At 46.3% G+C, this 288,358-nt stretch overlaps 2 protein-coding genes across 2 annotated transcripts; one reads left to right on the forward strand and one right to left on the reverse strand.

Annotated features, from left to right (window-relative positions):
• The first annotated feature begins 47,896 nt into the window (after window positions 1-47,896).
• On the forward strand, window positions 47,897-50,696 carry PHOX2B (paired like homeobox 2B). The gene is made up of 3 exons (XM_075544996.1): window positions 47,897-48,137; window positions 49,016-49,203; window positions 50,181-50,696. Exons 1-3 carry the CDS (start codon window positions 47,897-47,899, stop codon window positions 50,694-50,696), a joined length of 945 nt encoding a protein of 314 aa, XP_075401111.1.
• A 66,485-nt stretch (window positions 50,697-117,181) lies between these two features.
• LIMCH1 (LIM and calponin homology domains 1) lies at window positions 117,182-230,621 on the reverse strand. The gene is made up of 31 exons (XM_075544385.1): window positions 230,520-230,621; window positions 224,450-224,480; window positions 222,214-222,324; window positions 215,331-215,526; window positions 207,435-207,687; window positions 205,513-205,779; window positions 196,277-196,588; window positions 193,139-193,366; window positions 191,810-192,139; window positions 189,130-189,251; window positions 188,923-189,034; window positions 188,189-188,449; window positions 184,034-184,069; window positions 178,796-178,916; window positions 177,058-177,215; window positions 176,440-176,848; window positions 173,852-174,070; window positions 161,403-161,490; window positions 158,064-158,227; window positions 154,782-154,887; window positions 148,576-148,616; window positions 143,404-143,484; window positions 137,824-137,916; window positions 137,026-137,130; window positions 134,966-135,093; window positions 133,215-133,336; window positions 132,664-132,787; window positions 130,570-130,647; window positions 127,941-128,049; window positions 125,143-125,245; window positions 117,182-120,037 (listed from the first exon to the last, which is right to left on the reverse strand). Exons 3-31 carry the CDS (start codon window positions 222,220-222,222, stop codon window positions 120,012-120,014), a joined length of 4,401 nt encoding a protein of 1,466 aa, XP_075400500.1. The 5' UTR covers window positions 222,223-222,324; window positions 224,450-224,480; window positions 230,520-230,621; the 3' UTR covers window positions 117,182-120,011.
• Between the last annotated feature and the right edge of the window lie 57,737 nt (window positions 230,622-288,358).

Consider the following 288,358-nt stretch of genomic DNA (forward strand, 5'->3'; position numbering starts at 1 on the left):
GCCCCACAGCCATCTTCAAAGCATAGTGGCCCATTAGGTCAGAGTACAACTCTGCCATAGGGTTTCCAAGGCAGTGCTCCTCTGGAGTGAAGCTGCTCAGAGGGAGATATAATTCTTGATAGTATCCCCATTTTATAGGTGAGCAAGCTGAGGCTCAGAAAGGCTCCAGAACACAGTTAGTGGCTTCATGGGCGAACTAGCCTGGACGCAGCGCTCCTGACATCAAACCCCATTTATTTGGCCCACCCCGCTCTGCGCCTCTCACGATTACTTTCACACACCATGCAACCCTGCTTCCATGCCTGTTCTCGCTTCCCAAGGAGGGTCTTTCCTGACCCTCAGCTAACTCCAGCTTACTGACCCCTTCCCTTTCCATGACACTCAACACTCATGGCTATCTACTTGGCCCTGAAAATGCAAACGCTAGAAGAATGGAGTCCGTATCCTTGTCACTAGCCATAATGTTGGCTCATACCATGACTCAATAACAATTTACTGCGTAATAAGCGAATGATTAATGCCATTGCCTCCATCCCGAGTCACATCCCTCTCACCTTCATGAGTTAAGCTCAAACCCAACTTTCCAAGCCAGCTTCAAAGTCACCACTGTTATGAAGCCTTTCCTCAGTTCACCCACCATCATGCAATGATAACAAATCTGGGATGAGGGCCTACTCTGTGGTCTACTCACTGTCATCTAGGCAATGCCAACTCCTAACAGCCTCTTGTACAGAGTAGAACTTCTCTTTAGGTCTTCAGAGACCATGTATCTTAGTGGAAGCAGACAGCCTCATCTTTCTCCCTTAGAGTGGCTGCTGGGTTTTAACCACTAACCCTGGGGTTAGCAGCCCATAGCTTAGTCCACAGCAATACTGAAGCTTCTTTACTAGGGAGCACTTATTCCGAATGCGTGGTAAGCATGACAGAACTGCACCCAGCCCTCCCAAAGCAGAGAATCTCTATCTCTATGACAATTGCCTCTTCTCATTTCTGGAATTATTCTGGAAATTTCTATTGTCTCATCTCAGTATTCAAGATAGTTAAGAGCATGGGCTTTCTTAAACACACTGGTTTGGCATTCTGGGTTGAATCCTGGTCTGCTGTTTATTATGTGGAAGAATCAGAACAAATTCATGTCTCTAAACATTGTATTCTAGATAGATGAGGCGGGAGGGGGGGTGTGTGTTGATGATAATAGAGCATACCTCGTGGTTGTTGAGAGGATTAAATGATTGAATACATAATAAAGTGCCCATTGGAATACCATTGGCTGGCACATTATGTATTGTTGCTGGCTGCTGTCAAGCCAGCCCCCATGGCCAACAGGACAAACCACCACCCAGTCCTGCACCCTAGTGATCAGACCACGGAGCTCCATAGGCTGCTTGTGTTCCTTTAATGTTGCAAAAATGCAGAAAGCACAAGACTTGCAAGCCAGCATTTTTTCAGGTGACACTTTAGCGATATCAATGACATTAACCATGTTCTGCGACTGTCATTCATCATTGTTGCCACGTTTCCCATCACCATAAGCAAAAAAGTCAACAATAGGACAGATATTAGGTGATCTCATTTAATGAAATAAGCAAATAGATGTTGTTGTTTTGTGTCTTTGAATTAATTATGACTCATTGTGACCCTGGATGGCAGAGTAGAACTGCCCCCTATGGTTTCTAAGGCTGTAGTACTTGTGGGAGTAAGTTAGCAGGTCTTTTGACTCATGGAGTGGGCTGGTGGCTTTGAGCAGCTGACTTTTTACCTAACAGCCGAGCAGTTAATCATGTGTTACCCATTTGCAAGGTCAGTAGATCACAACCAGCAGCTGTACCTCCGGAGGAAGACCAGGCTTTCTACTCCTGTAAAGAGCTACAGTCTCAGAAGCCCACAGTGGCAGTTCTGTCCTGCCCGATAGATTGCTATGAGTTGGAGCCAACTCGATGGCAGTGCCTTTAGTTTTAGGGGTGGGAGGTAGGGGGAATGAAGCCTTTTTTCCTTAGGGTACGTTGACTATACATTGCCGGTGGTGCAATAATAATTCAGAATGCGTGCACAATTTGGAAAATGCAATTGCTGTCCCTGAATTGTACATTTAGAACCTGTTGGAATGCTGTAAGTTTTGTTTCTATTGGTACCAGGATTCAAAGCTAACAAAAAAAATAAACAGATCAAAAAACCCATGCTCTGTTCATACAGCCCAGGGTGTTACTCACTCACTCTTTTACATCCACTTTTCTTGACCACGGTTGGCCAGAGTCAGGGAGTGCCTAGTAACCTGGTGTTTTCTAATGTAGGAGAGACCTTGCGAACATCTGTGGAGAAACTCCACCATCTTTTTATTTTAAATCATTTTATTGGGAGCTCATACAACTCTTATCACAATCCATACATATATCAATTGTGTAAAGCACATTTGTACATTCATTGCCCTCATCATTCTCAAAACATTTGCTCTCCACTAAGCCCCTGGCTTTAGCTCCTCATTTTTCCACCCCCTCCCCGCTCCCCCCTCCCTCATGAACCCTTGAAAATTTATAAATTATTATTTTGTCATATCTTGCCCTGTCCGACGTCTCCCTTCACCCACTTTTCTGAAACTCCACAATCTTTTCACTCAATTTCCCCACAAACTTTTTGAATCCCTCTCCTACGCCACCCAACACACAATAGTGACCACACAACACACAGTACCAGCAGTGTGGACAGGCGTTGTTTCAGATTTGAAGTGGTGAGTGTTGCCCACAAGCAGTTCCTCCTTACCCATCAGCTCCTGGGACGAAGATCTGGTCCTGCATTACAGCCTCAAAAACCACAGGTGGGGCAGTTCTGCTCGGCCACGTGGAATTGTTAGGAACATCAACTCAGTCAAGCTGGTGCGTAATAGTCACATTTTACGAGCGGAGCGCAGCATGTTCCGTAGTATCAGGAAATGGGAAACCCTCCTGAGATGAACTGACACCAGAGCCACCACGGGGAGCTCAAACAGCAAAGGTCATAAAGACGGCGACCCCCCTTCTTTTTGAAGGAAGGTCACTTTCTGCGGGTGCTGCCCGCCTCACACCCACCCACCGACAACACTGTAAGGCTGGCCCGTGCTGATATCATATTAAGGCCTTTCCCTTAGGTTTCCGAGTGACCGGGCTACGTTTGCTGTCAAAACTTGCCACTGTGCAGTTGTTTTATTAGGTCCTAAGAGCTGAGACGTCAGAGAAATTACCAATAAATAAATCAGCAGGCAGGAGGACAGTTTTATTGTTAGTTTAGAAGCTTTATTGAGTTCGCACTAACGGAGGAATATTTGGTTTATGAATTTAATATAAATGCCATAGAATATATGCAAAGATATGTGAAAACTAAGAACAAAGCATTGCCTACCGTTTCAGCCTCTATAATATTCTGCTGGGTTTCTCGGGCAGCATTTCAGCGTAGCAGACGTGTTTTCCATCCAATACTGAAAAAAATAGGCCCTGAAACTACAGCAATGGCTCTGACGTATGCCCGTCCTCTCCTTTCTCAAACTCCACAATGCAAACTGTCTCGAGCTTCAGGAAGTTTATGGGAACTAAAAAATGATGGAATTAAAGATGATGCAATTTTGCCATGAACTTTTTGAACATCTATTGTCCTTATTAATCTTTCTACGGTGGGCTGCAAATGGACATATAATTATTCAAAAAGAAAAAAAATCATATTCCCTGCCATCAAGCTGATGCTGACTTACAATGATCTTAGAGGACAGAGTGGACCTGCTCTTGTGGGTTTCCAAGACTGTAACTCCCAACTGCCCACATCTTCTCTGCAAATTATAGCAGCCAATAAATCTCCTCTAACCATCTTTTAAATATGCACATTTAATTTTGGTGTCTGGGCCTCACAATGAAAAGCTTAACATCGCTCAGTTTTATAGATGAAAAATCTATAACTTAACGGAGGTTCAGTAATTTGTCCAATGCGACATAGCTCGTTCGTGATGGCGGAGGGCTGTAAGAGATTCAGATTGCAGCGCCGATGCTTTTAGCCACCATGCTGTTTCATCAGGCCTTTTGGTAGAAGTCTCTTTCAGTGTGGAAGGCTGAAGGGTAAGGTATCAAAAGTGTAACACTGGTACCAAACTTGACAGGGTTGGTGCAGCGTTTGAGGACCGGTTCCCAGACAGTCTCTCAGATGGTCAGATTTAGTACCAGTGTTCAAGATTGGCTACAAGGAAGGGAAATGGAAGCGAACCCCTTAAAAACAACATCTGTTGCCCTAGAGTAGAACTGCTCCATAGCTTTTCTAAGACGATAGATCTTTATGGCAGCAGGCTGCCGCATCTTTTCCCCAGAACACCAGGCGGCTTCGAAATGCCAGTCTTCTGATCAGCATCCAAGGGCGTAACCACCGCATCGTCAAACCAAACCCAAGCTCATTGCCATTGAGTCTATTCCAATTCACAGCGACGCTAGAGGACCCGGTAGAACTGTCCCCATAGGTTTCCAAGACAGTACACCTCTGTAGGAGTCAAGTCTCATGTCCAAAGAGCAGTAAGTGGCTTGCACCACTGACCTTGCCGTTAGCTGCCCAGCGTGCAACCCACGGTACCACCAGACTTCCTTTATTTTATACCCCCCTTTCCATGCCCCCTCCCAATCACTGTCATCCGGTCGATGCTGACTCATAGTGACCCTGTATAAGACAGGATAGAACTGCCTCTTTTGAGTTTCCAAAGCTGTAACTGTCTCTGGGAGTAGAAAGCCCCATCGTTCTCTCTAGGGGCAGCTGATGGTTTCGAACTGTCACCCTTGCGGATAGCAGCGCAACGCAAAACCACTAGGACACCTGGGCTCCTCTTCGCTTCATACCTCATTTCATGCTCCTTAACTGGAGGCCAGGAAGCTGACAGACCCTGAGCAGACCATCAACGCAAGAACAAATGGCTTTGCCGTGCTGAAGAAGGGGAAAGTATGTAGCGTTTCATCTCTGACATTTGTCCTTTCCTGTATACAATGGTGATCGGCAGGGAGAGAGCAGCCCCCAGGGAATGCATCACAACTCTGAACTCGGCTGGAGAGACGGCATGTAAAGAAGTCATTACTTCACTTTTCATTAAAACTCTATGGGCTAGAAGATAGATTGCTTTAGATGGTTGTGATTATAAAATTAATATATGCTTATTGAGAATAATTAGGAAATTTCAGAAAAGCACAGCAAAGAAGAAAGATTGCCCACAATTGTAACAGAGACAGTCCTTGTAAACATGGTTTATCTCCATATAGAGACTTTTATTATTATAATAATGGAGTATTTCAAGCATCCAGAAAATACCAAGTATAATATAATAAACTCTCCTGAGTCCTGAAGCCTATTTAACCGATATTAATATTTTGCTGTATTTGTTTTGAGTCCTCCCCTTTTTTTTAATTATAAAGAAACAAAACACGCAGTGGAAGCTGCTTCTCCCACTCTCTCCCAGGATAAAGATTTCCAAAAGTTTATATCTGTTCCTTCTAGCCTCATCTTAAGGAACCCTGGTTAAGTGAAGTTCTATGATTTCAAACCCAGGGCTTTCAGGGAGAAATACCTGAAGATCTGTTCTTGTAAAGACCAGATTCCAAGCCTTGGAACCTCGGCAAGGTAGGGTCAGGATGAGTTGGAATCTACTTGATGACAACTTTGTTTCGATTGGATTCATAAGTGTATGTATTCCTCAACCATATATAAGCTCAGGTATCTTTTGAATTTGCATTAATTAGATAACAGTCTTTCATTTGACAACTTGTTCAGTTCACTCAATATTTCATAACATGCTTTAAAAATGCATTCAGGTTTATAGATACAATGTAAATCTATTGATCAAACTTCTAGATAAAATTCGATTAATACTATCACTTATTAGTTTTTCCATTATTGGATTTGTAGATTATTAAGGTTGTCTATATATAATCAATGCTGCAATTGTTTGTAACATTGTAACATGAAAACGTTCTCTTCCATAACAATTCTAGTATGTGCCTTCTTGGGCACTACTGTCAGTTTCTATAGGTTATGTTCTAGAAACAAAATTGCTCTGCCAGTCATTAGCTATTGATAACTTGCTCTCCAAAGTCAACAGCAGTTTTCAGCTGTCCATTTTCTTGTAGTCTAGGCAAACTTTAGTATTTTCAGGTCTTTAGATGTCTTTCAATCTGAGGTTGTGATATAATATCTTCTTTAAAGAATATCCAAAGCCCATTTGTCGGCCACTGGAGATCCCCTCACAGAGGGGTTTAGGGGAGGAGACGGGTCAGTCAGGGCGCGATGTAGTACCGATGAAGAACACAGCTTTCCCCCAGATCCTGGATGCTTCCTCCCCACAACTACCATGATCTGAATTCTACCTTGCAGGACTGGATAGAGCAGAGGTTGTACACTGGTGCATATGGGAGCTGGAGGCACAGGGAATCCAGGGTGGATGATACCTTCAGGACCTAGGGGTGTGAGGGGCGATGCTGGGAGAGTAGAGGGTGAGTGGGTTGGAAAGGGGGAACTGATTACAAGGATCTACATGTGACCTCCTCCCTGGGAGACGGACAACAGAGAAGGGCATGAAGGGAGATGCCGGATAGGGCAAGATATGACAAAATAATAATCTATAAATTATCAAGGGCTCATGAGGGAGGGGGTAGCAGGGAGGGAGGGGAAATAAAGAGGACCTGATGCAAAGGGCTTAGGTGGAGAGCAAATGCTTTAAAAATGATTAGGGCAAAGAATGTACGGATGTGCTTTATACAATTGATGTATGTATATATATGGATTGTGATAAGAGTTGTATGAGCCCCTAATAAAATTAAAAAAAAAAGAATATCCAATTATTAGATAATAATGCTGAGAATGATAAATTCCTCATCAAAAGAACATTTGAAGTTCTATCATGAAATACAATGCTGTCTGTGATAGAATAATATCTATAGGCATAAATGAAAGATGAGTTAATATTGCCATTATTCAAGTTTACAAAACGGCCACTGCTTCCAATGATGAAGAATTTGAAGAGTTCTGCCAACTTATTCAATCTGAAAATGATCAAACATGCAATCAAGATGCATTGGCACCTCTTGGTGATTGGAATGCAAAATTCAAAAAAAGAAGGAGAGAAAGAAGCAGTAGCTGGAAAGTATGGCCCTGCTAAAGTTTACATGTTGTGATTTTTCTACACTAACAACTTCTTCATCAAAAGTACCTTTTCCAACAAGATAAATACAAAGGAATCAAATTGACTACATCTATGGAGAAGCTCAATGTCATCAACAAAAACAAGACCAGGAGTGGACTGTGGAACAGATCAATTGCTGAGGTGCAAGTTCAAATTGAAGCTGAAGAAAATGACAGCAAGTCCACGAGATCCAAAGTATGAACTTGAGTATATCCTACTTAAATATAGAGACAAACTGAAGAGCAGAGTAGCTGCCTTGAACACTAACGATCAAAGACTCGATTACATCAAGGGCATCATACATGAAGAAAACCAAGGATACTCACAAATACAGGAAAGAAAAAAAGACCCAAATGTATGTTAGAAGAGAAACCTGCCCTTTGGCTAAAGGAAATGGAAGAAATGCTGAAGTAAAAGGCTAAACAGAGAATGTCAAGGGAATCTTGGGAAGACAGGGTATGATAATGAAATGTGCAAGACTTGGAGTTTGAAAGCAAAAAGGAAGATCATGGTTTGCATATCTCCAGCTGAAAGAATGGAAGGGGGGAAATCACGCCTCGGGGGTCAATGTGGACAAAATATTGAATGATGCAGGAAGCATCTGAAGACGAAAGGAATAAAGTCACAGTTCTGAACAATATTTTAGTTGACATTCAACTATTTCAAGAGACTGTACATGATCAAGAGCTGATGATATTGGAGAAAGAAGTCCATGCTGCTATGTCAAATGGATTAATTAAAAGCAAGGCTTCGGGAATTGACAGAATAGCAATTGGAATACTTCACCCCATGGAGCTCTGGAAACATTCACCAGCCTACAAGAACTTTGAAAGCTGGCCAACTGAGACTGGAGTAGGTCTATTGTTGTGCCCATTCCAAAAAGAGGTGACCCAACAGAATGTGTAAATAACTGAATAATATCATTTTGACTGCAAGCAGATGCATAAAGATGTTTGCCATTTTGATGGTAAGCATAAAGATATTTACCTGTGTCTTATTGACCTTGCAAAGGCATTTGACTACGTGGGTCATAACACACTGTGACAACGTTGCAAAGAGTGGGAATTTCAGAGCACTTCCTTGTGCTCGTGTGTAACCTGTAGCTAGACCAAGGAGCAGGTGTCTGAACAGAACAAAATTTGAAATCAGCACAACCAAATCTGTCTTAGACGCAACACGAACAGAATGCTTCTTAGCAACACCCACATACTTTGGACATGTTATCGGGAGAGACGAGTCCCTAGTAAAGGACATCATCCTGCTTGGTAACTTGGAAGACCCTGGAGTGGCTGCAACAATGGCCTCAAGCACAACAAAAACCGTGAGGCTGACCCAGGACTGGGTAGGGTTCGTTCTGTGAAACACAGATCGCTCTGAGTCAGAGCCGACTGGATGGGCCCGAAGAACAGCAGCGAGGATGAGCGTCTCTTACTTACGTGTATTTACTATGTGGAAGTCCTCTTCTGCAATTGCTATTCATTTTTCTTTTGGGTGTTTGACTTATTTTTTAGTGGTCTCTAGATATCATGGTTATTAAACTCTACTAGCTTTGCTTTGTCTTTTCATTTGTTGGTAGTGCCTCTTATACAGCTTAGTATTAGGGGGACTTGTATTTGCATAATCAGTATATTCTATCTGCTTTTGTCTTCTGGATTTTATGTTGGACGTATTTGTGTATAAAGGTTTAGATTTTCTGAATGGCCTTTCAAAGATGTATATTCCTGTGTGCCGATATTTTCTATCAAAGGATAGAAATCTTCTTGCCAGGTTGCTTTTCAAAAGGTGGAATCTAAATGGATATATAAGGGAACTTCCAAAACTTCATGGAAAACAAAATTAAAAGATAATAGAATTTTCACAGAAAGTTTTTGAAGCCCCCTTTTAGGTAATTTCTTTTATAAAAGCTAAATCAGTTGGCTATAAGAATCCCCAAATCTCTGCATTAATACAGCACAATTCATTTTTATTTTCCACTTGTAACTTGTTCAGAACTAGTTGGTGCAAGGTTTCCTCTGCTTATCCTTGTCACTCGGGCAGCATACGACAGGGCCTCAGGGGAAGGAGACATGGTAAATTAGACACTGACATTTCAATCTTTCTCCTGGGACTGATTAATGTCACCTCTACTCCTAGCTTCTTGGCCACAGCAAGTCATGCACTGTGGCCTAACTTTAAATGCGTCTGTGAACTACGATCCTACTAGGCACTCAGAAGGGAAATCAGAATCGGCCATCACAATCCCAACAATTTAAAAACATATAAAATACAAATTCTTGTGGATTTAGGTACTTTTGATATGTTTTTTATATGTCTGTGTGTCTACATGCTGGAAAGATAGGCTCAATCATACTGGACCCCATTTCTCCCTACACTTAGGGGAACACATTCAGGAGAGCATGTCTAGATCAAAGCCCTCCTGGGACAGACTTCTGGTCGACCTCCACAATGGTTTAAGAGTGAACATACAGGAGACATAGTGGGTGGATGGAGAGAGAGAGCAGATTCACATCTCAGCAAAAGTGTAAACAAGAATGTTTGTTTTATTGTCATTGTTTTCTTAATGTTCTATTTTGAAAGAATTACAGACACGCTCAACTCACTGCTGTCAAGTTGATGCCAACTCATAATGACCGTATAGAGCAAGGTCGGACTTCCCCTGTGGGGTTCACAGACTGTGACTGTTTTGGAAGTAGAAAGTCACCTCTCTTCCCGCTGGAGCAGCTGGTGGTTTAGAACTGCAGACCTTTCGGTTTGTAGCCCATCTCATAGCCATTACACTGCCAGGGTTTCCTACTGCCAAACAGGTCAATGCAAAACCAGAGTCCTTTCCTGTACCATTCACCGAGCTTCCTGCGATGGTAACATATTATACAACTCTAGTACAATACCCAAATCAAGACCTTGATATTGAGAGAAAATATCACTACGCTTCAGAGCTTACTCACGTTTAACCACTATTGTGGGCATGTGTATCTATGAAATTTTACCCCACGCAGAGATTCATATAGCCACCTTAAAGATTAAGAACTGACTGATGCGCCGTGGTATGGAATCAATCGTGGATGAGTCCCCATTTGTTTAACCATGTACTTGCTACGGAGCACTTGACTTGTTTTCGATGTGGAGCCATTACGCCTGCAATATGTGGCCGTACTCAGCCACCTATAAGATTTTGCATCAGCATTAGTTGGTTTTTGTTTTTTTTTTTACTAGTTTTTCTTTTTCTGGAGAAAAGCGTAAAATTTCTGAGTTGTTTAGATACATTTGGCTGTGTGCTAAATGTGTATTTACTTTGATAAGAATGTGCTAAATACTTTCCCAGAGTGGCTGTGTGAGTTTGTGTCGCAGCCAGCGATGTAGGGCGGATCCAGTAGGTCCATATCCTCTGCAGCATTTTGCGGGATCCCCATTTTCTATTTTAGGTGATCTAACAGGGCTGGAATGGCAACTCTTTGAGTCTTGACTTTCATAACACTGAGTGGTTTCGCACGTGCCTCTTTGCTGTCTTTATCTCCTGTTTGAGGAAATATCTTTTTACGTCTTTTACAGCTCAACCTTACAAAGAAAATGTAAAGTCAAGTCACCAGAGATGCCTTGCAAGAAAATCCAGTGTGTTAGTCCGGGTAGACTAGAGAAACAAATCCAAGGAGACTCATATGTGTATAAGAAAGAGCTTTAGATACAAGAGCAGTTGAATATTGAGAGAACATCCCAGTCTAGTCCAGATCAAGTCCATAAGTCCAATCGATATTAGCCCATATGTCCAATACCAATCTGCAAGTTCCTCTTCAGACTCATGAAATATGCAATGACGCCGAATGCAGGAAGATCACAGGCCAGTGAGTGAAAAATCTTGCGGATCCAGTGGCAGTGGGAGCATCTCAGCACTGAAAGGGGTCTCCATGGCTCCTCTAGCTCCATGTGTCTTGTCAGCTGCAATGTCTCCCAGGGAAAGAGCATGTGTCCTGCCTCCCGTTAGCTATTTATTTCCTTAGCGCCTCCAAATGAGGTCATCAAGCTGCGACCTGATTGATGGGCTAAACTCCACCCCTTTACTCTTAAGATTCTTCTATTGACAACAGATTATGTAACTACCACAGTCTGATGATCTATTTCCAAAAAATTAGGCACTGCAAACCCCTAGTAGTACTGTTCTACTCTGATATAGTAGATTATCCCCAACTCCCTATCAGCATCAGGGCCACTTGCTGTTCGCCATTTGTCTAGGTATTTGTCTCAAGTTAAACATCAAACGATAACTTGTTAAGATGTTCACTCTCTTTTTCAGACTCCATCCCAAAGGTATCCTCTTCAGAATAAATGTAGCAAGCACTAGAGGAAAGATTTTGGGTTGAAGAGGGAAATAGTTTTCTCTGACCAGCATTTCTCAAGTGGGGCAGCTCAGAAATAAAACTCGAGTTGGTATGTAATGGGTCTAGTTTTGGGCCAGAGTTAGATGAAGAAGCCAGGTGTAGATTGCCATGCAATTTCGAGAATCCGGGGCCAGGAGTTGTAACCCACACTGAAGGCTGCGATCCTTGACCTTCATGAGCAAGTGTCTCAAGTGCTTCTTATTTTCAGCAAGCGGGAGACTGGAGAAGAATCGACGCACTTAAAACATGATACTGGTGAAGAACATTGGAAGTACCATGAACTGGCAAAAGAACAAACAAGTTTGTCTTGGAAGAAGTACAGCCAGTGAGCTCCTTAGAGTCAAGGATGGTGAGCTTTTGTCTTACATACTTTGGACATGTTGTTAAGAGAGACCAGTGCCTGGAGGAGCACATCATGTCAGTAGAGGGGCAGGGCAGAAGAGGAGGCCCTCAATGAGATGGCTGGACACTGTGGCTGCAACAATGGCCAACACATCAGAACGGTTTTGAGGATGGGCAGGACTAGGTAGATAGTGTTTCTTTCTGTTGTACGTAGAGTCAGTAGGTAACTACAAGAGTTAGAGCCACTTAACGGGCACCTAATAACAACGAAAGGCCCAGGAGAAATCCTCTTCTGCCTACTGGGTGAAACATTGAGAAGGGAAACAAAGTCCCTTTCTCGACATGCTCTTGTTGTTTTTGTTCGGTGCTGTCGAGTCAGTTTGAACTCGCAGCAAAACTGTGTGCAATATAAGAAAACATTGCCCAGGCCTTTGCCACCCTCATAACTGCTGTTATGTTTGAGCCCCATGTTGCAGCCACTGTACCAATTACTCTTCTTGAGAACTTGGGATGGAGTGAAATTTCTTTTTTTTTTTTTTAACAATTTATTAGGGGCTCATACAACTCTTATCACAGTTCAAACATATACATACATCAATTGTATAAAGCACATCTGTACATTCTTTGCCCCAATAATTCTCAAGTGAAACTTCTTAATGTGGCTCTTCTACCCTCGTCTCTATAGTTCCTACCAATTCACTGCGTGGGACCTATGAACATAGGGCATGTGTAACTGTAATAGAGGGAACGGTCAGTTCTTGTGACTACCCCCTTGGCTCTAAAGATGAGCCATCTTTGAAGCAAGAGCAGTGAGAGAAAGGCCAGGAACATCAGAAGAGCATATTCCAGATCTCCGTTTGAAGTGGTGGAGGCGGAGCATCAGAGACTGGGGCATGGAGACCCTGGGAGGGAGAAGAGGAGGACAGTGAGCTATCAGAGCTGGCTGACTTCCTTGTCCTGGAAGGTAGAGGCCAAGGGACCACATGGCTGAGAGGCTGAGGACCAGAGAGGGAGAGTTAGTTTTGGGCTGAGGAGAGGTGTTGCTGGGGACCAGTTAACTTCCCTAATAAGCTCCATCATTATGAGTTTTGTCTGTGAGTTCTGGGTGGCCACTGAATGACTTATTGAACCCAGTGGAGCTGTAGAATGGAGACGGAGAAAGGAACTCTTTGGTGCCAGAATAGATAAAGAAGGATGGAGCATGGAGGCGTGCCTGACCTTTGGGGGTCAGATATGGCCCCCATGCAGGACTTCCTCTCTTCTGATGACCCTCTACTAAGTAGGGTCTACTTGCTTTATCAAGCATGCTATCCAAAGAAGGGAGATGAAGTCCTGCTATCCTGGCTGTATTTCTTCCGGTCAGCTTTGTTTGTTCTTCCAGCAGTCCACAATTCTTTCAATCTTCTTCACCAATACCACATGCTCTTAGATCGAGAGAATAATTTTTTCCTTCAGAGTCTAAAAGCTTAAGCTGTGGTTCAAAAGCCATGACAAACAAATAAATTATTGAGCGGAAGACCAGAACTCATTAAAAGATTATTTTATTATTTGGGTGGTCCTTAATATAAATCAGGCACCACCCCTTTAAATCCTTCTATAGGGCCCACATGAGAGAATATCATTTTGTGTGTTGCTATCATTTGATTCCCTCTCACACATCATTCAGTCCTAAAGGTGCCATAAGAGATCATTCCTATAATCCCTGAGATAAGTACTAACTGGTGTATGCAGTGTACATGGCTTTTTAGAGCCCAGAACATATCATGAAGACATATGTAATTTCTAGTGAAACTATGTTAAAAATATGCCCATTTAATCATTTAAATGTCTTTGTTACTAAAATCAAAATCACTATTCCACCCACCAAAGAACAAATCATATTCGACATACTCAGGCTTGGTAGGTCTGTATGTATTTGGTAAAGTTATAGTCTCTGCTTCATTTCTTAGAGTGGATAAAAGGTTCTCTATTGAAATCTTCTTAAAATTTTTACAGTATTTCAATCCTTCTAAATGTTTTCTATAACTTTAACTTATTGACTTTTTTTTCAAAACTAGAATGAAAAATATAGAGAGTGAGAAGTAGCCTAATACAGAATGTATTTTCTCTTATTTCTTTAGAGAACCGAATGGGAGATAGAGAATGCCTAGAGGCAGAGGGACAGATGCCATGACTTTTTAACATCTTTGGCATCTGAATATGTCTAGGATTATGATTATGTTTATTCATTAGCATTTATAATGGGACATTTTAGTTGATTAGCACAATGCAATTACTAAAAATCTGTAGCTAAAAGTTCTGGGAAATATCTGCATTGCAAGGAAAGGCTAGATATGATATCATTGCTGATTTTCAATAATCTAATTAAAAAAACAGCATTATTACCTCCAAGTTCTAACAGTCTCTCAGCAGAGTTTCCAAGAGGAAGAACCAAGTCTAATTGCTTAAAGTGGGTCAATGAGAGGTAGTAATCTCAAGTTCTCTGCCAATTACTCATTGGACCCTTCTGTGTCCTTAAAAGAAGAGAGAAAAGGTCTCTCCACAGGAGAAGTCCCTGGAAAACCTGAGCACGATTGTCCCTTTTCTCTCCGCCCTTCTTTTCCCAAAAGGTGCCTGAACGTCCCTCTTGCCAGGCCGAGATTTCCGTGGTGGCTGAGAAGGCAGCTGTCTACACATGCCGGTGAACGAGAGTGGAATGGAGAACATGCATCCTCATACGGGGTCATTTGCACATTCAAAATGGTGCTGTTGGGGTGTCCTCCTTCTGGAGAAGATTTTCTCCCTGCTAAAATACAAATCACTCCTATAAACTTGGAACTTGGTAAGTGTCATCAACTTAAGGAATTAATACAGATTAATTTTCCAAATCATTTCTTTTGTTCAGTCGGTCTCAAAGAAATAGCTGGGGTTTCCTGGGGGTTCCCAACATTCACTCAGGGCCAGATATGCGAACTGAACAGGTGTGCAAAGGTACATGGGAGCATACCCGAGTAGATGAGGGCTTCACAGAGGCATTTCCATGTACACATTTGTGTGTGCTACAAATGTATCCATGCATGGAGCTACATATAGGATAAGGGCCTAATAACAACAAAAAAGGCAAATCAAAAGAAGCAGAGAATTTAAACAGACATTTCATCAAAGAGGATATTAAAATGATCAACAAGCACATGAAAAGATGTTCAATGTCACTAGAGAGTGGAGAGATTCTAATCAAAACTACAGCGAGATGCCACTTCACCCCCTTTATAACGGCAATGATGAAAAATGGAAGCCAGAGGTGAGGTTGTGGAGAAAGTAGAACCTCATCGGTCACTGGGGGGGGGGGGGGATGCAAAAGAACACAACGGCTTTGGAAAACAGCTTGGTGGTTGCTCAAAAAGTCAACCATCTAAATACCACATGGCCCAGCCTCCCACTACCAAAGTCATACAGAAGACAGACACCTGTTCACCGCCTTCCATGGCTGCGCGTCTCACAACAGCCAAAACGTGAAACGAATGGAATGTTCATGGACCAGTAAGTAGGTGGATAAACCAAACGTAGCATACACAGACACACACACACACACGCACAGAGAGAGAAATGGAGGTCTGAAGGCATGCTGCAACATAGATGAACCTGGAAGACACAGATATAGATGAACCTGGAAGACACAATGCTGGGGAAACCAAGTCTGCGGCAAAAGGACAAACATCGCGTGATCTCACTTAGATGAAATAAACACATGCACAGAAACCAAAGATGGTTACCAGGAGTGGGACAGAAGGGACAAGAGGAAGTTTTAATGTATAGGACATTGAGTTTACGTTAACAGTGGTGGAATGATTTGGAAAAGTGTAACACAGTGGGTGTACATATAGAAGTTGTTGAATTGGCATATGTTTTGTTCTGTATATTTCACAACAATAAAATTTAAAACTTATTCTCATAATAAAATTAACAAACTGCCATATATACTCGTGGATAAGCTGAACTTTCTCAGCACAGTTTTAATGTAGTTTTTGTGGTAAAATTAGGTGCCTTGGCTGATATTCGGGTCGACTTATACTGGAGTAGATACGATATTTGCCCTTTCACTTTTGTGTTCCCTTGAATGAAGTTTCTCAGAGATTATACAACATATAATGTTCCAGCAGGTTGAATGCAAAAGAAATATAAAAATGTGCTTCTATCAAGCCAAATATTAAAGAAATTTACAAATGTGTAACAATACCATTCCTTTAAAAAGTGTCAAATATGTATATTATTTTCATTTGAAACGTACTTATTTTAACATATCATGAATTTATTTTTTGTTTACATAAATTTATAAGTAAAATCTCTTCCTCACTTTTACTTTCTAATACAGCAAATACAAAGAGACTTCCAAAAGGTCATAGGGGAAAATATATTATTTTTAATTTCATTTTTTCATGAATTTCTTTATTCCCCCAAGTGTTGAAAAATGCAACTAGCAATTTTTGGGGTCCTCAATAACTTTTAAGAGCATGTAGAGATACTGAGGGAAAAATGTTGCTATAGTGATTGTGAGGGCAGGAGAGGACTTTACAAAATATTGGGTCACTCCCCCCACCACATTGGACCTAAGCATGAAGGGAACACAGCAGAGCAACAAGGGGAGCAAAGCAATAAAGTACCCGAGGAATACCAAAAATAGACTTCAGGGGCAGGGCTTGGCACCTCATCATACTTGATTGGAAAACATTCATAAGGGTCAACAGACAGATTTGAAACTATTTAGAGACTTTTTTCCTTTCCTTTTTCTTTTTCATGGCTATCTATATAAGATAGGCAGGATAAACAATCCCGAGGAGAAAACAATGGGACCAATGGTTCTGGGGGGACATGGTGGAAAGGAATCAGGAAGCCAACAAACCCAGGAACAAGGGAACAATAAGTGATCTAAAAATCAATGGCAAGGAGGGTGTAGAATGCCTGGTACAGATAAGAGCTCTCAACACATGGAATCCAGGACAGAAAATAATCATTTATCCAGGGGTCATGAGGGTTGAAGTGGGTGGGGGGCGGGGAGGCAGGAGGGAAAAAAGAGGAGTTGATACCAAGGGCTCAAATAGAAAATATATGTTTAGAAAATGCTGACAGCAACATATATACAAATGATGGATGTATTCTTGTAAGAGTATCCAATAAAATGATCTTTAAAAAAATGAAATGAGATAATGCACCTAAGTTCTTATCACAGTGATGAGCTGTGGCTCACAAAACAAGGGCTCGATAAAAAATGGAAGTATCAGGTCCCCGTCATGGCCCATGATTCTCATTAATTTAGAAGTTGCGTAATGATGTCATCTCCGATGGTGTGATTAGCTAATCACTTGGAAGGGAATTGGGGTGGGATGCAACATTGGTACTCAAATCACAGTATGACCAAGGTAAGGGAAGTTCCCATGTGAGGTGGTCTGTATCACCTTTGAAATCATAAGAGATAAAAGGAAAAAGAAGTGAGCAGAGGAGGGATCACAGTACCATCAAGAGAGCAGAACTAGGAGTGGAGCACATTCTTTGGGCCCAGGGTCCTAGTGCTGGGAACCACCTAGACCCAGGCACCAAGGAATGCCACAGCCACAGTTGTCAAAGAGAAACGGTCCTTCATCAAAGCCAATAAAGAGAGAAAACCATCCCTTAGAGCTGAGACCTTGGATTTGAACTTCTAACCTCTGAAGTTCTGCAAGAATAAATCTCTGTTTATTAAAGCTATTTGCTTGTTAAATCCATCCAATTTCCATTATAGATAACAGATAACTAAGTAACAGATTCTATTAGATAGCTAATGCAGTCCTTTATCTCTTCTACAAGTTGAAAAGTGATTCCCAAAGAGGTAAGGTGACTCAGCTGATGTTCTGGTTATCTACTACTGTGCAATATAAACAATTTCAAATTTATTGGCTACAGACACCTTTCAGTCTTGCATCAGGAATTGGTGCTGTGCTCAGAAGGAATGGCATTTCTGCTCCATATGGCCAGTCATTGGGGCTCCAGCTGGAATAATTCAAACGTCTAGGGGATGGAACAATTAGCACTTTCCAGGAATATCCATCTGCACATGATCTCTCTTTATGGTATTGAGGTTCAAAGAGTGAGCCTGTCAAGCAGCAAGAGTGTGTTGTTATTGAAAGTTTGCAGTGCAAATTAGCTTCCCATTTGATAGTTGCTACTCAAGTGTTCCCCGACATTGACTGACTGCAACTTCTTCAATGTCATGGTACTCTTATTACTTCCTACTTGTCAGTCATTCTTTCCTGCCCTTTCCTGAACTCCGAGCTTGGTTTGGGGGCAAATACTACCCTTTTGGTCTCATACAATTCATTATCCTGGGCAGGGCATTCCTCATGAATGTTACCGAGTACTTTGTTGACCTGTTTGTTGTTTGGCTCAAAGGTGCTTTTTTGACTCGCTTCCAAGCTTGAAGGATGTTTAAGGGTCACAGGCCCAGTGGTTCCACCATGCACTTGGTTTGGAGTTTTCGTCTACATGTTTCTCCCACTCTTATCTAGACCCTTCTATTGTTAGCTCAGCCAGAGTGGTCAGTAGTGGGAGCTGAGTACCCTTTAGTTCTTGTCTCAGTCTAGCAGAGTCTGTAGTTCATGTAGTCCATTGGTCCTTTAGACTAACTGCTTCCCGAGTCCTTAGCATTTGTTTCACTCTTGTTTGCTCTGGATCAGAAGATGCCATTCAATAGGTACATCTCCCATGGCTGCTCACTAGCTTTTAGACTTCATTTGCTATTACATGTAGATGTAACATCTGCGGAGTGTAACCCCTTATATTTCTCCACATTCTTTTAGCTTACTTATCGACCTGTATCCATTCATAAATTATTGCTTGCTAATGCTGTTGCTATGAGATTATCTCTTTTATCTACTCTTGCATTCTTCCCAGTGTCTTCTTTCCATTGAAAGTAATATTTGTTGTTGGTTTTGTATAAATATCCTTTATGTATTGAAGACCTGAACTTCCCTTTCCTATTTTGCTGAGAACAAGAGGGACTTCAAAAAAAGTTTGTGGAAAAATTCCATTATCTTTTAATTCCATTTTTTCATAAAATTTTTTAACCACTTGCTTTCAACAGGAATGAGTGCTATCAAAGTCCTTTTATAAATTGATTGAGATGATTCTTTTGCTTTATTTATGTGGTGATAGGGAAAACATTGATATCCCCAAACTAAACTCCTTGGCATCAAACTCATAAATTAATTTTCTAGTATTGGACATCTGATATGCATCTCACTCGGTCATGATGTGCTATTTTTACATATGCCATTAACTCACTGACTGGAGTTTTATTGAGACTTGTGTTGACATTCATGAGGGACATTGATCTGTAAGTTTCTTCTTTGATGGAGTCTTTGCCTGGCTTCGGCAGTGGGGCTATGATGACTTCATAGCATGATTTCAGAAGTAGTCCTACTTTTTCTATGCTCTAAAATATTTTTAGTAGTATGAGTGTGCCTCATCTCTGAGTGTTTGGAAGACTCTCTAGTGTAGTCGTCCAGGTCATGGCTTGTATGGGGCAGGTTTCATTACACCTTCAATCTCTTCTATTTTTATGTCTCTCTTCAGTGTTTCTACCTCAGTTTGTGTTGTTTTAGGAAGGTAGTGTGATTCTAAAACTTTGACCATTTCAGCTGTTTTCAAATTTGGGGGGCTATAAGTTTTCATAGTATTTGGTTTTGATCTGTGTTAGGTTGGGTTCTCTGGAGAAGCCAAACCAGTGTCATTTGTAGATCAAGAAATGACTTACACAGTTTTACAAGGAGGTAATTCATAGTTCAGTTCAAGTCCGTAGGTCAAATGTAAGCTGAAGGCTTCTCGGACTGGTATAGCCGTGGAAGCTGATGAACAGGAAGCAGGATGAAGAAGCAAGAGAGACGCAGGCTGGTGCATGCAGAGGTAAATGAATCCAAGCTGAATAAATCCAAGCAAAGCAGTGCACTGAAGGGTCCTGTGATTGGTAAGAGACACAACAGGTCAATGAAATAGATTCAGAATCAGATCCAGCAGGACACAAACAGCAAAATGGTTCAGCGCTGCTCAGGCTTTCTTCCTTATACCAAAGACCCCAACCCCAAAGAGGTGTCATTAGGCTGTAAACTAATCGATAAACTGGCTCCACATCTACCTTCACCTAAGTTTGTCTAGTTGATATAAATTCTAACCATCAGATGATCTTTTTTATTTTTATTTTTTGGTTTTGTTAGACTGTCGCCCACCAATCTCACTTCTTATTTAGGTTATGTACTTCTCTTGCTGCTTCTCTTTTGTCAACTTGTCCTGGTGGCGTAGTGGTTACTCATTGCACTGTTAACCACAAGGTTCGAATTTGAATCCACCAGCTGCTCCAAGGGAAAAACATAGTCCCTTAAACATTTACGGTGTCAGAGACTCACATGAGCAGCTCTGCCTTGTCCTATAGGATTGCATGAGTCAGCATAGACTCAATGCCAATGAACTTGGTTTGGGGATGTCAACTTCATGAACCTTTTCAAATTACTAATGTCTGGGTTTTTTTAATGTTCTCCATTGTTTTGTCATTGTTATTCTGTTTCATTTATTTCTGCTCCAATTTTTATTGTTTCCTTTATTCTTGTGACTGGTTTTTTTTACTGCTCTTTCTAATTGTTCAAGCTATAGGGTTAATATTTTAATTTTGTCTCTTTCCCCCATTTATTTAATTCTGCACCTGTATCCTGCTATTGCATTGTATATCTGAAATTTGCTAGTGTTTTGGATTTCTAATTGCTATTTTCATATGGTTTTAAAAAGTGTACTCATTTTGTTCTTGTATTGTTTTTCTGAACTCTTCTATTGCTTGATTTGTGTTGTCCTTGGGTTTGTCAGTATTTTCCCTGATCTCATTCTTGAACTCTTAGAGAACCTTATATATTAGTGTTTGAATACCTTATCAGAAAATCATGCATCAGATGTTAATGCTTTGTGACTGCATGTTTGATCAATTTCCAACGAAAGTTGTTGGTAGAATTCTTCAATGTATTCATCACTATCTTTTGTGGTTGGTGCACAAATCTGAATAATAGATAAAGTTATCAAGGCATTACCAACAAAAGGAAATCCCTTGAACCAGATGGCTTCACAGGAGAATTCTACCAAGCAATCAGGGAAGAACTGGCACCAATCCTACACAAACTCTTCCAGAACATAGAAAAAGATGGCAAACCCAGACCTTCTTCTATGAAGCTAGTATAACTCCAAAACTGAAATCAAGCAAGGATCCTACAAGAATCGAGAACTACAGACCAATATCCCTAATGAACATCAATGCAAAAATCCTTAACAAAATACTGGCCAATAGAATAGAAAAGTATATAAACAAATATTTCACCATGACCAAGTGGGATTCATATCAGGGATGCAGGGATGGTTCAACATACGAAAGACTATTAGTATTATTCACTACATTGACATGAAAACTAAGAACCACATACTATCAGTACATGTGGAAAAAGCACTCGACAACATCCAACACCAATTCCTGTTTAAAACACTCAAGAAAATAGGAATGGAAGGAAAATTCCTCAAGATAATAAAGCTATCTCTGAAAAAACAACAGCAACTGTGGTAGTCAATGGAGAAAAGATGAACAGAGTCTCACTGAAAAGGGTCCCAGACAAGGAATCCCTTGTCCCCACTCTTATTTAATATTGTACTGGAGCTTTTAGCTAACAGCATAAGGCAGATAAAAGACATCAAAGGTATTCACCTGGGGAAGAAAGAGGTGAAATTATTATTATTCATAGATAATATGGTTTTATATATGGAAAATCCCAAAAGCTCCACAAGGGGTGTACTGGAAGCAATAGAGGAACATGGCAGAGTGGCTGTGTGCATGATCAACAAACAGAAGTCCATCAGACTGTTATACACATCGCATAAGACCACAGAAGAGGAGATCAAGAAGGTGGCACCCTTCACAATAGCCAAGAACAAATTGAAATATCTAGGAATATACCTGACTAAAAGAACAAAAGATTTATATGAGGAAAACTACAGAACACTATTACAAGAAACCAAGAGTGACCTCAACAAATGGAAATACATCCCATGCTCATAGATTGTAAACTAAATATAGTAAAGATGTCAGTTCTACCAAGGCACTATATAAGTTCAATGCAATCCTGATACAATTATCCTCATCTTTCTTCAAAGAAATGGGAAAAGTGATTACTAACTTCATTATGAAGAGGAAAGAAGGCTAGAATTAGCAGAGAACTCCTCAAGAAGAAGGACACCATGGGAAGGCTTGCTTTATCTGACTTTAGCACATATTATACAGCCACAGGGGTCAAAACTGCATGGTATTGGTATAATGACAGATATGCAGACCAATGGAAAAGAACTGAAAACCCAGAAATAGAATCATCAGCATACAGACAACTGATCTTTGATGAGGGCCCCCAAAATATTAAATGGGAAGCAGATGCCCTCTTCAACAAGTGGTGCTGGAAAAAATAGATATCTACCTGCAGAAAAATGAAGCAAGACCCTTACCTCACTCCATGCTCAAGAATAAACTCAAGGTGGATCACAGACCTCGAGGTAAAACCCCAAACTATTAGGGCCATCAATGAGGGAATTGGAATAAACCTGAGAACTTTGGTGCAAGGAATATATAGGCTATCAGAAATAGGGAAGGACACAAATACAGATGAGTCACAAATTGACAAGTGGGATATACTGAAGATAAAACACCTGTGTACGTCAAAAGAATTCACTAAGAAAGTAAGAAGAGAGCCCACGACTGGGAAAGCATTTTTAGCAATGACACATCAAACAACGTCCTTATTATTAAAATTTACAATATTGTGCTAGCTTCCAAAAAGAAAAAAAACTGAATTGCCCACTGAGGAGGTGGGCAAAGGACCTGAACAGAAGTTTCACAAGGACAGAAATCGCAATGGCCAATAAACATATGAGAAAATGTTCCAGATCTCTAGCCGTAAGAGAAATGCAAATTAAAACAATGAGATACCACCCAACACCCTCAAAAATAGCTAAATTCAACAAATCAGAAAGCAACAAGTGTGGGAGGGGCTGTGGTGAGATAGGAACTCTCATCCACTGCTAGTGGACCTGTAGGAATGTACAGCCACTATTAAAATTGATTTGGCTATATCTAAAACAGATGGATAAAAAAAACAGATGGAAATTGAGCTATCATACGACCCAGCAATCCCCCTACTGGGCATACCCCAAAAGAGGCAAGAAACAAACCACAGCCAGACATCTGTGCTCCAATGTTCATCAGGGCACAGTTCACAATTGCAAGGAGTTGGAAACAGCCCAAATTTCTAACAACAGATAAATGGATTAAAAAACGGTGATACATACATACAATGGAGTACTACGCATCACTAAAAAGCAGCGAAGAAGGCATGAAGCACATTGCCACATAGGAAGAACTGGGAGAAATTATGCTAAGTGAAGTAAGCCAAGCACAAAAGGGCAAGTTCAACATGAATCCGCTGACGTAAGCTTAAAAAAATGCAAAGGGGGCATAGGGAAAAAGCTACTGTACACAAATTTTCCTGGGATGAGTTCCAGGTAGCACAGCAGGGGCCAGACCAAATCCAGGGATACATATGGTAGCCAACTAACAAGGAGGAGGGGGAAAGAAAAAAAAAGACATGGGTAGTGAGGGAACAGGGCACTAACCCACCCAAGGGGGGTGGTATTGTTTATATCTCTACAAGGAAAGAGGGAACAAACTTCAACCCAGGGCTCCAAGAGTGAATGTAACATATAAGCAGGAAGCAGGGAAACAGTACAGAGGTCTGAGGGGCTGGCACCAATCCCAACTAGGTGGACAGAGGCCCCCTCCCCGCAGAAGAATTTACTTCAGAGGACAACACGGAAGCTATATAGAGGGACAAGTCTGATCAGAGGACACAGGAGCAAATGAAGGGGAGGGAGAGAGAGTGGAGCAAATCCTGGTCCACAAAGCCTTGAGGATGATATTCCTGCTCGGAGCAGCCAATGCACAGAAAGGACCATGGGGCCAGCCCCACTGAGAGACATGACATCCCTCATAGCCCTACAAGGGACAACATTAGGGACACAGTGTGGGAATTGCACCTTATTTGACCCCACCAGACTGAGGCAAAAAAAACTAAGAGCATGCAACAGAACATCAAGGGGAGCAGAGCAAGGAAGTCCCAAGGGAATACCAAAACTAGACTTTGGGGCCAGGGCATGGCACCCCATCAGATCCAGCCAGAGAACATTCCTAAAGGTTAACAAACAGACCTTGAACTATTTATAGGCTTCTCTCTTTTTTTTGTTACTGTTTGTTGTTATTGTTATTGTTTTGTTTTCTTTTGGTGTGTTGTTTTGCTCTGTCTTGTTTTTTGTGTGCATATTATTATCTCTGCAGATCTATCTAGATAAAACAGGCAGGATCAACAATCTGGAGGAGAAAACAATGGACCGGTGGTTCGGTGGGGTGGGGACATGGGGGAGGTGGGGAAAAGGAAGTGGATGTTAACAAACTCAGGCACAAGAGAACAACAGTGATCCAAAATCAGTGGCAAGGAGGTTGTAGGAGGTCTGGGAGGGCTTGATCAAAGGCAATGTAACCAAGAGGAATTACTGAAACCCAAATGAAGGCTGAGCATGATAGTGGGACAAGAGGAAAGTAAAAGGAAATAAAGGAAGAACTAGGAGGCAAAGGGAATTTATAGAGGTCTAAATACAGGTGTACGTATGTAAATATATTTATATATGATAATGGGGAAATAGATCTATGTGCATATAATTATAGGTTTAGTATTAAGGTAGCAGATGGACATTGGACCTCCACTTAAGTACTCCCTCAATATAAGAACACTTTGTTCTATTAAACTGGCATTCCATGATGCTCACCTTCTTGACATGATCGCTGAAGACAAAGCGGGTGCATAAGCAAATGTGCTGAAGAAAGCTGATGGTGCCCGGCTATCAAAAGATATAGCATCTGGGGTCATAAGGGCTTGAAGAAAAACAAGCGGCCATCCAGTTGAGAAGAAACAAAGCCCACATGGAAGAAGCACACCAGCCTGTGTGATCACAAGGTGTCGATAGACTCAGGTATCAAAGAACAAAAAAATCATATCAATGTGAATGAGGGGGAGAGCAGATTGGAGACCCAAAGCCCATCTATAGGCAACTGGACATCCCCTTACAGAAGGGTCCCAGAGTGGAGATGAGTCAGTCAGGGTGCAGTGTAGCAACAATGAAACATACAACTTTCCTCTAGTTCTTTAATGTTTCTTCTCACCCCCCACCCCCCGCTATCATGATCCCAATTCAACCTTACAAATCTGGCTAGATCAGAGGATGTACACTGGTACAGTTAGGAACTGGAAACACAAGGAATCCAGGACAGATGAATCCCTCAGGACCAGTGGTGAGAGTAGTGATACCAGGAGGGTGGAGGAAAGGTGGGGTATAAAGGGGAAACTGATCACAAGGATCTACATATAGCCTCTTCCTTGATGGACAACAGAAAAGTCGTCGGACAGTGTAAGACATGAAAAAATAATAGTAATTTATAAATTATCAAAGGTTCGCGAGGGAGGCGGGGTGGGGAAGGAGGGGGAAAATGAGGAGCTGATACCAATGTCTCAAGTAAAAAGAAAATGTTTTGAGAATGATGATGGCAACAAATGTACAATTGTGCTTGACACATGGATGCATGTATGGATTGTGATAAGAGTTGGACAAGCCCCCAATAAAATGATTTTAAAAAGAATTATACAATCGTTACCATAATCACATTCAGTTCTAGAATTATTCCCTTCCCCTCCAGCCTTTACTGGTTACTTCCGAAATCCCCTCACCCTCCTCATCTCCCTCCTTCCCTACCTCACATCTCCTACCAGTCCTTTCATCAGTTATTAACTCTATGCTCCTTCTGTGTTTCATAAACTGGTAAACACAACAGAAACAATAGACAACAACAATAAAATGAAATGAAGTGTTACTTTATAGGATTTTTGCAGCTGTTCCTCTTTAGCTTGAGTCATGCCCTGGTGCAATCAAGATGCATTTATAGTTATTGGTGATTGGAATGCAAAAGTGGGGTGGGGAGGAAGGAACAGTAGTTGGAAAACATGGACTTGGTTGAAAAATGTAGAAATGAAGCTGGGGATTGCATTATAGAATTTTGTCAGACCAATGACTTGTTCATAGCAAATAACTTTTTTAGCAACACAAAGGGAGACTGATTATACCCATGGACTTCACCAGATGGAACACACAGAGATCAAGTTGACTACATCTGTGGAAAGACGTGAGGGAGAAGCTCAATATCAGCAGCTAAAAGCAGAATGAGGCAGACTGTGGAATGGAGCATCCAGTGCTCATTTGTAAGCTCAGGATAAAGCTGAAGAAAATTAAAACAAGTCCACCAGAGTCAAAATATGACCTTGAGTCTCTCCCACCTGAATATCGAGAACATCTCAAGAACACATATGACACATTGAACACCAATGAAAGAAACCCTGGTGAGCTGTGGGAGGACATCAGACCATCATTCATGAAGAAAGCAACAGGTCATTAAAAAGATAGGAAAGAAAGAAAGATCAAAGTGGATGTCGGAAGAGACTCTAAATCTTGCTCTTAATTGAATAGTATCTAAAGCCAATTAGGTTAGAAAGGATGACGTCAAGGAGCTGAATAGAAAATTTCAAAAAGAGAAAGGTAAATATTCTAGTGAAATGTGTGCAAGGACCTAAAGCTAGAAAATTAAAAGGGAAGAACACACTCAGCGTATCTGAAACGGAAATAACTCAAGAAAAAAAATCCAAGCCTCCAGTTGAAATCTTGAAAAATTCTGGAGGCAAAATATGAATGGTGCAGGCAGCATCAAGAGAAGATGGAAGGAAGACACAGAGTCACTGCACCAAACTAGCTGACCTTCCACCGTTTCAGGAGGTAGCATATAAGCAAGAATCAAACAGCACTGAAAGCATTAGCCGAAAACAAGGCCCCAGGAATGGACGGACTACTCCTTGAAATGTCTGAGAAAGCTTAAGAAGCGCTGGAAGCACTCGCCTGTCTGTGCGAGGAAATTTGGAAGGCCAAATGACTGGAAGAGAATTTGTGCACATTTCAAAGAAAGGTGACCCACCAGAATGCTCAAACTACAGAATGATCTCATTGACATCACACACAAGTGAAGCTTTGGATAAGATCATTCAACAATGGCTGCAGCAGTACATTGAGAGGGAACTGCCAGAGACTGGCTGGGTTCAGAAGAGGCCGTGGAACAAGGGATAACATTGCTAATGTCAGATGGCTGTGTGGTAGTTACACAATTTCACGTCAACTCGATAAAAGAACTAAGGGGTGGAGTCTAGCCTGTCAATCCGTTCACAGTTTGATTGATGCCTCCATGTGGGCATGCCTTCTCATGAGGATTCCGGGAACTTCTCTCTCTTGATTCTGCCATCAGGAAAGATGAGTCTCTCTCTCTCTTCCCCTTCCTCCCCCCCCCCTCTCTCTGTTTCACTTGCCTGTTGACAAGCCATATGGAGCCACGCTGATGGCAGCCAGAGTCCTGATGATGTATCCACTGCCATGGACCCACAGGACTTTCCGCCCACCGGCCTGTGCTCGTCCTTCATTCGGCATCAGTGCATGTCTGCATGAGTCTTCAGAGGAATGTATGGGCTAATATCAGATTTACGGGCTAATAACAAACTTATGGACTTGATCTGGAGTCAGCTGGGGTGTTTTGTTGATGTATAATTATTTCTGGATAGAAAGTTCTCTCTTACACATATATGAGTGTCAAGGAATTTGTTTCTCTAGTCAACCAAGACGAACACCAGCTGCAACCACGGACTCAAACCCGCCAACAATTATGAGGGTGGCGGGTTTGAGCAGCGTTTCCGTCGATTGGGCATACGGTCTCTGTGGGTGGGAGCTGACTCGATGGCAAACAATATCAGGCAGTTCCATGACCATCTCTTCCTGCAGAAGGTTTCCTGACTCTTCATGTGGGTTCATGTGGGTTCCTGGCTAGAGTCAGCTTGCCTTGCTTTATGCGCTTAAATAGATGATCCATTTCATGAATTTGTGGATCATCCATCCTAATCGTCGGCAGGAGCCATACTCTAATCATCTGTGCTTTGCACTGATGTTAGTCTATGCTTGTAAAGTGAGCATGACAGTAAGTGCTTATGGGGTCTTCCCTTGGAGACCCCACAGCTCCCACAATATTATATTAGCCAACAGACTCCTCAAGACCAGGGGAGGGAATTTAAGGGGAGGAAACGACTTAATTTTTCTTTCTTTCTCTTTTTTAAAAATAATTTTATTGGGGGCTCATACAACTCTTATCACAATCCATCCATCCATCCATTGTGTCAAGCACATTTGTACATTTGTTGCCATCGTCATTCTCAAAACATTTTCTTTCTACTTGAGCCCTTGGTATCAGCTCATTTTTTTCTCCTCATGAACCCTAGATAATTTATAAATTATGATCATTTCATGTCTTGCACTGTCCAATATCTTCCTTCACCCACTTTTCTGTTGTCCGTCCTCTCAGGATGCGGTTATATGTAGATCATTGTGATTGGTTCCCCCTTTCTACCCCACCTTCCCTTTCCTCTCCTGGTATGGCTACTCTCAATATCTGTCCTGGATTCCCTGTGTTTCCAGCTCTTATCTGTACTAGTGTACATCCTCTGATCCAGCCGGATTTGTAAGGGAGAATTGGGATCATGATAGCCGGGGGGTGGGGGGAGTGGGGAGAGGAAGCATTTAGGAGCTAGAGGAAAGTTGTACATTTCATCAGTGCTACACTGCACCCTGACTGGCTCGTCTCCTCCCCGCAACCCTTCTGTAAAGGGATGTCCAGTTGCCTACAGATGGGCTTTGGGTCTCGACTCCGTACTCCCCCTCATTCACAATGATGATTTTTTTTGTTGTTGTTCTTTGATGCCTGATACCCGAATGACTTAATTTTTCATTTTCATTGAAAGGAGGACCAAATAAAAGCACAGGCATTATATGAATACGGAATATTTCCAGGTTGGTTTTGTGTACTCATGGGACGAGCATGGGCACTTGGGAGCCTGAACAAGAGCAGCTAAAATGGAAACAGGGAGGGATTATAGGTTTTGGGGAATTCTTGCTTCTGATGATCCACGCTCCTCAACAACTTCTAAACGTAGTCTTTCTCTCTCTCCTTATGATGGCAGACTTGATTGCAGGGCAGACTACTCTCCCTCTGGGCATCTCTGACCATGAGAATGCCCTTCCAGAGAGCATAAATCTGTTCCCTTCAACCTCCACCTAAGGGCTCTTGTTGTCCCCTTATTGGTTTGATTAATAGTGAGAAGAGCTGCCACCCTTGCATCCAGGTCTGTAGCGATTTCTTGGGTCCAGGCTTCTGATTTTTCATCATAGATTAAAAAAAAAATTCTACCAGTTGGGTCACTATTTTATAAAGCATCACTGGTCACATTTTTTATTGTAAAGTATTATTCAAGAAGGATCTGATCAACCAACTGTTGACCAGTGCCCCCACCACATTATGAACACCCCGCTAGTGTGTATGCAGGTTCCTAAGACATGACATCGATTTAAACTCCCAAACCGTTTTCATATTTCTTCTACGGAGTGCATCTCTCCTGTGTATTCCATGTGTGCATGGGTGTACTGGCTGGTTGGCTTATTTACTCATCTGAGAGAATTTACATTTATCACTAGGTATTTTATCTCAAGGGGTTTAACTCGCCAACATCTTCTTAAATCCTGACACTAAAATGACCGATCCCACTTAGCTTCATATACTCCACAGATTTTCCGTTTGATCTCTATAATTATGTTAATCACCGATAAAAATGTTGGAGTGGATAAAGCCCTGCATAGCTCCAATAGAGACCATACCCCAGGGTAGCGTCAATCTGCTAATCAGCTTCCTTTGGGTTCATTCACTCACCTAACTGTTGTTAATTCATCTAATGGTACTACAGTTTAGTCCATATTTCCCCATCTTGTCCACAATGATATCATGAGCGTCCTGGACAAGTGCTCTGTTGAAGTTCAGATGCATTATGCATGCTGCATTTGGCTGCTCTCAAAATCCACTAACCCTGACAAACGAAATGAAGCAAATCTGACTCTCGTCAGAGCCTTCATGCACTTGGGTGATCCTGCGGCGCTGGGCCTGTTCTTTCCTCTGCCCAGCTCCCCCTCTCTTCCACCTTCTCTGCCTGCCTATTTGTCTGACTCCGGCAGGCCTCAACTCAGATGCTCCCACTTGGTGAAGCGTCCCTTCTTGTCTCCAGGCATAATTATCTTCTGCCTGGTTTGTATCTCTAAAACCCTTTCTATATAGCCTTGTGTTTGTTTATGCTTATTATTTTCTTCCTTCATCTTGCCTGAGCCATGTCTTATTTAATAAATGTTTGGTCAATTTAATTCACCCAAACCCTGGTGCCTAGTAACGGTTGCTTTCTTTCCAAAATATTCATAATTGATTCACTTCAAAATTTAGCCTAGTGCCCACGATTCAGCCCCCAGTTCCCATTAAAAGGAAGCAAGGTCCCACAGAGAAATAGAAGATTCCATGGTTTAGGCCAAAAAAAATCATAAAAGATGAGCCTCATCATACTAGGTAGCAAGGGAGCTTTCAAAAGAATGGAGAGGTCAAAATGAAGAGGTCAAAAGTTGGCTAATTTGAGCATGAGAATGCTTACTTTGATTAAAACACATAAAATGGAATTACACCCGTAAGTTCAAATTTTGTATTAAAAATTAATACATCTTTGAACAGACTTATCATTATTATGAAAACTGGCAAATCGGGGAAATAATCCTGCCTTTCACAGGCTTTTCCATAAGAACTATACTGACTGTGAACTGTGTGCCCAACAGTAATGGTGATCCTGAGGGCAGTCGAGTCAGTTCTGGTGCCTAACAACAGACTCTGCCTGAGGACTTCCTGTTGGCAGGTGCCTTAGAGACTGTTCCTGCTCTTAGAGACCCGTGTACAACCCAGTGATTGATACACGGCTCTTCTCACAATTGCTCTTTTGTTTCAGCCCATTGTTGCAGCCACTGTGGAGAGGGCCGTACTCCTTTTTGCTGCCCCTTTACATTACCAAGCACAGTGTCCTTCTCCAGGGACCGGTCTTTGCTGATGACATGTCCAAAGTGCATGAGACAAAGTCTTACTATCCTTGCCTCTAAGGAGCATTCTGACCAAAGCATTTTCCAAAACAGACTTATTTGTTATTCTTTTTTTAAATATCTTTTTATTGGGGGCTCGTACAACTCTTATCACAATCTATACATATATCCATTGTCTCAAGCACATTTGTGCATTTGTTACCATCATCATTCTCAAAACATTTGCTTTCTACTTGAGCCCTTGGTATCAGCTCCTCATTTTCCCTCTTCCTCCCTATCTCCCCTCCCTAATTCATTTGTTCTTTTAGCAGTCTACGGGTATGTTCAATATTCCTCACTAGCACCATAATTCAAATGCACTTATTCTCCTTCAGTCTTCCTTATTCAATGTCCAGCTTTCACATGCATAGGAGGCCATTGAAAATACCATCTAGTACACCTTCGTCCTCAAAATAGCCTTCTTGCTTTTCTGTTTGTCTTCTTGTCTTTCAATACTTACAAAAGTTCTTCTGCATCAGATTATTCCAATGCAATGCATCTTTTGATCTCTTGACTTCCATGAGCACTGATTGTGGATCCAAGCAAGATGAAATCCTTGACAACTTCAGTCTTTTTCTCCATGCCTTGCTCTTCTTCGTATCATCCATCTTCTCTGATTATTTGTTCTGTGTACAGATTGAATTAGTATGAGGAGAGGACACAGCCCTGATGCACACCTTCCTGATTTTAAACCATGTCAAAAGCCCTTGCTCTGTTCTCACCACTGCCTCTTGAGGAGAACTTCCATTCTTCTCAAGGTTATCTATACTTTGTAATAATCCACATAGGCAAATGCCTTTCCAGGGGACTTCCCAGGCTGTAATATTTATGGGAACGAAACATCAGGTCTCTTCTCCTACAGAGCGGCCAGTGGCTTTGAACCACTGCCCTTTCAAGTTAGCAACTGAGCACTTCACGAGTGTGCCACCAGCACTCCTTTGATCAATCGTGAAAGAGGAAGGTTTTCCTTTACAGAAGCATTCTAGCTAAGACATCAACAAAGAATGATAGAATTAGAATACTATCATTTTGCAAGCCTAACTAAATCGAATAATGTACTTTAACTGAAAGAATTGCCTGATAATTAATGGTTACTAAAACCATCAGGTTAAAAAAAGACAAACCTGGAGAAGTTTATAAGGGATGATTCCAACCAGTAACACCCAGACCCTGCAGCTGAAGCCAAGTATCACCAGACGAGGGACAATTCAACAGTATCTATCTCCTGCTATGATGCAATAGGGAGTATAGAACATCACCTATGAAATAGCCTTGTCATGAAACGAACTTGAATCTTGTCAAATGTCTGGATCTCACTCTGGGCTTATAGGAAATAATAAACGTTAAAGTTAAACAAAATCCCTGGTGGCATAGTGGATTGTGCGCCGGGCAGCAGTTCAGTAGTTCAAAACTTCCTGCTGCTCCACCGGAGAAAGACGAGGCTTTCTACTCCCATAAATAGTTAGTCTTGGAAACCCACAGGGATAGTTCTGTCCTACAGGATCGCTAGGAATCAGAATTGAGTTGATGGTAGTGAGCTCAGTTTGAGGGCTACACAGCACCCTGGGGCGGCTATCAACCAAGCCCATAATGTGATAAATTCTGTAGTGCACATGACCAGTGTTCTTCTACCAGAGTGTGGTGAGGAGAGTAAAAGAGGAGAGGAGCAGGTACGGCTCCATACTTCAGAGCCATACCACAAATGCTCCAAGGACATCTCAGTTAATTGGCCTGCTGTGTTGCTCGGTGCTTCTATTCTCCTGCCTCGTTCGCTGTGTCATCTTTGGGGTCCTAAAAGGTTGCAAGCAGTCCTCAAGGCACAACAACTGGCCTGTGTTTCCCTGGAGCAACAGAGGAGGAAGGAAAGTCAGGAATAGGAAGAAAGGGGCTGTGGGCGATGGCCTCCGTGAACAACTGGCCTCCTTTACCACAAGGCCAGAACTAGATGGGCCTTATTCCAACACTGGGCCTATTGATCAAAAGTACTACGGAAGAATTCTGATCAAAAGTGCAGAAATGCAGAGAGTATTCCAAATTCTCTTGGAATCCAGACTTCCTAGACTCATTGGGACCAGACAAACCCCTGAAACTACTGTCCTGAGGCAATCTTTATTTATTTTCAGAAGTTACCTTTAAACCTTTAATCAAGAGCATCCCAATGATCAAAAGTCTTCTTGAATCTAAACAATAGTTTAATTCGTAAAGAATCTGTCTGCCTTAAGCATGGCACCCTTTTAAGAAGTAGCTATCTGGAATGAAATTGACAATAGCAGCTGGAGAGACCATATAGGAAACTTAGGGGACAGTGGGTTTGTGTTGAGAATGGAGGAACAAGTGGGCAAAGGAGGGTGCGAATGCTTAAGAATAGTGTAGAAATTATTGAATTGGTGTATGTTTTGCATGTATGGTCTCAATAACAATTTTGAAAAACTAGTCCCCCAAAAAAACCAGTCACAAACAATATGTGGACCTTCTTTGGATTTGGCCTTAGACAAACCAGCTACAAAAAAAGGTTTGTACAAGCCCTGGTAGAGCTGTGGTAAATGTTGGGCTATAAACCATAAGGTTGACAGTTCTAAACCATCAGATGGCCCAAGAGAGACAGACAGGGCTTTCTACTCCTATAAAGTGCGACAGTCTCAGAAACCCACAGGGGTGATTCTATCCTGTCCCAAGTCAGTTCCATGGCAATGAGTTTGGTTGACCTTGCTACCCCGGCTCAGAGCAGTGATGGTCCACACTGCTAGAACTTTGCGAGACATGCTGTGCATTGACATAGCGGACGTGGGCAGAGTGACGGTGGCCAGGCTCAGGCTGGGGCTGCTGCTCCTGGTACTGCTCCTCCCCACCCCGATTTATTCAAATAACACAACTGCCACAGCACCTGTAGCTAACTCTTCCCACATTATGCCTGGTGCCACCTAATGGCACCACCGAGGGAAATGGAGGTTCCCTGCAGTGTCCTGCTGGTCTCCTCATGGTCGCACTCTCCCTTCTACACGGTGAAGAGGGTCTGAACAAGAAACACCTCTACTGCCCGATCCTCATGGTGGCTGCAAGTCCAGCGTGGCACGGAAAAATCAGATCCTCATCAAATCTATTGCTTTCACACGACTTTGTTAACACAGTAAATGTTGAGAATCTCACATTTCCCTGCCTGGAGAAACACGTGAGGAGTCTGACCACATGATGAACGCCCATGTTCTGTGTTTGAATTTTCATGGACAAGGTGAAGAACGGCAACACTCAAAAATCAAGAGATGGGTTCTTTAAACGTGGACTAAGAAATATGAACACTTAAAATGCTACCTGGAAGGGGGTGTGTATTTTTTAGAGACAAAGGATGGGGTATAGAATGGAGGTTCATCGGTCCTTTTGTTCATGAAATCTAAAAGGCCACAAAATGATTAGGAGGTATTAAAAGCTTCCATGGTTCTATTTACATGTACATTCAAGGGGCCTCCGTATGTTACTGTACATCTGCCATGCACTGCTTCAGCAGTGCTAATGTAATGCTGACAGACTCTAGAGGAACGTTTTACATTATTAAACCATCACTGTTCTATTGAAAAAGCAAAATAACTTTGTAAGGTCATCAGGGAAACTTGAATGCTAGATATTTGGTGGAATTAGGAAACTTACTAATATGTTTGATGTGATAATAGTATTGTGATTATGTATTTTAAAGATACATACTGAAATATTTATGGAGAAAACTATATGATGGCTTAGATTTGTGCCTATATCATCTACATAAAGGAGGCTGTGGAGTCAAAATGGGTGGAAATGAAATAAGATTAGCCGTGAATTGATCATTGTTTATACTGTTCTTGTTTATACTGTTGATGGTTCTCTCTCCTTTATAGAGGTGTGCATTTTTCCACAATAAATTTTATTGGTCAAAGACCTGGAACTATGTGGATGCCCTTTCTTCTTCTTTTTTCATGTCGATCTATATAAGGTAGGCAAGATAAACAATCCCGAAGAGAAAAGAATGGGACTGACAGTTCCGGGGGGATAGGGCATGGCAGGAAGGGGGAGCCAACAAACCCAGGAACAAGGCAACAACAAGAGACCTAAAATTGATGGCGAGCAGGGTATAGAATGCTTTGTGGGGTTCAATCAAGGATAATGTAGCTGAGAGGAAATACTGAGTCAAATTAAGGTTGAAAATGATAGTGGGGCAGGAGGAAAGTAAAAGGAAATAGAGGAAAGAACTAGGAGGAAAGGACATTTATAGAGGTATAAATATAGGCATGCACATATGTAGATGTATTAATATATAACAGTAGGGATATAGGCTTATGTACATATAGTTATATGTTAAGTATTAAAGTAGCAGACAGACATTGGACCTCTACTCAAATCCTTCCTCAATTCAAGAACACTTTATTCTAATAACCTGGCATTCTGTGATGCTCATCTTCCCAACATGATTGCTGAAGACAAGTAGGTACATAATTAAATGTGGTGAAGAAAGTTGATGGTGCCCAGCTATTAAAAGATATAGTGTCTGGGGTCTTAAAGGTTTGAAGTTAAACAAGCGGCCATCTAGTAGGGAAGCAACAAAGTCCACATGGAAGATGTGCACCAGCCTGTGTGATCACTAGGTGTTGACAGGATTAGATACCAGGCATCAGAAGACCCCAAATAATCATACTGATATAAATGAGTGGGGTCAGAGTAGAGACCCAAAGCCCATTTGTAGACAATTGGACATCCCCTTACAGAAGGATCACAAGGCAGGGACGAGCCAGCCAGGGTGCAGTATAGCACTTACAAAACACACAACATTCCTCTAGTTCTTTAATTCTTCCTTCCCCTCTACCTACCCCACTACCATGACCCCAGTTCTACCTTACAAACCTAGCTAGACCAGACCATGTATGCTGGTACACATAAGAACTCTTGACACACAGAATCCGGGACAGGAACCACCCCCCTGCCCAGGAACAGTACTGGGAGTAGAGATACCATGAGGGTAGGGAGAGGGTGGGGGAGAAAGAGGGAACTGATTGCAAGGATCAAGGATCGACGTATAGCCTCCACCCCAGGGGAATGAACAAGAGAAACGTGGTGAAGGGAGACAGAGGATGGTGCAAGATATGAAAATAATAATAATTTATAATTTATAAAGGGTTCACGGTGAGGCGGGAGAGAGGAGCTGATACCAAGGGCTCAAGTAGAAAGAAAATGTTTGAAAATGATTGTGGAAACATATGTATAATGTGCTTCATACAATTGATGTATGGATTGTTGTGAGAGTTGTGAGTGTCCCCAATAAAATGATTTATTTAAAAGTATATATGTTATTGGTCTAGAATTTTGCCTGAAACTGCAAGTGAGCTCACCAAGCTATTGTTTTGAAAACCAGTTTCCTGTGGAGAGAGGGTAGGGTGGAAAGGGGGAACCGATTACAAGGATCTACATATAACCTACCCCTAGGGGGACGGACAACAGAAAAGTGGGTGAAGGGAGACATCGGACAGTGCAAGATATGACAAAATAATAATTTATAAATTATCAAGGGTTCATGAGGGATGGGGGAGCATGGAGGGAGGGGGAAAATGAGGACCTGATGCCAGGGGCTTAAGTGGAGAGCAAATGTTTTGAGAATGATGAGGGCAATGGATGTACAAATGTGTTTTACACAATTGATGTATGTACGGATTGTGATAAGAGTTGTAAGAGCCCCTAATAAAATGATTAAAAAAGAAAAGAAAAACAGTTTCCTTCCCTTCTTAAGGATGTATGTGTTGGGCAGACACAGACAAGTAGTCCTCTTCTTCCCCCATCATTCTCCATGATCACAAATGTATCAACTCCTCACTTAGTGACAATCTCATTATCTGCCATTTCACATTCGCAACAAAAGTACTATCCAACTGTGTTGTTCATTAATGGCATATGTCTGGTAGTAACGAATGTCAGGTTGAGAGTAAGGCTGCTGCGGATAGTTAAGATGGCAGGTCAACTTGCTCAACAGCCTCCCTGCCTCTCCTTTAAAAGCTCTTGTCCTCAAACCACATCCCAACCGGGAAAGGCTTATGAGTTTATGATTAGATCCCTGAGCCTCCTAATTTGCTGGGATGCTGTTCAACTCAGTCATTTGTGGTAAGCAAACAAGAGAACAAGCAAGAAGGCCAGGCAGAGAGGAAGAGACAGACAGAGAGACAGAAACAGAGGCTGAAAGCAAGAGCTGTTTTAAAGGGAAATTAATAATCTCCATGATATTGAACGGGGAAAGGACTGCAAATATGCATCATTGTAAACATTTTTATTGTCTTCTGGCTCCTGAGGTCTAGGACACACGGTGCCTGTCCCTGAGTACTGGATGACATTTGCCTCTAAATTCTGAATCAGCTGGAATTTGCATTAAAATTCATGATGCTGCAGAACAATCTTGGCAAAACCACAAATCTCCAAATGAAGGAACATGACAAACAAATAAACAGTAAAATCTTGTGAAAATCCAGGAAGGGAAATCCTTTTTAGACTTTATAGAATTGTCACACATTTTCTATCTTCATGTCCAAAGTGAGCAGTTTAAGAAAGTCCACAGCTCCTCTGTGCCCGGCACACTTTCAGGTGGCATCTGGACGGCCTGAAATACACAACCAGGCTGTTGGAATGTACTGTGTGTGTGACAGAGGTGACACGGCGCCCAGGGGACCAGGAACAAGACAGACTTTTCTTAATGGGGTCGAGAAATGGCGACCTACTTGGTGTGACAGGAGCGACATAGAGAAATGCCATCCAAAGAAGCTGCCCTCTTGCTAGCATGCTTCCTATCCCACCATCAGGGACTCTTTCCTCCAGAAGAGCCAGCTTCTAGGTCTTCGCATGAAAATATTCCAGGGAGGGCTGACATGCACTCTCCTAAGACTCTATAAAGGGCACAGGAACAGAGGCGAGCCCTCCCCTCTGCTCCCCTCCCCTATTCTCCCTGTTGCCTTCTCCCTAACTTCTACATTGTTCTTGTCACCTTGGCCCTGGGTCCCGTTCTGATTCATGGGAGCAGAACTGGGCTCTATAGCGTTTTCTTGCTGCTGTTGTTGTTGGGTGCCACCGAGTTGCTTCTAAGCCACGGCGACCCTGTGCACAACAGAACGCACCACCATCCTCACGATGGTTCCTATACCGGACGCCATTGCTGCAACCACTGTGCCAATCCATCTCGCTGGGGCCTTCCTGTTGAGCTGTCCTTCCCCTTCACTTTTCTTGCTGGAATCCTCACATAATCAAACTGCCAGGCCTTTTCTAACCCAGTGTCCCCAGGTGGCTTTGAACTTCCAACCTCATGTGTTAACCCAGTGTAAACCATTTGCACAACCACCCAGGGACCTATAGCTTCGAAATACTTCCTTTGATTTCCCACGACACACACTTCAATATTCTTTCTCTATATTAGAAATAGAGATAGATGACATGCCCATTTTTTAAAAAGTAATAAATGGTATTAATTTTAATAGATTTAATGGTTAATTTCATAAATTAATTAGTTAATTATTAGGACTAAAAAGGATCTCAGAAAATTCTTACTCCAAACTGAGAGGCAGCTAATGCCTTCGCCGATTGCCAGTTCCAGGCTGGTGGTCAGCCCAGTGGGGTGCTATAGATAGAGCAGCTTCAGCCCTAAACTTCTCCATGTTGCCCCGTGGGGGTTCCTCCTGTAGCCCAGTGACTCCCTCCCACTCAGATGTCTGTGATTCTTGGGTTTTCTGCGTCTCCAAAAAATCAGCTTCCAAGAAAACGACGGAACCACTTCCACTCCAGAATACAGATTTCTTGCACATCATGTACACACAATTAGCATGAGGGAGTCAGTAGATACGGGTCTAGTGAGTGAGCAGATGAATACCTGGTATCAAGCCTACCAAATCGAGAGCAGAGTACACATGTGAAGGTGGAAGGGATTTGAAGGTCCCTCATCGGACACGATTTCTCTGCTAGTGAATGAGATCAAACTCCAAAGCATAGAGGATGGATGGGCCTTTGGTTAGAATACCTCCCTGCTCTTCTTGCAGCAGGACGAACAGAGGAGCAGATGAGTCCTGGTTATATTGGCCTATAGGCTGGGAAGCACAGAGTGAAGGAAATCCTTGTCCAGAGGCTCCTGTCATGGCGAAGCTAGTTTATATCACGCTGTCGCGAGGCACTCCACTTGGAGAACATTAGCAGGTCAGTGTGGGGAGAGGCGGAGAAGGAGGACAGCATCGCAGTCATGGCTTCTTAAAGAACTGGCAGGGAGGGTGTTAAACATAGTGCCTTGGTTTGGTTCACCTGCCAGTGAGTTCTCTCCCAGGGACCAGGCAGGACGTTTAAACCATTAAACGCCTTCTTTTTAACATCTGTATCAACCCTGTGAAAAATGGCTCCTTCTTGGAAGTCAGCAGTTACTCCTGGTAGGTGCAGTCGTCCGAATGATTTGGACTTATCTCCAACCCATGGGTCTGAGTAGAACCTCTCCGTGGGATTTTCAAGGAAGCAGAAAGAACAAAAAACAACACAGAACACAAGGACTACACAGAGTCATGGCCCCCAAACAATTGGCCAGCGTGCAACCATCTCCGGAGGCAGCATGTGTTCACAAAGCAGCAGTGTTAGAGGAAGCCGCTCAAGCTGCACTGAAGACACTGGTGACAAGCAAGGGCCTAGAATTTCACAGAAACCAACTGAGATGCTTCAGCCAACTGTTGTAAATCTGGAAGTGCTCACTCTCTATGCCAAGAAACTTGGAAAACGGCTCCCCCACCAACCACCTGGAAGTGAACCACACTGTGCCCATTCCAAAGAGAGATGGTCCATCAGAATTCCCGAAGGAGCTAACAATGTCACGTGAAGACCAACTGCTGCTGAAGATAATTCAATAATGGTGGCAGCAACAGGAAAATGCTGGAAATTCCAGACAGCTTCAGAGGATGACATGGAATGAGGGCTCTCATACCTGATGCTGAATGGAGCCTGGCTGAAAGCTGAGGACACTAGGGAAAAAATGCTTACCAGTATTTTCCTGACCGTGCAAAAGCCCCCGGACTGTGTGGATCGTAGCTCATGATGGGTAACACTGAAGCAGGGGAACGCGAGGACACGTGATTGTGAGCATGTGGGACATGTACACTCGAACTCAGAAGCAGCTGCTCAAACAGGAGCTAGCGAGTAGTTTTAAATTTAGGGAAGGTGTGCATCGGTGTTATGTCCTTTCTCCATATTTATTCACTCTGTATACCGAGAAAATGATGCAAGAAGCTGGCCTCTGTGAAGAAGGGTCCAGCGGCAGAACCAGAGGAAGACTCCGCAGCAGCCTGTGCTCTGCAGCTGACACAGCCTCGCTTGCGGAAAGTGAAGGGGACTTGGGACACTTACGGATGAAGGTCAAGGCCTGCAGCCTTCAGCATGCATTATTCCCCATCGGAGAGAAAACCACAATCCTCACAAAAGGATCCGTGAGAAGGACCGCGATAAATGGTGAAGAGATCAAAATCACCAAGGACATTCTTTTACTTGCATCCACATTCAACACTTATGGAAGCAACAGTCAGGAAAATCCAACGACCTGATGCGTTGAGAAGACCTACTGGAAAAAAACTCTGTCCTGAGAAAAAGCCAAGCCGCCGTTGAGAGGACAAAGGTGGGCCTGACTCAAGCCATGGAATCTTCAATTGACTTATGACTCAGAGGCAAAACTTGACAGTGGATAAGGAAGATCGAAAAAGTTTTGATCTCTTTGAATTACGGTGCTGGCCAACAATATAGGCTCGAAGAATGAGCAAGTCTGCTTTGGAAGAAGTACAACCAGAGTATTCTTTAGAAGCAAGGATGACAAGACTTCTTCGTCTCACATACTTCGGACATGTTGTCAGGAGGGATAAGTCCCCAGAGAGGGGCATCGTGCTCGGTAAAGGAGGGTGTTAGCCAAAAGGAGAAAAAGAAACCCTCCACCAGATGGACTGACACAGTGGCTACAGCCATGGGCTCAAGCATAGCAAGGATTGTGAGGATGGGCCCCCCCTCTCCCGGCAGCGTTTCCTTGGGCTGGACATGGGGTCTCCATGAATCAGAACAGCAACGTTCTAGATAGAAGCACATCACCAGCGCCTTCTCTCATAGAGCTACTGCCTGGGCTCCAACACCAACGAAGCAGTTAACTTTTGCGCTAGCAGGGCTTCTTGGTGGCTGCTGCTGCTGCTACTATTACTACTACTGCTATTACTACTACCACCACCACCACCGCCACTACTACTACCGCTACTACTACCATCACCACCACCACCACCGCCGCCGCCGCCACTACTACCTACTACTACTACTACCACCACCACCGCCGCCGCCACTACTACTACCACTACTACTACTGCTACTACTACCATCACCACCACCATCACCACCACCGCCGCCGCCGCCACTACTACCTACTACTACTACTACCACCACCACCGCCGCCACTACTACTACCGCTACTACTACCACTACTACTGCTGCTTACTACTACCATCACCACCACCATCACCACCGCCGCCACTACTACCTACTACTACTACTACTACTACCATCACTCACTGCCAACCAGTTGATGCAGACTCATAGCGACCCTATAGGACAGGGTAGAACTGCCCCTGTGAATTCCTGAGACTCTATGGGAATTGAAATCCCCGTTTCTCCCTCCTAGTCGGCAGCAGGAGCTTTAAAAGAACGGTTACACTAAAACATATCTTCTCCAGTTCAGCCCAAACTATGCAGGAATACATCCCATTTGCTTTGTCTTATCTTCTTTCTATCTTCCCCTGACAATGAGTTCTCAGTGCATTCTATGCCACACTGGTCAGGCGACTGCTGGCTGGGAAGGATGAGCAATCTGCTCATTCTCTTTGAAGAAAGAGAAGCTACCTTTCCAGGTCTCTGGATGAGGCTACCTTAAGATATTACTACTACAGTTATTTGGGCAATAGCTTACCTAGAAAATCACAGTCCTCTCCACAAATGCTCATCTGCCTATTGAAAGCCTGGTCAGAGTTCGTGTCTTTTTTTTTTTTTTTTTTTTGGTTCAGCTAGAAAGGCTTTCTGCCTAATTTAATTTTGTTTCTCATTTCTTTGAGACAAGCAGATGTCACTTTTACATCTGTGACTCCCATCCAATGCCCCATGTTGCCCCCACCAAGCCCAGCAGATGTTACTACTGTTAGCCAAACTCCTGAAACAAAAACAAAAGGAATTAGGCAACCCTTTCTGTTAGGCACAGTGTTGGGAGGCAGGGGGTGACGGCAGCAGAGCAGGGTTCTTCTATGATCGTTCGCTGAGAAGGAGAGCACTGAAGATTGGCAACTACTCCAAAGTTAGTCCAGACCAGAGGACACCACCAAGCCTTAAAGCTCCGACTCAAAGCCCCCATTCATCCTGGTGAGATGCTCTCCTAAGTACCATGACCCTGAATATACAATGTATGCACCCAGGAGTAAAGTACCCACCTCGCTGTTAGGTGCTGTCAGACCGATCTGACCCATCCCATAGCAACCCAGTGCACTACAAAAGAAACCCTGCCCGGTCCTGTGCCATCCTCCCAATCACAACGAAACAGTGCCTCTAATGTCCAAAAACATAGCACTCACTTACCAAGCGCATAGGCGCCTCTGGCAATTGCTTGAAAGAAGGGTTTTCTAGCAGGCTCTGATCTTTGCTCTCACTTAAGATGCTACAGCAGCGGTTCTCAACCTCCCTAATGCTGGGACCTTTTCCTATAGTTCCTCAGATTGTGGTGACGCCTGACCACAAAATTGTTTTCGTTGCTACATCCTAACTGTCATGTTGCTACCGTTATGAATCAGGCAACCCCTGTGAAAGGGTCGTTTGACCCCCAAAGGGGTTGCGACCCACAGGTTGAGAACTGCTGTGCTAGAGCTTGCTCTTGGATTTGCTCCCCTGTGTCACATGCACTAGGAAAGATGGTTAGGTCTTCACTGTTCAATTCAAGGAGTTGTCCTGCTAACATCATCATCCTCTTCATCCTCTTCTTCCCAGTGGCTAACACTAACTGGATGCTTTCCCCGTGCCAAGCACTGTGTTCACGGCTCTCCATGCACTGTTGCCAGCCAGTTAATTAAACTGTTCGTCTCACTGTGCCGGGGAGGTTACGTACCAGCACCCCAAAGAGGCCCTATGATGAAACAAGGACAATATGGCAAATGGACAAACGTGACAATATGTGAAAACACTGAGAGAACAGAATAACTCTCTGAGTGGGTCCAGAAGCTTGGGGTGTTTATGGTTGGGTGGCTTGGTGTTCTGGGGAAATATTGCCCCTTCCCACCCCCACAAAAAAGAGTCTCGGTTCTTTTCTTGGTGCAGGTGAGCCAGAGCGGCTGCTGCAGGAGGTCTTTTGGAAGGAGAAACCGTGACTCTCCGGTGCAGGGTTGCTGCGTCTTCGCCAGGCTGCAGCCTCGCTGAGCTGGGATCATTTGGACAAGGCATCTAATAAAGCAATCAACAAGAAAACTCCTGTGAAGCCTCTCTGGTATTTAATATTTGATTCATTCCCGTGTTATTGTGCTTCGCCGGAGGCCAAACAGCCTCAGAAACGGCCTCCTCCTCCTCCTCCTCCCAGCGAGGCATGAGGCAGCGGGCTGACAAGCATTTTCCCATGAATTGCTACTACAACACAATGGCATTTTGTTTGCTGTTTTGTTTCCCTGTCTTCTAACATTCTTTCTGACTTTCAAGTAAAAGGAAGAAAAAAAAGAAGAAGAGAAAGAAATCCTCCTATGAATGGCGAAGAAAAGCAAAGAAAAGTTTCTTTTAAACTTTCACCCTTCTTCCTTTGGTAGCGGGAGTAGCATGTAAACATTGTTTTTCTTCTCATGGAATGGTCGCTGGTACTTTTTCCTCGGTCTGCGCTCTAAATGACATCTTCTTCTTCTTTTAAAAACTCGCATAACACTGCCTTTCCTTTATGGATTGAGACAATCAGCAGGGGGGCGGGGGTGGGAATCAACCCTGTACACAGATCAAGAAAGGGAAGTCAGAAGAAGGTGGTCCCAACCATCCATCTATCCGTACCGCCATTGATCCATCAATCCACCTCGCCATCCACCCGCCTCTATTAAAATAAATAGCAGGCGCGGGCCACATTGCTGGTTGGCTGAAGTTGTGATCGGGACAAAAGGTCTGTTTGGGGAAGGGATGCTGAAACTCTAATTCTATTTGTGCCGGTTGAAAAGCAGGAGGGGTTTTTCTACACTTCACTTTTATTAGATTATTTCTTATAGATGGTTTCTTTTTTCCTCCCAGACGCGTGGTGGAGGCTGCTGAAGCAGTTGGTCTATAGTTGGAATAATTAAATTAGCCATTTGGTACAACTTTTAGGGGCGAGCTCGCGTGTAGAAAGCACAACTTGAACAAAACAGGCCGCTGGGTCTGGGGCTCTGGCCTGGCCCAGCCCCTGGCTCCTTTCGTTTTCGGAGCATGAGCAGGACCCAGGGCCACAAAAGACGGGTCTAGGGGCGATGGGCCAGGGGTGGGGGTGGGGATGGGTGGCGGGGAGGGGTGGTGACACGGAACAAAATAAACCTACAAGCCCCACAAAGGGAAAAATGAAGTCAAGCGCCTTTGCTCATCCAACCGTGCGAGCTGAGCCCTGTAAAGGGAAGGAGGCGCCCAGCCTGCCGAGACCCGGCCCTGGAGGGCGCCTGGGGACAGCGCGGGCAGAGCGGCGGCGGGGTGCTGCGGGCACCGGATGAGTCCAGGCCTGTGGAGCCAGAACGGGCAGGGGGGTGCTGGGCATGCGGAGCTTGCGGGGTGGCCACCTAGCGCTGGTTTCCACTGAGCTAGGCCCTCCACCCTGCTTAGAGCGCACGCTCTGCTCACTGGCGTCGCCCAGACACCTGGCCCAGCTCCTCCTTCCTGTCCTCCGCAGGTGCACCGACCTGGCCTGCGCGCGCGCACACACACTGTCTACACCCAAAAGCCAGCCTCCAACGCAGGGGATTTCAAGCCCCGATATCCTCGCCAGTTCCGGGCCCGCCTGCTCTTCCCTCCGCCACAGTGGCTGTCAGGGTCTGGGGACTGTCCTCCAGCTGGAGTTGCCTGCCAGGACTCTTCTCTGGCCTAATGGGGTCAGATGGGCCTCCAGACTGGTGGCCCCGGAGCCCAGAAGGATCGGCTGGTTGACGTTGCCTGCCCTGCACCACGGGGAGTGGCCACGCTGAGTTTGAGCCTGGTTACTGCCCAGCAAGGGCCCCAAAGCCCAAAACGCTTCCCTGGGGCCACCCCAAGTCACACACCCCCGACACACACACCCCTTTTGCAGAAAAGGACCCTCCACTTCACTTTAGAGGTGGGGGAGCTAACAAGGACCTGGGGTGGTGGGTCCAAACCAGCAAAGCAAAAAACCCCCTTCCCAAGCCAGAGAAACTGCGACAATCTTGTGCTTGACAACGGTAACCCACCCCTTGAAGCGACTTGGGGTGTGTGTGGGAGGGGGGAGGAGGATTCCGTGTGTGTGTGTGTGTGTGTGTGTGTGTGTGTGTGTGTGTGTGGCCTCCAAAGGGACACAGCCACCTCCGGGTCCAAATGCAGATTCATATTCATGAGAGCGGGGTAAATAAAGACAAATCCCCGCTGTAATAACACTTGGATTCGCATCCGTCTTCGCTGGCCTTTAGGTTTAGGGGACCGAAGACAGATGTTTGCATCGTTTTTTCCTCCTCTTGTCTGGTGACCATAAAGAAAAACCATTTAGAGCGCTGCCATTTGTTTCCCGCCGCCGTTAAACCTTGTTCACATTTATTTTCATTTCACCCCCGTGCACAAAAAAGTGCACACAGGCCACCAAGGGCCCTTCTTTATCAAATACACATTGTACAGCATGCAACTGCAATAAAACTATCCGCCCGCCCCATAAAACTATCAGCGGGCGCCTCCGTGGGTCCTGCAGCCTGCACGCAGGCTGTCTCGGGTCCAGAGGGAGCGCGAGCACCTGAATCCAGCCTGCAACTTACCCCACCGAGATGCATGGGCTGGGGGGCCACTGCGCCCCATTAATCCACTACAGCGTCCTGGGCAGTGTAGTGCTCCATAAAGCAAGGCAGCTCGGCGGCGAGTGCGCCCATCCACTCCCCAGCACTAGCATCGAATTAAACCACTTAGTTTGGCAAACACTGAACGCCTAAATGCCCCTATAAAGACTTTATGAGTTTGTTACTTTAATTACTGACTTGTTACAGAGCACATAAAGGGGTAATGAATGCAATAAAACTAATTATCTACACATTTAATTCATATAAAATATCCAGGGTTTGTTTACACAACACAGCGATGCAACTAAGCATTCCCCCTCTTGTCCACCGAGAGGAAGGATTTAATGAAATAGTTTCCCTTCTTCTGCTAGAAACTAACGAACCAAATGAAAATTACCCTCCGCTTAAATCATGGGCCACGGAGGTTCACAAAACAAGGCTGGCTCCTTTGTCTGCCCTTCGCTGGCAGCACCCAAGGGCCCGAGGAGTTGGGGCAGGGAAGGTGCTCGACCTGGAGCCCTGGCCCCGCCATTTCAATGCCCAGGGTTCTGCTCCGTGCAGAGCCACTAACCTATAGGGTAGAAGGCAATCGCTTCCCCCAAAGCCTTGGGTGTGTAGTGGGTGGATAGGCCCCCCCCCAAAAGTATCAGGCTGGGGCGGGGGTGGCGGGAGAGTGGGGTGGGGTGGAGAGAAAAGGGCGAGGGCCCAGGAGGGACACAAGAGATGTTTTGGGGCTCACACCCATCGCACTCGCCAGTTCCAATTCCTGCGGTGTGATCAAAACGGACAACCGCGCGCGCACAGCACCTCCAAATCAACCAAACCCTCAACTCGCAGACACAACTGCGCGCAAAGCAGGCATCGGTTGAGAACCAACGCTTTTCCATTCCGGAGCTTGTGTATGCTGGCTTTCCACAAAAGCATTTTAGGCAGCAATAAGAAATGCAATCTCTCAGATGCAGTTATTATTATTAATAATAATTATTTATATACCCCCTCTACCAGGTGTATTTAAAAAGAAATCCGCTTATGGTTTCGCATAAACCCCCTTGGCCCACTTACTCTATGTTACAGGGCGCCTGAGTCTTGCCAATGTCCCAATCCTTTATAACATTTCATGCACTCCGGGGGTAGGCTTGTTGTTAAATTGAGCGTGTAACGCTCTTACAAAACAGGTTTTCTATGACATCAAGGTTTCTTCTCCCTAACCAAGGGTGGGGGTAGAAAGAGCGAAAGAAGAAGATGAAGAAGGGGAAACACGCACACGATCTCAATTTATGCCTAAGGTATATGATCAGTTAAAAAGGCTTAAAAGCTCGGGGAAATTGGATCAGGGAGAATCGTCACCCAACTTTCATTATTTCCAAGTAGTGTGATTGAATTAAAGGGCAGGGAGCTGGTTAGAAGGGAGGATCAGGGGCTCCGTGCGTAATGGTGTGGTATTAAATTCTAATTAGAGATGCAGGAATCAATGATAGGGAGGTTGGACAGCTCAGTTCCCCAGTGCCAGCCCAATAGACGGATGAGTTATTGTCATGTAAAAAGCGCCAGTAATAAGACCAACCGCTTTGCTATTGTCCAAGTGGAAAGAGCCAAGTTTATTATGAGCACGATATGCTCTAGAGACCTCAGACAAGGCATCTCATAGGAGGCTTTTTCATAAAACTAGGCTCTGCTGGTAGTAAGGAGGCCAGTTTGGAGGCAGGCGTTGAGCTGTGCGCATCTCCCCTCTCCAGCCACCTTCTCCATATCCATCTTTTCTTTCATTTTTCCACTTGGCCGAGCCATCCAGAGCCTTTTCAATGTATAAAATGGAATATTCTTACCTCAATTCCTCTGCCTACGAGTCCTGTATGGCTGGGATGGACACCTCCAGCCTGGCTTCAGCCTATGCGGACTTCAGTTCCTGTAGCCAGGCCAGTGGCTTCCAGTATAACCCGATCAGGACCACTTTTGGGGCCACGTCCGGCTGCCCGTCCCTCACGCCGGGATCCTGCAGCCTGGGCACCCTCAGGGACCACCAGAGCAGTCCGTACGCCGCAGGTAAGGACCGCCAGCTTTCTCCGCGGAGGAAGCCGCCTTTCCGCTCGTATATAGGAAGCCTTGATTGCATTTGAAAATGGAAATGTGTTTAGTATTTACCAAACGAAATTTGCTTACACAAATGAAAGAATTTATCACGTTAGAAGCGATTGCAGGGAGGGGTAATTCACTTACAGGGTTACCCTATCCTAGTCACACCCGAACCGCCAACAAAATTATCTTAAGCTGCCAAAATGATAGGCATAATTTATTTACTTTGCGATGAGACGTAAAGCTTAGAAAATAATTAAATAACAAAGAGTAAAGCTCATTACCGGCAGTGTCTCTCTCTTTTAAAGAGCCGGCTTTGGCTCACACCTCTTTGGCTGGTCATTTTTAGGAGGATTTCTTTCGTTTGTGATGTTGATGATTTTTTTTACAGCACTACCTCCCCCCCAACTTTTGGGCCGGGTCAACTTCTGAGAATTGAGAAGTTCCTTCCAAGGGAGAATTGGGTAACCTCTTCCCTGGATCCCCGATATTCGGACCAATGTTCCCGGGGCTTTTTTCCACTCTCATTTCCCACCCCACCCAGCTCTAAGCACTCTCTATGCTGTGCTGTGTCGCGGCCCTCAATCACCTCCTTTGCACGGTTCCAAGCGCTCCCCAAGGCGCCTTTGCCAGGCGGGACACCGCCAGTGTCCGAAATTTGCGCCCCTGTTTCGTGTGTAACTAATTCGCTCAGCTTCTCTTCGCTGCTGCTCCTCTGGGCCACTCTTCCGTGTCAGTGGCGTCGACGACTCCGGGGTGCCACGACCTTGGAGTCCCCACCCGAAGGCTCCGCGGTCTCGCGCTCCTGGCCAGCGGGCTCACTTTCTCCTCCCTCTCTCCTCTCGCAGTTCCTTACAAACTTTTTACCGACCACGGAGGCCTCAACGAGAAGCGCAAGCAGCGGCGCATCCGCACCACCTTCACGAGCGCGCAGCTCAAGGAGCTGGAGCGGGTCTTCGCGGAGACGCACTACCCGGACATCTACACCCGCGAGGAGCTGGCCTTGAAAATCGACCTGACCGAGGCGCGGGTTCAGGTAGGCGCGCCCGGAATTGGTGCCGGGAGGGCTGAGGCCCAGCTGGCCAGGACCAGCGCCCGGCGCCGAGTGCGCGCTTCGGGCTGGCTTCCGCGCACAGCTGCCTAACGTGTCCCCAGACTCCAGAGCTAAGCGCAGCAGAGGGATTGGGAACCTTGAAGTGAGGGTGACACTCGGGCGGGAACACAAGTTGCCCCACGGAAGAGGGATGCCGACTCTGCCTCTACTTTGTAATGCGTGGTTGGGTTGGGTTGGGTTGATGGCAGCGTTTTGAACTTGGGGCCTCTGATTTCCTTCGGATTCGCCCAGGGCAGTGACTGCAGGAACAGGGAGAACCAAGCGGTCTCTGATCCCTTCTGGACAAACGCGACCTCCCAGAGCGCTCCAGCGGCTGGCCTGGGACCACCAAGCAAGCCCCCACCCCCCAGTCGAGGGGCCACTCGTGCTTTGGGCCTCTGAGACTGGGAAGGAGAGATGGCGAGTTTCGATCCCTGAGACGGGCTCCTTCCCTCGATTCGAGTTTAACGTTAGCCCCAGGGGCCTAGGAGCAGGTGGCGAGCTGGACAGTCGGGCGATAAGCGTACGAAACCAAAGACGCCCCAAAACCTAACTCGCTGCCATGAGGAGGTACAGGTCTACTATGCTGACTCCTGGAAACCCTCTAGGACCGGATAGATCGGGAGGAGAAAGCGTTCTCCTCTTCATCGCTCAGCTGGGCCAGGACCACCCCAAATCAGAGCTTTATTTCAGGGCGAGCCTGGGGCCCGCGGCCCATTGGCCTTTCCCTGGCGCGCTCCGAAAGGGTCTCGCAAGGTGCAGCAGCCAGTCGCCGGGGGCCGAGGTGGCGGGCAGGGTGCGGACAGGGGCGCCGGGCACTCTCTGGCCCAACTTGGAGGGAACTGCCTCTCTCCGGACTTCACCGCCTCTCCTCTCCTCTCCTCTTTCCTCCCCTCCGCGCTCCCTTCGTCCCGCGCCAGGTGTGGTTCCAGAACCGCCGCGCCAAGTTCCGCAAGCAGGAGCGCGCGGCTGCGGCAGCGGCGGCGGCGGCCAAGAACGGCTCGTCGGGCAAGAAGTCCGACTCCTCCCGGGACGACGAGAGCAAAGAGGCCAAGAGCACCGACCCGGACAGCACCGGCGGCCCGGGCCCCAACCCCAACCCCGCCCCGAGCTGCGGCGCCAGCGGCGGCGGCGGCGGCGGGCCCAGCCCCGCGGGAGCACCGGGCGCGGCGGGGCCCGTGGGGCCCGGCGGCGAGCCCGGCAAGGGCGGAGCGGCGGCTGCGGCGGCGGCAGCGGCTGCGGCTGCGGCGGCGGCGGCGGCGGCGGCGGCGGGAGGCCTGGCAGCGGCCGGGGGCCCTGGACAAGGCTGGGCGCCCGGGCCGGGCCCGATCACCTCCATCCCGGATTCTCTCGGGGGGCCCTTCGCCAGCGTCCTTTCTTCGCTCCAAAGACCCAACGGTGCCAAAGCGGCGTTAGTGAAGAGCAGTATGTTCTGATCGCGGAGCCGGCGGCGGCGGCGGTGGCGGCGGCGGCGGCGGGCGAGCCGGGGGCCCGGGAGGGCGAGTGGGCGCGCGGGGAGGCCCGAGGCTCTCGTCGCTGCCGCCCGCCTAGGCTCGATCAGCGAGAGCCCAACGTAATCGCCATCAGAATAAAGAGAACATGGCGTTGCCCCCCATTTCAACCCCTCTCCCTGCCCTTGATCATCCCCCTACACAAACTGACAAACTGAAAAAAACAGAAAGAAACCTTCCCTGGCTTCGAACCTGCGCCCGCGGGCTGGGGGGCGTGAGCGGCGCGGCCGGACTCCGGGCGCTCTCAGGGGGCTGTGTCTGCGTTGCAGTGAGGGTCGGTCTCGGGGAATGTGTGTCTGTGGCCCGGGCAGGTGACAGGGAGAGATGGGGACCACAACCTACTCAGTGACTTGCTTAGTAGAAGCGAAACTAGCAAACAAAAACAAAACAACCAGTTAACCTTTTTTTTGGGAGGGGGGGAGAGCAATCTTTTGAAAGAAGAAGAAGCAAGTGAGATTTGTTGAAAAAATGGACAAAATAAAGGTGGAGAGCAGGCTGCAGCTGGAGCGAAGGGCTTGATACTCAGTTCTCTCCTGACAGCAAGGACTCTCTGGGTGAGAAGAAAGCCACCTTCCAGCCCCCCTCCCCTTCCCCTCGGGTCCTTGGGCTCGAACTGCTGCGGCGAGGGCTGGAACAAACTGTCCCCGTGAGTCAAGCTCCGGACCTTGCGCCCGCTTGACGCGCTGCCCTTGGCGCAACCGAAGCCCGCGCGCCCTTGCACCTCTCCAGCCTCTGCCCTGAAAGATGCCCCGTCCATGAGATGCCTTTTCATCTGCAACTCCGCAAACTGTCTGTTCCTGCTCAGCTCTCCCTTACTTCTCTCCCTCAACCCTCGCCGGCATTGTCTCCTTCTTCCACCAGCTTTTACCGAACTTTTGGACACTGCTTTGAATCGGAGTCCACGGCAGTCCACGGAACCGGCTGCTGCGGAATCGACCGCGCAGGGGAGGCACGCACACGAGCCAGCAGAACCCCGCTCCGCGGTGCCGTGCGAACCCCGCGAAATGGACGCACATCCAAGATAGTGGATGGACTGTGTATTGGCGATCCCATTCTTTGCGCAGTTTAGACATCTCGGTTGGGAATTTGGTCCTTTGGGGTTTTTTTGTTTTGCTTTGATTTTAAAATATTTTATTTTAAAAGGCACAAACTATAGATATTAGTTGAATGTGGAGGCTTTAACTTTTTCGATGTCTTTCTACAACTGTGTTCTGTGACTCAATTGTATCGTGTTAATATCAGTACAGGCCGTCTCCTCTACGTGACCGTATAATGTTTTTTCTCTCCTTGTAGTCTCTATGGCGTGTCTTTATGGAGTAATTAAGGTTCTTCACGGGTTCAATTCCTTTGTGTTTAGAGAGACCACGGTTCAGACAATGGTATATATTTTTGTTATCAGGTGCATGTCTGTCAGATTTTTTCCCCTCTCCTTCTTCTTGTTGGACTATGTTCGTGAACATACTCGTCCTAACTTATGTTTCAGATTTCTGGATTTATTTATATGTGCTATAATGAATGCTTCTATTTAAAAGGGAAATATTTCTACATGTGCATATAGTTTTCCAAGAGTGTACCATTAACTTGATTGTTGATAATAAAAGCAAAAAGCAAGTCTAGCAAGTGAGCTTTCCTGGCTTTTTTTTTTTTTGCTTCGTTTTTGTTTGGTTGGTGTTTGCGTTCTGTTGATGTTTTAAATCAAATTTGAGAAAAACGATTTTAAAAGAAGGGGGAAATTGGGCTAAAGAGCCAGAAACCCCAGAACGGTTCCTGGGACTGAAAGCAGGTCGGGCCTTTGAGGCCACCGAGACAAATCCAGCAAAGTGTAACATTGAGTAGGTAGAACAGCAAACAGGATTCTGAAGTCCATGTTCATCTGCAGTCGAATTGCAGAGCACCAAAGAACTCCGGGGCTTTGTTCAAAGGGTTCTCTTTGGGGCGAGTCTCTGGCCCAACACACTGCACAGACATCGGGTTCCAGGATTCAGGATTCGAATCCGGGTCTTTGAAATGGATCATCTCATCAACAAAATCTCACTGCCACCAGGTCAATGCTGACCCCTGTTTCTGAGACTGTAACTGTTTACAGGAGTAGAAAGCCCAGCTGCTGGTGGTTTTGAACTGTTCACGGATGGTAGGGCAACCAATGCATAATCACTACATTACCAGGGTTCCTTGAAATGCACAGAAGTGCAGATTCCAAGCACAGGCATCTTCCAAACTGAGGAATGAATGGCGTTCTGCAAGGTTTGGCTAGTTCAGCTTCCTGTAAACCAGTGGATGCCCTAGTGCACTGTGACGCCCTCCTGCAGCTTCTGACCTCCTCAGCAAGGCGCCAGGCATTGGGCTCAAGAGCAGAGTGGCAGCGTGGGTGTGCAAGAAGACATAACACCACCAACTGGACTTTAGTGCCACATGCACTTACATGTAGCAAGTTGTTTTCCACACACAAGCTCTTTGGTCTCTTGAAACAACACCTGATGTATGCATATCTATTTTCCTCCTTTTCTGTTAATCCGCCAAGGAAACAAAGACAGCAGGGGAAATGAACTTACTCAGGAGCCCCTGCTTTATGACTCATGGGGCCAGCCTTGGATCTCTGATCCCAGAGCCTGTACCTTCACTTCTCGGGAGCTTCCAACGTGCTGTCACTGGACCAGCAGCACCAGCAACTCATGAAAGTTTGGTAGACACAAACTCTTGAACCTAGTCTGGACAGCAGAAAAGCCAAAGTCACTATCACGGAGTCAATTCCAACACATAGCGATCCTATCAGACCAAACTTACAGCCATCAAGTCAATTCTGACTCATAGCAACCCACTAAGACAGAGCAGAACAGCCCCTGTGGGTTTTGGAGGTTGTACATATATATTTTTAAAAATAATTTCATTGGGAGCTAGTACAATCTCATCAAGCAGTGTTGTACACTTGATAGCACAATCAGTTTCAAAACATTCCCTTCCTTCTTGAACTATTTTATCCCACCCGCCTCCCCCATTGTACCCCCAGGACCCTTATTCTACTTGCTGTCTCTAGAGGTTCCTCACAAGGCTGTAAATCTTTAAAGGAGCAGAAGCCTCATTTCTGTCCTATGGAGCTGCCAGTGGGTCTGAACTGCGGAGCTCGCGACGGACACATTCTGCCGCACCACCGTGGCTCCCAAACTCTGATGGGTGGGGTGGAGCAATCTATGCTTTAAACAGCCCTTAAGAGGATGTTAGAACAATTGAACTACTCTGTAAGAAACCCAAAGGGGAAAGTTCTCCAATCAAATCTAGCTTGAGCACTAGGTGGGAGAGGAGTCCCCGGTCAACTTCACTGACCCCCTTTGGTAAAGCAGGGTTGTCACTGCCCCCAAATAGAGTCCTATCTCTTCTTTAGACTATTTAGGTGGGCACCCTTCCTCCAGCAGGTTGCCTGTGTTTACATTGCCACCTCTCTGGTTGGCCTGGTCATCTGAACAGAATCCATAATCTGACCCCTCACGCCCCTGTCTCTGGAGTGAGGATTAGCAGTCGTGGCTTAGTGGTTTTGCTTGGGGCTGCGAACTGCAAGGCCAGCAGTAGGAAACCACCAGCCCCTCTATGGAGGAAAGAAGAGGCTGTCTGTCCTCATCCAGAGTTACCCTCTGGGACACCCACGGGGGGCTTCTATCCCGTCCTATGCGGTTGCCAAGATTTGTTTGTTTTTTTCTTTTCTTAAATCATTTTATTGGGGGCTCGTACAACTCTGATCACAATCCATCCATCCATCCATCCATCCATCCATTGCATTAAGCACATTTGTGCATTTGTTGCCATCATCATTTTCAAAACATTTGCTTTCTACTTGAGCCCTTGGTATCAGCTTCTCATTTTCTTCCTTCTTCCCTCCTGCCCTCCCCCACAAATCCTTGATAATTTATAAATTATTATTATTTCATGTCTTACACTGTCCAATGTCTCCCTTCACCCACTTTTCTGTTGTCAGTCTCCCAGGGAGGGGGTTCTATATAGATCTTTGTGATCAGTTCTCCCTTTCTACCCCACCTTCTCCTTCCCCTCCTGGTATCGCCACTCTCAATATTGGTTCTGAGGGGTTTATCTGTCCTGGATTCCCTGTGTTTCCAGTTCTTATATGTACCAGTGTATATCCTTTGGGCTAGCCAGATTTATAAGGTAGAATTGGGATCATGATAGCAGGGGGTAGAGGGAGGAAGCATTAAATAATTAGAGGAAAGTTGTATGTTTCATTTTTCTATACTGCACCCTGACTGGCTCATCTCCTCCCCGAGACCCTTCTGTAAGGGAATGTCCAGTTGCCTACAGATGGGCTTTAGGTCTCCACTCCGCACTCCCCCTCATTCACAAGGATATGATTTTTTGTTCCTTGATGCCTGATACCTGATCCTATCGACACCATGGGATCACACAGGCTGGTGTACTTCTTCCATGTGGGCTTTGTTGCTACTCAGCTAGATGGCCACTCGTTTATCTTCAAGCCTTTAAGAACCCAGACACTATATCTTTTGATAGACGGGTTGCCAAGAGTTGTAATCAACTCAATGGCAGTGAGGTTGTTTTTAATGATTTTAATTTATTTGAGGGTCCCTCACCGCAAGCATGTAAATATGGCTTTCACCCCTCAGGGAGGTTTCATGTAAAAATTTCAGATCATTGGATCACATCTAACTTCAAATCATCCCCCTCCCCCTACCTTTTCTCAAGGGGTTTTAAGTCTAAAAAACAAAACCCAAACTATAAATATCCCTCAATGAATTCTGTAAGACACGGTATCTATACACAATGACATTAATTGTACCGGACTGAAACACCAGCAATTGTCAGATTCCTTAGACACCCAACCATTGTAAATAGAACTCAGAAGAGGTGCGAAATGCAAAGGAAACAGGAAGGTAGAACATTCAGGGCTCAGGTAGCCCAGTCCTGGGTTCAGCCTGAGGTAGAGCTTTCCTTTGACTTTGAAAGACCACCAGGCAAGCCTCTGGGAGCTGGTGGGCAGATTAAAAGAAATAGGCCTCCTGTAGAAGGTGAGATGAGGAGCAAGAGGAAGAAGAGAGACAAAGAAGGTAGAGGAAAACTTAACTAGCCAAAGCAGAGTTACTGTGACCTGTCAAGGTCTAGAAATCATTTCATATGCAAATAAACTGGTTGAGGGTCCCCCAATTCCATTCTTCTGACTGTGGCCTGCTTTGAGTGGCTGGTCTCCAGGACAATGAAAGCTCTGGGGACCCAGGAGGAAGACAGACTTCCATGCACTCCTGCCCCCACCCAGATTGCCCAGGATTGTATTGTCAGTGTCTGCATGGGAGAAGGAAGGCACCCAGTTCTCCTATTTCCACTCTCCACTTCTTTTTCATTTGGGTCACCTCTGACTCTCTTACTAGTCAAGGGACAGACTGTTGGGAAGAAAAATCCATGATCAGCTGCAGACTAATGTCCCTGTCCTAGAGTGGAGCTGGGTGGCAGGACACGGTGTCTCCAGCATTGAGTCATTTCTTGGGAGCCCCGCACAGTGTGAACAAGCTCACTTTCACTTTTCCTCTCCTGGGCAATTTGCATTTTGGCTCATCAAGGCCTCCCTTTTCCTGGCAACTCCAGGACCACACGTGACTTCACAAAAGCTGCGTGAGCTGGTGCCAGATGACTGCCCCTAAGCCAAGTCTCCTTCCAGAGGGCTGAGTGCCCAGGCGGAGAGAGCGGTTTCAGAGGGGAGCCAAGAACCCAGCAAATGGGAGCTGACCATAACTCACCCCAGAGGCCTCTCGGTGGGCACCTTGTGTTTGTGGCTACACAGAAAACGCCAAACCAAACCAAAAAACTCATGGCCTTCAGGTAGTGCTGACTCATCGTGACCCTCTGTGGGTTCCCGAGAACGGAAATGTTTAAGGAAGGAGAAAGCCCATTCTTTTTCTGGCGGAGCTGCCGGCAGTTTCAAACTACCAACCACGCGATTGCAGCCCCATGCATAACCACTGCACCATCAACTAGACAGATAGAAGTGATTCTTAGTTCAAGGATGCTTTTTTCTTTCGTTTGCATTCCATGCTCTGTAACATACCTACTTCTTACCCTGTCCACCAGCTCCCAGAGGCTTGTAATTTAACCCTTCTAAACTCGACCTTGAATGTGACTCATAATGCAGCCTTTCGCATTGTACATAATTAATGTATACTTAGTTTCTAGTAGAGCAGAAATTTCTCAGCAGCTGTCAGCTACGACAATGATGGTGAAAATGGGATCCTTACACCCTCTCTTGATCTCCCTTGCCTAGGCCTTCAGAAGACCAGGGGGCCCTCAGTTGCCACTTAAGCCAATGGCCCAGGGATGTGGATTATGGATGAGTCTGCAAAGACTGGAATTGGAGAGGGAGGACAGCGACAGATTAGCGCCAGCCGAGGAAGGCTAAGTCATCCTGCCCCAGGCCTTGCTTTCAGAGTGCAAACTGTAACTCACTTGGTCTTCACGACTCTCCTATGAGGAAAGTATGATTTCCAAATGGTTCTTATCAGGAAATGGGTGCTTCGGAAGGCTTGGTATCATTTCAAGATTTACACAGCAGAAACCTATGTTCTTCAACCTCTGTCCTTAACAGTCTCTACCAGGGGAAGAATTCATTTTAGTACACAGGTTACTAGCTGTAAGATCCCAGAAGAGTTGTTTTTATTATTATTCTTTTCTCCCCTTGACAAAAGACTCAAGAGGTCGAGGAAGCTTAGACATCTCAATCGAAGAAATGGCACTGGGATTGGAGTACCAGCCAGGTTGAGAATGAAGTTCAAGGGTTGAAAGGGAGGAGGCTTTGAGATTCATGCTATTGCTGCTGTTGTTAGAGAGACATTTTGGCTCTAAACAGAAAACAGAGCTGCCCAATAGTGTTTTACAGGCAGATTGCCCTGTCTTTCTTCTGTGGAGCTGCTGGGGGTGTTCAAGGAGTAGTGAGGGGTGTGGTACATGAAAGCGGAAACAACATTTATGAAGCATGACAAATTGGTCAGTTAGCAGAAATGGATGTCAGCCTCTAGACTCAACTCTCACAACCATGACAGATGGGTGGTGGAAATGGCAAAAACCCATCAAAATTCTTGATTTTCCAGCCTTGGTGGTAAGAGTGTCTGAGCTCAGGTGGCATCGTGTTGTTAACTACAAGGTTAAGCATTCGAACTTGCTCCTTGGGAGAAAGATGAGGCTCTGTTCTAGTAAATGGTACAGTCTTGCAAACCCATTATAAGGTCACTGTGAGTTGGGATTAACTCCATGGCACTCAATTTGGTGGGTAAGTAGTAATTAAATGCCTCTGTCCAATAATATCACCCCTTTGGAAAGCCAAATGCAGTGCAGAGACCTGCGACCCTTTCAGCCAATATGCAGAACTATCTGAAGATAGTCTATGACCAAATTAGACATATTTCGTGGGTCATGACAATCTTGGCTTAATTGAAAGTGCTAAGTTGGAGTTAGTGCATAGAATTCAAGGGGGAATATGAAAAAGTATGAATATTTATTTTCAAAAAATTTTTATTGACAGTGTTTCCTTCATTAATGAATATTGGGGACAACTCCCACAGTATCATCAGTACCAGTGACTTTGTCACCAATGGAGTTGATAGATGTTTTCATTTCACATGATAGTTTTGAAACTATCTCTGAACACCTACTCCTTGCTTATAACTATCTTATTATCCAACATTTCTCATTTCTGACAACAGTAAGCCATCTATTATCTGGTGATTTTATACACTGAGGAGTTGCATCTAGCACTAACAAAAGCTAAGTTGGAGATGAGAATAACATTATCTCTGATGGAAAAAGTTATGTGTCAACTTGGCTGTGCCGTGATTCACAGTGGCATGGCTGTTATGTAATGGTGTAGTCACCCGCCATATTGTGACCTGAAGTGATTGTCCTCTATTTTCAAATAACATTGATTTTCGCCTAAGGATCTGGCCTTTGGAAAGTAATCACATTGGTAAGTGAAGAGTTAGTGTGTATCACTTACATATAGAACTAGTTTAGGATCACGGCAATTATTGGGACCGCCAGTAGTTGTTATTAAATGAATTCGTTAAGAAACACTTAAATTACTATATCACAAATTTGCTTCACATCATTTTAAATAACTGTATTGTATTTGGTTTCCTTCCTAATCTTAGGAGAAGTTACCCCAAAACCCATAATTCCCCCCCCCAAGCTCTGTATTTAATTTTTGTTTCTAATAAAACAACCTTACCACCTTCCAAGTACTCTCCACTACACTTCATACATTTGACAAATCTGCGATTCCATTCTTGGAAACATTTTCTAAACTCATTTGTTTGGATGGCTAACCTCTCCCATTTTTTTTCATCTTTCCCCCCATGTCGTCAAATCACTGTCCTTTCACGTCCCTCTTCATTCGTTAGGAAAAAAAAGAAGTCACAGGGAGCAAAGTCAGGTGAGTCAGGTGCTGGGGCAAGAGAGGCATGCTTTTTTTGCCCCAAAACTGGCCCACTGAGATGGCTGCATGAGCAGGTACATTGTTGTGGTGGCAAAACAGGCCCCCACCTGCCACAAATCAGGCCTCTTTGGGTCACAACTGTTACACAATCTTTTCAGAACCTCTAAATAGAAAGCTTGATTAACAGTCTGACCTGGTGGAATGGACTCCAAATGCACTACCCCCCTCACCTAAAAAAAAACAAAAAAAAAAAACCAAATGAGCATCGTCTTGATCTTTGACTTCACTTGGCAAGCTTTTCTGGGGCGAGGTGGTGCTGGCATCTTCCACTGGCTTGATTGATGTTTGCTTTTGGGGGTCTTAAGAATAATATCATGTCTCCTCCCCAATAATAACCTTGGGGGAAAAAGTCTGGGTCACTTGGGAGCTGTTCTTTCAAACCACAGCATGTTTTTCCTGGATGGTCTTTTTCCTCCTCAGTCAGAACCCAAAGCACAAATTTCGCACCAGCCCTTCCCATTCCCAAATCTTCCCTTAAAATTCGCTGAACCAGGGTCCAAGAGAGTCCAGATAAGTTCCCCATCTCTTCAGTGGTCGGTTGTTGGTCTTTGAGCACAAGTGCACAGATTTTGTCAACATTTTCATCTGTTCTGGAAGCTGATGGATCTCCGGAACGAGCTTTGTCATCAATCGACATTTCACCTCTTTTGAAATGAGAAAACCACTCTTACACTTGTGTTTTTTCCCATAGTGCTGTCCTTGTAAACTGTGTTCAACATCACAACAGTTTCTGTGGCATTTTCCAGAGCAGGAAACAGAAGTTCACAGCGGCAAGCTGTTCTCTTAAATCAACCATCACAAAGAAACAAGGTTTGAGGGAAACTTTCCCCCAAAAGTTCACCTTGACCAAAGAGCAGGGAAACATTTGTACTATGAAAGTTCTGTCCAGAGACTCATTTCCGTTGTGTGTGTGTTGGGGGGGGGGAGGGTCCCCTTTCGTATGTATTTTATTTTTGTATTTAGAAGTGTACGTTTGAGATGTTGTTCATGGACAACAATCTCAAACAATCAATAATGGCAAAGCCAGAATTTAATCCAAAGTCTTGACTCTTTCCCAATATGTTTAAAAGTTTTTGTTTTGTGTTTTTTAAATAGAAATAAAGGAGCCCTTTAGTCTTGCTAATGTCACCCACTTGATTTATTTTGTAAACCTGGAGCTATTTGGCTTGTTGAAATACCCCAAGGCCAAGTGGTTGCGCAACGATGTTACTCTAGCCATGTGTTTGATGTCAAAGACTACTCTCCGGGGAGAGTCAGACATCAAGGGGAAATAAAGGCCTCTTACCTGGACATAATTTTATTATGAAACCAAGTGGCTGGCTGCTTTTGCTAGATGACTTCTCTGATGATTTGAACAGTGATTTCCAGAACAGGAAGAGCCTGAGAGTAAAACTTAATTTCCTTAAGGCTTCAGTGGTGGACCCACCTTGGACAAGTGAATTGTCAACCTGTGTGTCCGCAGGGTAAGACAGTGTTCTCTTTGGGGTGTTTACTGGGCATTGGGAAACCCTACTAACTCTTCTTGCATTTTTCACCTGTTGTAGTTTTTCAAGAAACCAGAGGCACAACTATTGTTTTTTGTTTTACAAATGTAAAAAAATCCAAGTTATAAAATTGCAGAGTAACTTGCTCAAGCTACCAGAGGTGGTCACGATGAGAACTCTGCAGCCACACTCCCTTCTGTCGAATGCCCCGTCTTCCAGGTGTTCATGACAATGGTAAGCTGAAGTCAGTCTTGTTCAGCCCCTCTGGTCAGCGAATGGACCCTTCGCGAAGTTTCTACTTTTTGCGAATGCTCAATTTTCTCTGAAGTGGATATCTGAACAAATTAACTAGGACTTGTCTGCTCAGTTTACCCAAACCAAACCCACTACCATCAAGTCAATTTCGGACGTAGAGTGACTCTCTACGGGGTTCTGGATCTTTACAGGGGTGGACAGCTCGTCTTTTCCTTCCCAGTCCCAAGTGAGTTATGAACATTCCTGCCAACCAATCTCAAGTTCTCAGTACAACGTCCTGGATCTTGTGTTTCTAACATTCTCTGAAGCTCTAGTCTGACTTTCAAAATAGATGCTCCCCAATCCATGAATCTCAAAACAAGCTCATGGTGGTGTACACAAATTTAATCTTGGGGAAACTATATTTTTTCACAGGATCCCGAGTCTAAAGGAGTAAGTGGCAGAGCAGCCCGGAGCAGAGCAATGCTCTCAGCCTGCTGCTCAGGCCCCGAGAAAAATGTAAACAGATGGTAAGGAAGAGGAAATGTTCTGGAAAGAGGTAATGGGGTGGTTACATAAGTAGTGCTGTCAGATCAGCCACTCCAAGCAAGAAAGAGGAGACTCTCTGCTCCAGAAAGACTGACAGCCGGTGTCACTCCCATGGCAGTGGGTGGATGGGACGGGAACACAGCATTGTGGATAGATTCAGAGCCACTGAACTGTATCCTTTGAAAGAGCAAAATTCCACACAGCACCTGAGATTGTGTATGAATGAGTGGTGAAGGCTACTTGGACACTCTCCCTGAAAAGTTCTCTTATGAGGGAAGGGGGTACATAATGCCATGAATCTCTCATCATCATCGGTTCAGTCCATTATGGTTATGTATTGAGGCCCTGAGGTAGTTTATTGTGCCAACCTGGCCAATTAACTCATGTGGGGTTAATTGAAGGGCGGAGAGATAAATGGCTCAGTGAGCCTCACCTTTCTAGTTCTAGGTCTCTTGCTTTGTGATGGTCAGACCAGGGTGCAGCTGCCTTAGCCGGTTGCCTGCTTCAGCTGGCAAGGCTCACTTCCTGCAAGACCTCCCCAAGGAGACGCCATGGACCTACCCTGATGCAGCCCTGGGTGGAGAAGAACCGTGTGTAGTAGACCCCTGCCAGCGCTGAGATGCTTACACGTTCACTGACTCGGCTTTCCTCCTGCAGTTGGCATTTCGGTGTGTGTTTTGTGAGATGGAGGAGGACTTTGTGGATTGGTGTCGGACATATGGGTTAATGTTGAACTTGTGGTCTTGGGCAGCACTGGGTTGGGATGTTTTCTTGATGCGCACTTACCCTTTTTATAAACTCTCTCTTACACATGAGTTTCTGTGGATTTGTTTCTCTAAAGTACCTAGACTATCACAGGGCCCAATGACACAAGGTCACAAAATGCTCCCCCAAAAGGAAGAAGCTGACTCTCCTGGAATGCACTGCATGGGAACGATCTCTCTAGGGGCTTCATGCTGAAATCCCCACCAAGCCTCCCCCCCATGTGTCTTTGTGCATTCTTTCTGGTTAAAACGAATGGCCAGCTGTGAGTATAGTGTTCATTTTAGCCCAAGATGGAGTCAGGCACAGTGACCGTTTGGCGGGTTGAACCTGTCAGCTGCTCCTGAGGAGAAGAAGCGTGTGACAGTCGGTGTCTGGAAAGTTGTACAGCCTTGGAAAGCCGAGGGGAATAGTTCTCTTCCATCCGTTAGGGCCGCTATGCACCAGAATCTACTCTTGGACAGTAGGTTAGGGGTCCCATGCTGGACCCAGTCAATCCTCCCTGGCAATCTAGAGAGCTAGAGTTTCTATATCTCCTAGATGCTTGTTGCTCTATAATCCCGGCTATTTTCTTTGTCCCCACAGGAAGCTCCAGTTTGACTTTCAGGCCGGATGCTTCCAAATTTTGATTTTATAAATAAAGATTCCACAAATTAACTTTGTGAAAGATTTTGTTTGGACAAAAAGCGGTGCAGGTTGGGGCACAACATCAAGTCCAAATGGGCCAGAGGGGTTCCAAAGCTGCCATCGTCAAGAGACTAGATCGGTAGCTCTTTTCTCCCTGAGGGTGGCTGGTGGGCTCAAAGACAGACCATAAGGTTAGAAGCCAAGCACGTTACCACTGTCCCAGCTCCTGTGCGAATGCTTTACAAATACAGTTGTTGTGAATGCGGAAGCCATTCTAGAGAATTAATGGACCCATAAGGGGCACTGAACCCGTGGAGGCTGGCATCGACCTGTTTGGAAGTCTAAAGAATCAAGGCATCTAACTTATGAAGAAGGAGTCCTGGTAGCATAGTGGTTATGCAAGATCCACAGTTTGAAACCACCAGCCGCTCGATGGGAGAAAGAGGAGGCTTTCTACTCCTGTAACGAGTTACAGTCTCTGAAACTCACAATGGCAGTTCTACCCTGTCCCACAGGCTTTCTGTGAGTTGAAATCCACTCAGTAGAGGAAGTAAGTTGCATAGAAAGGCAGCGGAGTAGAAGAAGACTCTCAAGGAGATAGACCAACACAGCAGCTCTCAAACGGACCTGTAGGAATAATTGTGAGAGCGCTGCAAGACTGGACAGTGTTCCGTTCTGTTGCACATAAGGTCACTCGATGGTACCCAACAGCCACGGAGTTCTCTTCCTTTTCACAGGATCGAGCAATCTAATGGACCACAGCAACTCTGAGACCAACCAAGCTAGACGGTGCCAGGGAGGGCTCTTCTAACCTATAAGGCCTGATCCAATTCAGGATGCTTATGGCCACAGACGGGAAGTGCCACGTGCATCTAGATGCAGAGAAACATGGCAGAGACCTTCTAACACGGGCATTTTTCATTATCCTGGGTTGGCTAGGCCTGCGATGACATGGTCCCATGAAGTCAGGGATAAGGAAGGGCACTTAGGTGGCTGACAAGGAGGAATGGAGATATGGGAAGGTCAAACACGGGTCCTTTTTAGTTGGGAATTGGCTTCATGTTGGTCCTTATCACACAGTTAGCAATAATGCTACCCACCTTCCACCTTAGTGTGGAAAATGCGTGGGCAATTCACCTACTTAATGCTGGGATTTTCCTCAGGTGCCATCGAAACACAAAGCATTTCATGGAAACTTCCCCAAAGACTAAAATGTCAATGCACATCTATTAGCAGAAATCAGGGTATCCCACTTAAAAGAAGTTGTAGAAAAGGTAATTTGGAATAAGTAATCATGAGAAGTATGAAAATTCTGAGGTTTTAACTTAGTAGGCTATCTGCTTGTTGTTAATGTAAGGTGCTGTCAAGTTTGTTCCAACTCATATTGGCCCCATGCAAAACAGAATGAAACACTGCCCAGTCCTGAACTATCCTCATGGGGTAGTTACATCATCTGGTGTCAGTTGAGGATTAAGAGTCTAGGGGTGGAGTCTAGCCTGTCAATCAGGATATAGCCAATGAGGCCTCTGTGTGGGCATGGCCTTCCCCTCGGGATTCTGGGAACTCCTGTATTTCCTTCTTGCAGGTGGGAGACACACACACTACCTCTAGTCCCTGTGAGACATCCCTGTGGAGAAGACATGGTATTACGCCAGTGCCCTGAACTGGAGAAACCATGTGGAGACTCCTGCCAGTGCTGAGATACTTCCACCATCACTGTATCCATAAGACTATTCACCCACTGGCCTGTGATCTTCCTGTAGTCAGCGTCATTGCATGTGTTTCATGGGTCTGAAGTGAACTCTATAGATCAGTCTGGGACCTATGGGCTAATATCAGGCTTAAGGACTTGATCTGGACTGGGCTGTTTTCTCAATGTACAATTGCTCTGGTATAGAGAGCTCTTTCCTATGCATATATGCGTGTCTATGAATTTGTTTCTCTCGCCTACCCGGAGTAATACTCCTCACAGTTGTGTGTGAGTCCATTGTTGCAGCCTCTATGTCAATCCAGCTCATCCAGGCCCTTCTTCTACTTTGCTGCCCTCCCACATTACCAAGGATGATGCAGCACTTCTCCTGGAAATGTCGAAGAAGGAACAAATCAGTCTTAGAAGAAGTATAGCCAGATGCTCGTTAGAAGCAAGGATGGCAAGACTTCATCTCACCTACTTTGGACATGTTATAAGGGGAGACCAATCCCTGGAGAAAAGCATTACTGTAAAAGTAGATTTCTTTTCATTAAACAGAAATATAAAAATTGGAAGCGATTGTTCTCAGCATATCTTCCGCTTAGGGCTACAAGGTCCACTTAAGTCTCTGATCCATCCTTGAAGACTTCTTCGATTTGTACCGCATCCACATGCTCAAGGCACTCAAGTCATGATCCTGTCTAACATTCTTGGAGTTTTGAAAGTAAAAAAGAAGTCTGAAGGGGCAAGATTAAGGCCATGGGCTGGATGGGGCAATACTTCATAATGAAATTCTTATAGGACAGCCCTTGTTGCCTTGGAAGGCGGGGTGCATAGTGATGGAAAGGAACGCCTAGGTGCTGCTTTCCTGATCTTTTTCTCAACAAGGAAGTTTTAAATTTCTGAAAACTTCTTTCTAATAAGCCCCTATGATTTCCCTGGTTTCTTCGAGAAAGTCTATCAAGAATAACAGTTGGTATTCTCAAAACAAAACAAAACAAAAAACAATTGCAGGGACCTGAGCTCACCTGATTGCCTTGAACATAACTGGTCCATCAGATTTCCTTGGAAGCCACTGCTTGGACTTGACCTTTGTTTTGTTGAATACCCTTCACAAGACTTAGATAAATATATTACTGAGCGAACTAACTTATCTAGAGCCGGCCACTGATCACAGAGCTATGTCTAAACACATTTTGTTCAGAACAAACTTGTGCATGTATGAACTGGGACATTAGTTACAATGCCTTTTGACTTACTACTGTACACATACAGGTAGATCCAAATGACTGTTACATTGAGGGGATTTCAATGAATGAAATGGAGCAAACTATTTATAAATTGTTGAATGTCAAACTGATTATCTGCTCTGTAAAGCTTCATTTAATTAACATTAAAATTTTTTTAAGGTTTGTTTTTAAAAGAAGGACATCCTTTTAAGAAAGCAATGTCAGATACTTTAGGAGTCTGAGTACTACTGACTTCATAACTGCACAATTATTGAGTATAATTATAAGACGCTAAGAAAACAATTTAAGATGTAAACAAGAAAACAATGTGCAAAGTTATGTTCATTTCAGTGCCATCTAGAATAATTCTGAACTACCTAGGTGTCCAATAGTGAAATGTTCTATGACCATAAAATACATTTATGAAAAGAAGCTCAGAAGACATCCGAATGATTTAAAAGATTATTCCATGAAAAACATACCTCTCTCCTAATTCTGTTCCACCAAAGCAACTATGGTTTTAGTTTCTTTTGTACCCTTCTGAAAACAGCCTTTCTCTACAGGAGCCTGCATATGAGTAGCCTAGAGGGACTCACGTTTGTGTTGCATGTCGAGTAGAATTCACCAGATGGTGTGCGTTGTAAGTCCAGGTTGTTACATATGCACGGGTGGAGAAATATCCACGATTGTCAACCAGAGCCTGTCAGTAGCAGCTGTCGTGGACAACTTTCAGGTTGGTCATCCTCAGGGTTCAGAATTATTTCACAACACTCTTCACCATGCAAGGACGAGTTTGCTCCCCAAAGTCATGAGAAATGAAAGGAAAAGAGTAGAAGTTTTCCATGAACTTTTCGAAGCCACCTTGTATGTTCATGTAAGCATTGCCCCACCCCTCCCAGAAATAGCAAGGGACGACTCACTTGAATCGTCCAACTGGTTCCTTGATTGCCTAGGTAATCTCAGACCAGACGCTCCCTTTCAAAGGCATCGAAACCAGCCCTAAGCCATCCTAGCGCTGAAACACAGTTCCACCAAAGCAGATTTCCACGTCTTCTCCCATTTTATCCAGTCTTTCACTTAGCGGTGGAACACTTACCCATTGGGTCAATGGGGCTCCTCTCTGAAAGGCCATGACCTTGAAATCACGATGGAGCTGTCTACCCTGCACACCTGGGTTCTCTATGAGCTGGAGTCAACTCGGTGGCAGCTAACAACAACAACAACAACAACAACAACAACAACAACAACAACAACAGAAAGTAACAAAGCTGGAGTTTGAACCTATAGGTTGACCTCCCTACAGAGTCACTTTGCCCCATTGCTTTGGGTTCCACGCACCCAGCTTGTGCTCACGCATGCATTAAAGCATAAAAGCTTCTCCATGTCCTCACAAGGGTCTGGGTTGTGCATAAAAGCACTTTTGATGCACAGTCCCATGTGTCATTGAGTATTCAGGAGCATTCTGGTGTCATGTGTCTGAGTTGACAGATCCTAAGCCCTCTCCCCCTGCCCCCACTAGCTAATGCTTATAGAGTATTTACTTAGGCCAAGAGCCAACTGGGCCTGAGGACCTGAGACTGTAAGACCCCTAGGGAGCTCTGGGAAGGAGGAGCTCCTGGTTGGGGTCAACTCTGGATGCTGAAGCGTGGTCAGCATAAAGACGCTGTGGCATGGGGACAGTGTCGGGCCTTTCCTAACTTCCCAAGGGGGAGAGAGAATCAGCATCGACATCAACTCAAGGCTGATTCTTATGGAGTTCAAATGTGCCTCCTCTCTCCAAGCTTATGAATGATTTCACACAAGTATCTCTCCCACAGCATTCTCTATCTATATCTCTGCTAGTTCAATAATTTGTTGTGATTCCCATGCAGAATTCAAAGTTAATAGTCATGATTTGTGGGCCTACTACAGAAGCCACAGGTTACACCTTAGGATTAGGAGACATGCAGAATACGATTCTTTCATTGAGCCAGCCTCTTTTGGTTGCCAGTCCCCATGGGCAGACTTCTCCTTGGTCCTTGGTCCTTGGCCCTAGGTCCTTAGTCCTTGGTTTGTAGGCTCTTCTACCTTATTGGCCTCACCTGGCTGCTGACCTGCTCAGGTGAGTGTTGCCAAGGTTTCATATTCCTTTGCAAGTGTCCAGAGGCACCTTACTCTACCAACAAGCCTCCTGATTGAAGACACTCAGCTTTCGTGTCCCATGCGCTGGGAAGTCCCCTGTATCATCTTGTACTGGGCTCCTGCTTCTGCTGCCGCTACTTCTCTGCCATTGCTTCTCATGGCTACTCATGCTCTCCAGTGTCACGGCTCTCTTTCTCTTGGGTCTAGGAGGTTCTCAGCACAGGGAGCCTGCCCTCAAAGGATGGGCTCCTTTTCTGTCCTTCCTGGTAGTGGTAGTGGCTCCCCTGTGACCTGAGATCTCTTTTAAGATTAATGAGATGGCAAAACAGACCCATCTCCTCCTTAGGGTCCCCTGCACCTTATTTACATAACAAGGGTTGTTATGCACTTTATATATGTTATTAGCAAGCTATCCAAATCACCTTTGTGGGCCACAAGCACGTGATTCATATCGTCACACCTGCTGTTAGACTCCTAACTGAAAGATCAGCAGTTCAAACCCACCAGCAGCTCCTTTGGATAAAGATGAGGCTATCTGTTCCCATAAAGATTTGTAGTCCCAGAAACCCTATAGGTTGTTGCTGTTAGGCGTCATCGAGTCTGTTCCGACCCATAGAAACCCTGTGCACAACAGGACAAAACACCGCATGGTCCTATGCCATCCTCGCAACTGTTGCTGTGTCTGAGCCCATGCAACAATGGGTTTCGAACCCCGATATGGAGTCCCCAAGATGTCAGACTCTTCTCCTGAGCCTGAGTCACAGCCCAAGAGGCAGGTGCCGCTAGGTGGGACTATGCTTAGAACGTTTGTTCCAAATAACAAGGAGCAGAGGGCGATGGCCTCCCCTCTCCCCCCCTCCCCCAGCCTCACCCCCTGTGCAGCGCACACCTCACTCTGCCCCCGTTTGTACACAGGACCGGGATGGGTCAGCGAGGCCAACGCTCTCCAGTCCTCTGAGACCCAAGGTTGTGGATGATCAATGCACTATTCTTAATCAAGATCCAACATCACTATCATTCCAGGAAAACCTGCTCTCCTGCCACGCATGGAGAGCTGTGGACCTCAGGTGGGCCGAGTCTGAGTTCCGGATAGCAAGCTCCTGTGTCGGTTAGGTGCTCTTGTTACTTTCAGTTCCCAGCTGTGTCAACTCGGACTTGAAGGGACTTGCCTGAGGTTGGAGACACGGACTCAAAACCCCATGAACTTACTTCATTCAGTGAAATCTGCCACTGTACTTGAACCTCTGTATGGGGTGGACACATTATAGAAATGACTGGACTATTCAGGGAGCAGTTGACATAATTTGTCTTTACTTTGTGGACTCCTTTACACAGGACAAATGAACACAAAAAGCCCCCCCCCCACCGACCCCCCACCCCAAGCCTAGGAGAGCAAAATCCCTTTCTGACAGTACCCATGCTGTTCTTGAATAACAAGGACACCGCAGGCGCTTATAAACATCAGCCCTGTGGCTGTGCAGACCTGGAGGAGCCGGAGCAGTCAGAAGATCCGGTCTTTTCCTGCCCCAGGATTATTTCCAATCACGCCTGGAGCTGGCTGAGGCATTAGCAAGCCTGCCACATCGAAAGGGCCAGATCAATTTGCAGAAGCACTTCGAAAGGAAGCCAATCAATACGTTCTTTCCCTTGAAGATTGATAACACCATCAGGAAGCAACAGATGCGTTTTAGGACACAGTCCACCGTGGAGGTTGGGGGGGGGGGTTGCCTGCAACACACCTACTCTTGTACCAAAGCCCTCCCAGCTCAGCTGCGGCCCCTCAGTGCTGCCGGCACCTGTCACAGCAGTTAAAGCGAGCACCCCAAGGCACTGGGCAACGTTCAAGGTGCTGTCACACACTTTGCCTCTTCTGATTAAGACCCCGCCAGGTGGATCCCTGTTTTGCAGATGAGATTCATTGACACCTAACTCTCCAAGACTGCGCTGAAGACCATGGTGATGTCTAGCCATGCTGGGACTTGGGATCTTCTGCCGGGCGTCCGAGGCTCTGCCTACACTCCTAAACCAAGCCCAAACCGAACCCACTGCTTTGAAGTGGTTCTTGACTCATCGTGACCCTGCAGGGCAGACACGAGTTTCCCTTCAGGGTTTCTTTGACAGAAGCAGCTGTGGTGTGAGGAGGGCCATTGTGGCCCGGCCTAGTAACTCGGAGTGTCCCCTCCCCGTGGACCGTCTCCTGCACCAGACCATACGGAACATTTTACAGGGTTTATTATTTACTTTAACCATAGAAGAATATGCAATGAATATAGTCCAATTGTGAACATGTAAGATTTCTTACATGATATCATCACGACGCACAACGTACACAGTGGCTGTGTCACCAAGGGCTAAAACGTTGCAACTAGGAGGATGTTGTTTGTAGCATCTCTATGAGTGTGAACCGACTCAAAGGCACCTAACAACAACAACCACAGCAACAATAACAATAACAACAACATAGGGGGCTGTGGTGGCAGAGTGGTTACCTGTTGGGCTGCTAACCACAGGTTTGCCGTTCGAAACCACAGCGGCTCCCAGGGAGAAAGATGAAGCTTTTTCACTTCCTTAGAGCCGTAATAGCCTTGCAGACCCTCGGGGGCAGTTCTACCCTGTCCTACAGGGTTGCAAGGAGTCAGAATCGACTCCAAGGCTGTGCCTTTTTTGGGGAGCATAACAAATTGTTTTGTAAATTCCACAGTGAATTACAACATCATTGTTACACTATTAGTAGCTGGATAGAAGCTTTATTTTAAATGTTTTCTTCACCATTTTAAATTACTACCTCATTCTCAAAAAACCTACCGGTAAAGGTTCACAAATACAAATTGCTGTAATCTTGTAGCTGGCGCACCAGAAAAGTTGATCAACTCACCGGCAGCAAGGAGAACAGCAGTGGGTGTTTGTCGTGTGGGCAGGTGAAAACCACATGATTTGCAATGTCCTTGTCATTGGATAATAAGGACCTGTAGCCCACGAGAAGGTTCCCTAAGTAAGTGAGCATAGAGTTCTGGTTATCTTGACACATGGTAGTGGGACTTATCAAGAATGTTTTTTGCTATCATTATTAAAATAGAATGAATCTCTGCTGAAACTGTGCACAAAATGTGATAGGCCGTCATTTTTGACCCCCTGTGATGGCGCCGCCCAGTGCGTCCACACCCCGCCCTCCCTTAGGGAGGCCCACCGGCAACAGTCGCTGGCTCGTCTTTCTTCCATGGAGCAGCTGGTGGTTGCGAATGGCTGGCCTCCGGGTTAGCACTTAAGCACATAGTTACTGCACTCACAGGGCGCCCTTCCTGTTCCCCCAGCATCATTGACTTCTGGGCCACACCCTCACTTTTTTTTTTTGACACATCAGAGAACTACCTATGCTGTTTAAGATTTTTCTTTATTTCTGCCTAGTCTTCTTTCCCTAGGTAAATTTCATTGCAAAGAAAACGTGCTGGATCACCATTACAAGTGCAAACCGAATGAATGGCTTACTAAAAATTTAAAAAATCATGAAGGATGACACGATCTTTAAACAGAGAAACAAACAAGCCATGTTTGTCTATTAGCTTACAAAATGTACACAGACCATAAAAGCACAAGCAAACAAAAAACAAACTCACAGCCGTTGAGCCAGTGCTGACTCATAGCGACCTTATAGGCCAGGAAAGAACAGAGCCGGTGAGTTTCCGGGGCTGTAATGCTTCACAGGAGGAGAAAGCCCTTTCTCCTGCCGACTGACTGGTGGTTTCCAAGTGCTGACCTTACTGAGCAGGCCAACGCATAAGCACTCGCCCAGCAGGACGCCTCACACGGGCCATGCTTTGTAAAGATTGTCTTATGTTGTGGGCCCTGACGGTGTAGACGGTCAGGCATTCAACTCCTGTAACTGACCGGGCGGTTCTACCTTGTCCTAAAGGGTCGCTTTCAGTCAGAATAGACTCAATGGCAGTGAGCTGTGGGCCATTCCATAGAATCAGAGCGTAGGTTCCTGGAATGCTTAAATAATCTGGGACCATTGAACTAGACTAAAGGTGGGTGGTTTGACTGCACCCATGGGCTCCTCAGCACAACGACTGGGTGATCTGCTCCCATCATGACTGTCGCCAGGAAAAACCTCATGAGCAGTTCTACTCTGGTGACAGAATTGACTGGACAGCAGTAGGCTCTGCATGTATTCTAAATTGAAGTTATGGGTCCCTGACTGGTGGCGTTCAGACCCTTGGCTATTGACTGAAAGGTTGGAAGAACCAGTCCACCCAAAGGTGCCTCAGAAGAAAGACCTGGCACTCTCCTGAGGGAGGAGGGGGATCAGCCCTTGCAACCCCCCAGGAGCACAATTTGGTGTGAAGACACATGAGATTGCCAAGAGTTGGCTTCAGTGACATGGCTCCTGGTGTGGAGCTGGGGGACACAGAACATGAGCTCTATGTACGCACTGTGCTATTTGTTGTCCAAATGGATAGAACGGGGCTCACTTTGTCTCTGGGTTGTCTCCAAGTTCAAAGCAAATAAAAGGGTGTGTGTGTTTCCTCTTGCTTCCAAATGCTTCTTCCCTGGTCACTACTCCAGGGGGATGGAAGGGTCTTCAAAGGATTTCACAAGTAAGTTTCCTGAAGCTTGAAGAAAAAAGGCGACAAAAATTCCAACTAATACTTAGCTTTAAGGAAAAAGAAAAGATCAGTACAATTTTAATGGACACAAAAAGAAAAATTAACTGAAGTTGCTGTTCGATTTAGAAATACCAGGAGAAGGAAGGGATTACATGGAAAGGTATCTAACTTCACCCCTGAGATTTATCTTTCATTTAAAGTTAAGACTCTAAATCTTATTGTCATTTCTGACCCCTAAGTGCTTTTCCCCTGCCTGCCTGCGTGCCTGCGTGCCTGCGGATAGGTATTGATTTACTGCCTTTAGCATCCTCTGGACCCCTCCTGTAATCAGCACCCTCCGTGGAGTGGCCTGAGGTCAGGCCCCCGCATGTTTATTTCCTGGGCCATCATAATGACCTCCTTGATTAGAGTCGTACTTATCTAGTTCTGCTACGACAGAACCACCACAAATGGGTGGCTTTCACACTCAGAGAACTGTTTTCTTGCTGCTCAGGAGGCTAGCAACTTGGATTGAGGGCACTAGCTAGGTAGTGAAAGACATTCTCTGTTGGTTTTGGGAAAGGTCCTTGTCTCATTTTTGCTTCTGTTTCTTGGTTTGGAGACTGGGCAGGGGAACAGCAGTGGACCTAGCTAGTCCAGAGACCGAGGCAAGATTGGTTCCTTGTAAAATTGAATGAGACAAGCGCTCAGAGAAATTCCTGTAGAGTCAGGCCTTCTTTCTCTCTTCAAGAGATCTTTAAGCAGTTTTACACAGAATCAGTGCTTTCTTGTGGACTGCACCTCACTCTTGGGGATACATTCCCCAGAACTCCTTGTCACTCCTTGCTGTCATCTACTGGGATCAGAGCAGGCTTGGACTGAAGTTCCCTGAAGGGACTACATTTCCCAGAGGCCCTTGCACCTGATGTCATCCAGTGGGAGGGAAGCATGTTGGACTGAGTTATGGGAATCTTACATGTCCACAGGAAACTTTTTTAAAAAATTTAAAGCCAAAACATGTATGCAGGTGGTTTGTGTTGTCTACACAGTTTCTTTACAGTTATTCGGAGCTGCTAACAAACTCCAGCATGGCCTGTCTCTAACCAGGGTAGATGCTTCTTGGTGGAGACCAGAACCTCATTCCACGAACAGATCCTTGGCAAGCTTCGTGTGGCAGCGCATCTGTCTCCCCCACCCAGCCTTCCCCACTTGCATGCCTAATCTGCTCTTTTTGCGCCTCAGGTGTGATTGACTCCAGACACATCTGACTCTAATGTGGCCTCATGAGCATAACAGCAGCCCCGACACCCCAAAGGGACGGATTCACAGGGATCAACTCAAACTCCATGCCATGAGTCAATTCTGACTTGTGGTGACTTGACAGGACAGGGTGGACCTGCCCCTGGGGGTTCCGAGAGTGTACTTGTTTCTGGGAGTAGAAAGGCCTGTCTCTCCCTCCCATGGCTGCTGGCTTCACACTGCTGATCCTGAAGATCGCAGCCAAACATGTAGCCTCTGTGCCAGCAGGCCTCCATGTACATGTAGCGGTGTGAGAATTCCCACATATTCGTTTGAGAAGCACAATTCAGTCCATACCCATGAATCACTTGCTTCCTGGCACATCCATGCAAATACATTTGTCACATGTTGCTGACGTCATCTCCCCGAAGCATAGCTGTGTCCGTTTCTCCATTACCACCCCTCCCCCGCAACTCACAGAACATTTTCTTTTCATGAAAAAAACGCCATTTCTTTTCATTGTATCTTTCCCTGAAATTTTTAACAGTTTCATTGGCACTTCGTCGCATGTCACACAATTCAATGATTCAGTCATATCAAGAAGAGCAGTACAATCTTCACCACCATCAATTCTTGATGAAATCTTTCTCACACGTCATACAATTCAATCATCCAGTCATATTAAGATTTGTGCAGTCATCACCACGTTCAATCTCGGAACACTTTCTTGTCATACGCACTGTTGCTAGTGCCCATTTCCGCTTATCCTCCTCTGACACGTCCGCAGAGGCAATGATCAATCCCGTTACTACTGCCTTTCGAGAGCGGCCTCCCCTGGATTTCATATTCAGAACACAGACAGGGATAGACATAAAGACAAACAAACACAGCACCCCAACAACAATAACTAGGCAAAACACAGGAAAACCTCCAGCACCTTCAATGACTCCCTGTTCTTACAAATTCCTTATACAACCCTGAACACAGTTTCCCTTCACGAAACAGCCTTTACACCTTTCTGTTCTTTCCCTCATCTTCCAAACATCACCTCTGAAAGCAGGATGTCACGTAAAGGACACATGTGTTGTCAATGCCATCAGAAGGAACACTTGATCCGTGCCTTCCCTTTCCCTTAGCGGGTTGGTGGTCTCAGCTTGTGCATCTCGAAGCGGCATCCTTTAGCATGCTCAGCAAACACTTGCTGATGGCTCTTCAGAGGAGACGGCTGTTTTGCACCTCTGGGCCAGGAGTTGGATGTCAGTGATGCCAAGGAAATGCAGAAATATCACTCGCCAGTGTATGAATTATGCATCACTTTCTCCGTCCCTTCCAAAAGGTAATTCTTTAAGATGAAAGTTTGTTCCTTGAATGCTTCCTATTCATAAGTGGAAATGTTGACTGATTTTTGGTTCTTGGTGTGGAATATAAGATTTTTGAAATTCAAATACATGTTGAGGAAAGCATACATTTTCATCTATTAGCTGAGAACGGCGAAGGCAGGAGACTCACCTTAAAGCAATTACCAGTTGGAGGAGAAGTGTGAACTGCAGCGTATTTCATAAGCCAGTGCATTTCCCTTTCTTCAAACATTAGTCGGGGTTTGGTTCAAAATAAGTCCACACCTAACTCAAGTACATTCAACATCTGCTGCTTTAGTTTGACCAAAATCCGTACATTATTCACCACGAATTCCTGCGCTATATGCCGGTTCCTACTCCCAGGCTGCTCACGCGGAGAGACCAATGCCTTGACAAGCCGAGTGTCGTAGATCCATCATTAAGCCGAAGCAATGGGAGGAGTTTAGCAGAGGTTCTGCAAGGCCTGTGACCGACACTAAGGGATGGGCCTGGGACATCGGTCCATCTCTCTGCTCCTTCTGCTCATCGTGGACACCGTGAGTGGTTGTCCACCTCTGGGTCCTGCTTCACATGCCGAACTCACTCACTGCGCCCAAATCCTGTGTTATTGTGGGTGAAATGAGATGTCGGGCAGGACAAGATAGGACAAAATAATCATTTATAAATTATTTAGGGCTCATGATGGAGGGGGGAGCGGGGAGGGAGGGGGCAAAATGAGGAGCTGATGTCAGGGGCTTAAGTGGAGAGCAAATGTTTTGAGAATGATGAGGGCAACGAATGTACAAATGTGCTTTACACAATTAGTGTATGTATGGATTATGATAAGAGTTGTCTGATCCCCTAATAAGATGACTTTTTTAAAAGTGAGACATATACACAACTTTAAAAAAATAAATAAATAAAAATCCTGTATTATCTCTGCATTTGAAGGATGGAGCTGAGGCTTAAAGACGTTCAATGACTCGATGGAGGTCTCCCTACAGCTGTCTGCGCAAGTATGGCTGTGGGATGGGGAAGCATGGGGAGAGAAGGGAAGAGAGCAAACAAGCAAAGGAATCCAAGGCTTCCTTCTAGGGAGGGCCAGCTGCATGCCAGACCCCAGGCTTACTCTAGGTCACTTAACTCTTATAGTTCGTTGGTGACCAACCTTATCAGCGTCTGTTTAACACACGAGGGGTCTGGGTAGCACGGTCGATTTTAAATGGGCAACTGGGCTATAAACCTTTTCTTTCTACTGTTCCAGGCTAGTAAACCCAGGTGGTACCATCCTGACCCCCAATCCACCCAACCACTCCCCGTTAGCCCAACCGATAGAACGATTCAACCATCTGAAATATCATCGGGAGAGCTAGCTATTAAAATAATTCTGGGTTTCCCAATTTTGATTTCCTCACGCCTGTCTGCTTTATAGTGTTTTTTGACACACAGGCTGACCCCTGAGTACTCGGGAGCTGAGCATTTTTCTCTTCTAGCCATGAAGACATCGCGCTCTGCCCCATTGCCATTGAGTTGATTCTGATTCATGGAGACAGAGTAGAGCTGCCCCATGGAGTTTCCTAGAACACAATCGTTACAGAAACAGACTGCCATAGCGTTCTCCCCTGGAGCGCCTCGTGAGTTTGAACCCCTGACCCAAATCAATCAAGCTCTCGAACCACTGGATAGCAGGGCTCCTTAAACATTGTCCACAGGGTACTGGGGTAACGGGTCATGGACTCAAATCAAATTTCAGAATAGTGTTATCTATAACAAAGTTTCCAAGTGAAAATAAGAATGAGTGTTGTAACTTCTAGACAGTGCGTTCCTGTGCTTATTTGAAGTGGATTCGGTGCCTGAGTAAGGCTATCAGATTTCGACTTCTGGCCATGGAGGATACTGACACTGTCACCAATCGACACCGACCAGTCAGAATGGAATGCCCAGTAGAGAGGGTTTGTGCCAGATATTAATCTTTGCTAGATCGTGGGGAAGTCTGAAGGTCTTGGTTGGAAGGCAGGCACTCAGCAGAGTTTAGGGAGTGACTCCTTACCAGAAAGCACAGATAGACTTTAATATTTTAACAACTATTGTGGTCATATTGGCACTTGTTGGCTGAATATCTGCCAATAAGACCACTGAGAAGGCTAGCTATTACATAAATGCTAGTTTTCCCAATTTTTATTTGTTCAAGGCTTGTTTGCTTAATTGGTTTTCTCCCACTGCTTCAGAATTCCTGCTCCCACTTTCCCCGGAAGGTGAGTTCCATGTCCTGGGTGGGTACTACTTCTGAAGAGAGAACAAATGAACTGAGTGGGACCTGGAAGAATAGCTCAGTGTCTTTGGATTTCTAGCTCACCTGCAAGTCTTGGGGAATTCTGCTCTGTCGCTAGTCACTAATAGGCATTCTTCTCTTCTTGTGATTGCCCCACTCAGGAGTTTTATCAGGGCACTTGACTGCCCACTTAGGGACTATATTTCCCAGCCTTCCTTGAACCTTGGTATGACCTTGAGTCTGTTCTAGTCAGTAAAATTTGAGTGGATGGGATGTGCACCACTAGCAAGGGTGACTCCCTGGAGACCTAGATGCACAACGTAAAGCAGCTCCTTTGGAGGGGAAGGGAGTTGTCTAGAATCCTCAACTCTGGATTGTTAGAGCACAAGGAACGATAATCCATCCTTGTGTAAGTCACCTGGTGTCGGGAAGGATGAAGGAACCACAGTTCCCTTTCATCCTGCTGAGAGCTACTGGTCCAGGAGTTGGACATACGGAGTATGTTGGCCCAACCATGCTTTTCCCTGGGAACGATAAATGGATCCCGGAAGAAAGAAGGAATCTCTCTGGGTTGGCATTGCTACACTATGATACTAGACGCACAGATTTATTTGTATTCATCTTTCCTTGCTCTTTAGAGAAAGTTCGTGTTACATAGCTGAGTAGGATAACAATACCCAGAGAGAAACGAGAGAGAGAGTTTGGTGGTCTCAAGTTGCAGGCTCTAGACCAGGGGTCCTCAAACTTTTTAAACAGGGGGCCAGTTTACTGTCCCTCAGACCCGTTGGAGTGTCAGACTATAGTTAAAAAAAACAACCCAACTATGAACAAATTCCTATGCACGCTGCACATATCTTATTTTGAAGTTAAAAAACAAATGGGGCAAAAACACCTGGCGGGCTGGATAAAAGTCCTCGGCGGGCCATAGTTTGAAGACTTCTGCTTCTAGACCATCCTCTCCCCTTCATCTCATGGGTGTCTTCTGAGATCTATGAGCTAGTGAGCTCCTTCTTAGTTTAAGAAGCTGGCTTCCATTGGGCTTTTGTCCCTCGCAGGAAAGAGTCTCCAAAGCTCATCTAAATCATAATTACTCATTCATTCCCAAGTCATCACAAGTTCAAATGAATTCGTGACGTGTTCCACATCTGGCTTCATGTTTGCGTTTTCCAAGGATGGTCTACAGCTAACACGTCTTGAGGCAAAGGCGTCTTTCCAGTGGAGGGAATGGGAGAGAGTGGAGCAAGCCACAGGGAGAAAATCCTGCTTAGCTGAGAGCGGGTCTGGGAGCTGACTGATGCCCGGAGCTTATTGTAAGCTGTTTCCTAGGGTCTGGATGTCTCACCCTGGCCCTTCCACTCCCGGTCCTTCCACCCTGCAACGAAGGAAGGCTGCTTGGCAGGGAATCCACTGCTAAATAACCATTGCCACCGTGGCCGCCACACTTCACAGAAGGGCAGTTTTACAACTAATTACTTCTCGTGAAAATGCCCAAACATAATGTTGTTCATTATTAAAATTTTCCAATAATAAATTTATCTTCCCCATTAAGTAATACATTTTTCTTCTACAAAACACACACGGAACTAGAATTACTAGGCACTGCTTATATTAAATTGCTGCTTAATGAATTAAAACTCCTATGGTTATGAATAAACTAGGTCATCTGCACATTTTCTAAATTAGTAGTTTCTTGTAGTTATCCTCTTCTGGTCAAAGCCTAAAAGAGGGAGAGAGGAAAAATGATTATCATTATTATTTTATTGTTTTCAAGCAAAGTACTGTTCCCTGCACTCTAGGTTAAAATAAACCCACTCAATCTAATACAGTAGAATCAATATTGCTGAGTATCAATCAATAAGGAGGAATTCTATACACTAGGTTCTCTAAGCTTTTTAAGTTACATTAGAAGCTATATTTACTTGGGTAGATAAAACCTGGCAAATAATTAACCCCGGATAATGTTTGAAGATTCTAGATTCAGTGTTTTTAACTATTGGTGACTCCCCCCGACCCCTCACCCACTTGGTTACAACGTTTGGGTGAGATGAGGATCTGGGTAAGTCAACTTCTTCTCGTTGGTTTTTCTGTGTGGGTGATTAGCAGACCTCCCCCAATCCTAGCCACACGGGTGAAGCGATTCCAAAGCAGTTGCATGCCACAGAATCAAACCTCGTCTGGTCCGGTGCCATGGCGACACTGCCTACATTCCCGCGATTGTAGCGGCCCACGTGTCCCTGGGGTCTTCCTCTGTGTTCTCGACGTCTCCTTTACCACGCGTGGTGTCCTTTCCCAGGGACCGGTCCTCCCCGGACAGCAACGTGTCCAACTCCAGGAGAGAAGTCTGCCGTCGGTGCTTCGTAGGCGCCCTCTGGCTAGACTTCTTTTCAAAGGGAATTGTTTTGTTCTTCTGGCAGTCCGTAGAGCTTTCCATAGTCTCCACAAGGTCACTCACGCATTTTCCTCTTTCATTGCCCAGTGTTTACATGCTTACTAGCATTTTGAAAATATCATGCCTTGGATCAGGTATGCATTAGTTCTCTTAACCTCTTAACCCTTTCTGAACGAAGGGTGTGCTCTTTGATTCACACCTCGCCAAAGGGAAGCTGGGGCATCACCAGGAGACTCAACTCATATTCTTTCTGCCTGAGGAGCTTAGGGAACAAAACGAAGTCTGAAAGGGCAAGGTCAGGGCTGTCAGTCAATGGGCTAAGGTTTTTAGTGCCATCCAGTGGGTCCCTGCTCATAGCAACCCCCTGTAGAACCACCACCACCACCACCACAACAACAACAACAACAAAAACACACTGCCGGGTGCTGTGCCACACCCTCAAGAACCTTAATTACTTTTTTTCAAAACCAACAAAAGGTTCAAACAATTACTAAAGTAGTACTTATTCAATTTCTTAATGGTGGAAGGAGGCCTGGTGGGGCTGCTGGCTGAGTGGTGGAATTGATAGCCTCAAGGCTGGTGGTTCAAACCCACCAGCGGCTCCATGGGAGAAGGATGGCGCTACCTGTGTCAAAAGGACCGCTGCCCTTGGAAACCCCCGGCGGGGCTCTGTGGGATGGAGTGACCGGACTGTTGCTGGGGTGTGTGTGTGTGCGTGGGGGGAAGGGGCTTGAATGATTTTTATGGAAACAGCAAAATAATACTGTAATGAGTGGGTAAAATTAAAACTAACTGTCCCATCCCTTCTCCTCATCATCCATCTGGCTTCAGAAATAGGCAAGAATTAGCATCTTTCCCTTTTAAAGAATATTTTCTCTGCAGTGTTTTAAGCATGTTTCGCTCTTTTGGAAAGCAGAAAGCATATCTTTTGTAGGTGTAATGCACCGTGGCTACATGTGTAGTTATTAGGGGTCTCTGAAGGAGCCCTGGTGGCATGCATTAGGCTTCTAACTACAAGGCCAGCAGTCCAAAGCCACCAGCCACGTGGCAGGAGAGAGAGGAGACTTTCTACTCCCATGAAGATTTACAGTGTCGTCGATCACAGTGATCACTGTGTTAGTATGAGTAAAATAGAAAGGCAAATTCATAGACATATGTGTATAGGAAAGAACTTTATATAAAGAGTAATTGTACATTAAGAAAACATCAGCCCAGTGCAGATCAAGTCCATAAGTCTGATATTGGCCCATATGTCCAGCACCAGTCTGTAAACTCCTCTTCAGACTCATGCAACACATGCAATGATTCAGAATGTAGGAAGAGATCACAGGCCAGTGGGTGGAAAGTCTTGTGGATCCAGTGGTGATGGAAGCAGCTTAGCCCTGGCATGGGTCTCCAGGTGGCTCCTCCAGCTCCAAGACTCTGGCTGCCACCAGCACAGCTCCATGTGACTTGTCAACAGGAATGTCTCACAGGGAGTGATTGTGTGTCCCACCCCCAGTGAGCTATTTATCTCCTTAGGGCCTCCAAATGAGGTCGTCAAGCTATGAACTGATTGGCAGGCTAAACTCCACCCCTTCACTCTTAATGGTCTCAAGTTGGCAACATATTATGCAGCTACTACCCCCATCCGCCCCAAACACACAGGGGAACGAACAGCAGAAACGTGGTTGAAGGAAAACAGCGGACATTGTAAAATATGAAAATAATTTATAATTTATCCAGGGTTCACAAGGGTGGGAGGGTGGAGGAGGGAGAGAGGGAAAAAAGAGGAGCTGATACCAAGGGCTCAAGTAGAAAGAAAATGTTTGGAAATGAGGATGGCAATACATGTACAAATGTGCTTGACACAATCGATGTATAGATGATTATAAGAGCTGTAAGAGCCCTCAATAAAATTATTTACTTAAAGGAAAAAAGTTTACAGTGTGGGGAGCTAACAGGGGCAACTCTACTCTGTCCTGTGGGGTCACCACGCGTGAGAACCGACCCCACGGCAGCGAGAGAGGAAGATGGGCGCCACGTGATTTAAACACATGATGTAAGAGGCTTAACATTTCTTGCCCATTACCAAAATCTTATTTCTGGTTTTAAATATATAAACATACATAAGACACACATGAAGCTGCTTCATCGGAGACCAGACAGTGTGAAAGTGGAGGGGGAGTTTGCTGACCTACATAGGCAAGAGTGCACTTGTCCAGTATAAAAGAGAGACCAAGTAGAGAGTACTTTGTTTTCCTACTGCACATACTCCTGCAGCTTGGCAGACCAAGGTGACCTTTCAGCAATCTGTGCACCTCTCGTTTCATGGCATTAGTTGAAATCCCTCCACATAACTACGCCCTTCTCACTTCCTCCATGGGTCCTATTTCCGTTCACCAAGCTGTCCTGCCTCTTTCTGCCCGCTGAACTTTTATTTTGGGCAAATGCTGCCCCCTCTGGTATCATATGTTGATTGTTCTGAGGACACATTCCTCACAGGTGTTAACCCAAAGCTCTCACTAGCATTGAGTCAATGCCAACTCTGAGTGGCCCTAGAGGACCGAGTGGCTGCCCTTTTGGTCCTATAGGTTGTTTGGCCTGAGGATCATATTCCTCCGGGATATTCTTGTTCACTGTATGGGCTCGTTCCTGTTTGACTGAAAGGTGCTCTCCAGGGCTGGGTGCAGTTCCAAGTGTGAAGGACGACTAAGGGCCATGGTCTCCGAGGTTCCGCCAGTCTCTATCAGACAAGGCTGGACATTTGAAGTGATCTGGAATTTTATTCTATTGTTTCCTCCCACCTTCTACGGCGACCCTGATCAGAGCAGTTGGGTCGTGGGGCACCCTGCAATGCTTTCGGTCTCAGGCTAGGTTGTGTCTTTGGACTATTAGATTCCCTGAGTCTTCGAACCTCCCTCTTCTTTGCTGCTAGGAGGAGGTCAATAGTTGTGTCTTAGATGGGTAGAGATCGCTTCTCATTGAGGTTCAATGAATATCAGGAAGTTAAAAGATAGATGTTGGTAAGTTTTAAAGGAATAATATAGATATTAAAGTACCTTCTATTTCTCAACAGCTTTATTTGTATATAATTCACATATCACACAATTCAGTAGTTCAATCACATGAAGAAGAATTGTATAATCATGACAACAATCAGTTTTAGAACATTATCTTCTTTCTTGTACTCATTGTTGTCAACGCCCCCTCCCACTCCAATACCCCCTTTCTTTGGTAATGGACAGACACTACAACTACGAATCCTGGCAATCAAATTTCTGCTGACTCTGATGGGCCCTGTCGAAGCACTACTGGAGCACTCGGTCACACCTTTCTCCTGCAGAGCAGCTGATGGAATTGAACCACTGATCTGTTGGTTTGCAGCTCACTGGATTTAACCACTGTGCCACAAAGGCTCCTCTGAGTGGGTAACGGACTCGGCTAACTATAATTATAAAATAAGGAACCAATGCATATTTCACGTGCACTGAATATATTCTCACACTTTACCAACCCACGCACTTCCCTGTTCACATTAACATGTTCATTTGTGAGACCTGTAAGCAATGGAGAGTCACTGAATGGTGCGCACAGTTAATGTACTTGGCTGCTCACCCAAAGATTCGTGTTCCAGCTCAGAAGTGCCTCAGAAGAAAGGCTTGGCAATCAAGTTCACCCAAACCAGTCCCGGAAACGCCCCGGGGCACAGCTCTCCGTGGACGAGGTCACCGAGGTCACCGTGAGCAGGAACCAGTTTGACCACTCGTGGTGTCAGTGTCAGATAAACAATGAAGCGTGTGGAAGCCTAAAGATGCCTTTGACCTCAATTTCCTTCCTTTGAAATATGTCACGGAGGAAGGAGGAAATGTGGCCCTTTCAGCGGCCGACCATGAAGCCTTTATCCTGGGAGACGGTTCTCCGCACTGGCTGCTCCTGTGCCGTGCACATCCTTGTTTTGCTAATTCAGATCGATTTTTGCCAGAGAGAGCAGGGCGGTCGTTTGAAGGCCTCTTTCCTCTGCACGCTAATGTTTTCAGAACAATCGATTCTCTCCTGGCATTTGGGGGCACGGGGCCTAAGGAACCGCAGGTTGCTTTGCCCCCGGCCCGAAAAGACTTCCTTGGCCTGACTTTCCTCTGGCGTCGAACCTGGAAATTTGCCCTCCCTCTCTCATGGCCGGAGCGGTCTCAGCTCTAATTGGTACTGATTGGTCATTTCTGCTCATTGGAAACAGTACGTGCCTTCTTGATCGTCACTTCTTGTCTGTTTCTGGTTTCATACTCTCGGGGAAGGGGTGGTTTGAAAAGGACTTTCACAGGCAGAGACTCTGCAGTGTTTCCAGAATCATCCATTGCACAACTGAGGAGTGGGGTCCTCAGAGAGTGTTTGCTCTCTCCTGCTTATTCATCCCATTCTTTGTTACCAAGGAACTGCGCCCGCCCGACCCAGCTGGAAAATTACTCCTCATTGGCCACTTTCTCCAAGAATCAGAATTTTTTTTTTTAAATAATGCCCCAGTCATGCAATGCCAAGCCGCCAGGGAATGTTAAAGGGAAATAATCATCTTGTAATTCAGACTGGTAGGAAACAGTCATTTCTAATTACTTGTCATAAGAGAAGACAATGCAATTAAAGCTTTTGGCTTTAGACTAGAGCCTCCACACAGCCACTGTCTCCATTGATTCGTATATTTGACTGTCTGGAAAGGCAGAGTCAGCCAGATGGACCATACATTCATCCAAATTGGCTTTTACCATGATGGAAGGGCCTAGAGGTGTTTCATGCTTCTGGGGGACATTACTAAATAGACGTGGAGAGCTGATTATTAAACATCAAGATTCTTGCCGTTGGAAATGTTATTAGGGATTATCTCAGCATCCTATTTGGGCTCACTGTTAAGCATTTAGGAGAGACTTCTTCAACAACATCTTTTCAAAATGTTTTTATTTTTGTTTTATTTTTAACAGTTTTATTGGCAGACAATTCACATATCATCCAATTCAATACTTCAATCATATTTTAAGAGTTGTACAATCATCACCACAATCAAATTCAGAACATTTTCTTCTTTCTTTTTCAAACAGTTTTATCACTTAATCCACATATCACACAATTCAATACTTCAGTCATATCAAGAAGACTTGCACAATCATTACCAAAATCAATTCCAGAACATTTTCTTCCCTCCCCCATGATTAAATCGCCTTTAAAATGAGTTGTGTGATCACCTTCAGTTCCAGGCCTCTCTCCCCTCACTCCTTCAGTGTTTACTCTCCAAACGCCTCACCCTTCCACTCCTCCCCCCTCAAATTCCCTACGAATCCTCGCTTCAATGATTATTTCCATGCATCTACTTGTTCTGTACTTCCAAACCGGTAAACCCAAGGGAAACAATAAAGAAAAAAACCAAAGTGAAGTGGTAAGGTTAAACTAATAGTAATATGATTTTATATACACACACACACACACACACACACAGATAGGTCTATACCATGAGAAGGAATATAACAGATAATAACCTGTCCACACCGCAGTACAGAGGGCTCAGTTCAGCTCACTTCCATAGAACAGTTAATACACTAGAAGTCCTTCAACTCACATGGGCTGAGGGGTCTAAGGTCAAGGAAGCAGAAAGCAGAGTCCTCCCTCAGGCAAGGCAGGCAGTCTGCCTATAGGCAGAAAACAGCAGGGTGGGTCAGCAACAGTCAGTAGCTGGGGGCTTAGTGAAGCAGGCCCGGATGGGATATCAAGCGCAAGCAATGCAAGGCGACGGGATCCACCAGCCTCAAGCTCAAGCAACATAAGACACCAGGCACTATTCCGATTGATAGCTGGGCACCATCTGATTTCTTCAACAACATCCTTTCTGAGGGTCCTTTTACCAACTGTGCTGCTTGGGACAGCACAATGATTTTGTTGCTACATCCGGAAGACCCTTTTGAACCCTCACCTTCCATAATCTCTGTGGCAAAGACAACAGTATGTGTCCCCAAGTTCTGTTTTACTTTGCTCTTCTTGGATGTGTTGAAGGACTACCTCACCTTTGGTGACTTTGAAGTCTACTTCTGCCAGAAGACCAAATGAGAACGTGATGTGTGTCCCTTCAGCGCTATTCCTAGAAACTCCAGACTCTCCCTCACCCTGCATGGTGCTTACTGAAGCTGGGTCCTAAAGATGGTACAGACACAGAATGGAACGCTATTCGGAGAAGCACTGCTCCAGAGTCCTGCTGCACCCAAGGGACTTGCTGTTGGGGACATAGATGCTATGTATAGGGACACTGTGATTTTGAGGACTATTTTGTTATTGCAGCCTCACCTAGCTTATTCTGACTCTTCAAATCATCTGGTTTTGCCAATGATTACAGATTGAATTATGTCCCAGCCAAGTATGTGTTTAAATCTGAACACCTATACCCTATGGGTGTTATCTCATGTGGGAATAGGGGGTTTCTGTGTTATATTCCATAAAGCTATTATCAGTGGAGCGCATACTTTAAACATACTTGCTTTTGAGATAAAACAAACAAACAAACAGATGCACAGAAGGCACAAAGAAGCGAGCACAAGTGGAAGCAGGATAGGTGCTTCCTGGGTCTCCAAGGAGCACCGAGAAGCATGCTAGAGAAGCTGAGACCGATTCCCCCAGCAGACACAGGGACATTTCCACTGGAGTTGGTGTCTTGGATTCACGTTTCCAGCTTCCTGGTCTGTAAGAGCACAAGCAAGGGCTCCAAGATCCCCATTCTTCTCGAAGTCACCCAGAGTTCGTTAGGATTCAAAGAGCCACAAACCTTGGCATAGTCAATAAAAACCCAGTAAGCGTCTTTTTTATGTTCTTTGCTTTCGGCCCCGATCCATTTGATATCAGCAATGACACCCCTCCTTCCATATCCTCTTTCAAATATGGCTCGAGCGTCTGGCAGCTCCCAGTTTTGTACTGCCACAACTGTTTTTGAATGATCTTCACCACATTTTCACTTGCATGTGATAGTCGTGATATCGTTGGGAAAATGTGTCTCATTGTGTCACTTTTCTTCGGAACAGGTACTCTTACGAATCTCTTCCAGTCACTGGGTCAGTTTTCTTGGCATGGACGAGCGAGCGCTTCCAGAGTCACCCCCCTTGATTGAAGCATTTCAAATGGTGTCCTGTCAATTACGGGGAGTCTTGCTTCTCGCTGATGCCTTCGGTGAAGTTTGAACGTCTTCCTTCTACACCATTGGTTCCTGATCATATGCTGCGTGTTGAAATGGTTGAATATCGACCAATTCTTTTTGTTATCACGACTCTGCATTCTTTCCATCTTCCTTTGATGCTTTCTGCGTCATTCAACATTTTGCCCGTAGAATCTTTCAATATGGTAGTTCGAGGCTTGGCTGCTTTTCTTTCAGTTTGAAATATGGGGGCATGTTCGTTCCTCTAGATGTTTTGGCTCCAGGCGTGTGCACATTTCACCTTGCTATTTGACCTTGTCTTCTTCAGCTACTTTTGGAGATTTCTGTTCAGTTCTGTTGCCATTTATTTTACTACTGTCCATTCAAGAGCAACTTTCTGAGTCTCTTCTGACATCCATGTAGATCTTATTTCTTTCTTGTCTTTCAATGACTTTTCCCTCCATCTTACGACTCATCTGGCCTTTGGTCATTAGGGGTCAATCCATCACACCTGTTCTTGAGAATAGTCTCTAAATTCAGGTAGGATATAGGCAAGGTTGTATTTTCATTCTGGTTGGTATGTGTTCATGTTTCAGCTTCAAACTAAACTGGCCTATGAGCAATTGATTTTCATGTATCCACAGTTGGCCCCTGATCTTGTTTTGATTGATTACACTGAGCTTCTCCATCATCTCTTTTTTCCAGTTGTAGTCAATTTGCTTCCTGTGTATTTCATCTGGTGAGGCCCTAGTGTATAGCTGCCAGGTATTGTTGAAAGGAAAAAAAGACAATTACTATAAATAAGTTATTGGTCTTACAAAATTCTATCATATGAACTCCAGCATCATTTCTATTTCCAATGCTATTTTTCCAATTTCTGATTCTTCTTGTTCCCAACTTTCACATCCCAATGCTAACACAAGTCTCATATCTTACATATTCGTACGTTGTTTCATCCCCTTCCACGTTGAATGCCTGACTTCGTTGCCCATTTTAACCAATAGAACATGCTGAACGTGATACACGAAACTCCAGCTTCCACATTTACCCTTTGGGGAGTAGTTTTAGGTGTTCAACTACTTTGCTGGAAAACCCCCCAAGGAGACAGTGGCATGTAAAGTCTGTGAGAGAGAAGAGAAAGCCCCTGTTCTCACAACATTCAAGCTGAGCCCAACACCCCAGCCCTTTGCACTAAAGTCCCTGACTTGTGAATGCATGATTTTACTCCTTCCACCATGAGAGAGAATCCAAGGAAGGCCATCAATAGAACTTACCAGCTGAGCACTATCAACTGACAGAATGATGAGAAACCACAAAAGAGTTGCATATTGAATCACTGGAGAAGACTGAATTGATTATTTAATCGCTGGAAAATATTGACAGTACCATGGACTGCTATATGGACAAACCAACCTGTCTTGGAAGAAGTACAGCCAGAGTGCTCCTTAGAGGCGCAGAAAGCAAGACTTCATCTTACCTATTTTGGACATGCTGTCAGGAGAATCCCATCCCTGGAGAAGATATTACATTTGGTAAAGTAGAGAGGCAGTGAGAGAAAGGAAGGCCGTCAGTGAGATGGATAGACACAGTGGCGGCAACAATGGGCTTCAGTAACGGAACAAGAGTGGGGATGGCGCAGGACCAAGGATAGTACTGTTCTGTTGTGCATGAAGTCGCTGTGGGTCGGCACCAACATAGTGCTAACAACAGGAATAACAGCATTTGATCCCTGAACATGGAGTGGTGGGTATATAAAAACAGACCACGAAAACACCTGAATTTCCAGAAGCCTGGAGTTCATCTTTTTTATTTCTCGCATCATAATTGGCATCTAGTTCCCAGGCTCTGTGATTACATCTTCTCAGTACTTCTTGGATCAATGCTTATGTCATTGCCCCATCCAGACTGCCGGTAGTATTGGATCAGTCCAATTCATTGAACACATACATCTAAAAGACAACCATGAATATGATCATTGTTTGCCTAAGCCCTCATGCACCTCGTTTTATTTTAAAAATAAAGTTTAAACTCCTTAACATTGCTTATAAATCTGTGCAAGAACTGACCTTTGCCTACTTTTCAGCCTTATCTCACGGTCCTCTACAAGTTAGCCGTCTTCGATTTGTTTCAATATCTCAGAGGTGTCAGGTTGTCTCTCATCTCCTTGTCTTTGAACTTGTTCTTTGTACCAAAGATACTCTTCCTTGTGGTCACTCCTGCGTTCCCTCCCTTCATGAAATCCGATTCATCCTTTAAGTCTCATTTTTAGTATTATTGACGCATACAACCCCGTTCTTGTGCTCCAAGTCTGAAGTAGGTGACCTTGCCCAGAGCTCTTACATCACTCATTATGCTGGGTCACTCTTCCCCTGTAGCTGAAGGCATCATACCACACTGTGCTCACCTATTTTCCTAGCTCTGACAATATTCTGTAGGCCCTTCAAAGGAAAGTGCCGTGCATATCTCGTTCCATTCCATACCTGGTATTTAGCACTACAAATGGTACATAATAGATGCTTAAGAGAGATGTAACGAGTGAATGAAACTAAATTTAGTCTTGATGGATAGTGTAACCAATGGAAGAAAATTACTATTCAACAAGTATTCAGTTCTGATAAACGTATCACTTAATAGTTTAGTAAAGATTTGGTGAGATTAAAAGAGCTCATGGTTTATTGCATACAAAGTACAATTTACAGTGAGAAATTATGATGAAAATTCAAGTCCAATTTACAGTCCTGAGATCATGGTTATTCTCAGATTGGAGTGGTGAAGTTATTACCATTCAGTGTTAAGCTAGTGGCCTGATATTGGACCATTGCAAGTATAGGAAAGATAACCCCAAAGACAAAATTGCTATATGATCCGTTTCACATAGAACACTGTTTATATTTGTGGATTCTGAAAACAGCTTGAACATGTTTTTTCCAAAGAAACTTTTATTTTCAGGAAGACCAAATCTGGCTCAAAGATGAATAGTTTCCAGGGTGCCCTGCAGTAATGATAATGGTCACAACTGGGAGACTATCAAGAGATTTAGAGAGCTGTCTCTGGTTCTTTGACCTCCTTTCTGAAAAATTTCGGCAAGGACCTAGAGTAGCTATCAAAGAAATGAGAATCAAACAATAATTGGGCAAAACCCCTGCCCTGGTGAAACTCCATATTGCCGATTGTCTACTGCCCTTCATGTTTGTGTTACTGACTCGGTCCGTTAGGGCTCGGTGTTCATTATGAGGTCCTTTTACTGATAGACTAATTTCAGTTGTTGTTGTCATTTGCCATCATGCTGGCTCCAACTCAGTGACCTAAAAGAGAAAGAAACACTGCCCAGGCCGTGCTGTCCCCACAATCGTTGCCATGCGTGAAGCCTTGTTGCAGCCACCTTGTCAGCCCTCATCACTGCAGGCCCTCTTCCTCTTTCCTGACGCTCTACGTTACCAAGCATGATGTCCTTCTCCAAGGACTGGCCCTCCTGATAATATGTCCATGGTACTTGCAATGAAGGCCTCCAAGGAGCAGTCTGGCTGCACTTCTTCCAAGACAGGTCTGTTTGTTCTCTGACAGCTCAGGGCACATTCACTGTCCTTCACCAACACCCTCATTCAAACGCAGTGCTTCTTCTGCATGTGAGTTCTCCGGCATTCATCTTCACGAGAGATGCTTGAAAACATCTTGGCTTGGGTCCAGGGAGCATTGTTCTTAAAAGGACATCTTTACTTTTTAATGCTTTAAAGAAGTTGCTGTAGATTTGCCCACTGTAATGTGTTGTTGGGTTTTCTTAACTATTCTTTGAATGGGCATTGATTGTGGATTTGAGTAAGATGAAATCTGTGGCAGCTTCAATCTTTTTCATTTGTCATGCTATGCTTTATTGGTCTAATTGCAACAATTTTTGTTTCACTTATGTCAAGGTGTAGTCCCCGGTAAAGGCTGTAGTTTTTGATCTTCCTCAATAAGCTCTTTAAGGCCTCCTCACTTTCAGCCAGCAAGGCTGTGTCATCTGCGTATCGCAGATTGTTAATGAGGCTCCTTCCATCTGGAAGTGGCCCAGTTCTTCATATAGTCAAGGTCCTGGGATCATTAGATCACTACACAGACTGCATAAATCCCTTTAAATAGTAGGCATTTGTGGGAAACCACCTCAGGTCCTCTTTGGAAGTACGTTGTATGCAAATAAGCATTCGATATAATGGTTGTTTATCAGAATAAGATGCAGGCTTTACTCCAAAACATTCAGAGAATTTCCCCCCTTAAATTCTGGGTTATTTATGTATGAACTCTCATTCTTATCCTTGTGTGTGTGGCTTCTGGAAAGAAAAGTTCCACTGAGGATATAATGCTATATATAACTAATACATAATTTATGAACACACAGATATGAGGGGGTCTTACTTTTTTTTTCTTTTAAAAATCATTTTATTGGGGGCTCCTACAACTCTTCTCATAATCCATCCATCCATCCATTGTGTCAAGCCCATTTGTACATTTGTTGCCATCATCATTTTCAAAACATTTGCTTTCCCCTTGAGCCCTTGTTATCAGCTCCTCATTTTTCCCCTCCCTCCCCACTTCCCCCTCCCTCATGATCCCTTGGTAATTTATAAATTATTATTATTTTGTCATGTCTCACACTGTCTGAACTCTCCCTTCACCCGGGTTTCCATTGTCTGTCCCCCAGGGAGGGGGTTATATGTAGATCCTTGTAATTGGTTCTTCTTTTCTGCCCCACCTTCCCCTTCCCCTCCTGGTATAGCCACTCTCAATATTGGTTCTGAGGGGTTTATCTGTCTGGAATTCCCTGTGTTTCCAGTTCTTATCTGTAGCAGTGTACATCTTCTGGTCTAGTCAGATTTTTAAGGTAGAATTGGGATCATGATAGTGATGGGGAGGAAGCATTAAATAACTAAAGGAAAGTTGTTATGTTTCACCCTTGCGATAATGCACCCTGACTGGCTCATCTCCTCCCCGAGACCCTTCTGTAAGGGGAGGTCCTATTGCCTACAGATGGGCTTTGGTTCTCCACCCCGCCCTCCCCCTCAATCACAATGATATGATTTTTTTGTTCTTTGATGTCTGATACCTGATCCCATCAACACCTCACACGGGCTGGAGTGTTTCTTCCATGTGGGCTTTGTTGCTTCTCAGCTAGATGGCTGCTTATTTATCTTCAAGCCTTCAAGACCCAAGATGCTATGTCTTTTGATAGCCATCCACTATCAGCTTTCTTCACTACATTTGCTTATGCACCCATTTGTCTTCAGCAATTGTGTCAGAAAGGTGAGCATCCTAGAATGCCAGTTTATTCGAACAAAGTGTTCTTGCATTGAGGGAGTACTTGAGTAGAGGCCCAATGTCCATCTGCTACCCTAATACTAAACCTGTAAATATATGCACATAGATCTATTTCTCCATCATCATATATAAATATATTTACATATGTACATGCCTGTATTTAGACCTCTATAATTGTCCTGTGCCTCCTAGTTCTTTTCTCTATTTTCTTTTCCTTTCCTCTTGTCCCACTATCATGCTCAACCTTTATTTGGGTTTCAGTAGTTCCTCTCGGTTACATTGCCTTTGATCAAACCCTACCAGGCCTCCTACACCCTCCTCGCCAATGATTTTGTTTTGGTTTATCACCACTAACTTGAGGAAAATAAGAAAAGGTGTGATTTGCTTGATATTGACATCAGCCACAATTTAGGTTTTTGTCACTATTTTCAATTAAATGTCAAAGATCACTTCTCTCCTTGAGGAAAGGGAAGAGAACTTTGGCTCTCTGGACATATTGTTTTATACCTTCTCCCTACGTCAAGTATGACTTATTGAAGATAAACATGTCTGGCATATGTCAATGAACTTGGAATACCCATGATTCTAATGGAAACATCTGCATAAAAGAGGCTGGGTTAGTCTCACAGAAAAGAGGACAGCATGGGATAACTGGAGAGAAAAAACCATGGCAGCTAGCCTTATTTGAGGGAGAAGGTGTGAGTTTGGGACCTGGCTCTTTGAATGCATGAGGATCAATTTCTCCCAGAGCAAATCTAGTCCTTGGCTGTGGTCACCAAGAAATTGCCACGCCGCATGCTTGGCTTTTTGACCACATTGTTTGCACTTCTCTAATGGATGACAGTGTATCTGATCCTGCCAGCCTTTATGAGATAAACAGCTATCATTTTGACTCCAGCATGATGGACCAACTCATTTTGCTAATTTTAATATTGCATCTGTTCCCAGGGTAGGGCTGACAGTTTGTTCTTAACTGAAAAACATTGTATAACATAATGGTGGAGGGTGAGATCCTCTGGTTGGAAGGCACTCAAACTGCAAGTGGACAAGAGCTAGCTGACTCCTCTATGTTGAGTTGACCTGAGTCACGTGGACAGAGCTAAGAAACGTCTATAAACATCCCTGAGTACTCGGAGGGTGGAATGCACCAAGGATGAATGTAGGGGAATTGGGAGTTAACAAAAACCAGATGGAATGCTTCCACATCCACATTCCATTCAGGAGTGAGGTAAAAGGGATGCGTACTGGCCCTTTAGGAATCAAATGATCATATGGTTTGCTATGCAGGCATGGCAAGTTCCAGAGAAATGGCGTCGAATTAATAATCAAAAAGTACACTTTGAGTTCTGTCTTGAAGTATAACGCTACCTGTGACAGGATGATATCTATATGCTTACCCGGAAGACCACTGAATACAATTATTATTCAAACTTGGTCTCCAACAATGAAGAATTGAAGAATCCTAACAGTTCTTTCCGTCTGAAGTGGATCACACTGCAATTAAGACGCATCAATAATTACTGAAAACTAAAGATGTCACTCCGAGGACTAAAATACTCCAAACCCCAAATACGGTATTTTCACTGTGCGTACAAAAACTGGACAATGAATAAAGAAGACTGAAAAAGAACTGATGCATTTGAATGATTCTGTTGAAATTGCTTCCAACAGAACAAACAAATCTGTCTTGGAAAAAGTACAGCCAGAATGATCCTTGGAAGTGAGGATGGCAAGACTGTCTCTTGTGCTTTGGACACGTTATCAGAAGGGACCGGTCCTGGACAAGGACATCGCGTTTGGTAAAGCAAAGGGTCAGTGAAGGAGGGGACGACTCTCTGTGAGATGGACTGACAGAGTGGCTTCAACAATGGGCTCAGGCACACCAAATGTTATGAGGACAGCCCAGGACTGGGCAGTGTTCTGTTCTGTTCCACATAGGTTCCCTGCAAGTCTGAGTGAATTCAAGGGCCCCTAACAACCACCTAAAGGTCGGTGGTTTGAATCCACCCAGTGCTATGGAGATCTGCTTCCATAAGGATTGTTGTGCGTTGTTGACTCAATTCTGACTCATCACAATGACCCTGTAGGACCGAGTAAAACGACCCCAAAGAAGTTCCCAGGGAGTGATCTTTATGGGAGCATTTTGTCTGCTCCTTCTTCCCACAGAGCAGTGTGGTGGGCTCAAATTCAGTAGGCTAAGCCGAGAGTTTGTCCATTGTGCGACCAGAGTCTATCCATGAAGAATTCCAATTAGGAAAACCCTGCACATCAGTTCTCTCTGCAGGACTGTGGCTTCGAAGCCACCTGGACTGAAAAAGAAGCAGGGTGACAGAGTTTGAAAGGCAGATTCTTTAAAAGCCCAACGCTTGGAGAGTGAATTAAAACTTGTGTTCCAGAATTTGCTAACATCAGTTTTCTTTATTACTCAATTCATCACTCTTATTTTGTGGTCAGATATGAGCTACCTGCACTCAACAGGGGGGACGCATTCTCCCTGTGCAGGTCAGTCTTCAAATAATGTTGTGAGAACGTTTGAGAGGAAGGCTCTAGTGGAGGTCTTTCAAACCGTGAAGTCTAGTCTTCCTGGTTGATGGAACAGAATTCAGCTAGAAGTTTGTCCTGAAGCTAGATCGTTTCTCCTGGAGGATTGTGGCAGCTTGAAGAAAATGGCCATTCCAGGTCCCGGGAAGAACTTGAGACAACTCCATCATGCTCTAAATGAGCAGAAACCCAGCTTACGGGCCTTCACAAGAGGAAACCAAGCAGACAGCCTTGTTAATTTAGCCTAGAGACTTGGAATACAGTATAACATCCATCATCTCATCAAAATCCAATTAAAACTTGGGTTACTGGCCAAAGAAAAGGAGCCAATTTTTTTCCCTCTTCCTTTTTTTTTTTTGAAGAAGAGTTCTTGGAACATCACTAGGTCCTTAATGGCTCTTTCATGACAGGAGCCAATTCAGATGGGTCGTTTGCGTTTTAGCCTGACCCCTTACATTAAAATTTAGAATGTGTGCACTCAGATAATTGCTATTAATTTAAGGCATGCCGGCACTGGCGACCAAGGGCAGGTAAGAAGGCTGTTTCGAAGTCTTTGTCTTTAGGAGGGCTTTTGATCAAGTTAGAAAACTCTTTGGAGCCTACAGAATCTTCTCCCTATGGTGCCAGAGAATGTCTAGCAGTGATTATCCCCTTAGGCCTGATCCATTTGGTGACTTTAAGAAACCCTGTTTATATATGTACATGTCCCTTCCCCTACCTCCCACACCCTCATGTCCCTCCAGGACTGTTGGTCCTATTGTTTTCTTCTCTCATTATTTGTCCAGCCTATCTTGTCTAGGTGGACCTGCTGATATAGTAATATGTGCATACTAATGCATATGACTTTGACTGCGCCCAAGTGGCACATAAGAACATGGCTTTGACAGAAGCAACATCGACACGCTAAGCAGAAAAGCCACTAACATACAAAATCTACAAGGTAAAAAACAAAACAAATAAAAAAAACAAAAGACAAAACAAAAAGATAGCAAATATTAAAAGAAAAATTGCTAGTAGTTAAAGGTCAGTTCGTTGGCATTTAGGAGTGTTTTCTAGATGTAGCTTGTGAGGTGCCACGTCTTGGCCCGAAAGTCCATCCTTTATACTCCCTCGGGATCCCTTTGCTCTGCTTCCTCCGCTGCTCCATTGTACGCCCCCAGTGTTTGCCTCAGTGTGGTGGGGTCAGCTCAGTCGCACATCCCCCACTATGTCTCAGGTGCTGCCCCATGTAGGGCCATGTGTTGTTGCAGGATGTCGCATCTCGTCGTGTGGAATAGACTTATGTGCATATATTTATAGGTTCAGTAGTAGGGTAGCAGATGGACATTGGGCCTCCTCATGCATAATCCCCCAGTACAATAGCCCCTTGCCCTGCTAAACAGTCATTGCAGGATACCCACCTTCCCGACATGATCACTGAAGACAGACGTGTGTATAAGCAAACGTGGTGAAGAAAGCTGATGGTGCCCGGCTATCAAAAAGATATAGCGTCTGGGGTCTTAAAGGCTTGAAGGCAAATAAGCGGCCATCTAGCTCAGAAGCAACAAAGCCCACAGAGAAGAAGCACACGGCCTAAGCGAATACAAGGTGTTGAATGGACCATGTAGCAGACACCAAGGAACAAAAACAATCATTGTGTGATCACCTTCCTCACATAATCGCTGAAGACGAAAGTGTGCATAAGCAAGTGTGGTGAAGAAGGCTGATGGTGCCCGGCTACTGAGAGATATAGCATCTGGGGACTTAAAGGCTTGAAAGCAAACAAGCGGCCATCTAGCCCAGAAGCAACCAGGCCCACACGGAAGCAGCACACCAACATAGGTGATCGTGAAGGGCAGAGGAGACCAGGTCTCAAACAACAAAGGTGGGGTGGTGGTGAGAATCACATCACCGTGAAAGAGGGGGAGTACATGATGGGGACCCAATGCCCACCTGTAGACAGCTGGACATGCCTTCCAGAGGGGTAGTGGGGAGGAGATGAGTCACTCAGGGTTCAGTGTAGCAACAATAAAACTAAAAACCTTCCTCTAGTTCCTGAACGCTTCCTCCCCTCCCAATTATCATGACCCCAATTCTACCTTGAGGACCTGGGTATACCAGAGGATGTACAGCGGTGCAGTAGGAATCTGGAAACACAGGGAATCTAGGACAGACGAACCCCTCAACACCAGCAGTGGGAGTGGCGACACCAGGAGGGAAGGGGGTGTAGAAAGGGAGAACCGATCTCAGAGATCTATGTGTAACCTCCTCTCTGGGAGATGGGCAATGGGGAGGTGGGTGAAGGGAGACACCAGGGAGTGTAAGATAAGATATAATAATTATTTATAAACTATCAAGGGACCAGGGGTGGGATCGGGGAGGGAGGGGGACGGGGGAACAAAAGGGAAACCGAGCTGATTCCAGGAACCCAAGTGGAAGGTGAATTATGAGAATGACGAGTGCAACGAATGTATAAGGGTGCTTTGCTCAATTGATGTATGTACAGATTGTGATAAGAGCCTTATGAGCCCCAATAAAAAGATTAAAATAAAAAAAAAGAAACCCGCAGGTTCCTATAGCAAGCTTTACTGCATCAAATGCAATTGGGTTTCACATTTTAAGCAGTTAAATGTCATAATTTGTTCTTGTCTTCCTACCATAATATAAGGGAGGATAAACTTTGACACACAGTAGCTCCACAAAGAGAGGATTTCTTCTTGTTCATTGTTTCTCAAACCAATCTTCCTCCCCTGAAATTTGATTTTCGAAGTGCCGTACAGTCCTGAAGCCAGGTGGCTGCACGGAGTTCCCTTGGAACATTCATAGCCATCTGAAATAAAAGCAGACTACCAGCCAGACACACTTAAGACAATCAAACGGGGTTAGTCACCAAGTAGAAATAACTCTCTTAACCTCTCACTAACTGTGCCCTTTAGTCTACCAACTTCGGCACAGGTTGCTGAAGGAAATCACCTTGGGTCTGAAATAAGTAGTATGAATTGCTCTGGGTTAAATGCTTAAGTGTCCTTGTAATACCATTTCCTTTCAATGCTGTCTTGACCCAGTTTTGAGGCTCTGGCTGGAGGCCGATCCAATCCCCTTCTTGAGCAGCTGATGAAGTCCCTCCACTAGCTGTCCACTCCCCTTATCAGGTTCCCACACTCCTGGACGACCGTGCTCCCATCCTAATCACCCCAAGGCCAGGGACCCAACAACCAGGAGCAACTCCTGAGTCTTCAGAATTCTTCAGCATGTCCAGTCCCCTGGACGCCTGTCCTACCTAGCCAGTCCCTCCCGGCTTGCACAGACACACCCTCCCCTGCTTCTTGGGTACAACCGCCCATGTGGCTCTTGTCAAGGCACACTGTCCTCCCCATCTCTGGGACCTTGAACAGTAAATTCTATTTGTTTTCTCGTCTTCCTTTGTGAAGCTTATTTCCTTGTGACATACCTGAAAGACCATCAAAGACTCCTTGGGTCAAACTGAACACAGGTCCCTTATGTACACTGACTCATGTGTCTGGTGCTTTGGCCCAACTATTGTCAAATGGAGGCTGGTGTTGTGACTTGAAGGAAAACTATTGTGTGCTTTCCAAAGGGTTCACGGACAGCCTGTTTAGAGAGCACCCTTGCCCCCCACCCCAGTGCACCTCAATGTTCATTCTTTAAACAGTAAATAGTATAATATTTTCCCCACTTCACTTAAACTGGGTCCTTCATCTCCAGGAAAGTTCAACAAAGGAAGTGACGTGGCTTTTAGATAACCAAAGAAATGCAAGGTTAGGTTTATCACATGGACATGGACTTAGGTTTGAGCTCAAGAGAACATTTGTTGTTTAGTTTTTAAAGAAAATGATTGAGTCACATGTATATCTCCTCAGTCCATTGTCATCTGGAGCAGGTTCACTTCACTGTTTATGCAAAACAGCAACACCCCCCACCTCCCACCCCCCCACACATACCCTCAAAGCAGTTGCCGTTGAGCTGATTACAACCCATGGTGACTCTTTGAGGTGATGATAAAGATCAGGGATAGTAGCTTTCAGTATCGATTACATCTCAATGTAAAGAAGACCAAATATTCACAATAGGACCAATAGGTAACATCAAGATAAATGGAGAAAACATTGAACTTGTCAAGGATTCAGCCTTTCTTGGATCCACAATCAGTGCTCATGGAAGCAGTCAAGAGATGAAAAAGACTCATTGCATTGGGCAAATCTGCTGCAGAAGACCTCTTTAGAGTGTTGAAAAGCAGGGAAATTACTTTGCACCTGACCCAAGACACAACATTTTTGGTTGCCTCATATGCCTGTGAAAGTTGGATATTAAATGAGATGACTGAAGACGAATCAATGCATTTGAATTGTGGTGCTGGCAAAGAACAGTGAAAGTACCATGGACTGCTCAAAAGACAAATAAATATATCTTGGAAGAAATATAGCAATAATACGCTCCTTAGAAAAAGGGATGGCGAGACTTTGTCTCAAGTCCTTTGGACATATTGTCAGGAGAGACCAGTCCTGGGAGAAGGACATCATGTTGGGTAAAGCAGAGGGGGGCAGTGAAAAAGGAAGGCCCTCAACAAGATGGACTGACACCGTGGCTGCATCAATGGCTCAAGCTTAGTCACCGTTATGCAGATGGCACAGGGCTGGGCAGTGTTTCTTTCTGCTGTGCAGAGGGTTGCTCTACCATCTGATCCAACTTGATGGTACCTAATAACAACAACCAATTCAATCCCCAAGATAATCCTATGAGCTATGTTCTATAATTTTTTTCCATTTTGCAGGTGAGGAATTCAAAGCAGAGCAAGCATTAACAATTTTACCAAGCTCATGGCTTATAAATAGTGATGCGAGGCTTTGCACTTGGGCATTCCAGCTCTAGAGTTTAGACTCCTATAGACTACATGCTAACTGGGATGTTTAGTAAGGAAGTTGCCTTCACTGTAGATTTTGTATAATCTATAACCCCCAAACATCATTGTGATGCTTGTTAATTTAATTTCAGCACTTCCAGAAAGTTCAGCTACAAAGATGCTTGAGAGAAAGAGGAAGATGAAGAGAGAGAGAGAGAGAGAGAGAGAGAGAGAGAGAGAGAGAGAGAGAGAGAGAGAGAGAATGGGGAGCTGAAAGAGGAAAAATAAAAAGGGAGAGAAAGACAAAAGTTCAAATTAAATGAGGTCAGAGGCAAGGAACTGTGGAAAGGTAGAACTCCAGGTAAATTTTAAGATCAATGCTACTTCCATTTTAAATGTACGGTTTTTTCCCCTGCCTTGTACTGATTACACATGGACACAAAGAAAAAGAAAATCCTTACAAATGGGCCAATAAGCAACATCAGAATAAATGGCAACGAAACGGACCCAAAACTAAACCAGACTCACTGCCATGAATCAGCGCTGACTCATAGAGCTCCCCTTGTGCATTTGTGAGACGGCGACTGTTTACCAAAGTAGAAAGCCCAGTCTTTCTCCATGGAGCTACCAAACCATACACCTTGCAGGCCAGCGGATAACCATGACACCACCAGGGCTCCCAGAGAAACTGCAGTTGTCAAACAATTGCATTGTTTTTGAATCGCCAGTCGATGCACATCGACGCAGCAGGCGATAAATCAGATGATGTGTTATGTGCAGCAAAAGATGTTAAAAAGCAAAGAAGCCCTTTTAATGCCTAAGGCGTGCCTGACACAGTTATGGTTTTTTTTTCATCTCATACAGACGTGAAAGCTGGACTCTTAGAAAAAGGAAGACCGCAGAAGAGTGACGGGTTAGCCTATCGTGCTGGGGAAGAATGTGGAATAGATCCGGGATTGAAAGAAGAATAAGCAAACCCGCCCTGGAGGATGCACAGAGAGAATGCTTCCTGGGAGCAAGGCTAGAGAGACTTCATCCTGCGCACTTTGAACACGTCACTAAGAGAGAGCAAGCTCTGGAGAAGGACATACGGTCAGTGAGCTGCACGGACACGGTGGCTGCACGAATGGGCTCAATATGATTGTGAAGACGGGGCAGGACCAGTCGATGCTTCATTGTGTTATGTATAAGGTTTCTATGAATCACAGCCAAGTTGATATTTAACAACAGTTATCAGTCGATAGTTAAGTTTCTTTTCAAACTAAACAAACAATTCTCTTTATTGTGTGAATTTGGTGAAGATTTATAGAACAAATGGTCTTTCCATTCAACAACTCAAATCATGCACATTTTGTTTCATGAAATTGGTTGCAACCCCCGTCTTGTAAAATGACTCACCCCATTTCCTTCTCTGTTTCCCGCTTTGAATCCTCCTTCTTTCCTGCCCCTTTGACTTTTGTCCTTGGAGAAATGCTGTCCTTTTGATTTCATGATGTAATATTATAAGATGTGTGGACCTCTTGGTATAATTATTCTTCCCATAGATGTGTGCTCTTTGTTTGGCTGATCACGGAGCCATGAGGATGCGCTCAGTCCCAGACTTGAAGGTTGACCAGGGACTCTCTTCTCAGGGATCCCACCAGTCTCTTTTGAGTCAGCAAGCTTGAGCTTTTTAATGGCTTTGAATTTTGACCTACATTTTTCTCCCACTCTCTCCTGGACCGTCTCATGCGACACCTTTAAGAGCAGTTGATAGTGGTGGGGACGCCATCTAATTTTGCTTTCAAGATTGTGGAGATAGATGTTCACATGGTCCACTAGGCCATTGGACTAATTGTTTTCATGAGTCTTATTCACTCTTCTTTTCTCTGGATGGGAGACATTAACACGCACCATAAATGGGCTTTCACGGCTTTGAGACCTCATTCTGTACTCACCAAAGAGGACGTAGAACATTGTCTTTGGGACCTGGTAGGAAGCTTGATCTTGGTGTTCCTCAAGACCATGGTCCCGAGTCTTCAGACACTGTATGTAGTTCCGGTTCTCAGAACACAGGAAACCTCTTTGTGCAGGTCTCTAATCAACAAAGCTTAAAACATTAGTGCTTGAGTGGCAGAATTCCTGCCTTCCACATGGGACGTGTGAGTAATGGCCTGGCCAACGGACTCTATCCATAGCCACTGTCCATCTGTCAGTGGAAGTGTCTGTTGCAATGATGTTGAAAATGTTTTAGGGCATCTTTCAGATTAAAATGGGCCAGGAAGAAAGTCCTGGTGTGACCTGCTTCTAAGAATTTAGTGAATAAAATTGCTATGGAGTATATGTCTCAGAGAAGGTGATGGCATTACTGTTGGTAGACTAACCTCCTGTCAGGAAGAAATGCTTAACCATATTTATGTAAAATCCAGAGGGAGACTATGCCTGATACTGCATCCCAACTAGACACTTTTGATCTAGTTTCTATCCAGCCTTTAGCGACCCTGGCCATGTGCTGTAGACTACTTGGACTTTAGACTATGTTTTTCAAGGTGCACAGCATAGCCACACCAGAAGGATTCAATGTAGAAACCCCACTAAACGAACTGGGCTTCATCTCAAACTCACCTGTAGCAGATTGAAGGCATCTCAGACTTACGGCTGAACTTATGACATGTATTAGTCTGATAGACATGGTTCTGTCCTTGTGAATGAGTATTATTAAAAGTTTTCCCTATCACCAACCCACAGTTTTGTGTAAATAGTGTCCAGTCACCTAAGAATCTAATCTGTACAAATCAATAATTCGCATACAGTGATCTGAACCAGCTCATACTTGTATAATTTCCTTTTCTCAACAGTGGTTCCATGTATCTATCTATCTATCTATCTATCTATCTATCTATCTATCTATCTATCTATCTATCTATCTATCTATCTATCTATCTATCTATCTATCTGGGGCTCATACAACTCTTACCCAAATCCATACAAACATCAATTGTGTAAAGCATATTTTTACATTCATTGCCCTCATCATTCTCATATATTTGCTCTCCACTTGAGCCCCTGGCATCAGTGCCTCATTTTTTCCCCCTCCTTCCCTGCTCCTCCTCCCTCATGAGCCCTTGATAATTTATAAATTATTATTTTGCCATATCTTCCCCTGTCCGATGTCCCCCTTCACCCACTTTTCTGTTGTCCGTCCCCCAGGGAGGAGGTCACATGTAGATCCTTGTAATTAGTTCCCCCTTTCCAACTCACCCAACCTCTACCTTCTTAGTATCGCCACTCACACCACTGGCCCTGAAGGGATCATCCGCCCTGGATTCCCTGTGTTTCTAGTTCCTATCTGTACCAGTGTACATCCTCTGGTCTAGCCAGACTTGCAAGGTAGAATTGGGATCATGATAGTGGGGGTGGGGGGGCGGGAGGAGGAAGCATTTAGGAACTAGAGGAAAGTTATATGTTTCATTGTTGCTTGTCTGGCTTGTCTCCTCCCTGAGACCCTTCTGTAAGGGATTCTCCAGTGGCCTACAAATGGGTTTTGGGTCTCCATTCCGCACTCCCCACCTGATTCACTATGGTAAAATTTTTTTGTTCTGATGACACCTGATACCTTCGACACCTCATGATTGCACAGGCTGGTGTGCTTCTTCTATGTGGGCTTTGTTGCTTCTGAGCTAGATGGCCACTTTTTACCTTTAAGCCTTTAAGACCCCAGACACTGTATCTTTTGATAGCCGGGCACCATCAGCTTTCTTCACCACATTTGCTTATTCACCCGCTTTGTCATCAGTGGTTGTGTCAGGAAGGTGAGCATCATGGAATGCCAATTTAATAGAAGAGAGTATTCTTGCATTGAGGGAGTACTTGAGTGGAGGCCCAATGTTCTTCCGCTACCGTAATACTAAACCTACACATATATGCACATAGATCTATTTCCCCATCCTCATACATAAATATATTTGCATATGTACATGTCTTTATTTAGACCTCTATAAACGCCCTTTGCCTCTCAGCTCTTTCTTCTATTTCCTTTGATTTCTTTCCTGTCCCACCATCATGCTTAGTCCCCACCAGGGTTTCAGCAATTGCTCTTGGTTGCATTACCCTTGATCAGGCCCTACCAGGCCTCCCACACCCTCCTCACCACTGATTTGGATCACTTGTTGTTCCCTTGTCCCTGGGTTTGTTAACACCACTACCTTTACTCCCCCACCCCACCCCCTCTCCCACGTCCCCCAGGAACTATCAGTCCCATTGTTTTCTCCTCCATATAGTTCATCCATCCACATCCAGCCTATCTTATTTAGACAGACCTGGGGAAATAATAACGTGCATAAAATCAACACAGAACAAAACCAAGCAACAATATACAACAAAACAAAAACAACAAACCACTGACAAAAAAAACAAAACACAGCTAGAAAAGCTTGTAGTTAGTTCAAGGATTGTTTGTTGGCCTTTAGGAGTGTTTTCCAGTCCAGTCTGTTGGGGCACCACACCCTGGCCCCAAAGTCCACCTTCAGCATTCCCTGGGAGCCTCACCGCTCTATTCCCTTGCTATTCTGTTGCACCCTCTTAGTGTTTTGCCTCAGTGTGGCGGGATCAGATTGGGTGCAATTGCCACACTGTGTCTCTGGTGTTGTCCCCTGTAGGGCTATTGGTCAGTGAGGGGCCTCATGTCTCATAGTGGTGCCGGCTATGTGGTCCTCTCTGTGGACTGGATGCTCTAATTGGGTCTCAACAGTGATTTAAATTCTATACCATTGGCTAACTTAATGGCACTATCAATAGAATTACCTTATGCTCCAGGGGGGGGATGATTTATAATGTTCTCTATCATAAAATAATTATGTCTGTAAAATGAACCAGAGACATATAAAAACCATAGATATATGAATGGATTTTGGCCTTGCACTTAATTCTAGCCCCAATCTAAGGACACTTTATTCTCATGACATGGCCCTGTTTGATACTTGCCCTCATGAAGAGATCCTGGGCTGTGTGGTGCTATCATAAACAATGGTGAAGAGACTAGATGGTCCCTGGCTGTCAGAAAGAAGAGCGACTGGGATCTTAAAGGCTTGTCTTCAAGCAAGCAGCCATCTCAGGGAAATGTCAACAAAGTTCACATGGAAGAATCACACCAGCCAGTGTGATCCAGGGATTGCAAATAATAAATCCCCACACAGAAGGAGAGAATGGTATCAGAGAGTAAAATTTTGCAGGAGGCTCTGGATGGCAGAGGGAGCCCCAAACCCAAGTGCAGGCTGCCCATGGATGAAGTCTACTGTGAATTCCCTTGGATCCTAGTCCAGGTCTGTGAGTAGCCTTGCTCTCACACAGTCAGACAGTATTGTAAAAGTCCCATTGTGGGAGATGCCCCTAAATGTAATACTTTATCATTTGATCTTCCTTTTGAGCCACTTTAAAGTTGTTTTAGTATTTAATATTATCAGCTTTCTCTTTTTGATTGAGGTCTTTCTGTGATCTGTCTAGTCATTGTTGTTGGGCTTTTTGCTTGTTTGCTTCCTGTGTGTGCTTTGTATGGTTTTCTGTATATGAAATCCAGGCTAGGTAGATCGATAGAGACATCACTGGATAGGGCAAGGCAGAGGAGAATGTGGGGCGGAGGGATGAGGAGCTAACGACAATGAGAACATTTCTGAGAACAAAAATGTTGTGAGACTGATTGTGGTGATGATTGGCCTAATCTTCTTAATATCATCAGACAATTAAATTGTATGATATGTGAAGAATGTGCCAATGAAACTAGTTTTTAAAATGCTGTGGATGACAGTGGACAATGGTCAACGTGATAAGTGGAAACAACAATGAAGTTTCAAAGTTAGTCTCCATGTTTGTGGCTTGAGTGGGCTGGAGAGAGAGGAAGCTGCCTGAAGGCGATCAGATGAAATAGCAGACCAAAGAAGCCTGGGACAGCAAAGCATGCAATGTGTAAACCAAATGCAGGACTTTCTGATGAACTCAGAAGTTCATCAGAGATAATGGAAAGAGCATGGTGCTTCCTAGGTCCTGCATGATGGAAGCATGGATGTATATTGGGATGTTATGGGGAAGCACCTTCTGTAAGTCTTGAAAATGTATCTAAAACCAGAAACCAAATGCACTGCTATTGAGTTGATCCTGAGTTTTAGTCACCCGCTAAGTCAGCAGTTCTCAACCTGTGGGTCGCGACCCCTTTGGGGGTTCACATGACCCTTTCACAGGGGTTGCCCGATTCACAACAGTAGCAAAATTACAGTGATGAAGTAGCAACAAAAATAATTTTATGGTTGGGGGTCACCTCAACATGAAGAAATGTATTAAAGGGTCGTGGCATTAGGAAGGTTGAGAACCACTGCGCTAGGTGAAGAAACCCTGGTTGTTTGGTGGTTACTATCCACATGATAGGCAGTTCGAGACCACCACTAGCTTTGCAGGAGAAAGACTGGGCTTTCTACTTCCATAAACAGTTACAGCCTCCGAAATCCAGAGGTGGGGGGGGGGGAGGAACGGGACACTGTGGGTCAGCATTACTCAGTGGCAGTGAGTGGTTTTTGGTTTGGCGGTCAGAGTAGACCTGCCCCTGTGTGTTTCTGAGACTCCGTATGGGCGCAGCAAGCCTCACCTTGCTCCCATGAAGCAGCTGGTTGTTTCTCACTGCTGACCGCAGTTAGCAGCCCAAACCGTAACTACGACACCACCAGGGCTGAGAATATATAATTTATTTATATCTACAATGTTTTACCTATAAAATTTGGAGCATATGGTATATATGCTCCATATGATCTTTCTTTTAGTATTTTACTGTAGAACATACATAAAAATGCATAAAACATATACAGTAAAACATAAAATGAAGAATTTAATGGGTTATAAGGCAATTACCACCAAGGTCACTCTTAATCTCACCTAACCTTTACTTAGTCTTAGCTGGAGATGGTAACTGCAAATTTACTGTTTAGCACCTGTCCTTGTGTCAATGACTTCCTAAGTATTTAGATGTCTGAGGTATGCTCATTCCGCTGCAAAGTATCTTGGGGAACAATATTCCCCAACTCCTTATATGATGACTTGAGATGTCAAGTGCCTTTTATATATTCAGAATACTTTAGTAATGTAAAGTTTTGGGGTTTTCCCCCCAGAAAATGCAGTTTTTAAGTGACCACACATCATTGTAAGGACACACTACAATTTTACAATGACATCTGTTATTGGATATTGAGGATTTTTGCAATTATGTTGGCCTGTATAAATAGCAGGGTGAGACACAAACACCCCGTATCTCTATTTACTGATGCCTCAAGTAATACAGGAAGACATGAAAAGAATAAGAAGATAATTGGGGGAAAAAGACCCAAGACCTTTTTCCCTTTCTTCCTTCCTTCTTCTTCTTTTTGATAATGATTAGCTATTTTCGGCCGCCTCATACACATGTGAACGTTGGGCAATGACAAAGAGGAGTGCAGAAGGAAACGGATGCATTTGACTTACGGTGTCAGTGACGATATTGAAAGGACCACGGATTTCCAGAAGAACTAACAAACCTGCTTGGGGAGATGTATCGTCAGCACACCTTGGACATGTTATGAGGAGAGACTACTTCCTGGAAAAGGGCATCATGCTTGATGTAGTAGCTCAATGAAGAAGAATTGGGGGCGAGAGAGAGGACCATTCAGTTGCTGTCATGCAAAATTATGCTAAGATCACCTCACCCCAAAGGGCACTCCAACCGGAGTGATGAGCGATCCTGAGGGCAAAGAAAGAAGGGGACGAAGATCTTCCGGGTGATGTAATGACGCGGTGGCAGTGACAGGGAGCCCAAACAGAACAACTGTTTGAGGGGAGCCGGGTGCAGGACTGTGGGCGGGGGGGGGGGTCTATTGCACACAGAGGCCGTTTGACTTGATGGCATCTAACCAAACTACAAACACTGAAGAGAAAGAATAAAGCACGCGTTAGCGTGAATGAGAGCGTCCCAGAAAGTCGCTGGATGCAAGCAAAACGCACAGACCAAAGCCACTTAAGAGAATCGTCGCCTCCACATTCAACTCAATTTGGAAGATCTCAAGAGGCATTTTAGAGAAACTTGACAGGTGTCTGGCGGAGCAGGTGGTTTGTATTTGCCTATTAGCCAAGACCTTGATGGTCGGGACCCACCCAGAGGCACCACAAAGCAAGCTTGATGATCTGCTTCGAAGAAGGCTACTACTGCTCAGGGGCCGCTCTGCTCTGTAACACATTAGTCACAAAGAGTTGGAAGGTGACTCCAGGGATTGGCCAGAATAACATCCTAAAGTCGGGTGGGAGAGTATGGGACCAAGGATAGTCTAAACAAGTTTGTAAAAGGAAAAAAAAAATCACCCTTCCAGATCACCAGGCTTAATATAAACATATAGTGATTAAAACTATGTGATATTGGGTTACGGATAGACAAATAGAACAGTGCAATGGAACAAATGTCCAGAAACAGACTCTCATAGAGATGCTCGTTGGTCTCTCCGAAATTACATTGCAAATTCGTGGGGGAAAGAAGTTATTCAATAAAGTGGTTCTAGAAAGTTGACTCTCCAAGTAGATCCCTTCTTCACTTGCCTGGTGAGGTGGCCTCATTAAGTCCACTGCCAAGAGTACCCATTAGCGAAGCATTTGCAATGCACGCAGTTGGTAAAGGATTAGGATCTAAAGTTGCAAAATGTCCACCAAGCAATTCAATAGAAATATTAACAAAAGAAACGAGGGCGATTATCAGCAGTGTAAACTGGATTTTGAATAAAAAGATGAAAATACACCCAGCCCAATATCATCAGTTGTTAAGGGAATGCAAACAAGAACAATGAAATAGTATCATTTCCCTTCTGCCCAAACCCTCACCCCTAACTCACTACCGTGGACTCGATACTGACTCATAGTGACTCTTCAGGACAGGGCAGAACTGCCCCTGCGAGTTTCTGAGATTGTAACTCTTTAGGGCAGAAGAAAGCCTCATCTTTCTCTATTGGAGTAGATGATGGTTTCGAACTGCTGATCTTGTGGTTAGCAGTCCAACTCATAATCACTATGCCATCGGGCTCCAGAGAGGCAGGAATGAAGTCTAACATACCGATTCTGGATGCTGTGTGGGGAACATAAGAGCCACCACGCCTTGTTTCTGGAGCACTTTGTATAGCCACTTTGTAAAGCAGTTTTCCAATATCCAGTAACCCTGAATGTACTCATAACAAAACAGAACTTACAAATCAACGTTAAATAGTGAAAAGCAATAACTTGTTTGCTCACCCTGATAAAATTCCCCTTCTTGCCCAGATGTAGCAATTACCCTCAATTGTGGTTATTACTCCTTTACTGCTTTGCCACACAGCTAGGACCCCCAAAGAGTATGAAGTTTAGTTTTCAATTGTCTTTGAATTGTATATAAGTGCTATTATAGTGTATATAATCTTCTGTGTCTTATTATAAATTTTTGATCGATCCAAATGTATATGTGTATATTACAGTTCACTCATCTTCATTACTAAAATGATATTAAAATAATAAACCAAATTCACTGCCATCAAGTTGATTCTGTCTCCTGGTGACACTAGGACAGAGGCCCCTGCGGGTTTCCAAGACTAAATTATTTTTCTTCCTTTCCCACCCAAACTGTAAATCTTTATGGGAGCAGAAAGCCTCGTCTTTCTCCCTCAGAATAGCTAGTGAATTTGAGCTGCAGATCTTGAGGTTAGAAATTCTACATATAACCCACACTGCCCCAGGGCTCTTATGGACGCAATTTATATACAATCCGTGCTTTGTAGAGGGTATTCTTGGACTTGCCTCTTGGAGCGATGTGTGGCCATCTCTTGAACTTCTCTATAGTTGGAATTCCTGCTGCTCTCTGCATCCTCACAAGCATTGGTGCCTATCAGAGCCTGACTGTTCTACCAGTCTGCTGAGGGTAAAATGTTCCCTTATTAATGGTTTTCATTTTCCTCTTAATCAAGTTGTATATATTATGTGGTTCATAGCTAATCATGTTTTCTCTTCTGTGAAATGTCTGTTTATGTCTTTTGCCCATTTTTCTATTGAGTTATATTTTTCCTATGAATATCATTATGTTTAATATATTCTGGACACTCATCTTTTGCTGATTGTTTGAAAAAGCTTTGTGGAACAAAACTTCGCTATCTTTCAATTTCATATTTTCATGAACTGTTGGGAGCCCCTTCTGTATGTGTGTGGCGAATACCAGCTCCCAGTCGTGTGTCTTTTTACCACATGTATGCTCTTAATTCTAAAATCGTTAAATTTACCATCCATTCTCATTTGGGTTTTTCTTTTTGCAGGGGGGTTAGCAGAAGTGCGTCTCGATGTGCCTTCCTGCATCACTCCTGGGGCGGACCACTCCCCCATGTTTATTAGCTGCTCATCTTTCTTCTCTGAACTTGTGCGCATCTTCTCCCGATTCGCAAAGGCTGACAGGTGTTAGCATGCAATCTTTGCCACATTTGTTTGAAAGGTTTCTCTAGTTTCCTAATTGTGCTCACAAATTTTATTGAATATGAATTGAAGCCTATTTAAACCTCTGGCTCCTGTTGTTTTTCTTTTGCCAGACACTTGAATCCGTCCAGAATGAACTGTCTTGTGAAGAACTGACTTGAATTAACAGTCCCTCCTTTTCCTGCTGGTTTGCGACACTATCGCTATCCCAGGGGGAACTTTTCATCCTTACCCGGTTCTGTGTTTGAGTCCCAAACTGTGGTGTTGACTGCAGTCGGCGGATCCACTGATGTGCTCGTGTACTTTATTTTCTAACCATTTCATTAACATAGAATTCATGTAGCATACAATTCCATGGTTTGACTACATCCACAGGGTGGGACAGTGATCACTACAAACAATTTTGGAACATTTTCTTCGTTCTTCCACCCCTTGTTATTTCTATAGTAAATGTTTCTGTAAATGCAAATTCTTTTTTAGACTTTTCTGAATAATCTCAACACAGATTCTCCTTATTGGTCAGCTCAAAATGGATTGATGTCCTTGAGCATCACCACATAAGCAAGACACAGCTTCTTGCTTAGTATTAAAGTATTAGACATTAGGCAGTATAACCATAACTCCCCCCAGATTCCTATTGCATGTCTCAAATTGGCATTTTATGGTTTATATTTTATGGTTTATATTGTCCCCTAGAGCTATGAGAATGTAGTGCTTCATATAACGTTTGATAAGGCCTCCTACCGTCATTTCTCCGTCACCTGAAGACATTTTCAAACACCTTTTCTCTTTGTTTTCACTTCTCAGCATATTTTTATTAATTAAAATATTGCATTGAGCATTTTTCATGTCTGCATTCCTGACAGCAAATAAAAGCTTTGCCACAGATTAACTGTGACTTTTGAGTTCCATCCAGTATTAATTGGTACAAAATAGGGAAGGCATTTTTACAGAGAAAATATTTTGACTGGTGGCCCAGAGTGATTAATGGGTAGGTAATTAGTGATTATGTCTTCTGCTTCCTGAACTGTGCATATACTATTTCTTTTTCTTTTTAAACGTTTTATTAGGGGCTCATACAACTCTTATCACAGTCCATACATATACATACATCAATTGTATAAAGCACATCTGTACATTCTTTGCCCTAATCATTTTCTTTTCTTTTTTTTCCTTTTCTTTTTTTACATTTTATTAGGGACTCATACAACTCTTATCACAATCCATACATATACATACATCAATTGTATAAATCACATCCATACATTCCCTGCCTCAATCATTCTCAAAGCATTTGCTCTCCACTTAAGCCCTTTGTATCAGGTCCTCTTTTTTTCCCCCCTCCCTCCCCACTCCCCTCTCAAACACCTTTTCATAGGGCCTTCTGAAATGAGTTTCTTATGCTCTAGAGAATATGGAATTTTCCTGCTGCAAAAGTTAGACACCTTGATTATTGCTTCAGTGAATTTGTGGTAAAATAAAAGTCGTGTAGCAGATGAACTTGTGTGGGATAGCTTCTCTCTCCAATGGGGTGCTTACAAAGAGGCCTTTCTTCCGTTCAAGTCTTTGCTTTGAGTTCGAAAAAGCTGACGCCCATCTGAGAAACACAATTTGGCAGGGAAGAAAATGTATTATTGAGGCTCCCAGGTGCTGTGATGTTTAAGTACTGGGCAAAAAGTTGATGGTTCATACCCACTCCACGGTCGTTGGGAAAAAGATCTGGTGCTCTGGTCCCATCATGATTACATAATGAACACCTTCTGGGGCAGTTCTATCTACTGTGGCATTAGCTCACGATGATCGGAGTTTACTCAATGACACCAGATGGCAAAAGGAAATGTCCATCTCTGAGACAGGACAAAGTCATATCTTACATTGTCCAATGTCTCCCTCCACTCACTTTTCCAGGGAGGAGGTTATATGTAGATCCCTGTAATCGGTTCTGTCTTTCCATCCCACCCTCCCTTCACCCTCCTGGTATGGCCACTCTGAGCACTGGTCCTGAAGGGTTCATCTGTCCTGGATTCCCTGTGTTTCTAGTTCCTATCTGTACCAGTGTACATCCTGTTTATTGTGCCAACCTGGCCAAGAAACACATGTGGGGTTAATTGAAGGGCAGAGAGATAAATAGCTCGGTGAGCCTCGCCTTTCTAGTTCTCTGGCCTCTTGCTTTTTGATGGTCGGACCAGGGAGCAGCTGCCTTAGCCAGTTCCCTGCTTCAGCTGGCAAGGCTCACTTCCTGCAAGACATCCCTGAGGAGAAGCCGCATGAACCTACTCCAATGTAGCCCCAGTGCTGGAGCAACCGTTTGGAGACCCCTGCCAGCACTGAGATGCTTACATGTTCACTGACTCAGCTTTCCTCCTGCAGTCAGCATCATTGCGTGTGTTTTGTGAGATGGAGGAGGAATTTGTGGATTGGTGTTGGACATATGGATTAATGTTAGACTTGGCTTGGGCAGCACTGGGTTGAGATGTTTTCTTGATATGCACAGTTAACCTTTATAAAAAACTCTCTCTTATACATGAGTTTCTGTGGATTTTTTCCTCTAAAATATCCAGAGTAATACATCTGGTCCAGCCAGATTTATAAGGTAGAATTTGGATCATGATAGTGGGGCGGGGAGGAAGGGGAAGGAAGCAGTTAGGAACTAGAGGAAAGTTGTATGTTTCATCATTGCTACACTGCACCCTGACTAAATCTTTACGGGAATAGACAGTCTCATCTTTCTTCTAGAGAGTGGCTGGCAGTTTCAAACTACTGATCCTGCTGCTAGTAGCCCAACATGCAACCCAGGGCATCATGAAGAAGCCAGCAAATTTCCAAATCTCCAGGTCAGATGAGTCAGATGCAGGACTGAAAGAGGGTGAGTTTTGCCAGAACATTCATATTGATAGGATGCGGTATACACCCTTGAGCAAACTCCCTTCCCAACTAATTAGCTGCTCACCAAACGGAAGATGATTACATGGTATCTGTCAGACCATCTAGAATTGTGGCCTCGCCAAGTTGATACGGATCCTTGCTCCCCACAGACACCAAATGACAGTGGTAACTGGGATGGTTGGATGGGATGGTGAGGGTTACGTGGCCAGGAGTTTAAGACCGTGGTAACGGAACAACATGCAGGAATAGCAAGGAACATAGCACCGTTTGAAGTGTGGCCAGCGCCAATGAACTGCACAAAGAGAAACTGTGAAAACAGGACAGCTAATCGTGAGGTTAGCAGTTTGAACCTGCAGGAGAAAGACGAGGGTTTCCGCTCTCTACAGCTACAGTCTTGAAACCCCCAGACTGTTCGGCCCTGTCTTAGAAGCTTGCTCTGAGCTGGTATCAGCTTAACGACAGCTTGCTTTAGACTTTGACCAATGACAAAAAGCGTTTCTAAATGAATGTGACCAAATGATGTTGAACAAAGTTAAGAAAAATCCTACTTTGCATATATGCATTCTCTGTTGTGTCCTTTACCTTGAAAGGCAAGAATGAAACTATTAAGGGGCGGTCGGAGTCGCTGATATTATGAAACTGTTAAAGACACTGCCAAGAGTTAGGCACTGCAGTGAACGTGGGTTTTTGTAAAGCAGTCTCTGTGGCTGTGTGTTGATCTGTTTCCAAGGGAAAGAAAAACAGAAACCATGGGGGGAGGGAGACAATGGTCGGTGTGAAACATGAAAAAAATGTATAATCTATCAAGAGGTCATGAGGGTGGGGGAGTGTAGTGGGGGGCGGGGAAGAAGAGCCAAACCAAGGGTTCAAGAGAAAGTAACTGTCTGGAAAAGAATGATAGCAACATATGTACAAATATGCCTGATACAATTGATGTGTGGATTGTAATAAGCATCGCAAGAGCTCTCAGTAGAGGGATTTTTTGCTAAGTCTCTCATGCCATCTCACAAATTGCACGAAACAGAGGTGCGAAGAAGCAGCCATACAACCTGCGGATTAACAGCTCTGTTCAGAGTCTTTTTCTGAAGGAGCAGGGGCATTGTGGAAGCAAGTGTTCTACCTGGCCACTTTTTGAGATATTTGTCAGATGAAATGACTCGCAGCAAAGCAAGTTAGTAGCCGCTGATAGGAAAACAAAGAGACTTAGCGACAGACTTCAAATTTGTGGCTGGAGAACACAATTAGACTTGCAGATAGCATTTTGTTAAGCCCCACATTTTTGTTCAACATTGGAAAATGGTTTGGATTGATGCCAATGTTGAAAGAAGAAGAAAAAAGGAAAAACAACCTGTACATTCTGAATGAGAACCACCTCCTCTTTAGACAGAAGTTGCCCTTTTCCCTGTTTGCCATAGTCTGCAGCACATTCTAGTTTGGTATCTCCCCAAACCGTCCCCTGTGGGGATGCTGGGAACATCTGGTGCGGCTGCCAAAACAGATACCTACACTTTATTCTGGATGATGAGCTATATAGCACAACATGTTTAATTGCCAAAGGTTACTGAGTATTATTTTTTTCCCTAAAAGAGGGGAGGTAGGCCAAATAAGTTTGGGAACCTCCGCTCATCTCTTCTCATTGACCATGGCCATTTCTTCCAGTCATTTGAATTTGTAACTCCTGAGTTAGATGTTGCGTAAGTATGGGGGAGTACTTGATTTCCTCTTGTGTGGTCTAGATTTTTACCCTAAGAAGAAGTCCTTAGGGCTTCAAGAAAGTCAACAATAGGAAGGTTAGTTCAGTGTATCTGAGATAAAACATTGTCTTTTATTAAAAATATTCTTTATACACCTCATGTTAGAACACTTATTTTACATTGAAATGTGTTCTAGTTGGAGCTTCATTTAAATAACAGTGGCTTTATGCTATCAGTTTGCTAGTGCCTAAACACTCCGAGGAGAAACAATAGTAACTACAGCCTGTCTATGGAACTTGACGGAGCAGCACAACACCAAGCGTAGCAGTAATTACAAAACTACTGAACAATTTAAGGACTTTGCATGCTCTTACCATCACTTCCAAATATAGGCCAGGGTGCAGAGTCAAATGCTTGTGTAGTTGAGAGTTAGTAGTATCATAGATGCTGTGTTTCTTTCTTTCTTTCTTTCTTTCTTTCTCTCTCTCTCTCTCTCTCTCTCTCTCTCTCTTTCTCTCTCTCTTTCTTTCTTTCTTTCGATGCTGTGTTTCAATGGGACAATCCTAGTTCAGCAAACCGAGGAAACAGGATGTAGGGGGAAAGACTATGTACATAGTGGGGCTGGGCGTGGGAGAATGGGAGCCAATGGTGCAAAAAAAAGTCAGGCTATGTTATTTTCTAGCGACTATTTATTGGAAGTTGTCCATCATTTAGGGGTTTCAAGCAACACCCAGTGCCATTTGCATGGTCTTCCTTGGTTGTTGCTGGGTATCACCTCAAGAGATTTTAACTGTCTCAGAAACAAAAACCCAAGCCAGTTGGCTGTGGAGTGGATTTCAGTTCATGGTGACCCGCATGGCGTTTTCAGTGGCTGTGATCTTTCAGAAGTTGATTGCGAGGTCTTTTAAAAAAAATCATTTTATTTGGGCTCGTACAACTCTTATCACAATCTATATATATATTCATTGTGTCAAGCGCACTTGGTGCCATCATAATTCTCAAAACACTTGCTTTCTACTTGAGCCCTTGATATCAGCTCTTCATTTCCCCCCCCTCCCTTCCTACTCCCCCCTCTTGATAATTTGTAAATTACTATTATCTTGTCATCTCTTACACTGTCTGACATCTCCCTTCACCTACTTTTCTATTGTCCATGTCCCAGGGAGGGGTTACATGCAGATCCTTGTAATCAGTTCCCTCTTCCACCCCACCCTCTCTCCACCCTCCCAGTACTGCCACTCTCACCACTGGTCCTGAAGGGATCATCTATCCTGGGTTCCCTGTTTCTCTATCTGTATCAGTGTACATCTTGTGGTCCAGCCAGATCTGTAAGGTAGAATTGGTATCATGATAGTGGAGGAGGGGAGGAAGCATTTACGAACAAGAGGAAAGTTGTATGTTTCATCGTTGCTACCCTTCACCCTGACTGGCTCATCTCCTCCCTGTGACTATTCTGTAAGGGGGGTGTCTAGCTGCCTCCAAATAGGCTCTGGACTCATCCTCATTTACAATGATATGATTTTTTTGTTCTTTGATGCCTGATACCTGACCCCTTTGACACCTGAGGTCACACAGGCTGGTGTGCTTCTTCCATGTGGTTTTGTTACTTCTGAGCTAGATGGCTGCTTGTTTATCTTCAAGGTTTTAAGACCCTAGGCACTATATCTTTTGATAGCCAGGCACCATCAGCTTTCTTCACCACATTTGCGTATGCACACATTTGTCTTCAGTGATCATATTGGGAAGGTGGGCACCCACTGATAATTTTTGTTCTTTGGTGCCTGATACCTGGTCCCTTCTACACCTCATGGCCACACAGACTGGTGTGCTTCTTCCATGTGGATGTCGTTGCTTCTGAGATAGATGGCTGCTTGTTTACTGCAAGCGTTTAAGACCCCAGATGCTTTCTTTTGATATCTGGGCAACATTAGCTTTCTTCACCACATTTGCTTATGCACACATTTGTCTTCAATGATCGTATTGGGAAGGTGTGCATCATGGAATGCCAATTTAATAAAACAAAGTATTCTTGCATTGAGCAAGTACTCGAGTGGAGGTCCAATGTCCATCTGCTGCCTTAATACTAAACCTATAAATATATGCGCATAGATCTATTTCCCTATCCTCATTATATATTTACATATGTACATGCCTATATTTAGATCTCTATAGATGTCCTTTGCCTCCTAGCTCTTTCCTCTATTTCCGTTCACTTTCCTCCTGTCCCACCATCATGCTCAGCCTTCATTTGGGTTTCAGTAACTCCTCTCAGTTACATTGACCTTGATCAATCCCTACCAGGCCTGAGGCACTTCTGGGTAGACTCAAGGGGCCAACTTTTTTAGTAACTGAATGCTGAATTGTACATGCCAGGTGAACCCTTCAGCCGAAGGAAATTCCTCACACACCCCCTACAGTCAGCTGGTAAGAGATCCATTGTCCCAAGGAAGAGATCCATTCTCCCTTGTAAGAACACTGACAGCTGTACCCCCCACTCCCCGCCCCCTGAAAATCAATGGAATACAGAATTGATTTGAGTATTTTATTTATAAATGTACATTTACTATAAAAGCTGTTGCATTTTAGACAACTTTTTTCCATTTATTTTATTTACTATTCCTCAGAGGCATCTTAGAATAAATATTGTAAATGAAGGTTAGTTTAACTGATAGAGAACATTGGCCCACCCATTCCAGTAGCATCCTTTGGATAGACTCACACAGGAGGTGGATTCTTTCCTTTTGTTCAATCTGACACGGTGGCTAAATAACTATACTAGATACTGAATTAATAACGCTACATAGAAAGAATGAGGAAACATCATAAACGTTTGCAAATGAAAAAAAAAAGCATTCCCCCAAGTTTCCTTAAGAAGGAGAAGGGAGTAGTGTTTGGAGTATGAGGGGAACCAGATGCATCTCCATGGGAACAATAAAGCCACTCACTCGCTTCCTCATTTTGCTCTTTTTTTCTTTTTAAAAACAAACACATTTACACTGCAGCCCAGCAGAAAGCAGGAGCGCATGCCCTCCTCCCCGCTGGGATCTCAGAGATGATTTGAAAAGAAATAGATCATACTCATTATGCTGCATTGGGCAAAACAATATCTAGTCTGCCGAAGCTGCCATGGAACAGACTCCAAATGAAATACAAATCAAATAGAAATAGAAACAGTTGGCAATTAGAATTTAGAAAATGTTGGGGATTATTCTGTGCTGGTGACGGGTGTTCACTGTGGGAGAGCACATTTTGCAGTGGGAGAATGGGGCTTTATTCCTCTTGACTCGATTCTAGCTTCAATACATGTACAATGAGTCCAAGAAATATGTATAAATGGGTTTGCGAAACCAGAAGAGAATGTGCAATATTCATGTCATTCCTTACATAACACATGGGGCGCCACATGTAAAAAGTCTTCTATAAAAATCGGTTATGAATGAGCATGTTGTACAGGTTTTGTGCAGTGTTCGTGGTAAGAGGCTCTGCTAATGTCACATCATGCAAAGTGTAAACATCCACAGTATCAAAACGTTTAATAAAACATGCAGGTGGTTAATCAAAATATTAGATTGAATCTGTACTTTTTTTTTTTCAAAATCTGTGTTCTGTTTTCCCCTCGCTGTGTCATCTTTCTTTCTTTCTGCGAGACTGCAAACGCCTCCGTGAGAAGTCTTGGGAACTCGGAAGTGACTTCATCTCGCTCCAGTGTCCCATATCCATAATTCATCCGCGACCGTGTGCAACAGCTTTGCATGGTCTAAGGCACAAATTGTCATGAAGGGATGGAGAAGTTTCAAACTAACAACAGCTCGTCCAAGTGACAACAGGGTCGAGAGATCTCCAGCGGCTGAGGAACCCACTTCTACCGAGCCCACATGCCAAGAGCCATCTAGCATGGAAATAAATAATTTCTAGCTAGCCTAAGGAAGTTATTGCTTACATCTCAGAGGAAAACAGCTACTGGATCTTCTTGCAGGCCTACGTGAAACTATCAGGAGGGTCTCCATAGTCCACGTCCACATTGTGTCGTCTTTCCCTATTTGCCATCATTTTTAAGGCAGAATAAATAGTTTCCCCTTCCCCAGTCTTAAAGGAAGCAGCCTGGAGATGTAGAGTGTGAATGGTCTTTAGTGACCTGACCCTTTTCTTGGCCAGCTGGGGCTCATCACACAGGGCCAGAGAAGCAGCCAGCTCTTGATAAGAGTCCCTGTCTAAGCCGCTCCACCTGCAGCGTCGGTCTTTGAGGACTAAGAAAGGTGGTGAAAAAGAGAATGGAGCAGGACATGTGTCCTTTAGAATTGGGGGCCGGGGGAGCGCACAATCGGAATGGCAGGTCCTTGTTGTTCACGCACCGATGGCTTTTCATATCACTGTGTCATTTGCACTCCATTGGGATGGACTTAATGCTTTCAGGAAGACCCCGGAGCGTCCGAGCACCCAGGAGAACTCGCAGGCAAGGCGAGGAGTGACCATCCTCCTGGGACAGTGCGACGGGGACCTTCCATTGTGTCTCACGGAGGACGCCGGATTCAGTGCCTGAAGAGAAGCAAGTCACACAGACCTCGTGGTGATGCTCGCCACGCCCTCGAAGCGGAAACCTCCTTCCCAGTTTTGGTATTCCCTTTGGAAATGGTGGCTGGAGTATTTCCCTCTGCCGCTTTCCTCCCCTTGGGCAATGTCCCAGAGTGTCAGCCTCGCAGGTGTTACACATTGCTCTTGACAGGATAGAACAGGCTCCATCGCGGACATAACTTCCAAGGTACACAAAATCTAATGCTAATGGTGCAATAATTTATTGGTATAACTTCTACCCTCAAAAGGTAAGTAACACAAATGTTTCAGGATTACAGGATATATTATCAGACTAGGGTCTTTGCTAAAAACAACAACAAATATCCCCGTAGCTCAGGGAGCTTGCTGTGATGTTGAGTTTGTGAAATGCTTTCATCTTCGGCTCCTATCTCAGACGAGCACAAGTCTCGAGTTGGCATGTCTTGCACTTTGTGCAGCTCAATTCTGTAAACGTGAAATGTTTCATTCCTAGAACTACGAACACAACATAGGTTTATTGCATCGTTTGCCTCATTCAGTCCCAAAGAAGAGAATAACACATTTTAAAACCATAAGCCTGCTTGGTCATGCTAATACACCCCCCCCTTTTTTTAGCTATTCCAGATTATTACAATTCATTATTCTTTTTTATAGATGTGCAAGAAAAAAAAGAAAAAGAAAGTAAAACAAAACATTGTGCTATAAAAGAACAGGTATCATGTTTTAGCATAGCCTTTCAGAGATTAGATGAATTCTGGGATGCCCCAAACTTGAGATTTTGTTAGACAATTGCCAGCGAATGATCTGGAAGCTGGAAAAGCACATCACAGGGTCGTAGGGTGGCCAGCACCTGTGATAAAGCAAACGGCAACATCTGGTCAAAGGAGGCAACACTTTGTACTTTATACCTTTTCAAACTTATTAGGAGCAGGTTGGGAAAACTTGTGTCAACCAGCAACTCAAACTGTGGCCCAAGCACAAACAATCTTGGCTTCACTGAAAGAGCTTGTCAGAAATGCAGACTCTTGGCCTCAATTCTGGACCCACTGAACAAGATTCCCAGATGAGTCATGCGCACTGATGTTTGATGTAGAAAGTCTCTAGACTTCTTTCTAAACCACATGCATGTGCATTGAGTTTCCCGCCTTGTTTTCTGGGGGAAATGAACAAGAAAATAGTATTTTATTTCAAGTCCTTCCGGTTTTGCATCTCTAAAAACAAGTACATTTTAACTAAGGAAAGATGACACATAACCAAGGGACAGAAATGCTAGATGTCGCAAACACGAACACAGAACACCCAGTAGAGTGTGAATTTCAACTCAACCACCAAGCATGACTTCGTCATACTTGAAACAGACCCGGGCTGAGTCAAGAGATGGACTCTTTGCAACAGGTGCACGCTAAACATGGGATGCATTTATTGATCTGAAAGTCAAATTTCACTGGGAGACAATTAGCTGGGCAGCTTGCACTGTCTCTGGCAACCCTCGCTCGACAGGTTGGGCTGCGCTCCTTCCTTCTTGCTGAAACCTTTATAAGTTCTCCTCTTCATTTTAGGTCTGAGCATCGTGATGCCGCGGTTGCAACCATTGGAAAAGACCCCGGGGAGTTTCCGTTAAGTGCATTTCACAGGCGTGAAGGTTGACCAGAACGGCATGTGCAGAGACACGGGCTTCCAACACCCAAGCACAAACGACAAGAGCTAAACATGCGCCAGCTTGATTCGTGACAGGTAATTTGTTTTGCGCTTCCAGCCCCATTTACATATGAACTTAAAAACGGTTTACATCGCTTTTAGGGATGCTACTTCAATATGCTGTTACGCAGTTCCCCCTCCAAGAGGAACATTTCATTCAAATGTGACTATTTCCTTGGAGAAAATAGGATTACAAATTCAGGTGCTATTCCACAGAGCAACATGGTTTTGCTTCACTTGGAATGCCTGTGATGTAAAACAACCCGCACATCCACCCATCTCCGGTCTTCTCCGCTCAGATGAAACATCACAGGAGAAAGGACGATGTTTCGCTGGTTCTTTCCGCTCTGATTCATCGCATCTGTGGCAAGCCCAACCCATTCAAACGCAGGTATAATTTTTCTCCACCCATTCTCTCCTCAGCTATATGAGGGGCTTCCAAAGTTTCCTTTTTAGATGCCTCCTCCCCCACCCCCTCTTTGTTTTCATTCCCTGCCTTGGGTCAGGCCCACCTGAAAGTAAGCTGTCCAGGTGGCTTCAGCTGCAGGATTGCCCAGATGCAATGCACCGCTTGATTTCTCTGAGATGTTTCAGTGTGAACTGGGCGAAGGTGGCCAGGGCAGCTCACGCATTTTACGGCCAGTCTTTCCGATACTTTGTGTTTGGGCCCCTTCATTGCAGTCCCCTCAGCATAGCCTCGCCGATCCCACACTTCCCTCCCTGTGGCTCAGGCGCCCACGCCTCACCCTTCTAGCCCTGGTCTTAGATGCTACCCTCCGCATCGCAAGTGGTTGATTATTGTAAGGGTGTGTACCTCCCCAGGATTATTTCACACACTCCCCCCCCCCCTAAATAACACCACAAGGGAAACGAGCAGCTTTCTAGATAGGCTGGTCATTCTCCCTGTCCTGTGCTGGCTATAGGAACATTGAGCCCACCATGGTACTAATGTTTATGCAGGAAACCACACCAACTGCTAAGTGATCTTCATAAAGAAAGCAAAGCTCCTCACGACTGGGCCGAGAAGAAACATCGTGCTAAAGGAGAAAGAAATCCAAGTTGCCAAGAAAAGATGCCATTTTAGTTGGCCCCACCACCATCACTGCCCGTGAAGCAGTCGTGAAGAGATCAAACAAAGCAAAGTCCTGGGCAAAGCTGCTGCGATCTATCGACCTCTTGCAGGTGTGAGGGAAGCCCAGCTGAGGGCTGCGGGCTTAGGTGCCCTCCATCGGCCTAGAGCCAATCAGTCCCCTGACATGCAGGTGAGAGCTGAACCAGGGCCAGGAAGACCATAGAAGACGGGACGCCCTTGGAGGATGGTATTGGGGGAAATATTGGAATTATCACAGATTGTACTTTACTGTTGTGGTTGCTGTTAGTCGGGCTGGTCCCAAATCCTGCCCCTCCACCCACCCTGTGTTACAGAGCAGAATTGCCCTAACGTGCCTTCTTGGTGCTACTCGTTAGGGGAGCAGTTCGCCAGGACTTTCTTCCACGGAGTTTCAGGCTGGGTTCCACCCGCCAGCCTTTCAGGTAGCAACCAACTGCAAACCACTTAGATCAGCCACACGAGATACCACGTATGCCTTGTATGACTATTTTGAATTCTATAGAGGTTGTCTAGTCCGAGAACTGGTGGGCCATTTCGTCTCCATCCTTGTAATTCTTAGATGCGAAAAATCAATTGCCATCGAGTAGATACAGATTCGCAGCGACCCACGATCGGGTTTCTGCGACAGGAAATCTTTATGTGAACAGACGGTCTCATCTTTCTCCTTCCCGGTGGCTGGAGCATCTCCACGCTTAACCCACAGCACCCACCCCCACCCGCACCCCTGGAGCAGCTTCTGTATTTCACAGGGGTCTAAAAATTCCTAATAAAAAAATTGTGCAACCACAGAAAAAAATAAAGTGCACCATGGGCTATGTCAACATCATTCTCTCAGCTTTCATCACAGGAGAATGGGCAGGTACTCTATGACTCTTCTCTTAGACTGGAATGAACACATGGAGAGAGCGGGGCTTTCTATTTGTGCATCTAAGAGAGAAATCTCTGGCTCTGATATGAACAGCTGATTTCCAAAAGAAATTACAAAACTTCTCAATGAAAAAACAAAACAATCTGGATCGAGAGGTCACTGTCACCTGGAGGTGGGTTCAGTTTGTCCTCCAGAAATGTCCTCCCAGCACTTTGAACTAGGAAAGAAATTCAATCCGGATGGATGGTCTGTCCTATGACCTAACAGTGCCCTCTTCTGGTTCACCCGGGATGAAAAGATGCTTCCCTGGCAGAGAATAATGGGGGGGGGGGAAGAATTTTGAAACCTGGGAGACAAGGCTTTAAGATTTCCTTTCTAGGACATGAAACTCCCCTCCCCCCCCACAACAAAACCCAAGCCAGAAAGTTCACGGATGGCAAGGAGTCCAGGTTGGTGACAGAGCTCCAAGCTTGAACTGTGTTGACCTCACGTCAATGCTCGTCCTAAACCAAAACCACCTGGGCTTGATTGATTTTAAAATGCCAATCATTCTAGTAAGCCAGGCACCTATTTCTCTAATTGACTAGAAGTAGCGCTCTAAGGTGACCGTATTCCACATTTCCCTCCTCATGCCTTCCGTCTTGAGAAAACAAACAAGCGAGAACAAACCCACCCCTGCTGTGGAGTGGATTCTCAGAGAGCCTACTGCGGGGTTTCTCAAGCTCAAGGGCACAGACAGCCTCGTCCATCATCCACAGACCTGTGGTGAGCAGCCTGGTGCCTGATGCACTGGGCCACCAGGGGCTTTAGAGACATGTAAGAAAGAAAGCTATAAAAATGTGACTTCAGTTCCTAAGAAAATAAAACATTCTTGAGTGCCAAACTCCTTTCTTCTTTTTCCTTCTGCAAATGGATTTACAACCGAACAGCCTCCAGCTCTCTAGGTTAGTCACCAAACACAAAACTCGCTGCCAGTGACTCAAGTCTGTCTCCTGGTGACCCTATAGGGCAGGGCAGAGCAGAACTGCCCCTGTGAGTTTCTAAGACTGTAAGGGTTTCCAGTGTACTCAAGCCTCAGCTGTCTCCTAAGGTGGGTTTGAACTACTGAGCTTGCAGCCAGCAGCCCAATGCATAACCACCTTACCATCAAGGCTCCTTAGGATATCCACCAGAAAGGCTACATGTACCTAAGGGTGAGGACTCAGAAGGCTTCCTAGGGCCGGTGTTCTGGTTTTTCAAAACAGCAGCTGGGAAACAGCACCCCCTGGTGGCCCACAAGCCAACACGACTCTTCTCCAGGAGGGTCCACTGGTTCAGGGGAGCTCAATGGGAGCATCAGCTCACAAAGGGCCAGAAGCCGATGGTTTGTCTCTTATGGGACTTTCAGTTTAGCAAAACCACATGCTGATGTCAGTGGAAATGCCTAAACACAGAGCACATGGGTCCTGAGGAGGTGGTGCTTCGTTTGATGAGCCGTGGGGAACCAGTCTTCTCCGTAAGCCAGCCCCCCATGGTACGGTCTTCTAAAGCTGAGCCTCACTAAGCAATAGGCCTCCCGGAGCTTCAAAGCCTCCTTCTAGCTCATCAGAATCTCTGTGGTGCACGTTGGCCTGTACTTCCTGAAGGAAATAAGTGTTTCTGACATTTTCTTTGGCCAGATGGTGGTGGTTTGTGCGTTGCCTTGGCACCTTAGGTGATGCACCCAGCATGTCGGTCACACACACACCAGCAGTCCCCGAGGACGGATGGGCTCCAGCCGAGCTTCTAGATTAAGACAGACTAGAAAGAAGAGTCTGGCATCTACCCGAGGACATTAACTAACGAAAACCGTGTGGAACGCAACCTTAAGAAGATTACCGCCAGGATGCTCCTGAGAAGAGAGGCAGGGAGACTTGGGCCCCGTGACTTTGGGCACGGCACCGGGGCAAGATCACTTAGGAGTGCCGGACATCGCAGTTAGTGAAACGCAGAGTTGGAGAAGGCAAGGGAGAGAGAGACTCAGTGCACTGGAGAAACTAACACAGTGGCTGAACCTCCGCCATTGTGATGATGTGAGAGTACTGGGCAAGGTTCTGCCATTACACACCAGGTCACTAGGAGTCAGAGCCGCTGCTGCCGACAACAACAACAACAACAACAGCAGCAGCAGCAACTGCTGCAGGTTTTCCTGAGGTGAGTATGTCAATGGAGGGAAATACCCAGTTCCCCATTGGGTCCTAGGATAAAGGCACATGATGGCATCATCCACCTCAAACCCGCCCCTCCTCCCAGCACTTACTTCTGGAGCGCACGTAGCAGTTGTTACAGTTGAGAAGACCGTTTCGAATCCTGACGTCCGTCCCGCTGACTGCATCTCCAAGCTGTCCCTTACAAATGCCACACTGGAAGAGACAAAGAAGAGTGCTCCTGGGATCCGCCTGGAATGGCTCCTTCCTTTAAAAAGCACTTCGTCCTGGTTGTTGAGGAATGGCTCCTTTCAGTCGGCCAGTTACTGTTCACGTGACGCGAGCAACCATCACGTCTGCGGCCTGCAGATTTGCTGAGCGTGTCCTACGTGCTGGGGGTGTGGTAGTTACATCATCTGGTGTCAGCTTGGGACTTGAGAGGATGAAGAGTGAAGGGGTGGAGTCTAGTCTGTCAATCGGATCATAGCCAAGGAGGCCTCTGTGTGGGCATGACCTTCCCCTGAGGATTCTGGGAACACCTGTATTTTCTTCCTTAGAAGCGGGAGACACTCTCTCTCTGCTCACTCCCTTGGAGACTCTCTGCTGACAAGACACAAGGCACTGTGCTGATAGACCCCTTGCCCTGGGAGCTGGAGGAGCCACATGGAGCCCCCTGCCAGCACTGAGATGCTTGCAATGGCACTGGATCCAAAGACTTTCTACCCACTGGTCTGTGGTCATCCTGCATTCAGCATCTTTGCATGTGTTTCCTGAGTCTGAAGAGGACTTTATAGATTGGTATTGGACAGATGGGTTAATATCGGACTGGACTGGATTCACTTAGTGTACAATTACCCTTTATGTAAAACTCTCTCTTATATGCATATGAGTTCTATAGATTTGTTGCTCTAGTCTACCCAGACTAATACAGGGGGCTATACCACGAGCTGGCTCACAACAAAACACTCTCTGGACTTTATCCCAACTCCTTTGCTTTCACAGAGGGGGGTTTTGGTTCAGAGGGCGGTTAGGCTGTAAAGTGGGGTTCCGTTTGGTTGACTCCAATAACCATTGCCATCAAACTCTCACTATCAAAGTGGGAGGGCCATTTCAAACAGAGCAGACCCTGGTGCTTTAACCAAACCCACACCAGTGAATTCCCCATCAGAACTTGTCTGAGGAGAATCTTGCAGAATCACTAGGCAGTAACTATCCCACTTGTCATGTCCACACAGAAAGCAGTGGGATTCAGCATCTGGCTATACCTGTGAGGGAGGCAGTGGGAGTTGGCCCAGGAGCCAGGCTCTTGTTGGGGGCTCAGGAGCCAGCTCAAAAGCTTGGAACAACTTCATTCATGTGATGCTGTAAGCTGTCACTGTGTCGCACAGGTGGGCAATCATTCTAGGGAGTCAGCTTCAAGCATCTGAGAATAACGGCCTTGACCACTAACAGCGCCAGTGTCCTATCCCTGGAGACTCAGCAAAGACCCTTCAGCATGTCCATGATTTCTAACTTCGGTGAAACCTCTGGGAAGAGAGTGTGGTGTGGGAACGCAGCATCTGGGCTGCACCACAGACTTTCCCTGGAGCCTCAAATCTCCTTCCAGACAAGGCAGGCTACACACCGGCCGGGTTCATTTCACAACGTGGCCACACTGGTGATCTTTATAGATCACCACATTGGTGACTCCATGAAAACGAAGTGGAATTTAGGAAACGGAAATGTATGGTCTCCTAACAGGCTGGGTATGGACTCAATAAGTGTTCACTTTATGGATACGTCTTACTTTTCTCAGATTGCTGATATTATTAAATTCTGTGATTTGGAGACAATTGTGCCCACTTTCCTCCAGCACACAGGCAAAGTGGGAGTCATCTTTTAACCCTCACAAGTCTTACTTTCTACCCTCAGGAGCTACAAGTAGGGCATATTGAAACAGCCAAGAAGGTGGGCGTTCCCAAAAGATAACATGCCCAAGTCACACACAGCAAGAGGTGACCCCTCCCCAGCGCTGCAGGGTTTGGCTTCAAAAATCCCCCATTGACTTGAAATGTGTTACTGAATCAAGAAAAGACAGGAGAGACTGATCGGATCAAAATAGATACATGTTATTATGAGCTGAGCATAATTAACTGGTTAGGTCACCTCCTTCTTAGGCCTCATCACTCACAGTTTACGCATGGATTTATTCTCCAAACTGCAGCACGGTGTTTTGTGAGGTACAGCAGCAAGAGTGGTGAGCAAGGCAGACAGGGCCCTCGCTTTATGGAGAGGAGAGCTGAGGGGAAGAGACAGCTGATCCTTGAAGAATTTAGTCAGCAGTGAGAAGGGCCGTGGAAGCTTTTTCTAAGGCTTTTTCTAAGACTTAGTCTGAATGAGCAAGGCAGGCTCTGAGAATGAGACATTCGATCCGAGACCTAACATCTGGTAGCTGGCTGTCACCACATACTTGGCAGGCAAACCTTGCATGGAATCAAAACTAAATGCTCTCAATGTTAAGTCATAGGATTCAAGAAGCAGCAAAGACAGTGGACTCCCAATCGGTCCACAGGGCCCCAAAAAACTCAGAGCACCCTTGCCTCGCCCGTGTAGCATTCCCAGCTTTCTGCCACAGCGTGTGGTCGTGAGTGACGAAAACTGTTAGGTGAAGACATCCATTACACCAGTGTGTCCCAACCAACATCCCAGAGCAACGTAAGATAGGACAGTCTTCTAAAGGCTAGACCCCACCCACTTCTGCACATCCCAGATCAAAGACCTCCAGGATTGAGTCTTCTAAAGGCTAGACCCCACCCACTTCTGCACACCCCAGAGCAACGACCTCCAGGGCTTCGGGGAGGTGGTTCGCAGCACAGAGGGTGCCAAAGGAGACCAGTCGGTTGCACTCAGGGGGAGAGTGAGGAGTACGCACCCTAAAGCACTGGATGTGAAAATAGAGATTGAGGGTCTCGATGATCATCGCCGCTCCTTTCCCCAAAGCAAGGCCGCAGGAAGAACACAGCTTCTTCCCACTTATAGACCTGGATTAAAATGAAAATGTCAGTGTACAACAGTTGGTCAAATGCACATCTATATAACCTCGTGCCGACACCTAGAAATATGGAATTCTGCGAGGCTTGCTGCCAGAAGTCGTAGGTCACCCTTATATCATACTCACTCCAGATTCACGGTCACTGAGTCCATGCGACTCTTAGTGAGAACCCCTGTGGGTTTCCGAGACTGTGAGTGTTGTGATTGGAGGGGACTGGTGGTTTCAAACTGCTGACCATGCTGATCCCAGCCCGAGGAGTAACCACTACACCACCAGGGCTCCTTGTTCTGAAACGCATACTGCTAGCAGTCCTTATTTCCATGGGCCACACACTTACATCACAGATGAAACGAAAAGTATGGAACTGCTAAATGACAGTAAATGAATTACTAGACAGAGGTGGCAGACTAAATCCAATAAGGCCCCGGTGGGGGGTTTGCATGTGGGGAGTGTGTGTGTGAGTATATAAGCGGGGGATCCAGAAAGCTCTGTGGATTAAAGAGGTAGTGGGGTTTTCCTGAGCACCTATGGAAGGCCCTCATGGGTGGGTGAGTCAGTGATTTGTTCCAGGAAGTTTGAGATGATTCAGAGCACGTGTTATGTTTTCATAACTCCTAAGAGATCAGTAAGTTTAGCTTCACTGAGCTTTCAATGTGGCTTTAAAATTATTCATCAGTAGCTCCTTGGTGTACCAGGGCATTCCTTTTTACTTGTTAAGAAGAATGTTTGTTTTTTAAAGAGAATTGTTATAAAATGGAGCATAGTTACCAGGCAGAAATAGGGGACCCGATCCCTAAGTTCCAGGGATAAATCCTTGCTCCCTCATCAAATTCTATCACGCGATATAAAGACGTTACCTTGTGTTCCCATTTGCCTTTGAAATGAGGGGTCTGGACTTCGTGGACTCTCTGACCTCCTCCAGTGCAAACGTACTATAAGTCTGTGATTGGACACTCGCCACGCCTGGTTTTCAGTTCCTGGAGGACATGGGCTAACTCTGTCTAAGCTCTAAATTCCCACAGGCCCTAGCACAGGGCCCGGCCAGTGGATGGGAACCAAACCCAATCTCCAGCCCCAGGTGCAACGGCAGGGTCAACCATCCACCCGGAACGAGAAGGCGATCCTGTCCCAGCAGCTGTCACAGGCCGCCCAGGGGCTGCGAAGCTCCTGGGGTTACCTTAAAGGGAAACCGCTAGGATAAGGCCCGCCACTTGAACATCAACGGGGTACAGAGAGCCAGCAGTCCAGCAAGGACGATGATAAAAAGGGAAGTGGAGAATTCCCCAAGCAAACTCTGCGTATTAGAAGTTCCCTCATAGCCTGTAGTCATAGGACATGTCTGCATCAAAGGGAAACTCCCAAACGTTCCTTGGTGTGCTTCTTGGGTGAGTGGAAATCCAGGCAGCTTTAAGAATTCACGCCCAGAAGCAAGCGTTAGGGAGCTGGCATGGGTTAAAAGAGAAGGATGAAGTTTATTTTCTTAGACTCTGCCTGGTTCCATTGGCGGGTCCTTCCCAGAAACCCTTGGCTGGCTTGGAGGGAAGGGCACCGAGTGAGGATCCAAACCATTGTCTGGGCGATTTGATGACTGGATTGCAGGTTCCACACAACACCATTAAAGCCCTGTGGCCACAGCCATGCCACAGTAAGCTCTCCCCTTTTCCTTTTGTGGCCTAAAATCAGCAGACAGATGGGAGCATCTTTATCTCTCTCTCTCTCTCTCTCTCTCTGTGTGTGTGTGTGTGTGTGTGTGTGTGTGTGTGTAAGCCGTGGTGGCACAGTGGTTATGGATCAGGCTGCTAACCAAAAGGTCATCCGTTTGAAACCACCAGGTTCTCAGAGGGAGAAAGATGAGACTTTCTACTCCTGTTAAGAATTACAGTGTCAGGAACCCAATGGGCCAGCTCTACCCTGTCCTATAGGGTCGCTATGAGTTGGAATTGACTGGATGGCAGTGAGCTTGGTCATTTTGGTGTGTGTGTGCATGGAGAGAGAGAGAAGGAGAGGGGAGGGGAGAGTAAGGGGGAGGGGAGAGGAGGGTAGAAAGAAAGAGAGAAGGAGGGGAGGGGAGGGGAGATGAAGAAGGTGAGGGGAGAGGAGAGGAGGAGAAAGTGAGAAGGAGAGGAGAGAGGGAGAAGGAGAGAGGAGGGGAGAAGAAGGGGGAGAGGAGAGAAGAGAGAGAGAGAAGGAGAGAGGAAGGGAGAGGAAGGGGAAAGGAGAAAGGAGAGGAGGAGAGAGAAAGAAAGGAGAGGAAGAGAGGAGAGGGGAGGAGAGAGGAAGGGGAGAGGGGAGAGGAGGAGAGAGAAAGAAATGAGAGGGAGAGAGGAGAGGGAAGGGGAGAGGAAGGGGGAGAGGGGAATGGGAAGAGGCAGGGAGAGAGAGCGAGAGCGAGCAGAGCTGTGGATGGATGGGTTTCTGGCTCACAACCTACTGTTTGGCCTGTTGGACTCAGTTGTAATTATGCTTGCCAGAATGTAGTTCGATACAGCGACGAAGCCTTAGGACGTACCTGTTTGGGGACTGCCCGGGAGGAGTGGGAGAGCAGGGAGACAAGTGTCCAGCCTGGAAGTTCTCTTGAGGACTTATCCTGTAGTAGGTTGAAGAAGCCAACAATTACGACGAGGTAAGAGATGCCCAATCCACAGACAGACAGTTTCAGCAAGGAAAGCCGATTAAGGACACAAGGAATTACCGCCTAGCCAGTACTGCACGTGTTGGTGACCTAAGAGCACACCCACATGGAACGACAAGCTACGATTTAAATCTTTACTTTGCCAAAAGTTCTTTGGAGTTAAAATTGTTGGGATGTGTTTCGTGTTGCTTGTTTGTATGGGAAGGCAGGTAGACAAATGGCGGACTCGGGGGGAAGATCAGCAGGGACTTGCGGCGGCGGACAAGCTCCTTGCCTGGAACTAAGTGGCAGAGCTTTAAGGAAGTGTTTTCTAGGGATGTCGCTTCCTTCTCTATCAGCAATCCGCTACGGATTACACGTGATGAGAGGAATGTCAACAATATTTACAACCCCTACGTCATGGGCAACCCTACGCTCAGAATGGCTTCCAACCAAGGCTACTAGAATGGTTGTCCCGTGCTCCCCGCTGCCCATGGACTCTGCCTGCGATTAAGTCATCAGTTCTGGGCTCTTGCTCCCAAGCCTTCATTTTGCTGATAGAGAAAGAGGTCGAAGAGAAGAACGAGGAGAGAGACCCAGCACCCTGGGCACAAACAGAGATTGAGTCCATCTGTCTTCTCACTGTGCTTTCATCATCTCTCCCTGCACTCTTACCCATCCAAACTGCCGCCCCCCCTTCTGCTTTTGCATTTCCATGTCAGACACTAAACTACAGGTACCCCTGCTTTTAAAACAAGATCTGAAGTAGCTGCTATAATCACTGACAATGACTTCGATGCTCTTTTAGCTTCTGTGCACTCCGGGCATCCCAGAGACACAGAGAGATGAAACTGAGTGGACACAAGCAAGACTGGGCAAAGGATCCTACCCCTGTATTCAGAAACATCACAATGTCATGAGAAGCCAAGGCAGAACTGAGTATTTTTCTCTTACAAATAAGTTACTGTCATCATTGTCATTGCCATTATCCCATCACCATTCCCTCTAGGAGGAGGCTCTGAAAAGTTCACGGAGAAAATGGAATTGAAAGAAAATGGAATGTTTCCCCGAACTTTCCACACAACCCTCCTGTACAGCACTTACTAGGCCCAATCAAGCCTTCTGAGAGAGATGCTATGCTTCTTCCCATTGGACAGACAGGGAAACTGAGGCGTGCATTGCTCACAGTCACTATGCGGGCAGGTGGCAAAGGCAAAACATGAATCCAGGCACTCTGACCCCAGATAATTGGCTCAGTTACAATGCATTTTAAAATATAAAGGTATTTTCAAACCTTTGGCTCCAATACGATCTCATTGTGGAACCGTGGGTTCATTTAATCTCCCCTTTGGGGTAAGGTCTGTAATTTCTTTGTACCTCTGTTTCCTCACTGAAAATGGGAGCTGTGACCTCAGAAAGCTCCGGGAGGGTCAGCCCCGTGAGTTAGCACAGGGAGAGAGGAACGCAGGCACACCCTTTGGTGTTGGCCATCCTGAAATGCTTAAAATGATGACTATTGTTATTTTTAAAGCTTGTAATTCTCATCCCTTCTCGGCCTTTTGGCTAAGATCAAGTGTAGCAAAACTTAAAACTCTTAAAAAATTAAAGCATGGTCTACTATAGCTCCCTTAACAGGACAGCTTGATCATGGGAAAAGCCGTACTTTTCCTGGAAACAACGTTTGTCCGTAGCTCTGGGGCAACGTAATTCCTAATAACCTCAGATTTAACTCCCATAATCGCAAATACTTACAGAAATACAACGGGTCTTCAGATACCTCTGGTGGGTTAAAGGCTATTCGGGGTGAATATTTAATTGCCAGCAGTGTTGTCCCAGCCTCCTCTAACTATTTTTTAACCTGGACAATAGGAGTAAATGAAGAGAAGGCCTAAAGGTGCTGCGGGCAGCGGCCATCTCACCTGCACGCGGTTGCCCCTCCTCGGTGCGCACATTTGACCAAGCACACTGCCTCCACCTTATCTGGTTACTCACTTCCGCCTTCCGCTTGGAGACTCCATCTGGTGGTTCATGCTTGTGTCCAGTGGGAGGGATTTTGGCTTCACGTCTCTCGACATGGGTGCAGGTGGGTTTGCTACTTGCTGGTCCCGAGGTGGATCTGAAGCCAAGCAAAGAGCCTAGACTTAGTGTGCAGTCCAGGCACCTGGTTGCTGGGGTGTCACCTCACTGCTCGGTAAGTAACCTTCCTTTAACGTGCTAATGCTGGCCGGGGTCTCCCTCAGATTTCATATCACCCTGGGACAGGGTGACAGGCGCACCCAGCTTAGTCACTGAACTGTGGGCCAGTCCTAGGAACGAGGGAACCAGCGCCTGCGCCGCACTGACTTCTGATGTCATAGTAGCAGCACCAACCTAAAAAAGACGGCCTTTCTATTCCACTGTCGAGAACGCAGATTCAGGGGTGGGGGAGGTGAGGGGTGGGGGGGATTCCTAATGCACAGAGGGAGCAGCTGCTTTCGCTGACTCATGGACCATGCTGTTAGTAACTAAACATTCACCCTGGGGGCTGGCCTCTCCATTCTCACCCTGAGACGGCTGTGCGTTCGTTCCCCAGAGTGCAGCTCCCGCTTCTGTTTCCAGCTGCTGGTCCTGCTGGGCTCCTTTTGGTACCAGGTTCTCAGAATGGGCCAGGACCCCTTGAGGTGGGCTGTTGAAATGAATCTACTTCAGAATCAAGGCAGTGGAGCTCAACTCATTAGCGCCCCCTGCTTAAGGCAGAGCTCATTATGACATTTAAATTAACTAGCTTGTTTCACTGAGTCTTCCAGGGTTAAACTGGATTGGAAAGGGACCTGGACTGTGGTAAACTGGCACCCCTTCTCCTGATTCGTCAACTTCACCAGCACAGGAAAGCATCATTCCTGAGGTCTCTCCACCTCCCATCCACGAAACTCTTCATTCCAATCACTGGAAGAGATGCCAGAGCTACTTCAAATCTCCTTGATTTTCACAAGAGATTTGGGACTTTACTGTAGGTGTCACGGGGCCCCCTGGGACCTGGCTGCCCAGTCTACTCCACTGGCCTGTTAGCAGATCCTGGTTGCAGAGGAAGGAGGGATGGAGGAACTGAAGGAAAGCAGGTGCTCACACCTGCAGAATTGGCCGACATCATGTTAAACACGTCTCAGCACCCTTCCAATCTTCCCGGCCTGCAGCTTTGACTTCATCAGACGGACGGCCCCTTTCAACTGTGTTCGGTCGACATGCAGTGCTCTGCAGTGTCTGGACCTGGATGGATCCTAAGCTCCAGGATCCCCGTGTTCTAGCTGGTGCTCTGGGAGAGTTCTCAGAGCAAAGTCCCAGCGGCCGAGCTCAGCTCCCCGACAATCTTGTAGCTAGGCCAGTCTTTGAAAATGACACTTACGTACCCTTTTGTGGCTTTGAGTCCCTATGGGGATGCTGTGTGTGTGTGTGTGTGTACTCATGCCTGCAGATGCAGGATGCATACAGATGTCAACATCTACCAGATTATCTCAGAGCCAGTTTTGAGGAAAGATCCAGAGGCAAAATACTGTCTTATTAGAAAAAACAAACAAACAAACAAACAAACAAACAAACTGGTGGATGCTCCAGACATTTCTGAATACCCTGTTCAGATCTCCCATGGAATGTATCAGAACGGCCCACCATCACCCATGGTTTGGCGTCTATCCTTTCTGTTGTCATCCACAATCAACGTGACTCTCACCGCTCACTCAGCTGCTGCTCCTGGCAAAGTTTGGGGTGACACAAAACTGGGGTGTCATCCCAGGGTCTCATTTTCATCCCTCTTCCTCCGCCTCCCTTTAACCTTGCAGATCCCTGAGACCTAGGTTTCAGACTTGAATGAACACCACGAGCCTTCACTCATCTAAACAACCTGGCTTCATTTATTTTCATTCATATGAAAACAGACATGCCCACACATTTGCCAGCACAGCATCTCCATTTGAAATCTAACAGCACTGGTCCCATGGGTCATGCCTGCAACCAATGATCCGCTCTCATCTCCAAACTAGTCTACGTCCATTAACATGAACCCAAAGCCTCCTTAGCAAAAACGGCAGCTCTCCTTATTAAACAAAGAAAGGGCTTCTTCTATTTAAAAATAAACCTATTATATTCCCTCTCTCAAGGACACTTACTTCAGAGCTCTTAGGTTGTGTCTGAGAAATAGGCACTGTATTACTGGAATGATGATTTCAAAACGGAATATGATTTGCATTCACAATGGCTTCCCTTCCTGGGAGTGGCCAACCGGGCAGAGCCTGGTGGGAAGGCGGGTACTGGCTCCTACCTCCTCTGTTCCTCAAGGGGATCGCTGTCCCTGTTCTTCGGCAGTAAGTCCTTGTCCTCCTCCGGGAACGTCTTCTTCTCTCTTCCCTCATGCTCTTCCTCTAGACAGTTTTCCAGGTCCATCTTAGTCTGAGGGGAAGAGCAAAGATCATGCTGAAGAGAATTCTTAAACACGCTCGACACCGTGAGATGCCTTGTCAATGATGTGGCCTACAGTGAAACAGCAAGAACCAGCGTGAAATCATTAGTTGTTCAAATTATCCAAATAACAGCTGATTCCAAAGATGTAGCATAAATGTCTCAGCGGCATCTTTCTCATAATGAATGACAGATGTGTATCTATTAAAAATCTTTTTCTTTTTTTTCAAAAATGAGGGCAATCACAAGACTACCTACTTCAGGACACATGGCTTCTCAATATCCCTGGGCACTAAAATCCAAGTCCCTGGTGGGGTAAATGCTTGACTCTCCACAATTAGCCCCAAAGAAGAGCTCCCTGCCACCTGCTTCTAGCTCACGGTGACCCAAGTGGACAGGGTAGAACGTCCCCTGTGACTTTCTGCGACTGTAACTCTTCATGGGAGAAGAAAGACTATTGACGGGGCGTGAACTGCCAAAAGAACAAGCAAATCTGCCTCGGAAGTAGTAAAGCCTTAGAAGCTCCTTAGAAGCACAGATAGTAAGCCACTGTCTTGTCTATGTTGGACGTGTTGTCAGGAGAGACCAGTTCCTGCAGGAGGAGATCATGCTTAATAAAGGACAGGGGCAGCGAAAAAGAGGAAGGCCCTGAAGGAGATGGACTGACGGAGTAGCTATAGCCTTGGCCTCAAACCTAAGAGCACTGGTGAGGACCAGGCGGTGGCTCATACTGTTGTACACAGGGTCGCTGTGAGTCAGAACGGGCTTGTCGGCACCTCACAGCAAAGCAAGATTAACCTAAAGGCTGGCAGTATAAATCCCGCCCCCTTGAGCAGTTCCACTCTGTAGCACTCGGGGTGGGGGGTGGAATTAATTTGACGGCAATGGTTGAGGGCTCATCTGGATCTCGGTACGATGTCTGTCTAGTATCTTTATAACCCCAATTACAGCAGATAGATGCAGGCCAGGCTTCCTTTCCAGCACCCTAAGACAGACAAGGAGCTCTGGGCGACACACTGGGCTGCTAACCGCAACATCAGAAATTCAAACCCACCAGCTTCTCTACAGAGCAAAGATGAGGTTTTCTGCTCCTCTAAAGCTCGACAGCCTGGGATACCCCCAGAAGCAGGTCTACCCTGTCCTGTAGGGTCACCGTGAGATGGAATCAACTTGATGGCAGTGAATTGGCTTGTGATTAAGAGAGACTTAAAGTTCATTTTGTCCAGTTGTTCTCAACCTGTGGGTTGCGACCCCTGTGGGGGTCAAATGACCCTTTCATCAGGGTCGCCTAATACCTCCTGCATATCAGATATTTACATTATGATTCATAACAGTGGCAAAGTTACAGTGATGAAGTAGCAGTGAAAATAATTTTATGTTTGGGGCGTCACCACAACATGAGGAACTGTATTAAAGGATCGAGGCATAAGGAAGGTTGAGAACCACTGATTTAGACTATCGGGAGTGGGGCTGGAAGACATTTCCTTGGTGCAGAGGACACTCCTGGCACGCCTGCTGCTACTGGCTGGGGCGCAGGGAGGCAGGGCAGAGAGGGACAAGCGTGTGTCGCATGCATGCAAAGCTGGACTCCTAGCAGACACAAGCGCATTTCCAGCAGGTGGTCTGGTTAGGTGGACTCTTGCTGGTCAGGTGTGAAGATACTGAGGGGTCAGCTTGTTGGCCAATCCTGACTGGGTAACAACGGAATTGCTCCTTGGGAAATAATGTGAGGGTTTAGCCAGGGCAGTGGCAGTCCCATGGGATGTAAGAGCCACGCCGTCATTGGTCTCCTTGGAGTCATTGATCAATCAGCCATCCGGGATTTATCTGTGGAGTCCGGTGGGACAAGTCGGCCTGCGGGTTAGTCCTTCGTTTTATGCTTAGTTATTTCACAACGAGCTGGGTTTTCATGTACAGTCTCACCACTGTCCTACTGCCTTCAGTCAGGGAGGAGGCTGTTGACAGCTGGTCGGCAGAACTTGAAGAAATGGTAAACGAAACCACTGTGTCTTCTATGATCTTGCGTTCCTAAGAAATGAAAAAAACCACATTTGCCGAGAAAACTATGTTGTGAGGGAACTTTGGGAACAACTTCAGAATGGGAGCAGACAAGTAGAGCAATAATAATAATAATGAAATAATAAATCTCATTTTCCTAAAGCCTGCAAATCATATAGAACATTCTCTAAGGGTAAAGGTTTAGAGATTAGCATTTAATTTAGACACCATAGTCTTTGTCAATGAATTAGCTCACGTGATTTGAGAATGCTAACAGGGAGATCTGATTTAGAAACAAACCTTTCTTTTGAAAGTGAAATTCTCAACAATTTGTTGATAATATACACGGAAGTGTAACCCCTTTCTGATTCTCTAGTGTGGCCTGGCTTGTTTAACGCTAAACAACACGATTCTTCCCTCACTCATCTTTTTAGCACCGTCTGAAGTCATGGTAAGGATACCATGTTTGAAACACAGCATCCAAATCATCTTCATGCCTACCCATGCTCACCACAGGGAAACAAATAAATACACAACAACAACAAAAACAATTCTCTCATGTGGTCTCCACAAGGTATCCCAGGATTCCAATGTCTTAGGATCCGCCCCTGACCAGCAGGCTGGTGGCTCCGCTCAGAACAAAGAGAAGCAGGCACAGAGAGTGTTGGAGGACATTGAGGGGCTGGGGATACACCATCACATTTCGTCTCAGGCACTTCTTACCTCCTCATAATATCTGCGTTCTTCCTCTTCTACCTCCTTTTGGGCCTTTTCCCATTCTTCCTTCAGCTTGTCTTGCTCCTTCTGGTACCTTTCCTGTCGGGAATGTCCACAAAAGGCTCGGCATTGCCCACTGCGCGTATCATCGAAAACATCCCCTCTTTCACGAGGAACCCTTTAATGAGGCGCCCTGGTTTAGGACCCAGCCCATAACTGGAAGGTCAGCAGTTCAAACCCACCCATGGCTCTCTGGGAGGAAAGACCTGGCGATCCACTCCCTTACGGATCACAGCCCAGGATCCCCTACAGGGAACCTGTACTCTGTCCTATGAAGTCACTATGAGTCAGAATCAACAACAAACCACCAAGTCCATTGTGGGGCAAGATGAACTTCTTCCGGCAACTTCTGAAACTAGCGGATGCAGGCAGCGAACCAGGGATGCTATTTTGTGAGACGCAAACGCTTTAGGCACACCAAAGTCCAAGGGGAGAGAGTGTTATCTGCCATGTGTTTTGTACAGTGGTTCACTGCCTATTTGAGCAGATATCTGCAGAGATAACAACTTCTGGGAAGGGAGAGAGAGAAATGAAAGAGTCTACAAACCGTCCTTAACTTGGCTTTTGTTGGAAAAGTAAGCTCGCCCTATCATTTGCTTTCACAGGCCCTTCGGGGATGAGTGTGCTGTTCTGTGAATAAGCTAGGTTGCTGCCAGGAAAGTTTGATAAAAGATGAACCACTTATAGGCTTACAAGACAGGCGGTACGGAAGACCCCCAAATGGACAAGACGATAAGCAGCCGAGGAACCGAATTAATCTCTGCTTGTAGTTAGGCCACCAACATGGCAGCTCCTAACTTCTTTAAGTAACTTCTAAACTAAGAGAAGCTCTGAGATAGCCCATTAGCATGCTTCCATGTCAGAACGGCCATTCTTGCTTGTAGAAACAATGGAGCACTGGTCAACACTGCTCGGGGTGGGGTGGGGTGGGGGATAAAGACATTCTGAACAAGGGTGGTTTTTTAAAAATGTGACAGGAGTCCCTGCCAGCTGCCTAGAAGAAACGAATCAATGGAGAACAAGAACCAAATTAAAAGGAGAACTGAGAGCCCTGGAGGCCTTGGAAAGGCACGCCTAACGTGACAGAGGGAAGCGCCCCCCTGATGCCTGTCACCCCCCCCCCCAGTCAAATATGGCGGCTGGTTGTTGTCAATCCCCTCTCTGAGGCGAGAGAAACCCAACCCTGGGCTTCTGTCTGCACCTGCAAGGCATGGAGATCGCCTCTAGGCATCACCTGGGAGAGCAGTATCCTCGAAGCAAATGGATTTCACGGGATTTCTCCAGGGCTGGGAGTTATGATGGCTTTGGCCAGACTACTGTGGCCAGCAGTCCCTGGCCGGCTCTTCAGTGCCAGGTAAAGGTTTATTAACCATACCAGGTACTGTCAAGGAGGGCAGGAAGGTACTCTTCAGAATGCAGGAAACGGAGCCTGCAACTGCCCAAGAGCTGAGACCACAAGCACAGCTTCTGAAGCTTTCTTGGTAGAAGGACCTCATGCCCCCGGTGCCTCCTCCCCGAGAAGGGAATCAGTTCCGACTCAGGGTGACTTTATGGGGCAGAGGCGGGCCGGCCCAAAGGAGGTTCGGGCTGGTTCTTCACATTAGCCGACCACCGGGTCTTTTGCCTGTAGACTTGTTGGGTGGGTTTGAACCTTTTCGTGAGCAGCTTAACGGTTTGTGTCAATTAATTAAAAACTAAAACCAAATTCACCGCCATCAAGTCAATACTGACTCCTGGTGACCCCAACTGACTGGGTAGAACTGCTTGGTGGATTTCTGAGACTATAACTCTTTATAGGAATAGAAAACCTGTCTTTCTCCCAAGGAGTGGTTGATGGTTTAGAAATGCTGACTTTGTAGTAAGCAGCCCAACGTGTAACTCGGGCTCCCGAGGGACTGAAAGAAATCGTCCATATCATATGTGTCACACACACACACACACACACACACACACACACACACACACACACACACACACACACACTGTCTCTCTCTCTCTCTCTGGTGGAGTGAAATATGGTTTGTGGTAGTCACCTAATCTGGTGTCAATTTAAGGATTAAGAGTGTAGGGGTGGGGTCTAGGCTGTCAATTTGGAGATAGCCAATGTGACTTCTGTGAAGGCATGGCCTTCTCCTGAGAATTCTGGGAAGTCTGGTACTTCCTCCTTGGAGGTGGAAGACACCTCTCTCTCTTCCACTTCCTGGGAGAGCAGAAGGCAAGCCACATGGATGAAACCAAATCTCTGAAACCAAATCTGTGAAGACCCCTGCCAGTGCTGAGATGCTTACAAAGCCAGTGGATCCAAAGACTTTCTACCCACTGGCTTGTGATCATCCTGTATTTGGCTTCATTGCATGTGTTTCATGAGTGTGAAGAGGACTTTATCGATTGGTATCGGACATATGGGCTAATATCAGACTTATGGCCTTGGACTGGACTGGGTTGGAATGTTTTCTTAATGTTCAATTCCTCTTGTATATAAATCTCTCCCTTATATGCATATGTGTGTCCATGGATTTGTTTCTCTCGTCTACCCAGACTCACACATGGTACTTCTAATCAAGTCTACAATCCCCACCCAACGATTGGGTGGGACTATGCAAATAGGGCCTGCTTTACATTAATACAGGAGATGGGTCAGCTTTCATGATCCCACCCCTGGCTCTAAGGATGAACCATTGTTGAAGCAGGAGAGAGAGAGAAAGCCCAGAACCACTGAAGGGTACATGCGAGACTTCTGTCTGAAGTGACAGAGGCTGAGCCAGCGCAGAGCCTCAGGGACCACGAGACGGAGCACGTGAACCAGTTCTGAGACTCTGGGGCTGTGAGGCTGAAGAACAGGTTTGCTCCTTGGCCCACAGGGACAGAGAAGTCAGGAGCCCACGTGCCTGAGAGGCTGAGGACTAGAGAGAGACTTGCTTGCTGGCCTGAGGAGGGGGGTGCTGTGGTCCAGTGACCGGACCTGTGGTCACCTGTTCACATCATTGACAAACCCATCATTGTGAGTCTTGTCTGTGGGTTCTGTGTGGTCACTGCAGCCCCTTACTGAACCCCACACAGAAGTAGAGGGCTCTAGGGGGATGGGTTGGGTCAGAGGAAGTAAAGAAAGATGGAGTGTGGAGGCAGGTCTGATGCCTGCCTCTTGATAATCAGGAAACCAGACTGCCATTTATTCCACACGCACACACTCTTCCCCAATAAACACTTTGGTCCCAGACCCATAATCCACAATACCACACCAGGTGACAGGAACACTGGATATGCCTTGGTCCCCTGTCCCCCTCCATGGGAGAAACACTTGCCCGTCTATTGCATTCCAGGGAACTTCCGACTCTTGCCGTTCACCATTTAGTTGGGGAATAAATGTGATTTCCAAGAGCACAGCTGATGGCCCAGGCTTCTCTGAGGGCTCCCTCTGGGCCCACCAGCCCAGCAGCTCTGGGCTTCTCAGTCGGGAGGGCACTAACAGGGTAGGATTCAAGGCCCATTCACAGTATGCCCCTGAGTCCATTCCAACTTGGGGCCATCCTGTAGAATGGAACAGAGCTGCCCCAGGAGAGTGCCCGAGGCAATACTCTTTCTACGGACAGGTTTCCAAGGACAGATAAACTCCTAGGGACCAATATTGAGAGTGGCCATATCAGGAGGGTAAAGGTAAGGCAGGGGGACAAATGGGGAACCGATCACAATGACCTACCTATAACCCCCTTCCAGGGGGATGGACAAAAGACAAGGGGGTGGACAGTGCAAGACACGAAAAAATAATAATAATTTGTAAATTATCAAGGATTTATGAGGGAGGTAGGGGGAAAATGAAGAACTGATACCAAGGGCTCAAGTTGAAAGAAAATGCTTTGAAAATGATGATGGCAACATATGTACAAAGGTGCTTGATACAATGGATGTATGTATGGATTGTGATAAGAGCTGTACGAGACCCCAATAAAATTATTTTTTTAATTTACTTCTAAAAATCATCCAATAAAAACTCTATAAATCACAGAGAGAGAGAGAGAGAGAGAGAGAGAGAGAAACAGGTTTTCTTTTCTTCCAAAAAGGTACTGGGTGGGTTCAGGTAGCCGACCTTTCGAGGAGCAGGTGAATGCTTAACCTTCTTGCCACCAGGACTCCTATGAACAGCCTGACCCTCTGCATTTTCAAACACAGCAGCACACTCCACGAGCAGGGCTCAAACCCAAACTCCTGGCCAATAAGTGGATTCTGACCCATAGCGATGGAGTAGAATTGTCCTCCTGGGTTTCCAGGGCTGTGCAGAAGCAGACCGCCTCAACTGCCACACACAGAGTGAATGGTTGGGTTTGAACCACGAACCTTTTGGTTACCAGCCAAGAACTTAACCATGTTGTCATCCCCAGAGCTAAGGCCGCACCCCCAGGATCGACTGACAATCTAAACACCACCACCCCCCTCCCTGTGCCCTGGAAATCAAGTCAAAAGGATTAGAACAGCTGAAAAACAGAGAAGAGACATGATAAATAAAACAATAAAGAACAATAAAACAGACATGCATTCCTCATAGCTTGCTACCCGGCACCAGAAGGGCATCTCACTGGATGAGGCTTAGCTTTCTCTCCCTGGCTATTATTGTAGGGGAAAGATAGGTACTGCTTAGTGGAAAGAGCATGGCTGGATCAGGCTCTGGAGGTGAGTGGGAACGTGGGCTCAGCACTTGCTACCTGTGGGAAATGAATGAACTTCTGGGAGCCTCAGTCTCTCCAATGGCAAATGGTGGCTATCAGCCCTCGCTCTGAAGGCCCGGGAGAAGATGCAATGAGGTGAATGACGCCAAGCCACGCACCGGCCACGGTGCCAGCCTATCCCGAGCACCTGGCAGAGGTGGCTTTCTAAGGGTCCCTGGGGTACTGTCAGCAGCCCCTCTGACCCGCAAAATTGGCAGGAAGCAAGTATGAGGCTAACACATGCATCCGATTTGCAGGAAGCAAGTATGAGGATAACGGAGGCATCCGGTTTGCCGTTGAGCTTTGAATCACGGTGCCACCAACGTGCTGGGAGTGCGATAAAGCTGATCTTTGATATTCACATTGCTTTACTAAGCCGGCAGGCGAATGCAGGCAGTTTAATCACCCATGTCTACCAGTATGCCTAGAAGTTTTATCGAATTTCATTAAAAAAAATAGCTGTTTTGACTCAAGGGTGGAGCCAACATTTCTACTCAGGGAACTGACAGCAGCCTTTCTTTCAGACACGTGCTGTCATATAGCTTTTCGGGGTTCACTCCCAGCGCCCCTTGGTTTGGAATTTGGGGATTGAGGATTGAGGGATGGGAAGTTTTCGAAGGAGTCAATGCGACACTTCTTAAGTTCCTCGGTGTGACTGTGGCCTGAGGACTCAGACAGACCCCGGGCATTGGGCACCGGGAACACACAGACTCATCACCGTCCGAGACCAATCCCATTCTCTCCACCTCTCGTGCCCTCAGTCTCCCAAGTGCAACGGAACATTTAGAAAGCATGCAAGGGGGCAGGGCAGCAAACGACGTCCTACCTGGAGCAAACGCTCCTGCTCCTGTTGCCACTTTTCCTGTCGCTTACGCTCCTCTTCTGGGTCCCAGGCCCAGAGTTTGAACTGCTTAGAAAAACAGAAGCAGGATCAGAGTTGAGCCACGTCCTCCACGGCCACGCAAGGGCATCTGAACACATCAGCCTCCAGCCAACTCCCGGAGGGACACACCGCACCGTCAGCTTTCCGGAGTCTGAAGACCCTCTTTAGTGGGCAGAAGCCATAGTGACTTCTTACGTCCCCTTTGATTCCCTTCCAAGATGCGACGAAGATCGGCTGTTTGGAGCTAATGGTAACACGGAGTAATTAGCCATTGGCACCAGATGGTCATTGCTTCATTTCTCCTTAGATATGATTTCGGAAATGCATTAAAGCTCCGAGCCTGGGTGCTTATCCTGCATATTGATCCTGGGTCCCAGATGCCAAACAAAGGGGATGGATGATTTCAGCAGAACGGTACAGACCCACTGAATGTGTAAGAAGTGGTGTTTGCAGTATTAAAACCCATTGGCGGTGCGATGGGAGCGAGCAGATCTGCCCCACAGGGTGTCCCAGGCAGGGATCTTTTCAGAAGCAGAGGTAAAACATCTTCCCCACAAGGAGTGGCTGGTGGGGTCTAGTTGCTGATGACCTTCTAGTTTGCAATTGAGCCTTGAATCACGGCGCCTCCCAGGTGCTGGGAGTGCCATAAAGCTGATCTTTGATATTCACGTTGCTTTAGGATGTCAGCTTGCCCGAATGCAGGCAGTTTGATCATCCAAGCCCACCAGTACTGCCTAAAACTCAGGCAAGGAGGCCTCAGCCCAGGTCCCACATCAGCATGCACACTCAGACCTAAAGACAGAATTCCCCCCTGCTTTGTATGTAAAGATTCTTTTCTTAGTTTGGTAACTAAATGAGTGATGGGACACGGATATATGAACAAAAGCAGGTGCTCAGGACACAGAACACAGGACTGAGTGGATTCAGAAGGGAGGAGAAATCAGTCTCTTTCCAGAAAACCAGCAAATGACAGAAGCTACAGTGTTTGAAATGGGCAGTACCAGTCAGCCACAGTCGGTGCCTGGGCACACCATGGACCATCTTCCCTAGTAAATGCTCTCCTTCCTCTCCCTCCATTCTGTTGGGGTGGTTCTGGGAGGCTTTTAGGACTGCCTGGTCCTCGGGTGGTGCAAATGGTTAAGCAACCGCAATTTTAAACATCAGTCACATCCGGAGAGTGGGCAGCTAAGAGCAGGCGGCGTGGGTGAAGGAGCAGAACAAAGAAAGGGCTACAGAATATCTGCTCAGAAGTAAGAACGGCCAAGGCACCCTTGACGACAGTGAAAAATGCCAGTGCAGCAGACAAGAGGAAGAAAGGACTCGTGGCCTCACCTCCTTCTCTGGGGCATCTTTGCTGAGCACTGGCTCTGGACCACAAGGAACCATCAGTTGGACTAGAGGTAGTCCTAGCTTCGTGGGGCTATACGCGGCACCGTGGGGAAAGAGGTTCAAGTTGGCAAGCGTTTCATTGGACTTGGGTCCACAATCAATGCCCATGGAAGCAGTGGTCAAGACATCACATGATGTGCTGCCTGGGGTCAACCTTCTGTACGTAAAAGATCTCTTTCAGCTCCGGGAGATGGACATATTTGATCAGAGCACACGGGAGCAGATGAAGGGGCAGGAGGAGAGAGTGGAGCACAGCCTGGCCCACCAGGCCGTGAGGATGATGTTCCTGAGTAGAGCAGCCAGTCCACAGAGAGAACAACATGGCTGGCCCCACTATGAGACATGATGCCCCTCAGTGACTAAGGACGATACAGGGGACAGCACCGGAGACACAGTGTGGGAATTGCACCTGACCTGATCCCACCACACCGAGGCAAATCACTGGGGGAGTGCAGCGGAACAGCAAGGGAATGGAGTGGCAAGGTCCCCAGGGAATGCTGAAAGTGGACTTTGGGGCCAGGGCATGGTGCCCCAACAGACTGGACTGAAAAACGCTCCTAAGGGCCAGCAAACGATCCCTGAACTAACTACAAGCTTTTCTCTTGTGAAAAAAAAAAAAAGATTTCTTTCAAGTGTTAAAAAGCTTCTGATGTGCCCGACTCAAGCCATGGTGTTCCCAATGGCTTCCGAGACATGTTTAAAACGGGCCGAGAAATAAGGAAGAACAAAGACGAATGGATTTGTGTTGGTGAAGATTACTGAACGGACTGCTACCAGAAGAAACAGATAGGTCTTAGAAGGATGCTCTTTAGAAGCAAGGATGGTGAGACTTTGTCTCCCATACTTTGGACCTGTTTGCCGAAGGGACGGGTCCCTGGAGAAGGCGGTCATGCTGTGTGAGGTGAAGAGGCCCTTCGAGGAGATGAGCTGTGACTGCAGCACCTGATGATGGGGGGACCCAGGGCCGGGCAGTGATCTGCTCTCTTGGGGTGCAGCTGTTCTGAGCTGTTCAATGGCACCTACCCTAACCGTCAGGAAGCCAACCCCACACCACCCACTGCAATGGAATTGATTCAGCCAATGGCAACCCCCCGAGTCGAAGCAGGACTGCCCCTTTGGGTTTCTGAGGGTGTACATCTTTCTGGGGCAGAAAGCCTCATCTTTCCCCAGCGTCACTCACAATGATAGCACCGCTTAAACATGGAGTGGGAAGGACAATTTATACAAATTAATTATCGGTAGCAGTTCATGTGATAGCTATGATGAAAGTGATTCTATACCGATATCCAACAATTTCTCTACATTATTGAATTGTGTATATTTCCTTAACAACAACAATAAATGATCAAATGAGTTATTGAAAGTCAGAACGGAAAGTACCATGTATACTCCAATATAAGCCAATCAGCCGAGGCACCTAATTTTACCACAAAAACGGCATAAAAATTGTGCTGGAAAACTCGGCTTATACACGAGTATACATGGTACTTACTTAGCTCACTTGGTTTTACAAGGTACCTGTTTGTAAGTTTGTATCTTTCTCTAGCTTACGGGTCTTTAAGTGCAGTGGGGGCCTCTTATCACTCTGCCTACCCCCGGCTCTCATACACGTCTGGGCCCCCGAGAACCGTTTGTCCATCGATGGATGGAGTCAACTCCAGCTGGGGTGAGGCGTCTCCGTGCACTTACTGGTCCCCAGAGTCCTGGGCCAGGACAAGTCCAACAGCACATGTCTATTCGGGTCACCCTCACCAAAGGCTTCTTTCCTCTTCTAAGTTTCTATGATTTCCATGTTTCCTTACTCTTCTGCGAAGGGCATTTACCATGGAAAGGCCATCGTTTGGCTGGATGTTTTCAGAGACTTCACAAACGTAGTCAGGAATGTACCTCTTCTTGCTCTCTCCTCTAGAAACTGGAGATGGGACCTAGTTCCCATGGGGCCACCCTTCCTCTTCACTCCGCCCAAGGAGAACAAGAACCATTTGTCACGACTGTCTCAGGGTAACCCAAAATAGCAGTCAGTGGGTGTGTTACTCTGGGTATTTTAGAGAAACAAATCCACAGAAACCCATGTATAAGAGAGAGTTTTATATAAAGGTTATATAAAGAAAACATCAAGAAAACATCCCAATCTAGTGCTGCCCAGGCCCACAAGTCCTAGAGGCTTCTGGGCAGCTCTTTCAATGTGGGCTCAGAACCACCCTGGGATGAAGCTATTATCATATTAACTGTGCAATAGTACGGCATTGGAGGACGAAGTTTCGAGAACAACATCAGGGCCTGTTGTAGTCACCTAATCCGGGGTCAATTTAAGGATTAAGAGTGTAGGGTGGAGTCTAGGCAGTCAATCTGGAGAAAGCCAATGAGACGTCTGTGTGGGCATGGCCTTCTCCTGAGAATTCTGGGAAATCTGGGACTTCTTCCTGGGAGGTGGAAGACACTTCTCTCTCTCTCTCTCTCTCTGCTACTCCCTGGGAGACATTCAGAAAACAAGCCACATGGACGCAACCAGACCTCTGAAGCCGGAGAAGCCACAGAGAGACCCCTGCCAGCACTGAGATGCTTATAATGCCACTGGACCCAAAGACTTTCTACCCACTGGCTTGTGATTGTCCTTCATTTGGCTTCATTGCATGTGTTTCGTGAGTCTGAAGAGGACTTTATAGATTGGTATCGTACCTATGGATAATATCGGACTTATGGACTTGATCTGGACTAGGCTGGGATGTTTTCTCAATGTTCAATTGCTCTTATATATAAATCTCTTTCTTATACACATATGAGTGTCCGTGAATTTGTCTCTCCAGTCTACCCAGACTAACACAGGGCCACGTGGTAAGTGTATCTGGAACCCTGAATCCGGATGAGATCAATGGCGGGAACAGTGATTATGTGGACAAATACTAGTTGGTTTGTCATCGCATCTCCAGTCACCATCAAGTCCATTTCCATCCACGGTGACCCCGTGGGTGCCAGGGTGGCCCTGTGCCCCATGGGATTTTCAGTGGTGGGTGTTTGGGAAGTGCATTTTGCTGAGGTGCCTCTGGGTGGAGTCCAACCTCCGAACTTTCTATTAGCAGTTGAGCACATTAACTGATGTATCACCCAGAGACTCTGGCTTGTGACAGACAGGCCTCTACATCAGGTAAGAATGTCCGAGGCTGAATGAGGATGGCGAAGCCAGCAGTGTGGATACCCTGGTTTAGAAAGGCATCAGGTCTGCAGACAGTGTTCAGAAACGATGGAGCCCCAAGACATTTCCGCAGCCGCATGTGTCTCGATTCTTTCATTTGGATTTCTGTAGTTCATTGAAATAAATGATTGAAAAGGAGATGTCCAGTCAATCCTGTTTAAGATCCTGGCTGTGGGGAAGGAAGCAACAGGGGGAGTTGTTCTCCAGACAGCATCCAGGGTGCATTCAGTGAAGAGTGCCTTCATTCGAAAAACATGTTTTCTGAATGCCTACCGTCCATCTCTCCATTTTAATACAACCCCGACCCTCATGTCTATTCGTAGTGGTTCCTGTTTTCAGGTACAATAACTGTGCTGTGTAATGCTAATGCACACCTTCCTAATTCTCCTGAAAGCATCCTACACAACTGTCAATCTGTCTTTTAAAAACCAGTGGTTTGGAGTCCATTCTGTGGCTGGATGAGCCCGTCAATAACCTTATTATCTGTCACCATCACACTAAGCCCAAGATCTTGGTTTCATAAGATTACTTACAGGCGTAGTTACGGGGGACTTTTCACTGCTTGGAGAATCCACTGCCGAGGAAAGGGAAACAGAGAAAATAGACACATGAGTATGTCCTAGGACGTCTTTCTTTATGATTATCTTACAGTTACGATGCTATTTTCTAATAGTTTTAAAATTTTATTTCACATGATCCAAGAGCATTAGAAAATCATCAGAAAGCAGGCCCCAGAAGCAGGCCGGACCCACCACCAAAAGGAGTTATGACTGGCGTCACGGGGCCGAGTGTCTCAATTAGCACCAGGTTCTACACACTAGGAAGCAAAAACGATTTCAACGAACTCTGCTTGTAATGCGCCCGACCACCTGGCTGGGTTGATCAGTTCCTCCACCGTCTGCTATGGAGGGGCAGAGACAGTGACACAGTTAACAAGAGAACCATTACCCGAGCCCGGACCTGCACACCGCCTCTGCCTTGATGCTGACTCGGAGCAATTCCTCAACACCAAGCAACAACACCCCCATCCCACCACAAATCCATTGCCATTAAGTTGAAATTCAACTGATAGCAGCCCCTTAGGACAGGATAAAGCTGCTCCCTAGGGATTCCAAGACTGTACATCTCCATGGGAGCGGACGGCCACAGCTCTCTCCCATGGAAGTGCTGGTCAGCGGAACCCCTGGCCTTTTGGAGAGCAGTCAAGCACTGAAGCCACCGCTCCACCAGGGCTCCTTGGCAACCCAAGAGCTCCTGGTCAACGCTTTTGATGATGGCTTTACAAAAATAAATAAAAGAAAACAGAGACACAGAGAGATAAATAATAGTGTCTTTGGATCTTCCAAGGAAAGGATCTGCATTTCTCCCTGCTTCCCACTTGAGTACAATCAGCCCCTCGGAGATGCGGAAGCACCAGCTCTTTGCCAACCGTGTGTCAGGAGCAAACGGTTTCCTCGGAAAGCAGAAACGGACACAAACACCAGACGTCATTGGCTGCCCCAACGTGAATTTTTAATGCACAAAAGGAAGGCAGCTGCCTCCTTTGCGGTTTACCTGACTGGGAGAAAAACTGGGACCGTCGCCAAGAGTTCTGAACTCTAAGCGGCACACTGGCAATACCAGCCGACTCTGGATGAGACAGCAGAACAGAGCAAACAGAAAACCATGAAACGAGGGTGAAGGCGAAGTACAACTACGCTCCCGCTGCAGCTCCTATCGGAACTGAAGCGTGAGACAGTCTGGAGCCCATGAAACGTTCGTGATGCGGGTGAGCATTAATGGGACCATGGCAGGGTGACTCTGCATATCCTCTTTGGTGCAAAGTGAAACTATATACCATAGGCTCGGCCTGAAGGGTGAGATGGCTTAATATGTTGAATCTCAAAATGATGGAATGGCAAGCCACACAAGTGCTTTCACACGATTTTGCGTTGTTTTTGGAAAACGCCACTCAAGAAAACAAAACCCCAAACCCACTGCCACTGAATTGATTTTGACTCGTGGGGACCTTATCGGGTAAAGTCCTGTGGGCTTCTGAAACTATAAATCCACACAGGAATAGAAAGCCTCCTCTTTCTGTGGGTGGTTTTGATCTGTTGACCCTGCAGTTAGAAGGCTAACACGTCACTCACTTTCCCATCTCCTGAAAACACCAGAACAGGGTAAACGGTAGCAGAGATGGGTGGTTCATTTACACACATCACAGGTCATAAAGGCCAGGTAGGGAAGTTCATGGCAGAAGTTATGAAGAAGGAGCAGGAGGAAGCGGAAGAGAGAGAGGAGAAGGAAGCGAAAGAGGAGTACGTGCCCATTTATCAAACATCACCATCCAGTCACGGCAAACATTTACATCCTTAAACTATAGGGTCCTGTGAGTTTTTCCTATCGGTGATGTAAATATCCAAAACCAAACTCACTGCCATTGAGTTAATACTGACCCATAGGACGACATAGAACTGCCTCACATGAGTTTCTGAGACTCTTAACTGTTTATGGGAGTAGAGCTCCACCTTTCTCCCACATGGCTGCTGGTGGTTTCAAACTGCCAACCTTGTGGATCACAGCCCAGCATGTACCCACTATGCCGCCGGGGCTCCACTGGTGAAATAAGACACCAGTTATCAGTTATATAGTCTGTGCCGGTTTTACCGAAACACCAATTCTGAAAAAGGACATCTGTCATCTTTTGCAATATTTTATGGCTATTTTCAAAGTATTTAAATATTTTCTTTGTGTTAACCATGGGGGGTGTGCTCTAAAATTGATACAGTAATGCTTGCACAATCCCCCTTGATGTGATTGAACGACTGAACTAATGAATTGTAAGATATGTAAACTATGTGCCAATAAAATTTCATTTAAAAAAGATTTGTAGGTTTCCTGTGAATTAGAATCAACTCATATATATGTATGTGTATATGTATATGTATACGTATACGTATATGTATAGTGTGTGTGTGTATTTATGTCTGTGATGAAAGGAAACTGGTAGAACACCATTAGGGTCAACTAGCAGGCCCGTTCGGTCAGCCACTAAGCACATGGCTTTCTCGAGTTGGGGGCCAGCACTTTCTCAGGGAGAGAGTATTCGGTGTGGCTCCTGGATTCCTGATCTCCATCCTGTAGTTTCTCTGGATTTCATGTGTGACCTCAGAACACTTACTAAAGCGTGCATTGACTTTTTACATTTGGGCAGAGCTCTCTACTTGATTTGATTTTTTTCCAATTAAAAAAGAATCGTATCTTCTCAGGTGGCCTTTATTCAAGGCTTCATACTTCCTGAAAGCGAGGCACTTCCAAACTCCTGGCAAGGTACCTTCCTATCGCTCAGCAGTGTCTTTGGGGTGCAGTTCAACGAGGCCATCAAGCTCAGAGCTGTCAGAGAGGGGCTCTGATCCGCAGCTGCTGTGCCAAACCACAGTGACTCTGTGCACAAGAGAAGGAAACGAGGTCCGCTCTGTGCCCTCCTGCCCACCTTTGCTAGGCATGAGCCCCTTGTTGCAGCTACTCTGTCGCCCTATCTCTTTCCTTCCTCTGCTCACTGACCAACTTTGCCAAGCATGGCGTGCCTCTGCAGACACTGCTCGCTCCTGATCACATGGCCAGCGGACGTGAGCTGAAGTCTCACCGACCACCCTCACGTTTGAGGAGCATTCCGGCTGCAGTTCTTCCAGCGCGATGTGCAGGTTCTTCCAGCAGCCCAGGACATACTCAACGTTCTTTGGGAACACCGCCATTCAAAGACATCTGTTCTTTGGTCTTCCTGATGCGTGATTCAGCTTCCGCATGTGCACAGTTGAATGGACTGTGACTTAATCAGGCGCACCTGCATCTTCAAAGTGACATCCTTGCTGCTGAACACTTCAAAGAGGTCTTTGCAGCAGATTGGCCCTAGGCAACATGTCCTTTGGAAACTTGTTAGAAATGCCAATACTTGGGCTCTCCCCAGACCTATTGAGGCTGACATTCTGGGTGTGGGGCCCAGCAATGTGTGTTTTAACAATCCTGGGGGGCCCTCTGGTACACGCTCATGGTTTGGAAATCCCTGCTTGGAACAGGTTGTACTGGTGGGTGGACACACTCACCCGGTATCTCCACAATGAAATAAACATTGGATGAAGAGGAAAACATTCCAGAGGCTTGCTTCTGTCGGACATCTTTAGACTTGCTGTAATGAACGTGTATTCCTACTCTGCTGAAAGTGGCTGTTGAGTTAATAACGATTCATAGTGACAGCATGTGACACAGCAGAACTGCCTCGCAGGGTGGTCTCGACTTGACAGAACGGAGCCCTGGTGGCCCAGTGGTTTAGTGCTCTGCTGCTAAGCCCAAGGTCAGCAAGTGGATCCCGCCAGCTGCTGCCCAGGAGAAGGCGGTGGCAGTCGGCTTCCAGGAGGATGTGAGTTACAGCTCCCGTGAACCAGATAAACGGAGTGCAGAGCAGGCATACATAACTACCTATCTTGAAGAAGAATGTCTGATATGTTTTAATATGACTAACTGTAATTCCCCCACCCCCACCCCACCCCCATCATCCAACTGGGGTAAAGTCCCTGTTCAACAACAGATTTGAAAAACAACAAAACCTAAACTACCTTGTCACAGGTGGGTCATGGAATGAATAACAATCTGGTCTTGCTGCTGCTGACTGCTGTTGAGTTGGCGGCCAACTCACGGCAACCCCTGCACAGTGGGATGGGCTGCTGCCTGGTCCTGCCTCCCCCAGCCATTGGTTGGGAGTTGGATGACTGGTAAAAGCAGGGTTTAGAGATGAGCCCCAGGGCATTCTCTTCTCGATCCCTCTTAGTCTGGAAGCTCCACTGAGAACATTTCTGCTCACACACAAAGCCTCCACTGAGAGATGAGTGGTAATTACACATGAGGTGTGTTGGCCAGGAATTGAACCTACATCTCCTGCATAGAAGCCATGAATTCTACCGCTGAACCATGAACGTCGATTGACTGAATCATATGTCTAAAAATGGTCAATACTGTCTCAGTTGACTTTATTTTTGTCAGTTCCCTTTGAACATTAGAACTGAGTGATCTGAAACATTTGCTGAAGACAAGGTCGACATAAATTCATATTAATAAACTAGTGAGCAGCATTATATAATACCAATTAATTCCCTCCTCTTCTTTTCTTCCTGTTACATAAGTAGAGTACAGCTTATGGCTCAACCATCAGTTAAGGAAACCAACTTAAATTCTTCCAACAGTGGCCCTAATTGAGTATCTATCTATGTATGAAACCAAAATTACCAAATCACAGTCATCCAGCCAATGCTGACTCATTGGCGACCCCCTGTGGGCTTCTGACACTATAACTGTTTATGGGAGTAGAAAGCTCAGTCTTTCTCCCGTGGAGTTGCTGGTACTTTTGAACTACTGACCATTCAGATAACAGCCCAACATATAACATGACACCACCCGGGCTCCCAGGGGCACCTGTATGAGCCCTGGAGGTAGACTGGCTAATGAATTCACCACAAGGTCAGCAGTTTGAAACCACTGGCTACTCTCTGAGAGAAAGATGAGGCTTCCAGCTCCTTTGAAGATCGACAACCTCAGAAACCCTGGGGGGGGGGGCAGCTCTCCCCTCTCCTACAGGGTTGCCATGAGTCAGAATCAATTGATTGGCCTTGCATTTGTGGTGTGTGAGTGCACCTATACCATTCCCTGTTTGTCTGAATGCTACATCAGATCTACAAGACATGCTGGCGTAAGGTCAAACCAAAAACAATAAAAATGCACCGTCCAGTTCCATACATGCTTCTGCATCTAGAAAGAGCACTCCCACCAGTGAAGCCCAGAGGCCTGTGAGTTTTGAACAATAGCTTTCATTGAACATGGAATTCACATGATTCCTCCCCAGCGTCTGTATACTATGGCTCCTCTGTGGTGACTGTGGGCACCTGGGATCCCCCTACCAAGCTACAGGGACTTAAGCCAGCTCTTAAAAAAACAGAAATGAGTTCACAATTACCATATGTCCCTCAAACACTTGGGGTGTTTTAAAGCGCCACTTTAAAAACCTTCATGGGCCTTAAATGTCCCTATCTTAAGTGTTCTCTCACATGTCAAACACTTGTGTGGGCCTACAGCACCCCCCCATCATATCAAACACTTAAATATATACTGACATATTCAAAATGCATGGAATAGATGAAACATTTAAATGCATCCCCCCCACACTCGTGTCCGTGAAGATTAGAAGTCTTGGCTCTGAGAGACAGGCTTAACCTGTGATGGTAATTCTTGTGGTGGTTGGGGACCCTCGCTGAGTCTAACAGTGCTCAGCATGTACACCCAGAAATTATGCTGGAGAAAGAAAACTGGATTTAGTTTCTTAAAAATTTTTTTTCTCAAGTTAGATGCGAATTTTACGGAAGCTAAAATGAACAAGCAATGACACCATAGTAATATGACAAATTCCCTATTAAAGTTATTCATTTTGATTTCACAATGATAGTTTTATGTTTGGAGGCATAGTTTAAGGTCTCAAACATTGTGCCTGACTGGCACAAACACCTTGGCCTCAGGAGTTTCTGGCTGAAGAGAGAACACAGGCCCGTCTCTGCATTCTGAAGTTGCTGGCTCAGCTGTCACAGGCTCTGGAAGATATTAGGAAGCCCTCGTACTCTAAAGACGTGACACTGTCCTTAGATAAAGAACCTTCTACTATAGATGAGGCCAGCCAAAACATGTGGAAGCATATCAGATAGCTCCTTCTCTTTACCTTGAGAATTGAGATTTGGCAAATGTCGTTGGTTGGTTTCAGGCATTTTGTCCAGAAATGGAAAGGTTAGAGTTGCTTCTGGTTCTGGAGATTTGGGCTTTTTGACCTGGATGGTGAGGCAAAAGATGTCCATTAGCAAAGTACAAAGGTGAGATGACATGTCAGGGTCTATAATCACAAGAGAAGTCAACAGCCCAAACATTTGACTTTTAAATGGAGTTGTCTTTTTCGTCTTCCTAAGCTCTCCTCATGCTCTTCTACATCAATCGAGCAGTCCATTTTTCAAGCATTCAAGCTGCAGGGGGAAACTGCTGATTAGAAGACAGCATTCCATCTCTGAAATTGCACATCCTTCTCTCTCGCATTTTTATTAGGCTTATCACACGGTCTCTTTTTAGTACTACATCACATGGAATTTGTAATGTCAGGGAAAAATTATATTTACCTCTTGAAGTGCGAAAGATGAAGGCAATATTACTTTTCAATAGGCATTATTCTGAAAAAATTACCCCCTCACAAACCTATGTAAAGTACACTGAAGACAATACCCTGGATTTGTTGACATGGAGGCGTGACTCTGAGTACCCACCCTACCCATCCTCAAACTGTGCTCTTGCAATGGTGCAGTCAGGGCAGTGGTCCTCCACCATCCTCATGTCGCCTCCCTTTAACACAGTTCCTCATGTGGTGGTGACCCCCCCCCAATACAATTATTTTCATGGCTACTTCATCACTGCCATTTTGCCACTGTGATGAATCGGGCGACCCCTGTGAAAGGGTCATTTGACCCCCAAAGGGATCATGACCCTCAAGTTGAGAACCGCTGCTTTAGGGGGATTTTGAGGTGTGCTAGACTGCGTCGAGGCCAGGATGGAGAGATTTGTCTCGTGTACTCTGGACAAGTTGCTGGCGAGACTAGTTCCTGGAGGAGATCCTGCTGGGTGTGGAGAGGCGCAGCGACAGAGAGGAAGGCCTTTACAGAGATGGACGGACGCAGTGGCTGCACCCTGGACTCAGGCACAGGAATAACTGTGAGATGGTGCAGGACCAGGCAGTGTTTTGTTCGATTGTGACAAGGTCACTGTGGGTCAGAACTGACCGGACGCACCTAACAGCAACCACAGACTACTTGTCCTTGCGGTTCCAAAGGCACAGGCTTGTAAATTCCTTGTTTGACTTGCAAAGAGTCTTTGCTGAAATCATTTTATTTGGTTCCTTCTCAAGCTACATGCCGTTTAATGGAAGCGCCAACCTTCTTATCTGTCCCTTGTAATCAACTGACGCGTGAAGCTTGTTGGCGTGAGATCTGAAGTCGGAGTCAATAGATTCTTCATGTACATGGCCTGAATGAAGCGCACGCTGCATTCATTTATATTCTCCAGGTGTTGCATCTCCAGGTACGACTGCCATCCCCCCCCTCTTGCTGCGGCACTGCCCTCAGGGGGAACAAGGCTGCCATTCGCTTCCTTTATCACAAACCCATGGCTTGGTCAAAAAGGGGTGATCCTCACTCAGTCTGAGCTGAAGCATGGACTGCATTCAAACAGCATGATTCCATTTGCTTATTAACTAGCAGGGAATTCGGAACCCGAGGTCCATGGAAGAATTGCCAGGGGGTCTGAGAGTGTGGGACCATGTGGCACCAAGGGAGCTTATTAATTCAAGACGATTTTGAGAATAATGGTCACGAGCTGGCCAGAGGGGTCAATAGCAAAACAAAAACTAACCTCCTAACGGCTCCTGAAAACAGTTCTTCCCAGAGTCGGGCACCCATGGCATTCTGAGCATACAGGTGAGACATGCAGGTGGGTAGTTTTTAGGGATGGCGTTCATTAAAAAAAATTTAACCGTGATATAAAGGTTCACATTCGGTGTAAATTTAAGTGAACAAAAAGGTGACTTTGGAAGAATAATAAATAATAGTTACGACTGAAATATGGATAAGGCAAAATATTATCCTCAAAATGTGCTGTCTTCAATGCGTGGTCTGTGGTTTAGTTCCTCTCTTTAGACTTCCAGGCCGTCCTGTAATTCCGTGTGTATGAAAATAGGGCTTAGTCTAGACCCCAACTACCCTCAAGGCAACAACCAAGTCACTTCTGAGGCTTAACAAGGACCCGGTGCTCCTCGCTCCGTCAGGGGTGGGCTCTTGCTCGTTGTTGACCAGCCAGTGCCCTGGACAGTGACTGGCATGTAGTGAACTCACAGCCAACATTGGTGACGTAAACGAATGACTGAGCTGGAATCAGACTTGGTTACTGTCTCACTTTAAGAAATCCCAATGTAGCATCAATTGTTAAAGATGTAGGTCTGCGTTTCTCCACTTGGTGGCTGATTAGAATCATTTGGGAACTTAATTTTTTTTTTTAAAGGCAGCTGTCTGAGCTCTGCCTTGGAGAGCAGCCACTGCGAAGACCCAGTGGTTCAAAGTCTCCCATCATGGAGACTTTGAAGCCTCTGTGCCTGGAAACCAATGTGAACCAGGAGGAAATGGAATACAAACAGAACTTTAAAACCCAGGATAACAGAACAAAAAGGTTCTGGGTTGTTATTCCAGAAATACCACCCTTAAACGCCGGGGACAGCAGTCTGTGTTTCCACAAGCCCCCTGCTCAGTCTCCTGCGCTCTACAGTTTGAAAACCCTACTTCATATCCACCCATTGCCATCAGGTCCATTCGGATGCCGAGCCAACCTGCGGGGCAGAGCAGAGCTGCCCCCGTGGGAGTCCCAGACTGCAAATCTTCACGGGAGCCGAAAGCCTGGAGCCCCTGATGGCTGCTAACTCAGCCCGCTCACTACCCCCTCACTGCCCCAAAGCCTACAGAGCAGCTGCTAATGAAAGAGGGGTACGCGTCGGTGGTTTTTATAAGCACATGTGCACAGGAATGTGCATTTAAATAACCCTATGTACGCTCATTTTTTAAAATTTGTATATTGACAGCTAGCCCTTGCTATACTTATGTTGCATATTAAAATACATAACAGGAGGCTTCACAGAGTTCATTGAAAAATTCCATTATTGTTTAATTCAACTTTTCCTTAGTTTTGTTCTGAAGCCTTCTCAGAGAGTGCCCTTCCTCTTGATGTTTATGCCTCTCTCTCTATGTTTAAATTTCTTAACATGAGCATGCATACATACGGTTCTAGAAATCAGAACAGAGACCAAAGCAACGATTAGGTGAGAACATAACTTTCACTAGTCCCGGCAGCAGCCAGCTGCCATGTAAAACGATACTACTTTGGAATTTTCACCATGTTCATGGAAAATGTGGTACTCCACCTTCTGTGACAGCACCAGCTCCACCTTCCCACCCATGCCGTCTTCCGGCTGCTGCTGCCCTTCTTGTCCTGGCGCGTTGCTCTTCGGCTGGGGACTGGAGGGAAGCTCCAGAAAGGCCACCGTTGGGCTGGACCGCGTCATGGTTGTTGTGAAATGCTGCGGCTCTGAAATGACATCGTGTCCAGAAAAAATACAGATGACAGAGAAGAGTACACAAAGCCCTTTCGTCCATCAATAAGGTTAGGAGACGAAAAGAGAAGTATTCCGATGGGAATCAACAAACCCCAAACGAAACTCGCTGCCGCAGAGCTGAAGCCGACTCCTTCAGACCCTACAGGACAGGGTGGAACAGCCCCTGTGAGCATCCGACACTGTCACTCGTTATGAGAGTGGACAGACCATCTGTTTCCCCACGAGGACAGGCTGGTGCTTTCCAACTGAAATCACTGTGCTACCAGGGCTCCTTCGGATTGGAATAGCAGTGAAATAATCTCTGTTGGAGGATGGTCTCGTCCTATGTACAGGAACTTCTACCAGGGCCCCTCAGAAAATATCTGGAGCTGATAGAGGAATTTAGCAACGTTGTAGGGTATAAGGTTAACAAACACAAATTCCTCCAGTCGTGAGAAATCCGAGAGGGAAAGAATGCCATGCAAGCAGCAGACAGCACAAGACAAAAATTGAAGTAAAACACCTAGGGGTAAATCTGGAATGCTGGGGCGGTAGTAGTTACGTGTTGGGCTGCTAGCTAGAAGGTCAGCAGTTTGAAACTACCAGCTTCCCCTTGGGAGAAAGACGGGGCTTTCTACTCCCATAAAGACTTCCGGTGTTGAAACTCCCAGGACGGCTCTGGCTTCTCCAAAGGGTCACTATGAAACGGCATTGACTCCATGACAGTGAGGAAGTAAATAAGGTAAGTCACCGCTTCAGAGAGCGTATCAATGGGCCCCCTTTATCTGAACAATGGAGGGACCATCCAGCTTTAAAGGCATAAAGTAACATTTTCTAGTAATCATAATTAAATTATCCTAAAATGTCATTTTAATCTAATTCACTATTAGAAAGGGGTACGGGATTTTTAGGTTTATCAAAAAGAGAAAACTCACTGCCATCGAGTTGATGCCAACCCATGGTGATGCTACAGGACAGGGTAGAACTGCCCCTGTGAGTTTCTGAGGCTGTAACTCTTTACGGGAGTAGAAAGCCCGGTCTTTCTCCTGGGAGGCGGCTGGTGATTTTGAACTGCTGACGTTGCAGTTAGTAACCCAATGTGTAACCCTATGCCACCAGGAATCCTTCACCTAAAGAGAATTGTGTTAAAAACACACAGAGGAACACTTCATTCCACTGTGAGGAGCCCTGACACCAGAGCACGTTAGCCTCTAAAGGATAGGTTGCCACTTCAAGACCACCTGGTACACCAGGGGACAAAGATGAGGCAGGCTACTTTCCTAAAGACTCTTCCCCCAAGTCCATGGCCATGGAGCTGTTTCTGACTCACAATGGCCTTTTCATGGGGACCTTCTAGGACAGAGTGGAACACACCATAGGATTGCTAAGGTGGTCATCTGTAGGGGGGGGGGGGCAAACTGCCACATCTTTCTACCAGGAAGCACCTGGTGAGTGTGAACGGCTAATCTATGGGTCTGCAGTGGAGTACTTCGCCCTGCACCCCCAGAGAAGCCCACAGCCTTGGGGAAACCCTACGGTGCCTGGCTGCTCAGTCCTACGGGGTCGTTATGCTTGGATTCAACTCCATGGCAGTGGGGGCCTACTGATCTAAACAGTGGACACGGTGCATTCGTGATCACTGTCCGCGCTGTGACATCACTGTACTCTTTGAAAGCACTCCTGAGCTACAGTGTCCACTTTGATGATCGAAATGTATGGCTCCTGACTGCTCTCACGATGGCCTAGAATGCTGTTACTGAGTCAGTTCTGACTCACAGCCACCTGTGGAGGTTTCCGAGGCTGTGAGTCCCTATGGGGGGTGGACGGCCCCGTCTCTGGCCTTGTTTTCCTCCGACAGGTGCAGCAAGGTTCCAGGGATCCAGATGGGTTAGACTCCCACCCTCCATTTCTAACACTATTTGTACGGGAAAATGCAAGCTGACGATGATGATGATGATAAACTTAACAGGGTAACAAGAAAGCATGAGTTTGAGGGAATGAGAATTAATGATGAAGGGGGACGGAATTTGTTCGAGTCCAAAACAAACAACTCACTGCCTTATCGCCGATTCTAGCTCACAGAGATCCGTAGGGCAGAGTAGGGCTGCCTCATTGGTGTTCTGTGGCTGTAGGTCTTTGCAGGAGCAGAAAGCCTCACCTTTCTCCCAAGGAGCAACTGGTGGGTTCAAACTGTTGACCTCGTTAGCAGTTCCACATCTAACGCACTATGCCAACACATTGAAAACACTGAACAAGAAAGCCTGGGTTCTGGAAACCTGGAATCCAGGATGGATGATCCCTTTAGAACCAGTGCTGGGAGTAGAGATACTGGGAAGGTGGAGGGGAAAGGGGGAACCGATTACAAGGATCTACATATAACCTCCTCCCTGGGGGATGGACAACAGAAAAGTGGGTGAAGGGAGACATCAGACAATGCGCGATATGACAAAATAATAATTTATAAATTATCAAGGGTTCATGAGGAAGGGGGACGTGGGGAGGGAGGGGGAAAAATGAGGAGCTGATGCCAGGGGCTTAAGTGGAGAGCAAATGTTTTGAGATTGATGAGGGCAATGAATGTACAAATGTGCTTTACACAATTGATGTATGTATGGATTGTGATAAGATTTGTATGAACCCCCAATAAAATGATTTTAAAAATTGGAAAATAGAATCTAATTCCTTCCCTGAAAAGAATTGAAAGATGATCTTTTCAACCTATTTTGTCTGTTAAAGAGACTTGGTATATTTAGTGGACTTTTAATATTTTACGTGGTAATTTATTTTAATAGAGGAAGAAAATTAAGCATTAAAAACTTATCTGAAAACTGAAGGAAAAAAAGAAAGCAAATGTTTTGAGAATGATAATGGCAATAAATATACAAATGTACTTGACACAATGGATGGATGGATTCTCATAAGAGTTGTACGAGCCCCCAATAAAAGGATTTAATTTTTAAAATGGTAATTAACAACCAAAACAAAAAGAGAGAGAGAGAGAGAGAGAGAGAGAAAACAAAGTCCAGGTTGTAAAACGGGCATAGAACAAGATTATCCACAGCGTTAGAATTTCATTGTGTAGCCTCTAGGTGGCAGTACAACCACACCAGCTACCGAGGCTTTGCAGACACATTTCAATCAAAGGTAAAAGTTTTTGGTGAAACAAACCTGAGACAAATTCTGCGTCCCCTTCTTCTGGGGGTCCACCATCATCCACATTCTCCTTACTGTTTAGTTCAGCTTCGTCAGTAGCTGCCTGAAAAAAGAGATTTTTTTCCCTCGAATTAAAATTCTCTTAAATAAACGGAGAACCCTTTACAAAAGGACTCTCAAAAGGTAAACATTTTATACTTTGGTATCAATATTTAGGCCCACCTACTGGCGTTCACACATAGACGAATGCTTAAAATGTTGCTAACAGATTGATTCTGACTTGTTTCTGTGTCTGTCATCTTTTCTGGGCAGGTGCTCCTAAGGGCGTGGCTGGTGAGTTTCACCTGCTGACCTTGAGCTTGGCGTTCTAGTGCTTACCCGGCAGCACCACCAGCGTGCTTTAAAACTCGCGTCCTCTAAAATCTATGGACTTACAGATTTTCACAACTGTGTATGTTCCCCATAAATTAAAATTTATCTCTCACACAGTCAAATGAAAACCTTAATGTATTCATTGAGGCTGTCATTAAATATTTTAAAAAGCAATCAACTTTATGCCACAAATCTTTCACACTTCTGAAAGATTTCTCAAGAGCATTCTGGGGCAGAAATGTTTTTTCCCCTCTTTTCCTTTCTTATGGAGTATGATACAGTTTTGAAATCTACAAAGCAGAATGGACATTTCCTCATGATGGACGATTGTATGTTAAGTTGAAATGTGCCTTTAGAGCCCTAGGCAGAAAGAAGTATACCACTTATTTCATGGGTTTTTATAAGTTCTTAATACATCAATAAGACAATATTTTAAGAGAAGCAATAATATAGACAATATAGCTAAGCGAAGCAAAGCCTCTTCATTCTACTTACGGTTGCATACACACGTGTGCACACACATCATTAGGACACGCGTGCACACACGCATCACTAGGACAATCGACACACTGTAAGGAGCTTTTGGGGGTCAACCAGCTTAGCATTACAAAAACAGTTGAGTATGATTACATAAAGTGCTTTCCCTTCCCCAGCTAGAAATGCTAATATACCGCAGTATTTTAATTTTTGACCTTAAGATGTGAAAGATTGGCAGACTACTGATTTTTTTTTGTTGCTTTTATCCCCCAAAATGGATTTGCTGATAGAAAACTCTGAGGATGGAAAGCCAATCTGCAGTTAGATACTGATGGAGGGCCCTCCTGAGAACACTGGTGTTTCCCATGATGAGAAACAAACTACCTACGAAAACAGGGCCCAAGAAGAGCCCTCCTGCGCCCCGTGAACATCTTTATTAAACTGAAGGTGCCACTGATTTGGGTTGTACTCTTTTAACTGCTGCAACAAAACAAAACACCTCTGTTGAGCCCGACCTCCCATGGTTGTAAGACATATCCCGATTTAGTGACAGAGCAACGTGCAAGGTGTGCCGTTAGAAATCAAGGGAGTTATCGAACCCATAGAGCCTTTGGGAATATGAAGGGGCTTCCAAAAGTACATGGAAAAATGGAATCTAAAGGTAAGGAATTCTTCCACGAGCTTCTAAAAGCCCCCCTCATGATACGTAAAGCAAAGGAGGCACACGTTTTAAGCATGCTTACAGCCTATGAAGGAGCGTTTTACCATTCCAATATTACCTACACCTGACCAGTGGACAGTCCACTTCCAGGCTCAAGAATTCTCATGATTCTGAAAATATTTCTCTAGGGCTCAAATAATGAGCCTCTGGGGATGACCCGTTTCATTTACTTTAGCATGATGCTTTTAAGGTGACATGCTGGCAATGATATGGTAAAATGGTAATAAATAGAAACCATCACCATCGTTATTAAATTATAGATGGCCTCCCTTAACCCAAAGCTAGTTTCCCAGGTGTGTAACAATTTTATTCCCTTCATACAGGTGAGCTGGGTCTCCAGGTGGTACAAATAGTTAAGGTATTTGGCTGGAAACCCGAAGGTTAGAGGTGGGAGTCTGCCCCAAAGTTCCCATGGCCAAACCACCTGCTGGTCTACTCCCCCAAATCAGCCTCTGCCAACCCTGTGGAGCACGGTCCTCGGGTCACATGCCTGGGGCTGCCTCGAGGACACCGAGGAGATGACCTGACTTGCCCAGGTCAATTCTTCTAGTAGGTGGGGGATGGGAGATGGGAGCCCCGCTTTGGGTTGGGCATCTCAGTGCTCCACCACGGGGCGTCTTCGTCGTCACCTACCACTTGAGACATCTGAAGTGCTCAAATCTCAGAAAACACTGACATACAGTTGATGTGACTCATCGTGACCCTACAGGGCAGGAGCTAGCGTCTTGGAAGCCCGAGGGCAGTTCTACTGTGTTCCATGGGGCCGCTCTGAGTTTGGAGGGACCCGCTGACAGGGAGTTTGGTTTTGGTTTTCATTGCAACTGAGGTGCTTGTGCCTCACTCGAGGGAATGGGCAGCTTGCTCACCACGCAAACAACACCACGAATTAACACAAGGAAAGAAGAGCGGGGAACAGAGCGCGTCTTCTGTGCTCAGGGCCCCTGTGCTGAGAACCCCCTAGACCCAGGAGACAGACAGCTGTCACGGCGGAGACAGCATGAGACAGCAAGAGACAGTGGCAGCAGAACTAAGAGACAGGCACCAAACAGCGCGAAACAGCACAGCCGGCTTCCTGGGCCACAGAACAAGTAGCCGACCCTCGGGGCAAAACAGGTCAGTGTCTTTGGGCAGGAGCCTTCTGGGTGGAGCAGGTGTCTCTGGGGACTTGGCTGAGCTAGGCTTGCTGGTCTACGGAGCAAGACAGATGAGCACTTTTGGGCCCGAGGCTTACTGGAGAATTGGGGTATCCATGGACACTTACAAGTGGAATGAAAGAGCTTTGTAACACTTGCCCAAGCAGGGCATAGCCTTGGCTGGCCCAAGAGACTGGAGGTGCAGAGTGGCCAAGGATGGAGGGGACAAAGGCCAGGGGGAGACCTGCCCTTGACATAGCTGCAAAGAGATTGTCCTGACTGAAGAACTCTGACTCGATACTTCCCTCATAAATAATTCCCAAGTCATGAGTATTGTCTGTGAGTTCTGGGTGGCCACCGTCCGTCGCTAATGATTGAATTTAGCAGAGAAGCGGAGACTGCAGTGGGAGGGGCGAGCAGAATTAGTCAAATGTTGGAGGGTGGACGCTTAATGCACCTTCACTTCATAGGAATCAGCCTTGGCCTGATTGTCTGCTTCCTCTACCTCCTGAGGTCAAAGTTTGCCAAGACCACGCCAATGTTCCTGCAGTGCCTTTCGCCCGCTTCTCAGGCAAAGGGGAACTCCCTGGGACCTTTCAGCACACAAGAGACAGCTTGGCTAAGTCTCCATTTCCCAAGGTGGCTTAGGGCCAGACTGCCCACAGCCATTCACCCAGCTACAGGTTTTAGATGCAGCCCGGGTTATGGGGAGATGTCAAGCCTCAGGGGCCCCAGTACAGCGTCTGGCACAGAGCTGACACGCAACCAGTGTCAGGTAAACATCATATGCATTATTTATGGGACGCACACTCTCAAGCTCAGTTAAGATGCATATGACTCATCCAAAGCGGGCCATTACTGGCAAGATGTTCAGGATCAATGAAGAGAAAAAGCAAGTTACAACACAATATGAATAACATGAGCCCATTAAAAAATGGTTTACATGCACTGAGAGGAAAAAGAGAAGGATATGCATAAAAAATCACAACTATTAATTTCAGAGTGCTTGCAATGAGAGGCAGATGGTATTTTCTCTGCAGTGTTCGAGAGGCTTCCAGGCGTATCCATTTTAAAGCTTTCAGCACATACACGTTGCAATCAGAGCACAAAAACCCTCCAAGCCAATTTAATTAAGGCATGTTTGCCCGCTCCACACGGAAGGCTTGCTAATCGCGTCTGCCCATCACGCTGACAGACGAGACAAAGTGAGCATTGGCCATTTTCAGACCCCTCCTGATAAGACACCGAGGGTCGGCCTCGCTGGAAAAGACGGGTCTGGCTGGGGCTTCCCTGTGGTTGCTCTGAAGTAGAGACAGGGCGTCTTCTCTCTCAAGGGCTGAAACAAGTGAATAAAAACAGAGCCCTGGATCCGAATGAATGAAAGCACAGAAGGGTACCCGGGACCAAGCCAGGCGCTGGCAACCCCTCCTGCCCCCTCCTCCACTCCCACAAGGAATGAGATCCAAACTAGCCCGGGTGCCAGGCTGGGCCTTGGAAGGAAGAGGGGGGGGGAGGGGGGGAGGAGGAGGAGGTGGCAATTTCTTGGCCAGAGAGAAGCGCAGTCCAGCCACGAAAGTTACCTGGCAGCAGGCTGCCGGTGTTAAACAGAAGCTTGTGGGCCGGATGGCCCCAGGTCAGCCCCGGAAGAGGCTCTGGAAACAGGAAGGAGGAGGACAGTCCTCCCCACTCCAAGACCTGGGGTCCAGTCTGTGGGAGCTGGGGAGGTGTGGGCGGATCAGGTAACCTCTGCTGGGAGGGGAAGTCATGCCCAAGGTCCTTTCCTGAGCTCCCTTCCTGGAACTGCAAGACTCCCGGCTCCAGGCTCGGTTCACTCCTCTGAACAGAAGCCTGCGACTGTGCCCCCGTGACCGCAGATGCCACACACCCGGTGTTCCTTTCGCTGCTCTGCCTTCAGACACCGGCTCTCTCTACAAGGAGAGCCCTCCATTCAGGGCCAGGGTTTCCAACCTGCCATTTGAGGCTCCGGTCTGTAAGATGGGCCAGGGCGGGTGGGATTCGTTTCTGCTTGTCAGCTTTCTCCATAGGCCCCCGGAGGCATAGCAGATTACATGCTGGGCTGTGCTGACTGCAAGGCCAGTCCTTCGACACCACCAGCTGCTCCACAGGAAAAAGATGTGGCTTTTGACTCCCGTAAAGAGTTCCAGTCCAGAATCAACTCGATGGCAGTGGGTTTGCTTTTGGTTTTGAGGAGCTTCCTTGAAGGGCCCGAGGGAGCAGACACGGTTGGCCCTCGCTCACTGAAAGGTGGGTGGTTCGGAGCCATCCACTGATGCCACAGAATTCCAGTCCTGCTGCTCTGGTTTCATGAAGACAGCAGTCAAGAAAACACCGGGAGCCCTTACGCTCTGTAACCCTCCAGGTCGCCATGAGCAGACTCAACAGCAAACAGCAATTGCTTTCTGGCGGCCCGTCAGCTCTCCTGGACCCATCGGTTCACAAACACTTCGGACAAACGGCTTCTAGAGTAATGTTGGTCTACCTTTGACCTCTAAGAGGAATTTGCCGCCGGTCTGCATCGAGCACCTACTCAAATGCCTTCACCCTGTCCTCACTGCGAAATGCACCCCTGCAAGAAAGCAGTGGTTGTCTGTGCCCCAGGCCCCGACGCAGGACCCTGTTTTCAAGAGGAGCGCCTCAAGCCTTGGCAGCTCATTGCGATGGAGCCGGGGCGGATGCACAGCGACCCTAGAACTGCCCAGCAAGTTTTGGAGACTCATTATTTACCGAAAGCCCTGGCTTTCTCCCACAGAGTGGCTGGTGTTTGGTTTTGTTTTAAATTATTTTTTATTCATCCTTTTATTGGGCGCTCTTACAGATGGTATAACAATCCATCATTCAATTAGATTAAGCATCATTGTATAATTGCCGCCACCACCAGTATCAAACCATTTTCTTTCTTCTTGAACTCTTTGATATCAGCTCCCCTTCATCCCCTCCCTCCCCCACCTTACCCCCAGGAACCCTTATTTATTAGTATTACTTTTTTTGCCATATTTTACGCCATGCAATATATCCGTTCACCTGCAAGTGGGTTATGGTTCCCGTCAAGTGGGGCGATATAATCGACACTGCTATCTGGCTGATGGTTTTGAGTTGCTGACCTTTCGGATTACGGCCCAATGCTTAATCACGACACTACCAGGTCCCTTCCAGTGCTATCGATGGGGACACAAGCAGAGGCACCTAGCTCCTTGGTCTGAAGGGAGCTGAGGAAGTAACCTAGGTACGCAAGGTCTAGGTTTGGGCTTTGACTGGAGGAAACCTGGTGGGAAGGTGCTGGCCCGCCAGGAGGGAGCGGTCACACGTCCTTTGGGAGGTGGGATGGACTAACAGAGGGGACAGCAAGTCCTGTGAAGACGAGCTGGCTCGAAGGAGCCAGAAGTGGGACAGAGTGAACAGCGGAAGAAGCTAACGGAGCTGCAGGAAGAAGCATAAGGCCATGCGCCAGTTTGCCGGGAAAGGCTACTCGAACCTGCAGGCGCCTTAGAGAATGGCCAACGCGGAGATGAACAAGCTGGACCGGACGATGCCCAGAAACGCCTCTCATCCGCATGAAACCCAACGTCCGTTCAAGGCGGTAATTGCTCTGATCTTACTTAACAACAACAACACCTCATGCCTAACCCTTTTGGTTGTTGGTTTTGTTTTGTTTTTGGTTTCTGAAAAAATGTATTATAAACTTCCTTTCTCCCAGTTGTTGTATGATAATGTTGGCAACAATCTCAGGGAACAACCTTCTGACCTATGAATTGCTTCACACTAAGTGGTCTTTGTGTATACATGGTTCACACAATAGTCATCTGATGCGTAAGCAATTAATCAACCCCAAATAACAAACCCGCTGTCACCAGCTCGCAGTGACCCGGTAGGATGGAGGAGCACTGTCCCATCGGGAATTCATGGCTGTGAACCTTCCTGGAAAGAGCCTGCCACGTCTTTCTCCCACGGAAGGGCTGCTCACAATCGAGCATTAAGCCACTTCTCTGAAATAAACTTTTTATATTTCTTTTAAATATACACCAAGGTGCAGACAAGTGTTCGTGTCCAGGGGTGCTGCTAACTGCACGGTTGGCATTTCAAATCTACCGGCCACACCTCGGAAGAAAGATGCTTCCATAAAGGTGTACAGTCCTGGAAATCTTATATAGCATACCTGAGTCAGAACTGACCCGCTGGCAGTGGGAAGAGTATATGGAAAACTAGTATGTGATTGAGGAGAGGGTACTTTTAGGACTACTGAGGAAATAGAGATGCAAGTCCAAATAACACGGGTGAGGGGGTGTTAAAGCAAACCACCCCAAAGGGAAAGCAAACGCTGGGGTGGTTTTGAGAGAGAGAGAGAAATGTTATAGGTCCCTACCCACAGGGTGGGGGGGGGGTCTTGGTGGCACAGTGGGTTATGTGATGGACTGCTAACTACGAGGTCAGCAGTTTGACCCTGCCTGCTGTGGAGATTGATAGTCTCCAAAGTCCAAAGGGGCAGGTCCACTCTATCCTATGTTGGGGGAGTTAGGAGTGGGTCTGGATTCAACTGTAGTGGGTTTTGTGTTTTTAAATATAGGCTAAATCGGTCCTCAGGTGAGCTACTCTTGCCAATTCTGTTTCCATCCTGGATCCTAGGTGTTGGCGATTGAACGATGTGGTCGTCTTCTTCCACAAGCGAAGGTTTTAAAACACTAAGTGAGATGTTATGCTTCCCCTGTCCCTCTACAGAGATGCTGGTCTGTCCTGGGAACAAAAGCCCGACAGTAGGCCAGGGACAGCGAACAAGAACAAAAACAGGCTGCAGTGCGGGCAGGAACCTGACAGGGTTCCTGATCCCTCTGCCTAGCATGTCCACATCCAGTCACCCTGGCCACGTCTTATCACAGTGACCCTAGCCACCCTCTCGTGGGAGCATCAGCGCTGTCCAGGCCTCCTCTGCTGCCGCCCTTTTCTTCTCCATCCCAGTGCACATCCTACAGTTCCGGTCATTTCAAAGTCCACATCCCCCTACACAACAGTCCCAGACTGAGTCCAGCCTACAATGATCCCACGTGTTTTTAGCAACCACACATTCCAGGGAGACTTCTCACCCCTCACTCTGGTATTTCCTACTGTATTGCTTTACACGATGTCCTAGTTGCATTACCAGAAATTGCTATCCCAGTACATCCCCAAGTTTCCTTTGCTACTTCAAAGGCTGGGGCACAGGGCAGGTCTCCATTCCTGCTTCTCAATGAACAATCTAAGCCTTCATTTGCCAGGAAACTGCTCTCCCAATCTTGGCCTAGAGGTGATACAAGGATGACCCGAGTTCCCAGGACAAGCAGGTACAGGGGTTGTTAGGTGCCATCGAGGCAGGCCTGACCCCCAGGGCCTCTGTGTGTACCAGAGGGAATTCTGCCAGGTTGGCACCAATTGCTGTGATGTTGGAGCCCAGGTATGGCAGCCACCGTGCCAGCACATCTCATGGAGGGTCTTCCTGTTTGTTGACCCTTTATTTTATCAAGCATGACGGACTTCCCCAGGGACTGGTCTTCCCTAGAGTCTAAAGGGCTTTAGACACAGCTGTGGTATTAAAAAAAAAAGGAAAAGTCTAACTTAATTTAGGGTCTAGGTCTAGGTCAGAAGACGAAACACTCAAATTCACTGCCTTCTTGTTGACGCCAACTCCCAGTGACTCCATAGGACCGGGTAGAAGGACCCTTGTGAGTTTCGGCCGCTGAACCTCTTTATGAGAGTAAAAAGCTCCATCTTTCTCCCAAGGAGCAGCTGCTAGTTTCGAACGGCTGACCGTGCAGTTAGCAGTCCAATGGGTAAACCGCTGAGCCACAGAGAACCACTTGATTAGTAAACAACGTTGCCTTGAGCACTGTGGGAATGGTCACTATGGTATCAGGTGGACACGAGCCACTTGAAAGGTGGGATGGGAAGTGGAGCGGGCAGTGGGCCTCATGCCAGATAAGGAGTGTGACTGGCGGTGCATCACGGCGTTGTACACGCAGAAGCTGCTGAGTAGACGTGTGATGGCTGCGTCCCTTCTCAACCACAACTCAATTATTTCAGAAATTAAAAGAGAGAACGGTGGGAGAGGGAAGGAAGTCAAGGAGCTGGCATGGTTCCGGATGACAGTGCTCAGGCGGGCTCCCTCTGGGCAGCTCGGCCCCGCCCTCTGCCATGCCCTTTGAGCGCTTCCAGCGTGCCCTCAAGGAATGGTGGCATTTGAGTGGTGGCTGAGACGACTCCTCTGTAGAGAGTGGATCTGTTGAGAATGCATTTTGGGGAAGAAAGGCACCATTTAACAAGAACACTGTTCCTTTGACAGCCTCCCAGACTCGGGCAAAGGAATCGAATGGGAAGACCCCGCTTACGCTGGTACCGTCCCGAGGAGGCTCTGAAGTCCAGCCACAGCCAATTCCCCCTGCCTGCTCAGTGGCGGCAGGAGAGGGCTTCCGAAAGCTCATGGAAAATGAGAAAGAACAGAGAACGGAGCTTTTCCACGACGTCTCAGAGCTCCCTCGATAGGGGGATGCAAGCGTAGCTCAGAAATGCTGTTCTCGCAACGAGGCGCAGGCAAAACGAGGTGCGGGCTTCCTGCAGAAGCGAGTCTTTCCCACGAGTCACGGAACGTTGAGCAGAACACTTTTGGTGTCGCACTTTGCAAGCCGGTATGAAGAGTGTTTTTGTCATGAAACGAAACACTGTAGCTCTATGTAGCACAGCTTCGAACTTTGCTCACGGCCTAACAAATATGTACAGGCAGCTACCCACCCTGAAAGAAGTCACAGTCTTCTCGGACGTTGCCGGACAACTGTGGTGAAATGGGGATATGCCTGGGACGAGAGAGAACAGTCTTCTGTTTTAGGTTTGTCCATGGTGATTAGTAGGATAATTATTGATTATTGAGAAGAAATGTGTCTTTTAAAGGGAAGTTTTACCTTTCTGAAACCAAAAATCAAACAAAACTACATACTCTTCTTCTGTTTTAGAAGCTCTGGGCTTAAGGCCAGGAGGAGCCCTGGTGGCTTAAGGGGTTACACACTGGGCTTTTTACTGCAAGATCAGCAGTTTGAAACCACCAGCCGCTCCATGGGAGAAGAACGAGGCATCCTGCTCACAGACAGATTGGTTTGGGTCTTGGCTTAAGGCCACCAGCCTTCAAATAGGATGGGTCAAACAAGAGGATTAAAAACGTAAATGAGAGACTAAATAGTTGGTTGAAGAAGTTTAGGCCTCACACCTGTGCCTTGAACATCTGATGTCTTTACTTACTCCTTTAACATTTATCAGACCTAAAATCTATTCATCAAGGGCAGGGTTCGCCCACCAAATTCCAAACCCAAAATGGCCAGAGGGCAGACATGCTGACAAGTGTAGACACATGTTTGGTAGTAGAACTCTGGGGATTTGTTCTTATAATTCAACTACCGGCCAGACCCAAACCCTGATAATCTTTACGACGTGCAGCTGCCACGGGGCAAAAGTAGGACAACTGACACTATTGCCCCTTTCAATGCCGAGTAAAGAAGCCATGCTTGGCAGTACCTGCAAGGGACCGGAGAGACACAAGAGCCAACACGAGGAAGAGAAAGGCGCTTGTGAAGGAAGTTTAGAATGCACTTATCACAAAGGATATCAAAAAGTAAATAAAAACAGAATTCCCATCCTGTCTCAGAACAGCAATTCCACCCCCTGAAAAGTCTAATCAATTGGGGGAGGGAGGAAGTCTAATTGAAATTTAAGAACAAAATTAATATTTATTATTCCATGAATAAAGTTTCCACAGTGTTAGCATAACTCAATGACTCATATCCCAATAATTTCTATGGGCTCTTTTGCAGTGTTAGCATGTAAATGAGGAAAGAAATTAAATTCCTGGTCAAGAGAGACTCCATATTTGCCTGGATCACAACACGTGGCTCCCGGAGCCTAGGAAACACGTTGTCATGGTGAGGAAATTAGGTTGGTCTGCTCTACCCAAAACCTCTTCCTGGGTCCTCCTGAGCACTGCTGGAGAGCCGGACACCTTCTCAAAGCCGACAAGAAACAATTCCATTCTTCAAAAGACAAGTGCAGAGATAAGGAAACTAACTCACCCCCCGCCTGCTGGGCTGGTAGAAGTGAGTGATGTCATTGAACTCCTAGCTCCGGGGTTGAATACGAATCCCCTTCTGACCCCAATCTCTCAAGGTGCCTGGAGAAATAACCCGAGACAGTGGCTCCCATCCTCTGATTTCAGCCCCAGCAGGATCAATTTGGACAAAGGAGGGTGGACAGAGTCTAACTTCAGCTCGCCAAGCTGGGCTGCCTCTGTGGTGGAAGCTGTGATAGTTTGCGTCTGGCCTGCAAAACCAGCGGTTTTCTTTCTTTCCTCCTGTCTTTCAGGCGAGAGATTTAAGAATCATGTCATCTTCACAGGGACGCGTTTGACCCCTAAGCAGCCCACGTGATGCTAGTCGTGTTTGATTGTCTGCTGTTCTTCAAGCACCTGGCCATTCGGGATTTCATAGGCTGAGCTAAGAAAAGTTCATTTTCCTTTACTGAAGTCTTTTGGGTGTTTTTTGGTCTGGCTTGTTTAAATAAAGAGAGAGTGGCCCTTTACTATGCCTCCTGAAGAAGGGAGGCCTTGTATTGAGGAGGTGGCTTAGCCCTGGGCTACTAACCCACAGGCTGGTGGTTCAACTCCCTCTGACCCCCCAAGTGCCTCAGAAGAAAGGTCTGGTGATCTGCTTCTGACCAGCCAGTGTCATGCATATTCTATGGAGTGCAGTTCTACTCTGTCACACATGGGATTGTCGTGAGTTGGAAGCAACTTGAAGGCAAGAAGTTTTTGTTTGGTTGGTCAGTTGGTTTTGAAGAATGAAAAGCTAGGTTCTTACCAACACCCATGGCCACTGAGTCGATTCTGACTCATGGCAACTCTATATAGGGTTTCCAAGGCTTTGTACATCTTTCCAGGAACAGTCAGCCTCATCCTTCTTCCAGGGAGTGGTTGGTGGGTTTGAACTGCCGACCATATGTTTAGCAGTCTCATGCTTACTTGACAGTGCCACCAGGCTCTGACAGCACCAATTATTCTCAAATTTTATGAACTCTTTTAATAGAGTCCTGAACAAACAGAAAATAAAAGAGGGGCTCTACTCCTTTATTTTTCCATAGCACTCGACATCAAACGTGTGAAGACAAGGTGTGTGAAGAAACGTGTGAAGAAAAAGTCATTTCTCATTCATGAATTATATTATTCCTTCTACTCTACTCCACGGGGTCCTTGGGCAATGTACACATGAATGGACATGGCTGTTCACATAAAGGTTGGAACTTTAAGTCGACCCAGATATGCCTCTGAAGAAAGGCCTGGTGCTGGTGACCTCCTGACAAGCTGGCCACTGAAAACCCAACAGAGCATTGCTCTACACCAGGGTTCTCAACCTGGGGGTCACGATCCCTTTGGAGGTTGAACAACCCTTTCACAGGGGTCACCCGATTCATAACAGTAGCAAAATGACAGTGATGAAGTAGCAACAAACATAATTTTATGGTTGGGGGGGTCACCATAACATGAGGAACAATATGACAGGGTCGCAGCATGAGGAAGGTTGAGAACCACTGCTCTGCACTGACATAGGTGTCAGAATCAACTCCATAACAACTGGATTTATTATGACCCCCATAGAATGATCATCAAGACCCTGGTTTTTAAATAAACCATCTCACAATGCCATTATCCGAAAGAGAGGGAGAAGAAGGTTGGTTCTTACTGTCAGCTCCTGAAGAACAGAATTTGGCTTCTGTATGTTGATCTCAATGCTGTTGCTGTCTTGCTTCAGCTCCACGGGGGACCCGTGCACCCTGGCCACCCCTTCAAACATCTGGGATTTGGTTAAGGAGGGGACAAACACCCCTGAGGGGCTCTCTCTTTCCTTCTCCTCCTCGTCTCCGTGAGCCACGTCTCCATTCACACTCACTTTCCCGTCTACCTATAAAAATCAGAATGAACACAAAACACGCTATTCCCCAAGCAAAGGCTGTAACCCAACAAATGACGTATTCAGAGGCACAGGAGGTTGGCCGTGGGTATAACATGCAGGTCACGCAGTCAAAGCCCTGGAAGCATAGAGTCGAACACCTAGGGAGGCGGAAAACCCATGGTCTGGAGCAAGCAGAGCCCAGGGCCCAGGCCACTCAGGCACACTTTCAAATTCTAAATGAAGCCACCGACATCCTCGGAGGCTTCCCAAAGGGCTGGCTTTCTGGTTTCCATTTAAAGATGCATTACATGCAAGGTGTGAGAGTGGGGCCGTTACTCATTTTAGTGACTCCCACAGGGCAGCTCCTGGCGTCGTCCCCAGGTGGCACAAATGATTCCTGGGCTTGGCTGCTCACCAAACACTGGAGGTTTGGGTCTGTGGAGAGGTGCTTTGGAGAAAGCGTAGGTGATCTATGTCCAAGAATGCAGCCCCTGCAAAGCCCCTGGAGCCCAATTCTACTCGGCCCTCATGGAGTTGCCAGGAGTAGGAATCATCCCCCGATTGGCTGGAAAGTCACCCAGGGGCTCATTCCCACTGCTGTCCAGCGGATGCCAGGCTCCTTGAAACAGATTCCCACACACTGCCATAGAGGGCATTCCTGCTCATAGCGACCAACACAGGGTTTCTGGGGACTTTGTAAATCTTTACAGGAACAGCCAGGCTCATCAACCTTCCTTGGAGCGCCTGGTGGCTTTCAACTTGGTGGGTTTAATTTCTGTCATGAAATGGATGCGCCTAAAGCAGTATCACATTAAAACCACCCCTCCCATACTTGCCAACCTAAAAAATGTCCCGGGAAACAAACAGAGCAAAGTCTTGCAATCCATCCCAATTCCCCCCACCCCCTGTAAATCTTCACAATGCACCATTTAACATAAAGGAAGAGAGAGTGGACATCTAGATTGTCTGATCAGAGGCCTCGAGGACAAAGCTAATTCAAAACTGTCACTGCCCTTGTGTTGGGTTGTGTCAACACCACAACATAACTACTTCATCCGTGATGCCATATCACAGACAGTGCATCACTGTAGACCCAAGGCGAGGAAGGCTCTTGCCGGGGGCCCCTGAGCTTGCCTGAGGATGAGTTTACTCATCTGTGCAGATGCCTGCACAGTTCCTGTCTTGGAAGATTCATTTGTTTATTCAAGAAACACTTGCCAAGTGCTTACTATGTCCTAGCCACTGATGCCAGGCACAAGGAAAGAAGCTAGAGGGGCCCAGACCCTGTCTTTCAAGGAACCGACATCCAGTTCAGTCCTTGCTAGATGAGGTGACAAGGCAGGTTTTCTCAGTCTATGAGAATTGAAGAACAGGGTGTAAAGATGCACCCCGTCATTGAAGCACCGGTCAGAAAGGATGGTTTGCTGCCCTCTGCAACTCAATCAGGACGGTCAGAGACATCCACTGCTACTCATTTCCTAATCCAAGTAAAGAGCTTCATCTCTTCCTTCTGGTATGGACCCGTGCCGTTCACGTACAGGGAGAATGAGACTTCTCTTTAGAGTCAAGGAACTCAACAGAAGAAATCCATGGAATGGCAGTTTGTTGTCCCAGTCTTTGGTTCTGGAACATCCTTTTACATATTTACTGGTCAGACAACAACCGCATTCCTAGGTGTTCCTTGTACTCTTATTACAATCATCGCATCATTTTGGATATGATCGCAAAACCTTCATAAAAAGGTCCAGATACTGCAACGAATTGTTTCAACTCAAGGCAATTGAAATGGTAGCTTGAGGGCTTCCCGTACCGCTCACCAGCTGGCGATACCAAACACGACAACCCAAACACAGCATGGCTTTTGAGTTGACGCATACATCGATCCTAACTTACCACTCAGGGCCCCTGGTGGCACACAGTAAAGCACTTGGCTACCAACTGGAAGGTCAATGTGCAAACCCTCCCAGCAGCCCAGTAGGGGGAAAGAGCTGGCACGGTCCTGCCATAAAGAGCACAGCCTGGGAACCGAGATTGCACTCTTCTACTCTTGCCCTGAAGAGTTGCCATAAGTTGAGAACGGACTCCCAGCCTCAAACCACCACCACCACCACTACGGATACCACATGCTCGCTTCAAACTAGGACACAGACCTGGCTCATGGGAATGACCCACCTATCAACCTCATCGGCGCCCCTCAGGACCAACCACGGTAACTGGGATCCACACACACTCACACTGGCAAACCCAAATCTCCCAAGCCATAGCGACTCCATAGAAGTCAACGTTCAGAAATCGTGGTTCTGTGGGGTAAGAACCGTGCCTTTTTCTTTAGTCCCTGGAGTTGAGGTCTGGTTCCCCTCTGAAGGAACTGATCCTACCTTAAAAGTCTTCAGAACCTCTTGAGAAGTTTTGGGCTGGGAGTATGGCTTGGGCGTCAGCATAGGCACTACTTTGGGAGGGACCGTTTTGCTTGGAGACCCACTGCCTGCCGCCCCGCTGGGATCCAGAACGCTGGGGCGAGCGATGGTGGTTTCAACGGTGGCAGTGAATTTGGGCGGAGGCAGTGACTGTTGCCGCAGGTATTTCATAGGGTTGGGGTCGTTCGGGGCGGAGGATGAGTTTGGCTCTGTTGAATGGCTTCTTTCCAGAATTTTTGGCATCTCCAAGCGTTCAAGAACAGCCTCGCTGATGGTGAATCGCTCGATGTACTGCTGAAGGATCCCTTCCGCCTCTTCCTGCGACCGAGCATTCTTATAGGCCTCGTGCAGTTCTCGCTCTCTCCGCTCTCTGAAAGGTGGGTGTCGGGGGGAGAAGAAGGTCAGATCAACAGTCAGGAACAGTGCACGGAAGACCTCGGTCAGAACCAAGGCCGAGCTGAAGGGCGGGCGCAGACATTTTACAACCCTGACGTTGTGAGGACCAACCGTGTTTTAGAAACATGGCAGTGGAGCTAGGGCATAGCGTACAGCGAAACATAGACAACAGCAAGGACCCACTTTTCCTGAACAATCTCTCTGTAGGTTTTGACGCTTTTCCTTCGTTCACTTGTTCCATCTTCTCCAGCCAGGAGCTTCTCCATTTTTTTCCTTTCTTCTTCTTTCTTGATTAAGTCCTGTGAAGCGCTTCTTCTGCGGCTCTTCCATCGAGCCAGGTCCTGCAGGACGAGAGAGAGAGACAGACAGAGAGAGAGAGAACTCAGAGTTTAGGGAGCATTGACTAGGGATGGGGGCTCGCTCCCACAACCCGATGCCTGCTTGAAGGGATCAGGACTGTCTCAAAGGCAGTAATCATTTCTAGGCTATCTACCTTTTTTTGTAGCCGGGGCATGCATTTATTTAAACACAACACTATGATATAGGCAATTGCATTCCATAGCAGTAGCCAAGTGCTAGAGAACTGCTTCCCAATGTATTTATAAGAAACCTCATTTCCTTCCAGTTATGAACCTCTGCAATGTAAATGGAGCGTATGCTGACACTGCTGATAACAGAATGGGAAGCATTCGCCATGTTTCCTCAAGGAACGAAGGAAAAACTCCCCAAACTTAACTCACTGCCATCAAGTCAATTCCAACTCACAGCGACCCTGCAGGGCAAAAGGTGTAGGTTTTTGAGATTGCAAACTTTTATCAGAGTAGAAAGCCTATCTTTCTCCCATGGCGCGGTGGGTGGGTTTGAACAACTGACCCTGCAGTTTGAAACCCCATGTGGAGCCCACTGCATCACCAGGGCTCCTTAAAAGAAGGAAAGGTGGGGGAATTGACTTTGGAGTCTTACTGACCCAGCGACTGTATCAAACTTGATCCTTTCAACAACATCACTATTAATCCACACGATGAAGGGTTAGGGTTCTGGGGTCAGATGGATGGGATTTGTAGCTCTTGGGAAATAACGCAGCTTTTCCTTCTCCGGGCTCTGGAATCTTCAGCAGGTTTCTTAGCCTCAAGGTCTTCCTCCCTATATTGGGGATGGTGATAACATCTATCCTAACCTGCGTTGGGGAAGTGAAGATAATGTACATACGGGGCCGACGGTCAGTCTACCGTAGATGTAGTTATTACCACGTCTGACTAACATGGGACAGCTTGTTGGGTAAGCTGGGGTCAAGTTTGGATCAGATCTCTGCACGATCCCTGAGCATTAAATGAAGTCATGACGCTCCTTCCCATGGGGGCTTCAACACGTTGGTGGCAAATTTCCGCGACCTTTTAATTCTATCCTTCTACAAACCTTTGAAGTCTTCTTGGACCTTCAGACTCTCTCACTGTCTCCGGCTCTGCCCCAAGCGCGCACATTCTCAACGTCCTCCCTCGGCTCTGTAGCCCTCCATTCCTAATTCACCTAACCGTATGACCAGGGCAGCCTGAAAGATGAGGCATGAGGGACCCAAAATACCTCTCGCCATAGAGTTGGTTCTGACGCCTAGTGCCGTATAGGGCAGAGAGGAACTGTGCCTGGGGGTGCCCGAGACAGAGGGCCCATCTCCTTAGGAGGCAGCAGTCTTGTCTTTCTTCTGTGGAGTGGCTGGTGGATTTGAACTCAGTACTCAGCTCACTGTGCCACCCCCATGCCATCGCAATGGAGGATGGAGAACGCACTGTCTTTTGGTGGCAGCGATTGGCACTGCGACCAGGGTCAGATGCTATTCCACACTCTTGGCATGGATAAGTTAGTTTAATCTTCTCAGTGACCAGGGAGCCACCCGCTGCCCACTGGGGCCTCGGCCTGTACTCACATCTTGCCATTTGTCGTCCTCTTCTCTCAGCTGGTTATTGATCAGCTGCAGTTGCTCCTGGCGGGCCCGGCTGTGAGGCTGCACAGCCTCCTCGCAGCGCACGTCGAACATGCTCGTGCTCCTGAGTGTGGAGAGAGCAAATACACCGGCGATCAGCGTCCCCACTCAGCAACCGGGCACTGGCCACGTGGGGGCACTCCCGTCCTTGGAAAACTGCCCGTGCCCAACAAAGCCTGAAGCAGCAGCAGCAGCAGCCTGATGAGGTCCCTCGCGGACAGGGTGGGGGGCATATGCCAGCACTTCCACCTCTATTGCGTTGAAGCCAAAGCAATCAGCGCCCCGTCCCGCTCTATCCTCAGTGAGGTAGGGTCAGACACTTCACAGGTCAGTGTCAGCATGTCCTTAAAGAAACACGCTTGGAGCCCTGGCTGCCTCTTATTTGGAAATGAAGGAAAGCCCAGGAGGAAGGGGATGGAGGTACAACATGGGGGAGGGTCTGTTTGGGGGGTGAGGGCAGGAAACCCTGACTCCGGCCAATGCTCCTTGGTGCAAAGAGCTGGCTGCAATGCTCTCTGTGCGCAAGGAGGCAATTTCTCCACGAAGAAAAGCAAACGGCACTAACTGGAAGTCACCCTCCCCCTTTTTCTTATTGCCATTTCCTGAATCTTGGATGCACCCAACATCGACGAATTGATGATGTCTGCATCCGATGTGCTGGCTTGTTTGTATTCCCTGCCAAATGACCCTTGGCACGTTGGAATCAAGAACACCCCCTATGTCATGGTCAGCACAAAGAAGAAACCTTGAAATCTCCACAGAGCTTGCACTCCAGGAGTCTCACAATAGTGTCGATTGATTTCTGCCAGGAAGCCTCCCAATTTACTCTTTATTTTCCTTTTTTTAAAGGGTAGAAAAAAATAATCTTAGAAAACCCTTAGGTTGTATGTATACTTGACTTACTAGCTTTCCCCATGTTGGGCAGCCCCCCCAGGGTCCTATCTGAAATTATTTGATAGCATTTGGTTACAGCAAAAGCTGAAGCGGCAAGATGCAAACCAAAGCAGACACTAAACCCAAATCCCCCAATTCTCCCCTCCCCCCCCTTAGAGAAAGGACTGGCTAAGAGGCTACCATAGCCCCACATCACGCCCGGAGGCCCTGGCAACGTGTACTGTGGACTGACAGAAGCAGCAAAAGACTGCGAGTCACTGTGGGAACCAGCTGAGCACAGAAAAGCCATGCAGCGAGACCAACGCCTTGCAGGCTGCAGCGTTGTGACAGAGAGAGTTTCCCCACCGCAGCAGCACGGGATGCAGGCACATCGGTTCCTTAGCAGGGAGCGCTCTGCGCGGAGCACTGGGCCACCAACCAATGGCTGCCGAGCGGCCCCATGGGAATCTGCTCTAACGGCCTGCGTGGGCGCCGTGGAGGTGCCTTACTGGCCTCCGCTCAATGGCGGGAGGCTTGGCTTTGTTTGGATGCATGTGCCGGACAATTTCAGACTGACCAGGGAGGACGACAACCCATGACAGTAGCAGTCACTGGTCTTCCTGGAGACAAAGTTGAAGCTGTGTCAACACGCTTTCCGGACAGTGGTGATTTTCACAGCACTGCCTTCAGGAAGGCGTTCTCTCTCTCTCTCTCTCTCTGATTTCATCCCTATTTTAATTACTAACCTATTTACAAATGTGCAAAAATGAAGAGCGTGCAGAGTTAGGGAAAAAATGCCAATTTGGGTCTTTTCATTTAAATTTTGTGGCTCAAAACTTTCAGAACGAGACTGAATTGCACCCGTTCCTCTACTCACAGTTAAATCACAGCAACAAAAAAGAAGCCTGAAACAAAGTTGTAATTATAACCAACCCAGTGAGCTCGTCTTTTGAGGCACTTGACAAGCTCTGCTAGGATCTCAGAAGATGGGCAGGTCTGTGGGCCCGGACCCGCGTGGAGCGGAAGAGGGCTGCCTGTGGGAGAGCAGGTTCCCTTTCCTGCGCTCAGCCGTCTACAATGTTTGCAGCAGTCTTGGAGTAGACCAGAACGGGTGACCGCAGGGTCAGGCCTTCCTCTGAGATCACCTTCTCTGCGATTAGGGTTTGGTGATCCCACTCTGGGCACGGGGAGAGCTGGCACCAGGCTTTCCGAGTCACGTGTCCCTGCCCTGGGCTCCCAGCTCTCCACACACTGGCAAGCTCTAACGCCCTCAGCCGAAGTGTGGCCCAAAGCTGGTGCGTCAAATAAAAACAAAAAGCCTTGCTTGCCCTCTCCCATACAGGGAGTTCGATTTTCCAAATCTTTTCTTTCTTTTTAAAGAGAAATACCAGGGCATTTGGCCCAAAGTAGAAATCACTGAGCAATCATTGATGCCATTGGAGGAAAAAAGCAAGTGAGGGCATTGAGGATGGAGTCACGCAGCATGCCCAGGCTGCTCTGTAACAGAGGGCAGATTTCGTCTCCCCACCGGAGAGGGCGCTGGAGAAGCCTAAGGCCCCTGGAATAGAGATGGGGTTCTCACTCTATGCCTGCCCCTTAGGCTGTGGGGACAGAGGCACCTTTGCGAACCAAGAGTCTCTCTTGGTGGCAAGTCAACATTTTTGAGGGCCAGGATTAAATGACTGCTGAGGGAAGCCTGGACATGGTTTGTGAGCCGGGTCTAAGGAAAAGGAACGAAAAATATAAAGTTCCCACCGCGCGCACAAGGCACAGGCTTTTAATTTTTATTTTCCAGGAGAGGAGGAGTGTGGACAGGCAGGAAAGGGCAAGAGGGTGAACAGAAATCTATGGATGCGTTCCGGGTTTGCCAGGAGATGGAAATTTCTCTGCCTGTGTGGTAGGTCTGGCCTTGACCTGCATTCCATGAATAGCATATCTTTTGCTGATTGGCCTGTATTTTTAAGGATGCGTCAATTATTAATACATTTAAATGTGCCCGTCAGTTTTGGAAAAGGAAGGCAGGGGTGGTGGGGTTGAGGAGGAACAGGTCATCAAAAAAATATATGATCCATCTCTGTGTAGAAGGTAAACTCCTGATAGAAACATTTGACTTTGCTTCCCACGTGATTACATTTTAAATCGTCTCTAACTTTTAGCAGAAAATTTGGTACCTGGAATATGACTAGACAAGGCCTCTGGGAAAGAAGCTATTTTTACTCTTTGCGGTCCACAGGGTGGGGCTACCTTTTGTTAATTTAAAGAGGAGAAAGGAGTCCTCACCCTAATTGTGAAAAACAAACAAAAAAGCAAAATGAACCTTCCAGCAGGCGTGGGGTGTGTGTTTATATTCAGGGATAAGCAGAATTCCTAGGGCTTTCTAGAGTTCTGCTTCAGGCAAAGTGCACAAAGGCTTTGCATCGAGGGGGACTACACCTATCCCCATGCATTTTGAAGGAGCCCTGTTATTATAGTGGATTGCGTGTTGGGCTGCTAACTGCAAGGTCAGCAGTTTGAACCCAGCAGCTGCTCCCGGGGGAGACAGAGGAGGCGTTCTGCTTCTGTCGAGATGAAAACCCACAGGGGCAGTCCTACCCTGTCCTACAGGGTCGTGTGAGTAGGAGTTGACTTGATAGTAGAGACTTAGGGTTTTGGGTGAATGTTTGTTTGTTTGTTTTGCCCACCCACTTTATGTGAGGGAGACCACAAAAAATTTGTGGGAAAATTCCATGATCTTTTCATTTGATTTTCCCCACAGATTTTGTGATTCCCACTCACATCATCCCCCTTTCAGCAAATGTTAAATATTGCCATGTCTGCTTTTCAAAGCAATGGCCAGGGTTCAATGTTATAGACAACTTAACTCCATGCAAGAGCCCTGGTGGCGTTGTGTGTTGGGAGTTGGACCGCTGGCTGCACGGTCATCAGTTCAAATCCACCGGCCACTCCATGGAAGAAAAATGAGCGTGGCTGTGCCCATAAAGGTTTGCAGCCTCAGAAACCCCAGGGAGCAGTTCTGCTCTGCCCAGCCGGGCCACCACCAGTTGGAATAGACTCGATGGCAGTGGGTTGGGTTTACATCTTGCTAATTCCATGTCCCTCTGCAAGCTCTATGGTTTGGACACATAGAGGTTCCGTATGCAGGGCCACCAAGCAAGAGCAGATCCCTCTCTGGAAGCCACTATCTTGGCAATGGAGTCAGACTCGAAGCTTCGGACTAGGGATGCAACCTGAGCTGACACTTTGAATGGAAACATGGAAAACGCCTCACTCAAAAACACTATGCTGCCTCCTGTTTCCTCTCTGTGTGTTCTGCAGTCGCACTTTGCCCCTGCCCCCCATGGCCCTTCCCTCTGTGACTTGAAGCTCCAACCCAGGAAAGGGCACGTGCTGCCGGGCACTCTCTCGATGGCCCAGACTGCCCCGAGGCCACAGAATGCCTCCCGTGGGAAGGAGCAGGGGCACCGGTGTCGGAATGCCTCTGAAAGCACAAGTTACTTGACCGACGGGGCTCCAATTCCACAAAGAAAACCTGCGCCTTGTGTTTCAGTTTCACGGGGGTCGGCAGATGGGAAACCCATCTGTGAAAGAGAGTTACCGTGGTCTCAATTGGAAGGAGTGGATTTTCCCCAAATCCGGTCATGAGGGAAAGTTGGGCAATGGGTCACCAAGGGCAGTGGAAACCCAGAGGCAGAGGGAGGGAGCCCAAGCCAAGTCTGACCTCCTCCATCCCTGGCTGTGCCACAGAACCCGCACCAAACCCAGAATTATGGTCTCAAGCACCCCACAGTGTATGTTACTCCAAGCGGGGAGGAAGTTGGGCTTCTGGCTGTACAATTAGCGGTTGAAGGTTTATTTTCTTAGCATTTCTTTTTTAAATGTGGCGAGGAGGATGACCTTGTCTATAACTCTAAGCCTCAACTTGCTACTAAGGAAGGGCAACATTCAGAAAACTTTTCTGAATAATCCCGTGGCTCAGAAGCAGCACCCCCTGGCCAAGCTGGAAGGAGAACAGCTCGCGTTCACATGCCCCGGGTCTATGAAGAGCAAATGTTAAATTTTAAGCGGCAGCTGCACGTTAGAGTCATGCGTACTTTGTGTTTTCATTCATCTCTCCTGGGTTGGACGTATGTTCTTTACGTTCCAATTTCAAATGCTTTCTGTGCCCCCACCCGCCCCTTGAGGCTGCACATGTCAGTTGGTTATTTGGTTCACTGTAGTATCAGTTGCATTTCAGTTAGTGGTAAGTAACTGGAAGCATGCAGTTTCCGCGAGTCATTCATGTTATCCTAGGAATAAAAGACCACTTACTCTGCGTCATCAGACACAGGAGTTCTCGCACCGTATCTACAAGACCAAATAGAAAATTAGAGAGGGCTGGCAAGACAAACAGTTAACCCCGCCTCCAAGCTGGAAAACAGTGAAAACACGAAACAAAACACAAACCACCCAAACAAAAGCAACCAAACGACACACAAACAAAACCCAGCGTGTGGTGAAGTGGATGTGGGCCAGTCTTCTCCACCGATCCCACTGGAAGAGAAGGGTCATCATCCTGGCAATATTCATTAGTAGCTTAAAAGGAAGGAACGATCAGGATATTTTTTTTTCAAGAGTGGAAAATTTGGATTAAAACCCAAAGGAGAAATGAAAATAACCCTTGTATTACCCACAAAGAAGAAATCTGTCCAACATAAACACAAAAAGGCTCAGGTACAACCAGTGTTCAGAGCAGGCAGCTAGGTAACAAAAAAAAAAAAGAAAGAAAGAAAACTATGTTACACTCCTTCATCAACTGTTCAGCTGCTCATGCCTTTGCTTTCAGCTCTCATGGACAGCCAGCGCATGGGCACACGCTGACTACCCCTGTCCCAGATGTGTTAATTCACCGGCATGAATGACATCAAAGGGTGCTCCTGCAGTTTTCAGAAAGCAAACCAGAATCCCAATCAGTGCCTTCTGCATGCATCAGACAGAAACCACAATTCCTAGAAAACTGGCAGCCTTAATCAGAACCAGGCTTGCACGATATTCTATGAGCCCAGCTCTCCCACCCACCGCCCAGCCTTTGGCTTTCCATTGGACTAGCTAGAGCTAGAAAACCTCCTGTAATAGAATCACCTTGAGTGCAATAGCTAGAGCTAGAAAACCTCCTGTAATAGAATCACCTTGTGTGCAAGCGGGTCTGATAAAGCAGAAACAAAGACTGAATTAAGAAAGCAAATGAGAACCCCACAAGCGCAAACAGCTGGCAGTTTTAAACAGCAGCTCCTTCTAATGCCCGTCTCCTCATCAAAGGCCAATGTGAATTACTGGAAGGGTCCTGTCTGTGTCCCACGAGACTGTTCACGTGCACACTCTTGACAGTGGATAGAGCATTTTCTAGGCAATGGAAGACGTATCTTGTCTTCAGCTTCCGGTCCACGAAGGTGTGCGGATGGCCAGCAAAAATGATGTGGTCTCAGGCTTAGGGTCTTAAAAATGGATAGGGAAACGAGCGATTTCTAAATCCCTCGTCCTGGGATCTTGAAAGACCCTGGGAGGCTGAATGTACAGACACGATAACCCCTCTGCCTTGGACTGATCTCATTCTAGATCAGCCGGCCCTCAGCAGTAGCCATTTTCCTTCATCCTGAAAGCGACCACACGGAGCATTATCCACAGTTTGTGTGGAGAGGACTACAGGCAAAACAAGGGAAGGATTTGTGGCAGGAAAACTCCTTTTCCGTTTCTTGGGGCAGGGTGATTTCAGAAGATTCTAATGCTTAACCCAATAGTCCCAATTTTCCCAAAAGCACCATGACCCTGACAAGAGGATGGGTGGATGGCCACTCACAGAGGGGGAGGACACGTGCTCTGCGCTGATGCGTGCAAAAGGCACTGGTGGGGTTCTGATGAGACAACGGCAGGAACACTCTTTGATGCCAGTCATGCCAATGCAGCCACACGTATGTGCCAGTCCGCATGTGCATATGCAATAGATAATTCAAATTTAAAAATACATTGCCATTCATTCTCGCTCACGGTGACCCCAGGTGTAACAAAGGAGGGCTTCCAGTGGCTGGGAGTAGGAATGGACTCAAGGGCAGTGGGCTTATGGATTTCATGGACTATCACCAGGCCTTCCGTGTGTGGTACTGCTAACAGTTTGCACGGCCATATAGTGGTGTCTATACGGTGGCACGATTAAATGTTCTCTTGTCGTTAGGTGCCATCTAGTCAGCTCCTGTGTATAGTGACCCTACTACGTGCAACAGAATGAAACTCCGGTCCTGCCCCATCCTCACAGTTGTTCTTATGTTTGCTGCAGCCACTGTGCCCGTCCACCTCATTGAGGGCCTTCCTCTTTCGCTGCTCCCCCACTTCACTGAGCATGCTGCCCTTTGGATTGGCAGTTCAAAGCCCCACCCAGTGGTTTTGAGGGAGAGTAATCTGGTAATCTGCTCTCCTGAAGATTACAGCTCAGTAAGCTCTCAGCTGTTCTACTCTGCCACACGGGGCCACTCTGAGTCCAAGTGACCTGGATGGAAGAATGCCAAACCGCTATTCCCACTGAATGGCTTATCTGGAAACGATCTGTTAGTATTGTTGAGGTGTCTCGGTGTCTTACTTGAATCTTTTTGTTAACAATTTCACAGACGTCAGCATACAGAGATATACCACACACACACAGCACCAATGAAATTTCCCAAAGCACACTGAGGTTAGTTTTGCATGACCAGTTTATATAGACACGCTCATGCAGATGCCCACTTTTTGATTTTGGCTTCTGTAGCTGAGCCGTCTGCGAGGCTGAGCCACATTGTTGGACACAGGATCTATTTGAATTTCAATTATTTCTACGTGAAACACTGCACAGCATTTCAGAGACAGCTCTGCTATCCAGATGTATAGGTTTACGCTTGTAAACTATGAATGTAAGCGCCACGAGGGCAGGGGTGTTTCTGTTTGGATCATGCACAGTGGCTAGCGTCGGCCCTGAGGAAGTGTTGAAGGAAAGATCGAGTGAGTCCTGTGGATACTGTGGGAATTGAAGGAAGCCGGGTCAGCATCACGGCCACACACAAAGCCCCTTGGGCGACGGGTGCTGGCTGCGCACAAGGTGCACGGGCTGAGACCTGGGTCTGATGCATGGAGGGAGCCATCACAGCCCCACACCCGATGCGTTACCCTGTAAATGTCTGCTGCAACATGAATTCCAAAGTGAATGTCTTCTCAATTGCATAATTAGGCCACCTAATTAATCTGATTGTACCCCCCTCGGTCTCACGTGAACCCTTAATTCTCATTAGACTAGAAAGAGGACGCTTTCTGAATCACAAATGGAGGGACAGCTCAAAGTGGCAGGTGACACGAGACTTCAGCAAGCTGTGCGGTGTTGAGACAGTAGTGGTCATGCACAGTGGGGCTTGGACCTTGGCTCTGTAATGCCTAGCCCTGTGGACATTGGCTTCCACGCCCCTAATTGGGAAATACACATGAACATCATCTGGAAGGTCGTGGGCACCGTATGGAAATGGCGTGGGCCTACAATGTTACTGCGGAGACGGCTCGAAGCCATCGTTTCCTTCTTCTTGATCTTTGATTGTTTTCCTTTCTAATGTGCACTCACCCCCTTCCACCTAGCAGCGAGGGCCTCAACCATCCCATCATTTTTCTCCCTGAAGCCACTGATAACGGGACCCCGCTGTTTCAATCATGATATATTATTATCTGAAATAAATATCGAGCATAGATGAAATCCAGATGATCACAATGGTGAGACTCATCATTTTAAACGTTTTGGATTAGGGCTCTTCCTGATCTCTACTCCAGCTTCCAATCCACTCTCATCAAAGTCCTTGGTGATCCATCACCCAGAAACACCTCTTGCTCCTTGATTGGACATTGATCAGCAGGCTGTATTCTCATTAAATAGCACCAGAGATTTCAAACACAGTGGACCTGACCCCCTAACCCGACCTCCAGGGGAGTACCAATTCCCTGTTCCTCATCTCCCACCAAGTCAGAGCACGGGAATAGGAACCCTGCTAAAAGACTCTTTGCATTTGCTAATGTTGGAATGAAAACAGATGTAATTACAAATTTTGTGAGTAGTCTACATCTTCTTTGGGCTTGAATCCCCTCTGACATCACGGTCAAACCAACCTGGTCAGAGAGAAGCTCAAGCCCTTAAGGAGTGAGGCAGAAAGCAAAGTGTTTCTCGTTTATTCTGCCACAAGATCAGTTCCAAAGCATGTTCTACGGGACACACTCACCACTCCACTAGTCTCACACCTGTGCACATGCGAGGCAGAAAGACATCCTTGGCAGACCTGGCCAACACCACTCATTCCACGGCCACTAGCAATGCAGCTCAGCGGCTCGGCTGCACCCCAATGCATTAGCAGCGCAGTCAAAGCTCAGAGCACTTCAAGGCTGAGGCTGGAGAACCAAAGTCACAAAGGGCAAAGAGCCACCTCTGACCTCTTGTCTGGTGCTGGTGGCCTCTTGGCTGATCCCTCCACATCCTTTTGTTTTGCGAATGGAACTGGAAGGAACTGGTTTGGGTTGGATCTAGTGTGTCTAAGGGACACTCCCGTTCTCCGGGCCATCATGTCATCTTTTCGCGACTCAGACAGCTTTGCTCGGCCTTTCGGTCCACTGCCATTCCAGGTTGGAGCTGCCATCCTCTCTGAGTTGTCTTCCATCCCTGCAGCCTCCCAGTCAGAGGCCAGAGGGCGCCAACTAAGACAACATTCAGTCCGGCCCATCAGAGGTCATCTGTTGCTAAGGTTGCTCCCAGTAGCATCCCTCAGTCAGTGCCAGACACTCACTACAGAAGAAGCCAATATCCGGGGAGGCAGCAGCACCCATAGCAGCTGAGTAGGAGATACCTCATTTTTCACACCCGCAGCCTTCATCATGCAACTGGTACTTACATGGGAATGCGTTTTCCTTTATGGATGTCAAGTTCCCCCACAGAAAAGCCTTTCCAGCATGAACTCTGGCCAGCCCCCAACCACATGCAGAGCCTACTCAAGGGAGGGAGACGTCGAAAGAGGGGCTGTGATCCTGGGGTGGGCACATTCTTTTAAGCCGCTTCACTCCATTCCACACCAGTCATCCACCGTGAACCAAGTCTCTGAGCCTGTCTTTTAGGAAGCCAACAGCCACGCACAGCCGAGGCAACACACCAAGGGAGCAGGCAAGATGCTCACAGCAGCGGGCGGCTGTCCTCAGACCTTTCGGCTTTGGGCAGCATTTCAGAATCTCTGTGAGCAATGCCTTCGCTCTCTTCTTTGCCCTCCGGTGGAGGCTGCTGGGATGGAACTACAGCCAGAGAGGACAGCTTTACTAAGAGGAAAAAGTTCCCAGCAGAGGCCCCACGCACTCACCTTCACCCCCTGGGGAACATTGTTCCTCACCTTCTTCCGTCTTACTTGGGCCCTCGCCCAAATCGCAGGCCTCCTCCTCCTCCTGAGACTCCAGTACAGGAGCCAGTCTGGAGACCTTTTTGCAATACTCCTCTCGACCAGAATTGGCCGTTCTGCTGATCACCCGGCGACATTGGCGGCGAGAGAGAAGAGGGAGAAGGGTCAGGAAAGGAAACAAGGGAAGTTGCTGGGACTGGAGGAAGCTGATGGGTAAGAGAGGTAGCTGCTCTCACGCCACAAGCCCTTAGTAAGGATGACGTCATCCGAAGGAGACTGTGAACCGTGGTCAGGGCGGGAGGAAAGCCACGCCAGCCTGGCAGGACCCTGTCATCAGGAGACCCAGCGACGGCCCTCGTGGACTTCAGTTCTCATGGACTTCTTGCCTCGCTCAATCCCTCCAGTCCCCTCTCAGCCACTGAAACCCTAGCTCCGTGTTCTGGTGCCTGAGGGTAGTGCCTCTCTACAACATGCGCTCTTTTGTGGTGCTGCCCGCAAGCTGGACGCAAGGAAGCGCCTCAGCACACTGCAGCCTGTCAGCCCTCCCTCTTGGGTCCCAAGGGCACCCTGCGGAGGCCATCCCTCTCCTCCCACCTGCCCTTGGAGAACCTCCCTTGTTCTCACCACGCAAGTGGATGGGCGGCTCCCACTGTAAGCCGGGTACTTAGAAAGGCCCTAGACCTGCTCCTGTACGAAAGACTAGCCCACAGAATGGAATCTCCAAAGGAGCACTTGGAGAGTGGGCGCTGAGTGACCTCCGGCAAGGAGGAGATCGGGGGCAGCATGGTCTTTATCCAGGTGCGCCCTTCTCAGACCTGGATGGTGACTTCCAAGGAAAGCCGCGACTTACAGGAATCCCACCTACCCCCAGAGAAGAGTTCGCATCAAGATTTATTGTCTAATTTTAACAAGTAGGGAAGGGAGGAGGAGCCCTTTGCATCTTTGTGTATGATTCCTTAGATGTCCAAACTTTGAATTTAGGATTCTAGTAACTATTTGTTTTTCTCTCCGTGAAGCAGAAAAGAGGAAGTTATAAATAAAACCAGATTTTTGTTTTTTTTTAAATCACTATATCTTTAGGAGACACACTCACAAGATCGTTACCACAGTCCCTATTCAGGATTTTCCGCTAATACAATAATGCTTTTGCAGCCAAGGGACCAAGGCCAAATTCTGAGATGAGTGGCATTCCCCAGTAGTGATTCCGGTGAACACGGAAACAGGATGGATGCCTGCCACTGAAACCCACACACATGTGTGGTAGTTACATGATCTGTTGTCAATTTAAGACTTAAGAGTGAAGGGGTGGAGTTTAGCCTGTCAATCAGGTCTCAGCTTGATGACCTCACATGGAGGCACTAAGGAGATAAATAGCTCGCTGGAGGAAGGACACATGCTCACTCCCTGCAAGACATTCCTGTGGCCAAGACACATGGAGCTACAGTAGAGCCCTGGAAATGAAGGAGCCACATGGAGACCCCAGCCAGCACTGAGATGCTTACAATGCCACTGGATCCAAAGACTTCCCACCCACTGGCCTGTGATCTTCCTGTATTCGATGTCATTGCATGTATTGTGTGAGTCTGAAGAGGACTTTATAGATTGGTATTAGACATAATGGGCTAATATCGGACTTATGGACTTGATCTGGCCTGGGCTGGGATGTTTTCTTAATGTACAATTGCTCTTTATATAACCTTTATCTTATACACATAGGAATATCTATGAATTTGTTTCTCTAGTCAACCCAGACTAACACAACATGCTAAGCCCAAAGGGACCTGTTACCATTACTTCTCGACTATTTAGCAAAAATACTATTGTCCCCAGGGGCTTGCTTAACACGGTGCAGCAAACATGCTGAAAGCAGCTGTGGAAGCTTCCTAGCGCTATCCAAGCAACTCATGGGATTGGTTTACTGGAGGACCAAAGTCTTGGGGAACCAAATTGTCCATTGGCATTGAGTAGTTCACAAAAATATGTCCTGGTTTGGTGAGTGGTATTTGAGGTCCTGAAAGCTTTCAAGGGGCAACTAAGACAGCTGCTGGCCTCTACTCTATGGGGAAAATGAGAATGGAAAAAAATAATCAAAGGCTTTAGTCCACAGGAGGAATAGCCCACAAGAATCACAGCCTTTTCTAACCCGAGATCAGAAGGACTAGATGGTGCCCAACTATCACTACTGTTCTGCCCAGGGACACAGTAGAAGGCCCTGAATAGAAAAGAGAAAAATTTAGAACTAAACTCCAATTCCCAAAGCAGGCCAGACCTACTGGACCTAGAGAAACCCCTGAGACTATCACCCCCAAGTGCTCCTTGAACTTGGAACTGAAACTACTTCTGCAGGTCACCCTGCTGCCATATAGATACTGGCTCAGAATATCAACACTATCCCCAACACTATACACAACTCTCGATGTGACCAGTCAGTAGTTACCCAGAAGCAAGGATGAGAAGACCAAGCAGGGAGGGAAGCTAAATGAGAGGAAACAGTGCAGACAGGATGGCCACAACAAGAGCCAGGGGCACGGAGAAATTTGTATTAAAAAATTGTTAAAAGGGGAACCTAATGTGCGGTGTAAACGTCTACCTAATGCACCAGAAAATGCCCTAAATAATCATAAGCAAACAACTCAAAGCGGCAGTGGCTCCCATGCAGGTCTGGCGGAAATACCTGTACCCATTCTGAGGGTTAAGCCCACGGTCTTCCTCCAAGCCCGAGGCGGCCTCTGAGACAGGGGGCACAGAGTACATTAGGGTGTTGCTGCAGAAACTGGTGGCTTCTTGGACTTCATCCCGAGGCCTTGGCTTGCCAATACTGAGCCGCTTCCATGTCTGCTGGTCTATCTCTGTCACAGGTCCGAAGTGGACAAACTTTTGACGGGGGCCGGGAGGCTTCTTATAGGCCCTCGCTTTGCGGCTGGCGAAGTCATCACGGAGGGCTGTTTCTGCTTTGATTTCTGGTGACGGCTCGGGAGTGCAGATGTGCTGGACATCTCCATCCCTGGTCAGAATCATAAGTTAGTTCCAGAAGGTTCGAAGGCCAAGGCAGAGGTTTTTGTTCTGGTGTGCTGGCTGCTGTGAAGACGCGAGATCACAGCAGGCCCTGGCTTGCAGAGTAGAACTGCTCCCTACGAGACTCAAGGCCATGCCCTGTTGGAAGCGGGTTGCCAGGCCTTTCCTCTGAGTGCTTCTGGGTGGGTTCTAACAACCAACCTTTTGAGCGCGTAGTTGAGCTCATCGCCACTTGTGTCATGCATGTGAAAAACATACTATCACCCACGACTGATGAATTGATTCAAGCTTGCAGCAACACTGCGGGACAGAGTAGAATGGTCCCGGTCCAATTGGGTTTTCAAAGCTGCAGATCTTTACGGCAGCAGACAGCCTCCTCTTGCTCTGGCACAGCAGCCGATGGGTTTGAACTGCTGACCTTGAGGTTAGCAGCCTAAAATTAACCCATTGTACCACTAGGGCTCCTTAAAATACGCTACAGTAGAGCAGAATTGAGCTTCCGTTAATCACTCAAAGGAAGAAATGGTCATTGTGCTTGCTGCTCAAGTAGACCTGGCTCTGAGTTTCTACAGCTGTCAAAGCGTCCCTTCTAACGTGATCAAGGGCAATGTAAGGAAGCCATAGGAATGATAGAGTGCTTACAGTTTAAAAAAATATTTAAATGCATGGCAGTAAGAGCATGCTCACAGCAAAGAACCGTTCACAAGAAGCTGACTGGGCTAAAGAGGATGTTTGCTGTCCACAGGGCTTATGCCTCCCGTATTATTCAACTTCAACTCAGGCAGAATATGCTGTTCTCAAGTAGCTTTGCGTTTCGAGAAGCTTCTAGTTTTTTTAAGGCCATCCAAACACGAATGATACAGCGTAAGAGTTTGCAAGGGACCATCTAAGCTGCAACTACTGGTCCCTTCAGAGCAAGCATGCCATCCTTGTAAGCAGGAAACGACAGCCGTTCCAGGAAGCAAGCCCACAGGGAAACACGACACACCTTGGCTTCTCTGATACTTTCAGTCTCTCCCATGTCTCCAAGTCAGCTTCTGTGATCTTGGGGACCGAGACAAAGCTCGGGGCACCTCGGTGCAGGGCCTGGTAGCCCCGAAGCCTCCGCCGGGCCAGGTCATCTTTGTCAAGGTCAGGCACCTTCCGGAGGCCTGCTTCCACAGGTTCCCGCTCTTGAGCTGGTGCCACCTGGCTCATGGCGGCCTTCACCTGGTGTCTGTCCATACCATCCAGCCCCCACGGGGTTGGGAAAATCGGGTTCCAGGAAGAGGAGCAGATAAACAGAATATCAATCATGTAAAGTCAGAGACTAAGAGGCAGCAGGGGATGACGGGAGCACCTTTCCCTTTCTCGGAAAATACGGAAGCAATCAGAGTGGTGACTAATTGCCTCTTAGCTGCCCTCCTTGAACACTGTGAGAAGGCCGAGTTTTCCCACTGTGAGCCGACTGTGTCTAGCTCAGCACAGGCCAAGGAGCCGCGCTCTTGGACAGACTATTGAAAGGAGTAATGAGATGTTGATTGGCAGTCATGATGCCATGATAGTTACATAATGTGGTGTCAATTTTGGACTTAAGAGGATTAAGAGTGAAGGGGTGGAGCCTACTTTGTCATTTGGGTCATAGTCAATGAGGCTTCTGTGTGGGCATGGCCTTCCCCTAAGGATTCTGGGAAATCTGTTTTTCCCTGCTTGGAGGCAGGAGATACCGCTCTCACTCTGCTCACTCTCTGGGAGGCAATGCAGCTGACAAGACACATGGAACTACCCTAGTGCCCTGAGCTGGAGAGGCCACATGGACTGACCCTGATGCAACCAGACCTCTGAAGCTGGAGAAGCCACATAGAGACCCCTGCCAGCGCTGAGAGATGCTTGCAACACCACTGGACCCACAAGACTTTCTACCCACTGGGCTGTGGTCATCCTGCATTCAGCATCGTTGCATATGTTTCATGAGCCTTTAGAGGACCTTATAGATTGGCATGGGACACATGGGCTAATATCAGACTTATGGACTTGATCTGGACTGGGCTGGGGCGTTTTCTCAATATTCAATTGCTCTTATATATAACCCTCTTTCTTATACACATACAAGTGTGTCTATGGATTGTTTCCCTTGTCTACCCGGGCGAACACAGTACCCATTCCCCACACTAATCAAGCCTCAGGTGACTGTAATAGATGCAAGTTTTCTGGTGGAACGCCTTAGCCTTCTTGGAACGTCTCTGACAGAGCCAGTAAGATGTTCCTAAGGAGCTCTGGGGGATCCAAATGCTCAGGTCAGTTTGGAGATAGCAGGGAACATGGTCAGATATTAAATGTATCGACCATAGACCTGCAGCTGCCAGAAAGTTCATGGCAATAAATTCTTACCCTGCCCCCCGCCTTCCCCCCCACCGCCAAAAAAGGTTCAAAGGTCAAATATGGTCTCTGGTTGAAAATGACATTCATCAGGTGTGGCTAAAGCAAATGTGGAGAACAAACTGGCTATCGTCTTTACCTGGCTTGGGAGTTTATACCCATCTGTTTCCTGTGCGAATAGTCGCTCGCTTGCGTTAGTGCTAGGTGAGCGCGTTTCTTTCTAGTTGTCCTAAGGCATGAACGTTAGCTGGTTGATGTTGATGAAGTCATAATTTGAACTAACGCTATGGAATCTCAAAGCATACTTATTCTACCACCTAACAGTTCATCTCTAGCTAAATATGCTTCTTCTGGTTAGAGAAGCTTCAACAATCTACACAGACAAGGTCTATTTAATGTTTTAAAATATATATAACATCCAAGCCAGGAAAGCAAGCTATCTTGGAAGGCCACCTGGAAGATCTGTTCCACGTGCAGAGCCTGTGTCTATAAACAGGAGGCTGCAGACCTTTCCATTTTCTTTCATGTTTGGGGAAGGGGTTCATGAAGGCATGGAAAAAGCATCGGTAAGGCCCCTGTCTGGGTTTTGTTGTGGTTTTAAAATCACTTCTTTATGTGCTCTACAGAGGCCATGGCCTGCCCCAGGCTTGTGTCCCTAATCAGTCAGGTGAGAGAAGGCCAATGCAGCAGGAAATACCAGGAATTAAAATTGCATGGGAGAGAAGGGGGGAGGGGGGGCACAAAACACAAGACCTACTCCTTTTCCAAACTCAAGTTACTGATACCCGTCACTCTGCCTCAGTGCCAGTTGGCTCTCTGAAAGTCTCTGCGTCACTTGTAACAGCTGGTCCCACCCACCTGGTCCATCCGGAATGGCTTATTCCTAAGCATGCCAACCAGGACCTCGGGGACCAAGAGCTTGCTGTTGGATAAACATCACTCGCCAAATCCCATCTCTTTAGCTTTCCTCTCCCAAGGTCAACCGAATAGGCATGTGTTAGGAGGGCAGGAGAAGGGTTGGGTTGGAGCAGGAAACTCACTGGAAAATATTTCCATGATAGAACAAATAGATATTTTGTACAATAGGTCTGAAAAGTGTTTGTGATGGGAACTGCCCATCATCAAATGTCCAGGTGTCCTAGAAGACACAGAAGAAGAAAGAACAAGGCTCGTATTTTGTTTTCTTTTCCAATATCTCAAAGGAGTCAGTTAGAGCGAAGACCGAATGGCCAAGTGATAACTGTTTTTAAAGTATTCTATGACTGGCCTGGGGCAGCCTTGAGAAATGGCTTCCCTCATGGGTAAGTGCACAGTCTATTCATATGAATAATGCCTGGCGAGTGACATACATGCTGGACTGTCAACTGCAAGGTCAGCAGTTCAAAACCACCAGCTGCTCCACAGGAGAAACATGAGGCTTTCTACTCCCATTATGAGTTACCGTCTCAGAAGCGCACCAGGCCATGGTCCCTTCTGTCCTGTAGGAGTCAGTTTGGGTTGGAGGACACATGTATGCTAATGTGCCTGAGAGAGCACATCTGCACAGTAGAAATCAATGTATACTTGGCAAACACAGCCTTATTCTGGACACGGCCACCATAACAGCTGCCATCTGCTTTTATGGGAAATTACAGTCTAGAGTTACTCCAAATGGCATGAAATTGGAGCAGGGAAGAGAGAAATGGAATGCACATTACCTTCATTTAACTATGTCCCCTCTCTTGCTCCTTCTTAAGACACACACACACACACACACACACACACACACACACGAGATGCACACCTTTTATATTGTACGTTTTTCCTTTCTGAGATTCCTTCGGAGAGTTGTTTGCGGCCATCGGATTTCTCAGGCTCTTTTTGGGGATGAGGCCCATAGAGCAGCTGGTTCAGCGGCACCGGGGGCCTGACCTGGTTCATCCTGGTTCTCCTTACAGCGAAGTCGTCTTTCTCAAGGTCAGGCAGCCGACCCGCAACGTCATCTGACTCGGGATCCCCGCCGTGCGGGGGGGCCAGGAAGGAGTTTTCTTTACGCAGGATAATTTCAAGGGCAGCTTGTTGAGCATTTGATTGCTTTTGACTAAGGGGGCAAGATTAAATGCAACTCTATGTGTGAAACGTGTGGTCGGATCAACAGAGAGATTCCCCCCAGTGGTTAGTGAAAGAGCTCGTCCATGGTTAGTTCCAACGGCATGTGCGTACTATTTTTAGACCAGAAGGGAAGCATGGTTAGGGTGGATTATTATTATTCTTATTATCATTATACTTTCCATGAAACAAGGCACCAGCAACACTCAAGATACAATGCCAGGATCCTAAATGGCTCTCGGGGTGGCCACCCAGATTCTTTTGGGCACCTGGGAGATGTAGAGCACACTATGTTCTTGATGTTTGATTTTATGCCTGTTTGTAATGGACCCCGTAGGCACCGAATTTGCCTGGCGGGGCAGAGAGTTGGGCAATCAGGACTTGACCTGGGGCTGGCGGTGGTGGGGTCGGGGGGAGGGTGAGCAGCTGCTAGCGCATGGAGGGAGTTGGGGGCGCATCTAGCATGTGAACCACATGGCAACGTGTAAATAAGGCCCTTCTGCGGCCCTTCGCGACCCCGAAACATCTGGCAGAGGGATGGCCACTCTCTGGACGAGCCCAAGGCGGGCAGGCTTATCTTGCCCTGCACATAGCTGGCCCCTCACCCCAAGCCCATCCAACACCCTCTTCCCCCACCCCCACCCCCCCAGCAGCCCGCCTCCGGAGCCTCTTCTTTGTTGCAGCCTACATTTCAAGTAAACTGTCTAAAGATGTCTTGCCAAATGGCTTAAACATGATTACTAGGGGCTCTTTCTATGTCTCTCTCTCTCCTTTTCTTTTTTCCCTTTCTACCTTTGAAAGGTGTCTGGGAGGCCCAAAACTTTAAATTCTTAGAGGAATGCGGCTTATTGGTGCGACGTCGGGCAGGAAACCCCAGGACTCCTTTGGTTCTGGTTCTGGTTTTTGTTCGGGGGAGGTAGAGCAGTACAGAGGAAAAGGGGGCTTGGTGGCATCGCGGATGACAAGCTGGGTTGCTACTCAAGAGGTCACCAGTTAGAAAGCAACAGCCGCTCCTTGGGAGAAAGAGGAGGTTTTCTATTCTGTAAAGAGTTACAATCTTGGAAACCCATAGGGGCAGGTCTACCTTGCCCCGCAGGGTTAGTATGAGTGCAAATCGACTCAATGGCAGTGAGTTTGGTTTGGGTTTTTTGGTTGAGTGCATAGAGAACTGTGCTCCCCTGGCATTTAATAAATGTGCCCCCCTCCTCTTACTCATATGGCCAGCCTTGCTTCTAATGAACAATAATTGGTCAAAATGCTTTTAAAAATGATTACTTATCTTCTCAGCTCCAAAGGATGCTATCTACCGCCATCAAGGCGATTCCTACACATAGTTACCCAATAAGAAGTTTCCAAGGTTGCAGCGGGTTGTGTTGGGCTGCTAATTGCAAAGTCAGCTGTTCAAACCTACTAGTCTCTCTCCGGGAGGAAGATGAGGCTTTCTGCTCCTGAAAATTCCAGCAGACTCAGAAACCCACAGGGGCAGTTCCACACTGCCCTGTCGGGCGGGGAGCCATGACTCGGAATCGGCTCCGTGGCAGGGCCTTGGTGGTGTTGTGAGTTGTGTCGAGAATGCAGTAGGGCTTTTGTTCTCTGGTTACTGACAGCATCCTTGAGCCAGGAATGATGGGACAGACTGCTACCTAATCCGACCGTAACCATACGTCTGCGGTACTCTGCAGTTTATCAATCACTTCTTGATTCTATGTATCAGCTCACTGGGTCCCCAGGGTCCTCCCGGGAGAGACAGTGCAGTACAGGTTACAGAGAATGAATCTGAAGTTACAAGAAGATGGTCTCAGCCCGATCCCACGGTGGCACCAAATAGCTCCTAGCTGGAACCCCTCAAGTCCAAGATCAGGCCGCTGTGCACTTTTTGACTGAGACTCCTAAGCTTGCCCTTCCCCCTACACAGGCAGACTTCTTTGGACCCAAATACACCCAGTTAAGCTAATGCCAATTCGTGATCACAATTTGAGCTGGGAGAAGCTGGCACCTTAAGCATCATGCTAGCCCAGCCAGGCTACAGACTCCTCCGGGGGTTTCTTTTTAGGCTACAAGTCCAGCATAGCTGGGCTCACTCAAGTGATCTCAATTTAGATATGTGGACTTCAAAGAAGGCTTTCCATATCACGGAACACATAAAGACAGCCCCACCCTGTGCCCACCCTCTGGAACACTGTCACAGTGACTGCTTTTCTGCTAATTGCGTGAAACCTGTAAATTCAGAGCTCCAGAGCAGACTCACAGCGAGGAAAAATAACCGTCCCAGTGCTGGGCTGACCAAGTTGGCTGCAGTGCGCCATGGATGCACTATGGCTAAGGGAGGCGGAGCCTCCGGGTGGTGCAGTTACCCTCTGCACTGCTGAAGGACAGGTTGAGGGATTTGGGGTTGGAGGAAAGGAAAGGGATTTGAGTCTACTCAGAGGTGCCTCAGAAGAAAGGCCTGGTGTTCTTCTTCTGAAAAACCAGTCATTGAAAACCCCACGGGGCCCTGTTCTAGGCTAACACTCCTGTGATAGCCAGGTGTTGGGTGGTTGTTGGGACAGGAACTTAAAACAAAAAATTTTTAAGGCAGATATACTGGGATGGGGAGGCTTCGTGGCATCGTGGTTATACATTGGGCTGCTAACTGCAAAGTTAGCCGTTCAAAATCGCTAGCTGCTCCAAGGGAGAAAGACAAGGCTTTCTATGCCCACAAACAGCCCCAGTCCCAGAAGCCCACAGGGCATGCCATCCTGTCCTCATGCCTCACTGCCATCGGGTTGAGGCCAACTCAGAGTGAGCCTGCCTCTCAGGGTAGAGCTGAGCCCGTGTGGTGTGGAGACTGTAACTATTGACGGGACTAGAAAACCCTGCCTTTCTCCCGAGGAGCAGCAGCTGGTGGTTTCGAACCACACACCTCGAGGATGGCAGCATAGCGGTTCACTACGCCACTAGGGCTCCTGTCCTTGAGGACTGCTCTGAGTTGGAATCGACTTGATGGTAGTGAGTTTGGCTTTTGGTGTTATGGCAGAATTGTGTGCACAGGGGTCTGGTAGCCAAAGCATTGAACGGCCTTTCCTGTGCTTTCCTGTGCGGCTTTGAAGGACATTGAAGGAAAGCTCTGATGTACTTTCACCTGGGGTTTCAATAATTACACAGTGGCTGCAAAGATGGGCGCACGCAGAAGAATGGACGTGAGGACGCCGCAGGGCTGGGCGGTGTTTCATCCTGCTGCACACAGGGCCACTATGAGCCCGGCCCGGCCACCCAGCTCTCTGAGCTGCTGGACATTCCAGCTGTGCCCACTCAGATGCCAACCCTGCGGGCTGCAAATGAGGACAGCGCTTTATGGGGGCGAATATCGATACTTCCAGTCCAAATCCTGTGAAGGGAGGTCCCTTCACTGAAGGAAACAGAAGGGGAAGGTGCAAGATGGCCTGGGATCCTATGCTGAAGGTTTGACACGTCCTTATTTAAAGTCACTCTCCGATGCGTTGCTCTGGCTTGGAGGTGGGGTGGGAGGAGGCACCTGGGGTACAGCGTGCTGTTTCCCTCAGAAGGAGGACCGTCCAAAGGGAAGCGGCAGATGCCCAGCCCTTACCTCCAACCTGCCAGCTCCGCCGGCGCGTCTAAAACGTGCAAGGCTGCCACTCTTAGAGCCCTGGACGGGCCTGAAGGAGGCGAAGGGGCAGACCCAAGACACAACACCACTCCTGTCTCTATGGGTTCTCTCTAGTTCCAAACGAATGAGGTAATGATTTCAGCAGAGGAAGAGCTGGCCTTTTTCTCCACCCCATCCCTGACTTGGGAACACAGAAAGCAGCGGCTCAGATTGGCAGCCGGTTTGTTCTATTGAAAGAAACTGGCCGTCCAGGAAAGCCTGTGAGGGCACCCCCTGGGGCTGTCCTGGATCAGACCAGGGACCTCCCTGCTCAGCTGTCTGCACACGGGGAGGCTGATTCAGGGGGCGCGCAGGTTCCTGCACGCCATGTGCCGGGCTGGTCCCTGAGTGCCGAGACGCTGTCCCGCTACGGTGGGCGTCACGACTGGGAGGAATACGTGTCTGGCATGGGGTTGCATCTGCTCTTCCTCTACAGAATTTTTAAATGTCTATTGTTCCTTTGAGAATTCTGTCCCCGCTCTGTAATTAATTACTATGCGGTTGAGATGTTTCACAGAGGAGCAGAAAAGAGTGAGTGTTGAAACAGATGAAAACAATTAGAAAAGAAGTACCATCACGGGAAGCCTATAATTCTGGGTTTTTTGGTTTTGGTTGTTTTTGTTTTTTTTTAAGTTTACTTCTCCAATGGGAAACATTGGCTAAGAGAACTCAAATCCCCGTGGCATTTTAATTCAGGGGAAGTGAATCCTGGTTCCTAGTTTATCCTCTTAAAACCAGGAACCTCGGCTTCCTTGGCAGAGGTTTAGGGTTTGGAGTAATTAAACGAACGCCATCATAAAACAAAAGAGAAGAGAACACAGTTTATACGCTTTTTAAATTTTTTAGTTGAATGGAAACTCTTAATAAATATTAAACCCCGAGCATTGGTTAAGATGCTCTCCTCTCGGCTCCCTTGATGCTAAGCCATCTCTTCATATCTTGCTCGAAGGAATCTTGGGTTTCTGCACGTTTACACTCATGTGAACATGAAATAGCAGCTATCGTTTGCTCCTACACTGTCTATGGTCTCAGAGCTCTGGCAACACACTGGGCTGCTTGCTAACCGCAAGGTCAGCAGTTCAAAAACACCAACCGCTCCATGGAACAAAGAGGAGGCTTTTTACTTCCATAAAGAGTGACAGTCTCAGAAACCCACAGGGGCAGACCCGCTCTGTCCTATAGGGTCACTCTGAGTCGGAATCAATTTGACGGCAGTAAATTTGAGTTTTGAGTCCATGGCTTTAAAAATTAAAACAAAAAAAATAATGAAAGAATAGTTGGGGGGAAAGAAACACAAACATGTACAGAACTCTGGCGTTGGAGTCAGGAAAGGGTTTGCCCAAGGATGTGGACGATGGTCACTTAACAAGGTGAACAGACTTAATGCCACGGAATTATGCTGGCAACAATGGCAACTCGCTTGTTATTGCTGTTGATTCCTTTTTCTCTCCAGATGCATTAACGAGCTGAAATGGATGGGTATTGGCTATTTAAAAATCATTTTATTGGGGGCTCTTACAGCTTTTATCAGAATCCATCCATCCATCCATCCATCCATGTGTCAAGCGCCTTTGTACATATATTGCCATCATCATTTTCAAAACATTTTCTTTCTACTTGAGCCCTTGGTATTGGCTCATTTTCTCTCCTCCCCCTTTTCCCTCCCTCATGAACCCTTGCTAATTTATAAAGGATAATTTTTTTCATGGCGTACACCGACTGCTGTCTCCCTTCACCCACTTTTCTGTTGCTTGTTTCCTTGGGAGGGGGTTATATGTTGATCATTGTGATCAATTCCCTCTTTCTCTCCCCACTTTCCCCTTCCCCTCCTGGTATCGCTTCTCTCATTATTGGTCCTGAGGGGTTTAGCTGTCCTGGATTCCCTGTGTTGGTTGCCTACTGTTGCCTATTTCACCGCAATGATGTTTTGGAGAGAACCATTAGTGATAACCCAGGAAGGCTTTGCTACAGGCCTACTTCCCCCCTTTGCTCCCACAGATGACTTTGTGGTGGGTGTTAGCCCCCGTGGGGCCATTCTGACTCCTGGGCACAGCGCTCCACACAGTTCCTGATGCTGTGGCCTTTGGGTGGGACGGGAAGGCACATCCAGCTTGGAAACCCGGTCCCCCTAAGCATTCTCACCCACCTTTTCTCAGTTAAGGCCACAGACTCAAAATTCAAACTCACTGCCATTGAGTTGATTCTGATTCATAGTCACCTACGGGACAGAGTGCAATTGTCCCTGTGGGTTTCCGAGATGGTAACGCTTTATGGAAGCAGAAAGCCTTCTCTGTCAGCTCTTTCTTCCAAGGTGCCTCTGGCGGGGTTCAAACTGATAACCTTGTGACTAGCAGTCAAGTGCTTATGCATCTGCGCCATATGGGGACTTCCTCTACGCTCCACAAACACATTCTACCAGCTGAGAAGTGGGATTACAGAGCATCAAAGACGTGGTCTCCTGGGCTCATCTGGACCTCAAATGACAACAGACATCAGCATATGTCACTGTGCTCTTCTTTCGCAGACATCAAGAATCCCTTTCTTCTTCCTCTTCTTCTTCAAGATAATGCATTTCATCTCAGTTAAGTGACTTTCTGTCATCATAAAAGTGAGGGTGGCCAATAAAAAGTCAGTGGCACACCAGGCTGGTGGCCTGGTGTGTGTAAAAGCTGCATGCAAGATCAAACAGCTGGGAATCTGTCCCGCAAATGAATTCGGGGTGTTCGGAGCATCAGTGTGGGGTTGTTACAGGGGTCAGCCCCTGGGGATGCACCATTGTCCTTTGCCCAAGGCTCAATGCTAAGGCAGATGATCTGAGGTGTGAGGACACTGACAGGTCTGCAAATGGCTACTTAATAGAGTGATTGTAGATGGAATGGCTTTAAAATTTCAGACGGATGCTAGAAACCAAGACTTGGAGGGGGCAAAGTACCACTTCCACATAACATTTATTCAATGGAATGAAATACTGAAACTAACCAGGATACTATGTATGTACACAGAGAACATTGGGAGTAGTCACAAAAGGGTTTGATTGCAAAACAGATGTCTCAGTCAATGAAAGGGCATTGCACAAGCACTGATGTTCTAGCCTTGGCCCAACTCTTTCTTTTGTCTACAGCACCGCTCTTCCGGGATGTGCCTTCCCGTCCCACTTCCCTTGCTTAGCTCTAGCGGATACGCTAACGGAGCCAGCCTCACAAAGACGAGAGCCTTTGTCTCACAGACTGTGGGCATGTTGTCACGAGAGCCCAGACCCTGGAGAAGGACATCCAGCTTGGTCAGTAGAGGTCAGCCAAATAGAGGAAGGCTCTTGGTGAGATCGATTGACGCAGTAACTGCAGCCATGGGCTCAAACGTAACACGAGGGAAGCGGGTGCAGGACTGGCCGTTTTGTTCTGTTGTGCACAGGGCCGCTGTGGGTCGGAATGGGCTAGAGGGCACCAACCACAACAAAGATGGTGTTCTGGGTAAATGTTCCTTTCAAGATTTCACAGACGTGCTTTAAATGAATAAATAATAAGTCGCCGTATGTACTCGAGTATAAGCTGAGTTTTTCCAGCACATTTTTCATGCAGCTTGGTGGTAAAATTAGGTGCCTTGGTTGATATTCGGGTTGGCTTACACTTGAGTATATACGGTATTTGCATGAAAGATATTAAAGTGAACTTTTTTTTTAATGTGCACTTTATCCGTATGGGGAATCCTGGTGGCCTAGGGGCTATGCGTTGGGCGGCTAACTGCAAGGTCAGAAGTTTGAAACTACAAGCTGCTCTGCAAGAGAAAGGCAAAGCTTTCTACTCCCATAGAGAGTTATAGTCTCGAAAACTCACAGGGCAGCACTTCCCTGTCCTATAGGGTTGTTAAGAGTCGGAATCAATTCGATGGCAGTGAGTTTTACATTTTATCTGTTTCACCTATTTTCCACTCCCACTGTGTCCTGGGATGGAAAAATAAAAGCAGAAGTCTGAAAAACAGAACGTGGGGAGGGGATATTACTCATTTCTATATTCCCAGCATCTAGCCTGGACTCTGGTACAAAGAGATGCTGACATGATACTGAAACAGTCTCCATGTGGCCAGGTCTCTGACGTGATCATCTAGACAATGCCTCAATTCTAAGTACTTCCCTTGGACTCACGGCACTGCTTCAGACACACGAGAGTGCGAGGGTCTATGTCAGAGCTTTCAAGAAGCCCAAACATGTGTAAGGAGCCATGATTCTCAGACAGGGAAGAAGTACATACTTAGCTTCTTTACAGATACAAATCTACTCTTGGATTCAGTACCTAGAAGCCTTCATCTTTCACTCACGACCCAGGCCACAGGAATAACCACCCGGGGAAAGGAGATGGAGAGATGGAAGATGTCCTGTGGGAAGTGGCCCTGTGCTGTAGCCAGGCCGTCTGCATCTGGCCACCAGTGAGACCGACTCTCGGCTGCCAGCCATTTATCTTTACTGGCCATCAGTTCCCTCGTTTGGAATGCCATTGACTGTTCACATGAAACGGAACAGCCAATGACCAAGGGTTTTGTGCCACATGTCCACATCTCACCCAGATCCTGCAGCTAACATCCAAGAAACCTTCACCAGCTTCTCAAAACACGGCGTGAGACCTGTCACACGGCGTTCAGGGGCTTTATTTGCTGCCAGTGCCCCTCTTTCATGTGGGACGAAGCCACCAGTACTGTATAATCTGGCCGTTGTGCCCATCAAGCCACTTGACTACTCCGTTCTTTGTGTGTTTTTAAATCAATATGCTCTAGCCTACAAACTCAATTTTACTTAGTGACGCCCCCCCCCCACACACACACAGGGATGAAGAAAATAAGCGGATTTTTGTCAGCCAGCTACTTTCTCTGGGCGAACAGGTCCCATTCCAAAGGAAGTCGGCTCTAGCTAAGGGTCAAGTAAGATAAGAGCCATTTAGGACTAGTGTGGAAAGTAGCAAGCCACAAAAAGCAGACAATAAAACATGATTGGCAGATAAATCCCCCAGCCAATGAGTCACCTACTCACCGACCACAAATACCCAGCTAGGTAGGTCTCGGGCTCATTTAGACCGCATTAAGCACCTCCTTCACCCTCACTTAAGATAACCAAGCAAGAAGCAGGGCCATGCCCCAAGGTTAACTATTTCTAGTTGCTCTAGGTAGGCAATGAGCGGGAATTGGGAAAACACAGGAACTCCCCGCCACGAAGCCGATTTCAAACGTCCACGCAGGCATGCGCAGAGCCAGGCAGGCGGGTCCTGGGCCCCCCAGCTAACCTGGCAAAGCGCCGGGCGGCTGGCATGACCTTGATCCCGGCTTGCTCTAGCCTTCTGAGCTTTTGGATCTCCACAGCATCTTGTTCTTCAGACTTGGGAGCCGGCACCACTGTGTCCCCGTCTGGAGGGGACTGCTCCTTACCACTGCCGATGGGTAATTCTAGCCCACCGTCACAAGACCGCCCTCCAAGGTCCACGTGGCTGTTTGGGTGGTGGTCACAAGGAGACCCCACTTCACTTCCCTCTTCCTCTATTGTTTCCGGATAGCTAGCGAATTGGACAATATGGTTAACCAAACTAGCAGACAGGGCTCAGGGGTGGGGGCAGCGGTAGCAGATGACCACATATCATCTCTCAGCTAATCCAATAGTCACTTTTCACTTAATAAAAGTATCACAGTGTAGAGCATGATCCTGGCAAGGCAGAGTACATTGAATATAGCCAGTTGTTACTCAAGACATCAAAATCTTCACAATGATTAAGAGCTAGTTTAAATTTGCTACTGAACGCACAAAACTTCTTCTGCTGGAAAGGTCAAATTCATTAGTTTTGTTCAATATTGGAAAAACTTCCAGTACAGGGTTTAGTCGATGTAATAAATCAGAGATGGGAGTGGTAGATAATTAGGAATAGCCATTCAATGATAAGGTTACTTTGGCTGAAAGACCTGATTGTAAAAATTACTTTTTATTGGACTAAAAGCTTCTTGAAGGAATCTTGGTGGCATAGTGAGTCATGCACTGGGCAGCGAACTGCATGATCAGAAGCTCAAATCCACGCCCCGTCTGAGGGAGAAAGATGAGGCTTTCTACTCCCCTAAAGATTTGCAGCCTCAGGAATCTACAGGGGCAGCTCGGCATCAAGTTGAATCGAGTCATCTTGATGACAATGAATTTGGCTTTTCGTTGGAAGTTTCTTGGCGTTGGAAGTTTTTCCATCATCTTTAATATCGGGTACCCAGGCACTAGGTAACATCATCCAACAAAAAGTAATTGCTCAAGAACTCCTTGCTTATAAAGGCATAATTTTTTAAACAAATGCAAAAACATCATCAGAGAGTAAAGAGAACACTGTCTGCTCCTGTAAAGCAATGAGAAATCAGATGCATCTTCCACTTACTGGGCCCATTTCCACGGGGACTTTTGAAGCAAGTCCCTGGCATTCCTTGCACATGAGTTGACATCTAGATAAGCTCACACCCAGATGCAGATCTTACCTACAGAACAATAAGAGTCTTTCTACACCTATCGTCTAACAGGATTGGGAGCCAGATAGAACGCGGGTGACTGCTGGCTAGGTCTCGCCAATGTAACTGGTTTGAAGCATGCGTTCCTTCGAAACGTGCGATACGAGCACCAGCATTGACGAGCCTTGAAAACATTAGGCTAACTAAGTACATCAGACTCAAGGACAAAGGTGGTCAGACCCCATGTATGTGTAGGAATAATATAGGATAAGCAAATGCACAGAGTCCCAGTGAGTTGTTTTCCAGGAACAGAGCTGAGCTGTGGGTGTCTGGGTCAGGAGGGAATGGGCAGCTATTGCTTAATGGGTACAGAGTTTCTGCGGGAGGTGATGAGCAAGTTTTGGAAATAGAAGTGGCGATGGTCATGCAAAATTGCAGGTGTGATGCCAATGCCTCGAATGCTGAAATGCAGTTAAGGCGACACGTTTCATGTTAGAAATGCAAGTATTCAAAACTAAGATGCTCGTTAAGAGAACTACGTGTGGAGTAACTACCTGTGTGCCTGACTCACCGAATGCCCTTAGGAAGCATGTACTCACCACACGCTATCTCTAAGGATCTGCCCCGCCCACTCGCAACCTGATGTCGACCACTTATTTCACCTCGTGTCCAGGGACCGCATTCCCCAAACCACTTGCAGTGGGGCCGGCAGTATGAGCAGGAGCCCAGGGCTTACCGGAAGGGTCGCTCCCCGCCCAGCGGGGAGGTGGCGGTGCTCCAGCTTTTCCGGTACTCCTCCCGCTCGCCTCTCTTCTTCCTCAGGGGAGCGGGCACGTAGGCCGTCTGGTTGCTTTTGTTGGGGAGGTACTGGTTAAAAGGCACTGCTGATTTCGGCTCGCCGTGGGAAGTCCGGCGTGCGGACATGTCATCCTTCTTCACATCTGGCAGCTTCCGATGAGGCAAGTCGGATTCAGAGTCACTTCCTCTCCCTGAAGCGGAGAGAGGGGCAGGCGGGTTATCAGAACAGCCCAGGGGCCAGCGTGCCGCCTGAAGGATGTGGCTCCGATTGTGGGTTCTGGAGATTCCTTCCTTCAATTATGCCCTTAAGGAATCTCAAGGATCAGTCTAAGTTCAGTGCTCTCTGGAGAAATCAGTCGACCCTAATCAAGAAGGATGGGAGGGGTGGGGCAGTACAATGTAAGGAATGGAGGTAAGCTAAATTATGTCTGGGAAGTACAATTGGCACCTCATTCATACACGGCTGTGTTATGCAGCCGTCAGAAGGAAACACGAGAGCTCACCTGTGACCTGTTCCGGTCCACCTGCTGCACATGCTGCATACACAGACACCGAAGAATGATCAAAGATCGGGTCTTTAGTTATCTTTAACCAACTCTAGAAAGATCTAGAGCATGGAAGCTACAATCCAGCAGCAAAGAGTATCAGAACAATGCCCATTCATCATCAAGTCGGTTCCAGTGCACAGCGACCCTATATTCCAGCGACCATCTGCAGTGGGTCCGTGACTGAGGCCCTTCACAAGAGCAGGTAGCTTCGTCTTTGGAACTGACAACCTCAATGGTAGCAACCCAATGCTTAGCCATAGGTGCGCCTTATAAGAATAATAGGAATTCGGAAACATGACCAATGGGGCTGATGTAAGTATATGCCTTCCAGGGGAGTGGTTTAACTCATAATAAGTGGGCCCTCTCCTCGTGTCACTCCCTGGTTCCCATAGCTGGAGGAAATCTTTCTAGTGAAAAACCAAAAGCACACCTATTCCTTGGAATCCAGACTTTCCTGAGCCAAGGATTCTGTAGGGACTGCCCTGAAACAACCTTTTAACCTTAAACGACTAGACAGTAAGAGGGAGGTTGGCAAACAAATGATGGAGGCGAGCAAGTGTAACCTGGTAATAATGGTGATTTAGGGGTCCATGCTCACATAGACACACGGCTGGAACTGCTGTGGGAGGGGAGGGCAGGTGGAAGGATGTGCACCTGCGTCTGCATGCATGCGCACGTGTGTTTGCGTCACAGCGGCTATTTATAAATGGGTATGTATTTATCATTGCAGGATCCCTGCTGGAGCTATGGGTTTGAAACTGGGCTGCTAAGTGCAGGGTCGGCAGTTCAAACCCACCAGCCACTCGACAGGAAAAAGATGATCCTTCCATCCCCATCACTATTAGTTATCTTGGAAACCATATACAGGGTCGCCATGAGTTGGAATCAACATACTTTTTTAAAAATTTATCTCTGCTGCATATATATCCATGAATGTGGTGGAGCATACAGGGAAAGTTATGAAAATGTATTAGACATAACCAAAGACCCTGAGGGGTTGAGTTACTGGGCCTGGGGGCTCAGGATCATAGCCTTTCGGGGAGACTAAGAAAACTTAGCATAAAACAATCCTCAAAGACAAGGTTCCGCATCCTGCTTCGGTGAATAGCAACTGGGATCTGAAACATGGGTGAGTGACCATCTGAGACATCGGCTCTCAACCTGTGAATCTCAACCCCTTTGGGCATCGAACAACCCTCTCCCAGGGGTCTCCTGATTCCTAAAAGTAGCAAGATGACAGTGATGAAGTAGCAACGAAAATAATGTTATGGTTGTGGGGGTCACCGCAACATGAAGAACGGTATGAAAGGCTCGTGGCATTAGGAAGGCTGAGAACCACTGATCCAAGGCCTAACTACAAGTATATGGGGTGACAACTTTGGCAGGCTCATGACAGCAAGTCATCCTATGAACTAATGGGCCGTGCAGAGTGGAACCTCTATCTACTTTCGGTTACGAAGTTAACCTATTACACGCCCCACTGACTCCTGTTGGGCGGTAGCCCCTATAATTAAATGGTATTGGCTTTTTACTGTGTCTCTGGCCAGATCCGAGATAACACAGCCTGGAGAACTCGATGGGGCAGTTCTGCTCTGCACACGTGGGTGGGGTCGCCTGGAGATGGAATCCACCTGACAGCAAGGAGGGTCGAGATGAGTCAGAATCTGACTTGATGGCTGAGTGAGTTTGGCTTTGGGATTGTTTCTGAAGTGTTGAAAACGACAACAGGGATCAAGCTACCACTATAACAGACTTGCTATTGGTAGCCGCCCTTTCAGGGCTGGTTGAAAGTCTGAATTAAAATTACTGGCAGAGCACTGGCCACCTCCTCTTCCTGTCCCAGTGGGTCGGCATCTGTCAACGAGGGGCAAGAGTCCTAAGATGACCCTTTCCGGTCACATGGGAAAGAAATCATTGGCGACCCTTTGAAGGACAGCTAGAGATGTAACGATATGATGCCTTCTGAAAGACTATAGACATTACAAAGCCTTGTCCACTAACAAGTCCTTCATTGTTGCAGATGAACTATCCAGCGTATGAATTATTATTCATGGCGCTTGCTTCTGGTTCTGGCCCCCTGACGTTTTGACCATGTCATCCCTTGTTAGTACTCGATTCATAACTTAGCTCCCTTTCCACTGAGATCTACTTCACAAGCCATGTCATAATAAAATGCTGACGGTCTCCTGTGCATTGCTTTTTGTAAATGAATACGAACACTGCCTTACTCTCCCATTAGACGAAACTCTTAGCCCAGGTGTCTCCATTTGCTAGGATCCTCCCTGCCCGGTGGCTACGTACTAACAGCTCTGGGACTCCAGCTCTCAACCTGGTCCTCTTTTCTCCAAGACAGGTCCTCTTACAATAATATCCCATGTATCAATCATCCTGAAGGGAAGTAGGGGCGGGGGATACTGCCTTCTATTGAATACATACATGAAAGCAAAATGATTTGTCTATCGTCTGTGATAAGTGCATTCGGATGTCTCTGGGTCTCTTCATTCCCACAGTCCTACAATCCATGAACATTATGTGGGTTCAAGCCTTAAAATAGATGATCTATGATAGGCTGAAAGTCTCAAAATATATCAAACAGACCAACACCCCCCAAAAACCAGGTTATCCTTTGACGAATGTTTTAGACATTTTAAGGAATGTTCATTCGCCAGTGCCCAAGGGCTAAATGGCTCAGTTGAAAGAACGTGTAGCTTGATGGTCTGTGGGCCGAGATCTAATTTCAGCCCCACTACCTACTCTCTCTGAAGAGCCCTGGTGGCCTAGTGGATTACACTCTGAGCTGTTAACCCCAAGGTCAGCGGTTGAAGCTCACCAGCTGCTCCTTAGGAGGAAGATGAGGCTGTCGGTCCCTGTAAAAGTTACAGCCTCACATGGCGGTGCATCTGCATCAAAGGGGCTGTTCAGTTCTCTGCCCTCTGCGGTTACTATGAGCGGAATCACTCTGTGGCCGTGGGCTTGGTCTTCTGGTGCCTACTGACTCTGGTGGTGCCATCAGGTTACGTGTTGGGCTGCTCACTGCAAAGTCAAACCCACGAACTTCTCCTCGGACAGAAGGATGAGGCAATCCGCCCCCTTAAAGACTGGCAGTCTTGGGATGTCCTACACAGGGCACTTATGCGTCGGAGCAGACTTGAGGGCAGAGGGTGGGGTTTGGGGGCCTACTAGCTGGGTGACCCTGGGCAACTGAACTAAGGCCTCTCCTGCATTCAGGTCCTAGTGGGAGATGAGGACAATGCTGCTCCTCTAATAGGCTGTCATGAGGATCAAGGAGATGGCATAGAGAGAGCACTGCGGATGTGGCTGGTGCCAACGGCCTCGATAAATGTCAGATCTCCTTTTCTGAAGGCAAGGCCAACGACTTCCAAAAATTTTGACTCTACTTCATCCTGTGAACGTGGAACTACACTAGGCTGGTTTCTCTATTGAAGCCCAGTGTTAGGTCAATGTAGCATAGCACATAGAGATGATGGTCTTTAATCAAAGTCTGACCCTTCCTTTTGCCTAGGGCTATATTCATTTCTTCCAACAACCAGGGATCCCCCCCCAACCATTCTCCTCCAAACCCTGTGCTTTTAAAATCCTCTTCTTGCACTCGAATTTCTCTCATTTTCTATTTCCTTTCCAGAATCCAGCTTTTATATACAAAATTAGAATATTCAGCTAACACAGTGTTCCATACTTATAAAAGACATCCTTAATTCAAAACACACCTGAATTTGGTTCCCCCACCCTCACCCCCAGGAGCTTAGTCGGCCTCTCGTGTGTGGCCCTGAAGGGATATGTGTGAAGGTGAGGGAGAGACTAGCCACCTATCCAGGAAGACAGATTGGCGGAAGCAATCTGGGAGAGCCACAGCATCCCACACAGCCCTGCCAGAGAGCGCTCACATCTGCCCACAGAACCAGGGCGTCTCTCGTGTGCAGCCCTTGGTTTACCTTTATCGGGCGAGTCCATGGGCCTCCATGCAGAAAGAACCCCAGATCCCCACAGTGACTTGATAGAGGCTTTGGGGAATTTCCTGGTAAAACTTCTTGTGATTGCTTGAGCATCCCAGAATCAATTTTCAAGACCAAAAAAACCCCCAAAAGACTTCCTTTCCAAATATGGCAGTATTTATTAGGACTAGCCATCTCTGTGATGAGCGTCGCTTTTAAAAACATACCATACACTCTTATGAGAGCCAACATCAATGCGCTGAAATAATACCACTTCTTTCTTTCTTTTTTACTTAAAAAGGCAGATAAAAATAAGTTGTCTTCTTTTAAAAGCTCATTAAGTCTTGATTAGTTTACAAAAACATGAGCCTTTAGGTATGGGCTGATTGGTGAGCTGTGGAAGATGGGGTTTCCTGGCTTGTGTTTCAGGGAATTCAATGGAAGGCTACTCTTTCGAGGGAGGAAACCCTTACAAAAGACCCTCTTATTAATTTAATTGCTGCACACAACATTGCACCTCCAATCCATATCAGAGTAATATTGGTTAATCACCATCGTACACTCCTTCACGAGGTGGCTCATTATAAACTCTGGACCCCACAGGGCTGGCGACAGAGAAAATACAGGCCCCCTGTTACTAGTGGTGGAAAAAGCAGAAACACAACCCAGAGTGAACAAAACTCAAACTCACTGCCCCGAGTCCATTCCAATTCCCCGCAACCCTGTAGGACAGAGCAGAACTGCCCGTGTGGGTTTCTGAGACTGTCACCCTTTATGGGAGTTGAAAGCCTCATCTTTCACCCATGCGATAGCACCCCAACACGTAGCCCACCCACTATGCCACCTGGGTGCCTAGTGAAGAGAAAAATGTTTTTTTTTTAAGTAACCAAATTAATACAAAGGAATACAGTAAAACCCACAGAAGCAGGAACCTATATAAGGCAGACACCTGTCAGGGAAAAAAACCCAAAATATTTTCTACCAATCCAACCCAAGCTAAATCCATCAATTCCAACACACAGTGACCCTAGATAGAATTGTTAAGGTTGTGTATCTTTCGGGGGAGCACATAACTCCATCTTTCTCCCTTGGATCAGTTGGTAGGTTTGAACTGCCAACCCTGCGATTAGCAGCCCACCGCTTACCTGAGAGCACCACCCGGGAGTCCCACTGAATTCCAGCTTTCACAGGTTTCACTGTAGCTTAGTTAAAAAGTATTTTGTAAAATCCAATGGACTTTTGGGTTATGTGAAAGCTCGGTTGGATCTTGGATGTGGCATTGTGCCTTCTAATTCTGTGGGTGGTATTTAAGATGTCATGAAATTTTAGAAATGTTTTTCAAGCAGCTTACAATGGCCTTTGGTATTTTTTAGGAGTTACATACTATGTGGTTGCTGGAGGCTAATCTGCTTGTGGGAAGGTGGACGGGCAGCAGAAAGCATTAGTTCAGTCATTCAGAACAATGATACAACAACAACAACGTCTTAAACAACGTGAAAGAAGGTATGGGTGAAATACATCTCGGCCTCCACTTCTTGACTGTACTTACTGGTGGTGACCGGTGCCACTGAGAGCTGTTGGGATGACTATTCAGCCTCCCAAAGGAGCCCTGGAGGTGCCCTGCTGTGTAACGGTCACGTGTTGGGCTGTTAACCACAGGTCAGCAGTTTGAAAGCCCCAGCCGTTCCGTGGATGAAAGATGGGGCTTTTTACTCCCGTAAGGAGTTATACTCTCAGACACACAGGGACTGTTCTACCCTGTGCCGTAGGGTAGATATGAGACTGCACTGACTAGATGCTATTAATTAATTAATCAATGTATTCTTTGGACAGATCCCTGGTGGCATCATGGGTTACACATTGGGCTGCTAACTGCAAGGTCAACAGTTCGAAACCACCAGCTGCTTCTCAGGGGAGGGTGTTGGTGGGCGGGGGTGGAACGGTGATGCTTTCTGCTCCCATAAATATTTACAGCCTCAGAAACCCAAAGTGATGGTCCTACCCTGGCCTGTGGGGTTGTGAGTTTTAAGGCACATCTGGAAAGGAAGAAGGAGGAGGAGGCTGGCATAGCTCTGTGGCAGGAGCAAATGAGATACTGCGTCTTCAAGCGCTCAGTCCCTCTTCAACCGTGGATGCAGCTGGGTACACAGGCTGCATCCACTGAAAGGGTCTGTTGGCTAGAAGAGATGGTTGAGCCTCAGTGAGCAACTTGTGAGCTCAGTTGCAGTGTGATTTAGGTAAGATCCATTTTTGTTAAGTCTCTAGAAATATTGGTATCAACAGTAACAGTTGGTGGGGGGGGGGCAGGAAAAGAAAGACCTAGACATTTTGCACCACTTATTATTGTTCCTGCAAGTTCATACTTGCAGAGCAAAAGTCATTTCCCCTGCCGAGAAGTAGAAACAAGGCAAGTAGGGTAAGCTTCTGGGGGAGAAAATTTTAAAGCACTATATTTATATCATCACCATACATTTCTTGTGAAGATAAATGATGATTCTTTACAGGTGATATAAAATCAAACCCAAACTGAGCTCACTGCCCTGGAGTCTATTCCAACTCTTAGCGACCCCATAGGATACAGTACAACTACTGTATCTATGGGTTTCCGAGATGGTGAATCTTTATGGGAGTAGAAAGCCTTCTCTTCTGCCCTTGATGCTGCTGGTGGGTTTGAACTGCTGATCTTACAATAAGCAGCCAACTAAAAAATCCAGGATGCCTCCCACCAGGGCTCCAGCTTGAAGCAGCTGGATAGAAATCAAACCCAGCCCCAGGGTAAACCCAGGCAGTCAGAACTCTGTGCTACACCTTACTTTAATGGCCACCTGCATTGCTCTCGTCAGCTCGTCAGCTAGGGTAAGGATGAGCCAGGTTGCTGGGCGTCAGAATCTTGGTGGGGTGTAGAAAGTGAGCCTCCAGGTTGCTGGAAGTCAATCCCTTTCCACTTACCCAGTGTGGTACAAACTTCAGCATCTCCACCAACCCCACCCGCAGCCTCCCCAATACCGACTATATAAACTTGAGCACAGCTGATGAGCTCATCGTCTGCACAGGGTCTCGATTCACCCAGACCAGGGGGAAGAATGACGCAACCCATTTTCCAAGAGGAGATACGCTCAGAAGCACTGTTCAAACTGCTGGCAAAACCAACCCAAATTCTAAGGGCCAGGAAAAACAACACTTGCACAAGTCTCTTCGGCTCCTTTCTAGAGTTACCACGTCCCAGCAAGGTGGGCAAAGGGGTCGTCCGGTTCACCGGAGGCAGCCCCGAAGCTGGTGACATTGTTGCCCTTGGGGAACACTGGGTTCTACAGCGGAGTGGGGCCAACCTACCATCACTGCTGCCCCGCAGGACTACATCTGGGGAAGGTGTCTGCCGGGAGCGGGAGCCAAAGGAGTCCAGGCTGTCGAAGGAGTCATCTCTGCCGTGCCGGGGCGGGGAGAGGGAGTCGCTGCGCTCTGAGTCCCAGCAGTCGATGTAGCCGCTGTCTCGGATGCTACGCTTAGGGCTCTCAGTGTCCTCCGTCTCCTGGCGCAAAAGGAAACGGAGGGAAGGTAGGCATCACTGCAAAGTGCCGGTGGGCAGTATCATCAAGTGCTTGGTCCACCCCCCTCTACCCCCCTCCTGCATAGCTCATGAGCATGGCCAGCGATCGGCAACCTTCGCCAAGCCATCACACCCCCCACCAGCGAGCCACACTCAGCATTGCCAAAAGGGGACCATCAAGGGCCCCCACCCGCCAGGATTTCAAAACCAAAGAACAGTCATAAAACAAACCCAAAGGAATTCACAGTAAAAGATCACAGTATGCCTGCAAATACAATGACAGAGGAACACGTCAACGAAGAATAAAATAAAATAAGCCCTGTAAAACCTGAAACCTTAACCTTGACCCGCCTTTCGGAATCCATAGCTGCATGTCTGTCCTGGGACTCGAGCCCCTGGGTCAGCCGAGCAACTGGCCCGGTCTGTGCCGGCTGGCAAACGCACGCAGCATTCGTTGGTGCAGCAGAATCAGTTCCGTAAAATCCTGGAGCAGCGTGCTTCCAGCTCCTTCTACCTTGAAGGGAAATTCCTGCTCTGAGAGGAAGCTGGCTTTCTGAGGCAAAAACTTTTTTTGGGGAAAAAAAAGGCAAGGAAAAATATGCAGAAGGCTTTTTCCTGCTGCCTCAGAAGAATCCAGGCATGCTTGCTGCTCTCGGCCAGCTCCTGGCGCGGGGGGAGCCCGGAGCACTGTGGCTGACCCACATGCTCCGAGCCCTGAGAACAATGGCCGCCTTTGACAGCCTGTGATTATAAATTCTTTCCAGCACAAGCAGCACATACTAAAACACTGGAACGCTAGCAGGAGAAAGGTCAGTCCAAGCCATGCTCACCCGCTCATTAGAATCAAAGCCTTGTTCCCACCAGTGTCTTAGCATTAATTACACTCGTCCGGACTGAGGACAACAAAAAATAACTCCGGTCACTCAAAAGAGAAACCTCCCTTTAACAACCCCCCCCCTTTGCACTCCCCCCAACACCAGATTGTCGCTTCAAGTCAGGATTCAGAATGGCACTGGCCGAGGGGGATGTCCACATCTGTAAAGTCTGGAGAGTCACAGTGCACATTTCCAGGGATGCTCAGGACTCTCTCTCCCACCTTCCCGACAGAAAGGGGGAGACTGCTCCATGCTACCCACCCAAACCCACTGCTGGCCAGTCTTTTCTGACTCTCAGGGAGTGACCTTACGGAGGGGTTCTGTGACTGTACATCTTCACGGGAGCTGCCAGCATCCTCTTCTCCCGCACCACGGCTCCTGGGCTTGAACCAGCCTGGCGCCATGTTGGAATTTTCAAAGACTGGTCTACATTGTCCAGGGAGCCCAGTGGAGCAAACACTTTCCCAGGCAGCATCTTTGGTAGCCTCTATGATCCCCTGAGACACTTCCCAGGGGTGCAGGTGAGAGGAGAGTTTGCACCCTACAGCGTTCACGCAGAGGAGGTGAGCTGAGCTAACCAAATGGCCACCGGAGTGGATGCAGCTGCCACGACTCCCAAGAGGGAGACATTGCAGTGGCGGAAACGAAGGTCAAAAGTTAACCAGGACTTGAACAAAAGCCAGGCTCCATCCACTAGCTTAACAGAGAAGAACTGCCTGAAAGTGTCGATCGAAACTGGATTTTGATTTCTAACTTCTTTGGAAACGCAAGTAACTGTCTTGGACCGGTTATCTGCTGAGACTGGGCTCAATGGCTGAGGAATGGAGGTCACCTTGTATGAAGCACTATGTGGCTGGGGCTATACTTGATTTGATTTCTTTTTTTTTTTTTTGCTATGTCCTATTACTTCCTCCTCACCTCCTCCCAATGACATGGTAGTGGGAAATATGCGGCTCAGAGAGGTGACATAATTTGACAAAAGGTCACGCGGCGGCAGATGTAGGGCTGCGACACACGACTCTGTACTCAACGCTCAAATGGCAAAACTTGAAAAAGTTTCATCACCTTCAGTGCTATGACAGCTGCCACACCTCCTCTAGGACTGGACGCTTACTGCCTCCGGGCCTGTGGCGATGCTGACCCTGCTGACGTCCCCCAGCTAAATGCCAGTCGTACCTACATCACCACACTGTACCCACCGTCTGAGAGAAGCAGTTCAGGGCACTGGCTATAAACATGATCCCCAACGTCAGGCTGACTCAGTTTTAATCCCAGGCTTACCACTTACCAGCTGTGTGACTTCAGATCTGATCTCTCAGACCTCGGTTTTCTCACCTGTACGATGGGACAGTGGTAGTGCCTATCTCACAAGGTTTCTGGGAAGGTTCTATGTGTCAGTATACAAAAAGCATTCAAAAGAATGCCTGAGGCACAGTTTGTCAAAACGAACCAACTGAGTCCGTTCCAACTCACAGCGACCCTGCAAACCACTGCCTTCGAGTAGATTCTAGTTCGTAGGAACCTACTAGGGTAGAGTAGAATCCCCTCGCTGGCAGTTTCAAGACTATAACTCTTTAAGGAGGAACCTAGCCTCGTATTTCTCCCTCAAAGTGACTGGTGGATTTGAACCACTTAACTTGTGGTTAGCAGCTCCGATCATGGCTCCTCTGTGCGACCAGAGGCATCACACTCAAAACTCACTGCCACCGAGTCAATGTCGACTCACAGCCACCTATAGGTGGAGTAGAATTGCTCTGTGGGGTTGTAAGCCTGTTTAAGTTTTTATGGGAGCAGATAGCAGCGGGTGGTCTTGAACTGCTGATGCACTGGTTAGAAGCCCAGCTGGTAACCCGCTACACCACCAGGTGTATTCCAGGTGCTCAAAAAGTGTTAGCTATGGCCATAATGGCTATCATGTATTCGTTCATGTATGTAAATAGCAACATATAAAAATCACAGAAAATTCACTGGAAGACTGTGAGAGACACAGCCTTGCAGACACCTTTACTTCTTCCTCGGTTTATACGTCCCCATCTACAGGGTTACGAGAATTCAAGATCAACTGAGCAATAACGAGCATCTTAAGGTCTCGGGGCCAATTTCCTCTCTGGGAGGGTGGACAGGGAGCCCGGCCACTGGCCACGGTTCAAATGGTCACAAGGACAAGCGGCTAGCCGCACCATTACGAAACGTCGTATTTTACGAAACTACTGTAAGGCTCAAATTTCTTCCGGACTCTTACCCCACACCCCCCTGGAGAATGGAAAGGCGGAAAGGGAAAGTCAACATGTTCCCGAGCCTCCGTGGCTTTCTCACCGCTCGTCACGGGAAAGCAAAGCGCAGCGCACTGCGTCCACCACCGCAGAGCGCCAGGAACACCATCTCGGGTCAAGTCCGAGAGCTGGAAGCCGACGGATGTGGCCAATAGGAAAAAAAGGAAAACCAGCTCACAAGCGACCAGCCTTGGCCGGGCTGAGCCCCTGGGAACTTGGAGGTGCAGTGGGAGGCTGGTCATTGAGTCAGAAACAAAGCTGTGGCCACCAGCTGGACTTACGTACTTCCATAAATTGGACACGCTTTGTTTTTTGGGTCATCTAAAGTTCAAAGGAAGAATAAAGATATAGACCAATACAAAGCCTTAGGAAAAACAAGAACAAACAGTCAACAAAACAACATAGGAAGCACTCAAACCAACCCAACACTAGCTGTTGCATCTGTGCTGATTCCTGGGATCCCCTTGAGCGTTAGGGGAGAAACCCATATGGGTTTCGATATAGAGATCGATCCCAGGTCTTTCTTGGAGAGCCACCTCGGAGTAGGCTCAAGCCACCAACTTCTTGGTTACGAGGCAAGCAAGTGACCGTTTGTGCTGCCCAAGAACTCCGTAACAGAAAGTGCTCTCTAGTCGTTCTGACTCAGCCACCTGATGGACGCAGAAGGGAACACCGACCAGTCCTGCATGGTTCTCACAAGAGTTCCTATGCGCAAGCTCACCGTTGCAGCCACTGTGTAAATGCATCTGGCCAAGGGACTTCCATTTATTCATTCCTGACCTTCTACTCGCAAAGCGTAAATTCTTTCTCAGGGACTACTCTCTCCTGTTCACACGCACCAAGCACATGAGATGAAGTCATCTCATCTTCGTTTCTAAAGAGCATTCTGGCAATACTTCCTCCCAGACGGATGTTTGTTCTTCTGGTAGTCCGTGGTATTTTCAACATTCACCAACACCGTCATCAGACATCTGGAGTCTTCTGCGGAATTCCGTATTCACTGTTCGCCCTTTGCATACGTATGAGATGACTGAAAACACGACAACTTGGGTCAGGTGCACCTTAATCCTCGAAGCGGCATCTTCTCTCTTTAACACTTTAAAGAGGTCTTTTGTAGCAGATTGTCCAAATAAAATATGTATTTCATTTCCTGACGGCCGCTTCCATGTATTTCCATTGTGGATCTAAGTAAAATAAAATCTTTGGCAACTTCAATACTTTCTCTGTTTATCAAGATTTTATCTGTTGGTCTAGTTGGGGGGGGTTTGTTTTCTTTTCATAGTGTCAGTGCATATAATTCACATCTCATTCAATTCCATAATTCAGTCACATCAAGAACAGTTGCACAATCATCAATAGAACCGATTTTAGAACATTTCCTTCACTTTCCTTACAGTGGGCTGTAACTCAGATGGAAGGGCACAGTCTTTGATTTTCGTCACGAAGCACTTTATATCCCCTTGGCTTTCAGCGGGCAGGGCTGTACCATCTGCCTTCTTTCAGCCCAAAAAGAATTGTGCTGTGGTTAATTGTGTGAGTGTGTTATTTTATTTTGATTACAACCAACGTGGAGACTCTGTACATTTATAAATACACGAGCCAGAATGGCTCTAGTCAAATGCCAACTACAAGGGCGATTAACTTTTATTTGCGGAGAGAAAACAAAGAAAAAATTATTTGGAAATTTGGAGAAAATTCTTGCTTTCAGTCGTAAAAGCACAAAGGTCGAAAACTGAGCATCTCTCAATGAAATCTCCCTGGTTCGCTTGTTCGACGTGGTAGAGAAAGGAGACGGTGCCACTCATTGCCCGCCGCCACCGAGTTCATTCTGACTCCATGGCAGACGAGCATTTCCCAGGGGGTTCCAAGGCCGTGACTCTCTTTGGAAGTAGACTGTCCCATCTTTCTCACAGGGGGATGGTGGCCTCAAGTAGCCAGCCTTTCACCTGGCAGCCAAACACTTAACTAGAGGGCTACAGGGATAATTGGGAACATGTATGACCTTTTTGTGCTATAAGATTTGTGCTGTGTTAATATTCTTGTGTTCATCTCAAACGATTACAAGTGCGCCTTACCAATTTATTACAGCTAGTGGGTGGGCCTGCGGGATGATCCTGTCTATTCATGGCCACTGCGTCTATTTTAACTCCTAGTGGCCCTATAAGACGGAGTAGTACCTCTCCTATGGGATTCCAAGACTGTAACTCTTCATAGGGACAGAAAGCCTAATCTTCCTTGCTCAGAGCAACGGCAGGCCTGCGGTCAACAGCCCAACGGGTAGCCCAGTACCCCGTCAGAGTTTCTTATGCTATTTACTACTCACTGGTGTGGGGTCCTCCTGGCTCCATGGCTACGTGCTTGACTGGGAACTGAAAGGTTCTGAAGGAGAGACTTGGTGACCTGCTAAGATCATAGCTTAGAAAAGCCGATGGCCCCTCGAGTCAAAATTAACTCATGGTACCTAACAAACACATCACCACTTCGCATGAGTTAATCATTTAAAAAGTCCTACACAGCAGGTACACACAGAATGGTCCATATTTCTTTACAAAGCGTCTACCTCTCCCCAAACCAGCATAAATAAAAGGTTTGTAAGTTGTAAAACTACTTCTAGATTCCCAGGTGTTTCCAATAAAAGGCTCACAAAAAATGCCACTGGGAAGAAGAAGGTTTCTCGTTCATGAGTTTCTCCAGAGTGCCTTCTCAGGCAGGACCTCGCCGGCCTTCCCTCACCCACATCACGCCTCGGAGGGGCGAGCATCCTGGCCTTTAGGACGAGCTAGTCTTCATCGGGGTAACACCGCATCGTGTTCTTCAGGCATCGTTCACCCAAAAGCACAAGCACTGAGCTCTTTAGCACAAAGAGCCATATACTGAATTTTCTCCTTGGGAATTCACATGGCATCAAGCTCGGACCTGCATTTCTTGAAGGCGTACACGATTGGGTAGGCGTGGGATGCAGGAGACAATGGGCGGCAGTAGGACTAGTGTTGGCTTCTTCGAGGGCATGGCATCTTTGGTGGGTGCAGTTCTACCAAGTGGAACTTGCTTTCGTTGGTAGGTGCCCTTGAGCAGATTTTGACTCATACTGACCCCAGGAAGAGGATAGAATTGCCTCACAGGGTGTTTGGGGTTGCAATCCTTTGGAAGCAGAATGATTATCTTCTTTTTTTTTTTTCCTCCGTGGAGTTATTCAGTGGGTTTGAACTGGCAGCTTTTCGATTAGCAATCACGAGTTTAGCCAAACCCAAACCAAATCCATGGCCATCAAGTCGATTCTGACCCATAGAAACCCTGTGTGGGCTTCCTGGGGCTTTAATCTTTATGCGGGCAGGTAGCCTCATCTTTCTCCAGAGGATAGACTGGTGGCTTTGAACCACCAACCTTGCAGTTAGCAGTCTAACGTTTATCTAACAATGCCACCAAGGCTAGTGGTACTATGGTGAGCTTAAAAACAAGCAATTGTGTTGTTTCCCTACCATTTCTACACCTCATGGGATAAAGAAGCAATTCCAACTTACCTTTCTCATCTGAGCCAACAAGCCTTCGAACTCCTTCAGGTTCAGGGTCGTTCCACCATAGGATGCACAGCTGTTTGCTGCCTTTCCCAGCCAGTAAATGGTCACTAACACCTGTGGAACAAAAGCATGCTATGAACAAAGGAATTATTTTTCTCGGTAATTACTTAGAAATTAAAGCATTAACAATGTATGATCAGCAGGAAAGCAAATGGAAAGAGCTTTAAAACTGATTTACAAAATCCAGCTTCCACGTGGTATCCATTACATGTAAAGTAATTTCCCAAAGAGCCCAATGGTGCATCAACAACACTGGTGGCAAACAAAACAATGGTTGTGAAGGGGGTGCATGCACACGGGCAGCGTGTTGCTGTGTTGACCACAGAGTCACTGAGTGTGGGGAGCTCCCTCTGGGGTCCTTCACCGAGTGGCTTCTCAGTCGACACAGACAAGATGCAGCGGTGCGCATACAAGACTACTTTGGGAAGACGCTGGGTTGTGAAAACATGTTCACAATCGAGGAAGAAGGCAAAGCAAAGGCGTTCCAGATTATTTTCATGTGATGCGTTTTCCAAATTGGCAGGAGAACATCTCAGAAGGGCGGTGTATTCTTTGCAAGAGAACACGGTCGGTTCCTTTTGAGCTAGGTGGCTGAGACCGCAGCTTCTCTGTTGGCACAGAAAAGGCCTGCTAAGGTTGACGGCGACAGTCTCGGAGGACTGATAAAAAGATTCATGAGTAGATGGAAGCATGGGACAGAGGCAACTGGAGCTCACTAAAACCAGAAGACAGCAAGACAGGGGAGACTGCCACCTGCAGAGAGCTGGCTGTGCCACGGGCCCTTCCTACTCCAGGCGGATCCGAGAGGAAGACACGCCACTGCGTTCTCACGGACGATTTGCCATTTGCACAGATCCCGTTAAATGATCCTCAATGGTTAAGAACGAGTCTTCAATGGTCTGAGCTCGTTTTGTTCTGTCTAAAGACACGGTTCACAGAAGTAATATTCTTTGCATCGACTTTCCCATATAACCCAGCAGAAGTCAGCCCAAGACGAGTCCCTTAAAACGGAATTCCAGGAGTCTGAAGTCTATGTGGAAGCTCAGGTTCTAATTTTCTTTTCACATGCGGTCTTATTGCTTCGAGGAGACTGGGAAGCTCTTGTACTTCCCTCCACTTGCTAAGCCAGCAAATACTTTGGACAACATGATATGTCTATATGATTCCAGATGGCAACAGGCCCAAAATATGGTTATGTGCATCAATGCTATGATGTGATTTGGTTTCCTACCTCTGTGGGAAATTTTTACCTCATGCTTTCTTCAAAACATCCAAAAAGTCTTTCTTAACTGCTTGCTTATAAATAAATTTCCAGAGAGCAGGCGCTTCCAAACGCCAGGATATAAATGAGGACCTTAAAACAATTCACGTGCACCAAGAGTACGTAGCCAGGTTGAAAGGGATAAAGAGAGGGTGAAGACAGAACTACGCCATTTTTTAGATGGTGTGTTTGCCGATTTATTTAAAATTTTATGATGAAAAGCTCTCCAGAGGAGGAGAGCGAAGGTAAGAAAGAGAAAGAGAATGTCAATCAAACATAAGAATAGCAACCTGGACATAATGCAAATAATGAGGAGGAGAGAAGTTACAGTCATATTTTCTGATTTGATTTGCAGAAAGTTATTTATTATGTCCTTTGATTGTAATCTAAAGTAAAACAACGGAAACATACTTGCCTTTTGAAAACTAGAGCTAACTATAAACAAACCAACCAAACCCACTGATATGGAGAACTATTTATAAAATCATAAAAAAAAAGATTTATAGGAAAACAAAATCTTAACAATATAGGTTCATGAAAGTCGACAATATCCATATTAGGTTGATCTGGCCCCTAAAACAGTTATCCAACAGCTTAATTTAATAATTCTATCTACTTCTATAACGGAAAGGGACTCATGCTTGTGTGGAAACACATCACGTTGTTGAAGGAGCTAAATCATAAACAGCACCAGCTCCCATTCGTTTATTTCTCGATTGAGTGCTTAACTGAAAATACCCCACCCCCAATCTACTACCTTTATTTCGATTATAGTCACTAATTATCCCACGAGAGGCACATTTGTTTGAATGACTTTTATCCAACAAAGCATTGAATTTATGACCTGATAGTGAAATTTGAAACATCAGTGTCAGAATAATTTTTGACAAAGTTGGAAAGTTAAGTGATAATACTTACATTTCTCAGCTTTCTGCCATAATCAAGGCTCCTAGTTAGAGGGAAAAAGGAAAAGAAAACATTATCAGAATTGGGGGTTAGTCACCGTGGCTGCATGTCAAACACCTCGAAGATGGACCCAACGCTAACAAATCTAACAAAATCAGGAGTGTGTTATTAATATTATTATTTTTGGTCTATGACTGGTGATTTCAGTGACCAAACGAAAATTATTTAGAAAACACCAGGTAGAAAGGACAATGTGGGATTAAAGTTCCACAGTGCCCCATGAAAAGACAAATGTTTTGTAACATCTGGAGACTGCAGACTTCTGCTTAAACTTGAGAGTTGTATACTTGTGTTCTCTCAGAGCTTAAGTGTTGAAGAGATTGCTTTACTTGTAGACCACTGACAAAGTACATTTGCAAAATCTTCCTGCAAGCCTTTTGAACAAATCTCTCCAACCTTATTTAGTTATATAGAACTTAAAATAAATAGATAAGAATCAATACTGTCAAAACTTTTATTTCTTTTGGTTTTGGACATAAATTTGTGTTGAGAATTAGCAATACAGAACACTGTGGCTGTGCCTTTCCCAAGACCGATTTGTTTGCTCTCTGGTAGTCCATAGTACTTTCAATATTCTTCCACAGCACGATTCCTAAGGCTTTGGTTCTTCCTGCCCTTCTGTCCTCATTGCTCAGCTTTCCCATGCAGATGAAGTGATTGAAAAGATCATGACTAATCCCAGGCAGCACATCTTTGTCCTCAAAGGGATATGCATCCGCACTCTTCAGCGCTTTAAAGAGACCCCCTCCGCCCCCCCTCAGCAGATTGGCCCAACACAATTGATCTGTGGATTTTTTCTTGACTTGCTGCTTCCATAAGGGTTGATTGGGGATCCAAGTAAAATGAAATTCTTGACAACTTCAGTCTTTTCTCTGTGTATCATGATGCTACCTACTGGTCTGGTTGTAAGGATGTTGGTTTTCTTTACCCTGAGTTGAGATCTATCCAGAAGTCTTCGATCTTTATCGATTAAGTGCCCCGGGGTCCTCCTTGTTTTCAGCAAGCCAGTTGTGTCATCAGCATATCGGAAGTTGTTAATGAGCCTTGTTCTTTTCATACACTCCAGCTTCTCAAACGATTCACTAAGCACAGAGACGGAACAAGGTGTAACCCTGGTGCACAGCGTTTCTCATTTTAAACCATGCAGTGTCCCCCCGTTTTGTTCAAATGCCTGCCTCTTGGTTTGTGTGAGCACAATGAAGGTTCTGGAATTCCCACTCTTTGCAACATTATTCCTTTAATCACTCAATCAAACACATAGCAATTGAGTAGATGTTGACTCCTAACAACCCTGTAGGACAGCGTAGAACTGCACCTATGGTTTTCCATAGGAATGGATCGTCTCATCTTTCTCCTGTCGAGTGACTGGTCAGCTTGAACCATGACACTGACGCACTCCTTAGCCACTGAATAGTCCCTTCTAAAAAGGCACACAGAGAAATATAACACTTCTTCAAAATTACTCCAAGATTTCTTTAACATGCCAACAAGTCAAAATTACAAGCAACAAGCATTTTCCACACCAATCTCAGTGAGGGGGGGGGAGGATAAATCTTTGATATAAACTACTTAGAATCCCTTCAAGTACTTTGTGGTGTTATTAGTTGCTGACACATAGGCTCCCAACCCATGATAACCCCTTGTACAATGGGAGTAAACACCGCCTAGCCCCGTGTCATCTCTGTGATCAGTTGTGCACCAAATAGTTGTGATCCATAAGATTTTCAGAAGGAGATCTTCAGGCCTTTCTTCCTCATCTGTCTTAGTCTGAAAGCTGTGCTGAAACTTATTCAGTATCATACACCACACAAGTCAACAGTGATAGATGCGTGGAGGGCAAGAACTCTACCACTGAACCATAAGGCCTCATTTCAAGTACTTAGACCATGCTAATTTCATTGCGGCATCTTTGGACCCAAAACATGTAGCAAGGGACTTTGAACAATTTTAACTCAACTGAGTTTGGAGGGAGTAGACAGTCATGTATAGGTAGTCCCCGACTGAAGACATATTCAAGTTATAAGGAATCCCACACATTTGCTTGTTCTGTGCAGCTTGTGGTTCTTAATTCTTACTACGTACAGTGTTGCCGTGTGCAATTTCCTGATGGTATCATCCTGAGGTCAGGTTATGTTACTAAATGATGTTATCATTCAATATTAGGATTTACTGTTGAAAACATTGCCAGCCAGCAGGTGATGGACTGGTGTACAATGACATCTGTGCCGGCGTAGGGAGAGCAAGGTGGGCAATGGTGAGCTCTCCACAACGCTGGGTAATGGAACTGCCACTAACAGCCACTAGCAACTCCAACTTCACTGTTAGGATTCTGATGCTGACCAATAAGATCGGGTTTATTCAGCTAGTGATGATGTAAGGTAGTGAAATGAAAGCTAAACAAGAAAGAGGTCAGAACTGGCGTCGGAGGGAGTCATAGGAGCGGAGCCCTATCATAAGTCAGGGATTACCTATTGTTTACAAAGGAAATCAACATACAAACAAGGACTTGCCTTGAAAGGTGCAATGGTCCAACAGAGATCTGATCGAGAGACTGTTATACGGCATCCCTTTTAGTAGAAGAAAAGGGATGCCCGTAGTAGTTAGATATCTGCTCTGATCTATAAAAAAATTTAGTGATGAAAACGAAAATGTAGAAAAGATTTCAAAAGGGTCATGAAAAAACAAGTTCAGAATGGGGAGCACACAGCTCTTCTGCACTGGGTGACAAAACGTCATTGATGAACACTGTGGTCGGCTTCGGGAAATCAGGCTGGGCACACGGCTGGAGTGCACAAAGTGTTTGTTGAACTGTTTCTACAAAGCACACAACCCCGTGGAAATAGTTCCAAATTTTTACAGAGGCAGCTCCAGAAGCAACCCAAAGCCCGTCCACTCTTTCATTCAACTGCTTTGCATCCACTGAAGGATCCTAGCGGCCTGCTGTCCTGGAGGGGCTTCCGTCGCATTGTCTGGCCTCCATTACAGCCAGACCTCATGAAATTACACAGTCCATAATCGTTTGCAGGTTTCCTCACTATCTCGCGTTCCCTCTTAGGTTCACAGGGGTACAAATGACCTACAATTGAAAGTTTAACCAAAGACGATTTCTCATAGGCCGTTTCTGAAAAGCACCACCATTTCCTCAGTGGGTTTTTCCCCGGGAACTTACAGAAGACACTGTCCTTGGACACCAGTGGCGTATCCACCATCTCTGCTGCTGTGCTGCTTAGCTGCCATCGGGGCAAGAGGGCCGGGGAGATGGAGCTTTGCTATAACATTTGTGCCTGCCACAAGTGTTCCCAGGACAGTCAGTTCCCAGCCCCAAACTAAAAACAAAACCAAAAACCTCACTGGCACGGAGTTGACGCCAATTAAGAGAGACCCTATAGGGCAGCATAGAACGCTCCTTTGAGCATCCATAGTTGTACATCTTTATGGGAGCAGACAGCCTCACCTTTCTCTTGCAGAGCACACTGGCTACATTTGAACTGCTAACCCTATGGCTACCAGCCCAACATCTACCCACTATGCCACCAGAGCGGGCAGTAGAGTAGCTGTTTAGAAAATATTTGTTCCGTGAATGAATGCAAACCATCAGGATCATAGGTGAAGGTGATGGAAAATACTGCCTAGGGAAAATAAGGATGCGCAAGTGAAGGGGAAATCTGAACGAAAGGCACTCGGGAGAAGAAAAGTGAACCTGAGGATAGAAGGGGACAACTGGATAAAAGAAGAAAAGACAGGAAAGATGAAGCGAGAAAAATAAAGAGGACAGTAAAAGGGCAAGAGGGTGCACTCTTTGAGAATTGACCATGTCTGTGTGCTCTTAGCCTACGTCACTTTCTCTCCTTTTTTCCAAGATTGCTTCCTACGTCTTGGCCTTGTGCCTGCCCCACCCCCACCCCCAATTCCTTAGCCTCAAACATGACTCACTGAGTCAATACAGTCGACAATAGCAAGATGGGCAGAATCCAACTCAAAAGAACTCGATCACTGACAGCGAATCTAACAGTTACAAGAGTCAGTGAAGACCGGATGGCTCCACATCTGTGGCCTTCTTTACATAACCAAGAGTTGATCCAGCTTCCCAGAGCTGCACTGAGAAAACATGAGCAAGAATCAGTTCTGAGACAGCACGTTGTCTAATTTCACGTAGGGGGGTGGAGAGAGAGAGGCACGCGGTGCCAAAAGACGCTGGCTACATTTACAGGTAGGAAAAAGAAAAGGCCCAGTTTATTGGAGGTAAAACAACAAAGGTGACTTGGCTTCTGAATTTTTCAAACCAGCGCATTTCAGAATTCTCCTGGTTTAGCCACATAGCAATTTAAAGCGGCTCTGGAAATAGTACCACTGCAGTTGGCCGGCCTTCGCCAGAGTCAACCCCCACCCCCACAACCAACCAATGTGTGTGCATCAGTTGCACACCTTGTCACAAGGTTACTATCATTTCTGGTCATTTGCAACCCAGGTGAGCTGACGGATGTGAGATGAACTAGAATCCAAACGACTTTTCCAAATGACCTATGATTTCTAGAGGCTGCATTCAGGTCCTGCAATAAGTGTAGCTCAAGTGTGGGTAAGGGTGCCCTGGGGGGAGGTGGGTAGTGGGCTATGGGTGGGGCTGCTAACCGCAAGGTGATCTATTTGAAACCACTAACCACTCCATAGGAGAAAGAGTTACCTTTCCAGAAACCCACAGGGGCAGCTCGACTCTGTGCTGGAAGGTCACTATGAGTCAGAATGGACTCAATGGCAGTGAGTCTGAGTTTGTCGCGACTAAAATGAGGCCACCTGGCTTATAGGGGTTTCCGTCCTCAGATGTCTACACAGCCTCACTTGTATCCTCTTATTTTTACTTCGAGCCAATTATTTATTTCTCCATGAGAAAATTTAAAGAATGGCACACTGACAATAAGGAAAGTGATTTTGGATAATCAATGACGGCTGCCTCTGACTTATTCCAAGTCATGAATCATAAAATCCAAAATAAGCGCCAAAGTTTATTATATTTGGTTTCAATTTTTCTCCCAATTATTCCCACCCTTCCCCTAGCTTCTTTTATTTTCCCGTTTAAATAATTCTAGATCAGCAAACAGCATAAAACTAACAGATTTTGAATTTTGGCTTCTCTCTCTTTTTCTATTTTCCCATGCTACAACACCAAAGGGGATCACAGGAAGAGCAGCTCATCTGAAGACCTGTTTATGTGACTGAACTGGCTGTTAGGCACATGCATGCCAAAGACAGGCTCAAGTGGAAAACATTTTACATGAAGTTAGTATGATTTAAAGCCCTTTAAATGGCTTCCAATGACAGCCATGTGATCTCTGCTATTTCCTGAGGACATTTCTTCTCATGACTCTGGTCACAAACAATTTCCTCACAGAGACTACACTGCCTTTTCTTTTACAATGACATTCTGCTCCAAGAATTCTGGGGTCCCTGGAATGTGGCTCATTAAGGCCCCAGCGGCCACAATAGCCAAATGGCCAATGATCTATCTTCAAAGATCTCAACCAGTGACACGTATGAGAAAACTGTTACAAATGTAAATGAAGGAGGGATGTCGCCAGGATCTGTTGCCTTCTTTGCATTATAAACAGAGTTCTGATTTGTTTACCTAGTTTGCAGTCTTCCAAGGGCCTATTCAAAAGCCCAACTGGAGCCAATCAAAGGGCTTTGTCTACCACACACAGATTCAGTGCATATCTCTCTGGGACCCTCTGTGAAGCTTTACAGTACTTAACATTACTCCCCATCGCTTTAAAATCTTAACTCTATAAGCATGGTTTTTGTTTTGTGTTGCTTTTCATTTATAAAAAAAATATGTTTGGTTAGACAGAAAGCTTTGTATGGAAGGCAGGTCATTCTGTCTTGTTAGGAAGCTTGGTTTTTCACTTTCATAGTTTTATTTTACTAGGCATACTCAATCTCTGCCTCCTGAGACTTACCATCCCCACCATCCAACTGCAAGTCCATCTCTACAGGTGTTTCCCTTACATAGACGCTGTGCATTACTTACTTGGTGGCCACTCTGTTTGATGTATCCTGGAGGTCACTTGGGTCAAAAAGTTGAGATTCTTTGAGACCAAGTTCTTTACAGCCTCTCAAGAATAAGATGATATTGTCCTGGAAGGAAGAAGACAAAACTAAGTCTACATGATCTTAGACCGTCTCTGTAAATCCAGCCCCTCTCATTTACTATCTTCTTCTGTAAAGATCAAAGCCCAGAAGCTCCTGTGCTGCAGTTCCACTCAGTAGCACAGAGTCTCTGAGTGTCAGTCTCGAGCCCCTGGCAACATATTGTCACCTCTCCTCTCACAGTCAAACTTCCTGGAAGGATACCCATCAGGAAGGCCCCAAGCATAGCTTGCCGCAGACTGAATGATACTTCGCGGTAGGGCAAGCTTCAGTTCACAGGCATTTTCACACTTCTAAGTCCACAGCCTTGCCACATGCATTTTTCTCTTTTACCTTGACACGTGCATAAGATTGAAAGTCAAATGCCGCGGAAAAGTCTAACTCAGCATCCTTTATTTGAGCCAACAAAAGCCAAGTAGTACCTGTTGCTTCAAAGCTATCTGTCCATGTCTTATTGACTAGCATTGAGTTCAATCAACATGGATATCAAGAAAGTCAGTTTGCTATCCACACTTCACATTCGCCATGTTTTTGGTTTCTCTTTAGCTGGTCTTCTCAAATACATGCTTTATCAGTAGGCTTTGCTGAATAATGCTTCTTTGTGATCTAGACAATGACCTCGGTGCCGAGAAATGTCCAGAAGAGGGGCATGGCATGGCATGGGATGGTGGACATACAGTGTAAAATACCCTCCTCCGCGCGGCAATCTCTTCAGCAAGTACATTTTTACTTTGAATGGGCAGGTACAATGGACAGCCAGGGTAGACTCTAGTTGTCACCTTTGGTGAGTTATGAAGAATGGTCAAAGGGCTCTAGGAGGGACCGCGACTAGAGTGGTCATCTGTTTGGGACATTGAGGGCCATGCGCAAGGTGGACAGTTCAAACTGCTCTGTCGCTCCCTAGAACGGGGATTAGGCTGTCTGCTCCCACAACGATGTGCACGCTCAGACCCTGTGAGGGGCCGTTCTTCTCCATCACACAGGCTCCCTCTGACTTAGAATGGGCTTGCTGGCAGTGCGTGGTAGCACCTGTTGAGGATTTACATGTGAGGATCTGTTCTAAGCGTGCACGTGGATGGTCTCTTTCATTCTCAAAACCACCATCTGAAGCAGACTCCGTGGGTGTCCCTGTCTGGAAGATGGACCGATGAAGCGCAGAGAGGCTGTACAGCACACCCAGACCCAAAGCAACTCAGTCTGCCTCCCAACGAACTCAACCCACACGGAAGAAAGAAACGAGGCACTTCCAGATGGGACAAAAGCCAAGTATGAAAAGTAACTATTTCCTTTCCCTATATCGCCAGAGTTCCAAGAGATTGCTTATTTTGACTTATTGTCATTTCTATTATAATTATTTAATTAAAATGTTTTCTCTTTCTCCATGAGTTTCTTCTCTTGTATTCCTTCCTTGTACCTTCTTCCACATCTCTTCTCTCTCTCTCTCTCTCTCTCTCTCTCTCTCTCTCTCTCTCTCTCTCTCTCTCTCTCTCGCTATTGGATTTGTTGACTCTCAAAGGCACTACTGGCTATGGTCTAGAAGACACTATCTTCAAAGCAGAGTGTGCTCCTGTCTTCTTACAATTCCACATTTGGAGGTATAGTAAATAAAGTCTTTTCCTGTTTCAAAGGTGATGCTAAACCAAAGAGAGGGCCTGTACAGGTGTGTCTTTCAAAGATACCTGGTCTCCTTCTGATTGGCCTGGAGGCTCCCAGGGCGTCTTGCCCAGTGGAGAGAAAAGGATGGGTCCTGGTACTCTCTAGGAATCCACTGGCCACAGGAAGGTGCAGAATGATCACGTGTCACCAGGAAAACAAGGAGCTGCTCTTCCTAGCTGTACTCGGGACACACACACACACACACACACACACACACCCCAGTGAATGCCAGGCTACCTTCAGCACATAGACAGCAAACACAAAAGCACGGTGTTGCCAGCCAGGTTGAACAATTTGGGCTGGAAGATTTAAATGACTGCTGGTCTCCTTCCAGCTTCCTGCTGCAACCTAATGATGCTGGACTGGACGGGAGCCAGGCCCCACCCAGGAGGAAAGCCAGAAGGAAGAGCCACCCAGCCAAGTACTAACCAGGGCTGCGACCGGAGCAAGCGGGCAGGACCGTGCCTTGAATCACATAAACTGCAGCCTGTAAAGCCCCATCTGCCATGCTCTTCACTCTGAAGTTTGTCCACATTTACAGTTCCAAGCAAAACCCACATTTAGTGTTTTAACTTCAGAAGCCAAGCAATTGCAACAGTGTCACGATCTCAGGGGAGAAGGAGGAGATGGTAGTTGTACTACAATGACTATTCTGTTTAGCCCTTAAGTGGAGATAAACCCCATTAAGACTTGCTAACGCTTTAGGGGAGAAAAATTTGCAAAGGCTTCTCCAAAAAGAGACATGACAACCAAATGCAATTTGTGAACTTTGGTTAGATTTTGATTCCAAAAAGGAGGAGGGGAAAAAAAGCTATAAAGGTTGGAGTTAAATATAGACTAGAGATAAGGATGAGATATTAATGAGATAGCTAATTTCCATAACTGTGATTGAAGTACTAGAAGCAAATGCCTTTACTTCTATTTTAAAGAGTACAGATGAATTATTTTAGGTATAACAATGTCTGTAGCTTTCAAATGGTGAAAAGGGAAAAGTGTGTGTGTGCGCGCGTGCACGCGTGCGTGCGTGTGTACATGTACAAACACGCATCTGCCAATCTTTGGAGAGAGAAAAAGTGATACAGCAAGCATGGCAAAATAGTCACAATTTGTGACTCTCGAGCGCGGTGGACTAGGCTTTTCCATCAAGGGCTAGACAGTCAATATTTTAGGCTTTGTGGGCCATATGGTGGTTTCTGTTGAAATGGCTCACGTCTGCCTTTGTAGCCAGGTAAATAAATAAAGGTGTCTGCATTCCAATTAGTTTTATTTACAAAAGCAGGCGTTGGCTCGCGCTTGGCTGTGGGCTCCCGATGAGGTAGCCAGATTCTTTTATTTTTCTGTACATTTGAACATTCCCCCCAAACTAAAATTTGGGGGAAAGGTTTGTTTGTTTGTTTAATGGTTCAGACAGACCATATTCTGTTCTGTCAGGTTGTGACTGCAGAGGCAAAAACAATTTCAGGAAACAAAAAGCCCCCTGGAGGCCTGGAGAGAGGGCGGTGGGTAGCAACCAAAACCCCGCTGAGGGTGGCGACAACCATGGTAAAGAAACTGAGGTAAATGCTCTGGATCTGTCAGCGGAGAGTTCCTGGTGAACTGTAAAGTACTATAACACGAGTCTTCTTAATTCAACGCAGAGCTGGAACATGCAGTTCCTACAGGAGTCTATTTTGTGCTGGGCTAATATTAATATATGGATTTACACAGCTGTTTATGTAACTATGCATTAAACTTTCCTTGTCCATGGCCAGTGGTTTCCCACTTTGTTCATTTGTGGAACTTCTCTGTGAAGGAAAAGAGTCCCTGCAGACCCAACCAGAGCCCTGAGCTGGCAACCTCCCCGAGGCCTCCTCATCTGAGGTCCTTGCAGCCACCTCCCTTTCCAACCTCCGTTTGGGAATGGCTTGAGCACAGCACACAACTGGACGCACCACCACCCAGTCCTGCGCCAGCCTCGCCATTATTCCAATGTTGGAACCCAGGGTTCCAGCCCTGTGTCGCTCCATCTTGTCGAAGGTCTTCGCTGCTCTCCGCTTCATGGGCAGGAGGTGTTTTCCCAGGGGCTGTTCTCTCCGATGATATGGCCAAAGCACACGAGACAAAGTTTCACCATAAGTTTCACCATGCGTGCTTCCCAGGAGCATCTGGCTGTACTTCTCCCCAGACAGATTGGCTTCTTTCCTCTCTGGGCAGTCCATGGCCCTTTCACTAGTCTTCCCCAGATCCATCAGTCAAATGCTTCGATTCTTTGTCCATCTGACTTATTGTGTCCAACTTTCACATGCATATGAGATGATTGAAAATACCATGACTTGGGTCAGGCATATTTCAATCCTCAAAATACCTTTTCAGCTATGTCCAAAATGCCCTAGGTATGCCCAGTGAACAAAACTACAGAATCTCGTATCTTCACGGTACTGTCATTTTAGCTGATGAAATAATGACTTATCACCAAAGTGGAGCTCCAGGTGGGTACAAACAGTTAAGTCACTTGCCTGTGAAGGTAAAGGCTGGAGGTTCAAGTCCACCCAGAAGCATCTTGACAGAAAGACCTGGAGATTGACTTCAGAAACACTGACCATTGAAAACCCTTTGGAGCGCAATTTTATGTTGAAATATTTGGGGCGGCCATGAGTCAAGTCAACGTAAAGACAACTGGCAGGGGCTTCAGGAAAGGATTTTATCACTGTGTGGGCTTTGTGATCCATCCAGGAGCTTGAGTTGCTGGAGATGGCAGAAGAGCCAGTAGGTCAAGTGGCCTAGCATAATGTTGGGAGCCGATAACCATTAAGACCCTGGCCTCAGCCACATAGCAGAAACTTGGCTGCTTCCTAACAGCAAGGCTTTGTTTCCTGCCCAACTCCACCCCCACATTCCAAGCTACGTGCTCAGTAGCATGGGCAGTTGCGATAACTGACCTTGTTGCCATTGGTTAAAATACCAAGCGCCCATTGGACTGCAGACATACCATATTAGGAGCATAGCAAACTTGGTAATGCAGGTCATAAACCTTAATTTGCATGCGGACGTCTTTGAGAACTATTGCGCGCCTTCTTACCTACAGCTGACTGGCTAATGTTGCTATGCTTCATTATAATACACATATTGTATTGGACGTTATGCAGTATGCCTCATTAGCATATACACCTCCTAGTTCCTCTTTAATGTAAATATATACCCGGAGTTTTGACGAAATAAACGAGCTTGATCAGCACTTGTCTTGCTCCACGACTCTGTCTTTCTTCCATCCAGGTTCATCGCCCCTCCGGGTCACCGCGTGAGGGTCTTGCTGGACGAGACCCCCACAGCATAAGAGTTTGGAGTTGGAGGGGCTTGAGTTAAAATCCCAGCGTGGCTCATGTGTCCCATGTGTGGTCCTGGGCACAGTTCCTAACCTTTGTGCCTCTTGAGTTTCTGAGGAATGTCATCAACAGTTCAGGGATGTCAAGGTTAAAGACTAAGATGAGAAATTCAGATCATAGCCCAGTGTCTGGCGTGGCGTTCATTATATGACATCCCTGTCAGCGGAAGTCAAGGAAAGACCATGGGAAAGTGAGATAAAGAACTGTTTATTGGTGACAAACAGACACACTGTATTCTGATAGCACTTTCCAGTGTTGTGGAGAAACGGTTAAAAATAAAGCAAGAGAGAAAGAAAGAGTTGCTTTTATAGTTACTGTGGTTGTTATTAACACCAACTTGGCTTTTTATACAGGCAGCCTCAAACGGAGGAGCAGGCTCAGAGCCCACACTTCAGTTGTAAGTTAGTCGCTTGCAAGTCACTATCTGTAATTACCCCACAGAAATGATCCTTGTGTGGTGGTTCCCAGTTCAGGCCAGAAAAGCTTCTTTAATACAACATGTCCCCGAAGGAAAGCAATACATTCTATGATGGAATCCAAGATGGAACCCAACTGCCGAGCAGACATTTCAGCGGGACAATGTCTTTAGGAGGGCCGGGTACACTTCGCCTCTCAGCTGTAGTCAGGTCATGGAGTCCAGCAGGTTCGAGCCACTGCAAAGACTAAAGAAGGGAGGCACGAGTGAAGGAGTGAAGAGTGGGGCCAGTAATTCCCACCAGACGACCCCGCAAGGCACTTCCAGATCGGCCAAGTCTCTTCCTCGTTCGCTCAGCAGGCAATCAAAGTCCTTCTTGCTACCTTTCCCTTTCTTCAGGTGTCATTTCCAACTGGAAAGGGGCATCTTCCTCTGCCTGGTCCACTGCGAAACAGCTTACAACAGGCACCAACGCAGTGTTCTCTAGAGAAACCAGATAGTGAGTGAGAAGCTCCCTTCTCTGTCCACTCGCCTTGGCTTTGTCCTTTGTAGCCAGTAGGGAAAGATCATCACGATGTTGAAATTATAACTCACTGAAAGTAAAGACTTTCAAAGGAAACCAGATGTCCATATGCTAAATATTTCAAAGCACAATCTATGGCACATTTATAAACCATGTGTAATATTCTGTATATGAAAGAATGGAGTTACTGGGTGCTGCATGTCCCTGCCTACTAACCAAAAGGTTTGAGATTTGAGTCCATCCAGAGGCACCTCAGAAGAAAGGCCTGGTGACCTTGATCTGCTTTTGAAACATCTGTCATGCAGAGAAACAATTTGTCCAGTGGAGGGATGCTCACATAAACCCCAGCCCCCATGACCCTGAGACCAAGAGAACTAGGTGTTCACCCTGAAAGGAAGTCTCTCTGGAGGTTCTGGCAGAGTGGGAGAAAAGTGTGGAACAAGACTCAAATGAGCAAAAGGCTAGGTTCACTGGTCGCATAGAGACTGGTGGAACCCTTGAGACTATGGTTCCTGGTCACTCTTCCGATGTGGAGCTGGGCTCACTCCTGCGGCTCCATTGTCAGCCAAACATTAGACAAGTTTATAATGGGGGCAATACCACGTGGGAGGCTCACTCACCTTAGAACCATCCTTATTTGAGATTCAGAGGGCAGCATTTACCCAGAGTTCAACAGGGTTGGGAGAGAAGGTGGAATGGGGGAAGCAGGGTAAGTGATGTTACACTGTGGGGATTGCAATCAATGGTGTGACAAAACATATACCAATCATTGGCCGACTTGTTCTGTGAGCCTTCACCCAACTCACCAAAGTAGAAGGAGAACAAGGAGAAGAAGCAGGAGAAGAAGAGGAAGAAGAAGAAGAAATCACTGAAAACCCTATGGAGCCCAGTTCTATTCTGACATAAACGAGGTTGCCATGAAGAGGAATCAACGGGGCAACAAGTGTGTGTGTGTGTGTGTGTGTGTGTGTGTATGAAAGCTAGTTAGAAATCCATCCGAACTTCAACTGGAATGATTTCTTCTCATTTTATCATTTTAATACATGTTCTACAAGATCATAGTACGGATCAGGTTATTTCAAAAAGATTTTCAACTATCTCAGAGAAGACCTCATTCTTTTTGGAAAATCACTAACGAACACCTCAGTTATTTTCCCTATCCGATCTATAAGACTAGTCATGTTGTTTTGTTTTTAAACAAGGTTGTTGGTACGTTTTCTGTGTTTGATGCAAATACATTCCCTTTAACAGAAATGAAAATTCCTCTGGGAACCTTCACCACAGTTCATAGAATTTGGGCATTTCCTGTACCCGTGTGTGTCCACAGGAGCTGCCCTAGCCTGTACATATCGCAGCCAAACTCTGGTCATTGGTAAAATTCCAACAACAATCAGTCCGCGCCAGACTTTTCAATGCAGTTTTTATTTGCCTGTGGCACTTAATGAGGATACCAGCCCTTCCATGGAGAGGAAGGGGGCTCACTTTGCAGCGTGAGGGCTGGCGGGGGGGGGGGGGGAGTAATGGAGAGTTTTATCCAGAAGGTTCAGCTAGCTCCGTGGCTGCTCGAAGGACACGAAGGAATTTTACGGGCAGGAAATGAGCAGAAGTAAAGTGGGTTACAGTTGAGTGGCCGTGGGCGCGCACGGTGAAGGGGGAAAAGGGTCTAAGGGATGCTAGGAAAGGGAAGGAGCTGTTTGTAGGCAAGTGAAAGAAATTCAGTCCGTGCGCAAGGTTTCCCCTCACTTCTCTTAGGACAGTGACTTGGGCGAAGGTTTACAGAGAAGACTATCAGTTTGGCATTCCACCATTCACACATTGGCTTCATCTTGTTGAGGGCAATTTCTGCAAGGTACCACCATTGATTCCACTTCCCCCAAGGTTTCCTCTTCTTGTTTGCATTCCGTCTCCTTTCCTAATCCTTCTAACTTTGTCCTTGGGTTTAAAAAAGCCCCTGATTACTCTGGGGCTGATTACCATGCACCCTGCCACTGGGTGCTTCACGAAACACAGCCAGCGTTATATTCCAGTTCTGTCTAGATAGCCGACTCCACAGCCGGGCTTTATAGTTCTCCGACTTCCTTGCGTCCACTGACATCTCCTGGGCACTCCACTTCAGGGTCACAGCCATGATCCAGCCGACCTGCCTGTGGAGTCTTGAACTCCACCCTGCTCCTCTTGTCCTTCCAGCTCTCTCCGTCCTTCTCGCCCACGCTTGCTGTCTCAACTCCACACTCTGCCTTTTTCTCACAGCCCCTGCTGCCTTAGTTCCTCCACGGTTCAACGCAGACTCCTGTGAGCATTCAACTACTCCACCGCTGCCATCTTCAACATCCCAACTCGCTTCCTTTGTGGAACAAGGACCAGGGACAGTCAGCCTTGGGAGAGACCTCCAAATACCTCGCATCTCTACATGAGGACAGAGCACGTATGCCCCGCCTTATGTCTATACATGGAGGGATAGCTCCTGACCCTTCCCAGGGCTGGATTGGGAGAAGGAACAGAGCACACTCAGTTCACCCTGTTCTGGATTTCTACTTCACGGAAAGCAGCTGTCTGTAGGACCCATGTGTCTGTCTGTCTCTGCCAGATGGTGAGGGGCCTTTCTCTGTTGGAGAAGCTTGTGGCTGTCCAGCCGTGCCAACTATGGGCAGATAGATTTAGTTAATTCAGGTCAGAGGATTAGCAAGCTCCCCTCTCCCGCCACCCCCTCCCCCAACCTGGCTGCAGCTCTAAACCTATGTCCTCTAGTTGGTGTCATGAGCGGTAACACTGGTGCTTGGATCTCTAGCTGTCGGCTTCCTGCGTTGACATCTTGGCTGGAAGGGGATGGGAAGAGTGTTATCGGTTGGCTACCCTAAAGCCCAACCACTGCGGGCTATCAGGCTGCGATACTACAGAGGCTTGCACATCACTCCAATGGCAGCGGCACCCGTGTTTCTAATCCCAGCAATGGCACCCGTATTTCTAATCCCAGCAATGACAGCCGTGTTTCTAATCCCAGCAATGACACCCGTATTTCTAATCCCAGCAATGACAGCCGTGTTTCTAATCCCAGCAGTGACACCCGTGTTTCTAATCCCAGCAGTGGCACCCGTATTTCTAATCCCAGCAATGACACCCGTATTTCTAATCCCAGCAGTGACACCCGTGTTTCTAATCCCAGCAGTGGCACCCGTGTTTCCAATCCCAGCAGTGGCACCCGTATTTCTAATCCCAGCAGTGACACCCGTGTTTCTAATCCCAGCAGTGACACCCGTGTTTCTAATCCCAGCAGTGGCACCCGTATTTCTAATCCCAGCAGGGTAGAGCTTCCTGCCTAAGACAGGCAAGGAAGAAAAGCCTGAGGCTTCTCCTTCTGAAGACCAGACATTGCGAAGCTGATGAATCCCAATAGATTGTTGTCCATAATAACCCTGGGAAATGAGCCCCCTAGGGTGAAAGGCAAAAGGACACCATGCGTGGGAACAGAAGAAAACAAGAAAAGAGAACCGTGGACAAGATGGATGGGCACGGTGGCTCCCACGATGGGCGGGCACGTAAGAACCACGGTGAGGAGGGCTCGGGATCGGCAGGGTTTTGTTCTGTTGTACACAGGCTCACCATGAGTCAGAGCCGACACACCAGCACCCATCACCCCCAGGACAAAAGGCGCAACACTGGATGATCAGGAAGATGGCACACGACCACTGTCTAATTCTGTAATTCATGACACCACCGCGAGTTGGCGCTAACTCAACAGCAGCAACCAACAGCAAATCCCCAACCATCTGCTCCCGGAAATACCTCGGGAGCTATGGCATGGGAGCAGGTACAAATCCAAGAGCCTCTGCCTCAGGGGCCCCTTGAAGTCACCTGATCATCCTTCCAGGTATCATTGACAGGTTCCTTCTCCCAATCCTTGCTAAAGATTTTACAAACCTTCTCTGCTTTCTCTGCTCTGCCGTCACCCTCTCTTCACAACCAAGACACTACGAGCCTCCCAAAGTTACGTCCCTTCACTTGATTCATCCCAAGTTGGGTCTCAGAAAAACATTTTTTTGAACAGGAATGTACAGTTGGACATTTGAAGGCAGTTTGAAACAATCGGCTGATGTGTTTTTCAAGAAAGCGAGCCCAGTGTGCACCTGGATGAGACTACAGAGAAACGGCCAGCGGAAGCCACCATGTGAAGACGGAGGCAGAGATGTAACAGCGCCGGGGCCTCAAAGCTGGAGGAGCACAGAAGACTTGCCCGCTCAAGAGTTCACAGAGGATGTGGCCCCGTGCTGTGGACGTCTAGCTTCCAGAACGAGGAAAGACTCCATTCTGCTGTTCTAATCTACCCATTCTGTGATCCCTTGTGACAGCAGGCCCATGACTAGGATACCCCAGAGAAGGAAGCACTACGCAGAGAAGCTGTCCATGCTGGCTACACTCACAAAAGTGAAGTGCGGAGCAGTCACGTTGCACAACAGGAAGAATGTAATCAATGCCACTGAATTCTCTGGGTCAAGATTACTGAATGGGCAAATGTTTTGTTAAATGGTTAAATGTATGATTACTATTATCTTTAACCAAAGTTTGGAAAAGGAAAAAGAAAGTGCATCAGTCATAGTTTTTTTCCACCCTCTGAGTTCTCACAGAACAAAACTCAAAATGTCCACTCACATTTTAACACACCGAACTGACCAGATGTCATGTTCCTTTTAAAGTGTTCTTTAGGAAGGGAATTGCCAAGCATGGGCCCTCACCACCAGAGCGGCCGAGCCTCGCTCATCTTTTTCTTTGCACATTTCAGGAAGTGTCCAACCCCACAGACTCAATGGGAACCATGCTTGGTCTCCTTCTGAAGTCCAGATCGGGGTCAGCCACGCAGTAGCTCCCCTTCACTCAGGGCTCTGGGAGAAATGTGGAGACGTCATCCCACAGGAAAAGACTGGATCCTGAGGCCCTTATCCCTCCCCAAAAGATCCAAACTAACCCCCAAACTTAGCTCTTATAATGAAGCATCTTAGCCAGCTACCAGACTCCACTGCCCGATGCCCACATGCTTGATATGAAAAACGTGGCGTCAACATTTCCCAGAATGGCGATCCTCCAATGGCGGCCCATGCTCTGATGTAGGGTTGGCACTGGTCCATGATGAGATGAACGCAGAATGGAAAATAAGCATTTAGGACCTTTTAGGAAACAATTTGGCATTCTAATCACATCCACGGGTGCAGTCAATGGACTCACCCCATTGAGCAAGAAAGAAACCAGGTTGGATGCTGTCCAATGTCTGTGAATTCCCAGGTTGCACTCTGTGCGGTTAGTGGTAGTAGGATCGCATATCAGCCTGAGTCAGATTGGAAATGAAGGGACAGCAGCAGCAAAGCTTGTTGGTCGTTACAGCAGCTGGAGACGTACTCCTCCGGAGTATACGTGCTCAGGGGCCCAGGATCACAAGAAGTTTGGAAATCCACACGGGAGATTTCATGACGCGTACGCTAAGATGCCGGGAAACTCTTTACTTCAAAATGCTCAGCTTTTTCCTGAAACTTTCTGGGCTTCAGAACCTATTTCCCTGCCAACCCCAGACCCCTTTCCCTACTTTCATACTTTCACAACACAGAGCATCAGGTGAAATTGTTATCACACTTTGGGGGTGGCTGGTTACCTACAGCGGTCAAACCTTGGGCCAGAGCCTCCAATCGGTTCACACACTAGCGGTGCCAACCCTAGAGGCTAGGCAGGCGAGCAGGAGCCAAACTGACTCCGGCCCACCTCCACAGCCTTCACGCTTCCTGAGAAGGATACCTTTCACACTTGGCTTTACTGGGCTGCAGGACGGCAATTTACTAGGTCGGGTGACCCCAGGAGCAAAGTGCTTCAGAGTCTAGGTCAGGCATGTGGGTGGCATTAGGAAAAGAAACAGACTTCTAGAGGCCAACGGGGTGTGCAAAGCAGGGGCCATATTGATCGATCCACTTAGGGGTCACAACCCCTCCACTAGGAAGGCTCCGAAAGGAAATAGCACAAACTCACAAAACCAACATCAAACTTTACGCTCGTTAACTTGTTCCAAGGGCCTGAAGACATTTTGACATTTAGCAATTTGGACTGGGGGAGCTCCGCCCAAGCGTTCTGCTGCTGTGAAAATGGATATTAACGACACATTAATTGGCGAAAGGGGAGGTCTTTGGGGTCGGAATTCGAGGCGGGACAGAGAAATCTGGAGAAAACATCACGGCCTCCCCTTTGATTCTTTCAAGTTGATCCTGTTCTTAACCCCTGTGGGGGCCACTTTTACCAGTCCACATTCTTCCTACCTAATTCAAAAAAGGTGTGGAGGAAAGATGGCCTGCAAATAACTCTTGATGCTCAACTGTGTAATCAGGTTCAAGGGGAAACCACATTTCATCTTCAAGGACAATTTTTTTAAAAGTTTATGCAAAAGAATAAATTTTCGATGGCTGTGGGCTGCTTCCTTCCAAGCTCATGTGGAGCCTAATTTACACAATAAATCGAATGGGCAAGTTCTCTCTTCCAAACAGTATTTAGCACATTCTTGGCATCCAAAAAGAGTTAACACATTGCATATGCTGCTCATGGTCAGTAAACAAGGTGTCTAGGGGCGGCGGGCGGCGGTGGGGTGGGGGAGAAGGGGGCTGCGCAGGGAACTGCCATGGAGGGGAAGCGGAACGAACAGGAGACCCAGGAATGCAGAGGGCCACCAAGGAGGCTGCAAAGTGCACCTTCCTCCGCAATCAGGCTTTATTATTATTATTTTTTGAAAGAGACTGCACGGTGCAGGTCTCTAAGGATGGAGGTACTGAGGCTCTGTAAGGTGTTGAGTTCGGCAATCACTGCCACATGTCTTTCCTGCAGCTGAACTTGAAGAATGCCTGCTATATTAATGTGGGAGAAAGATAGTGTTTCAAATAAGTTTTAAAAAAAAGTTCAGTAACTCCCCAGGCAGTCGCATAGCGCGTCCCGAGGGGCATGCCAGTATGGACTCAAAGATGAGAGTCCTTCTCATGCATGCCGACGACCACGAAAAACATCACCAGCATCTAGGCTCCTGTGGGCTTTCTATGTGTCAGATACTATTCTAACCAAAGCATGCGCATTGAAATATTTAATATTATGAACATTTAATATTAGTACTATGACTAGTCCCATCTTCACAGATGAGAAAGTAAGTACTAGAGGCAATGTCACTTCCTAGAAGGCACACAGCTCATCAGGAGGTGGGTGTTAGGGGCCAGTGGGTTCTGAGCCATAGCTCAAGGGAAGGGAACACAGCCGTCCATAGGAATGACCTCGTAACATGAAACATCCCCACGACCAGACTAATAAGCAACGCCACAATGAAAGGAGCACAGGCGGACGTTGTCAAGGATTTCACTTTACTGGTCTCCACGATCAATACCCAGGGGAAAGTAGAAATAAAACAACATCATGCTCTGGGTAAATCTGTGCAAAAGGTTCCTCCTAGGGTTCCGAAGCAAAGGTGTCACTTGGAAGACTAAGATTGATATTTTCAATCACCTCATCTGCTTGTAAGTTGACAAGGAGAACGGAGACCCCGAAGAGTTGATGACTCTGAATTGTGATGGTAACACGGACACGCACAGCAACTTGATAAAACGGACCTGCAAAAGCTCATGGAAAAATGGAATTGAAAGATAATGGCTTTTCCCCACAAACTTTCTGAAGTCCCTCTATATTATGGTTAGGGAGCCGTGGTAGTGTAGTGGTTATGTGTTGGGCTGGGATCTGTAAGGTCTGAAGTTCGAAACCATCAGCTGCTCCTCAGGAGAAAGCTGGAGCTTTCTACTCCCATAAAAAAAATTACCACTCTATGGTAACTGGTACAGTCAGGGTTTCCGCTTCTCTTGGGGTTAATCTGGATAATTTATATTTTTCTAAGAACTCACCCTTCTCTGTTTTTCCAATCTCTTGCCACAGGTTTATGTCTGCCTCCAAAGCACTTTGCTTGCTCTCGTACCTGCTGGTTCGTCATCTCCTTTCTGTTTCCTTGCTCTAGATTCCATCCCATCTCAACGTCTTCTATCTAGATTGCAAGAGGTTGGTTTATTTAGGTTTTCGGTCTTTCTATAGAACTGGCTTTTGGACGTATTTACCCAATTCTTCTATCCTTTTAATTTCAGATTTTAATCTTTATTCAGTCCTGCATCCTGATTTCCTTTGATTTATTTTGCTGCTTGTTATTTCCTAAGTTGAGAGCCAAGTCGACTTTAAAAAACTTATTTAATAAAGATAAACACGTTTCTCTGGGTATAGTGTACACGGCTGCCCAAAAGTTTTGATAAATGTTCTCTTTTTCATTTCTTTCTGAATAGTCTTCAATTTTCTTCTTAGTTTTCTATCTGATGCAAGTGTTATGAACAAATACATCCATAATTTTCACACATGTTAAAAAGTTTTTCTTTTCAAATTGCTTTCTTGCTTTTGATCCTTGCACTTATTGCATTTCTCTGTGGTCAAGCACAAGATTTGGAGTGGGGAGGAAATGGTAAATGAAATCAACAGGAAATCGGCTTACTTAACAACTGTCCCAGAAGACATCTAATATGATATAGCAATAAAAGCATGAGGTATGGATTATAAAATTTCTGTCTACTTTCTTCATAGGTGACTTGATCACCAGTTACTACTTGACCTAGGGCTCTGTTTCCTCCCCGATAAGACACAAAGCATGCCTACCTGCTGCTGGGGTTAGGCGTGAAAATGAAATACACCTCCAAGTACATGAGACAACACTCTAGCAGAGGCAGAACTATAGAGATGACAGAGAGCTCCGTGGTTGCCAGGGGCCCAGGGAGAGGGGAGGGATGAACAGGTGGAGCAGAGGGCATGGTGAGGACAGTGAAACTTTCCGGCCTCATCCTGTAACAAGGTCGATTCGTGACCTTACCCATTTGTCAAAGTCCACAGTACTGTACCAGACAGTAAGGAAATCCTGATGGAAGTGACGGGCCTTTATTAATAATGATGCACCCATAGCAATCACCGACTGGAACAAATGAACCTCACAGAGGAGAACCAACCCCTTGCCCTGGAGTCACATCCAACTTGTGTGTGTCACAGTCGGACTGTGCCCCATAGGGCTTTCAATGATTGATTTCTGGAGGTCGATCACCAGGCCTTTCTTCCAAGGTGCTTCCGGGTGAACTGAAACCTCCAACCGTTCAGTCAGCAACCAAATGCATTCCCAGTTTACAAAGACCCCACACAAAAGCAAGAGGTTCATAATAGCAGTAACAGTGCTCAGGGGGCAGGGGTGGGGGGTTGAGTGGGTAGGGAAGGGGCAAGTAGCAATGCTACTTTCTTGGGGATAATTTCTCCATAAACCTAAAGCTATTTTGAAAATTAAGTGTATCTTTTTTTTAAGAAGAATATCAACACAAAATTTAAATGAGTCTATGGTGCTGCCTCTTTGAACCAAAAATCTTTCTGATAGCTCCAATGCATTATAGAAATCCTGCCTTCAAAAAAATAGCCTCACACACAGACTATCACCTTACCTGAGAACAGAAGGTCTAGAGGGTGCCTAGCTATGGGCTGTTCTGATCAGGGCCACGCAGATAGATCCTGATGGAATGGAAGGAAAATGTGGAGCACAACTCACCTTCTCAGAAAAGCCCCATTTCCCAGACCAGTTGAGACGAGAGGACTCCCTAAGACTGGGAAACTCTTACACCTTAAACTGAAATCACACCAGGGGTCTTTTTTTAGCTACAGGATAGACGAGTTCAAAGGGTAAGAAATGTCACTTGCGAGGAAGGAGCTTCTTCCTCCTGGGGTGCTGGAGCAATCCAGTAAGGTAGGGGAGGGGCTGCAAAGCATATTCCTATACTCTATTTATGGGCGAGAGTGCAAAAGGTTCTAATTGCCCAGGAGCCATGGTGCTGGTAATTGTTTTCTGTTCTTTTTTCCTGAAAAGAGGGCCAGAGGCCAGATAAGTTTGGAAACCTATGCTCTAAAACAAGGGCGGGGAATGGGCAGCCTGTGGGCCACGCAAAGTCTGAGAAATCATCAACACCAGACAACATCGCAACCTCATCAAAGAGAAGCAGTTCTAGCCGTCATGTTGGGGGTGAGGTAATGAAACCTTTGACCAGTATGACCTGCAATTCATGTCATAAACATCCAAATGGCCCTTGGCAGAAAAGAGGCTCTCCACCCCTACTTCTAAGGCAAAGTTGAGAAGTAAGGGGGCAGGGAAACTAGAGTCCTGGAAATGGTACAACCAGAACGGAATGGATGAGGAGGATGACACACTGTGAAAAATAATGACCACTAGCACTAAACAAGTTGGTTAGACATTGTTACAATGGGAACCTAACTTGCTGTGTAAAAATTTCACCTTCCATACAATAAAATATTATATTTTTAGAAGAGACGAAGAAAGATCCTGGCTGCAAGCCTGATGGGCAAAAGAAGGACACTGTGTCCTGTCAGGCACGTGGGACCCACACATTGTGCAGAAACAGACACGCCACTCCCGAACAAGGGGCTTTCAAAGAGGTTGGTCTTTAACTCCCTTTACACAATGTGTGACTGTGGTGGGGGAGAGAGGCTGTACACGGAGAACTGCAGAAGATATTTTTGAAACCGAAGACTGAGTGAGATGGACATCACAAGAGTTTGATTTGTTTAAAGTTCGGACATGTATGTATGAGGCAGATCACAGTTGCAGTAACAGTGACAGTCTGTACTCCAGATGGACGGTGCGGCCACGTCAAGAGACTGAAGCCTAAACTCGGTGCCAGTCGACAGGCGGCTTGAGGGAAAGCCATCCTAACACAATCTTAACTCTGCTCCAAGTTTAAGGATACCGTGTCCTATTGGTAGCTAAAATGATTAAGCAAATGACAATTGACTCTGAAGACCTCTCCTCTCTGAGTCAATATCATGTAAGAATCAGAAGTAATATGCCACCCAGCCAAGTTTGGCATGGAGCCCTGATGGTGTAGTGGTTACGAGTTGGGCTACTCACTGCAAGTTCAGTGGTTCAAAACCAACATCTGCTCCATGGGAGAAAGATGGGCCTTTCTACTCCCCTACAGTCTTGGAAACACACAGGGGCAGTTTTACTCTGTCTTTCAGAGTCATTATGAGTTGGCATCAACTTAATGGCAATGAGTTTGAGTTGAGCCAAATTTGGTGACTGGGCTTGAGTTTTCTAGGGCAAAACAAAACAGGCAAACCCGCCACAACTCAGATGGTTCCAAATCATTGCAAACGTATAAAGATCTTCCAAGACTGTAAATCTTTACAGGAGGAGACAGCCTCATATTTCTCCTTGGAGCTGCTGGTGGGTTTGAACCACGGACCTTCTGGTTAGCAGCCTAATGCCTAACCCATAGCACTACCCCAAGAAATGGGCTATGGTAAAAGCCCTAATGTTTCTAGATACAACGTTGAATATGAACAAGAGTTGGGTGGTAGACTTATAGGTCCAGCCACTGTTCTTGCTTCTTAAATACCACGTTTGGTGGGCTGTTATTGTTGTTATCTGCCATTGAGTCAATTCCAATGGATAGTGACCCTGTGAGCAATGGAATGACATACTACCCAGTCCCACCCCATCTTCATAATTGTCGCTATATTTAAGCCCAATATTGCAGCCGCTGTATCAGTCTATATTGCTGAGGATGTACAACGGGCACATCTGTGATATTCTGGTCGCCTTCACTGCTCAATCCTTTTTTTTTTCAATTACAAAGGAATAAATAACCATGGTAGATTTTAGAAATCTAAAATCAACTCTTGGATCTTTGATAAGCAAAAAAAGGAGAAATCCAAAAGCTAGCACAATTTCACTCCCTCCAAACCAATCTTTGATGGTGTTAAGCTACTGAAAAAGAGTTTTTCTTTTGTTAGGTTTTATTCATAACAAATAAAACCACCAAAAATATGTGTGTGTGGCCGGGTGTATCTGTGTGATTAACTTGCTAAAAAAAAAAAAAAAAACGCCACAAAAACCTTCCACCCCCAATTATCCATTAGAATAACAGAGTCAAAATAATGTTTCCTTATCAGATTAACCAAGATGAGGTAGAATGATCAGAACTAGTGTTGGGCAAGGCTTGATGAGATTGACAGTCTCCTGTTTAGCTATTGAGAGTAAAAAAATCAGTGGTAGGCCATTTTTCAAAAGGGCAATTTGGAAATAAATGTCAAAAATCTTTGAATTTCATGGATTCAGCAATTCCCCCTTTAGGACTCTAAACGATGTATGCCTAGGTCACTCACAAGCATTTTTGCCCGAGGAGGGCTATTGCAACATCATTTAAAAATCTAAGAATGAGAAAGAAAGAAATTCTCATCAAGGAGTCTGATACATACATTTATGTGAGAAAGCAAAGGAAACTGGCTTAAAGGAAATGAATTTAAATCATGCAGATATTTAAAAAGCTAACTATAAAAATTATTTGCAGTTGAACTACTCAAGGATAAGGCTGTATTAGGACATATACTTTTTGGTACCTTTCTATGTGTATATCAAGCTGAAAACAAACAGAACAACAAATATTAAATAGAGAAAGGATAGTTTTTCCAGTAAATGGTGTTGTAACAACTAGACCTTCGTGTGAAAAATCTGTATTTCTATCTATCTCTATTTCCAGAGAACTGACATTTTTCATAAAAATTAACTCAAAATAGATCATAGATATAAATGTAAGATGTAAGACTATAAAACTTCTACAAACTAGGAGAAAACCTAGGTGACCTTGGGTTTGACGATGACTTCTCAGATACAACACTGAAAGCACGATTCACAGTGGGGGAAAGCGGTAAGTTGGAATTCACTAAAATTAGAAACTTTGCTCCGTGAAAAAAAACATTGTTAAAAGAATGCAAAAACAAGCCACAGACTTGGGGGAAATATTTAGAAAACACATATCTGATGAAGGACTTGTATCCAAACTATACACAGAACTCTTAGGATGGAGCTGTCAGAAAACAAACCATCTCACCAGACAGCCACCCAAGAAGATACACAGATGACAAATCAGCCTGTGAGGGGCTGCTCGATTTATGTCATCCGGGAATTGCACATTAAAGTGAATGCTGCAGCTGCTCAATGACATCTGCAAATATCGATAACACAAAGAATGGAAACAAAATGAAATTATTCCCAAAGTAAAATAGGAAGTAAAAAATTAAAATCTTGTGCAGCACATTCACCCAATGCAGTGTATCACATGCTTTCCTGACTGCTGTAGATTGCAGATCTCAGCAAGATGGGATCCTTGACAACACCCATCATTTCTCCGTTTTTTAGGATGTTGTCTATTAATCCAGATGTGAGGATTTGGTTGTTGTTGTTTTTTTCCCACTGAGTTGTAATCCATATTGAAAGCTACGATCCTTGATCATCCTCAGCAAGTGTTTCAAGTCTTTCTCCCTTTAGGCAAGTGCGGTTGTGTCATCTGGAGACTGTTTGTAAACCTTCCTCCAATCCTTAGGTAGCATTCCTCTCCATGTAGTCCAACTTCCTGGCTTATGTGTTCCACATACAGATTGAATAAGTATGGTGAAAGGATACATCCCTGATACACACCTTTCCTTATTTTAAATTACTCGGTATTCCCTTGCTCTGTTTATAGGACTTCCTTTTGATTCGTGTACAGGTTCCACATGAGCACAATGAAAGTTTGTGGAATTCCCATTCTTTCAATGCCTCCCACAGTTCGTTATGATCCACACAGTTTAATGACTTTGTATGGTCAATGAAACAAATACTCAAATGAATAAAACCCAATGGGCTATTACTACACACCTATTCGAAGTAACATACAAAACCCCGACACTGCCAAATGCTGGAGAGAATGTAGAGCAGAAATGCACAATGGTACAGCCATTTTGGAAGATAGTCTGGAAGGTTCATAAAAAGTAAACTCAGGCTTACCAGGTAACCCAATCATTGTTCTCCTGGGTGCTAACCCAAACGAGATTAGAATAGACCCACTTAAAAATATGCACATGACTGTGTTCGGCACCTTTATTCAGCCCCACTGCCATCAAGTCCACTCTGACTCCCGAGGATCCCAGAGGGCAGAGAAGAAGTGCCCCTGTGGGCTGTCGAGGTTGTGCACAGTTACAGGAGCAGGGTCTCACTGGAAGCGGCGAAGATGTCCTTCAACAGGTGCGTGGATAAGCAACTGTGGCACATCTGTACCATGAAGCATTCGTCATAAAAAGAAGTAGCTACCGAGCCATGGAATGCCATACAAGAAACTTAAACACATATTGCTAAGTAAAAACAGCCCGTCTGAAAAGCTATCTATGTATGATTTCAAATACTAGAGAGCCAGTAAAATGATCAGTTGTCAGGTGTTCAGAGGGAGGAGTACAGAATGAATAGATGGAGCACCGGGGGTTTTCAGGACAGTGAAACTCTTTTGTATGGTACTGCTGTGATTGCTACATGGCATCATATTTTAGTCAGAATTCAGAGGGCTATGAAACACTAAAAGTGAACCCTAATGGAAGCTGTAAACTAGTCAACAATCATGCATACATATCGTTTCATCCAATGTAATAAAAACAACAAAAGCCAAGAGACCACAGAAATGCAAGAGAATACAAAAGCAACAGTGTGTCAGTGGCCATGGGAGCATATGGCAGCTGCACTCTGCATAACTGCTTTTGAACCTGAAAAACTGCTCAGAAAACTAAGCAGACCTTTTGCAATTGAAGTACTTGTGATACCTATGTAACATGCATGTATAAGTACGTTTTCTCCCCTCCTTAAAAAAAAATGCTGTAGAGGTGTTTTTGTTTTTGTTGTTGCTGTTGTTGTTAAGTCTGTTTATTGTCTGAGGGGCCGGCCCCAATCCCAACTACATGGACAGTCCCCCCTCCCCCAAGAAGAATTAACTTCAGAGGACAGCACTAAAGCAACAGCTCAGGGAGAGGGACATGTCTGATCAGAGCACACGGGGACAAATGAAGAGGGAGGAAGAGAGAGTGGAGCACATCCTGGCCCACCAAGCATGAGGACAATATCCCTGCTCAGAGTAGTCAATGCACAGAGAGGACCATATGGCCAGCCCCACTACAAGCCACTACATCCTTCACTGACCCATAGCCCTACAGGGGACAACACTGAAGACACGGTGTGGGAATTGTGCCCGATCTGACCCCACCACACCAAGGCAAAACACTAAGGGAGTGCTATAGAACAGCAAGGGGAGCAGAGCAAGGAAGTCCCGAGGAAATATCAGAAATAGACTTTGGGGTCAGGGCATAGCTCCCCATCAGACTTAACCAGAAAATACTCCTAAAGGTTAACAAACAGGCCTTGAACTATTCAAAGACTTTTCTATTTGGGGTAATTGTTGTTTTGTTTTCTTTTGTTGCTTTGTTTTGCTCTGTCTTATTTTTTGTGCATATTATTATCTCTGTAGTCTTATCTAGATAAAATAGGCAGGATAAACAATCTGGAGGGGAAAACAATGGGACCAACGGTTCTGGGGGGGACACGGAAGAGAGAGAGGTGGGGGAAAGGAAGTGGTGCTAACAAACCCAGGGCCAAGGGAACAACAGTGATCCAAATCGGTGGCGAGGAGGGTGTAAGAGCTTGATATAACTGAGAGGAATTACTGAAACCCAAATGAAGGCTGAGCATGATGGTAGGACAAGAGGCAAGTAAAAGAAAATAGAGGAAAGAAGTAGGAGGCAAAGGGCATTTATGGAGATCTAAATACAGGCATGTCCATATGTAAATATATTTATATAGGACGATGGGAAAATAGATCTATGTGCATATATTTATAGGTTTAGTATTAACGTAACAGATGGACATTGGCCTCTACTCAAGTATTCCGTCAATGCAAGAACACTTTGTTCCATAAAACTGGCATTCCATGATGCTCACCTTCCCGACACGATCACTGAAGACAAAAGAAAGCGGGTGGAGCCTGGATATCAAAAGATATAGCATCTAGGGTCTTAAAGACTTGAAGGTAAACAAGCGGCCATCTAGCTCAGAAGGAACAAAGCCCACATGGAAAAAGCACACCAGCCTGTGTGATCACAAGGTGTCGAAGGGATGAGGTGTCAGGCATCAAAGAACACAAAATCATATCATTATAAATGAGGGGAAGTGCAGAGTGGGGACTCAAAACACATCTGTAGACAACTGGACATCCCCTTACGAAAGGGTCTCAGGGAGGAGACTAGTCAGTCAAAGTGCAGGGTAGCAACAATGAAACACACAACTTTCCTCTAGTTCCTAAGTGCTTCCCTCCGCCCCACTATCATGACCCCAATTCCACCTTACAAATCTGGCTAGACAAGAGGATGTACACTGGTACAGATAGGAACTGGAAACACAGGGAAGCCAGGGCGGATGATCCCTTCAGGACCAGTGGTGTGAGCGGAGATACTGGGAGAGTAGAGGGAGGGTGGGTTGGAAAGGAGGAACCAATTACAAGAATCTACATATAACCTCCTCCCTGAGGGGTGGACAACAGGGAAGTGGGTGAGAGGAGGCATTGGGCAGTGTAAGACATGAAAAAAAAATAATAATTTATGTATTATCAAGGGTTTATGAGGGAGGGGGAGCAGGGAGGGAGGGGGAAAACGAGGAGTTGAAATCAAGGGCTCAAGGAGAAAGAAAATGTTTTGAAGAGGATGATGGCAACAAGTGTACAAATGTGCCTGACACAATGGATGGATATATCGATTGTAATAAGAGTTGTACGAGTCACCAATAAAATGGTTTTTTTTTTAAGTCTGTTTATTTACATGACTTCAGAAAATACACTACTGGATAAACATCAAGGGACTATGATAGTTTCCCTCCTACTTCTATCCCTCGGTTACTTCTAGTCTAAACCATGGCGATTATTTTAGAGATTGTGTGTGTGTGTGTATTCTTCCAAAGTTATTTTGGATCTAGACAATATAGATACACATTTTCCATATCTTCCATCCGCCGTTTATTTTATTTTGCTTTAATACAAATGACAGCTGCAGCTTGCCTTTAATTGTTCAACAGATGAAGGATATGATTGTTCCCCTTTCTGTGACTGTATAGCATTCCAGATGTGGCCAGAACAACCAGACTATGCGATTCATGGTACATTCCAGCCACTGCGATTTCAAGAGAAGATAATGCTTTTCCTAAGTATATGGGCGCAATCGGCACAAACCAAGTAGGTCCCAAAAAGAAAGGAGTCCTGGTGATGCAGCGGTTAAAGCACTCCTTAGCCAAAGACGCTCACCAGTGGTTCTGCAAGGGAAAGCTCTGATGTGATGAGCCGCTGCTGAACACATCACAGCCTTGGAAACCATAGGGACAGACCTGGCTACGTGGCCATCTGAACCATAACTGATCACCATGCCTTTCACCAGTCTTGCTGGGCACTTCGGACTCTGAGTTGGCTTGATGGCCGTGGCTTGGCTTTTTGTTTGGAAGGTTGTTTCTAATCATTGGCCACTGAAAAAGGCACAGCAATGAGAGACACTGCATGTGGGTCATTCCGCACGCGTGAGAGTACACCAGCGGGAGAGAGGACTTCAAAGGGACATTGCCACGTCCAAGGAAGTGGGCGTAGCTTTGCTTTGTTAGCGTCTTCTTAGCGTGTCCTCCCAAAAGGTGACCAGCGTTGTAATTTTTCTGTGAAGAAGCCAGTCTTGATTGCACAGGACGCTAAGGCGATCCAAGCTCGTTAATTAAAAGTTGTTTGAAAATGTAGATTGAGCACGCTCAATTGTGTCCTAGCTATGGACAGAAACACCCAACAAGAAATGATTAAAGACACTCATCTTTATATATAGGCATTTCCAGACGCTTCAGAAATTTCAAAACACTCATTAAGCCCACAAGTGATGTATGTACAGGAGTGGGTTTATGTAGGTGCAGGACACACGAACCAGCTTCCTGTGGATGGGTTGTTCGTGAATGCCACGTACACCCCCCACTCCCTGTGAGGTGATGTTGAAGGCGGGCTTCTTTGGTCAGCTTTCATTTGAAGTCCGTAAGTAGCAACAAATGGCTGACACAAGCCTGTTTCCCCCCCCCCCCTCGAGGAACAGCTCTTGTAGCATGCACAGTGTCTATATGACAGCAGGGGACCTGGAGCCTGAAAGCGGTAGAGAAATCTCCTGTGAGCGCCAAGGGACAGGGGCAGCTGCTAAAACGGTGCCCCCTCAACAGCGCAAGCCGCAAACATGTACGTGCCACCTCGGGACTGCTTCGGTACATGTGCTCTGGGAGAGAAGTCACCGATTCTTTCGCTTATGAAATGAAACCCACGCTTGCCAAACTGTTCTTTAATAACCTCATATATTCTGCTTTTAACCTGAAACATCTTCCCCAGTATGCACAAGACATTCCCAATAGGAGCTTTATGTTCTTCCCATAAATTTGGATGCCAAGAAGTTATAAGACCCGGAACAGAGAGTTCTCAAGTGCACGAGGGAGGAACTCGAGGAGAAGTCTGGTACGAAGTTCATATCCTTTTTTATGAAAGAGCGCTTGGAAATGCTTTCTGCAAGATTACCTGCTGAAATAAGCGAGTAACAATCTTAAAATTTTGAACTTGTAATGAATCTGTGAAGTCATACCCAATTCCGGCCTATACTAAATATTTCCTGAATGACTGAATTGGGAGCCAGACAGGCAGGCATCAAGCTATGAAAACACATCAGATATCATACTACACAGCTAACAGGTCGGAGCAATGCGGCCCAGTCTGCGTCTTGACACTAGAAGCGGTCACAGCAGCAAGTGGCCGGGCAGGCGCTATCTCCGTTATCTCCTGAGCACTGTTTAGGCGACTTCAAAACATGCTGCAATAAGTTGTGTGCGTGTGTTCTTTGTAGGATAAAAACACTTAGGACGGACACGGGGCCGAGTAGTTACACCTTCTTCTTCTCATCCTCCCAGTAGCCCTTACCGGGGGACTCACTCGATCCAAATTTACAGAGGGGAAGTTGCAACTTAGGCTAAACAGAAACAAAGTTCACTGCCTCGAGTTCCTTCTGACGCACAGTGTCCCTAGAAGGCAGGGTAGACCTGTCCGTGTGCGTTTCCAACACGGGCTCTTCCCTGGAGACTGTCTGCCAGATGGCAGCCCAGCGTGTCACCCCCGTGCGTGTCACCCCCGTGCGTGTCACCCCCGTGCGTGTCACCCCCATGCGTGTTACCCCCATGCGTGTCACCCCATGCCACATGCCCTTAAGATGACACAGTAAGCGGTGGAGTGGGGTTCGACCTAACTCCAGATGCCCGGCCCAGACCACAGGGCCTGGGTGCTGCAAATGACGAATGTGCTTGGGTGTGATTCAGGAGTGGGAGCTTTGAGTTCATCCGGAGATGGGTCTGGGGATGTGCTTCAGGAAAAAAATACATAAAGCACTGGAAAATCCTGTGGAGCACCTTTCTGCTCTGACACATACGGGACACCCTGCGTCAGAACTGACCTGACCGCAGCGACTGCTTGCTTGTCTGGGCTTGCCTAGGACCCGCGACGACATGGACTGACACAGAGGCTGCAGCAGTGGATTCAAACGTAACTAGTGTGGGGATGGGCCGGACCGGCACTGTTTCCTTCTGCCGTAATGCAGTCGCCAGAGTTGGAACCGATTTGAAGGTACCTAACAACAACGATGCCGACACTTTCCAATAAAGTCTGTGTCAATAGCATATAGCGTTTACAAGCAACATTTGAAATACTGTGTATACTTGGGTATAAGCCGAGTTTTTCAGCACAAAAATGTGCTGTAAAACTGGGATTCGGCTTATACACGGGTCAGTGGTACCCCAGCAAGGTGTAACATCTCTCTGCACACACACCCCACACCCCGCCCCAGGTAATGGGGCAAGCGCCGGCTATCTCTATCTCGCGGGTGATTGCCGTTGCTCCACTGTTCATTCAAAGCCCCGCTGACACTGCAGGGCTTTGGATGTTTGTTTACTCACATCTAACCAATCAGAGCCGTCCTATGATATGTAGCTTTGAATAAGTCTTTTAAAGACCGTCTGTGAAGGATGTGGCATGAATGGATGTCATCTGGTCAAGCCCAACTAACGAAAGGAGGAAATCTCATGAAGCCTGACATAGAGTTAATAGCAAAGTGGGTTCGAGATGCATGGGAAGACATTCCAGAAGACAGGGTGCGACGTGCCTTCCAGAAATGTAGTACTAGTAATGCTATGGATGGCAGTGAAGACTGCGCTTTGTATGAAAATGACAGCAGTGATGGTGATGACGGCGATCTCAGTGAGGACAGCATCTATGATGACCTCACACCAGCTGAAACTCTGCATTGGGATATGGATGATGATGAGGAATCCAGTTTTGAAGGATTTTAACTCTTTATACTTTAGCTTGGTTGCTGATTGAGCTCAGGGAATAGTACTCTCAAGGTATCATTGTTGATACCTTATTGTTTTTGTTGAACCTATTTTCCACTTACTGTGCTGGTTTGCTAATGTTAAATGACTTGTCTTTTATTTATGCTTTTTATTTAAAATAAATATTTTAATACATTACCCCACTGATGTCTCAATTTTTAGTAATTTTATTTTCATTTGTTTTGATTATCGAAACTCACCAATAGCTTGTGCATTTTCCACCCTAGGCTTATACTTGAGTCAATCAGTTTTTCTGGTTTCCCAGGTAATAATTAGGTACCTCGGCTTATACTCAAGTCAGCTTACATTCGAGTATATACGGTAGTTTAAATGCAGCAATGTAAAACAATGACAGGAGTTAGGCAGGCAGGTTTGTGGCTTGCTTCTGCTGGTCCTAAATGATAAATCTGGATCTTTCCATCAGGACAAGGACCACCGCGGATGTGGATGAAATCCAGAAGAGTCCCTCATAACCCCTGAACACATTTGGTCATTCTGAATTTTTCTTCAGCAACCTCTTCTAGAGCCCATGGTCTGTGTGCTTAAGATCAGCATGGTACAGAGCTCCTGACAGGGAACCTTTGGTCATACCTCTCTCCAGGGTTGCTTTCTGAAAAGAGGTCTGTCTGGTGATTTGGCACAAGCTTCTTCACAGATGGCATATGAGAGACTATTTTCTCAATTATATTTTAGATAAGGGCTTGCAACAAAAGTTCCGGTCTCAGAACATTACAACGGTTCTTAGAGTGGATTACCTAATCATTGTTGGCCTTTATAACCACGCGTTCCATCTCAGGCCCTCATAAGACTCCCCATGTGGCAATGTGTGTCTTACAATTTTCTTGAGGAGATTCGATAAGTTGCTTTAAAAACCTTAAGATGCAAATTTCCTTTGATCTAGACATTTTAATGCTGGCATTTGTTCTAAGGAAACATCAAGGGACTGAAAAGATTTACCTGTAAGAAATATCAGGACACTATTTATCACAAACTTATTAATCTTAGAAAGAAAGAAAAAAACACTCAACCTGCCCAACAAAAGCAGCTTGGTTAGTAATTCTTTATCTGTCAATATGAGAAAAGATTACACAGCCATGAATATTAGTTTACAAAAAGACTTGGCAGGAAGAAATGCTGCGATATAAGTTCAAGGGCAAAGGAAGGATAGAAAATGAGGAAGAGCTTCCCTTCCACCACGTCAGGGATCAACCTAAACACACAGAGATAAATCTCAAAGAAACAAACCAAAATGGTACTGCTATTACGTTGCTTACAACTCATAGCAACCCTACAGGACAGAGTCGAACTGCCCCTGTGGGTTTCCAAGACTGCAAATCTTGAGGGAAGTAGAAAGCCTCCTCTCTCTCCCTCAGAGTGGCTGATGGTTCCGAACTGCGGATCCTGCAGCTGTCAGCCCAATGTGTAACTGTTTATGTCCCACAGCTCCTCGAGAAATCATGGGGAGACTGTAAATCAGAATTTAGTCCTGGCATCGATTGTTAATACACAATTTTTGTTTTCTCCCTCATACATTTAAATGTTTATATACTATTGCAGCTCCAGAAGCTGATGACAAACCATATGTAGATATTGACTCTGGTGGATGCTGTTGAACTTCTCAGCCAGGTCTTCTCCAGTTACAGCTAAGCCAAGTACACAAGGACGGTTCTGTATTCCTCTCTTGCCTGCTGCGATTTGACCATTTCTCTGTTTATTGGTAATTCCCATCGGTGTCGAAAGAGGGAAAGCGAGAGTGATGCTCAGAGCCATCTGTGTGAATCTGTCCAAGGAAACTAAGATCAACAACCTCTGATGCTAAATGGTGGAGTGGATAATAAATCTCCTAAGGAACCCCACCTGCATCCTGTGGAAATCTCAACTTCCCTTCTCTGTTCCGTTCAACTTGAACCCCAGCTGCACATGCAACCCCCCTCCGCCCCAACCCCAGCGGCCAGGACAAGGTCAGCGGATACTGGCCACAAGCTTGAGAGTCCACATAACTCCCTTCATTTCAGACCCGTGAGCTCCCCTGCTCCTTTGGATGTCTTCACTTGCTGGAAGGAGTCACAGAGGTCATGGGAAACACGATACCTCTGGTAAGAATAGTGTACAAAGAAAGATACAGAGAAAGAGATGCACGGGGCCAGGTTTGGCAGCGGTCATAGTGAGATGCTGTCGCGTCTTCTCATAGACTTTGGCTGCCCCTGTCTTGTGTGTGGTCACCACTCAGGCAGCTCCATCCAAACCTAGGGCTCAGACCTTTTCTCAGCCTCACCACGTGGCCATAATAGATCACAACATACCTGGTGAGGCTCAGTCAACATCAAGCCCCCAGTGAGCTTCTGCCCTTGGGGCTCTTGGCAGGCTCAGTACCTGTCCGTAGTAAGTTACATTGTGGCCCCCGAGGCTTATTCAGCATCCGTCTCCCAGGAGCTCCGGCTTTCAGGAAGTCTTAACAAAAGACCCAAGGGCTTTCTGTACCTCACATCATCTTTCTGATATTGGGGACTGACTGCCTCCCTGTGCGTGCTCACCTGTGACTGCCGACAGCGTGTCTTCATGTGATGGAAAATAGAACCTTAAGTTAAGAATTGGGAAGTGCCTGCTTCCCACTGTCGAACACGCTAGGTCTGTCTCTTCCTTCCACTTCCTCTCTCTTCAGGTCGTAGCGTGGAATTCCCTGACTCAACCTAAGGGCCACCAACTAGTCACTTCTGACTCCGTGGCAAAGTCCTACCTGTGAAGATACAGAACCCAGACACAAACCCACGTGGCAATATCCAGGCCGGACACTTTCACAAGCTGATTCCCGTTCATGGCGGCCTGGCCTTGCATTCTTCTGCATTCTTCTCTTTCCTTACTACGCAATCATCTGTCCCACAGTCTTTCCTTTCACCAGCGTTGTTTCAATGTTGCTATTAAGAACCCTGCTCGCCTCTGCCAAGATGTCTTTATCTCCTAAGCACCCTTTCATTTACCTCCATGTCAAGTTCCATGTTACTCATATTCTACTCTCCTTGCACCGTCAGTAATTCATACGCCTCATCTTTTGTTTCCTAAGAAAGAGATGGAATTGGAAAATGTTGTGGAAAAATCAATCTTGGGGGCTGAGATGTTTCAAAGTATAAAATCTAACCCAACAATAACCTACTAAAAATGCAATGTCCAGGTGTTGCTAATTGTAAATCTAGGCTTCTCTGTGGTCACACAAACCGAAGTAAGTTATCTCTCTACAGTTTATAATGGTTGCAAGATTATTACCACGCCCCCCAACCCACCCCCGTCTCTGATGTTTGCGCTACATTTCCAGAGGAAGCAGCAGTGCTTGGGAAAGCTAACAGAGTAGAATGCAGGTCACCAGCTGAAACCATCACTACATGGGCCTGCCTGTTCACCTGGAGGCTGCTACACACCATGACATCCTTCTCTGATGGTCACCAAGTGGCTTTCACCTCTACTAACGAGTATCACTAGAGATGCAAATATGACCGGTCTCAGTTCTATATCCTGTTTCCCATAAATTAAAGACAGGTACAAAACACTCATAAAGGAATTTCAGGCTCCCATGAATACGTGGTAGAGAAGCCGTCAGGGGGCAGTGGCAATTCAGTGGCAGCATTCTCCCCTTCCATGTCAGGGACAAGGGTTCAAGCTCTGCCCCCTGCATCTCACTTGTAGTGGTTACGTGTTAGGCTGCTAATCATAAGGCCAGCGGTTTGAAACTACCACCTGCCACTCCCCTGGAGAAAGATGAGACTCTTTACTCTTGGAAGCAGGTGCAGTCTCAGAAGTCCGCAGGGGTAGCTCTATGCTGTCCTCGGGGGTCGCCATGAGTCAGTATGACGCCATGGCAGTGAACGATGCTGCTGAACAAGTGTCAGTGGAGCATCTGGGGAAGCCAGGCCTAGCAATCGATTACTGAAAAGGAGCAAGATGCATCCTATGGCCCACAAGGGTTGTCTTTGCAACTGCTCACCGAAATGGCAAAGGACTGGACAGCAGGTCATGCACACGATGACTGTGGTGACGTGAACGTGCGTAACAAGGCTCTTCTTGCCGTGTCGCTCTGTAATTCCTACTACGTGACTGGGTGGGACTATCAAATAGGGCGCGTGTAATACCAACAGAGGGAATAGGTCACGTTTAGTGGCTACTCCACTGGCTAGAAGGACGAGTCGTCTCGGCAGAAGAGAGGACTCCCAGCCCATCGGAAGAAGAGCTCATTTGAGGACTCTGAAGTATCAGCGGCTGAGGCCAGAGGCCCCAGAGGCCCCAGAGGCTGTAGCGTGCAGTCTATGGGACAGCGAAGAAGCCAGACAAGCATCAGAAGATGGAATGCTACACCCAGTCCTTAAGGAAACATTTCCTCAAAACATATCTTATGACTCTTCTCAGTCTCCTCTTCCTGGGAGGTGCCCTTCCTCTCTGTGGGTTTGACCCCTGTCTGAACATTGCTGATTCTCAAATCCTTATTGCCTATTGTGGGCACTGACAAGCCATCTTTGTGCTACTTGCTGCCTGGAGAATGGCCACTGTTCTGGATGGTGCTGAATGACAAGTCTATATCCCCCCACCACCTTTTTTGTTATTGTTGTTTGGGGGAGGGTGGGGAGGTGTTAGGTCTCACAATATGATGCATTCTGCCTCCAAAATTAATGCTTCCGCTTAGGTGTAACCATGCCAACCAAAATAAACGTGGCTCACATCTGCCCACGGCAACACAAATGCAAGAACGTATCACCTAAGGATGAGAGTACTGAATGGAACAAAAGAGATTAAACTTCAGGGCGGGGGCACCTGGTGAAACCAGAGAATCTCTGCTACAGCTAAGCAGTCGTGAGGCCACATGCTTTCAGGTCTTTTATTTAAGGCCCTTGGGAAACAAAGCCCATTAAAGGGCTGTCAGCAGGCGGGAGCTTGGCATGAGGTCCTCTGGTCAAAGCACAGAAGGGCTACCATAACAGGAGTGCCAGGCCGGCTGACCGGCTTCCAGCAGCCAAGCTGATGGTGCATATCTAATGCTTTCTGGAGGTCACAGAGCATGCTGTCAAGGGCACTGCTACGTGACGCGGAAAGACAGCAACATAGGAGGCCAGACCACCTTTCTGCGTGGGGCAAACGCTGGGCAGACCCACGGCTTGGGTCCTCAGCGGTGGTGCTCTCGTGGCTGTCTCCCTGGCTTCTCGCTGCCTCCTGGAGAAGAGCATTCACCATGGCAAGCAAAGTGCTAACCAGATTCAACGGTGTCGATTTTAGTGCATACCTCTTTTCCTGGCAACGATGAGGAATGAGGCTTTGTTCGAATCGGTAGTGCCTTTTTTTATAGTGATGGATTTGATCTCTGGCCAGATTCGGGCATCTGCTTTTACTGCCTTTTGATAGTCCCTATTATATTCTGTTACCTCTGAAACGCTCCCCAGCACCATCTATGACCTTGACCTTCAGGAATGCACTTCTCCAGTGATCTTGGTAGGAACTCCGGGGGCAGAGTGGATGGTATGCAGAGCTGTGAACCACCAGGTGAGCAGTTGGACCCACCAGGGGCTCCAAGGGAGAAAGAGGAAGCTCTCTACTCCTGTCGAGACGGACAGTCTCCGAAACACAGCAGGGCAGTTCCATCCTGGGTTTGTTCTGAGTCAGCATCGCCTCGATGACATCACACATGTGATGTGGGGAGGCCCAACATATTGTTTGTACAGTACTGGGTGAGAACGGGGCACTGGATGAAAGGGCACAGAGAAGCGCAGCTAGTGTGTGCAGCCCGAAGGGGAAAAGAAAATAAAGAAGAAACAGGCCTCAGGTTCTGGCTAAATCGTATCCATCCACTTGTTTTCTAATTCTTCAGCGGGGCAGATCCTCCTGCTACCTAGCTTCATCATTCCAAGGAGAGGGGCCCCGTTGGAGTAGTGCAGTCACTTTCATTTAAATGCATGAGAGGTCTAAATGCCGTCATGGCTGTCTTTCTGTCTCTTCTCTTCCTCCTAGAGACGAACACTCAATGGCACCGCAGTTCAGTAGCTGACCTGAGTGCTGAGTACAGCCGGGCTGAGCATTCAAGTCATGCCCCTTCCTCCAGCGGCCAACAAGAAGCATGCTTTCTTCTTCTATTCCTAAATTTTAGAGGTACAGGCATTTATAGGGGGAGGCGGCATCACCCAGTATTAGGAAAAGCCGATGATCCCCACCCTTACCCCCCACCCAATCTCGCTGCCATCGAGTCCATTCCGACTCATGGTGCGGTGGGTGACACACTGGCCTGCTAACCATAATGCGATCAGCATTTCCCAACCCCTAGCTGCTCCTGCGTAGAAAGATGATGCTTTCTACTCCTGTAAAGACTGACCATCTTGAAATCCCCCAGGGCAGCCTTCCTCGGTCCTGTAAAGTCGCCATGACCATCAAGTTGATCCTGACTCATAGCAAGCCTACAGGACAGAGTAGAACTGCTCCTAGGGGTTTCAGAAATGACACATCTGAACGGGGTGCAACCAGTCTCATCTTTCTTCTTGGGAGCAGATAGTGGGTTTGAACCACCAGTCTTGAGGTTTTTAAGCCAACCACCACGGATCCTTATTCCAGCTCAGTTGGGAGTGAAATAGCGTCGGGTACACTTGCTACATATTGAAGTCTTCAGCCTAACATTTCTCCGAAAGAAAGTGCTTCAGCCTAACACCTCCATCTTTCACGTGGGGCAAAGGGGGACCCAGAAAGGCTAATCACAACACCATGGTGTCAGCAGAGAATATTGAAACACGTGTGAATAGCCAGAAAAACAAACATAGCATTCTTAGAAGAGCTACAACCAGAGGCTCCACAGAACTGCGAGTGGAGAGACATCCTCTTTCTTTCTTTCTTTGGACACAAGATGGCACAAGACTGGGCAATGCTTGGTTCGGGATACCCGGGGATTTGAAGCCAACTCAATGGCAACTAACAAGACCAACAACGTGGACTCGGAGTTAGACATTTATAAACACATTTCTTCTCCATTGGCCTGGCTGGTTGTTTCTTTTTAGTATAACATTAAAAGACACATAAAAACGGATTTTTACTTTAAGAGAATACATCTTTGTGAGATCCAGTGTGTATTTTTACTACATCCCCATCTCAGAGGTAACCAGGAGGGAAAACTGGGAATAGAAACAGGCGACAGGATAAGAAAACTGTAACAATGAGCAAAGGCTGGCGATGTTGCCCCGAAGGCCTGGAACTCGAGGGAAAACATGTAAACATTGATCTTTGCAGCTATCCTCTCTCAACGCCTTCTTACTGGTCAGTGGACGTGCCAACAAGCAGACTGGTTGTCTGACTACTTACAATCGATGCATGTATGGAGTGTGACAAGAGTTGTATGAGCCCCCAATAAAATGATTTTTTTAAATGTACACAAAGAAAAAAGAAATAAAACCCCAAAGACTCTATTTGACCATATCCTACAGATCTATAGACATTTTATTCTACTTCTGGACCCATTTCTCACAGCATCCTATTTTTCCTACTCATTCTTTCGGAGGGGAAGCCAAAAGAAACAATCTATTCAAGAGCAGTCTCTTTGCATTGGCAAATTGAAGAAATCAAGTTCCCAAAATAAGTAGACCGTCACGTCCCCAGAGTTTTGAACCCAGAAACTCAGGGTGTGGCTGGGTCAGATTCCATGACACCCCATTCCACAAGGACTGCTATAACTCTTCCTGACCCGTAATTAACTTTCGAAGGCCCCGAGGCTAGATCTTGATAACCATTCTAAAATTATTCTCAAATGACATAATTTATTGTCAAACGACAGGAAAGGGCTTCCCAGCCCCTTGTAATATCTCGACAATCTAGGTTGTAAATATTGGATCTTACTGACCATTCTCAAGAGGCATTTTACTGCCTGTGCCAAGTAAATGTCAGATCCGTACACCACAGGGACATTACCCACCAAGTGAAATAACCTTAATAATGATTCCAGGCTCCCCTTGTTGACAGGGTGATTAGAAAGAACTGCGTGTGACCACATCTCAGGTATAAGATTATTTTTAAATATGGACATAGAAAGACTTGCATTCAAATCATTCCTTGCCCGCTGCCCGGCGATACAGGCAAGCTCCAGGACCTGTCTACAGCCCAGATTGTCCATGTAGAAAAGGTGCCCCTTCTTAAGCAGCAGGTTTTGTTGAGGTCTAAATGAGAGGATGCATGTATAGCCTTTAACCCAGCCCCCAACACCAAGCAGGCAGTTTGGAGTGTGTGCCCTGGAATTTGATTCCAACTCTGCCATTGATTACTACTGCAGTTGCTGGGGTTCTCATGTTTATTGTTGATGAAACGTTTCACTTATCCAGCCGCGTGAAAATTAAGAGCACCATTCTGTACAAAGCCAACGCTAACACTTACTGAGTACCTGAGATGGGCCAGGTACTTCTCTGAGCGCTATACATATATGAACCCATTAATCCGGAAAAATCTTAGGATTTAATGCGATCATCAAGACTGTGTAACGTGTGAGGAGACTGAGGTCCAGTAACCTGAGCATATGCAAAGAGCAATTCGTTGAGTCACGGTCCAAACCCAGGCCGCCTCCACCCGTGATCTCCACCTTCTCTCTTCTGCCTGTGTGTGTGCCCATCGGTTTTGCATTGCGTTATGGCTCACCCTTTTGCACTGTCCTTGGTCATTCCCTGAGCTGGGTGAAAGGAAGAAGGTTTAAGAAGAGAAGAAGATGAATAGTGGAAAACTGGCCACTCTTCTGTTGAGCACATTGGCCACCACCCATGGCCCACATGTTGGGTTGCAATAGACTGAAGGGCATCTTGTTAGGAGAGCATGAACGACGGGAAGGAATGAATGGTAGGGTCGGTGGTGTTTGCACCCTCACCGGGGAGCTGTCCAGTGCAAACTTGGAAGATATCAAACCTAAGATCCTTCCCTCATCTCTGAATGTGGCAGCATGGGACTTCCTACTGATTTCTCCTCAGTGCTTCTCATTCTACCTCCATGAAGCTGCCTACATCGTGACATGGCCCTCTTCCACTCAACTGTCTTCACTGCTTGCATGTAGCGATCCCATCTCTCCCTGCTCTTCTCTTCCCCACACCCAAAGCCTCGGCGTAGCTTGTAACCAAATTGCAACTCATATTGTCCTCCCTTGAGGTGACCCCTCGTGGTTAGACGCTCAGAACTCTGATAGACATGGATTTAGGACCTGGCTGTGTCTTATAAACTTTATGATATTGGACATGTTTCTTATCAATGAAACAAGAATAAAAGCATCTATATTATAAAGATGTATTATCCCAGCAACTCTGCTGAAACCTATCCACCACGGGTGCCCCTCCTGGTATTTGAAATAAAGACCAGTGACATAGCTTTGTTATTATAGCAACATGCAAGCTACTGCCATGTGACAAAGTGACAGAGGAGTGGTCCTCACAGACTAGAAAACAAAATTCAAGGGGAGGAAGAAAGCCCTGGAGATCTACTTCCTAAAAGCATCTAAAGAACATCCCACGGGTCACAACAAAATGTTGTCTGATATAATCCTGGATGATAAGCTCTCTAGGTTGGCTGTCACTCCAAATACATTGTGATCATGATAAATGGCATCAAGCACACCAACGAACAGAACGATGATGTGGGACCAGGCAACACTTTGTTCTCTTGTGCATGGGGTGCCATGAGTTAGAACCAACTCCAAGGCCACTAATTAGCGCAACATAGAAGGATTAACTAGGAAGTTCCCAAGAATTTGGCACCATGCCTAATATACAGCTAGTGATCTGCAAGTGCAGCAGCTCAAAACCACAGGCTGATCCTTAGAAGAAAGCTGGTGCTTTCTACTCTCACAAAGAGGGAGTGTCTTGCTTTCTACTCCCATGAAGAGGGAGTGTCTTGGCATCTCACAGGGGCACTTCTACCCTGTCCTACAGGATCGCTTTGAGTCAGCATCGACTTTATGGCTGTGGATTTGGTTTTCAGTTTGGGGTTGGTTCCCCAAGGGTTAGCTGCCTGGGCTGGTTATCACACTTATCTTAGATGTTGACACGAGCGTATGACCGTGTGTGATGGTGGTGACTGAATACCGTCATCTCCTTTGACCAGAGGAAAGTTCACTCAAGTCAGAGTAGCACAGTCAGAGGGGTAATGACATTCGGTATGAAAAGTTCAACCCCACGCTGGGAGCCAGACTACTCGTGTCTCACCTCTTCCACACGTGGTTTATCTGAGGTTTCAGAGCTAAGTGTTTACTACCTCAAGCTAACTCATGGTGACATGTACATGGACTTTACGAAATATCTTGGAAATCTCCTCAGTGGAAGATATAAAAGCTAAGTGACACTTTTATTATGAGACAAGGAAAATTCTGAAAACCATACACTCCATTGAGAACAATGAAAACTGATACCGGATGAATAGCGGCTTGAGAAAAACTAATGACAGAGGGAGTTAAATCACACCTAGGAGTGAAGTTACTTCTTTCTTTCCTACGATGTCAACCCAAAATGCAGCACAATCAAACCACTACCCGTGATTCCAGGAAATCTTGGTTCAGATGTCTAGCCCCTACTTCGAACACAGCCACGACAAGCAGAGAACAAAATCACTGCAGAATCTCACAAGCTTGTAGAGATGGACCACACAGCACTGCCCATTCACCATTACCATCACCAACGTCTAAACTGGGAACATTCTGTGCCGCTAACCACAAGGTCAGCAGTTTAAATCCACCAGCTGCTCCAGGGAAGAAAGATGAGGCTTTCTCCTTCCATAAGGTTTACAGTCTTGGAAACCCACAGGATAATTCTGCTCTGTCCAAGAGGGTCAACGTGAGTCGGAATCCACGCAGTGGCGGTAGGTTAACCTCCAAATGACAGCCACTGCCTTGAGTGACTCCCGACTCACAGCAGTCCGACACACAGTCTCCTAGGCTGTAAAGCTTTATGGAAGCACAGCACCTCATCTTTCTCCTGCAGAGAAGCTGGTGGTTTTGAACTGTTGACTTTGGACTTTCTTGACATAGCCACCACATTTCTCATGTAACTCAGCTTTCCCAAAGTTGCAATAGCTTCTACTGAGGACCGCTAACGCAGAAATCAGTTATGCTAACCCCACTGAAGTCCTTACGCGGTTTCGGGAAGAGAAGCTATCGATGTTCTAGAGAATAAGGCAAAGATCACAGCTCTCATGGTGCTTCCCCCAAAGCTAGCACGGGCTCGTCGCCATATTACATCCTGGGGACTACTTGCTCAGGACACGTCTTAAATTGCACAAAAGCATGCTGTTCTTTGTCATGGGGTTGATCTTGGGCAATAAGGCTCAGGTGGGATACAAGGGGACTCTCTGCTGGAACCTGGAAAGACCAACTCAAAGCGACCCTAGGTACAAGAGAACAAAGTGCTGCCCTGCCCCGTGTCATGGTTAGGTTGGAGCCCGTGGTTGCCACCACTGTGCCAACTCATCTTATGCAGGGTCCTCCTCCCACTGCCGTATTTATTAATAGTTCCCCTTCTCCTCTCCTGGACGCAAACTCTCTAAGGGGCTTTCCTCCAGACTTCTTTAAATGCTAGTGAGAACTTGTTGCCGGGAGGGGTCATCAGTGGAAGGAAACACTGTCTGGTCCCGTGGGGTTAAAGCACAACTCAGAAAGCCTGACTCCACCGTCGCCACGTGGAAAAGAATAAAGAGGGACATTTTCCACTAGCATATCACTCAACCCCGTAATAACATCAGAGAAGTATTAAACGGAAGCAAGCAAAAGAGGGTGTGCAAAGTTCTCACTGGGAAGTAGAATAGTTATTAGGATGCAAAGTGGAGGGAAGTCTTAGGTCCCTTTTCACAAGAAGTAGGATGTTTCTGGCACTCTTTCGTGCCTGTCCCCAGCCCGGTGCTACCACTATCAGGAAAGGACCAGAGACCACCGCCCTTACTTCTGAGTGCTGCCAAGGACGCCGATCAGCTCAGATGCGCACACCAGTCTTCTTTTTGCAAAATAGCCCCCCAAACCCACAAGCAATCACCATACTGCCTATAAAAAGGGGGCTAAGGCAAGCTGAAAATGTTTGTTAATCATAATTCTCCCCACACAGACAGTTTTCTGAGACCTTTGGCTGGGTGGGAGTGGGGACCTGACGATCCTTACATACCCTTTCAGGAGAGTGCTTATTGTAAAATGTATGCTTCTCTTTCTTCCCTGTATAATTAGGAGGCATCAAGAATGGGATTGCTGGATACAGTGCCTGTCCCTAGTCTCTGACTGACCAAATTCCTGGTAGGTTTTGTTATTCAAAGTCAGCGGGGTGTTTTGTAAAATATCCATTTCTTTGGTCTTAGATGTATAGCTCTATGCCCAAGAACATGGGCTTATAAGATCAAGAGGTATTTAAAGAAATTTAGAAATGAGCTTGTCCGACAGGAGCAAGTACACAAACCTTCCCTGCAAAGTCATAAACAAGAGCTGAAAGCCTTAGATTTCTGTACGGATGTCGTCTGGAAGCCACACACACTGACTGGTACAGCAGTGATGATCCATTCTAATTAGTTTATCTGTATGCTGGGCATGCGGGGCCACGCTCACCACGCTTCAACACGTCTACCACCAAGTCCGAACTCACCAAAATGTACAAAGCAACCGGCCACAACGTTCACTGGAATCCAGATTTTCTAATATCTATCGGGGAAGGGCATTCAGCTCAGGGAAAAATTACAACCAAGGAAGCAAAACTATATGTACATAGGGCATTTCTAAACCAGAGGGGGGGTGGTGGAGAAATCATTCACAAGTGGTTTAAATGCGCTCCAACGAAATTATTGCTTCTTTCCCTTCCGTGTTTTCGATCGCCTGACTATGCAATGCAGAGCCCAGAGGAAACCAGCCTCTTCTCTAGATTTAAGCCATTGCTGGACCTGAAATACATTGGGGTGGGAAAGGGTCAGTATGGGTTTGAACCCAAACCGGGGAAAGATAACAGAGAGGGGATTCCAGAGGATGGAGCTTAAGGAGATGCACCTGAATTAGAGGGCGGGAAGGTCCAAAGTCCAGATGCAAGTCTCTACGCCTGGAGGTTTGAATTCAGGTCTATATGAGTGGTGGTCAATTACCATATGCCTTCTAGCCATAAAGCCTTTTGTGATGTATGAGACTTCGGTGCCTGTGGCGATCAACCCATTTTGAAGGACGGTCTCTGCTATGCTACTGCACAGGACTGTTGTCTTGTGGTTGCTGGGTTCCAACCGTATGTACAACACAACGGAACACTGCCCGTCCTCCGCCATCCTCACTCCTGGCATGCATGAGGCTGTAGGTGTAACCACAGAGTTAATCCGAGTCAGAGTGAACAGGACTCGGGTGGAATCCAGCGCTGTATTTAGCACAGTGTGTGCGCCCCTGTTAAAATCAAACCCGTTTGCTGGAGGCTCTCTTTATGAGCCTACCTTAGCAGGAGGTGTGTCTTAAGACAACGTCCTTTGTCTTCCTTGGGTGGGGAACACACGCTGGTACCACAGAACAGTTCTAACACACACACCACATCACCTGGAAAGCCAAACGAGGCAAAATATATACTTCTCTGCAGTTGTTTATTTAGCCATGCAAATAAATAAATATGTTTGGCAAAGTTAAAGTTCTGCATTAGTTAGTCAACTTTTTGTCACCATTTTAGATGGGGAAGACATGTTTGTTGAAATGGGTATTGAAATTCAGAATGTAAGAGTTTATTCAAGAAAGAACACTGAAATGATATACACGATGTTACCACTTTATACCATTAATTATGCATGTACTAAGGACTATCTCACACACTGATGAGATGGATGGGAGGTGGTCCCTAAATCCCAGAGAAGTCATTGTCTCAAGGAGGAGACAAGCAAGCACAAAGCTCATCAACACGATGTGTTCAAGGCGGCTCTAGGAAGCTACAAGAGCAATGGGAACCACTTGCCAGGGCCTACACCACAGCTCTGCGGAGAGGGGACACAAGCTAGCTTTCCAAGGATGAGTTAAGGGTTGGTCCTTCCCTAAAGAGGAAAGGGGCATGATGGGTAACTTCGGCACAGGGCGGATGAGAGGAAATGGTGTGGTAGAAAATGAGACTGGGCTATAACGACTCCTGGCCACCGAGTCCATTCTAACTTATAGCCACCTTGTATAACAGAGCTGAGGGTCTCTGTAGGACTCTGAAGCTGTAAATCATTATGGGAGCAGAAAGCCAGCCTCCTCTTTCTCCCAAGAGCAGCTGGTGGTTTCGAACTGCTGACCTGGAGGTTAGCAGCCCAGGTCATAACCACTAGGCCACCAGAGCTCCACTTACAGCAGCCATTCTCCACCTTCCTCGTGTCGCAACCCTTTCAGACAGTTCTTCATGGGGGTGGTGACCTCCAACCATAAAATTATTTTTGTGGCTACTTCATCACTGTCATTTTGCTACTGTTATGAACCATCATGTAAATATCTGATATGCAGGATGTATTTTCATTGTTACAACTTGAGCATACATAAGTAAAACATAGTGATTCATCACAAAACAATTTATAATTATATATTGTGAAATACTTATTTCTAATGACAAATAAATGAAATTTTGCCTTGTAACGTGGGTCACAGTCTTCACATCCGGTACTTGTGTGGGGGCGTATCTGCATGTGGGAGGACCCGCCTGGAGACAGAGGAGCGGTGTCTTGGATCCTAAGACCATCGGAAATATGTGTTTTCCGAAGGTCTTAGGCGACCCCTGTGAAAGGGTCATTTGCCCCCTCAAAGGGATCGGGACCCACAGGGAAAGGATATAGATTACATTCTGTTGGGAAATGAAACCACTAAAAGATTCTGAATGAGGAAGGCACAAAATCAGATATCAGTACAGAGTCCTTTGCAGCGTACTGAGCCTGGGGCTCAACCGCAGCCATCCTGGGCCGCTGATCTTTTCTTTCTTCCTCCGTTCAGGTCATTCCCCACCAGCTACGCCACGATGATGCTGGCTCCCTGTGGGTCTTCACGATGCAGACACAAGCGGCTACGTTTGTTTTAATGCTGGCATTTTCTTTGTGACTCTTTAGAGACCGGGGAAATGGTCTGAGAGTTGTCACCAGCGTGGCAAAGAATAAAGGCGCAACATAATGTTTACTGGCAACATGGCCCTGGCTAAGGACTGTGGGTGGTCCCGAGAGATTCCACTTGTCCACTTGTCAATCAACCGAACAGTCGGTGGCTCAAACCTAGCCAGCAGTGCCACAGAAGAAGAGACTGGTGATACGCTCCTGTAAAGAGTCCAACCCGGAGCACCCTCAGGAGTGGGTTCTCTTCCAAAACACAGGGGGCTGTCATGAGCCAGAAGCAACTCTACAGCACTGTAGATTTAAAAAACATTTTAGTTGGCCCAATGTTTATGGGTTCAAGCGCTGGAACAATTGTGAGGACGACACAGGACGGAGCAGCGTGTCCTCCGGTTCTGCACAGGATTGCCGTGAGCAGAGACCGTCCGATGGCACCTCCCAGCAACCAGCACCAGAACCATGCCCACCATGGTTCAGCGCTCACAGCTAACCAAACAGCTGGGCAGTTTGCAGTGTCCAGGCGCTCCATGGGAGAGAGAGGCGCCAACAGACTTGAAACCGCTGTGGGGCAGTTCTACGGGCCCCTGACAGTGGTGCTGTGGGCTGAAAGGGCCTCCCCAGCAACAGGCTTGACTTTTCTGTTTTGCCTCATGATTTATTTATTTTTAGTCATCAAGTAAATCATTATGAGCAGCAATGTCATAAAAGCAGGAACAAATGTAAAATTATGTTCCAAGCCCTATAAAACAGGCACACACACACACACACACACACACACACACACACACACAGGTTATACAAGGGAGCCCAGTGTACTACCTAGTGAAATTATAGCACATTAAAAAAAATACAGCTCCACTTTCTCATATATTTGAAATTTACAAGAGTTTGGGAGAGGTGGTTTGGAAAACCCAGGTCTCTCTTAAAGAAGGTACCCAAGGCAGTTTAAACCAATGCTTTTTAAAAATTTCAATAAATAGCCCTAAATCCAGCAGAGAGGTGAAAGTGATTTTCTGAAACTTAAACGTAAAGCTGTTGTGTGGAGGTGCACACACGTAGGCGTGTGTATAAATAAAATCGTCAGAAAAGTTAATGAGGGGTGGCCCTATGCACAGAAGTAGTAAAATTGTAGTTGCCGAGAAGCTAAACCACCACTAGGAATTTAAGGTGACGAGGAAAACTTGACTGAAACCCTCTCCTGGCTCAGCGCGGTCAGCAGAGCTCCAGAGACAAGTCTCATGGGCGAGGGCGGCATTCCAGTGCGGATGGGTCCAGTCAGCGGGAGGCTTTTGTGGGGCCTCCGTTGTGAGGCTGAGAATGAGCTGAATAGGAATATTGGGCAGGGGCGCGCTTTACCTCCTTTCTCCCTGCTGAACTCTGCCTCCTTAAACATCGTGGTTCAGCAGCTGCGTTTTATGAGTCATAGGTTCTTCTGCTTAGCCTGGTCATCATGGCCACTTGCGCCAGCCTGCTTGGTGGTGGTGGTGGAGATGTTCTCAGTGCTTCAAGGACTCGTCACCATGCCTGGCTTATGTGAAGCTTTAACTACAGCTTAACCAAGGAGCTCTCTGCTGGCATTGCTGGGTAAGCACTAGACTGCCATCCACGAAGCTAGCAGTTCAAACCCGCCAGCTGCTGCAAAGGAGAAAGATGAGGCTGGCTTCTGTAAAGATTTACCAAGCCATGGAACCCCTAGTTAGGCTCTCAGGAATCGGAACAGGCTCGGTGGCAGTGGGTAGCGGTGGGTATTGGAGGGCTGGTCCTTATCAGTGTCGGCATCATCGCCATCCTTGTATTGCTGCCATGGGCCATGAGAACCACTTCACAACAACCCACACTGTGATGTGGCTTTTAACTCTAGGGAGCAAGAAGGTTTGAGTTTCTTATGTGTCAAGATCATGGAGCAATGAGCAGTCAGTGAAATTCAGGATCAAGAATTGTTTCTGTCTGCAAAGGCATGAAGAGCGAGATACAAGAACAGTCCCAATGGGTGTGACCAGCATTACGCTCAGTGTAACTTCTTCCAGTGGCATTTTATACAAAAGAACCCTCTGTTCACATAGTGGATGCTCAACTCCAAGTTCTTTGCCGTATTCTGGACAGATTTCCTGGAAAGGTACCTCCCGAGGAGACTTTGAAGAAAGCCACCGATGGACTACTATCTCTTACAACGCTGGTTAGAGGGACACTCACTGAATTGCTCTATGTGGTAATTACACCCTGTCAGTTCCCACCAAGGTCATAAACAAACAATATAAACACCGATCAACTCACTGCCATCGAGTCAGTGTCCGCTCCTAGCCACCCTATAGGGCAGGCTTAGGATTGCCCAGAGTTCCCAGGACTGCAAAGGTTTGCCGGAGTAAAAGCCTCGTCCATGTCCCTTGGAGCCGCTGGTGGTTTCTAACTGCTGACCTTGCGATGAACAGCCCAACTCTTAATGACTAAGCCACCAGGGCTCCTCCGCCTCACAGATCCAACAACCGCAAGGCTATGGGTTAAGGGAGAATTGCTCAGACTTTGAAGAGTTCCAAGTCATAAGGGTTCTGAACCCATCGCAGCTGCTACTGAAGGAAGATCAGTAAGGACATCACATAAGGACAACAAGGGCTCTAGTTTGTGAAAGTCAGTCATGTCATCCATAAACAGAGATAGCACAACCCTCTTAGTAGGCATTGAAAAAAATATATGTAAAGCATCCAATGCCTGGGCCTATTGTGAAGCTATGCTCCCTGAAGTCCATTCCAAACCACAGTGACTACATAACGGAGTCAGGGAGGCCCCTAGGGTTTCTCAGGCTGGCACCTTGACGGGAAGAAATCACCACGTCTTTTTGCCTAGGGAGCTGCAGATGGGTTTGAGCCATGATAGCCGCTGAGTGCTTAACCATGGTGCCAACAGGGCTCCTGAACATATCACAGGAGCGCAAACAAATGGGGCTACTGTGAGTGGTGGTGGGCAATTGGAAATGGATAGTGGTGACAGCTGGACAATATGATGAACATGACTCGTGTCACGGAATCAGACAGGTATTAAGTGTACAGTAAAACTGTTTTTGGGGTGGGGAGAGAGGGGGACCAATCATATATAACCCCTTCCCAGGGGGATGGACAACAGAAAAGTGGGTGAATGGAGACAGCGGTCGGTGTAAGACATGAAAAAAATTTATAAATTATCAAGGGTTCATGACAGAGGAAGGGTTAGGGGAGGGGGGGAAATGAGGAGCTGATATCAAAGTCTCAAGTAGAAAGAAAACATTTTGAAAATGATGATGGCAACCCATGTACAAATGTGCTTGACACATGGATGGATGTATGGATTGTGATAAGAGCTGTAAGTACCCCCAATAAAATTTTTTAAAAACGCCTTTTAAAAAAATGGTAGCTAATAATATAGCTTTGAAGCCCTGGTGGTGTAGCAATTATGTATTGGGCTGCTAACCACAAGGTCAGCCATTTAAAACCACCAGATGCTCTGAGGGAGAAACGTGAGGCTTTGTACTGCAGTAGAGCGTTATACCTTGGGACTCCGTAGGGGCGGTTCTACCTGAGCTACAGGGCTGTTATTGAGTCAGCATCGCCTCCATAGCAGTGGGTTTGGTTTTTTGCTTTCTGGGAACAAAGCTAAGGATAAAAAAGTGGGCCCAGGGATCTTTGTGTACAGTGTTACCTCTGCATTCTTCCTCAACAGCTGCCTGGCTAGCCTCATATTTCACTGTTCTAATAATGGCCTTCTCAGTGTAGAAAATGACAACCTACCATTTCTCGTTCAGTGCTTTGTGTCCTGGCAGCCTTACATATGATATCATTTTCTTATTAGTTACTCTTTTCCGTTTTTAAATTGTCTTCCCACTAGCATATGAGATTGAGTAGGATGCTTTGTCTGGTTTGCCTATTGGGGCGTGTATTGACCGAATGAAAGAGCTTCGCTTAGGTTTGTTTTGTGTTTTGAATGCTGGGTCCATTGAAGGATGTGAAGCTTCCTCGCAGAATTCACATTTCAGCTTTAGGGTCAGAGCAAGGGAGAGTTCACTGCCAACGGGAACCTATGGAAGCCACCTCACTGGAAGGACCGTGGCTCTCACCTCAGCACCCCCTCGAGTCTTCACGACTTGCTCCACTTGCTCGCTGGCCTAAAAAGTGTCACCCACTAGGCCCATCCAGCCAGCACCAGGGAAAGAAGTTGGAGCTTTCCATGAAAAGAGCGGGAAGTTTACACTAAGTCAACGCCACCACGCATGCGATGACGACCGAGTTCAAAAGGCCCAACAGTGCCCACACCCACCAAGTAGTCCAGACCTTGTTCACTCAGACGGGTCAACATCCCACCAACTCCCCGAGACCAATCCAATGGCGGCAACTGGAGTTGTAATCAACTCCAGAGCTCTCAGATAGCATGCAGAGATAGGCCTCCATTGCAGAACCAAGAAAACAACCCCCCACCAACAAAACAAAAATCTACAGTGCCCCAAAGCTGACAGTGCCCCTTAACCCTGACTGCCCAGTCTTCAGTGCGCACCCCAGCCTTCTGCCGGCTGAGCGTGAATTCCACAAGGATAGAGACCGTGCCCATGGCCTGCCCCTTCAGGAGGACCTGACACCTCCACCGACACGGCAAAGCTTGCTGGACAAATGAGTGGATTTGGGTTTCCGTACATATTCCATAGGCCCTTTACGAAACAAGACAGCTCAAGGAGTAGAGACTAAAGGCAAAGATTTTATTCAAAAGGATGGATGAGACTCGACAGTAGTGTAGATGGAAAAGGATTTGTAGACGGAAAATGATCTCAAGCTTGATATGAGATGAGGGTTGACTGTGCAGTCGACCCGCGGACTCGGCCAGTGCCATCTGGGCCAGAACTAACCACCAAGAGCAAGGCAGCCAGATGCTAAGAAATGGCTCCCTGGCATTTCTCAGGAGTCGGAGCACACCTGGAAGAGCTGGCCAGGACTGGGAGCACGGTTTCCAAAAACTCTTGACATAGTGGGGAGTGATCCAGAAACTTAGGCTGCTAGTTAACAGTGGAAGGAACTGGGCTGGTTGACAGCAACAGATCACTTGAGGACTTGCCTGCAGCCACCAACCAGGAAAAGATGCTTTCATGAATTGGATTGTGTGCCACCCGGCCCCGAACAATGAGCTAGAATTATAAACCCGGCACCTGTGCACGCAATCCTGTTTGGAAATGCAACTTTGTTCGCTGTGCACATCAGTTGGTATTCGAAGAGAGTGGGTTCTTCCCGTTATCACTTCTGAATTACGGAAAGGCCAAATTAAACACAGCAGCATACACACACAGATGGAGGAATACAGACACGACAGGATGTTCTCTTACAAGCCAAAGAACCTAGGAGTGCCTGGGGCTACTAACAAGGAAGAAATCCACAGGCCTGAGATCCCGATGGAAATGTTGAATTCTCAGAGTTACGAGAAAGGAGACGTCTGGTCTTTAGAGTCATCTGTGGTGATATGTCTGTTGTCGCAGCAGCACGAGGAATTCAGGACAGAAAGATGGTGGCCCAGCCCCTTCCCCTTGTGCCATCAGCTGACCGCCCCGACACGTGAGCCAGGAATGCGTGTTTATTATGTACCTCAATGGGAGCATGAGAAAACGGAGACAAAGTGAAATCATGCGATCCTACCGCCTTTAAAAGCCCCACACTCACTGCTATCCAATCTATTCTGACTCATAGCAACCCTACTGGTTTCCGAGGCTATTCAGGAGCATACAGCCTCACCTTTCTCCCAGAAAGCATCTGGTGGGCTTGAACAGCCAATCTTGGGCTTAGCAATCTAACACTTACCCAGAGGGGGTAAAATGGTTCTATTTCTTTAGTAGATGGGCTTGAAAGAGTTGACTAAAATCTTTCAAGACTAACCAGAAGAAAATTGCGACTCTTAAAACTTGGATCCTGGCAGGGGTCCTCAAACTTTTTAAACAGGGGGCCAGTTCACACTGTCCCTCAGACCGTTGGAGGGACGGACTATAGTTTTAAAAAAAAACTATGAACAAGTTTCTATGCACACTGCACTTTTTTTAAGAGTGGAGACAGACCCAGTCATGGACACGGCAGCCTGCTGGGTCTCCTTGCTTTATCAGTTTCCAGCAGATCAGTTCAGAAAGTTGGAGACGGTGAGGCCGCCACCAGGAGCTCTGGACGGACTCTCCTGGGGCAGGGTTGGCAGGTACAGACTGTGGGACAAGGCCTCCCAGACCCCACCGGGGACTGGTAGGAAGACCGTGGATCAGTGGCTACTCTCCCACACAGATGGAGACCTGGGACTCGGGGGTTGTGCCATGGCCTGCATACCCCAGCAGGTCACGGACCGTCAGTGCCCTGGTGAGCCTGGAAGGATTTGACCAGAGCGATTCATGCAGTGACCGGGCTGGAGCCGCCAACTGGGACATGGCCTTGTAGTGGTTGCATCTGCTCACAACTTAGGGGATCAGCATGGGCCCTGGTGAGGTCTGGAGCCCCTTTGGGAATTGGGGCTCATAGGGCTGAGACCAGACAGGCAGGGAAGGGCCCCCAGGCTGAGGAGAGAAGCCAAGGGCATTATTTCTTTCAAGACACAGACACCCTAAGACCAGAATCCCAGCCTCAAGCCTCGGAGGCCAACATGAACCAGACCTCGGCCCCATCTTGGCACAGGGGGTAGGGTCGTCAGGAAACACCCCCCCACATCCAGCCCTCCCTGTCTGAAGGTCAGTAGGCTGTAGTTCTAAAGGGGGGTGACCAATGCCTGTGGCTGCTTGGGGTTGGGTTGCCCGCTTACTTCCCGGAAGGTCGGATAAATGTCCTCGGCGGGCCACATGTGGCCCGCGGGCCGTAGTTTGAGGACCCCTGCCCTATGGGGTGATTCTACTCTGTCCTATAGAGTCACTATGAGTAAGAATTGGCTTGAGGGTCTTGGATTTGGTTCTTGGGTTTAAAACAAGAAAAGGCTTCAAGCTTATCAAGAGGTTAAGCATTTTAAATGAAGGTAACTGTGATAAGAATTTGTTGTAAGTGGGCGTTGATACAAATTCCTTAATGGTTCGAGCATTTCAAAGTGAGAGAAAATTCCTATGTCTCTATATAAGACAGGCAGGACAAACAATTCTGAGGAGAAAATAACAGGACCCATAGTCCCCGGGGGTGGGGGGCATGGGAGAGGAAGAGGTGGAGAGGGGAAGTGGGGAGCCAACAAACTCAGGGATAAGGGAACAAGAGATCTACAATTGATGGTGAGGAGAGGTTATAATGCCCGGGGGGCAGGGGGCTTGATCAAGTTCAATGTATCCAAGAAAAATTATTGAGAGTTGAATGGAAGGTGAGCATGATAATGGGACAGGAGGAAGGTGAAAGGAAATAGAGGATAGAAGTAGGAGACAAAAGATATCTACAGAGGCATCGCTATGGCATATATATAAATATATTAATTTATAATGAGAGGGGTCAAGGCCAATGTACATATATTGATGCTAAATATTAAGGTAGCAGACCGACTTTGGGCCTCTTACTCAGGCCTCCCTAAATATAAGAACACTTTGTTCAAATAACCTGACATTCTTTGATAGTTACCTTCTTGACACGATGGCTGAAAACAAATGGGTGCATAAGCAAATGTAGTGAAGAGAGCAGATGGTGCCCGGTTGTCAAAAGATACTGCATCGGGCGTCTTAAAGGCTTGAAGTTAAACAAGTAGCCATCTACCAGGGAGCAAATAAGCCCACATGGAAGAAGCACATCAGCTTGTGTGATCATGAGGTAATGATGGGATCAGGGATCAAAATATTCAAAGCAAACAATTACATCAATGTGAAAGAAGGGGGTTTTAGTGGAGACTCAAGACCCATTTGTAGACAGCTGGACATCCCCCCACTGAATGATTACAAGGAAGGGATGATTTAAACAGGGTGAAATATAGCACCGAGAAAACACAGACCATCCCTCTAGTTCCTGAATGCTCCCCCCCACCACTACCATGACCCAGTTCTTCCTTACAAATCCGGCTAGACCAGAGTGCACACATTGGTACAGATAAGAGCTTTTGACACATGGAATCCAGGACAGATAAAACCACTGGGAAAAGTAGTGGGAATAGCAATCTCATGAGGGTAATGGGAAGGTGGGGCTGGGTAGGGAGAAGGTGGGGGCGGGGTGGGGAAAAAGGGGAAGTCCATCACAAGGTTGGATAAATAGTCCACCTCTGAGGGGGACAAATAATAGACATGTGGGTGAAGGGAGACAATGGACAGTGTAAGACAGGAAATAACAATAATATATAATTGATCAAGGAGTCACAAGAGTGGTAGAGTAGGGTAAAAGAGAAGAAAGAAAATGTATTGGAAATGTTGATGGTAACATGTGTATAAGTGTGCTTAATACAATTGAAAGATGGATTTGTTATACAATTTTAAGAGCCTCCCAATAAAATTATTAATTTTAAAAAGGAGAGAAAATTCACATAATGATAAGGGCAATAGGAGGGTGTCCATCCAAGTCAGGTATTTGGTACCTGGGGGGCTTCCTCTATCAACTTTTCCTTTCTGGCCGATAAACTGAATTATATTTCAAACTCAGATACTGTCCAGAAATTCTCCAAATTCCCAAATGGACCCAATTAAAGCCTTCTACTATGTTCCCCTCAGGGTTCTTGGTTGGCAGTTCAAATCGACTCAGGGGCACCTCAGAAGAAAATCCTAGTGGTCCATTTCTGAAAGGTAACAGCTATTGTATGCTGTCGGGAGCTCATGTCGATTCTGACACACATGGGTTGCCATTAGCCTAGGGTGGGTTGGGTTGCTTTTTGTCTCCTGCTTTCCTGCATGGCGCATCGTGAACCTTAATCCATACAAGACTAAATTGAAAAGATCGTTCTCCTGCACTACAGCCAGTTCTGCAAAGGCAGAGGACGTGGCATCTACCGCCATTACTCTGAATGCATACAGGTCCTCTTGGAGACAGTTAAATGATAATGGAACCAAACTGAGAATCAGACAGCTCGCCATCACTGACAGTGGTCTAAAGCAGCAGTTCTCAACCCGGGGGTCATGACCCATCTGGGGGTCAAACAAACTTTTCACAGAGGTCATGAAAGACCATCATAAAACACATATTTCCAATGGTTTCACAATATATAATTACATATTATTTTGCGATTAATCACGTTCAATTTGTAACAATGAAAATACATTCTGGACATCAGATATTTACATGACAATTCATTGCAGTAGCAAAAAGACAGTTATGAAGTAACAACGAAAATAATTTTATGGTTGGGGGTCACCACAACATGAGAAACTGTATGAAAGGGTCGTGGCATGAGGAAGGTTGAGAACCAGTGCTCCCAGAGAGACGCTGGATCCAGGGAAAGAAGAGGTTCTTATAACACCTGGCAGACCAATTACACTAAGAAGCCCCTGGCCACTTTAATCTGACCATTTCCTGATTTTCAAAATAAAATTTCAATTGCTTCCAATTTTTGTTGTAAACTTTGCTTTCAGTGAAGGCTGACCCACCAGCATAGATTTCCATTCAAAAATATCAATACGTATTGTTCAGTAACATGCATGGATACCTCATCATTTCTCTCCTGGCTCTTCCATTTCTGTTCACTTAGTTTCCCTGTCCCCTTCCATTCTCATTTTACTGATGATTTAGCCTCATGAAGGCGATTGGTTAAAGGAGTGCAGTCCTCGTGGTGACATGCTCTATTTTGTGCCCCAGTCTGTGAGTTAGCTACAAGGTGACGTTGAGGGGCTAGTTTCCATTTAAGGTTTTGAAGAGCATTTGTCACTGGGCAATAATCTGAGGGACCTCTCCAGGTTCAACCATCCCAATAAGGCCGTTTTCTTTTTGGTGTTCTTTAGAATTTGCGTATTTGTCTTGTCTTGTGTGTTTTAACAAATTTGGGGTGCTATTCCACATCTGTTCACTCTGTCAGGGTCCATTGATTGAGGTCTGGTTAGAATGACTGGGAGTAACAGCGGGACGCCATCTAGTTCTTCTGATCTCAGGGTAGATATAGACTATTTGTCCTGTAGGCTAGATTCCTCTTGGAGTTTTTGGTTTCCTCCTTTCCCTTTGTTTCAGATGAGTAGAAACCAAAGTTTACCTTAGAGTCTGATTTTGTGTCATAATTAAAGTACTATGGAATTAATATGTAGACACTTTGCACTTCTATTTGTGAAAAAAGAAAATGTTCACCTCAACATATTAATCAAAATTCCAAAGCAAATAACCTTCTATAGTGTTCCCATACAGTCACGGTCTTGAAATTTCAGCTCACAATTCTCAAAGTTGGCTTGACCTTTGATTACCTGTAACTTTTAAATGATGATTAATTAAATTATAAGTACACCACATGCAAAGCACAACAGAAATCCAAACAGATGGACCAAAGGTTTGACCCCAGTTCCTGAGTAAAAGGAAGGAGATTGATAATAAAACACAAGAGGCAGAAGTAGGGTAATCAGAATCTTGTGGCATAACACACTGAAATATTTATGTTCCTCATTTTTGAGCATGAGAAGCAGTGTGAAGAGAATAGGGTCATAGAGAGGAAGAACCGGCGCTGGCTTTGAGGGAAGACTGGTAAGGAATGGCTTGAGGAGCCCGGCGACAGCACGTGGAAGAAGAACATTAGACCTGGAACGAGATTCTTGCCCGTGGGAACAGTCTTTTTCTCAGAGGGATCCTGACCCTGGCTCAGGAGATGACATGTTCTAAGGAGATAAGACATGAGCCATGGGAGAGAGCCCCCTTCCCTTAAGAAAGCCCCACTCCTTTCTTTACACTCTTCCCATAGCTCCTCAGTAACTGGGATTGGCAAACTTTTTCCTAAAAGGCCAAAATAGGACACATTTTAGGCTTTGGGGGCCATGTGGTTTCTGTCTTCACCACTCAGCTGTCACTGCCCTATGAAAGCAACAGCAGACATGACAGTGAAGGACTATGGCGATCTTCCAATGATATATTTATAGACGCTGAAATTAGAATTTCATTTTTGCAAGTTACAATATTTTCCCCAACCCTTTAAAGATGTGAAAAGGATTCTTAACCTGCAGATCATTAAAAAAAAAAAAAAAAAGGAAAGAGGGAGGGGACTAGATATGACAACACCCTGGTTGCCAGTCCTCTCGATGAAAATTTTAGCTTCAGCTCTCAGTGTCTCAGTGTATCCTTCCTGTACCCAGGAGCGACAAGGTGGTACAACGGTCAAAGCAGTTGGTGGCTGAAAGGTGCAGTGTTAAGGACCAGGTCTCGGAAGAAAGATCTGGCAGTCTCCCTCCCGAAGAAACTAATTGAAAACACTAAGAAGCACAATTCTCCTCTGCCCACAGGTGTTCCCTGAGTTGGGACAGACTCAATGGCAACTCGAGTGCAGGTGCTAGCCAAATATCTCAGTCCTAGAAGATTCTCAGCATTGAACATGTTGACCTACTGAACGCCACGCTTAATTGCATGCTATGACAGTATAAAGTAAAGTAGACCTCACATGGGTTACCTGTTTCAAGAAACTCTTCTGGGAATTTTCTATGGCTCGAACACCTTTGAATGATTTTGGGGGTTACCTGGCATGACTACCCAGAACTGTGAACAGTCCATTAAACCCATGTACTCTGTAGATAAGATGGAGGGAAGAAAGGCCCATAGTTCTCCCCACAAGGCACGTGTGTCCTTATCTAATGGGACAACTGAACTGACAGTGGCGTAAAAAGTTTATTTCTCATCTTGAATGACATCAACTTCCTAGGACTTTATACTTAATCATGTTCTCCTTTCTGCTCAGGCCTCCAGGAAGCTCAGCATCTAGTGTGTACCTTGACTGGAAAAGTCAAATGACTATCCTTTGGTTCTGTTGATATCTTCCAGGGTCAAAGCTTTTTCCCTCCAATTTTTATCTTTAGGTTTTTCTATAATAGCTTGAGTCGTGTAGGAAAAAAGGGGAACCAACCAATGAATTCACTCTCTAATCTTAGACGCTAAACGTGGCAGGTTGGCGCAGTGACTGCAACAGTGGGTTCATGCATAACAACAATTGCGAGTTTGGCTTTGGACCAGAAAGCATTTCATTCTGTTGTATATAAGGTCACTATGAGTTGGGACTGAAGGCACTCAACAAGTCATCTTAGTAAGCTTGCACATTGACTCTGGAACAAAACACACCTTGTTAACAACAGACTCCTCTCTAGGTAACTCAAATGCAAGCGTTGCTTTCATATGTCCTCTTCACCAAGGTTGCCTGCCACTTCTCCAGATGGTTTTGTTCTTCCTCTGGCTGTTAGTGTTTTGTTGCAATACTGCTTATTATTTAGACAAACAATGAAAAGCAAAGAAACAACTCCTGCCCACTTCCTGTCAACTATTACTTAAAATTTCAGGGCAAGTGGTGTGTGATTGATTCCAACTTGGCGCTCCCAAAGATAGCGCAATGGGCTGGCCTTGAGCCCTTGCTTTGGTTCATTTGAGAGTGGAAAATTGTCTTTATTTTAATGCCTAGGGGAGAACCAGGCTATTTTTCCTCATTGGTTTAATCAATCAATATTTATTTAGTGCTTATTATATGTCAGTCAGACAGTATAAAATTAATCAGTTAGAATGTATAAAAAAGGCATGCATCTCATGTTGAATAAACCAGAAACAGATATTTAGACAGCAAGATGAAGGGTCCAGGATGTAGTAAAGGGAGCCACATGGAAATTCTGGGCTGAAGTCTGTGGTCTCTTACTATCTGGGGACATGATGAGGTTGGATTAACTCAGACATTTTTTTTTTTTTGGAATGTATGACAACTCAAGGTAGTTTCAACAGGAATAGTTTACTAAATAAAAGATTCAATAGTAAGAGTCTACTAAGTAAAAAAGGACCAGAAAATGATTGCAAAAGAATCTGTTTACATATAAATCACAGCTTGATGACAAAATCATCTACACCTGTTATTTAAGGAAACCTGGCAAAGCCTCTACTTGGGGAAAACAAAGGGAGAGGCAGCCAGTGGACTGGTCTGTCCTCAATAGGGGGCTATACCAAAAAAGGCAGAATCAAGACTTAATCTTTGATAAAACTGTCCAAGGATTTGTATAACAAAAATGTAACCATAGGACATAAGCGTGACTTTGGGGAATTACTGATGGATTAATTGTACTTTTGGGTAGCGCCAGTTGATGAAATCATTAATCATTTAAGCAAACAGAGCTTTTTTTAAAAAAAAAATAAGAGAACATTTGCTAAGAAACTGAGGAGATGATTTTACTAAGGATTTTGTGGAGAAGAAGTTCTTTCAGATGAGTTTCTCATTAACAGTTATTTCCCCAAAGGAACTGAATGATGCTGTGGTGGCTGCCAACACGTGTCAGAGAAAGAGACCATTCCGAGTCCAATGCTCTCACTTTACAACCAGGAACAGAAACAGCGAGAGCAAGCGGAATGGCTTACCCAAAGTGAATCGGCTAGTTCGGTTTCAGGGTCTCTGGATAGGTTTATGCCTTAAAGGCTGCATCTTAAATGAAACGCACAGATAAATAGAAGCAAGATGAATCCACATCATTGCCCAAATCTCCACCCTTACTCATGAGTACATACTCTGTGCCAGGCAACACGCAAATGTATTCCCTATTTTTTACTTCTCACAGACCATGAACTGTGATATTATTACGATGCCATTTTACAAATGAAGTAGAGGTGTGATAGTTAGGTCTATTGTGCCTTCTAGACTTGCATAGGAATGTGTGGGTGGAGTTTAATTAGGTCAAAGCTTGATTAGAGGACGATGAGATAAGTAGCTTTCTAATGCTGGACCCCTTCTCTCTTTCTCCCTGGTGATGGAACCAGCATGCTGCTGGATTTAGCTAGTCCTTTGCCTCAACCATGTGCTGCACTACCTGTGGGCTGATCCAACCTGTGGATCAAGCCAACCAATGGATTGTGTTGCTCCTTCAAGACTTGCTTCTCCATGCTGCTGGTGGATCATGTTGACATGGTACATTGCTGGAGCTTGAGCCACTATGCCATTCCCCCTTCCCTTGGACTACTGACTGTTTCTGCCCACCCTGCTGTCTGATACCTGTCTTGCCTGAGGGCAGACTCCACTGTCTGCTTCCTTGACCTTGGGTTGGCTGCCCTTGTGAGTTGAAGGACCTTCAGTATATTAACTGTTCCATGCAAGAGTTAAAGTGAGCCCTCTGTACTGCTGTGTGGACTAATAAGTTGTTATATTCCTTCTTGCTTTATAAACACACACAATTTATACACACACACACACACACACAAGTGTTCTGGTTTTGTTTCTCTGGAGAACCCTGCCTAGCACAAGAGGCTTAGAAGAGGTGCATGACATTGACATCAGCAACATTACCACTACCAAATTGTCCTGAGCACTTACCATCCACAGGGTAAATGTGTGCATTGTTTTCATGTGCTAGCTCATTGAAGCCACACAACATCCTTACCAGGGTAGTAGTATTTTATAAGTGAGCAGGATGATGCTTAGACTATGGTGAAATAACTGTCCCATGGCCACTTAAATAAGGAACCAAGGTGGAATCCTGGGTTACATGTTGGGTTACTAAGGTCTATGTAAGCAGTTCAAATTCACTAGCTGCTCCTAGGAAGAAAAGTACAGTCTATGTAGGGTCTCAATGAGTTGGAAATGACTGGATGGCAGTGAACTTGGTGAGGGTGGTTTGGTCACCTAGGTAGGAAGTGGCTGGGCCAGGTGAGGAAACTAGGGCTCAGGGGGTTAATATCTTTCAGAATACAGGAATAAGCTGATGCAAAAAAATCTCCATTTTCAAATGATTGGCTCTTCCAATATTAAGAACCTAAGCTGAAGGTCATTGGGGATTCATAAAGATCAGTGGTTTCCAACCTTCCTAATGCCGTGACCCTTTAATACAGATCCTCATGTTGTGGTGACCCCCCAACAATAAAATTATTCTTGTTACTACTTCATCGCTGTCATTTTACTACTGTTATGAATTGGGCGACCCCTGTGAAAGGGTCATTTGACCCCCAAAGGGGTCTCGACCCACAGGTTGAGAACTGCTGATATAGATGGTTGTGGGAGGACAGCAAGTACTCTTGGCCTTTTTGTTGCTCACGGAAGGAGCTGGAGTGAGAGGCATGAGGAGGGCTGATCCAGGAGAGCAATTCTTGCTTCAACTGTACACAGCTCTCTACAATGTTAGTGTCATAACCTATCCCTGGGGAAGCAATCCGTTCATTGCCTGAATGCTGCTGCAAGTGGAACAGTAAATCAGTCAAGAAAGGAGTGTGGGTAGAATGCCCGAGAGACCCCCGGGCAAAGACAGAGTGAGGAGGAGCAGGAGTAAACCAACAAACACAAGTTAAGATCACAGAGCCGCTCCATTGATTTCATTCCATGGATGGACAAGTAGGAGAGACTCATAGAAACTGCTCGCCAAGGATTATCTTTTTATTTTAAATCTATTAAGAGATGGTTCAGAACTTATTTCTACTCTCTAAAAAAAGTTGTCCTTGAGTCAATTCCGACTTACGATGGCCCCAAAGGAACAAAGGAGACCTGAGCTCCACAGGGTTGTCTGGGTTTTGTCTGGAGCTGTAATCTTTCTAGAAGCAGATTGCCAGAGCTTTCTCCTACAGCACCCAGGGGAGGGTGTGAACCACCAACCTGCAGGCTCCCAGTCAAGAGGAAACCACTTGTACCACCCAAGGACCACTGCGTTCTCTGGAGACAGCAGTGTTCTACATACTGAAAACAATCCATTGCAAATATCTGCGTGGAAATCTGTTGAGTCTGGGAATGCATCCTGAGGAAGGAGTACATAGGTAGACTGGACAGGAATCAGTTCTTAATTTTACAGAACACCCAGCGTATGGCGAATGCTTCACGTTGGCCATTTTAACGAATCTAACCGTTGGACCAAATAACTATCGAAAGAAATGAGCTTTCCGGACGGGATGTGCTCTCTCCCTGCCGACCACTGCGGTCCTAGCTGTGTGTTTCTGTGACTTTGTGGAAAGTCCTACCCAGAACCTTTTCTTAAATTATTATTAAAATGAAACATTTTTTCTGGTCAAGCACCAGTGACTGTTACCTATATGTTTACTGTTAAATAGGCCCTTAACAAAACGGGGTGCCCCGAACACCTTGCAACTCAAGTTGCGGCAGAAATAGCCTGAGAATAAAGGAGTCTTTGAACTAACCTGGGAGAGAAAGCCAGAGCTGTCGACAGGCCCACGGTCAAGGCCAGTGTCAGGTGGAGAGCCAAAGGACATGGTGGTTGCCGAACCTCTCTTGCTGCGCTGGTCGAGCAAAGCACTTTGTTTCCATTCCTGCTCACTTTCCCCAGTCTCCCCCCCTCCACTGACAAGCAGGAAAATTACCCTTCAGGTCTTTC

Source organism: Tenrec ecaudatus, chromosome 3 (assembly GCF_050624435.1).
Source record: "Tenrec ecaudatus isolate mTenEca1 chromosome 3, mTenEca1.hap1, whole genome shotgun sequence".
Taxonomy (NCBI): Eukaryota; Metazoa; Chordata; class Mammalia; order Afrosoricida; family Tenrecidae; genus Tenrec; species Tenrec ecaudatus.

What these genes read in the sequence shown, in the direction of transcription:
- PHOX2B (XM_075544996.1), top strand. Translation starts at nt 47,897, where the DNA reads ATGTATAAAATGGAATATTCTTACCTCAATTCCTCTGCCTACGAGTCC. An exon ending in GAGCAGTCCGTACGCCGCAG is followed by an intron (nt 48,138 to 49,015) that starts GTAAGGACCGCC and finishes CTCCTCTCGCAG; the next exon opens with TTCCTTACAAACTTTTTACC. An exon ending in TGACCGAGGCGCGGGTTCAG is followed by an intron (nt 49,204 to 50,180) that starts GTAGGCGCGCCC and finishes GTCCCGCGCCAG; the next exon opens with GTGTGGTTCCAGAACCGCCG.
- LIMCH1 (XM_075544385.1), bottom strand. An exon ending in CCTGCGGGGCAGCAGTGATG is followed by an intron (nt 207,688 to 215,330) that starts GTAGGTTGGCCC and finishes TCTCCGCTTCAG; the next exon opens with GGAGAGGAAGTGACTCTGAA. An exon ending in GAACGCACAGCCGTCTCAGG is followed by an intron (nt 132,788 to 133,214) that starts GTGAGAATGGAG and finishes GCTTGGCTTCAG; the next exon opens with ATCCACCTCGGGACCAGCAA.